This window comes from Micromys minutus (assembly GCF_963924665.1).
Source record: "Micromys minutus genome assembly, chromosome: 20".
Taxonomy (NCBI): domain Eukaryota; kingdom Metazoa; phylum Chordata; class Mammalia; order Rodentia; family Muridae; genus Micromys; species Micromys minutus.
In genome coordinates this window covers 25,046,140-25,334,497 of record NC_137955.1, presented here as the reverse complement: position 1 = coordinate 25,334,497, position 288,358 = coordinate 25,046,140, and the positions used below count along the sequence as shown (strand labels likewise).

Here is a 288,358-nt window from a genome sequence, read left to right as displayed (position 1 = left end):
TGTGAGAAGAGGTGTGTAGCACCCCAGCACCCACACAAAGGCCAGCGGGAGTACCATTCCTCTTGCTACCTTTGTGTTTAAAAGGAAAACATAGAGGGTCCCTGGACAAGGTGGTTACTTAGACTAGCTGAGTTGGTAATCTGTGAGCTAACCCAGAGATCCTGCCTTGGTAAATAAGGTGGGGAACAATTGAGGAAGACACCCTATATCAAGCTCTGCCCCCTACAAAGCACATACAGATGCATCCCAGCTATACTCACGAACATACAAACACACATACCCTCCCCACATACACCTGCAAAACTAAAAAAGAATCTGTCCAGACAACAGGCAACTCCCTGGAACGAATCTCTTTCCAAAGGAAAGAAGTCCTCCAAGCATCGGTGCCGAACATTATAACGCGTTTTGCAAAGTCCATTCTAATGAATAGCTCTGGGCTTATTTTATTAGTAGAAGACTCGAGGCTGGACCACTAATCTACTCACAAATTAGGAAAACCATTTCGAGCAGAAAAAAATGGCACTGGGTACACATTAAAACAAGCAAAACTACAAGATCCCCTAAGGACTTTAGGAGAACCGGCTCCTTGAGAATAAAATGAGCTGATTGGCCTTTGAGAGGAGTAATTCAAAACCAGGCAATCACTTAGAGCAGCCTTGACCAAAACAGAATCAACTTAAACCCATTTACAAAGGTTTTCCTTATATGTGGCATTACTTCACAGAAAATTCGAAAAAAATTAACTGTTCAAGTATGTCTTTTTTATGCTCTGTAATTATACTAGACTTTAGATTTTCTTTTCATGAGAAAAATGTCAACAGCCGTGTAGTTTATTTGTAATTTAATTGAATCATTAGGTAAATGTTAGCAATTATAGCAAAACACGAATCATAAAAACAAGGAAAAAGTTGTCAGATCATAGTCTGACCTCTTTTTCTTCCATGCTGCATGAATTTTTTACTATATCAAAGCAAAATAAATTGGAATTAGTTGCATGCTATTTTTCCATTCACCTAGCTGACAATTAAGCTAAGTGAAGAAAATTTGGCCTTGAAGTATGTAGAATTATTCCACACTAAACAAAAAAGAGCTCCAGCTAGCCAATGTATCTTTCATGACTAATTTGCAAATAATGGTTTATTACCTTGGCAAAGCTGCTTTAGAAACCCTGTGTTTGAACGGACACAGTTTTTAAAAACATGTCTTTCGTTGCAAGCATGTTTCAGTAACTAGTCAAATGTTTGCTTTCTTTAGTTGTATCTGATTGAATTTTTCATTCTGGGGAAAGCACCACTTGGAGAAGCCAAAGATGAGCTACGACAAAGTCCTGCAAACAAAACATAACCTAAAAGCTCACACTGCAGTGATTCCAGCTGCAAGGGCATCCAAAACTCCAGTGCAGTACCACCGTGGAAACCTCGCCTCTGGACTTCCCGTGAGCACTTGTCTGACTTCGGTTAAGAATCGAAGCCAGAGAGCCTTCCGTGATTCCGCTGTGAAGCAATCCTATTCATCACTGAAAGACTCCCAACTCTGAGCAGAGCAGTAGAACTTGAGATCCCTCTCTTGGCAGGAATTCTCAGAGCAGTGCCTCTCGGTCACCATGAAATTGTTTTTTTGAGGGGTAGCCCCGCCTACTAGGCACCATTTGGGGAGACCCCGAAAGAACTTGTGACTGGTACAAGTCCCAGGAATGACAACCAGTAGCAACCACCGACAGCTGTGCACGAGGACTCCGGAGCGTGTACAGCTTTGCCTTTCTCCTCTCCGCACTCAGAGCTGCTGCATGGGTGCCCTTAGCCTTGCCTTCCTTCTCATGAAGCTCTGCAAACCAAGATGGCTAGAAGTAGCTGCTAAGTCACAAACAGGGGTCCGTCTACCTACTCCATGGGTTGATGAAGACTCGCTGTGACATGAAGCATGAAGAAAGTGCGGCTGGAGGTGTGGTGCCACTCCCACCATCTTGAGATGCAGGACTATTTATTTTCCCTGCACCAGCCTGGCAATGGTAAGGGCAACTAACGGTTGGTTGGATAACATTGCCGGAGCTGTTTAAATCTCAATACTTACTGTTATGAGCACCTTCAAGTAGACATTATTCCACGATTCACAGGTTATAAAACCGAGGCAGGAAGAGGATGGAAACCTCATTTCTCTGACCTCGGAGCCTATTCATTTAACCATAGCTTAATTAAATATGCCGTGTCTTAGCATAAGTTCATCAGAAAGCAGAGCCCGAGACGGAGGCAATAATATTTAATTAGGAAGTGTAGCCCCAGAAAACGGCAGTAATGGGGTGAGACGGGAAGTGAAGGGGATAGGACAGGGAAGCAAGGAGATGGGACACAGGGTCGGTCGCAGCACCTTAGGAGCCACTGTTGACTGCTATCCAACGCTGGATTTACAGCCTTTGACATCAAGAAGTCAAACTGCATCTTCTCTTGGGAGTAGAAGAAGCAGGATTTATCCACTGATTCCTACCCTCTGACTCTCGGGGACTAAATCCACAACGCATCTCCAAGTTGTCCTTAGGTGGATACTAAGCCCCTGGAATCCACTGTTGGAGCTGAGAGATGTGCGCTGGGGCAGAGGATAAAGGCATCTTATACTTGAAATGAGTGAGGTACAGTGTGGAGAGAGAGGGAAAGAGGGAGTGGGAAGGAAAGAAAGGGGGGGGAGGAAGAAAGAGAGGCTCTACTCGAAGAATCTCATGCAAGTGTCTTGTATTTTGTCATATGTGTGAAGTTAAAGGGACACCTGGGAGGAAAAGAAAAAGAGGAATTACTAGAAATTATAAGGGGAGATGAGGAGGAAAAGAGGGGAGAGAAAAGAGGGTGGATACGGTCAAAATATGATATATATACACACACAAAAATGTCACTGGGAAGTTCATTACTTTGCATGCTTAATGCACATTAATACAATTTTTAAAGCTGGGGGAGATGCAAACTTGGGAAGAAAAGCTTGAGTCCCAGGTGGGAACAGTGCTGTACCACAGAGCAGCTCAGCTGGATTTCACTGAGCAGGCAGCTGCACTTTCTTCCAAATAGATGGACTCTGAGGGTCACAAGTGCCTGCAACTTACTTCTCCAGACACCAGCGGGCCATGGTTAAGATTAATGTGGTAACCACAGAATAAGTAACTAAATACTTCTATGACACCTGTAAATGCAGTTAACGTCTCAGTAAGTATCTGTAGTTTAAGAACAGACGTCGGGCTGGCAAAATGGTTTTGTGGGTAAAGGCTTCTTCTGCCATGGTTGACGACCTAAGATCTGAGCCTATGCTGTAGAAGTGAGAACCCACTCCCATACGTTGTTCTCTGACCTATGCACACATTTATATACACACACCACACATACACACATTCACACACACATTTACACACATGCTCACACATTCACACACCACATATACACAATCACACACACATATTCACACACATATCCACACATTTACATATTCACACATACACACACCACACACACAATTACACACACACATATTCACATACATACTCACAATTTACATATTCACACATACACACACCACACAAACACATACTCACACATTTGCCCACATACACTATAGTCACACACACACACACCATACACAAATATATTCTATCACACACACACTCACACATTCACATACTCACACATTCACACACTAACATACACACACACACACACACACACACACACACACACACAGTGACATGCACATGCTCCCTCCCCCAGATAAACATAATTTAATTTCAAAAAAGCAAAAGAGAATCTGCCACCAACATACTCTATCATGATACTGGATTTCTAAATGGAGCAAAAAGTCATAAACCACATGAAAACACAGAGCAATGAGGCTTAATAACCCTGGGAAATCACCCCAAATCTTCCCAGGGCTTACAGTAACACAGGAGTGGGTATACTCACACTACGACGAAACCATTGCATGGAGTGATGGTGTGAATAAAATGACCTAACAATATTCATCTATGAGGGCAACTAGAACCACTTTGGGAATGACTGGGAAGTATTTCTTAATTCTCCCCCTCAGTGTTCTAACAGTGTCCTGAACATGGGCTCGTGCTGCTGCCCCTTTTATATTAGATATAGTTACCTGTTATATCTTTCTCCTCACCCCACTCATGAGATCCTGGGGAGGGTGGGACAATTTCATACCCTGTGGATCACTACAACTGCGTTTCATGCACCCTAACACACAGTAGGTGCTCAAGAATTATGTCAAGATGTTTGGTAAGCGGGGGTCTGAAATATCAAGAATGGAGAGAGTAAGCAGACAGGAAATGTGGGGAGGGTGTTCCGGCAGGGCTGAGGTTATCAGTTGCAAAGTTGTTTGGAGCTGTCTGGCCACTGTGTGGCTTTCTCTGCTGGCACCTGGCTTGGAAAGAGAAGGCGGTTTTAAACCAAGTGTTGTAGATATTGGTGAGTTCAAAAGTTCAGGATATTGAAATTTAATACAAAATTAAGTGATTTTTTTCCTTTCTTCTGAGTTATATCTGAGATCCCAGTTTATTAATAATAGATTAGAAATATTTTCGGACTTTGGTCAAATATGGTAGAACACACCTTTAATCTCAGCATCTGGAAGGCAGAGGAAGGAAGATTGATGCTTAGTGAGAGCCTGCCTCAAAAATTAAAAAGTAAGTTCTCTCAGTTACTTTTCTGTTGCTGTGATAAAAACACCACAATCAAGGCAACATATAAAAGAGTTTTACTTGGCTTAGGGTTTTAAAGGATTAAAGTCCGCTCTGACAGAGCAATGGAACTCTGGGAGCTCACATCTTGATCCACAACCGCAAAGCAGAAAGAACATTGGGAATAGCAAGAGCTTTTTAAACCTTAAAGCCCATCCCAGTGACACACCTCCTCCAACAGGGCCACACCTCCTAATCCTTTCCAAACAGTTCCACCAACTGGGGACCAAGTAGTCAAACATATGGGTCTATGGGAGTCCTGTGGGAGTGCTATAGGGGTCATTCTCATTTAAACCACTACATAAGTAAATAAATGAACATTTGCAGATTCAAAACAGAGTGTTGAATAATATCCAGGACCTGTCAAAAGATGGGCAAAATCTATTCTGGTAGTCCTTAGCCACTGCCCATCTCTAGGCCACAAAAGTAAAGGTGCTTCCTCTTAAAAAAAAAAAAAAAAAGCTTCCTAAAATAAAAAAATGTCATTCTTGGAAGTGGGGTGGAAACTTCATTTCATATCACTTTTCTAGGAGAGAAAGGAGACTGATAGTCACTACCTTTGAGCAGAATGAGGAACTTCTCATGAGGGCTGTAATTGGCAGAATTTTAAGATGGCCCTTCCAGGGACCCATACCCTTTCCTCCTAGAATCCTCTAAGGTGAAACCTACTACTGTGATTGCTGTTGTTCCCACAATGACGAAAAGTATTCTTGCAGGTGTGATTAAAGTCCCCGATCAGTGACATACTTAAGATAAGTAGATAAGAGATCTCACCCAATCAAATAAACACTTCAAACCATGTCTAATCTTTGGGATGGGATAGACTCTTGCTGCTCTAGGAGAAAACAGACATGTTGTGGATTGACTAAGAGGATCACACAGCAAGGAACTGTGGGTGACCTCTGGAAGTTGAAAATGGTTCCCATCTGAGGACCAACAAGGAAGTGGAGATGCTAGATAGGAGCTTTGGTCATACAATTGAAGGAAATTTTGCCAATAGAAATGAGCATGAAGGAGGACCCCAAATCTTGGAATCTCAGCCTGAAGCCTTTATCAGAGGCTTTTGTGAACTCCACTCAGAACCCTTGACCCATAAAACTGCAAATGAATGCTAAGATTATGGCAATCAGTTGCCCGGCAATAGGATGAAAATAGAGCCCGAGTGGGGTGTGGTGAGACATCCATGTAGTCCTTTCCATTAAGAGTGTCTGATTCCGGCCCTGAGAACTCTGATAGCAACTGCTGTCTGAAACCATTATCTGCCATGGCAAGGGGACCAGAGAAGTTGGCAAGGCTTAGTTAGGACCACCACGTTGTCCTGCAGAGGTAGCTGAGAATGAGATTTCTTCAATAGACTCCACCCAGAAGAACTCCTTGCTGCGGTTGGGTTTGGCAGTGTACTGGCTGGTTTTGTGTGTCAACTTGACACAGGCTGGAGTTATCGCAGAGAAAGGAGCCTCCGTTGAGGAAATGCCTTCATGAGATCCAGCTGTAAGCAGTTTTTCAACTAGTGATCAAAGGGAAGGGCCCAGCCCATTGTGGGTGGTGCCATCCCTGGGCTGGTAGACCTGGGTTCTATAAGAAAGCAGGCTGAGCAAGCCAGGGGAAGCAAGCCAGTAACTAACATCCCTCCATGGCCTCTGCATCAGCTCCTGCTTCCTGACCTGCTTGAGTTCCAGTCCTGACTTCCTCTGGTGATAAACAGCAATGTGGAAGTGTAAGCTGAATAAACCCTTTCCTCCCCAACCTGCTTCTTGATCGTGATGTTTTATGCAGGAATAGAAACCCTGGCTAGGACAGGCAGTATCTGTCAGAGGCGAGAGGAGGTCAGCAGAAAGGGGTTCTGATGAAGATATGCAGTAGGAGGTCTGCTGAGTAGTCGGAGTGTCTCTGAGAACCCCAGAAAGTTCTTTATAGAGAAACAATAGAGACATATATATGCCTTGGACAGTCCACCCTGATGGCTAGCTGACACATGCACTGAGCATTTAAGAATTGCTCATCCCCAAGCACATTGGAAGCGTTCAGGCACTTTTGGTCATTAAAGACTAGGTGGGTGTGTGAGACTGTCACTGAAATGTCGTGGGTAAAAGTTAAGGATACTATTAAATATCCTATAATGCACAGAACTGCCCACACTCAGAAAAGTCTGCATCCCAGTATTAGAATAATGCTAAGCTATCTGCAGTCACTCATCAGTTCCCTTCAGGTGAAGCAGAGGCCCAGAGGGAGCTGGGGAGGAGGCAGAGGATAAGAAAGGAGCTCGCTGCTTTCCAAACCATGATCTATCATCATCTCAGTGTGAGCAGCCAGCTTTGAACAGAGCGGCACATGCAAATCGTCAGCTTTTTAATACCCTACAATGAAACAGCTCTGCTAACCACACAGGGCTCGAAAAGCCACGGGAAACTATGCTATCAGAGGGCAGAGTAGGGCTTACAATGGAGGGCTGGAAGCCTGCTGGGTTGGAATAACAAGAGAAGGCCTGAGTTCTTCCTGCCAGACTCAACTGGTTTCAACTGGTTGCAACAGTAACCAGTTCAGAAAGAGGATGTAGCTGAAAGGTACTGAGCTCAGAGGAGTTAGCTATTACAAACCCGGCAGATGGTTCAGTGATAAAGCAGGAAAATTTCTTCTGCCCCGGATTAAGGTCCCTATGAGCAGAGCCTGAGGCAAGGCTCTTGTATGTGCAGGGGACTCAGTGCGGGAATGGAACGAGGCAGAAAGACTTTCAATTCATTTCTCACAGCCACCATAAGAAAGTACCGTAAACTGAATGGCTTGAAATAGGTATATATTCTCAGTTTCTTCTGCTAAGGTGGAAGTCTGAAATCAAAAGTGTCTACATGTGCTTCTTCCTGAGGGCACTAATGGAGAATCTGCCCATGCCTTTCTCCTGGCTTCTAGAACTAGCCTGCAATCTTCGTTGGTTCCATGGCTGGTAGAAGTGTCCCTCTAATCTCTACTGCATTCATATGTGGCACTTTCTCTGTGTCCCTCTATACCATACAAAGGCATCTGTCATGATGAAGAAGAGATCTACTCCAGTACTAATTATATCTGCAAGAACCCGATTTCCCAATTACATCACATTCCAATTTCATAGCAACATGTTTGTGGCAAGGGTGCCACTCAACCCGGGACATCTCTTAAGGTAATAGAGCAGCAGAGAAATTTGGCCGAGGCAAGAAATTAGTCTAGAACCCAAATGGCATCACAGAGTCATCTCCTATTAAGGGAAAGAATGAGCAGATTTCCATAGCCTTTAAATGGAACGGCATTGGATGTATCATCCCAGGGAGTCCAGCTTGGACCTCAGCGGTACAGATGCCTGAACTCTGATCCTACCTTTCTGACTCAGAAATCTATAGCAGTGCCCAAGAATTTGTATTTACAGCAGCTTCCTGAGTAGTTTGAATGTCAAATGACCTGACAGAACTCCTGTGCTTGACCTTGGTTCTCAGTCGGTGGAGCTGTATTGGGAGTTTGTATAGGAGACAGAGCCTTTCTTTCACTGGGGAAAATGTTAAAGTTTGACAGCTTGTGTCTTCTCTCTGCTTCCTGGTTGTGGATGCATTATGATGAGCCACCTCATGCTCCTGAATGCTTCCATCCCTTTCTTGTGGTAGTTTGAATGAAAATAGCCCCATAGGCTCCCAAGGACTGGGACTAACAGGAGGCGTGGCCTTGTTGTAGGAGGTGTGGCTTTATAGGAGGAACTGCGTCACAGGGGGCGGGGCTTTGAGTTGTCAAGTTTTCAAGCAAAGTAACAGTTTTCCTGCCGAGGGACTCAGAACTCTCAGCTCCTCCTCCAGCACCATGTCTACCTGCATGCCACCATGTCCTGCCATGATGACAATGGACTAAACCTCTTAACTGTAAGCCAGCCCCAACTAAATGCTGTTCTTGGTAAGAGTTGCCTTGGCCATGGTGTCTCTTCACAGCAATAGAAACCCTAAGACCCGCGCCATGATGAACCGTACTCATAAGTGCAGCCAAAATAAACACTTAAGCCTTGTCACATATTTGGTGAGAGCAGTAAGAAAAGTCCAGCGGATGCCCTGCATCTGCCTTAGGGAACAGGATGCAGGGGAAATCTCAGAAGGGCATAGTTGTGTCAGAGACCAACACAGAGCAGTCTGGGGGCGGACACGTGAAAGAAATCCCCGTGGCAGCACCTCGAAGTAACTATATTAACAGAGGCAATGGGTTCTTTAGGAGAAAGCCGAAGCTTCGTTGCAGCAACGAAGGAAGAAAAACACTAAGAAAAAAGCTAGTGGAAAGAGAAACAGTAATAACTAGGTTGTCTGGATAAAAATGAGCTTTCATTTTTTCTTTTCAACCATCAGAGAAACAGGTGACACACGCAGGGATGACGAGGGTGATTTGAAAGCTACAGGACCATTCTGGGGCTCCTTAGCTCACCTCAGGACCAAACTGGGTACTAATGTCCAGTCACTCATTAAAAAAAAAAAAAACCTATGCAGTCACTGTGTGGTGGTCAACTGCACTGCAGTGCTACCGTCATTCAGGGGTCTGAATAAGGGTACCCAGTATGATGAGGTCACAAGACTTGACGGCATCTTTAGCCGTGGCTAGCGTTCAACTCTATGGCTCTTCCAGTCAGAGGGTTATCGGGGATTGTATCAAATTACAGCAATTTTACTGAACCTAAGAAATGTCCTGTGGTTAGAGAAATTATCTCAGCTGCATTACACCAAAGACAAATGGGTAGTTCAAAGAAAAGGAATAAAAAAAGAAGGGAAAGGTGGATGCAGACAAGGATTAGCCTAGATGTCTGCACAGGTCGCTGGAAGCAAAATCCAGAAATAAAAGTATGTGTTAATTTAAGAGCTTATGGTGCTTGTCAATGTTTAGAGACTACAAGAACACCCACGGGCTAAGGGCAAAGACAAGGAAGATTTACTGAGAACCATTTGGAAAGTACAGAAGCCTGTGTGGAGCAGAAGGAAGCTTCTGATCAGAAAGCATGCCCAGGAGAGATCCACAGATTTCAAATGAGATGCTAGGATTGAGAGATATATTGAAATATATGTACCTTTACACTAAAGGGATCTGTATGCATGCATATGTGTATATGAATATGTATATGTGTGCATATCTGCGTATGCATGTGTATATGATGTATGTGTATGTATATATGTATATGATGTAAGTGTATGTGAATATGGTGTATACATATAAGTGTATGTGTATGTTTATATGTATGTATATAATGTACATGTATATGTATGTATATGTGCATATGATGTACATGCATGTGCATGTGTATATGATGTATATGTATATGATGTATGTGTATATTCATGATGTATGTGTATATGTGTATGTTTATATGTATGTATATGATGTACATGTATATGTATGTGTGCATGTCACTTTTTTTTTCACCTTAGGATATCACTTAAATGGAGGCTAGCTGGGAATTTGATATGTAGTAGAGTATGATCTTGAATTTCCAATCTCCTGTCTCCACCTTCAGAGTATTGGGGTTATTGGTGTGTATTCCCTGACTTTACACAGTGTGCGATTGAACTCCAGGCTTTGTAGTGCTTTACTGACTGAATTACACCCCACAGCCTACTTTTAAAACAGATTGAGTAAACCTTAAAATAATTGAAAAAACAAAATGCATCTCACTGCATAGATGTGAGAGAATTCTGAATATATTTATTTCTGAAGTATGCACTAGTTGTTCTAAGACTTCTAAAAGTATGAAGAAGAAAGTGCATTATACTCATGGTCCCACCATGGAAGCAGAGCCTTGGAACATATAATTTCTCTTCATTATAACTGATGCTATATTTGTTGACACCTGTGTCCTAGTTTCACACTCAACATTAGAGCATAGACTTCTCCTGTAGCAAATGGATCTTTCTGATTTACAGACGTTAGCTTTGTGTATGTGCCCAGTTGCCTAGTACTACTGAATACAGGGTTATTGAGAAACTCCAGGGTTTTCACACTGATTTCAACAGCCAGAGACAAAGCAAGCCATTACCATGTGACAGGCGTGCCAGAGGAAACAAGTGTGAGAAACCAGCATGTTGGTCCATGTCTTTTGTTTTATGTTTTATTTTCTCAGGCAGGGTTTTGTCCTATCAGGCTGTCCTCACCCTTGGCTATGTACTGAGGACAGTCTTCAGCTCCTAATATCCCTGCCTGCAACTCCTCAGTGCTGAGATGTGGCTTCCCTGACCACATCCACCTTATATGATATTGGGGATCAAACACAAGCTTTGTATATGACAAAGGGCTACCTACATCCTAAACCTTTGTATATTAGAAGAACCTATGAGGGTTGGAGAGATGGCTCAGTGGTTAAGAACACTGACTGCTCTTCTAGAGGTCCTGAGTTCAATTCCCTGCAACCACGTGGTGGCTCACAACCATCTGTAATGATATCTGATGCCCTCTTCTGGTGTGTCTGAAGACAGCTTTAGTGTACATATATAGTAAATAAAATCTTTAAAATAGAAAGAAAGAAAGAAAGAAAGAAAGAAAGAAAGAAAGAAAGAAAAAGAAAGAAAGTATCTGGTATGTGTTGAGTCTATGGGCCCACCAGCTGTCACTCATACAGGGTCCAGCCTGTACGGTTAATAACTGGCACCAGTTATAGGTTATTGGGAGTCCGGCATCTGCTCATCCACAGAGCTTGGGCCACTCAGGGAGGCAGCACTCGGGAAGTTTGACCATGCCTACCCCATGGCTGTCTGGTTCTCAGGCTCTTGGACACCCCAGGCGCCACTGGATGCCTCAGAAGAGCTGAGAACAGAGTCAGGGGCCCATGGGTTGGATCTAGCCCCATGCAGTGAGGTCTTCTATAGGAGATTAGACATGACTCTGTAAGCAAAGGGCTTCATTACAGCTCCTGACCTTAGGTCCCAATGAAAAGAGACAGTCCATAGTTTTAAGACATTTATTATCACGGTGAAAAGTAGATGAATAAAACCATACCCCACTTCTCAGGGTGGGCCTGAGATTAAATACCTTTTGCAGGGAGGAGTGTCTGGGAAGAAAAATTAATTGGCTAAGCCTCCAGGCCTTTAGGTACCTCATTATAATGGAGATCTGTCTTGAGCCTACATGAACATGGTCACGTCCTCTACCTGTGTGTGTGTGGGGGGGGGTGGCACTGTTTTCCTGGGATTTTAGGGAAAAGCCTATAGTCCTTTAGGGTCATTGGGGTTTCAAATCTCATCTCAGCCGGGAACCAGGATATCTCTCATAGCACACGGCCGCACACCAGGCTTCCTGACTTTGGAAATATTTTAAAAGGACAATAGAAATCATACCAGCCATCTTGTGTGTCCCTCCACTTAGTGAGATGAAAGCTATAGCATTGTAATCCTCTTAGTTGGAGTGTGTCCACAGGTATCTCTGCAGTGGAAGCTCATGATTAGAGCTAAGACTTTGCCCCACAGACTGGTCTACAAGCACCAACTGACTTTATCCTGCATCTCAGCTGAGAAGCCAGTGCTGGCCTTCGGTGTCCTCCAATGCGATTCACGTTTGCTCATTGTTTTTGGGACAGGGTATCCATCGGTTTTGTTTTTTTTTTTTTTTTGTTTTTTGTTTTTTTTTTTTTTTCAAAACCTGCTTTATTTAGGTATTTAGGGTTCTTAAATGCTTCAACCTCCCTTCTAACCCATGACCAGAGGTTCAGGAGAAAGATGGTTAATAGGAAAAGGGGGTTGTGGACCTGTTTACTAGTAGTTCTTTGGGGGGGGGGCGAGTCTGCTCTTTGTTGTCAGGATACTAGGAGTCCAGTCCAATAACAAAGAGAAAGCACAGGCTCTGCTTACTCCTTAAGAGTCAGCGGAAGCAGCCAGAATCAACCTGAATCCCAGAGGTTCTTTCGTGTGTTTCCCTCTATGAAGTGAAGACCAGGGAAGACCAGCAAAGCCCAGTGAAGTACTTACTGCACAGCAGCATTACAATGCAAGTTTATAGGGTCAATTTATGCTCTTTCCAAATACCACTCACCCTCCAGTCCAGCAAAACAACACATGTCTGCTTCAGCCAAACATCTTCCCACAAGACACCTTCCAGAAAAACATCAGGCAGCACAACTGAGTTTCCAAAGAAACCAGAAATTTCCACTTCAGGTCTCGAGTAGCCCACGCTAACCTGCAGCTCACTATGTAGCTGAAGATGACATTGAACCCTTAGTCCTCCTGCCTCCTCCCACCACCCCTTATTCTGGGGCACATTCATTAGTGATTGTCTGGAACTGATTTCTCTATATTTAACTTTTTTTGTGTATTACATTCTGATATCTAAGATGATATATTTCATCGTATATATTTTTTGTTTGTTTGTTTCCTTGTGCTAACTTGGTGGCTCAAAACCCCCGTGACATTTAATTTCTCACAGTTTTTTGGATTATAGGCTCAAAACTAGTTTCACTGGAAGAAAGCAAAGTAACAATGAGACTGTAGTCTCTCCAGAAACTGTTATCAACTCTTGTAGTTTCAGGGAGCTCCCGACATTTCTTGGCTTGCGGTGGCACCACTCCAGTTTCTGGCTTCATGGCAACATCGTCTTCTCTTTTTATAGGTCAAATCCTCTTGTAAGAACACTTGTGACTGACTGAGGTCAGGATCTAAGCAGATGACCTCACCACCTCAAGAGCCTTAACTTAATCTCAGGGGAAGGTCCTTGTTAAGGTTTGTATATGCTTAGCCCAGGGAGTGGCACTGTTGGGAGGTGTGGCCTTGTTGGAGTAGCTGTGGGTGTGGGCCTCCTAGCTGCCTGGAAGTCAGTCTTCAGCTAACAGCCTTCAGATGAAGATGCAGAACTCTGCTCTGCCTGCACTGTGCCTGCCTAGGTGTTGCCATGTTCCTGCCTTGATGATAATGGACTGACCCTCTGAACCTGTCAGCCAGCCCCAAATATATACTGTCCTTTATAAGACTTGCTTTGGTCATGGTGTCTGTTCGTAGCAGTAAAATCCTAACTAAGACATTTCTTTTTCTCACTAAGGTTCTGGAATTAGATTAGGAACATATCTGGAGCCATTATTTGTTCTGTCAAAATATGCATTAAAACTTTGAGGAAGAAAAAGGAGGAGAGAGAGAGGAAAGGGCGAGGGAGGATGAGAAGGGAGAGAAGGAGGGAGGGAGGGAGGGGGAGAGAGAGAGAGAGAGAGAGAGAGAGAGAGAGAGAGAGAGAGAGAGAGAGAGAGAGAGCACATACACGAGGCCAAATTGTGATTTGCTTTGAATACATCATGTCATCCAGGCTATGCTCCTAGAAACAGTCTGAAGTCCACAGACAGCAATTCTTTGCTTCTCCATGAGCTTCTAGAATCTGCTTTGAACACACCAGGTGGATCTCCAATTACAACATTTCCCAAGCTTTAGCTTAACAAAGAGAGCTCCAGTTCCCTGTCCCTTCCATGTGTTGTTTCCAGTAAATACACATTTGGTCTTGTGTGAATAAAGATGGTTTCTCCAGCCCTGTTTCAGAACCCATATATCCTGTCCCACTTGTCTGAGACTACCATCCCCACCCCACCCTCGCCAGGTTTTCAAGCACTTTAGGAAGCTCAGTTTTCGCTAAGATATGAAATTTCTGAATTTTCTAATAAGATTGAAGTCAGTCAGTCCAAACGTGTTTTCCTGGTGCTGCTGAGGAAAGAGGCCACCCTTCCTCGGAAGACAAGACTCCAGAGATCATCAAATTGTCTCAGAAGAAAAAGGGAAATTTTAGGAAACAAACTCCTAAGCATATAATAATCAGCTGCTTGTTTGTTTGATTCTCTCTAAATTAACAGAACTGGATATTTGAAGATCAATGTAAATTAGTGGTAATGCATTTGGAGGACACATGCACAAAAAAGATCAGAGAATGCTAAAATGTCTAGGCTAACACAAATAGTTCTATAAATTGTGGAAACCGAAAATCCTAGATTCATTTGTTTTAATCAGCATGAATGATAACAAAAAGGGCTATAGACCCTGCAATTTTTCCCTTTAAGGCAGGGTCTCCTGTAGCACAGGCTACCCTCAACCAACTGTGAAGTTGACCATGAACTCCTGATCCTCCCACATCTATCTTTTTTTTTTTTTTTTTTTTTTTTTTAATTATACTCAGACTTTGAAGTTGCGAAAATTCTGGTGAGTACTCACGGACTGTGAGAATGTGTTGCTTTAGATGCAGACAGATAAAGATCAAGTAAATGTCGATAAAAGAAAAAAGACAGCTGTGGACATACAGCCCAAGTCTTTCCAGAGAAGCCTACTGCGACTAAAACCCAAGTAGAAGTTGGAGAAATCCGAGTCCAAGCAGAGTGCAAACCAGGCTGAGAAGCGGAAGTGCTAGGCTGTAGCTCTCCCGCCGGTGCCCCGCCCGTCAAGTCCTGTGGCATCAGAGCGTAGGTTGCTTCACCTAATGTTCCAGTAGGCGCGAGCTTCATTGTGGCTCGTGGAGGAAGATTCCAAAAGCACCCAACTTCAGATGACGTGGAGAACTATTTATTTCATATCTTCTACCCTTGCCGTCTCTGAAATAGAAACCTCCTGGGGAACAATGATGGGCTATTTTAGGTAACGTCTCACCTCCCTTTGCAGAGAATGGATAACCTAAACTAAAGCAGAATGGTTCCTCATTTGACATCTATAAGTCGCTCCTTATTGAAAGAAGAGGCGGGCTGGAGAGCGATTAGGAGCACCCACTGCTCTTCCAGAGGTCCTGAGTTCAATTCCCAGCACAGCAACCACATGGTGGCTCACAACCATCTGTAATAAGATCTGATGCCCTCTTCTAGTGTGTCTGAGGACAGTAAATAAAAAGGAAAGAGGAGGAGAGCTTCTATTCCTAACTGTCTAGTTATCACCTGTTCACATGTTGAATCAAAGCGACATGTTTGTTTCCCATGATTCTGTGCACTGAAGCCCTTTCACTCAGGGCGTTGGCAGTATGGGCTGATAGTTGGGCACTAAGATGTGGGCTGCCAGTTAGGTCCTCTAAGACCACTGTAGGGTTGGTTGCAAACAAAATCAGTAGCTGCATATTGGTCTATTTCCCCATAAAATCATGTTTTTCCCTCACTCCACTCCCTCAATATTCTCCCCACCAACCCAAACCCTCTCTCCTTCCCTTCCCTCTCTCCCAAAAGTAAGAGAGAACAACAAAAAGAATTCAAGAAACAACCCACCCCAACAAAACTACAAAACCAAAAATCAGCACAAACAGGAAAAAAAAAACCAAACCAAAACAAACAAACAAACAAACAAAAAGAAAGCGCAGTAAGATGGGGGGGGGGGGGAGTTAAAACAAAGCAAAACAAAAATGGCACAAAAATACCACTGAGCTTGTTCTTGCTCATCAACTCCTGGGCACAGGCCCTGCCCCAAGTGTGGCTGACATAGCCAGTGAGACTCCATTGGAGAACTGATCTCCCCTCTGCCAGCCAGTTTCAGAAACTACACATCTAAGATCGGACCCTGTGGTTTCCCTGTGTCTCCATCGAGTTCTTATCCAAACAAGTCCCCAGGAAGCTGGGATTCCACAGAGCTGGGAAAATCCATGTTCCTTGGTGGGAAAATTCCAAAGCTGATGACATGGTGACAGTGGAAATCCCCGGGGCTAGGGAGAACCTGGGCTGCAGGAAGGTGAAGCTGTTTTCAAGTTTACAGCTGTTTTCCTCCTAACATTCTAGCAGATAAGAGTACGGGTCACCTTCAAGGCTGAAGATGCTAGTACTCCCATACTCCATCACCCACAAGCCTCTGTAACCTAAATAATGCTCAGCACTTCCACCCAGAGAGGTCACATTAAGATGATTCATAGGCTAGAATATAATGAAGCTTTTTATTTAAACTATTTATTGTAGCATTTATGTGTATATGTATACACACATATTTGTGTTTGTGTGTGTGTGTGTGTGTGTGTGTGTGTACTCTAGCAAGCCAGAGGAACTGCTGTCTCTTTCTTTTTTGGCATGACGGCTTTCTCTGGGACCTGGCCTCATGGCTGGGTTAGCCAGCAAGCCTCCAGAATCCTCCTGTCTCGGGTTTTTAGGTGGGTGTCTGGAATCAAACTCATGCTTGCATGGCAAGCACTTAATTGAGCCATCTCCTGGGTTGGGGCAAGAGGGAAGGAGGAGGGAGAGAGAGAGAGGAAGAGAACATTTTCTGAGCAAATGTGAAGAAATGCAGGAGTCATCTAGGGACTTTCAGATGTTAGCCAAATTCTCCCATGGGTAGCTGGATTTTTTTTTTCCTTTATTTTTTAACTTCAAATACAACATATTTTGGTCATATTTTCACCCTTCCTCCAGCTCTTCCCAGATCCAACATAGATATGGTTTTAATTGAACTGACAGACAGTGGATCTGCAGAAGACAAACACTCACGTCAGGTGCCCCTTACAGACTAACTGATTATATCTAAGCAAGTTATCTGTCTTCCAGTTACTCCACAATGAGATAAGAAGACTATATCAGAATCTAAAACAACACATTGTTTCCTTTATCTAGAAATTTACACACACTCTGTGACACACATGAGGGGGGACTAAGAAAGTTAAAAAAGTAAACTAAACCTGTCTGAGCAGTAACATAGTTGATTTACATGCAGGAACATGTTTCTTAACTGTTCTTTGATAACCGCTAACAGTTCATAAATCTGTAGCTAGCCCTCAGGCTTCATAGGCGAACAGGTCACAGAGACTAGGCCGCAAGCCAGGGACCATAAGATAAAGTAGCAAAGAAAGCCTATGGATTTCAGGATTCCACTCCGAATCAGGAAGTGCTTTCTTTGAATCTAACTGTGCTGGCTACTAAGTTGTGACTCCTTTGAGACTAACCTGAACAATACTGATTCAGTGTATTTGTAGGTATGATTGTTTTCGCTTTTAAAGAGTATCTGTTTATAACTACTAAATTAATTTGAAATGTGCTCCCAAGTGAGAAGTGGTAACTCTCTAACTAAAAGTTGATTCCAAGTAAAGACATGCTCTGTCCCTCACTGTCTGCAACCAGGTTGCTCAAATATACCCAATAACCCTCAGTTCTTTTGTGAGATATCAAGTGATTATAATTACTAAGTACCTAGGGTATTTTTAGGGAATGCATTCTATTAGTGATAGAAAATGAAGAGAGGAAGAAGAAGGAGAGAGGGAAGCTGCAGGTTACTATGGTTACAGAAACAGTGAATCAAAGCCTGGACAGTTTAAACAGTGAAATGTGTTTTCTCACACAGCTGAAAGCTAGATCACAGAGTTCTCTTCCTCCAACATTCTAGGGTCCGATAGTTTAATCTCCCCTGGATGAATTAAAGACAAACCCTTGATTTTGTTGCTGATATCTAGCCTTTGGTCTGGTTAGGTTAGACATCATATTAATTAAACGAACATGATTTTCTGTAAAAAAAGCCCATTTGTAGTATTATTACTTTTATCTTTAAAAGTTTGAGGAATTGCTCCATTTAGAGAAAACTTGGAAAAATCTTTCATTAGGAAAAAATGCCTTTTCATATTTTACTTCATGTTTTTCTACCATAGCTCCAGAGAAATATCCACATATTACACCATTCAGCCCTTCTAAAGCATAAGCCCAGTCACTTGTAGGATATTCAAAGCCGCATATCCGTTAGGATTACCAACTCTAGAATATGTCCAACCCCTAAAAGAAACCCCACAGCCCTGAGCACCATTCCCTATTCCTGCCACCAACCTTTACAGACATGTATCCACTTTCTGTCTGGATTTTCCTGTTCTGAGCATATCACATAAGTAAAGCCACATTTATGTACTGCACAGAGACCCTTTCGGTTCCCATCTATGTTGCCAAAGGCATTCTGATAACTGGGTAGTGTTTTATTGTATGATTCTTACTTTGATATGAAGCAAATACCTTTGTTATTACCAAAGTTTTATTATTATCATTATTATAATAACTATGATTAATAGTTTCCTACTTCCTATTGAGGCAGAGAAGATCATCTTGAAATTCTACTTCACAGCTTTGTAGAGTCTTTATAAGATTAGGTTGTGCTGCCTACAAAATGAAATTATTTTCCCTATATATCCTGTAAGGTCCCAGCTTCTCAGTATTTGTTATAGTTTGGGTGGTAAAGTCCCCAAAATCCCATTTGTAAAAGGATTGGTTGTGAGCCTGGGGTAAGTATTGGGAAATAATGGAACCTTTAAGCAAGGGGACCTAATGTAAGAAAGCTAGTTTACAGACTGGCTGAGCTCCCCGTGAGCCATGGTCACTCATAGCTAGCTCAAAAGCAAACCATCATTTTGCCTTTTAGGTGAGAGCTGTTTTACACTGGCACTTTGAAAGGAATATTGGGACTTCTGCGCCCTCCTCTCTCTTACTTCCCAGCATCCCCAAAGTGAACAGGATGCTCTGCTGTGTGCTCCTCCTGTGCTGCCACAGACCCAAGGAAACAGGGGTCAAGTGGTCATGGACTAAAACTCTGGGAATCATGAGCTGGAATAAACCTTTGCTTCTCATTAATTCTGTCTTAGGGTTTTACTGCTGTGAACAGACACCATCAAGGCTAGTCTAATAAAGGACAACATTTAATTGGGGCTGGCTTACAGGTTCAGAGGTTCAGTCCATTATCATCAAGGTGGGAACTTGGCAGCATCCAGGCAGACATGGTGCAGGAGGGGCTGAGAGTTCTGCATCTTCCTCTGAAGGCTGCTAGTGGAAGACTGATGTCCAGGCAGCTAGGATGAGGGTCTTAAAACCACACCCACAGTGACACACCTACTCCAAGGCCACACCTACTCCAACAGGGTCACTTTTAATAGGGCCACTTCCTGGGCCAAGCATATTCAAACCATCACAAATTCTTTCTCACAAGTGATTTTGTCCGGTGAGGGAAAGCTCAGGAAGTCTTCTCTGAGTTCCAGGATTGTTTCCTTTCATAAAAGACAATGTGCAGACGTGTGCTTCAGTTTTATCTAAACTGAACACATTTTCTTATCAAATGTAGAAATTTTGAATGCTCTTTAGTTTTTTTTTTTTTTTTCCAATCGTTTTCAAAAAAAAAAAAAAAACAATCAAGCTTCATACACAGATAAGATTGTAAACAACTGGGCTGGTGACAAACAACTGAGCCACGGTGGCTGTGAAAATATCCAGTTCTTCTGAAAATGACGCTGTAATTACACAGCAGAGCATCCTGTTCACTTCGGGATGCTAGGAAGAGAGAGGAGGGAGCTGAAGTCCTAATATGAGTACCCATATCACCTCGTCATATTTCTGAAATGAGAAAGACAGTGTTTTCAGTGTCCCAGTTCTTTTAATAAAGGAGGAACTTATTCATACAAACAGGCACACAGTTAATGTCTGTCCCTTGTGTCTATGAACACATCTGGCTCAGAAACAGAAGAACCTAGTAGTCAGACCCACATGCAAATTCCCTAATCTAAACAGGAAAAAGACAAGCCACACCCATTGCACTCAAAACCAAATTTCATTTTGCATCTGGTGTAGCTGAGCTCTGGAAGGGCTGCCAGTTATCAGTCCATTGTGGATTCTCACTTCACAATGCCTCCTCATTCAACTCACAGAGGACTCTGAGTGTGGGAGTTGAGAATGTAGATGTCAGAGTCATTAATCCATCCTTGTATATTTTCTAGCTGGGGGTGGGGAGCAGCTGGGTAAGAAGTAAATAAGCATAGAACATCTGTGTGTATATAAATGAGAATAAAGGGCTCCATAGATTATTCAACAATGGCCAACCGTAGTGGGATGCCTCTGTGAGACACATTCGGAAGATACGTTCAGTGAAGTTTCTGGGCATCCGGAACACTGGAATATGCCAGAATATTTCTCTCTCCCCAAGGATAACCACACTTTGTCCCCCTTCCTAACAAAACAGAGACAAAGCATAGTAACACTTCCCAGGATTCAGCAGCATTTTTTATTATCCGATTCCTGCCTCTCACCCACATGGCCCTCAATACAGCCTGATTTGAACGGAGTGAGGAGAAGAGATGTTCTCCAACTGTTCTTAGCAGCGTAAGAGTGTCGATCTGGTAAAGTCTCAAATGGCGATGTCTGACCTGGGAAAAGAGGCATTCAAAGAATCATAGATCAAGGTCCTAGCATTTCATTTCGACCATGTTTGCCTTGAAAAAATGGTTATTTTCCTTCAGTGAAATAGCTTTCGGGTTACTGTTGAGCCCTAGGTAGAGCTTTACTGCCTAGCTGCATTGGTTGTTCCTTATAACAAATCACCATGGCTGTAGTTAGTGGAAGTATGGCCATCCAGGAATATCAAGTTCTGAAGAGTAAGCTGTAAATGTAACTTATGGGGAGAAGTCGCCTTTGCAGATGTTATCAAGTTCAAGATCTCCAGATGTGTTGGTTTTCCTGGATTACTTAGGTGAGCCTTAAGTGTCATTTTTATGCTAGATGACAACTTGATAAAGCAGCGAAAGATGTAAAAAACAAACCAGATGAACCTGAAGATCAAGGTAGAGATAGGAGTGACTCTGCCGCAGGCTCAAGGAATAGCAGCAGACTGCAGAAGCTGGCAGAGGTGAGGGAGAGACTCTCCTAGCCTTGGCTACAAATGTTGGTTTCTAGCCTGGTCCCATTGATTCAATTCTCTGGTCTCTAGAACAGTTATGGAGGAGATAGATCTACCTCCCTGGGCCTCTAAATCACCAGTGACTTGTTATAGTGGCAGCAGGGAACTGATACAAGGATGTAACACAATGTGGATGCACTCAGATTCTATTCCGGAAGTCTCAAGTCGGTTTTCCTGGGTTAGAGCCAAAGTGTTGGAAGACCTGCTTCCTTCTAGAAGCCCTGAGGACAGTCGGCCCTTCTCCGGTTTTCAGTGACTATCCCTGGGCTTCCGGACTCTTTCTTTTCCTTTAAAATGTTTCAGTCTAGTTTCTGTTCAGTCTTTGCACTGATTACCTGTAGGTTGGTGTCTATATGCAGGTGAGTGCTGGCACTAGTTAGATCAAGGTGATACATGATTGGACGGTAGAGAGTGGGGCGGAGACAAAGTTTTGGTAAGGTGGGAGAGGAGAGGGAAAAAGAATCAAGATGGAGCCAAAGGAGGAGATTCTAGACCCTAGGTGGTCTTAATTGGCGATAGGTAGATATTTTTTCCAAGGGTTTCTTTGTGTCAATTTGTTTTATGTAGGTGGATGGTTTATATCTTTGTCAAATGGTTGTAAGCTTATTGTGTAGATGCATTGTGGATTGACAATTTAACATATAAATCTGATTGATAAATTATTGATGATTATTGGGCTGGAGAGATGGCTCAGAGGTTAAGAGCACTGACTGCTCTTCCAGAGGTCCTGAGTTCAATTCCCAGCCACCACATGGTAGCTCACAATCATCTATAATGAGATCTGGTGCCTTCTTCTGGCCTGCAATCAAACATGCAGGTGGAACACTGTATACATCATAAATAAATCACAAAATAAATAAATAAATCTTCTTTAAAAATATTGATTATTGAGTCATGATTTTACCAGGCTGTGGGGAATGTGAGTTTAAGTTTCTGGCTGGAAAGGAGACAGCTGGGAGTTGGTGGCTCATGATCGGCCTGGGTCTGAGAGTACTTGGGGCAGTATGGAGCTGCTGAGATAGATACCCTCATTGCCCTGTGGCCCTAATAGTGCCAGCACTAGCATGGGATAAAAGGTTGCCACATTATTATTTTCCGCAACAATTACCTCCTTGGTTTATCCTCTCCTGTTGATTAAGAATCTTGATGTACATTGGGACTGTCCACAGATTCCAAGGCAGCTCTCCATCTCACATTACTTTATCACTCAAGCAAAGGCTATATTATCTACAGGTTTGGGGATTCAGGATAGGTACATCTGAGAGCCATTATTCAGCTTACCACATGCTCTTTAGTCATTAGACTCCAAATATCTATAAAACCCATAACACCCACAGAGAGCTGGTGTGTTGCCTGAACACCCTGAAGTTCTTTGCAGCTGAACTCCATCCTCAGAGAAAGTGACAACATTCAAGTCATTGTGAAGACACTAGAACTTTTCACACATGGTTACAGCTTTAGCTGTCAACTTGACACACACCTTTAATCACCTGAGAAGAAGAAGCCTTGCCTGAAGAATTGTTTAAATCAGATTGACCTGTGGCCATGTCTGTGGGACACTTTCTTAATTGATAATTGATGTAGAAGGGCTCAGCCCTACTGTGGGCATTACAATCCTTAGGTAGGGCCTAGGTTTCATAACATAGTTGAATGTGAGTCTGGTAGCACCCTATAAACATCCTTGTTCCAGGGTTTGTTTTTGTTGTTGCTCTGGTTTTTGTTGTTGTTGTTGTTGTTGTTGGTTTTTTGTTTGTTTGTTTTGTTTTTGTTTTTGTTTTTGTTTTTTTTTGTCTTTTCATTTTTCAAGACAGGGTTTCTCTATGTAGCTTGAGTTGTCCTGGAATTCACTATGTAGACCACACTAGCCTTAAATTCAGAGATCTGCCTCTGTCTCCCAAGTGATAGGATTAAAGGTGTGTGACACCTGGCTACTCCAGGGTTTTTGCTTCAAGCTCTTGCCTCCAGGTTCCTGCTTAGAGTTCCTACCCTGGCTTTTCTGGATGATGGACTATACCTATGAGCTGAAATAAACCTTCTTCTCTCCAAGTTGCTTTTGGTCATGGTGTTTGTCACAGCAACAGAAACAGATTCACTGTGATTTATTCCCGAGGCACTGCCATGTAGTTCTCATTCCCCAAATAGTCACCTATCAATTAAATGTTCTTGAATCACTCTTCAGAACCTGTATGTGTCTTCTATAGGTAGAGTGACCAGTACTACTATGGCGTTTGTATGTGCTATGAAGAACAATGAGGCAGATAAATTCAATGAACAGAATTTTGAGAACATATGGTCTTACCGCCTTTGTTTGAAAATAGAAATGCCTAAAAGGCTACATAAACTTCAGTTCACAGGCAAGGTTAACAATCTGCCCAGCGCGTCGAGGAACTGAAAGAAATAAGAATGGAAGATTGGTAAAATTGGGTGTACCGCTTGTATAAAGGTCATGCAGGTTATATTTTCCTGAGTTGGCCACACCAACATACCGTTCACAATGTGACAATGATAATCCTCCACCAAACTCTCAGATTTTCATTTTTCTTCTTCAGCTGGGGCAAGTCCATAATTATGACAGAAATATGAATTCTAAACTATATTCTAAACTATAAATTATTCCTTCCTTCTGGTTCTCATAGGACACCTATCTGTGGTGTCCTGTAACCAGACTACAAAGAAGTCAAGTAATATGAAGAAGACACACACACACACACACACACACACACTCACACACATATGCACAGATGATCTAGCCTCAGACCCAGCTGAAGACCTGGTGTTTTTCAGTATCAACCTCTGGGAATAAGTATACAAGCCTTCAGAATAATCCAGCCTTCAGCTTTACTTAGCCCCAGTGGCAGTGGAAATGTGCTGACCCTGAGTGACCTGCTTATGTAGAAGATTCGTAGTTTAAAACCATTAAATGTGGGGCCGTTATACAGCACTAGAAAATAGATAACAAAAACTCTCAGAATTGTCTCAAAGAGTAAAGTTATTTATTTCCATTTTTGGTACTAATCAAACGTCAATAATTACAGACAAGGCTATTATAAATCTGCAGGCTGAGTAAAACTGTTCTGGCTATCATTCCAACCTTCCTACAGTCACCTTGTGTTTACTCAGTGGGACTATGAGCAGATTTTTGTGGGTAGAGGGTGGACTTTCCTCTAGGGAGGCTGATCTGACTACTTCCCTGGATGAGCAGTCACCCTCCCAACTGCCTGCTCTGCTGATGATCTCCAGGCTGTAGTGCAGGGAGCAGAAACCCAGGAGGAGCCTCCTTACTGAGCAGCAAGAGTCCACCCTATACATAGTCATTTAAACTGGCATTTGGTACCTGCTCACCTACATCAAGAGCCTTCTATCTCAGGAAGATATGGGTTATTTTTCCCAACAGTTAGTTCGTCCTATTTCTGCCATCAGTGCCATCTATGGACTTGGTAAACGCCTTGTTTGCGAGACTTCTGACCAAAGAGCTAAATGTACGGAAGGATAAATGTGTGATGGACTGATGCCCCTGACAGTCACTGACATTACAATGTCTCTTGCCACCCAGAAAGCTGTAGAGTGGCGTATTGAAATCTCAGCAAATAATACTGCGTTAGGCTGGAATGCTTTCCTTTAGGATGATACAGGCAGAATTGAAAACAAAAACAAAAAACAAAACAAAACCAAGGGGCCAAGATGGAGCAGTAAGGACCAAATGTATTCTTCTGGCTGTAGCAACAACAAAGGTACAAGTGGACCCCTGAGAACAGGAGGCAAGGGAGGCAAGCCCTGGCACCCCAGCCTGCTCTGTGATGATCTCCAGGCTTCAGTGAGGGAGCAGGAACCCAGGAGGAGCCTCTTGACTAGTCTCTTGAACAAAGGGGATACAACCAAGGGTCCAGGAGACCAAAGTGACAAAGTCATAAGATAGTATCTATGAAAGAAGAGATTCACATAGAAAACATGCCACAGACCTACAGAGGTTCTGGTTGTTATCCTCTCTCTGTGTCTCTGTCTCTCTCTCTCTGTCTGTCTGTCTCTTTCTCTCTCTTTGTGTATATATATAAAAGGATGGTCAAGGATGTTTCTCAACCTGTGGGTCTTGACCCCTCTGGCAAACTTCTATCTCCAAAAATTACAGTTGCAAAGTAGCAACAAAAATCACTTTATGTTTGGGGTCATCATAACCCAAGGAACTGTCTTAAAATGTCCCAGCACTGGGAGAGTTGAGAACCACTGGTCTAAAGGGACTTGAGCAGCCTAGAAAGGCTCAGAACGCAGACACTGGAGAGCATACAGGTAGGATTCTTCTCTCCGTGGTGGGATAGATGGAGCCTTACTTTAGTTTAACAAACTCCCCAAGCAAGCACCAAAAAGATCATACTGTGTCAAACTGTGTTAAAAAAAAAAAAAAAAAAAAAAAAAAAAAGAAGAAGATTTCTTAGGTTCCCTTATGACTAAGGTCCTAAAGGCAAATTTCAATTTGGTTTGGTTTGGTTTTCTGCCAACCTAATGTATTTTATGTGATCTGAAAGGCGGAAACAAAGAAGTGTTTTCCGAAGCTCGTTGCCTGATGCTAAGGATTAAAGATTTTATTCTCCAGGTTCTTCAGAGTACCTAGAGAGGAACTCTATGGTACTGCAGCCCTATTATAGTGGCAAGATCTTCCTAATCCTAACAAGGTCTACGGAAATCAGCACTTATAGGGTGATCTCATTGTTTTTTTTTCTTTTGTTTTTGTTTGTTTGTTATTTTCCTCCTACTTGAAGCAGAGACCCCTGCTATGGGGAGGGGAGGCTAAATATGCTGCTATTGTTGTGCAAATGTGACCCGAATACCACTGTCCCAACAGCTCCCCACAGGTCACTTTCACACAAAAACATTTGATATTATCTCAACTTCTTGAGGATAAATCCTATAAAAGAAATTAGTATTAGTCAGTTCTTCCTGTGTAACAAACTATCCCCCCTAAAACCTGGTGTTTTAAAATAATACTTATTACCTCATAGTTTATCTAGGCCAGGAAATCAGGAACAGATTCGTTCGGAGATTGCAGATCAGAACTTCTTTTGTGGTTACAACTACATTATCAGCTAGAGATACAATCCTGTGAAGGTCTCACTCGGCCTGGGGCTTCCATTCCCAACAATACTCACTGACAAGGCCATTAAGAGGATGCCACAGTTACTATTGGAAGTAAACCTCTAAGTCTCCTGTGGTTGCTTGACAGGCCTACAAGACAATAGCCAGATTCTCCCAGAACAGGCAAGCCAAGGAAGAAGAGTGGACAAGAAGCTTCGATGCTTTGTATGACGTCTTACTTCATCTTTGCGCCATTGTCAGAGGCAAATCACTAAGCCCAGCCAACTCCCAAGGAGAAGTAATTTAGGCTCAATTTTTTTGAAGGGGGTTATATCAAAGAACTAGCAAATATGCTTTAAACCACCACATAATTCTCAATAATATGAAAACATATTACTTTGCACAGTTTCAGTGCAGTTAGCCTGTAATATATAAAGACCTCCCCGTCATTTGAAACAATTTCAAAACCTCAAATTAGGTTATCTCTTCTCTTTTGGAAACTGATTACATTTCCTTAATTTTCCTTCTGTCATCTCAGTGTTTCTTCTTCAAAGGCAAAGTTTAATGAAGGTTAATTTGCCTTTCCTAACACTGTCTAGGATAACGTCGAAATGTGTTTCCATGTCCAACAGATGCCATGATTTTTTTTTTGTTGTTGTTGTTATGCTGGATAAATTTGAAAACTACACACCTGGGACAGGAAAGGATGGTTCAGTGGTTAAGGGCGCTGGCGGTTCTTCCAGGTGATCCAGGTTCAACTTCCAGCAAGCAGAGGGTAGCTCTCATCTGCCTGTAACTCCAGTCCCAGGGATCTAACCCCCTCTTCTGGTCTCAACGGGCACAAGGCATACACATAATACACAGAGATATATGTAGGCAAAACACCCATACACATAAAAAAAAAAAAAACTTTTCTTTTTACAGCCAGGCCTGGTGATACATACCTTTAAATCCCAGCACTCAGGAGGCAGAAGCAAGTGAATCTTTGAGGCTAGCCTGGTCCAGGACACCTAGGGTTACCTAGGGAGATCTTATCTCAAAATAATAATAATAATAATAATAATTAAAAATTCAATGAAACTATAGACCTTGCTTTTCTATGATCAAAAACTAAAGACTATCGTTGTTTAAAGAAGCGAAATCCGCAAAGCAGTTAGAATGTAGATAGTTTGTTTTAAAGTGTCGGGAGAAGGGAACAGAAGAGTTTGAATTACCTTACTGAATTCACTGAGGAGGAAAATGAGAGCACTTAAAAATAATTTCAATTCACTTTATATGTTAAGAAGAGCAATTAATTTATTTTTAAGGAGCTTGGACCTTAAAACACAGTAGTTACCTCCCTTGTCACTAGGACAAAGTACCTGGCGAAAGCAGTTTAGAGGAGGAAAGACTTACTGTGGTTCACTGTACCGAAGACTCTGAGTCCACCATGGCAGAGAAGTATGACAGAAGGACCTCAGCCCACGGCAGCAGGAGCTGGCAACTGCATGTTTCCAGGGGGTAGTGGGACGATGGAGACAGCTGTAGGTCTAACAGGAACAGCTATAACCATTAAAGGCCTGTCTCCAGTGACCCATTTCAACCTTCTAGGCTTCACCCCCACCTCCAGCCCCCTATAGTCAGAAGTTGGGACTAACTGTCCGACATGTGAGTATGGAGTAGGTAATATCTTGGATTCCAGCCAGAGCAAAAGGAGCCCATCCTTGTAGGGTGATAATATTTACCAAGGTATATCAGGTAATTCAAAGATATTTCAGACATTTTTGTCAATGCAAAAAGAGCAGCTAATGAAACTAGAGATATATTACAAAAATGAAGAGAATTTATTAATCTTATAGCCATTAGCACAGTTGCTGGTATGAAATGAAATTCCTTGTATTAACTAATAGATTAATACAAGCTAATGAATGTGAGACTTTATCACTTGAACAAGAATGTTTTCATCAGCCTGGATGGCAGTCATTTAGAGTCGATCTAAAGCTCCGTCCTTCTGCTACACCTAAATGACTGTCTTTTGTGCCCTTAGATATGAGAGCCCACAACAATTTTCAGAACCAATATGCAAGATATGATAAAATACAACTTAGCCCCAACCTGCCTAATAGAATGGAAAATGGTGGCACTTGAAAGGTGGGAGCGGGAAAAGTAACAATGTTGGATTTTAACTATGTGTTCCCAGTGCATCAACATCAGCACGCAGGCTATTGGTTATTCTCTTTCAAGTACTTTTTGTTGGTCTGTCTGTACCCAGGTGATCTTGATTATATCAGCTTTTCTTTACTTCAAATATACTTACACATTTTCATTTTGCAACCTGTCTGTGGGGCAGGCAACAAGGTCAAACACGTACTAGCACTTCCGGTACAAGTAGAGTGGCCTAAGTCTGATTCCCCAAACCTGCCTCCACACAGACAATGATGATGATGATGATGATGAATTAAAACTTTTAAACATTAAGACAGTGAAAATTGATAATTAAGATAGTGAAAATGGATATATTTAGTATATTTGGACTTGGGGGCTAGAAATGATCTTAACAGATCTATAGTGCTACCAGGTGATAGTCGATGTGGGGGGGGCGGGGGGCTGCATGGGGGGGAGAAAAAGAACAATGGCTGGGAAATGCAGGTGATTTTAGCAATAGATACCTTTCCCGAGAGGCAGTTCTTTACAGTACAAGGTCTGGCCTTACCATGCCTGTCAATTTTGAAGAATGCAATTGCTTTGACTTACAAAGCTATCCGTGGACCAAAAAACAGGGAACAGCCAAGAGTCTTCGAATCAAGAGCTTCCCTGACTGCTTAGCTGTGATGGTATCAGTCAAGTATGTGGCTTAGCTCAAGGTCTCTATTTTTTTTTTTTTAAAGGAATGTTTGTTTGTTTGTTTGTTTTGTCTTTGTTGTTTTTAACAGGAAAGAGGATAATTCAGGGCTGGTGAGAAAGCTAAGGGGTACAGGCACCTGCAGCGCACACAAGCCTGGGGACCTCACTTTGATCAGGGGAACTCATATAAAAGTGCAAAGAACCAATATCAGACACACACACACACACATAGGTCATGGCACATGAACCCCAACCCTATGTCATAAACAACATACAGCAATAATAAATGAATGAATAAACAAATAACACAAGAAAAACCCTCAGGAATCCCTAATAATTGTATTACAGGTACTACCAGTACCGGGGAGAGACATATCAGCCACACCCAGTAAAGGTATTTACTGAGTGTTGGGTGTGATGGCTAAGCCGGGAAAGCCATTTGCCACCAAGCCTGCCCCTCCCAAGCTTGATCTCCCAGAGTCACTTGGTGGAAGAATCAGCTCATGCAACTTGTCCTCTGACCACCACACGTGCACACCCCCACCTCAACACACACAATAATGAAACGAAGTGTCATTTAAGGCATTAACATGTGCAAGCCTGAATTAGAAATATAGTTATCTTGAATGAGGTTGAAAATATTTTACTTTGCAGTATATATAAAGATACTACTTTAGTTATTCATTTCATTTAAATGCGGGGCACTCCATCACTGGCCCCCCTTTAGGGCACTCCACAAGCATCAGGTGTGTTTGAGAAGTCTACTGTAAAGCCCAGGCTAGCCTCAAACTTGTTATCTTCTCTTCCTGCCTCCTAAGCGCTGGGCTTACTGACACACACCATTTCCAGCAACATTAATCTTCAAGGTAGGTACAGTTAAGTCCATCTTATTGTTCAAAAACAGAGGCTCACGCTTCTGGGAGAAGACAAGATGAAATTCTTTCCAAATAATTTCCATATCATCTAATATGATTATCCATAAAATTTACTAGCAGTCACCAAATGAGAAAAGATGTTGAAATGAATGCTTTAAGTACATGTTTTTTTTTTTTTTTTTTTTTTTTTTTTTTTTTTTTTTAAATATGCCTAAAAAGAAACAGTGAGATCTGGGGCAGAATAGAGAAGCAACTAGTACATACAGCTCTCGAATGCCACCTTTGTCACCTCCTCATGACACTGGATCCTGAAAATTCTCATCCATCATCTTACTGCTGGAGAAAAGCAACTGACTGATCATCCTGGTCTTGACTTTCCTCATATCTTTTTATCATATTTTCCACTAAGAAGAAGTGGAAATAAAACACAAGATGTAAAGAGTATTTGCTTGTCTTTAACGGAGTAAAGACTTTAGCCTTCTCTCCGGCATACCCCTGGGATGATGTATGCTCATTAAAGCCTCTTTAATGGAACCTAACTCGAACATGGGACTTAATACAAGGACAAAGACGTCAGCACGCGCACATCCAACTGGGTAAGTGGAAAACGGAGACCTCTGCTCTGTGTTAGAACTCAGAGGGAGAGTGGTCTCGGATATTGCAGAAAGGAAGTCAATTAACCGCTTCAACGGTAGCAGGGTTAGTAGAACACCAGACAAGATGGAGTTGAGCGTGAAAAACAATAGCAGAAACTAGGAGCCATAACCTGGAAAAAGAAAAGAATAAATGTGAACAGGAAGCGAGGGAACACAGAGGAAAGGAACAGAGGCGAATTCTTCCAACCGTAACAAAATGAATGAGAACAACAATTAGCTAAAGCAAAGTTCAAATAAAAGATGGAAATAAAAACAAACACTTTGTGGATGCATAGAAAGCGGACGTGAAATAAATTACGTCATAGAGAACAAGTAAATTTATAAGAAGCAAAGCAAGCCTCTACCAAAATCTTGGATTACTAACAGAGGAAAAAAATCCTGAGGTAGCAATAATAAACAAGGAAAAAAGACACAATATGAAGAACTTAAGATGGGGAATAAGGACAAATATATTTTGTCCTTAATTAGGAAAAAACCCTATAGAGACTATGAAAAATGAACCCCTCAGATCTCCTACTAGAAAAAGTACCACTTTTTTTTTTTTTTTGGCCTATATTTAGTGGAGTAAAATATCCACTAAATATAGGCAATAAACTAGGTTATTTATTGCCATATATAAGGTAATATTTACTTTACCTGTGAGTATGTCACCAAAAGAAACATGACACTTTCATTTGGTGTCATAATTGAAGCAAATATCAAATATCATTTATGTTCCTTACTACTTCAAAAGTTTGGTGGTCATTGGGCTCACCACTAAGTCTTATAAATTGACTCTAATATATAAGTGGTATTCGTTGTAACTCTGCATTTACTTAAACCTTCTGTCTTGAAACTCTTTCCTAGACTGGTCAATAGACTTAACCAACTGCCAAAGGGTAAAAGAAAAACTCTCCACCCTGCACTCTGATTGCCATAAAGCCTGCGGCCAACTCAAATGTACAATACACATAAGGATCTAGAACTGAAGCCTTATTGGTTTTTATAATAAATTGACCACCAGGAGCAGCTACAACAAGAGTTTTCCTCCAAGGGGTAGATTATGAGTATTGATAACATCAGCACCACAGGATGGGGCTCCTGACATCTCCGAGAAGCATACTTTTAACCAGTACTTAGCAATTACAGTAAGAACCCAGAATTTAGCATACTCTTCAGGCTCCTACTGACTAACAGAACTGAGCAGAGTTCCTCATCCTCTGGTGGTATCCTTCGTAGAATCTGCCTCTCTGCAGACATCCAATCGGAACTATTTTTCATCTTAATAATAAAGAGAATGAAAAATGCCCTCAAGTTGTTTTAAACATTTCCATGGAAAAGAAAACGAGGAGTCACCAATCTATGTTTAGCCCGTAGCAAAAATAATCTAATCATGACCTACTCCTAACTCCTTAAATTCTTCATATCAGGACAAAGATGCATTAAGAGATGTTTTTCTTAATACTTTAATGATGTGTTTCCCTTTCTTTCCCTTTAGATGAAGGGTCAGACCTGAACTTACACCTTGCCCAAACTTGCATGATAATTGCTTTTGAAATCTGAATGCTAGCCATTCCCCCGCCTTACCCCTCACTCCCCCCACCCCCCATCCCACCCCACCCCCATTTGCTCAAAAAGCTGCACACACGCCCACTGATTTTGTATTTGTGCTTGAGTCTCACTAATGTTTCCTGTGGGTAAATTTTCAAATTATGTAGCTCATGCATTGAAGTGCTAATTCATGAGAAATAAATGTCACTTTTGGAAGTTACCCATGAACAATGTGTGCCAGCTGTTTCTTATGTCAACTCGACAGGCTAGAGTCATTGGAGAGGACAGAGCCTCAATTAAGGAAATGTCTCCACAAGAGCCGGCTGCATGCAAACCTGTTGGGCATTTTAAATATTAATGACGGGGAGGGCACAGCCCATTGTGGGAGGGGTCACCCCTGTCTGGTGGTCCTGGGGTCTGTAAGAAAGCAGGCTGAGCAAGCCAGGAAGCAGCACCTCTCCATGGCCTCTGGCCTCTAGATTCCTGCCCTGTTTGAGTTCCTGTCCTGACTCCTGACTTCCTTTATAGATGATGAGTGATGAGGTGTAAGTCAAATGAACCTTTGCCAAGCTGTTTTGGTCATGGTGTTTCAACACAGCAGTGATAACCCTAACCACAACACTATGGGTTATCAAGCATGACTTCACCTTTTGTTGTTGTTATTGTTAGTGGGTTTTTGTTGTTGTTTGTGTGAGTTTTGTTTTGCCTCACCACGTAGCTCTGGCTTTCCAGGGACTCACCATGTAGATCAGGCTGACCTCAAACTCACAGAGATCCACCTGCCTCTGCCTCTTGAGTGCTGGGATTAAAGATGGGCATCACCATATCTGGCTAGGTTTACTTTATCGTTTAATCTTTAAAAATCAGAACACTAACTTCCCAAATGGACTCCCTTTCCTCAATAGGTGTCAAGGAAGTCAGCTCAAGTCTTTTCAGCTTAACCAGCTTAACAAGATTAACTTGCCTAAGAAGGAAGACGCCCCGAAACAGTGTGGATGGACACAGATGTTCAGTCTGAGATGTGTCCCCGCTACACCTCCTTGCTTGTACATCTCCTGTTCATCTGTCAGAACGTTTTTGCTCTTTCGTCTGTCTGCCCTGCTCACTTACAGAAAGAACCAGGTGCTCTGTCTGACTTATGTGACTCCACGGTGCTTGAGTTATGACATTGTATGATGATGTCTACCCTCCATCAGAATTCTTTATATGGATTGTGAGCGCTTGGTTATTAGAGTCAGGGATATAGAACTAGTGGTTACAGAAGCAAAGACAGAAACTAGAGTGAGCCAAACTCAAAATGGTAACACCTCAAAACTGACTGAAGGGACTTTTTTCTCTTAAGGTAGTCATTACTACCAGGAGAAAAGAAACATGAGCTTCAGGCCAAAAAATTATCTTCTTCTTGTTAAGTGAGGAGACTCTTTTTTTTCCTCCTCATTTTTCTTTGTTTTCTTAGACAAAGTTTCTCTGTGTAGCCCTGGTTGTCCTGAACTCACTCTGCAGACCAGGGTGGCTTCGAACTAAAGAAATCCACCTGCCTCTCTCCCACCTGAGTTCTGGGATTAAAGGTATACACCAGCACATCCGGCTAAAAGAATTTAACCCACAACGGTGACATAATTTTCTTATAAGGCAATCAAGGTAATACTTCAGTTTTTTTTTTTTTGTTTTTTTTTTTTTTTTTTTTTTTTGGAGATTAGCATACATAGGAATGGATTTCATTATGACATTTTCTTTTAGAAAATACTTTCATTATTGTGAGTGGGCCCATGTGCATGTGAATGCAGGTACCTAAGGAGGTCAGAGGCATCAGATTTCCTGAAGCTGGAGTTATAGGCAGTTGTAAGCCGTCTGACATGAGTGTTGAGAACCATATTTGGGTCCTCTGCAAGAGCAGTGTGTACTCCCCGTCTGAGCCGGAAGTTATACACGCACTATTCTACTTTGTTCTGAGTTATAGGTGAAGGCTCATCTCCAATGTTCCTTTAGCTTACACTCACCCACTGCACATACATAATCAGCACAAACACTCAATAAAAGTGAGAGCTCAGCCCCATTCTTCTTTGAATACGTGTCTTTTTCTATTCTGCTTTGCTTTGCCCCACACATGTCCTTTGCCCTCTTTACCTATCCCATGTCCACTGCAATTAATCCAGAGGACAGTGGACATTTTTCTTTCGACAGTTAACAGAGAGAGCATCTTTGTCCAGTTTTAGTCTTCAGAATGCAGCTCAGAAACTTCAGACTGGAGCAGTTTGAAGAAAAGCTGAGAGATGGCTTTTTTTTTAAATTAAAAATGATAGGATGATTGTCTTCTTATATATAGAAGGATGTATAACGGTAAAGATGAATGGCTTCCCATGCAACATGGTGCCTTGCCAAGAAGGCTCCACGAGTTTCCTAGTCTAGTGGCATTATGGTATGTACGATACACTCACTAAGTATGTATTCAGGTGGGGAAGTTTGTACTGTGGCTGCATTTCTAGGAACTGGTATATATTTAAGGAATAGGAAATGCATTAGGCCATCAGGGATGTTTTCTCTGAAACCAACTGGAGATGTATTTGAGTATTTATTTTACAAGTGGAGTCAATACTACTACTACCACCAGTAATAATAATAATAATAATAATAATAATAATAATAATAACACAAACAACAACAACAATGCAGAGAAGGCACAGGGAAGTGGGCAGTAGAAGAGGAACTGTTCTATTTGTTCTATAACTGTCAGTTACCTCAGTGAGAGTTGGAGTTCAATCCTTTTAGACTCAGAAACAATGCACAGCCTCTTGGAATAGCCCCAGTTATGACAAAGGACTTAAGCATGACGTATGAAAATTTAAAACATTTATACAAAAGCAACAATTCTGGACTACTGCAGTGAGGAAGCAGAAAGCTAATTTCCTTTTGCACTCTGAGTCACTGTAATTGAAATACATGGTTTTCCACAGATTTAGTTGAAAAGTAGAAGGCAGAACCCTTGGAAAGATACCTGGTGACTCAAAGTCTATAGGCTGAAAACTCTGTGGACAAGGGCTAGGCACTACCAGGCTGTATTCCACAGTATGTATCTAGTACCTGGCATAACCTAATATCCTGGCTTATGTCCTTATGGAACCATTTCTGAGGCAAGCCCGGAGAAGGTATATTCATGAAAATGAATTGTGAAGGTAATGCAGGTTAAACTAATATCCTTTTTGCATGGAGAGAGACATAGCTCGTTTGTGTGGGTGCCACCTTCAGGCAGCTACACAGATCATAATGAAGAAACCACAGTATTTGGCCTATTGTCTATTAACCTGATCCCCACATAAGGTAATGTGTGAAGAAGAAGCCAGAGCCTAACTATAAAATATCTACAAAGTATAAGTAACAAATTCCAGGGCATTGGAGAGTTTCCTGAGCCAGGATTTGGTTTAAATCTGTATTAATCTAAGTAGGAATCAGTAAAACAAATCAAGATATCTCTTCTATCTTACAACCAAGGGAGTGATCTGGGCATTGGAATTTGTGCTTATGAGCGGAACTGTAGCATTGTTCACAAGGCCAAGGGAATCTGCGTCTTGTGGCTTCTCGAGTCCAGACTAGGGCCATTGGGCTTTGTAGGTAGAAGTTTTTTTGTATCTTTAGCAAGTAAGAAAGAAATGACCCATTGCTATCACTGGTCAGGAGCCTAAAATGAAGTCAGGCCTGTTTTACCTCCTGTTTTGTTCCCTTCCTAGTGAAAACCTGGGGAGACAGCAAGGTGCCAGCAAAGCCAAGCCAGGGAGTTTGTGCACACAGCAAGGGATAAAGGAACCTGACACACTCCCCTCTTTAGGAAGTTAGTAACCACCAGTTCAGGGTCTTAGAAAAAATGGAAAGACCTTAGGTATGGAAAGAGGACTGTCACAGCAGGGTTAAAGAGTCCTGTGATGGTTTGTACATGCTTGGCCCAGGGAGTGGCACTACTAGTAGGTGTGACCTTATTGGTGTAGGTGTGGCCGTGTTGAAGTAGGTGTGTCACTGTGGGTGTGGGCTTTAAGACCCTCACCCTAGCTGCCTGGAAGCCAGTCTTCTCCTTGCTGCCTTGGGAACAAGAGGTAGAACTCTCAGCTCCTCCCACCCCATGTCTGCTAGGATGCTGCCATGCTCCTGCCTTGATGATAATGAACTGAACCTATAAGCCAGCCCCAATTAAACGTTGTCCTTATAAGAGTTGCCTTGATGGTGTTTCTTCACAGCAGTAAAACCCTAACTAAGACAAGTCCCTCAAAGAATAATGTGTCAAAGGTTTGATTGGTGGCCTCCCACACCACTGGGAAGCAATAGGACCTTCAGGAGATGGGACCTAGGATGACATTAGAACACTTGAGGTAGCCCCAGAATCAGATACAAGGATCATGGTCTGCTCTGTCTTTGCTTTCTAGCCACCAAGAAGTGAACAGTCTTTATCTACCATGTGCTGCCACTGTTCCAACATGGGCTCAAAGCAACAGAGCAAAGTGACCGTGAACTGAGATCCAAACTATATTCTTCATCCCTTTCAGATGATTGTCTTAGGTATGCCTCAGTGATGAAAAGCTAGCATATGGCTCTAACATTTGAGTAAAAAGCATGAGAATGAAGCATGGATAGAAAGGGAAAGGTGTGAGATCCCTTCTTTCTGAAGGGCCAAGCCTGCTAGACCTGCATTCCCTGTGATAAAAGGAAAGATGGTGACATAATTTCCACTCCCCATACACTTCTATTCTTGGGAGGCTGCGTTTATCATTATACATGTGTCTGTCTGAGGAAAACCAGAGAGGGAGGGGATACTCAGGAAAGGGCTTTTCAGTTTTTTGACCACTTGCAAGGAGCATCATTCAAGGTTTTATCAGAGGAAGACAACTAGAAGGAAATAAAATTATATGTCCTTTGTGTGTGTGTGTGATTGTTGTGATGACCAAACAAGCCCAAAGATCGGTGAGAACACTACAGTCAAGAGGCCCTTTCTGCGATTAGTGGCTTCCACTGTCTTCCCAACCACAGGAGACTGAGACTGGAAACTCACAAGTTCTAGGATAACCTGGACCCTGTCCCAGAAAGGGGGAGAAGGAAGGGAAGAAAGAGGAGTGGGAGGAGGAAGAAAAGGAGGAGGAAGAAGAGGAAGATGAGTAGAGGGAGGGAAGAGGAGGAAGAAGACCATGTCTATTCTGAAGTAATTGAGAAGACATTGGAACACATGACTGTCACTGTTTGACTTGTACTTAGTCCCAGATACCCAAGTAACTGGAAAGTGCAACATTCCTGCAGACAAAAATCTGTAATTATATTTGACATTATACTATAGCCAAAAGCAGTATGAAGTAACCTTCACTGTGTATCTTTATTTAAATCCCACACTAATACATGTCATTAATATCCCTTATTGGATATGGAGAACCCTAGTTGTGAATGAGAATATGAGGTTTTTAACTTTACAGCATCTATTGTGCCAGATATCACATTAGGAAGAAGATCAAGTACTAATTAACTTTACCCAACACACCCAACTAGACACTCTCCGCACTGTCTCCATGCTTCTAGGCTATTTGAGTTTTACTGGCTCTTGTGATATTTTCAAGCAATAGCAATCACCAAACACCTCGCTGTGGTGGGTTCTAGAACTAGAGTAGGATCCAAGGTCACCCCCACAAGATTGCCTCTATGCCAAACACACGCTTCCGTGAAATCACTTATAGACGTGATCTTTACTTAGCGTGGATTTGAGAAACTAATCCTCTAAACTTTTCGTTTGAGCTTTAAATGTTACTCGATATAAAAGTACTCCTAGGAAAAGATCTCTCACAGAAGCAGATAAGTTTTGCATTTTGTACTTAAGCAAGGGTCAAGATAAAATAGAACACACCGCTTACTAATTTACATTATTATGCTGCCTTCTTGGAACAATGGTGGCTCTTAAAGGGTAACTTGAGACAGCATGTGCAGGAGCCATTCTTTCTGTTTGCTGCTGAAGACCTTGAGTGTACATGGCATTATTTGTTGTGCTTAGTTCTTATGATCAATCATGCTAGGACTGTAAGGCATGGGTGGAACACAGGCCGGGAGACCTGGAGGAAGCCGTAATTCAGCAAGAGGACCTGTGGTGAAAAGCTCTCAAACATCTCTTGTTACTTTTGATACCTAGACTCAAGCAGCATCTGGAGGGAGCAGGGCCAGAAGGAGATGACAGTTGGCAAGAAGGAAACCAGTGCTAGCAGGCACAGTGGATGCGGAGGGATCCTAGATGCTCTACACCTCTCACAGAAGAGCGGCGAGCAGTGAGCTCAGACATGGAAATGCAATAAGGTCAAGAAAGGCTTTGTCCTAAAGAGAAAGTCAGTCTCACAGTGTGGAGGGCAAACTAGAATTTGCTCACTAGTCTGTTGCTTATGAGGGAAACAAAGCCAAGGTTTGTCAAAAACCCAGCTTCAAATCAATGAGACGGACATTCAAATGATGTAAATTAAGTGTGAGACAAATGGATATTAGGGAGAGTGGGGGATTAGATGCCAAGGGTTAAAAGACAGGAATAGATACCAGTGATGCTGAGAACGGGGACATGAACAGACAGAATGCACAAGAGCATGGAGCAGGCAAGGGCTGGGATGCAAGACAGTCTACCTGGCCCCCTTGGTGTCCACCAAGTTAAAGAGGCTTGGCCTTGGGGTGCATGGGAGTCTGGCAGGAACCGGGCAACACAGGATTGCAGCAGATCAAGGGAAGCTATAAATGCTATGGAAGGCTAGAGCAATAAATCACAGTTGACCAGGAGGGCTGCAGATCCCAGTAACCACCATAAAGGCTTCCATAACTCTAGTTTCAAGAAAATACAGAATGTCCCAGAGACACAGAGCAATAAGAATAACCATGCCTGGGTGTGGTTGATGTCTATACACACAGGCGAGGGCAGAGTTTTGGAAAGGGAGGAAAGATGTGAAGGGGAAGAAGAGAAGATGGGAAGTGAGGAGGAGGACCCAGACCCTTATGGCTTTCATTAGCCACAGGTAGCTATGAATATCTTATAAGGGATGGATTATTACAAGACAATTAGTCTTATCTAGGTGGGCAGTTTATATCAATATCAATTGTTTCTCATAAAGTACAAGCCTCAGGAGTTTTGATTTTACCAGGTCACTGCGAATTGTGACTATAACCACAGGGGGCAGATGCTGGAAATGTGAGCAGAGTCCGCAGCAAAGAGACCATCAGGAGCAGAGACTAGCCAAGAGGGCTGCCACTGCCAGGGACAGAGAGTATCTGAAGGTAGCATGTTGTGGTCCATAGTGCTGGAACTGCTAGCCGTTTTTATTTTAAATTTACCGCTATACCTGGGAAGAGAATTTAAAGGGCAGAGCCTAACAATAATCAGTGCAAACTAATAAATATTAACATATCACCTGCTAAGGTGGCAGGGTCTTAAATCAATGAAAGCACAGACTTTAAAAACACTGAATTGGAAGGTGGTGGAATACAAACTAATCACAGCACTCAGAAGACAGAGACAGATCTCTGAGTTCAAGGCCAGGCTGGTCTACATGGTAAGTTCCAGAACAACCAGGGTTCCACAGAGAAACCCCATCTTGAAAAACAAGAATAGCAATAATAATGACATTGAACTTTAAAATATATAAAACATCTGCTCATTTAGAAAATATCTTGTATTAATTTTTAATGTGTTTCCCAAACATCAATAGAAAGCTAGACTAGTTTGTCAGAGTCTATAAAGCCTACCTCTATAAAGAGATTTCTTCTCTGAAAAGTATGATTTTTGTCTTAAAGACAGAGAAACAATCTACATACCTGGGATGAGCCCTTGCCTCTAGTAATCACTATTGTTCTAGTATCACACAGGGATTCAGGGGGTAACATTCTATATTTCAATCTGAATATTCAACCATTTCATAATAGCAGCCCCAAGTTTATAAGACACATACGTGATTACATGTCATTAATATCATTTAATAGGTAGAAAAAAAAAGAGAAATTCTTGTGCTTTCTCACATGGTCTGTACATCAAGTTAATGCCAGCTTAGATTATATAGTGAAAGTTAAAATTATGTAGCAAAACTTAAAAATGCAACTAGATAGATTGTTAAGATATGTGTTGCCTGACAACAAATGTGTGTGTGTGTGTGTGTGTGTGTGTGTGTGTGATCATCATACACAAATATTGTGTACAGAGTTTTTCTTCTTTAAGAAAGAGCTCTAGGCCAGTGAGATGGCTCAGTGAGTAAAGGCCCCGACCACCAACTCCGGCGACACGTTTGATCCCCAGTACCCAATAGGTAGAAGAAGAAAACCAGCTTCCAGAAGTTGTCCTCCGGCCACCACATGTGGGCAGTGGCGCATGGGTTCCCCTCTTCCCAATCAAGCAATAGATATAATAAAAAAAAATCAAAGAAACAACTTCAGGAAAGGTGCAGATATATAGGTGTGGGTGGCCATCGTTTCAAATCTTGAAACCAGAACTGTCAGCTCCTTTTACACTTCAAGCCCTCTCTTCATTTTGTCTTGTTAAAACCACAAAACAGAACATAGCTCCTCCCAAGTGTGGCTAGTTAATCAGCATGGAGGGTTTTGTTTAAATAGCAAGAGTCTTCTGGACAGAAAACAAAGGGTTGCAAACTACCTAATCACAGGACAAAACCAGAATGTAGGCGCGTGCCTGCAAAACTCGCAGGCACACACACACACACACACACACACACACACACACACCCCAGTATTGTGGATGGTAATCTGTTAGATTCTCTGGGTGAATTTGAAAAGTTCATCTTTAAATTGCTAAGTTGGTTCCCAGAGAAAGCCCTTATTTCCTTTTTTCCCTGACCTGGTTTTTAAACAACCCAATGAGATGACCTTCCAGGAAGCCGAAGATATGCACTAATTGTAGATCTGTTTTAAATGTATCTTAGTGTTGTGGTCACCACTGTTCTGTTTTGAATATTATAATTAGGTTACTTTTTCAATGGGCTTCAGGGAACACCAACATTATTAGCCAACGACAGAGAGCAAAGACTGTAAAATTCCAGTGATATTTAATTTTAAAAGAATTTCACCTGAGTCTTCGATGGTTCTTGATAAACTTTGGGTTGTTAAAACAAGCAAGGAGTCGAAGATATTCTAGAATATCATCCCCTGTTCATTAACTTTTCTTCATGTTCTTCTTCCTGGATGTGATTCCATATAACTCTCATTGCCAAGTCATAGGCTAAATGTTGTTAAATGTTGTTAAAGGGCATCTCAGAGTCAGAGGGAGGGGGGAGAGAAAGAGAGACAGAGGCAGACAGAGACAGACAGACAGACACAGAGAGAGGAATACATATATGTGGTTTTCTAATTCAATAACACAGGTACTCACCTAGTGATCTTCATGAGGCTTTTATGGATACTGTGCAAAGAATTCCATGAGATCTGAAGGAAGGAGTAGCAAGCTTTGTGCAAAACTAAAACTCAGAAGTGGAGAACTCTGTAGCCAAGGCTATCTTTTCTATGAGCCACAACCTGGTCCTTGAGCCTCCCCCCACCTTACTCCCCTCCTCAGAATTCCTCTGCTCATCAGCATTAATCAGCATTACTTCCTACTCTGGCCTCTTAGTTCCATTGATCATCTCAGATGAAATGATCCTTTGTGAGCCTCGGCCAACAACATTCTGAAGTGGGGGGCGGGGAATGTGGTGAGTGGGTTGGTAATATGACCCGAGATGGATCCCTTTGAGTTCTCTGGCAGGATCAATTAGATCAGAGTAGACAGACCACCAGTGTGAGGCCTTCATGAACAAGAGAGGCAAAGACAGACATTTGCAGGCTGACATCTGTGAATGATTAGCTGCTACTACTTGAATGGCACGTTGCAGCATAGCTCCATGGTATATTATTTTAAGGGTTACTCCATTTTCCCAGATTTTTGTTTAGCTTATGTACATGTTCCTGAATGAGTTTATATGTCACATGTATGCAGGTGTCCAAGGAGCACAAAGGTTATCAGATCTTTTGAAACTGGAGTTATTGTTATTGTCAGCTGCCCCATGAAGGTGCTGGAAATGGATTTGCTGGGGGCAGGGGGTGGGGTGGGGGGATTGTCCCTTGCAAGAACAGTAAGTGCTCTTCACGGCTGAGCCATCTTTCCAGTCTCTGGTATTACATCTTAAAATGTACTCTTTTTATCTCAGTCAAATTTCAAACTGGAAGCATCTGTTTATGTGTACCAAGGGGACTTTAATACAAAGCATTGGTAACACAGGAGTTAAAGAAGCTGAATCTAACTGATGAGTAGCATCTAGTACAAGCGATGGGCTATTAAGTACCCTGGGCTGGAAGGACAAAAGGAAGATCCGTACCAGGTAGACGCCAGAACCATGGCCTGTCTGAAGTCATCCCGGAGACATACCTGCTACTGGAGGTGCTGCTGAAGTATCCAGAAGGGAAGACCTACCCCAGCAATTCCCTTCTTTTCCTGTTCCAATGTTGTTGTGCCCACCACTGCCTGACATAGGGAACCAGCGCCCGTGTATGTTTAGGTTGCTAATAACAGAATGTCATGGCCTGGCCAGTTTAAACAACAGACATCTTCTGCTTGCAGTTCCAGGGCTGTAAAGTTGAAGGTCAATGTGCCAGCTCTTTAGCTTGGAGACAGACAGCTGTCTTCTTGCCGTATCTTTGTGTGTTCAAAAGACCTGTACGCTTCTTTTCCTTTGTATAAAATCATGGCCCTGTCGGATTAGGGATCCATCAAAGTTTTAGTGTGAAAAGGCCCAAGTGTTTCATCCTTTAAATCTAAGCTGGTGTCACTATTTTGGGAGACTGTGGAACCTTTGGGAAGTGGAGCCTAGAGAGAGGAAGTGGGTCACTGGGCGAGAGCCTCTAAGATTTTATAGTGTGGCCTCGTTTCCTGTTGCCTCTATTTCATGGCGATAAGGCCGGAAGTGAGTAAGCTGCCTCCGGCTCCTGCAGCTACGGCTTCAAGCTTCTCCACATCCATGCCTCCCACACCCCACACTCCCACCCAGCGAATCGCGAGTCCAAACGAATCCTTCCTCCCTTGAGTTGCTTCTTGTCAAGTATTTGTTCACGGCAATAACAAAAGTTGCTGATACAGACCCTACTTTTCTGACCTCATTTATCTTCCAAAACATACTGTTTCCAGATACTGTCATTAATGGGGTTAGAATTGCAGCATATGAGTTGTGTGGAGGGGGAACAAAAGAGAGAGAGAGAGAGAGAGAGAGAGAGAGAGAGAGAGAGAGAGAGAGAGGGAGGGAGGGAGGGAGGGAGGGAGGGAGGAAGGGAGAGAGAGAGAGAGAGACACTTCTCCCCTAAGCCCTCTACCCAGCCCTAACCCAGGTCTTTTAATTCCAGATCCAGCTGGGTTCCACTGAGACCTCAATACAAATGGCAGCTATCCTGGGCTCATCCTTTTTTGAATTTCCATGCCATTTTCCTTCTTTATCTTGTGATTCATCAATGGCTAATCTCTTGCTCTCTTGTGAGCAATATTCTATCATTCTGTACCATTCCAAATGTATCAATAGGTTAAGATGAAGAACCATGAAGATTTCAGTAGCAGCCATCTTACTTGTTTCCTATACCTACCAAATGACTACTTTGGTTGATTATTTAGTTAATTAGATATTGTTAAGAATAGGTTCTACCTGAACAAGGATCACACCGATAGACATAGTAATGTGTGAAAGACTGTAGGGCCTGAACATTACATAAAGAAATACAGGCTGCTAAGGAATGCTGAGAACAGAAGGAATAGTCTTCCCCAGAGAAGAGCACACCAACTGGTTATCCAATACCGAGTGGGCAGCCCTGAACTATAAGCACACAAGCAACATTATGTAGACTGTGAAGGTTCTATCTATGTATTTAAGAATACATATTTATTTTTATGTATAAAAATATAAACAAAGTGAAAGAGGTCGGGAATGTGAGAGAGAACAAGGGGGTATACATGGTGTGGTTGGAGGGGGAGAAAAACGGAGGTGTACTGGCTGGTTTTATGTCAACTTGACACGAGCTGGAGTTATCACAGAGAAAGGAGCCCCAGCTGAGGAAATTCCTCCATGAGATCCAGCTGTAAGGCATTTTCTCAACTAGTGATCAAGGGGGGAGGGCCCAGCCCACTGTGGGTGGAGCCATCCCTGGGCTGGTAGACCTGGGTTCTATAAGAAAGCAGGCTGAGCAAGGCATGAGAAGCAAGCCAGTAAGTAACATCCCTCCATGGCCTCAGCATCAGCTCCTGCTTCCTGACCTGCCTGAGTTCCAGTCCTGATTTCCTCTGGTGATAAATAGCAATGTGGAAGTGTAAGGTGAATAAACCCTTTCCTTTCCAACTTGTTTCTTGATCATGATGTTTTGTACAGGAATAGAATCCTGACTAAAACAATGGGGAAATGATGTAATTATATCTTTTTTTTTTTACAATTATTTTAAAAGAATAGTTCCATTATTTTTTAATAAAACTCTTTATTTTTTAAAATGCCATATTTCTCTAGCCAACAAGAACATCTTTCTTTGATCCTAGGGAATTATCTATGTAAATATTGTTTGTTATTTTGGATGTAATCTCAATGAGGGATCTATTCACATGAATTGGGAGCATTAGGCACCTTACCGTTCTCAGGGTTGCCTCTATCGTGACCATTATTTGTTCTTATTGAGAAACTGTCCTCTTTCCTCATGAGTGCCCTGCAAATATCTGATAGGGCTGCTATTGGTTAGCCATTCATCACACCATCCTTACCTCCAGTATAAAACTGCAGAAAAATCAGCAATTCCTTTGCAAAAATCTCCTGGAGGTGAAGAGATAGTTAGTTAGTTAGTTAGTTAGTTAGTTAGTTAGTTCTTCTTGTCCCCACTGATGTTCTGAAATACGGCCTGTATTTTACAATCACTCAGAACATTATTAGCACAATGAGACAGAAAACAAACTCGAATGTTATGTTGTGTGTATTAGAATATTTAGATCACATTACCTTTGTCTTTACCCCCAGCTTGGCTGCCATCCGGGCCATGTTGTGAGTAGTAATTCCCATCTTCCAGTATCCCTTAACGTCACAAATAGTCTTCCATGTTTGATTGTCCATGACTGCAAAACTCTTCAGCCCCTTTGAGACCATCAGTGAAATGATCCATTCATTCACTCACTCTCTAAACGACAGCCGTCCTGGCTTTACTGTCTTCCCTGCCCAGAGTTCCTTTCTGCATCTCTTCTCAAGCTAAAGACATCTCTGGAGGAAGCCATGTCAGGCACAAGGACTTCTGTGGCTTTGTCTTTCTTGGAATGGAGGTCTTTTATCGCTTGTTTATTAAGATTTTTATCATTGGCTTTTTGTGGTGAGGGTGTGTGTGTGTGTTGTGGTGTGTGTGTGTGTGTGTTGTGTGTGTGTTCCCACAGAGACCAGAGGAAGGTGCTGGATCCTCTGTAGCTGGAGGTACGTCAAAGCATATGTGTTGTATTTTCCTTAGTTTTAGGAGAAACTAACAGTTCCTGTCAGACCCATACTGTCTTTATTTGTTTTTAGATTTTTACACACACTTTAAAGCTTCAAGTAACCTGGAAGAGAATAGAGAACAAAACAGTTCCCCTCAATCTCTGAAACTCAGCAACTCTGCCTGGTCTTCCTCCCAAATACAACCACAGTGTTTTATTTCTGCCGCTGCCGCTGTCTTGGTTGGTTGGGTGGTTGGGGTTTTTGTTTTAGTTTTTTTTTTTTTTTTTTTTTTTTAACGTGTACGAGTGTTTTTGCCTGCCAGTCCGTATATGCACTGAGTGGGTACCTGGTGCCCAAAGAGTTGAGAAGTCATCAGATCTCCTGGGACTGGAGTTAGAGACAAAATGTGAGTTCAGGGAACTGAACTTGGGTCCCCTGTAAAAACAAATTGCTGAGTCATCACTCCAGCCCACTTGTTATTTATTTACATTTCTCTAATCCTACTGCTGCTTCCCCTCCCTCCATTCCACCACCCCTCCCTGCACACCCTCACTCCCTACCCACAATCCACTCCTCCTTTTCTCTTCAGAAAAGGACAGGCCTCTTGTGAATATCATTCAAATATGGCACATCAAGTTGCAGTAAGACGAGGCACCTCCCTCCGTATTAAGGCTGAACATAGAGACCCAGTGGGAGGAAAGGGTCCCAAAAGCAGACAAAAGAGTCAGGGACAGTCCCTGCTCCTGCTATTTGGAGACCCACAAAGAGACCAAACTGCACAACCAGAACATATGTGCAGAGGACCTAGGTCAGACCTATGCAGGCTCTCTGGTTGGCAGTTCAGTCTCTGAGCCCTCATCACCCCAGTTGATTCTGTGGTTTTTCTTGTGGTGCCCTTGATTTTTCTAGCTTCTACAATCCTCTCTCCCCCTCTTCTGCAGGATTCCCCAAGTTCCACATAACGTTTGGCTGTGTGTCTCAGCATCTGTTTTCCATCAATTGCTGGATGAAGCCTCTCTAATGATGATTATGATAAACTCTCCATGAGTATAGCAGATTATCATTAAGAATCATTTCTGTAGTGGCTTTTTCTGGCTGTCAACTTGACTATATCTGGAATGAACCACAATCCAGAATTGGAGGGCTCACCTATAACTCTGATCTTGAGGCACAGAGGCTATGAATTTTAGGAGAGTAAGGCAAGGAGTTCAAGGTTATCTGGGACAAAGCAAGTCCCAGATCCAGGCTTGGTAGTACACACCTTTAATCTGAGCCACACCTTTAGCTGGAGACCTACAAAAAACATTAGAAGGAAGGCTGTCTCTCTTCGCCTGTTTGCCTTGTGGGACTGAGCATCTGCTAGATCCTTGGACTTCCACTCACAGCTGCTGTGAGTTAGACTACAGACTGTAAGTCACCAACAAATTCCTTGCTATATAGAGACTACCATAAGTCCTGTGACTCTAGAGAACCCTGAATAATGCAATTTCATTGATTTTTTTTAAATTGTCGGTTATGTTCTATCCTGGGTCTCTGGGTTATCCCACCTCTGATTCCTGGCCCTCCAGGTAGTTTCAGGGGTGGGCTCCCTCCTGTGGCATGGGTCCCAAGCTATACCAGTTAATGGTTGGCCACTCCCACAATTTCTGTACCGCCTTTATCCCAGCACATCTTTCAGGCAGGACAAATTGTAGGTCAAATTGTGGCTATGTGTTCAATTATTCAATGGAATTCTGGCCTATGTACAGAAGATAGCCAGCTCAGGCACCATATCCCCCATTACTAGGAGACTTAGCTAGGCTCACCCTCGTGGGTTTTTTGAGACTTTCCATTGCACTTGGTTTCTAGGTCATCCCCAAGTTGTCTCCCAGTTCCAGTTGTCTTTGCCAGTCCTGCCTCCATTCTCCCCCTACCTGATCTCTCTTGTTCTTAGTTTCAATCTCTTCTCTAAAGCAGATTAGCAAAGATAGATTGGGTTATGATGAGAGCAAACTCAATTCAAAATACCAGTAGCGGAATACAGTAAAGATTGCTTCTGCATCAAAATATGTCTTAAACATGCTTTGATTTGTGAGGCAAGGCTTCCAAAGAAGGAGAGCCAGAGATGGGTTGGACATATTGAGACGGAGCTAGTCACAGATCTACTTAATGAAGTAGAGTGAGTCTAGGAGGAACAGGAGAGCCTCATACAAGAATGAAGCAGAAATCTCCATCACTCTTGCATTACATCACATTTGTATTACATCACACTTGCATTGCATCATACTTGTATTACATCACACTTGCATTGCATCATACTTGTATTGCATCACACTTGCATTACACTTTACATAAATGGTACATACCAATATAGTTTCTCCACCCTGATTTTCATTTGATACGTTATCTGTTCTGTTCCTTTCTATGGTCATGTGAATAATTTATTCAATTAGAACTGACTGTTGGATACTTGGATTATTTCTGGATTTGAAAAGATGTTAATTATTAACAATAGCTGCCATAATCATGGACGAGGAAGGGCGGTTTCATCAGCTCTCCTGCATATCAGATATTTACATTATGATTCATAACAGTAGAAACATTACACTTATGGCATATTGATGAAATTATTTTGTGGCTGGGGATTACCACAATGTGAGGGACTGTGTTAAAGGGCGTCAGTGTCAGGAAGGTTAAGAACGACTGTACTAGGGACTTTTCAGTCCAATCCCATTGATACTGAGCTCCAGCCACTGCACCCCTTAGTTTGAACTAAGCTTTATCTTCAGTCCATCTACTCTTTTCCGTCCCCACTTCTACTTTCTGACGGAAGCTTCTTATTGTCTCTAAGCTGAATTATTAAAAGACCCACTTCACAAGATGCTCTGTAACTCAGAGTTATTTTCTAGGCCGAGATGCTTAAAACACATATCACATCATGTTCTCCCTGTGTCTCAAGCCTTCCCATTGCTTTGAAAATCAAATTAGAATTTCTGAGAGCCCTCGCTCAGGTCTGTAAGACATGACTCCAAATTCCCTCACCAAATGTGCATGTTTCCTGTTAGCCTCTGCCCCTGTTGGCTGTGGATCCGTGGAGCTTGTCCAATTTGAAGGGGTTTGTTCTGCTGGCCCTCCTCACTTTCTCAAGTCATTTCCAAAATCAGCCATTTATTGTCATCTTAGCTGGAGTAGGTCTTGTCAATTCTTTTCTGTCACATTTTCTTCAAAGTGAGGATCACAAAATCTGTCATTTTTACAGGTATTTGCTTGCTGATTTTTCTCTCCTCACAAAATGTAAGCTTCAGAAAATGCTAGCGTCACTGAGACATCTATTCACAGTGCCTACAGTGGCACTGAAGGTATATTGATCTCAGAAATTGCCTATTGGACTCAGACATTTGCATACTGGTCTCACACATTTGCATCTCGGTCTCAGACCTTTTAATAATAAGACAAAAAGAGAGGTAGAAAAACTAGAATTTGAAGCCACATCTGTCCTTGTTCTTTTGGTGTCGTGTGGCCCTCTCATACACTTTCCACCTATGATCCCCAGATAATTGTTCTTTTACAAAGTATCTCATCAGCATATTAGTTATACAAAATAATGGCACTCACTGGGACAGTTTTATGTATGCAGATAATGTGCTTTGATGTCATTCCCCTCTTACCTTTCTCATGCCCTGCCCTCATGAAAGGAGATGAAAATCCTGTTTCTCATCTCTAACATCCCCCTTTTAATTTTTATGCCCTCCTTGTTGAGAGTCCATGTAATGTGGTAGTTACCTTTCTAAATCTGGTTTATTTTTCTCAGTCCTATCTACCTTTCTATAAATTAAAAACTGTGGTGGTTTGAATATCTTTATCCCAGGGAGTGGCATTATCAGGAGGTGTGGCCTTGTTGGAGGAAGTATGTCACTGTGGGAGTGGGCTTAGAGACCTCCCAGCTGCCTGTGAGACAGTTGTCTTCTGTTTGCCTTTGAAACTAAAGGTAGAACTCTCAGCTTCTCCTGCACCATGCCTGCCTGGATGCTGCCATGTTCTCATCTTGATGATAATGGACTGAACCTCTGAACCTGTAAGCCAGCCCCAGTTAAATGTTGTCCTTTTAAGAGTTGCACTGGTCATGGTGCCTGTTCACAGCAATGGAAACTCTAAGACAATGAATGACCAAGTAGTACTCCATTGTGTAATACAATTAGTACTTGGTTGTTGTATACTTGGATTTGATTTGTTTACTATGAACAATGGCTGCCACAGGTCTCCTGGTAATAGAATTTGGTGTTAAACTCTCATTTGGATTTAATACAAAATTGAAAGCCCCACTATGAAGGTACTGCTAGAAACCCATCTCTGCGTTGAATTAATTCACTGCAACACTTTTTCCCATCTGGAACTTTGGTTTCAGATGTATGCTTTCCTGTGAATGAAGTGATATAAAAAATACTTGAGAATTGAGAATTGAGAAATTTTCATCGAGCTACTTTGCTGTTACAAAACCATCCAAGTCATGGATATTTGGTTGCCAGAAGACACCAAGCAGGAAAATCAGCTAGAAGAATATTGTATCTGAGGACGGCATTTCTTTACAAGCTCAGAGGCTTCCAACAAAACACAAAAGTCAAAAGAATCTGTCCTGTTATGTGTAACAATTTGAAATGTTCAGGGTAGATTTATAGTTTATCTCTGTTTCTGTTCTGACTGAGTAGTGGTTGGATGGATTGGGGAAATGGCTCAATTATTAAGAGCACTGGATGCACTGGGCAGTGGTAGCTCTCACCTTTAATCCTAGCACTCTGGAGAAAGAGGCAGATGGATCTCAGTGAGTTCAAGGCCAGCCTGGTCTACAAAGTGAGTGCCAGGACATCAAGGCTACAAAACCTGTCTTGAAGCCCCTGTCTCAAAAAACTACCAAAACAAACAAAGAACAAAAAGCACTGGATGCTCTCCAATGGACCAAAGTTTGATTCACAGCACCAGTGCCATCTGTAACTCCAGTTTCAGGAGCTCTGATGCCCTCATCTGGCCTCCGAAGAACCAGGAAAACACAGACACACATACAGGCCACTTGCAAGGTGAGCACGAAGCACTCGTTCAGATCCACTGACTCCATATAAAAGCTACACAGGACAGCCTGCCCCAGTGTTGGAGAATGGAGACAGACAAGTCTCTGGAGCTCATTAACCAGCCAGTCTAGCCAAATTAATGAGCTCCAGGTTCAGAGAGTGTCCCTATATTGAAAAATAAGGTGGAGAGCAGTAGAGGAAAGGACTTAAGAATGTCAACCTTTAACCTCTACATATGCATGCAATGCAATTGCACCCCCTGCCCCCCACACAATGATTCTACCCTTTCATAGAATAAGTCTCCCAAATTACATAACTGACTTCATGTATTACCATTTATGTCTATCATGTTATTGGAAACCATGTTTCTTCTCATCAACTGAATGGTATAATGTTATACTGTCTTGATATATTGTAGGGAATGATCCACGGCAGGTATCTGGGTAAACTAAAGGACCCAGCAGAGTTCGATAAACTGTGTTCCATGGATCACTGAATTCAGGGTCACAACGAATGTTGGTCACAGAATCAAATGCCTGGCAGTTTCCCAGACATTCTCCTACATCCCTGAAGACTGAGACATGGAACCTGCCTGTTAGCTCTCTGGGCACTTGACTCTTACATTCACTAAGATTATATACCTGACACGTAATGTGTTCCTGCTCTTGCCTTGCTTGGTTCTGAGGTTTTCTTCTAGAATTTGAAACAGCTAATGCAAGCATGGTTGATAGCTAAGCAGTAGTCTGTCAAGATACCTGCTCTGTTAACACTGGGGCTCAAATTTTGCCAGACCTGCATTTTGTTATCATTACTTCTTTGCCATTCTACAGCCTTTGCTAATTGGAAAGGGAAAACAGCTATCCGAAACAAAATTATGTGTATATTAGGTCAAATTCTACCTGCATACATAACCCTCTGAGAATAGACTATATGTTCACAAGTTGAGTTAACCCCTTCAGTTCCATATCTTCTTGGTCCAGAAGAGTTAGTTATATGATTTCTAAAAGTATATAATTTTTAATCCTATGAGGACATTTTTACAAGAATATTTTCACATTGGGAGTAATTTTGGTGTTAGTTTTTGGTTGGCTCTTCATAATACTAAGACATCTGGGCCAAAAGTAATACATATGAATACTGTGAAAAGTGTAAAGACAACTCTCAGAATGGGAGAAAATACCTGGAGTCCATACATATAATTGTGTGGATTGGTGGTTAAGAGTATATAATTACCTGTAACTTAGCAACAACAAAGAACAACCCAACTGAAAAAAAAAATGGATAAATGACTTAAATATTCCACCAAAGAATAGTTGTAAATATAGACAGTGTGCAAACACATTCAGATACTCACCACTGTTAGTCATTGAGGGATTCCCAGTAAGTCAGTGCCACAATGAAATACCACTTTACACTCATTAGGATGGCTATCATTTACAACATGGAAAATACTAAGACTGGTAAGGATACAGAGAAACAGGGGAGTCTTGTGCTTTGCTAGTTGGAAAGTAAAATGGTGTTTTTACAGGTGTGTGTGTGTGTGTGTGTGTGTGTGTGTGTGTGATGCTTTTGCAAAACATTAAACACAAAATTTACTATAGGTTCCAAAATTCGACTCCTCTGAGGATCTAAAAAGAAATAGTTGCCCCTGATGTTCATTGTTGCATTATTTACAGTAGCTGAGAGCCAAAAACAACCTACTAGGTGAATATATAAACAGAACGTGGTATAGACACACAGTGGAATCTGCCTTTAAATGCAGACAGCCTGCTGTTATATCACAGGTGAAACCAGAAGCCACATTGGTAAAGGAAATAAGCAAGGCACAAAGAGAAAAATATCCTATGGTTCTGCTTATATGGAACATCTGTAGCAGGCAAATCCATAGAGGAAAATCATGGAGAGGTTTCCAGGTGTTAGTAACACGGGGAAACAAATGGGAAGTTGCTTTCATAGAGTTTCTGTTTAGAGTGATAAAAACTGGTGGACATTGATAATTGTGCGACATGCACAGTGATTGTGAATGTCACTGAATTGTGCACTTTAAAGTGGATAAATGATGAACTCTATGGTATACATTCATTCATGCAATGAAAATATAAAAAACAAACAAACACAACTGAGCAAATGTCTCTGTATCAGGAAACTGAGCCTTTGAGTATATGCCAGTGAATGATGCCACTGTGCTTTTAGCTTCATAAGAATGGTCCACAATGATTTCCATAGGGGCTGCAACAACTTGCACCCCAACCAATGGTCAATGTGGCTTCCACTGAACACATCACTGCCAAGATTTGTTGCCAGTTGTTTTCTTGATCTTAGCCATTCTGTCTAGAGTAACACAAAATCTCAAAACAGTTTTAATCAACATTTCTCTAATTGCTAGGGATGTCAGACACTTTGATTTTATTTATTTATTGTTGTAGATTGCCCTGCAGCCATTTGTATTTCGATGTTAATTCCACTTCCCCAAGAAGGGCTGCCTAGTCGCATACACAGGTGACTTCATCAGAACCTCTCCATTTTAATTAGTAAAATAAAGGTGATTAGGCAGGGGAAGGGAAGGTGGAGAAAGAGGGTGAGAGGAGAAAGAGGAGGAGAGAAAGAAGGGATCAAGATGAAGCTCAGGAAGGATGAGCTGGATCCAGGTGGACTTAATTGGCATTAGGTAGCTATGAACATTTTAAGGATTTTATAGGTCTTTTATCTCATATGGAAGGGCAGTCTGCATCTTTGTCCATTGGGTGTAATCTTATTGTATAGAGGGTTTGTAGATTGAGAATTAAATATATAAACCTGTATACAAAGCTGTGGGGCAATAGAGTCATGTTTGTACTGGGCAGTCCCGGTAATTCCCAGGATGAAGACAGTCATGCAGACTGAGTGAGACCTTGGGGACAGCTTGGACCGAGTGACAGAATCCATGCATCGGCTCCATATTAGAAGCAGCACCTTCAGGGTGAGACTTCAAGATAAAGAGATAAGAGAGAACCTTATTTTTAATATTTTAATATTAAAAATTTACTTATTTAATTATTTTAATATTTACTGCAACAATTTATTTTATATATATGAGAGCACTGTCATTGTCTTCAGACACACCAGAAGAGAGCATCAGATCTCATTACAGATGGTTGTGAGCCACCATGTAGTTGCTAGAAATTGAACTCAGGACCTCTGGAAGAGCAGTCGGTGTTCTTAACGGCTAAGCCATCATCTCTCTAGCCTGAGGTAGTTCTGATTTCTTCTTTCAAGAACTCCATGTTCAGATCTGTAGCCACATTTTTGGTTGGTTCTTTGTTTTTTAAGTTTGATGTTCTGGATCTTTATCTTTGATTGGATAAATAGATGGCAAAGATTCTCCTTCTGTGAGTTTTCCTTTCACTACATTGTTTCTTTGCTATGCAAAGGTCCCATTTATTGGCCTTAATTACTGAGCAAGTGGAAGCCTATTCAGAAAGTACCTTCCTGAACCCCCCCATCTTGTAGGGCACTGCCTGTGTTTTCAGATAGTTTCACACTGAGGTCTTTGAGCCAATGAAATTGACCTCTCTCTCTCTCTCTCTCTCTCTCTCTCTCTCTCTCTCTCTCTCTCTCTCTCTCTCTCTCTCTCCCTCTCTCTCGCAGGGTTGTAAATGTTGGCCTAATTTCTACATGTGGATTCATAAAGGAGATTGGCAGGGTACTTGTATTAGTCAGCATTCTTTAGGGTCACAGAACTTATGGTAGTCTCTATTCAGTAAGGTTTTTGTTGGTGACTTACAGTCTGTAGTCCAACTCCCCAACAATGGTTGGCAGCAGCTGTGAGTGGAAGTCCAAAGATCTAGCAGATGCTCAGTCCTATAAGGCAAGCAGGCAAAGAAAGAAAGCCTTCCTTTTTCCAATGTCCTTATGTAGGTCTCCAACAGAAGGTGTGTACTACCATGCCTGGATCTGGGGCTTAATTTGTTCCAGATGACCTTGAGCTCAGACCCTTGCCTTACTGTCCTAAGATTCATAGATTCTACACTTCAAGATTAAGTTTAGAAGTCATTTAGAAATACACAGAACATTTCAAAATGTTGCATGTTTTATTTTTATTATAGTTTATTTCTGTTTGCTTAATTTAGTTTTCTTTTTGAGACAAGGACTCAAACTGTAGTCCAGGCTGGCCTTGAACTCACAGCAATGTTCTTGCTACAGCCTCCCAAGTGCTGAGGTCGCAGGCTCAGGACAGACTGTCTGAGGAAATCATAGTTGCAGAGCACAAACTCCACCGTACCAGTGTTTAATCCACTTGCCAAAAGGGCACAATTAGAAAGTTAAATAGAACAAAAGAAATTTCAAACGTTTTCCATTTTCCTTAGAATTCTGAGTGGCATAGTTTTTTTTTTTTTTTTTGAAACATCGTTTAGATTACTAGTTAAATGAATTAATTTACCTTGTTTTCTAAGCTCTTGTAAGCACATTTCATGCCATTGAAATATGAAATTGTACAACTGAGTTGGAGAAACACAGCTATGTTATTCACAGCGCCAATGTGTACTTTATTACTTAATAAACTCCTTTGTGGAAATTATATACCAAATAAATGCATATTTTATCAGTGTTTTAACACTTAGGAGACAGACAATTTACCAAGAACTTTCTGAGTTTTTCCCATCTGTGTTCCTATGCAATATAATATCTGTTAGTATGAATGTATCTTTATGTTTCCTGGAAATCCCTTCAGACACTGATGAAAATGATAAATTACCTATTGTTGCAAGAGTTTTTCTTTTTCACAACTCCCAAACAAATTTTGAAGATAAAATTGTCATATACCCTATAATAATAAAACATAATAAAAGGCATTTATAAATCAGTACATAAGATCAATGGCTACATAAACTGAGAGAACTGATAAACAATATAAATGAATGTTTCTGTTATCTGAATATTCAGTAACACAATTATTCTGTAATGAATGAAAAATTACTGTTTCTGTATTAAGCCAAAACTGCTACTATAAGTGCTCCAGTATTGATTATTATTTCTCCTGGGATCACAGGAAACATTTTAATATGCTTATACAGTTAATATTTCACTAAGTTAATTCTATTCTCTTGCAAATTTATAACTCAAATCAATCTATTTAGCAGGGTTTTTTGTTTTAATATCTGAGCACTTTTACTCTAAATTAATGCCAGACTTCATTTCTTTGTAATTACATTACCTTTGATTTTGAGTTTACCTTTTTTTTTACACAAAAATATAGAGCATAAGGTTAAAATGTTTCAAATTGGCTCTCTGAACACAGCTTGCAAATAAAACATATTGACTGTGACTTCAAGAAATTGTGACTACTCAAAACTGAGCCTAGGACTTCTGCTCCTATATTTGACATTTATGCTAATAAAGAGTTAGTTATTTATTCCCAAATATATTGATGCAATTTGTACTGGTTGTATTGCTGTGCTTGGATTGTAGAAGACATTTTAAAATGCTTTAAAATGCTTAAACATTTAGTTGCTGAAAGTCATCCTTAAAGTGCATGCCTTTAGTCCCAGCATTCAGGAGGCAGAAGAGGCCAGCCTGGTCTACAGAGCTGGTTTCAGGACTGCCAGGGTACAGAGACACACTGCTTTGAAAAGCAAAACAAAAAGGAAACTTTGGTTTTCAAATATGTTGTGCATTCTTTGTATTAATTTTCACCCACTTTTTTGGACGTTAACGGCATCAGCAGTCTCTCTCTCTCTCTTACTGTCTAGAAGGGCTCGCCTAACAGGTGTGTCAACACTGCAATGCATGTCATAACATTTTTAATAATGCAAGATTTATGTTATGTGGTGTGTAGAACACACGGAAGTTTGGCTAAGTGTAGAAACAATTCCTGATCGCCTAGAATGTTGCATTAACGTAAGGTTTGCTATTGCCCGTATGTAGATCATGTTCCTCCAACTGGGCTAGCCTGGCCTCGCTGGGAGAGGATGTGCCTAGCCTTGCAAGTGACTCACAAGGTGCCGGGGTGAGTTGGTACCTAGTGGGGACCTCCCACTTCTCAGAGATAAAGGAAAAGGGGTTTGGGAGAGGGTCTGTGTGAGGGAGGGACTGCAATTGGGATGGAAAGTGAATAAATAAATTAATGGAAGAAAAAAATTAAGTGATATCTGCACAAATTTGTAGAATTTATTAAACAAATCATTGTTCTTATCACCTAATTTAGTTATTTATTTTTTAAAAAGATTTATTTATTATGTATTAAGTACACTGTAGCTGTCTTCAGACACACCAGAAGGGAGCATCAGATCTCATTACAGATGGTTGTGAGCCACCATGTGGTTGCTGGGATTTGAACTCAAGACCTCTGGAAGGGCTGTCTTAACCACTGAGCCATCTCTCCCGCCCTCACCTAATTTTTAAATGTTAAAGCAGAACGAATTAATGCTGTTTCATTTTTAAAGGCTTTATTCTTAGCTACGTTCACATGTGTGTATCTGTGTGGAAGTATGCACATGAGTTTGTGTACGTGAAATATGTATCCCAGGAGGTCAGAGAAGAATGTAGGGTCCCCTGGAGCTGGGTTACAGGCAATTGTGAGCATCTGATAGCGGGTGGTGAAGACTGAACTCCGGTCCTCTGAAAGAGAAGTACATGCTCTTAAGTACCAAGCCACCTCCAGCCCCTTACTTTGTTTTCTTGCATCTTGTTCTAGCTGCAGGGCAGTGCTGTTATTGCGTTAACAAAATATGGATGAGGAAGAGGAAGAAGAGGAGGGAGAGGAGGAGAAAGAAGGGAACATAATACTGTTTTTTCAGGCATTCCAAGAATTAGAAAGTATAGAAAAGGAATCTTTGAGAAACACATTTTACAGCTCTATGGAGATACATAATTGGCACATGATAAACAGCATCTTTCAGAAACTTTAAAGTAAAATTTTCCTTTCACTTTTACATCAGGGTCTTTCGAGTGGGAAAGTATTTCAAGTATACAGCCTTATAGACAGACCTAAAAAGTCATGAAGAAACTGACAGCTGGTACTTGGTAGGCTGAGACAGCAGGCAGATCATGAATTTGAAGCCAGCCTGGGCTACAAAGTGAGCTCCAGGCAAGTTTCAGATATATAACAACACCCTGTCTTTAAGAGTAAAGTAAAATGAGACCAGGCAGACCTACCGAGCTTCCCACGTGGTTGTACATTCTATCTCCCTCTCACTCCGTCTCTGCTGTTTCCCTCTCACAGCCGGCTCCGTCTGCTCTTTCAAGCTTCACACTGAACTTCTAATAAGTAATGATGTCGGCTCTCCCCACATGTCGGTTTGTTATCAACAGTTCCTGGCGAAAGCTCTTCAAGTGTTTTAGGCATTTTTCAATCGATTCATTAGTGTTTTATTACTAGGCAAACATTCTTTGTTGGGTTTGTATTTGACAAATGATTTCCTCCAGACTGTGGCTTGCATTTCAACCTTTGTAACTATGTCATTTAAGCAGGAATGGGTTTCAATATTTTTCTTTTCTATTTTTGTTTTACATGCCTTCCTTTTCCATTTGTTATTTCTCTATACTTTAAAGAAAGCCTTTGCTAAATCTAACATTTTGTGCCATGTTTACTTCTTAAATGCTTATGGCTTTGATGCTTAGATTTACAGTGGAATTTAAAGTAAATGTGCGTGTGAATGAGGTGAAGAGTAGGCAGTTTTGGATTTTGTGCTTGTTTTTCAACATTTTTGTGTCTGTTCTGTCACCATTTGCTGACAGCTTTGGAGGAGGGGATGTGAATAGGTTGGTGAGTATGAGCAAAGTACTTTATATTTGTCTATAGAAATCACATAACAAAGCAATTTTTGCACAATTATTATATTACCATAAACCCTAAAACAACTACCCTACCCTGTGCCTTTGCCTGGCCATCTTTGTTAACATCAATTACATACATATGTCATAACCAACATCTTTTGTTCAGTTCCATTGATCCTCTCTGATGTTTTCTAAGCAGCTTGTTGTTAACTTTGATACTAATAGTCGATAATTAATTTCTCCCTTGTAGTAGATTCCACTGTTTAACCCTCAGAATCCAAATACTACAGTCCCGAATCTCCAGACCACTGTATGTGACCTTGTTAAGACAAGGGGTCTTTACAATGCTGATCGAGTCATTAGTGTGGACCAAACTCCAATATGGACGGCATCCTTGTAAAAGGAGGAAGACTGCAGACACTCAGAGCACATACAGGAAGAACACCCACTGTGTACAGGTGACAAGGGCCACCCGCAAGGCATGGAGAAAGACCTGCAACTGATCTTCCACGCCAGCCCTCCAAAGGAATCTGACTCTGGTCCTCCCCACATCCTCAGTTTTGGACTTCTCTGGAGTTAACACAATAACTTATTTCTTTTTTTTTTTTAAATTGGCTATTTTATTTATTTATTTATTTATTTATTTATTTATATTTCAAATGTTATCCCCTTCCCAGTTTCCCCTCCACAAAACCCCCTTGCCCCCAAGTTCTTATTTCTTAACCTACTTATTTGTGGCTCTTTATCAGGTTTTTGCCAGGAAGCTCATGTTTCGCTCAGCAACTTTAGAAACATGGCCCAGTGCAACAAACCTGGTAACATGACTAAAATTAATGGTCAGATTTCAGAAAGAACTTCCGTTTCTTAAGAGTTTTCTCATAAAGTCCATTTTATTTGCAAGATCAATGGCCAATTCCTTATCCCATTACATTTTCCTTCGGGCCATATTTTTGGTGACTCTTTCTGGAATCCTCTACTGTTCCTCCTCTTGTCTTTCCCATAAACCTGAGTGATAGTAGCAGTCGGTAAACCATGCCCAAACATCAGAGACACTAAAATAACTCCCGAGGGAGACTAGGACTGAAATACTTTGATAAATGGCTTAGAGTAAGCAGTATGCTTTCACAAGAGCGGAAAGTTGCTGAATTCCAAAGAAGAGTGGATTTAAGCAGTTGCCCGTTCTCCACTATTGAATAGGTAAGTACGTTTCATCGAAGCAGAATTCTTTCGGGCAGAAAGGATAGGTGTTCATCACCACATCCTGCCTTTATCACACTGCCCTGCAGGACTTTTAAAAATGATAAGTTCAGGGAGGCACTGGGTTTTACAATGCTGTTGGCGTCCACATGCCACGGGCACAACTAACCCCATTTCTTAAGCCATTTCCCGCTTAGTCCCCGGGCCACTGGTTCAACGTTAATCATGCACTAACTTTCTGAGTTATTAATCTTTCTGTCCGTGTATCCTGTCTTTCTAACTAGATTATGAGTTCCTCGAGGGCAGAGACTTATTCATAGTCTTCTTTGTAACTCTGTTTTATGGTACTTTATAGTGGTTATGATGACACAGATAAAAAGAAAAGTGAATTAAAAATTAAATACAGCCACAGCACATTTTCAGTGTGATTAGATATTCAGAGTATAAATTAGACATGGTCCTCAATCTTGAGTAACAGAGCAAGAGACTTTATTCTGGAGTGTGTAGTATTTAAGCAGATTTTAAATTTCAAAAGAAAAAGGCGGAGCCCATCTTTTTTCTTGCTGTGTCACTCACAGCAACACAACACTGTAATCATTTGCATATAGCTGAATTGCTTTGATAAGTGACTGATAGTCACAGATACACCTTTCATCAAAGATAAGTGGATGGTTAACCCATGGCTTTCAAATCTTGGTTACCGTAGGCTAACAAAATTTCATAACCACTCTTAGCCCTAACATAAAGTTGTCAGTCTCCCAACTGGTAAGAAAGGATGTTAGGAAATGTGGCTCCCTTTATGGTTATAATAAAGCTCTTTAATACCAAAGTAATATAAAGGACATCTATCCCAGAACAAGAAGCAGTCCTTTAGACAGAATACATATAACCTCATTTAGTAAAACCCAGATTGGAAGCTCATGAGACATCTTTAAACTCAGATAGTGCCTACCTCTGACTTTAAGGAAGGGTTACACAAATTTTAAGCATTGGGTGTGGAGTAAAACAGAGCAGCAGTAAGCAGGGCCTGAGCTTTAGTATGGGATATAAACAGTGAGCACCAGGAATTCAGATGACTCAAATGACCTCATTCAAACAGATGAGAATTCAAAGTACTCTACTGGCCGTTACCGCTTGGCTATGAAAGGAGCCCAGGCAGGCTTAGCGTATACTCCACTCCTGGCCAATGGACTATCTGGAGGTGGTGGAAACCTCAGAAAGTGAGGCCCAGTTAAAGAAAATAGGTCACCAGGGACACAAAATTGAAAGTTATTCCTGGTTAGTCTATTCTCAGCGTTCTGTGGCTGAGTGGTCAGGATCTAGGCTGGGTGGTCGGGATATAGGCTGCTGTGCTCTGCTGAGCCCTTGCTGATGATATATTGGCTGAAAACGCTGGAACCCTGCAGCCATATAAATCCTTCCTGACTTAACCTGTTCAGGCCAGACACTTTGTTAGAGTAATGCAGAAGTAACACGGGGGCGAGGCTCACTCTGTGAAGTACAAAACATTAGAAAGGTCGCCACAGTAGCAGGAGCTGGAGCTACAAGTCCCGGGTCGAGGCTTAAAGGAATTCTGAGAGACGGTGTGTTTTAGTTGTTCCTCAGAGGACCGATTTACAAATATAAAACTGTGTTCTAAATTGGAATGCTCATGGGGAGAGGGAAGATGTTATCAACTCCAAGACTGTTAGAAAGAAACTGGGGGAGGAAATATGATTCCCAGTGAAGATGGCCGACGATGACGATGACAGCGATGGCGATGACGAGGACATAAACACATAACAGAAACTGTTACTGTAGTAGAGCAAGCATGAAACTCAGCCAGTAGATGATTCACTCCTGAAGAAATGGAAAGAATATCAATGAGGAAAGTGCTTGAAAACAGGTTCATTTTATATCTTCAAAGGTAATGGAAGGAAAAGCATCAATAAAAGAAAGAAAAAGCATGAAAACATGGGAAGAAGTTGAATATGAACAACTGGACTTTTAAATAAAAAACAATTAGCAACAAGAACTCAAAGACTCCTGTGGGGGAGTAAAAATGAAGAGGGACAAGATCTAACCCTTCACCTGTGTCATTTCTTGACTTTGTATGTGCCTTCCCAGATTTTATTACAGATGATAGAAAATTCCTGTATGCCCTAATTACGAGAGAACAGTCACCTAGACCGACCCTCTCCCCTCTAAGTCCCAATAGGAAGAGACTCATGACTCAACTTCACACTCTGTTGGGAACTAGAGAGAAAGGCATCACATTTGGTGGATTTGGATTTGGATTTTAAAAATTAAAAATCCAGTGGCCGTAGCATTGACACAGTTGTACCTCAGAAATGCACAGCGTAAGATGCACATTAGCAGAAACCAGCCTGAAGAGATCCCTCAGCCAAACACTTCCAGAAGCTCAGCGCTTAATTGGCCTTATTTGCATCAGTCTTGCTTGTGGAAAGGTATTTTCATCAGATTATCAACAAGTGGGAGACAAGGCAGACGACCCACACTTTGCTTTGAATTTGACACTGCATTTTTGTCTTCTTCCTCTTATCACAGTTTTAAATCCTCACATCACATAAGTGAGCTGGATTACCAAAGTTTTGTCACACATTTTTACCCAGGTTTTCTATATAATCCCTGGGGTGTGTGTGGTATAGGATCTCTCTCCTCCCCTGGCCTGTCACTCTCAGATTACTTAGTCAAACATTGAGAGAAATTCTCTCTCAGTGGCTTTGTGGGTATATTCAAACAGATTTTATTTACACATGCCCTTTCCCCAAGCTACCAATCTGGTTACACTGTTAGATGTAGAAAAGTTATTTACCCAAATACACAGGAATTATAATCTTATGCTGGTTGATAATTTGAAGTAAGAATTACTTCTACTGGTTATAAACCCAATTCATGATAGCCTTTGTACAACTATAAGCTAACTATATAGAGTTCCTGTCGGAAACAGCTGCTTTAGTGTTAGGAGTTGTCTTAATTTCTGTCCTATTGCCGTGAGAAGACACCATGGCCAAGGCATTTCTTATAAAAGAAAGCATTTAATTGTGGCTTACAGTTTCAGAGGTTTAGTCCACTATCATCAATGGTGGGGAGCGTGGTGTGCTTTAGGCAGGCATGGTGCTGAAGAAACAGTTGAAAGCTGTATCTCCATCCATAGGAAGGCAGAGGAAGAAAAACTAGGCATGGCATAGGCTTTTGTACCCTCAAAGCCCACTCTCAGTGACAGACACACTTCCACCAGCAAGGCCACACCTCCTAATCCTTCTAATCCTTTCAAACAGTTCCACTCCTGGATGACTAAACATTTAAATATGTGAGCCTATTTTCACTCAAACCATCCCATGAGTTTAGTCAGATCTTATTTCAAATAATTCAAGTTGTGATTAATTGCTATAACATTTACCCCAGAATTTGATTTAAAATTTAGAGAAAATTAAAATAGATTTTTTTACCTCTTTGAAATCTATGCATATGTCGTGTTTCACATGGAAAAATATGCGGCAAAAAATGATAGTTTGTCAAGGTGATAATTCATTCAAAGCAAACATAACACTTATTAAATATGAGATTATTATTAGCACCTTTGTTTTTTTAACCATCTTTGTTATTGGTATAATTGTTTACATTATAACAATTAATATTATTTATTAAAAAATTAAATGATGATAAAATATGTAACAAAAATATGACTATTTTTAGAGTTATTATCCTGTACCAGGGAACAAGGAAAAATAATTTACACAGATGTAAGTTTAAGTTTGTTTTAGTTTTCTCATGGAAAAGCATGTATGCCTGCACATACATGTACATGGATACCACTTGGAATTTTGAACATACTCTAGCATCTATGATAGCAACAAAGTCTAACAATTTGTAGACTGAATAACTGAAAGCTTTTAGCATTAATGATTTAAGTCTTTTGTTTCCAGTTTATAAATTGTTGTAATTATAGTTCGCTCCTAAGTTATTGTACTAATTATGGGAGATACATATAAAAGACTTGGCATGTACTCAATAAACAGCAGCTATGATTATTGTAAAACATGTATTAAAAATGTGTGGATATGCTAAGCCTGTTTCAGGGGGTTTCTTCTAATTCTCATTTTCATTGCTAACAGCTTTGGCAATTCCGCCCAAACAACTTATTAGCTTACTCTACTTCCCAGCAATAGTTACACACACACACACACACACACAAAATCTAACATTATTAGAACTTCATCACCATTCAGACAAAAATTAAAAGTAAATTGCTTTATACATAGTAAATGTGTAAATAATTTAAACCAGTTACATCCATATTTTGAAGGCACATTATTCTACTCTTAAAAATTATGTATTAGAGAGCTGAAGAGCGGTTAAGGACACTGACTGCCCTTCCAGAGGTCCTGAGTTCAATTCCCAGCAGCTACACGGTGGCTCACAACCATCTGTAACGGGATCTGATGCCCTCTTCTGGTGTGTCTGAAGACAGCTAATTTTATATACATACATACATATATATAATCTTTTTTAAAAAGTTGTGAATTAGGAGGCTGGAGAGATGACTCCATTGTTTGGAGTACTTGTCTCTCTCAGAAGACCCAGGTTCAGTTCCCAGCTCCCACATGAAGACTTAGAACCATCTGAAAGTCCAATTCCAGGGAAGAATCTGACACACTCTTCTGGTCTCCATGGGCACAAGGCACACTTGTTTCATACATGCATACACACAGACAGACAAAACAGCGATGCATATAAAATAAAATAAATACATATCTAAATGTGAGTACTAATTTCTAACATGCACAGGTTTTCTTGAGTTATTCATAAAAGCAAAATTTTTTATCTCATATTTAGCAGTTCTGAGGAAAGTTTCATTTAACAAAATATATTTTATTACATTTATTTATTTATTTTGTGTGTGTGTGTATGTGTGTGTGTGTGTGTGTGTGTGTGTGTGTACACAACAGTGCATCTGTGAAGGTCAAAGGACAACTTGCAGAAATTGATTTTCTTTTTCTACTGTGTAGGTCCTGGAATTAAACTCAGGTTATCAGGCTTGGTAGGGAGCACTGAGCTATTTTGTTGGCCCTGACAATAATATTTTAAGTATACATTTTTAAGAGTCAGGAAGCCAAGTAAAGTGACCAATTCAGAGATACACTGGATAACATACGAGAACACATTTGTTAGATCTCCAGGCAAAAATGAGAATTTCAGGTTCACTAGTACACCTGAGACTTGTGTTCATAAACTTCAGTCATTGGTATAGTTTAAAATGCACTACTCTGAAGTTTATGTGTTAGAAACATGATTCCCAAATTCAGGTAGCTGGTGTTTGAGCATGAGGCTTTCAGAGAGTAATTAGGATTAGATGACATCATGAGGTTGGGGCACCCACTGTGGCATAAGTGACTTTGTAAGAGGAGAAAGATGTCTGAAGGCAACCTGTATCTTGCTGCATGACTGCCTCTCCTGTGTAATTTTGCAGCATAAAATGCCCTCACTGGGCAACACACTCTTTCAATCCCAGCCCCAAGAAGCGGGAGTCAAACATTTTTATAAGTAAAAATAAAAGTAAATGAATAAAACTATATTAATTCTGAAATAAAAAATATTTATGTTACTTATTGAGTAAATCTAGTATCTGTTACAGACTTATCTCAATGTCATCTATTTGGTCTTCCTGTTAAAATGCTTAATGTACATCTAATCATGAGAAAAAAGCAGAGCATTGATCTAAATAGAGGAACAGCCTACAAAACAACTGACGGGTTCTTCTGTGACATTAGCATTATGAAAGACAAGAAAGTCTGGGCCGAGACTGAAGACTTTTCAACCAAAGGCTGCGAGGGAGCTGTGACAGAATTCTGAATAAGATGGAAATAAAAGGATATGAATAAGATGCTATTGGGACAATTGGAGTAGTGTGAACATAGACTAAATAGAAGATGATAACAACAATAATTTCATGTTCAGTTTAAGAAGAAACACTATAAATAATGCTCTTGTCCTTGAGAAATATATGCTAGAGTATAGAATGTTTACTCTCTCTCTCTCTCTCTCTCTCTCTCTCTCTCTCTCTCTCTCTCTCTGTGTGTGTGTGTGTGTGTGTGTGAGTGTGTGTGTGTGTGTGAGTGTGTGTGTGTGTGTGTGTAGACTAGAACCAAAGGTTCCCATATGTTGAGCATTTGCTCTCTCACTGAGCTACATCCTCAGTATCAGCAATTGCTTTTAAAAATGAATCAAATAGATGCACAGAGAAAAGCAGGAGTGGCAAAGACATTAAGCATTTTCAAATCTATGCAAATAGCATCTTCACTGTACTGTTTTCCCTGCTTTCCCAAAGCATTTAGGAATATACAACTGGAAGTGAATGGAGAAGAGCTCCATAGTCTCACGCCCAACAAGCAAAAGACCTGAGTCCAGGCTCCAGCACAGCAGCAGGTCCGCTGGTGGATGCCCGTTATCCCAGTGTGTGATGTGGGATGGAGACACAGGGGAGTCAGGAATTCAGGTTTATCCTCAGCTACATAACAAGTGTGAGGCCAGTCTGGTATACATGACACTGTCAAACACACACACATACACACACACACACACACACACACAGACACACATGCAGACACACAGAGACACACAAAGACACACAGACACACACACACAGACAGACACACAGACATACACAAACACAGACATACACACAGATACACACACAGACACACATGCAGACACACAAACACACACTCACAGACACACACACAGATACAGACACACAGATACACACACACACACACACACACACACACACACACACACACACACACACAGTATCTTAACAGTAACTGAGAGCCCCTTTCTTTCACTCCCTTGCCCTTTGTTGACTAAATTGGTCTGTCATTGTTCTCATTCTGGTGCAATGCAGAAGCCATTGGCAAGTAATTCCATTGAAGCCATTAACACATTCTTTCATAAAAAGGCTTTCATTTTCAAGCACATATGATTTATTTTAGCTCAGACCATCTGCATGCATACTGTTTTTTTCTTTGACTATTCAAACTAGAATTTGTATTTTTTTCCTACTCAAAATTAAAATTTTATAAAGCTCATGGAGAAAAACTTTATTAAAAATAGAAATTCTATTTCACAGTTACCTACCTATCGATTAAGGGAATAGTACCTACCTCACAAGATTTCTAGGATGAATAAATGAACAAAACAAAGACTCCGAGCCTAGAATCTGCCATTCAGTATATTTATTAGCATTCAAAAATCCCATGACAATGACTATTGCCCTAACTTTCGTTTAAAAATCAGACTTTTCCCCTGTAAGGAAAGTAGTGAGGAACTATGCATAAGAATTCAAAGGCAAGCTCAGAGTCCTTCCTCACTTCTGGTATCAGAAACTGTGATATAGCCTCATAAAGTGTTTTACTGTGAGCAAAATGGCCTCCACAGGAGGCATCACCTAGTCAATAAAAAGTTAGTATTATGGAAATTTGCGGATAGTATTAAAGTACTATAATTCATTATGCTATGATTTTTAACCCTAAGTATTCCTTATAGAATCTCTCCCCTGGTCTATGGGGCATGGTATGCTATGATCTCTCTCCTTTTCATATATTCAACACTCTCAAAAATGTAAATAGAAGATAGTCACTAAATTTTTCCAAATTAAAGATTAGATTGTTGAGAGAGGGGAATTTTTGATACTATGTCTTAGTTTCTTACACATATTCTAATGGAACACTTGAGACTAATACATTTCTAATAAGGAGAATTTATAGGTTTACCATTTTGGACGCTACTATGTCTGTATAAATGTTCAGCCATGTGTTATGGGCCTTTTTTCTGGTATCTCAAGGTCTGAGGGGGCAAATGGAGTCTAAATTTACCCTTTCGTAATGACATCAATTCTGCCCTTCAAGACGATGCCCTCATGACCTAACTATCCCCTTGATGATTCCATGTCTTGATATTGTTACAAGGGCAACTAAATGTGAGCATGAATTTTAGAGGGAACAAGTGTTCACACTACAAGAGTAGGAAAGAGAGAGAAAACTAAGTATCCAGGATATTGGGAAGTATCATCCACAGGTTTACTAGCATCACCAAGAATTAAGGCAAGAGTAGTGTATGGGAGCTGTCTTAGTCAGGGTATCTATTCCTGCACAAATATGACCAAGAAGCAAGCTGGGGAGGAAGAGTTTATTCAGCTTACACTTCCACATTGCTATTTATCACCAAAGGAAGTCAGGACTGGAACTCACACAAGACAGGAACCAGGAGGCAGGAGGTAATGCAGAGGCCATGGAGGGATGTTACTTACTGACTTGCTTCCCCTGGCTTGCTCAGCCTGCTTTCTTATAGAACCCAGGTCTACCAGCCCGGGGATGGCACCACCCATAATGGGCCCTCCCACCCTTGATCACTAATTAAGAAAATGACTTATACCTGGATCTCATGGAGGCATTTCCTCAGGGAGGCTCCTTTCTCTGTGATAACTCCAGCTCGTATCAAGCTGACACACAAAACCAGCCAGACAAAAATCTAGAAATGAAGAATCAGTGTGGGGAAAATGGAGAGGTATTAACTATTATTACTATAAATAAAATTATCAATATGTGATTAATCTGTTAATTGGTTTGTGTGGCAATGGTTTCATAAAATGTGCATACCAAAACATCATATTTTATACTTTGAAAATATATACTTTTTGTTAATTACATGACAATAAAAATGGATAATTTAAATGCCTATCTTCAGAAGGAATGAAAGAAGAGAAGGAGAAGAAAAGAAGAGAAAAAAATGAGAATAAACACAAAAAGAGAAGAGAGGAGAGGAGAGAAGAGGGGAGGGAAGGAGAGGGAAGGGGAGGGGAGGGAACCATTCTTGACCTTGCCAGGGGGCCAGTCTTTCTTCTCCACTGTTGGTGAAGATGACCTCATCACGGTTTCACCCAACTGTAGCACCTCTCCCCTGAAGGCCTGAGGAAATTAGAAATAGGTATCTGCCTGGGGAGATAGGTCTGAAGCCCACCTAGGACTTGGAAATTTGGGGGCAGGTGGACAGCCCTTCTTTATCTTACCATTGATATTTATCTGAGGGCAGCAAAGGAGACTTTGTGATTCACGGTCCCTTTCATAAGGAAATAAAATATTCATGCCTCTTTTATTTACCCATGACTGCACTCTGTCAGGAGTCTGAGAGCCAAGCTGTCTGTCAGGTTTCCTCCCATCAGGGAAGATGTGCTCTTTATATTGTTTCCGAGGCATTGCCAACTTTCTAGGTTTGGAAGCAGGCCCGTTAGCAAGGATGTTGCGGAAACCAGGCCTGAGTGTTCCACATGTCCCTGAAGGTCAGGCCAGGGTGTTCAGAAGGTCAGACCACAAAGATCCAGTGCTTTGGGAGGTCTAGGAGTCCTGGAAATAGCTTTCTGAACTACTCCGTTCTCCTTGGTGCCTGAAACTCCTTCCCACCCACCTGCCCCCAAGCCTTTACCATCTACTACATTAACCCAGCCCACCTAACAAAAGACAAATACTAATTTATATTTCTATTTTTTACCAGGTTACTATTGTTGCCCCAAACCAGCTGGCACAGTATAGTTGAGGCTATTGGCAAACACATGATATGGATTTTGTCATAAGGTTAATTTGATTTCAAATCTAGACTCTACATACAATCAGCCTTATAAGCAATTTATTTGTGTCAAACATTATTATAACCTATTACCACAGGCAAGCCTGGCCAACCCCTCTTCAATGGTTGCTTTCTATTATTACCTAGCACTTGGAAGGCTGTGGAAGGATAATTGTAAAATGTAATGAAAATAATCGGTAACTGAAAGCAAAGATCTTCCAAATAGTTGGATAGACTTAAATTTTGCAGTACTGAGCCTTGAAAGTCTAGCAGCCTATCAGACTGTTACTGTTAATCTATTAGATAGTGTTAAATTCATTTTTTTTATAATTTTGCATTATGCCATTAAGCATCACCAGATCATCTTTCTCAGGTATTAGGCTGATATGTCTACTTATTCCATATTGTGAGCATTCTCCTAAGCTGCTTTGGTGTTTAGGAAATAAAACAAAACAAAAAACTTGACATGTATATTTCATATTGTTGGCATTTTATTTTATGTGTATAGGTGTTTCACCTTCATGTATGTTGTATAAGGGTGTTGAATTCCAGAGTTACAGGTAGTTGTGAGCATGTGGGTTCTGGGATTTGAACACGTGTTTTCCAGAAGAACAATCAGTGTTTTGTTTTGTTTTAAAATTATTTATTTATTTAATTGTATGTGAGTACACTGTAGCTGTCTTCAGACACACCAGAAGAGGGCGTTGGATCACATTATATATGGTTGTGAGCCACCATGTGGTTGCTGGGAATTGAACTCAAGACCTCTGGGCAAGCAGTCAGTGCTCTTAACTGATGCGCCATCTCTCCAGCCCACAGTCAGTTTTGTTAACACTGAGCTATGTCTCCAGCCCAGTTGGCATTTCTGTTCCCAACACATCTAAACAATCTTCTGTGATCTCTAGGGCTGAAGAGAAAGTCAAACATGATGCGGCATAATCCACTGTAGTCTTTCATGCGAGTGAGTTGTAAAATGGTGAATCATGCTTTTATATTTCTATAGAAAGCATCCCAGATTACTGCATGAGCCATCTTATGAACAGGGTTTGGAAACAGTCACTAACTTATACGTGCTGTTACTGACCCCTTCATTTTATTATTTCCTGGGGGGGGGACCTTTACACATATTTCCGTTTCCTCCCCAGGTGTCCTCAACTCAAATACAGTTAACCCAAATATCCAAACAGAGAAGTTCTTCCTGATCACAGCTCGAATGATCCCCTTTTGTCATCTCTACAGGCAGCTCTGACCTTAACTCTTCCCCTGCTCTACCTTTCTCCATTCAGTGCAACTGGAAAGGTCGAAAACTGGTGGCCAGTTTGTTTGAGTTGCACTTGAGAATTAGCCAGTTCCCAAAGCACTTAACTAGCTTTCCACAACTGCTCTACATCACCTTAACTAGCATCCCACCACGGTTCTACCTCACCTTAACTAGCTTTCCACCATGGTTCTACATCACCTTAATCACCAGAAAACCCAAGGACCAAGAGGATAAAAAGAGATTCCTGGCCAGATCCACCATGACCTTGGTGGGGACCAACTGACATGTTTCCTGCCCCTGGGACAGGGTCGGCAGATGTGGGTGCCCAAGAGTGTTGATGGCTGCCACAGGCATAAGGCTTGTTTGTATTATAATGTACATATTTTACACTCTGAGGAATCGCTTCCCTGTTAACGTTAGTGACTCCATGATCATCAGAGTACCTAACAGAGGCAAAGGTGTGGCAAATGTCTCAGCAAAAAGATAAATGCTGGGACCTTCAGGTCAGCCCTAGAGGCTGTGGAAAATAACTCTAAAAATGAAAGTTCAAAAATATATGATTTCTCAAGTATCCAAAAAAATGTAAGGATGTCATATGAATTATGAAGGTCTTTTGAATCTAAAGGAACAAAAGCAGCCACGTTGTGAACCAGCTTGTCAGGGAGATACTAAAGAAAGAGATAAAGAGATTTAGGGAGTGTTGATTGCAGGAGATCCCACCCAGCTATGGTTTTGTTGTTTGTTTGTTTATGCTTACATTGGCAGAATTCTGGATCAGCCTGGGACAGAGCAAGGTAAGACCTAGAAATAGTAATTTTAGGACAGGGTCCCACCCTGCTAGTTTAGCATCTGTCCTTAACCAGGCAGGCAGATCTACGAATTCATTTGCAATGCTTGCTGTCTCCCAAGAATTAAGGGGCTGGGTTACAGAATGCTGATGCACAGGATAACCAGAAAGGTAACCAGGAGTGAAAGACTGGATTGATATGTAAGATAAAAGACTAGAGTTATGATATGCAAGAAAAGTGCCAGAAAATGTTTTAGAATAGCAAGAGAGAGACAGTTCTTGGAGAACTGTCTCAAGTAGAAAATAGAGCTGTCTGGAGATCTCCAGAGAAAGCAGATCAGAGGGAAAGAAAGCAGAACAGAGAGAAAGTAAGCTGGAAAGTCACCAGAGCAGAGCACAGTTTGCCAGCTTGGACCCACAATTTGACCTCAAGTCATTTTTGTTCTAGGCTCCCAGACACCTCTTCTCTAAGAACCCCTCTCCAAGCTGAGGCTGGTCCTTGGTACATAGAAACCAATAAAAGCCAAAAGACAGAGCAGAACATTGTGTTATACAGGTATGCAAAGCTCTGATGTCGGGGGCTAGAGAGATGGCTCAGTGGTTAAGAGCACTGACTGTTCTTCCAGAGGTCCTGAGTTCAATTCCCAGCAACTACATGGTGGCTCACAACCATCTGTAATGGGATCTGATGCCATCTTCTGGTGTGTCTGAAGACAGTGACAGTGTACTTACATATATAAAATAAATGAATCTTAAAAAAAAAAAAAAAAAAAAAAAAAAAAAACAAAAAAACCTCTGATGTCCAGACAAGAGGAGACATATTTATCACATAAAATAAGCAGGTAAGCAGGCCTGGGTAATTGACTGTATCCCAGTAAAAGTTGAATAGCTTCTCTGAAGACCAACTTGGCCACAGAGTACCAAGGAAGAATGTGGGTCAGTGTGTGATTTCTAAAGGAAGCTGGAAAATTGAATTCTTGTATGAAAGAAGGTTAACAATTTTAAAGCCTTCACTCAAAAGAACTTTTAACATCAGGTGAGCCAACCAGACATATATCTTCAAGGCTAGATTTAGCCTGTGAGAATGCAAATTGCAGTTTCCCCTCTGTGATGGCTATTCCTGGTTGTCAACTTGACAACATCTGGGATGAACTACAATCTGGAAATGGAGGGCTCACCTGTGACCCAGATCTTGAGGCAGAGTAGCTATGAGAAGCTTAGGCCCAGACAAGGTAGTACACACCTTTAATTCCAGAGACCGAGGCGAGCAGGTCTCTGAGTTCAAGGCCAGCCTGAGACAAGCAAATTCCAAATCTAGACACGGAGGTATACACCTTTAATCTGGGCCTATATAAGGATATTGGGAAGAGGAAGACTCTTTTCTTTGCCTGCTTGTACTTTCTTGCCCTCATATCTGTTGGAACCTACTTCTTCAGGATTCCAGCTTATACAGAAGACCAGTGGAAACAACTAGCCTTGTGGGACTGACCAACTACTGGATTCTTGGACTTCAACATTCACAGCTGCCCAGTTGGACTGCAGACTGTAAGTTCCCTTTATATATAGAGATATCCCATAAATTCTGTGACTCTAGAGAACCATGATCAGTGTATCATCAAAGGAAAAAATAAAAACATTAAAAAGCTATTGATGTTCCCAAGGCAGTCAAGAAGGAGAGGATGAGGTGACCTTTGAAAGGTCTCTAAGCATTCCTTCTCTTCTCTCTCTTCCTGAATGCAACTCTCCAGTCTACCTGGAACACCGACTCGAACATTAGCTTGTGGCAAAATTATTAACTTTTTCACTAGAAAAATAAATGCAGAAACCAAGATAATATTTGCCTTCTCGTATTAAAAAAAAAAAAAAAAAAAAAAAAAAAGGTTTTCTTCTGTGTCTTCCGGCAGCAAGCACCGAATAGCCAGGAGTAGATGTAATAAGTAGGCAAGTCTTAAATTCTAAACAGCTGTTTCCCATGTGTAGATTTAAATGTGCCATGGAGAATTCAGGAGCTTCTCCCATTTCATGAATCTCTTCTGTAAAGTGAAATCATCTTCTAATGCAGGGAAGTCTAAACAATCACTGGGTGTCACACCGATATGCAGCATCTGGACAGTGTCTGACAGGGAACAAACAGGGTTGTGAGCACCAGAAGCATCCATTTCTGCTAAGGACCACTGAGCCGACCCGGCAGCCTCGTGGTTCTGGTATTCTCCATTTTCTTAGATACTGTCCATAAAGAGGCACCATGACCAAAGCAACTTATGGAAGGGAGTATTTAATTGGGGCTTCATACAGTTTCGGAGGGCTGGTTTTTGACCATCATGGTGAGGAACGAGGTAGCAGGCAAGCAGGCATGGCACTGGAGCAGTAGCTGAGATCATGTATCTGATCCACAGGGAGGAGACAGAGATAGAGAGATAGAGAGAGAACCGGTGATCAGGTAAGATAAGCCTCTGGGATCCAATCTCATCCAAACCATACCAGTTACCCACAGTCTGTCCATATATTAGCAAAAACAAAGAAGACATATTCTAGGGGTTCAGGCTCTTAGAGGCCTAGAACAATGATCATGTTTATGATACTTGACCCAGCCCATGGTGACACACTGAATTTGGAAACCTGTATCTCCAGGGACAGCACAGTGCAAGAAACTGACCAAGAGACCAAGAAACTGACCAAGAGCTCAGCAAGGCAACTGCAAATAAAGCCTCAGTTCTGTTTCTTCCTAGCTTGACTACTCTTAGACACGGTGTTCAATCTTTCTGAGGCTTAATTTCCTTTTCTGAATGGTGGGGAAAACAGTAGCAATTATCTTATAGTTGTAAGGATTGAGTGAGTTAATGTATACAAAACATTGAGTAGAAAACGCGACACAATGTAAGTATTAAAGTTAGCCTTGCTATTATCACACTTTCAAATTGTGTCCAGGTCTTTACTGTTGTTTCTTTCTGGTGACTTGCAGTCTTCTCTGCTGCTGTGCTATCTGCTGATAGCAGCTAAGGCTGAATGTCAACCCCAAATGTCTCAAGCCCTGGTTCCAACTTAGATGTACAAGGGGGAAGAGCAACAGTTCACCCTGTTGCCCTCCACTTTGTTGTGCTGTGTGTGTGTCTGTGTATTTTTATTCTGTACAGTTATGGGTTTCATAAAGATATTTTTACACACTCATATCATATACTTTAACCATAGTCACCCTTTGTCTTAGGGTGTTTATCGTTGTGGTAAAACATGACCAAAAGCAACTTGGGGAGAAAGCATTTATGTCAGCCGACAGTCCCACATCGCAGTCTGCCGCTGGGGGGGGGGGGGCAGGAACTCAAGCCGGGCAGAAGCCTGGAGGTGGGAACTGGAGCAGAGGTTCTATTGTGTGCCACCCTCACCCATCCTGGTAGTAGTGTCTCTTCAAGCAACCACATATTTTCAAGGCTGCAGAGTTTCAGGGGTCCCCTTCTGTCATCTATCCCCACAGCCTTTATCATTTCTGCCGCCTCTAACTTCCTTTTGTGCAATTATACCTGCTTCTTTTTTCTAGCCCATTTCACCTTCCATCTCTTTGTGGATTTAGGAAATAAGGCTCTCAAGATGGCGTTTATGGATCATAAGTACTCGGACTTCTGTCTGGAGGTGATCAACCCAGCAACCACGATGCAGAGGGCTTGAATTTGGGGTTGACATGCTTCGCCACAATACTTCCAATAATTATGGGTTCAGGGTTATTCTTGAATTACTTTAGAAATTCAGATTTATAAAAATGGATGCTGGGTAGGCGAAACTATGCACTGGCGCACCATCTCACTGGTGATAAACCTAGACACTGTCCCTGGCTAGGCTCACCTAATCTGCCACCAGCTTTCTCCTTGTTAACGCTTCTCCAGTCTCTTCGTTTTTTCTCTACGCATCTCTGGGCTCTTGCATACCCCGTTCTGGCTAAGACACTTGCCACCTGTATCCGCATGGTTTTACTCTTTATTCAAAGTCCTGTTTAAAATTATTTTCTTTAGGGACCCTTCTATCAGCACATTATCGGAAATAGCAAACATATCCTCCCTCTTTCTCCAGAGCCACCTCGACCACAGCATTTATCAGCACCAGGCATATCTTCATGGGATGGTTATAAGTTATAAGCACAGGGATTGAATGGTTTTCCATTCTTCTTGTTGACGCCTTCAACACACAAAGCTTATTTATGCCTTATTTACTTATCTTGGGCTTTATGTGTTTTCTCTCTGCATAGAAAACTGTGCCCTAAACGGTCACATGATCCTCAGTGCATGCACTCTCCCCCTGAGTGCCTGTCCCCAGCAGGGCTCTCCCCGATTCTCCCCTGTCCCTCCTCATGTTTCCAGTGCTCTTATCATACTTAACATTATGTAAACATGTTTTTTACTTATGAATGAACTTATTCCCTCACTAGATTATAAACTGCACAGTGATAGCCACTGCTTCCCCGGATTTTCAAGAGCTTCATCCACAAATAGTAGTTAGGTGTTCAATAATTTTTGTCAAATAGAAAAATCAGCCATCATAAGAAATAGTCTAAAGCCAGGCTGTGAGGGCACACACCTTTGATCCCAGCACTTGGGAGGCAGAGGCAGGCAGGTCTCTGAGTTCGAGCCCAGCCTGGTCTACAGAGCAAGTTCTAGGACAGCCAGAACTGCACAGACAAACCCTGTCTTGAAAAACAAAACAAAACATTTAAAATTTTGTAGTCTCCAAGATTCTAAAAAAATGAAAGCTTATTTTACTTTGATTTGCTAAATAGAATAGATATCCCCTGGCTTACAAAGCAGTGAATAGTAAAATAATAAAAGTATTTCATAATTATATAGAAAAATGATGCTGATCCTAGGATTTTGCTCCCAGACGAATCCAAGAAACTACCAAGTAGATAGTTTGTCTTCCGTCTCCAGCCGCACGCTGCTCTCTCTTCCCGAGCCCCACGCTGCTCTCTCTTCCCGAGGGGCTCTTCTCCGCTGGTGATGGTGAACCTTGTCATCTGCGTATTTTGTGAGTTTCTGATCACTGAGCAGACATTGGCTCCCACTGATCATTCCCAACATTTAAAACCCCTGAACTACTTTTACTGGAATCACCCTGGGCTCATTCAAAGTTTTATTTTTAAATTCAGTTCTTAAGGAGAAACATATTACTGTGACCTACTTAGAGCCTAGTACAGATAAACTAACAACGCCAAAATAAAGCAGCGGTAAGGCAGGTTTTTACGCCTCGAATGGCTTCGCTGTGAAGCCAAGTTTCAGGGCCCCTCTTTATACAAGACAGTCATGTTTTCCTGCCATTTTTCTTCAAGAGTCCCCTGGATTATTGCCATTGTGCATCAAGTATTATCATTAGTTGAGTGTCCATATTAATAGGTCACAGCACATTTCAACACACGCAAACATAACAGACCCAATCAGATAATTGGCATTTCCTTTTATTATTTTTGTTTGTTTGTTTAAAGCCTTTGTATATCTCTTTTCTAACTCTTCATAAGACAAGTTTACTAAGAACTTTTGTCATCACTCTCAGCCAGTAGAACACCAGGACCCATCCTGTCTACCTGTGCTTAAGATTTGCCTAAAGAATGATAAACTATTGGGGTAAAACTTGTGCAAAACAGACAAAATATTTCAGGCAGAAGCAATACAGTACTGAGGTAGTAAAGCCAGCAGATTCACCAAACTAAGAACAGTAGTGGTGTCCTCACTGGAGTGGTGGAGAAATGTCAGACTATGGAAGAGATGAAAAGCAGTGTTGGAGATTGGAGACTTACATTGGTGGTTTTGAGCTTGTATATTTGTACTAGCAGCAACACAGGAAATAAGTATGTTTTAGACCCAATTCTAAATTTGGCCACAAATATGAAATTCCTATAAAGACGAAAGGGGAGTGAGTCTGAAGATTACGATACAATATTATGTTTTGTAATTTTATTTTTCTGCTCTAAGTGAACATTTCATTCATGTCATAGGGTTTTACTGCTGTGAACAGACACTATGACCAAGACAACTCTTATTAAGGACAGCATTTTAATTGGGGCTGGCTTACAGGTTCAGAGGTTCAGTCCATTATCATCAAGGCAGGGGCATGGCAGCATCCAGGCAGGCATGGTGCAGGCAGAGCTGAGAGTTCTACATCTTCATCTGAAGGCTGCTAGTGGAACTGATGTCCAAGCAGCTAGAATGAGGGTCTTAAAGCCCACACCCATAGTGACACACCTACTTCAACAAGGCCATTACTCCAAATAGTACAACTCCCTGGACCAATTATATTCAAACCATGACACTTCATAATAAAAGAATAATTGTATCCTAAATCCTTCAATTAAATAAATCTTCTAAAATACAAAGAAAAATTTTATCGTGATTAATTTTCTTCCTTGTAAGTGCATTAGGAACTAAATTCTATTGTGATTCAGTTTTTAAAATTAATTCAAAATACACAGGAAAACAGCATCTTGAGATGGGACAAATATTTTTAAATAATAATAAACTTTTTTATGTTTGTTAAGCTAAAAGAATAGTCTTACTTTTCCTACGGCCTTAGCAAAAACACTTAAGGGAGAGACAGGGCTTACCCTGACTCACAGCTCAGAAATACAGCTGATCATTGTGGAGGCATCACAGCAGCAGAAGTAGGAGGCGGCTCCTCACACAAGTCAGGAAGCAGAAAACAATGAATGCTGGTGCTCAGTTCACTGAGTCCAGAGAACAGTGTACTTCTAGGTGGATCCACCCAACTCCCGTAATCCATCCAGTCTACTTAGTTCCTCACCAGCACACACAAAGGCTTGTCTCCTTGGCAACTGTGAGTCCTGTGAAGCTGACAGCCAATATTAACAGCTACAAAGTCCAAACTGATAAGGTTGAGACGGGATGAATATACCAGACTGATGGTGTTCTCATTTGGAGAATTATACAGCACTAAACACTAAATGCTGAATAGCTATCCTTTGCTCCAATAATACCCCTTTTGAAAAATCTTCAAAATCAACTTTTTTAAAGAAGGAAAAGGGGGTTCTTATAAAACAGTAGCCATGGTGGAATTATCTAAAACAGTGACAATTACTAATGACTTAGCATCTGAGGGCAAGGTGGGACAGACCTGCTCACAGTTATTAAACTGCAATTCTGTGTGAAGTGTTCTAAAGTTTCCTAGAGTTGGAAGTGTCAGGGTTGGGGTGCCTTCTTTGAGCATCTAGAATCTGCATAGGTTCTAAACAGCATGATGGGAAAATCTCTTGCTGTATGTGAGCCAACTCTTAGAGGAAGGTTGAACTGCAGTTGCTTTCTAGTTAGAATGTTGCTAGATTGTAACTTAGAAATCTTAAGCTACTTTTGGGAGGATGATAAGTAAACCAAATTACCTTCCAGTGGTACAATGGACCTCTGAAGTTGCTAGAGCTGACAATTTAAGAAAGGGAATATATTTCATCATTCATTTTTTTTTTTTTTTGTTTTGTTTTAAGACAGGATCTCACCATGTACAGGCTGGTTTAGAAGTTGCTTGTTATATAAAGTTAGCCTCAAACTCAGAGATCCGCCTGCCTTGGTCTCCTGAGTTCTGGAATGGAAGGTGTGCACCCCTAAGCCTGGCTATTCACTGTAAACCTACATTTAAAAATCTGATTCTGGGGCTGGCAAAATGGCTTAAAGGATCAAGGCACTTACTGCCAAGTTTGGTGGTCTGAGTTTGATCCTTGGATCCCATGTGGTGGAAGAGGAGAGTGGATGGATTTCTGCACGTTGTCTTCTGACCTCAACACATGATTCATGGTTCTCAGGCCTGTGCATGCTCCCAATCCATAAATGAACACAATGAAAAAATTAAAAGCATAATTCCACAATTAAATAGTAAGGCTTATAAAAAATAAACACATTTTATAATTTTAAATGAGTTAGTACTTAAAATATTCAATAAAAGATGAAGCAGAGATAAATTGAGAAAGATAATTATATTGCAAATATAAACATAAACATGATATTCACAATATAGAGTTCTTGCCATTTTGAGGCAGAAATATGACACCATAAAAATATGTTGGTGACATAAACAAAGAAGATGAAGGAAAAATAGAGAATAAATATAACAAAAGATTTTTAACTTAATAGTAAAGAAAAAAGAATAAAGAATCAAAGAGAGGAAGGAACAGGGAGGGAGGAAGGAAGAGAGGAAGGAAGGGGGAAGGAAGGGAGAGAAAGGGAAGGGAAAGGTAGGAAGAGGGGAACAAGGAAGGAAGGAAGAGAGGGAGGGAGGAAAAGAGAGAAGAAGGAAGGAGATCCTTTTGATTTATCAAAAATTAATGAAACTTGCTAGAAGGGTATGTGTTAAAAATGGATATTTGGGGAGAGAAGGCTGAGAGTTTAAGAGCATTGGTTGAGAGTCCTGGGTTCAGTTGCCAGTACCCACAGGACAGCCCACAGGTGTCTGTAACACGTTCTTCTGGTCTCTATTGGTATTTCACACACGAGTTACAGAGTTACATGCAGACTTTGTGGAATTGTAAATTTATCTTCCTGACAAGAATAGTTTAAAAATAAGTACCAGTTTTTTGGTCCAACAATCTCTCTTTTGGGTTTCTATTCTGAGGCTATAACGTACAAGAAAGCACTTGAGGATGGATACACAGGCTGGCCTCTAGAATGCTACTTCCTGTTGGTGAAAGTTTTGAAAACCATCTGTCTTTTAACAGTGACTTGTTTAATAACTTGTGAACTATTGCACAATTATACTGCACAGCCACATAAGTTAACAGACCCATCCTTAAAGGCATTAGATATTTACATTGTAGTTTCTCTAAAAGTGGTATATGAAACATGCATCTGACTTGATCTGGTCATACAAAACCTTACGTGTGAATGTTCATAATATGTGGAATAATGAGACATCTAAAAAATTGGTATCATTTTAGAAGTGGCTGTCTTCGAACTATGAGACTCTGTGTGATTTTTATTTTCTCTTTTCTAACTTTGTGAATTCTGTTGATGTTAAAAGAAATGACGGTGCTTATAGATTAAAGTCAGGAAAAGTGAAAATAACATACCTCTCATGTTATTTCTTGTTTTGCAATATTTTACATAATACACATGATAGCATGTTATATATATGTGCATCTTTAATTCTGTCTTCTAGAATGAGAGTTCTACTGGATACTTTTTACAGTCCTTTCTTTACATTCAATGTGTCCTAATGAGGAAAATACTCTTGAAACACCTCCATAATTGATGTCAGTTTTACAAAATGTAAGAGGGGGTTCTTTGGAATTTGAGCATAACATTTTGTTGTTGTTGTTGTTGTTGTTAATTACATTTAAGAAGCCTCTATTAAGGTAAACAAAGTTTTACACGAGAGAGTTGTCTTTGTTTTACTCTAATTTGAAACCCCATTCCGCCTTGACTTAAATCGGGGACTGTACTGACCACACCTGGGCTGTTGCATCCCCTACCCACCCAACCCCCAACCATCCCTGGACTGTTCCACTTTCCCGGGGAGGGAGGTTATTCTTAGAAATCGAACTTTTCTTTACCCCCATCTCGCAAAGCGACTTCATTCATCATGACCAGTGTAACCAACAGAACAACTCACAGTAAGCAACCACGTGCAATAACAAAAGTGAGCGGGAAAAAAAATTGGAGTTGGGATCTTCCTCCTCGCTCAGAACCGCGTGAGGAGCGGTTTGAATGAAAGCTCAGGTATGAGGCGGCATGGTGACTTTCTCCCCTCCTAAACACATAGGTAACTCTAATGTTACCGAGTCTCTCTCAGTGTTTCCTTCCAGACACCAGCCCTCCTCCCGCCCCTCTCTTCGTGAGTTCTGTAAAACTGTTAAAATTAATAGAGCCTTTAGTTTGGGACCTGGTCCTTGCTCAGGGGTTCAGAAGGTCAGGACTGGGCGGGCTGCAATTGTAAAAATAGGACATTCAAGCTTCAAATTCCAGGAGTTGGGGACAATAGGAGGGGGAAAATCTATATGCTTGGCATTTACCATGGCAGCCATTTGTTTCAAAAGAACATCATCACTGTCTTTCATATACTGACAAGGATTTGACCAGGTTCCTGGAAAGAATTAGGAGCAGCATTATACTCATATCTTTGCTTATCTATCCACATTCGCTTTTCTGATAGTTTATTATATAGTTTGGCCATGTTCAAATAAATCAATATATTATAAAAGTAGAAGTTAAAAAGAACCCCCCACAGGCATACAGATACAGGGTAAATCTAAAGACTAGGAAGAGCCACCCCACACAGACCACAGACAGGACCATCATCTTGGTACAAATATTATAAATAACATAGTTTCAGTTTGTAAATGACTTTGTTCTTTTACAGAATGCAAACACACAGAGCAGAGAGAAGCTTCTGTTTAATACAATTGAAGCCATGACCAAGAAGCAAAACTCTGCTGAGTCCTTCCAGAAAAGAAAAGAAACGTACTTTTAATGGGAAAAATGAATTCTCCACAATTTCCTACGTGCTTGGACTATACATGGTTTATCTCATTTACTATCCACTAAAAAGACCAATGAGATTTTACTGCAAGAAAAAATTTCCAAATATAAAAAGCTAGAAGTCACAGACTTAAGGATGTGAACATAAATGTTATTCTTACCTAATGCCCCCTTTCCAGATGCTGCCTTCAGGTAAGGGACTGTAGCAGTCCTTTTCTTGCCACCTTACCGATGTAAACACGCTGGCCAGGAAGTCAGGCTGTTTGCAGTAAGATGTTAGTGGGAATACAGGCATTAGGATTCAGAATATTTTGTTACTCTGAGTAAATAATTTTGTCCTTTTCTTTTTAGCCCATGTGAAGAAAAATATTTGTAGTTGCTTCATTTAATCTAGGTCTTAATATTAGTATTTTTTTTAGCACATATAAGGACTAATGTTACAGTGTTCACACTATGTCCGAGATCATTTGAATATAAGTAGCTATATCTAGCCTAGAGAATTTTGCATGATAATGATTTATCAAGACTCAGCCTGCCTATTTTCCCCTTTCTTACAAACTCTTTGTGACTTAGGTCAATCATTTTCAGCTTATTCATCACCAAAAGGGACACAGTTGTATAACAGTTTAGTCATGGCTTATTAATTTCCTAGTAAAGCCAAGAAGATTGCTTGGTTTTTAATTTCGGTAAAGTGGAAAGTTTCAGAAAAATCTGTGAAAGGTTGACTAGTAACGTTTTTGTTTGTTTGTTTGTTTGTTTAGAAGAGTGGCATTTAAAAAATTCTTGGGCATTACTTAATGTGTTAAAGTATACTTTTCAAAACATTTATATCAGTTTTATAAGGAAGGTTATATATTTGAAACATTTCAAAATTAAAACTTCCCAATGATAACATACCTTTGAGTTGATCTCCTGCTAGGCCTCACACTAACATCTTACAATTCTCGATTCCTTTTCCTTTTCTCTCAGCCATTTACACCGGCCACAATCTCTAACTTCTAATGAGAGAATGGGGCTGAGAGAGTTCCACGACTTTCTCGGGATAGGAAGAGTTACACACAAAGTGTCTGAGCCACAGTATGTATTTCCAAGTGAGTGGGACAAAGTGAAAAAGGAAAAATTTCAGTCTTCCTTTCAGCACACTCATCTGATGTTACCAGTGACTTAATCACTAATAGAAATGAATGTCTAATCTAGGAGTGCTGGCTTGGGAGTGGGCGGCATGTAAAGAGGGGAGACCTGTATGTATAGGTCTCTATACATCTGTGGGATTTTTTTTTTTTTTTTTTTTGTCTGTTTAACTTCTGCTTTTGCAATCTATTGATTTAGTTGAGCATGACCGAACTATATAATAAACTATCATGAAAGCGAATGTGAGGCTTTGCAGACAAGCAGAGTACAAATTATATAGAGTATGACTACAACTGCCGCTCCTAATTCTCTCCAAGTGTGCATGCAGCGTGTGTATGTGGAGTGAGCACGTCCTCTCCTATCACTCTTCTCTGCGTCGCCCCTGAGCAAGGACAGCTCACGGAACCAGGAGCTATCTCACTGTTCCAGACAGGCTGGCCAGTGGAGCTCTTAGGATCTGTTTCACCTTCCCCCCCCATACTGGCATGTATGTGCAATGCCTAACTCATGGGTGCTGATGATTATTGGACTCAGCAATGCCTCAAGGTAATTTAAAAAGCTACCTTTTGGTTGGTTGCTCTTGGTCGACAAAGACCACGAGGAAGAAATATAGCTTCGAACCTAGATCTTACAGACAACATTTTCTGGTTCTTCCCAACCAACCTTTAAGTGATGAAGATCGTCATTATGGATTATGTTTTTCTAATTTTTACACTGTATTATGTTAACGGTCTCCTGTAACAGTATCTTTTAAAGATGATACACATTTCTTTAAAGAGTCGGTTGATAGACACTTGACTTTGTTTGATTTTGTAAGCAGTGCTTAGCAGTTTTCTTTTGAATTTTTCTAAGATATTTGTTCAAAAGTATTTCCTGTGGCCAGTTATATGGCTCAACAGGTAAGGGTGCTTGCCATCACAACCGAAGACCTGAGTTCAAACCCTGGGCCCACATGGAAAAAGGAGAGAATGGACTCTCACAAATTGTTCTCTTCCATTCACATGTACACTGTAGCACACATACCCATGTTCATATATATAAATAAAATAATCATATCTGGAGTAATATCAATTTGCCCGAAATAATAGTTGTAAGTGACTTGTTGGGTTTTTCATTTTAAAACTCTGGATTTACATTCTAATTTGCTTTGAATGTAATGTGAGAATTTAGATCCTTTTATGTTCTTTAACTGGGGTAGTCATTCTGTATCAAGCAAATTCTGTTAGGTGCTGACAAGCTATATATGATCCCTGCTTAGTGGAATTCACAGTTCAGAGTGTGTAGACAGGCATAAATGAAATAATCATAGTATCTGAATACAAAAGGGAAAAACTTGTGTGTTCATAGGCACGGTGGAAACTAATGTTGTTCCAAGCATTGGGAAAGAGGAGTAAGAGGGTGGTGAAAAGCAGTGAGGCAGAGATAGATGGAGACTGGAGAAGCACAAACACCGTGTGGAGCCTCAAGACTTACTGAAGGATCTTATCTCTTTCTTTAAAGTAACATGAGCCATTTAAGAGTTTTAAGCAGCCAAATTACATTATCAAATTTATGTTTTGAAAAGATCATTGTGACAGCAGGAGAAAGTTGGGGGCAAGGGGTGTATCACTGTGGATGCCAGAAGCCCAGAGACTAAGCAATTCCAGTAGTGGTAGGTGAGATGGATGGCAGCCATTTTACTCATATCCTGAGTTCCATTATCTCTCCAAATCTACAACTGTAAACAATTCACATTAAAAAATTTAGGATTTCAACTTGTAATTATTCACTGAGGAATTATAACTACATACGACTAAATTGGTGTTTCTGGAAATAAATCCACAAAATCAACAGCTACTTAGAAGATAAAATGAAAGGTAAAGCATAGCTCAGTGGTAGGTCATTGGTTTAGCATCCAAGAGGGGCTGGGCTGAATTCCCAGTAAACAAGACAAATCTCTCTCCCTACCCCTCTTCTCTCTTCACACAAGCCTACAAATTGGAAAGAAGAGAAGGATATAGATTTTAAGGTTTCTAGGTATTTCTCAATATTATATATTATATATGAAAGACTCTCACTATTTTCGTATACAACAACGTTTCTTCCAATTGCCTATAAATCCCTAAGGTGATCATATTGCGATTGTTTTAGTTTTACAATGTTAATATTTAGAGACAGTAATTCTTACCATCTACAATTCTTTTGAGGAGTATCTTTGTCTTCTATGGTTTGCAATTTTAGAATCATTTTTCAGTTTCTATGAGGACAGAGCTATAGATGAATCCATGAACAGTTCTTCAAGGCTTTTACAAAGTTCTCTCTGTAGAGTTCACAGACTTCTTGATGCTATTCGTGTTCTAACTAATAGGCCTTGTGCTAGCAATAGTGAATTAGTTGCTTCATTTTCCTGCAGTAAGACAACTAGATTGTGAAATCATGGAGGACTTACATTGAGGCTACTTACCTCAGATCTAAAACTTATGGTTAGGAAAGAATCACACTTAAAGTTTTAGGTTGAAACAGTGTCTTGCAATTCTGCATGTTCTTGAACTTGATATTTAGAGGAGGTAGGCTTTGAACTCCCAATCCTTCTGCCTTTGGACTCCTGAGTCCAAAATTCTGAGAATGTAAATATCTGCTACCATGCCATACCATTTCTCAGTAGAGGGCAAACCCCACTGTTTCATGCATGCATAGATTGAGAGAGCCCTTCTTTTACTTTTTATCTGGAGTCAAGGTCTCATTAAACTTCTCAGGCTGCTTCTGAACTTTTGTATATCACAGGCAGGTTGGGAACTTGATTACAAGACGCCTGTCTCAACATCATAGCAGCTGGGGTTACAAGCCTGCACTAAGGAACCCTAAAAACCAAACTTTGTCTAAGCCCAGGTACCTACTGCAATTATATCCTGTCAGATGCCTCAAGGAAGGTATTGGAATTCATTGAAAAAAAAGAGCTGATGGATTTGGTGAAGAAAATGGTTATTAATATTCCAATCAGAGCATGGGAGATGGGCAGACATTACTTGGCATGTGAATTTTTGTCCCATTCCAGAACTGCCTTGTATGAAATGGGATCACAGGATGGAAAGAACTGATGAGCCATTTGCCAGAAATAAAATCTGAATTTCAAAATAAACTCACAAATTTTCATTAGGTTGGATTATGCTCTAAGTTTCTGCAGCTGACTTCAGTGTTGGAGTTTTCTAAGGATCTGCTTTGTCAACATGGATCTGCTTCAAGAGCAACTGATTGACTGAAAGTATTCTGCTCTCCAAGAACATAGTGCTCCTGGGACTCTTAAGAAGACATACAGCAATATGGCTCTGTGACTATTGCATTTTTTTGAGGCTTCCAAACATGGTCATATACAGTCCCTTTCTTGACCCATAAAAGACAAACCCAAGAGTCACTCTCAGAGTGTGAACCTGGATTGGCTGGCATTCAGATGGGCTCCGTATGTTTCCCCCCCATGTTCACACAGATTTGTTCAAGCATTGCTACGATTTCAGAACATCTTCATAGTCTCAAAAAGAATACCTGTAGCTTATACCCTCTACCCCAGTCTTGCCAACCGCAGCTTTCAATGGTCACGAATATACTTCCTCTCTCTATAGAATGCTATGTTGTCCATGTAGGTCTCTCTCTTGCCAGTTCTTGGGGACGAAAGGAATTGTACAGTGTATAAAGTTCTGTGAGTAGCTCCTTTCACTCAGTGGTGTGTGAGGATTCAACAGCACTGCGGTACGTGTCTGTGCCTCAGTCCTTATGGACACAGCACAGCTATGTCACATGTTGTTTATTTACTGATTCACAGTCACTTGTTTTCACTTCCGGTTCTTGTGAATAATGCTGCACTGTTTTTGCACAGGTCTCTATGTAGATGTACATTTTCACTTCTTTAAAATTGCTAGGTCCCATGGAACTAAATGGTAATTATTTGGAGAAGTGTCATACTGTTCTCCAAACTGGCTACACTATTTACATCCCTAAGGTAGTACCTGAGGCTTTCAGTTTCTCCACATCTTGCCCAATACTTTGACTCTGTAGAGCTGCTCCATTCCTTGAGGGACTAATGAATCAAACATCTCTTCATGCTCTTACTGGATGTTTGTATCCAACTTTTATCATCTTTGGGACAATGTCTGATAGTAAGACTCTGCTTATTTTAAAATCGAATATTTTAGAGTTCTTTGTCTATTATAATACAGATCCCTTATATGATAGCAGATGCTTTTCTGTTCTGTTCTGTAGACTGTTATTCTTGCTCTCAACTTTCACTCTTGTGTGGATGCTCCTTGAAAGCGAAGGTTTTGATGACGCCAGTGTGAACTTGAGTAACTGGTGCTTTTGTTTTCATATTTAAGAATCCTTCACCAAGTGCAAAGTCATAAAGCTTTACCTGTTTTCTTCTGATAGTTTCATAGCTTTTGATTTTTTTATGTCATTGATTTTTGTTAATTTTTGCAAATGGTTCGAGGGAAGGGTCCTAGTCTTTGCATATTGCTATTCCTTTGTGTTAATGCTACTTGTTGAACCACATCTTGGTTTTTAGCAAAATCTTATCTTCTGTAATGTCAGCATTGCCTTCGAAATTAGCTAACTAGTATTTGCCCTTGATTTGCATATATGCAAATTATATGTTCAGATTATGGTGATATGCATATATATATATGACAAAATGCTAAATTGCTGATTTAGCTATTAGGGCAGTGCTTTAGAATACTACAAAACTATACATCATTTTGAATAAACAATCGACTGTAATTCAATTTTTATATGATTTAAACATATATGGCAATCCATAAGCTTAAAATATTATATGTGTGGGGCTGTGCACGTCATCATGTGTGAATGGAGGTCAAAGGACAACTTTATGGAGTCAATTTTTAAGTTTCTCCATCTACCTTCCACTGCTTTCCAGAATAGAACTTGGGCCTGCAGAACAAGTGCAGTAACTATTCAAACATCTCACCAACTTAGCTACACGGCTTTTTGATTGTCACGGTTTACTACTTATAACTCGGAAACCTCCACAATGTGGCACAACCTTCATTTCCACTCTGTTCTAATCCCTTTTACTGTTGGGCAACAGGAACAATCAGAACCGTGAGTTTATCTTTGATTTGAAAGAGGCAAAACGTGTGGAGAGGGTAGAACTAACAGTGATTGACTAGGCCGCTGTCAAGAGAAACAAAGCCAAGTGATAATGGAAAGGCAATAATGGCCAGGGGGATGTGCTGGTTGTAAATAAAATCAAACAGGAAAGTTAGGAAGGTGTAGCTGTCTAAATAGATTCAAAGTTTCATTTCATGTAAATAATTAGCTGCTACAAGGTAGTATTAATCTCTTGCTTTCTTAGGACATCCACTTGTTTTCCCCACTTGTTTTTCTGAACTTTCGTTTTCAGGTAGAAAGTAAGACACAGTAACTAAGTAACTCCCAGAATTAGGTGATATAAGATTTTGCAGGTTCTTGGTTAGAGCCCAGCATCTGAAATATTTGAATGAAATGAACACAATAAAATTAAAGTTCTTCTAGAATGTTTTGGAAGGAAAATAGTGGACTATTAAACTATAGCAAATGTCCCTTATACTTCTTGTCTCTTATTTCTATAAACTGTGTTCAACCTTGTGGCTTCAATTAGCACATGGATGAAGATGACTCCTATCTCTGTATCTGGCTGTTTCCTGGATAACTACGTGCATTCCCAACTACCTATCCAGTCAACACACACCAAATTTAACTTTTTTTTTCCTCCCTTCATTCCTTTTTTTGGTTTTTAGAGACTGGGTTTCTGTGTGTAACAGTTCTGGCTGCCCTGTAATTCACATTGTAAACCAGGCTGACCTTTGAACTGACAGAAATCTGCCTGGATTTGCCTCCTGAGTGCTGGGATTAAAGGCATTTGCCACCATACGCAGCCAAGTTTAACTTTTCGAACATTAAATTTATTCTTCCTGCTCTAAGCCTACACTTAATCCTATATCTTAAGTATACTCTGTTCATCTTGAGCAGTGGTTCTCAACCTTCCTAATGCTGGGACCCTTTAGCACAGTTCATGTTGTGGTGACCCCCCCCAACATCATAAAGTCATTTCATTAATATTTTGTAACTAGTTTTGCTATTACTATGAATCATGATGTAAATATCAGATATGCAGTCCTATAGGAGTAGCGACCCACAGGGTGAGAACCACTGAACTAGAGTGATAGGGTTACAGGATCAGTTACACTTCCTCATCCTTTCTCTTACATATTCATTCGCTTTGATTCTTTTTTTCTCTTGCTACCCCTCAGCTCTATTTTTGTAGCTTGGCCTTCATAAGTGATTTGAGCATATAATTACATTAATTCCTTATTGATTCTCCTTTTTCCACCCCTTTCCCCTTCTATTTTTCATTCCACTGCTTAAGCAGTTTTTGTTTGTTTGGCTTGGTTGCTTTAACTGAAATTACAAAAGCAATATAGTTGTAACAGAAGTTCAGGTGAAAAAGCAGTATGTCAAAGAATGTAACTATTTTAAACAAGTGGGTTCCTATTTTGCAATTGTATATAACTTTGCCACACTGTCCTTATCCTGTCTGGAGAACTTAACTAGCAAGTCTATTGTTACTGCCCAGTTACTTTAAAATGCAGTTTTCAAATCTACCAGAGGGAGTAAAAGCAACTCTTTTTAGACTAGATAAGAGTACCACATCTCAGCCGCTTTAATTTCTTATATCTAAACTGGGTTTCAATGATAACTTTCTAATACACATATATTTTTGTTTTGCCTCTTGTTAGAATAACTGATTTAGTTCCTGTTGAATATTTGGAAAGGACTTCAATGACATTAAAAACTTACTATCACTGCGAAGCTTTATTAAAAACCTTCCTTACTCTCAGCAATTTCATAGTACTTCTGATGTAACTTATTGCTGGTTTTCAATGTATTGGATAATAATTTGTTTTGTCAGCTATATGAGCAAAGAAACAATTACTCATTTCCCGTTTAGTGTTACCAGGACATCAGTGCGTCTCAACCTCCCTGATGTGGTGACCCTTTAATATAGTCCTTCATGTAATCATCTTGCTGCTACTTCAGAACTGTGATCTTGCTACTGTTACAAACTGCAATGTATATATCTGATATGTGACCCCAAAGGGATCACAACCAACAGGATGAGAACCACTGTGCTACATAGACGTTTCCCATGTACTCAGTGACTGCAAGGTCTAGAGCTTTATAATACTGTTTTATTGTATCTTTACTGTTATTTGAGACAGGGCTTACTCTGTAGCTCAGGCTGGCCTTGAACTTATGATTCTTCTGCCTCGGTGCTGTGATTACAAATGTGCACCTCCACACTAATCTTGTTCATTCACATAAAAACCTGCATCTTCCTACTCTGGATCTACAAGTCCACATATTTTCATGGTGTTTTCTTCATTAACACAATAGTCCTCAAAATAGAGAATTGGACTTAAGTATGTTAGTCAGATGCATGCTTAACTCTTTCCATACTAGGACTAATACAGTGATGTACTGGTTTTCAAAAAGAGCTAGCATTCACAACTATCTTCTTACAGCAATACTGTAGCTAGATTTAATATAAAAAAAAATTAAACATGAGGCTTCCCAATTCAGAATTCTTGGCTTCAATCAACATTCAAATTTTTTTTTCCAAAAGCTGGTAAATTAAAATAAATACTTTTCTTAGATACTTTTTTTATTAGCTACTCTCTGTATTTACATTTGAAATGTTATCCCCTTTGCCCACCCCGCTCCCATCCCCCTTCTTTACTTGTCTTCACAAAGGCGCACTAGCTCCCAATCACCCTCTCCACCTCAGTGCCTTGGCTTCCCCTTACAGTGGGAAAATGTGCCCCCTCACCTCCCGGACCAAAGGCCTCTTCTCACATTGATGCCAGACACTGCTATTCTCCACTAAATATGGAACTGGAGCCATGGGCCTCTCAATGCATGCTCAATGGTTGGTGTTCTAGTCCTTAAAAGTACATTTGCAATGTATCATCTATATTTCTGGGAAAATAAGTTTTCAACTATCTTTGCATGTATAAAGTATTGTCAAATACTTGTTTAATACTTAATTTTCTCCTTACATCAAGAAGTTTTGAAGAATGAGTGTATAGGAGAAATCTAATGCATGTTGATGTCAGGATTAAAATCAAGGCGTTACGGACAATACGTTGAACAGATGACTTTACATGCAGTGAAGGAAGGCACAGAAGTGGTCACTAAAACCAATTTTAATGTTTTCTCATGTGGGTTCCAGGTACTGTTCTCAGGTGCACTATACAGAGTTAACTCCTCAGCCCTACGTCTTTCAAAGTGAAAATTTAAAAATATCTGGAGTGTATTGCTTGAAACAGCATTACTGTTGTGGGTACACATTTGACTAAACTTTTCTATTTGATTTTTTAGGGAAAAATAAATTCTATACTCCTACCAGAAGTCACTATATTGATATTCCTAATGTCACCTTTAGTTTTTCCAGACTAACAAGGTATGCACTATTTCCTTTCCTTCTTGTCTTTTGGCTTTTTCCCTTGTAAGTTTAGTTATGGTCTGTACTAAATTATTAAGTAAAAACTAGACAAAATATACATATAATATGTATTCTGAAACACTGACTGAAGTGATAAATTATTTTTCTAGAATTTGAAATATATTAAGTTTGCAACAAACATGTTTTTTGCTACTTTATTAGTGTACTTATTACAAGACTATTCTAGTGATTTTTTTCATGTGCAGAAGCATTTGAAAAACTTTAAATATGATTTTTAAAAGGGTTGGGGTAGTATACAATTCTTTAGCTCATACCCATTACAATCTGTATGAAGGAACCACATGCTCTCAACCAGGCATATCTGGGGTTTTTGGTTTTTTTTTTTTTTTTTTTTTTTTTGGTACCAAATTCCTGTAGGTGCCATAATCAGACTCATTGGCATAATTAAAACAGACTTAATACCATATATATATATATATATATATATATATATATATATATATATATATATATATATATATATATCAGTATATTATAACAAAGCATTACAAGAGATCTGACTTCAAAATACTTCACCAATATTACCTCTAGCTCCAATGGGAAACCTTCTTCAAAAGATCAATTCCTCAGACTTGGTGACATGTACTGAATTTGCATAAATGTCCACATTTTCAATGCCATTAAGTCTCACTGAACTTGAGTCTGTCTAGTTTATAATGAAGATGTTCTGTATATGATAGTAGTTAAGAGCTCCAGGAATACATTTTCTAAGTGAATAAATACAAGTTAACATACCTTTGGCTAAAACTTGCCTGGATTCCTTATCTGAAAGTTCAGATAGCATTTCTGCAATAGTGTACTGGTTAGTGGCTAGGCTACAACGATTCAGTTCACTATTTAGCCTAATAGTGTTTGGGCTTTTAAGTTTATTTTGATACCATTAGTTAAAAACCCTGGTCTTAAAATTCTACTTGAAATAATAACAGATCATACTTGTTCATTCAACATAAAACTACTTAGTAGGCATTTTGAGGCTCCTAGGAGACTTAATACTGTAACAAAATGTATTTCACTAAGTGTATATAAAAATCAACAAGTTTTTGATCTATTTATTTGCATTTTAAAATGTGTCCACTTAACAACTTTAAACACAAAATACTAAAAGATGTTGACTGACACCTGCATAGCAATTTGCCATGGTTCTCAGTTACTGCTTTCTCTCTGTTCACCACAGCCTGGAATACTGTGGCATTTCCACTCCTGTATTTCTGTTCCCTCTGCTTCATTGTTGGTCTCTCTGATTTGTTCTGATTCACATTTAAAGCAAAAAAGAGAATAAGTATCATGATGCATATTTTGTAGTCTTAGTTTTTAACATCTGGTTTTAAAAATATTGTCTTTTATGCCATTCTTCCCTAACCTTTTCTAATTTAATCAGAAATGTAAAATTGTTTAACATGATATATGTCCACATATATTTTGTTTTTCTCGATTTGCTCCCTATAAGGTAATTTTGAGAGTTAATTATGTCACCATAGCCAGATCTGATAGATACACTAGTAGCCTTTGTCTCTGACTGCTTTTTGCTACACTAAACAGAACAGCTGCCACAACAGTTAAATTCAAAACAGGAAGTCATGTGGTCTTCCTAACGCTTGCCTTTCAAGGGCGACTCACTCCCCCTGCTGGTTAGTAGTAGTATTATATTGGTGAAACTTTAGAGAGCACATAGGCTTTGGTCCAACTGGATCATTTTATCTCTGATAAAACTTATGCTTAGCTACTTTAAAAAAATGTAGGATTTAATGTATCTGTCAGTATTAGCAGCTTAAAAAAACCTTCTGGCTTGGTTTAGAAACAGGTTCTTGATATGTAGCACACACAGACTGACCTCTAAGATATGGTGAAAAGCACCTTTGAAGTCTCTTAAGTAAGCCACAACAGAAATACTGAGATCTATATAGAGTCAATAAGATAAAAGAATGAGATGCTTACATTTTATAATAATCTCAGCATGATATAATCCTTATACTCCTCTTAATTCTGTTCACAGTTCTTGCATGTTTTCCCTTTTAAAATTCCGTCCGTAATTTTAATCACATTGATGTAAATAAACAATAAGTTGGGTAGCAAATCAAAGTTAGTTACTTAAGAAATTACTTGCTTATGTTATACAGAAACTTCTCATTGAATAGTTGTTTTTTGAACGGAGACAAGTTTTAATCATTTTAAAATATAACTTGTTCTTATGATAATTACTCCGTAAAAGATGGCAATTTGTTTTCTTACGACAATACAGGTATAAAAGTTGAAACCTTACATTTGTCCCACATTTATTATTTTGATATATTAAAATACACCAAAATAGATGTAGATCCACCAGGAAAGCGCATTTTCTGTGAATCTTGAATCATAAGTCATACTTTTTATCAACAATTTTATTACCTTGAAGATGTCTTTCTGAAAAAAGTACCAAGTATTCTTTGAAATACATATTGTTCTGCTAAAATTCACTATTTTATAGGCAACATTATAACTTTTTTTTTTTACATTTCCTAGGGAGAAAATTAGCAAAATGTTTTTAAAGAAACACAAAGGAAAAAAAATCCTCCTTTTGCTTATAACTCACTGTAAAAAATATAGTTTAAAAATAATCCAGTAAAATACACACATAAACACAATAAATATTTATTTTAAAAAAACATGAGCTGTATGGTGGTAGTGCAAGTCTTTAATCCCAGTTGGCAGGCAAAAGCAGGTAGATCTACCTCAGAATTCAAGGCTAGCCTGGTCTACAAATTCAAGGTCAGCTTGGTCTACAAAGCTTAAGAGAAATTAAGAAATCCTGTCTTGACCCAAACTAAACAACAAAAATACACCTTTACCATGTCTGATGAACTTAGATTTCTATTTTCAATAAATATGCTGCCATATTTTTATGTCATATTAATATTATGACTTTATGATAATTCATTTAAAGATAACCTTGCAAGGCCAGCAGGTGTTCTGATAAAAAGCTAACCCAGCCCAAAGAACAGTGAAAACAACTCTTAGAAGCCTCCCTCTTATCTATTGTAGATGGTACACATTTTAAACACAGCCTGCATTCTTCCACCATAGATAAAATCATTTTTAAACCAGTGATTGTCTAGATTAGATCAGTACTAAGAAGTACAGCTATAGTTCAACTCTCTGGTTCAAATCCAGTATTTGTGTGATTCCTTGTAGATTAGACTTTCATAAAGATTTATGACCTTAAAATAACTTTGTATTGAAATACTTCAGAAGAATACTTCTGAAACATAGTATAAAATGTAACTGGCTACTCTTGTTTAGAAACAAAGGGTATTTATACACATATAAAAAAGTAAACTGGTTAGGACACATGATTATAAATGGATGACATAGTTAAGATCTAGAGTTAGTAAAAATTCTTAATTATAAGTGAGTAGGATTAATGAGAGGCTAAAGTTTGTCCTTGAAAACTATGGTGAGTAAAAACAAAGATAGTCACAGGAGAAAATTTCACTTTTATAATTTTAGCAAAAAAAAAAAAAAAAGATAAAGTATATCAAACTGGTTCTATAAATATTACAATAAATTTAATTAAGGCAGTTAACTTCAAAACTCTGAAATGAGACGAAGAGTAAGCCTTTATTTAATCCCAGCACTCCTGAGGCAGAGGCAGATAGATCTCTGGGTGTTTAAGGGTACACTAGTCTACATAGTGAAATCCTGGTTAGATCTACAGTGAGACCCTACCTCAAAAAGACACGACAAAAGACAGACATAGAAAAACACACCGAAATGGGGATTGAGAGGTGGGTTAACAGTGAAGGGTGGTTCCTGCTCTTCCAGAAGTTGGGTTCCCACTACCCAGGACACCCAATCACAGGCAGGACTCAACCACCTGTACTCCAACCTGAGAGCTACAACTCTCTCTTCTGGCTTCTGAGGGCCCACTCCCACAACCCAAATCCACAGAAGCTAAAATAGTAGCACATTTTAGTAACAGTAACATTTAGTAAATAGTAACATTTATAGAACACTACTTCTGACAATTTTAAGTTCTACCCTCAAAATCAGCATCCTTAACTCTTCACCAAAGTTTAAGTCATCCTAAATCTAATTTAGTTGTCCTAAATACAGGATGATTTTGAATGTACTATAAAATAATCTACAAGATACACATACACTACTTGCTTTTTATTTGGTGTTTTCTTCCTTTTAAAAATGTTCCTACTAAAGATAAATATATAAGACTTACTGTCAGGCATAGTGAAAAGATAATTCCTAAAAACCCTTTATTTTTACCACTTTAAGGCAAACTGCAACTATATTGAAGATAAATATTCATTAAAATATATTTATAAAATTCATCAGCTTTACCAATTTGCTTGGCAATGACACAAATTTAAAAATCTTTAAATAATGTTGTAGTCCTTTTGTCATTCACTGATTAAAAATACAAATGGAAATAAACATACATGAACATTTTTAGCAAATGACTGAGTCAAGAAACTCACTCCCTTTTAATGCAAGGTGCAAGTCAGCTGATTTGAGAGAGAAAAATGTAGAAGCAAAACAAACTAGTAGTGTCTAGGAAGACAGGTGTTAAGCAGACAACAAAACCAAGAAACCATCACTACTGTGGGACTGATTGAGTCTATGGTAGATCTCAGTTTGGAGCCACTGTGTGGAGGTACAGGCTGGGACAGAAGGACGGAGGGACAGAGGTCAGTCTGAGCTATACAGTGAGGGTCTGTCTCCAAACAAGAAGGATCTTAAATTTAGGCAAGCAAAATACTGATTCTGTGAAGAAATACTCATAAACACTGAAATTATTATCGGAAAAACTTTCAAAGAAAGTGAGCCCTCTTCTGCTTTCATTCCCTGTTTAATATGAGGTGCCCAGAAAAGAGCTAATTAGCACCTAATAAATCTTCAATAGGTTCTGGGTGAATAAATTAAAGTTATTAATTTTAGGTGTTGGGGAGATTGCTCAGTTGATAAACTACAAAATTGAGGACCTGATTTCAGTCCCCAGCAAGCGGGACACGGTAGTGGACATGGTGAAACACACATGTAATCACAGCACTGGGGAAGTGGAGAGGTGGATCCCTGGGAATTTTAAACTCGCTAGTTTACTCTAATCATAGATCTCCAAGTCCTAGGAAGAAACCTTAAAAAGGAAGGTGGACAGCTTCTCACACATGCACTCACAAAATTCTATTATTTAGATAAAATACCAAAACCACGCCAAGATTTTGTACTAAACAGCATTATCGGCTGTCTTTCCTGAAGTATGCAAAATCACTAGCTCACCAGTAGCATTAAGAAAGTATACAGGATAAGTAAGTCTGCTTCCATGGGAAAATGGAACATTCTAAGCAACTTATAATTCACTTAAATCTGTTCTCAAAATTAATTAACACTGAGCAGATTACTGACTATACCAAATAATAATTATTAATGCTAATGGGTATAAACCAGCTACTGAAATAGCATTCCTGTCCAAAACTGAACTAAAGCCTTTACCATATACCTTGGTCTACTGCTATGTTAAACTTGTAAGACCTACTCTTCCAGCTACTAGGAAATAAAATCTCTTACGTCTGTACTTTTCAAAAATCACTTTCATTTAATGAGTATACCAAGTGCTACAATAAGGTAACATCAACTAAAGAAACATCAACCCTAATGGTGAATAAAATACCACCACTAGGCTTACCCTCATCTTTCACAGAACCTGTATTTCAGAAACCTTAAAAATAAACCCCTCTAGCTTGTGCTTTGACAGCATAATTAAGTAGTAACAAAAGTAGCCATATGTAAAGTAATCTTTTATACAAGGCTCACTAACCTCTGAAACATACACCCTCTGAATCACAGTGCTTGGCGTACATTATGTCACCAATAAATACTTGCTGAATGAACTTTTCCAGTAGTGCTGTATTTGAGTTGAGCCAACCAAATTCTTAGACTTCGGTTCAGTCAAAATAGCATGTATTTTCCAAGAAGGGGGGCAGACAGGATTAAGAATGCAGTTTTGTGAGTCACTGGAGCAATATGAATTAGCCCACTAGGGGCAAGGCCACGTGATCGACAAATGCCCTGGCCTCTGCCATTCCATCTAGAGAAACCTAAAAGCAATCATCTTTATGGGCTTTCCAGTGTCTAGAAGAGAGCTTTCTCCTGACCTCTAATAAACGTAGCTGGGTTCCATCTATACGTTTTTCCAGTTTTCACCATCTTTCATAAAAGCTCTGTTAGGTATATATAAACTCATTTTAAAGGGTAAAGTTCAGAACGAGGGAGGAGGGTGTCAGAGGCATTCACAGTGCGCAATGCAGAGAGCACCTGCGAAGGAAAGCTAAACTTCATTTCCTGGAGCCCTGAAGGCTACAGGGGAAAGAGTGAGACAAGATAGAAAGCCCGGAGGATAAGAGAACGAAGCCGCCAACCTGGAAGGTAAACAGAAGCGCTGGAGGCACCCAGGTGACATTTGAGCAAAACCCTGAAGACGAGGGCTCCCCAAGTCCTATGGGCACTCCAGGGAAAGGACCGGCAGGAGCAAGGCAGGAGCTATCTGCACGGAAACCGAGTCTGGACTCCTTGGGTTGAAGTCACCGCCCTGACTTATTCCCTCTGGTCGTGATAGTCATCTAGTGTCTGGAGAGCAGGAATGACAAAATCTTTAACAACTAACCCCCAGTGACTTCTAAAGCAGAGGAATAACCTGTAGGTGAGCTGTCCCATACTTCTTGCACATCTGTGCATATACAAGTAAACGATTAACGCTGACAATATATTTTAAAAAATAGCATGGTTCCTCCTGAGTAAAATCTGCTTACCTACTGGCACTTTTTACCTGAAGAATTAGCCCCCTTACAATTTATACCAAAACAACAACAAAAAACCTCAAAACAAAGCAAAAAAAAAAAAAAAAAAAAAAAAAAAAAACCCAGAAAATTCGATGAAATGTTTTACAGTAAGACACTACAAACGGGCACGGTACTGTATGCATATTCACATTTTGTACTCCAGCCTTGTCCAGAGCCTCTTGAGTTTTCAAACATAAAGTGGAAAACGTTGTTTTGAAGTGCGCCGGTCCCGGTGCCCGGCGTCCCGATGGCCTGGGCTCCACCCACAACCTAGATGGTAGCGCCAAGAGCGACCGGCTCCTCGCTCTCACAGCGTCGCCTACAGGCCTTATCCCGACTACCAGGGAGGCATCAAAACCACTGCCAAAAAAAAAAAAAAAAAAAAAAAAAAAGCAAGTCCAACAGCACCCCGTATTTCCAGAAATTAATGCACCACCACCACGATCACGATTCCAACTCAGCCAGGCTGGGAGCCTTCACCTCCGAGGATAGTGTTCGCAGAAATAACACAGACGGTTATAGGGTCCGGGCGGTCCCAGGACGGGGCCGGGGGGCGTTCGATCCATCAGCCATCCATCCATCCATCACGGCTGCAGGAACACCGTTTGAAAGGTGCACCGTCGGCATCCGCCGGCTGGCCGCCGGAGCTCGGCTTCCCCGGGGCTGATGCCGGCGAGCCGGGGAGAGAGAGCAGCGTGGCCTCGGCTCGCCGCCTTCTGGGGCCTATGAGACCCGCAGCGCCTGAGAGAGGGAGATCCCGGCCTCAACGCCACCAACACCGGACCAGCGCCCGGCTGCTGTCACCTCGGGAGGGGGGTGCTGGTGGAAAAAAATCAAGCCGGCCACCCGAGCAGCGGCATAGCCGCCACCTCGCAGGAGCGACACCACAGGCAGCATCCACGGCCGTCCAGAGCTGGACGAGGGCAGAGAGAAGAACCGCCGCGGCCACGGCCGCTGTCGCTGCCGCCGAACCTCCGGGCCCGCGGGAGCCGGCGCGCTGAGGCAGAGCTGCGAGCCCGAGTGGCGGCGTCCGCGGCGGCGGCGGCGGCGGCGGTGGCGGAAGTGGAGTAGGGAAGAGGGGGTGGTTGTTAGTGTTTGGCGCCGGCGGAGGGAGTCATTCCTGCAGCTGCACTTCCGGTCGGCATTTTGTTCTGAGAGGGAGAGACGGAACGAGAGAGAGAGACACACACACAGGGCTCCTTCCCCCCGCCCGCCCTCCCCCCCCTCCCTCCGTCGGTACCGACTCACCCGACACCACCAAGCCGCAGGGAGGGACGCCCCCGCCGACAGGAGGATTGGTTCCTGGGCCCGCGGCGATGCCCCCCCGGTAGCTCGGGCCCCTGGTCGGGTGTTTGTGAGTGTTTCTATGTGGGAGAAGGAGGAGGAGGAAGAAGAAGCAGCGATTTGTCTTCTCGGCTGGTCTCCCCCCGGCTCTACATGTTCCCTGCACTGAGGAGACGGAAGAGGAGCCGTAGCCACCCCCCCTCCCGGCCCGGATTATAGTCTCTCGCCACAGCGGCCTCGGCCTCCGCTCGGATTCAGACGCCGATTCGCCCAGGTAAATTCCTGCTCTTTTATTTCGGCGGCGGCGGCGGCGCCGGCGCCAGGTCCTCAGCGTTTCTCCTCCTCGTTCCCCCTCCCCGCCGTTTCCTCAGCGGCCCCAGGTCTCTTCACACGGGGCGAGTCGAGAGTTCGCTCCTCTCCGGCGGCAGCCACCCTGGGTGGCGGCGGTTTTTGTACCCTCTCCCGGCCGGCTTCGGTGACGGGGACCGGGCTCCTGCCGGGCGGCCGGGGAGGCGTAGGCCCGGCGGAGAGTGCAGGCCGCGGGCCAGCGGAATCTACTTGAGCTCGGGGATTAGGAGAGCTCCGGGCTGAGCGGAGCGACTGCTGGTCGGTGACAGGCCTCGCCCGGGAGAGGAGCCGTAGCTAGTGAGGAGGCGGAAACAATACAACTATCAGCAAATGTGCCCCGATCGTCCCCATATTTACAACTTTCCCGGTCCGGGAGTGGGGAACGTCCCAGTGAAACAAACAACCCCCCTTCTTCCCCCTGTGACCCCATGAAGGGAGGAAGTAGTTTCAGTTAGTGAAACAAATGTAAATACTCAGACACGGCTACAGTGGTAATTCTCTGCAAAACTTGTTTGGACGTTGGAAAGTTAATAAAGACTCGTTTTCTTTGTAAAAGGATTAAACCGTCCACATGTATATTTAGTCTAGAAAACCATAGCGTTGTGCACACTGCACATCCTCACCCAGGAGCTTTTATGTTGTTTGACAGTGTGTGTTGCACATGGACTTTTTATTCAAAGACCAAGTATAAAGAACTTGACAGGTTTACTCCGACACTTTGTGTTTGTATGTGTTATGTAAGGATAATTTTAAATGACTACATAAAACTCTCTGATACTTTCTAGCCTAAACGTGTGCAGGCATATAAAGAATTCTAAGTGTTTTGAGCTTATGCCGAGATAAGGATGAAACCTATTTTCTTTCAAAGGATACAAGTTAAGTTATACTTAGAATCTTTGGGAGGTTTAACACACACACACACACACACACACACACACACACACACACACACACACAAGGTGCTATCCTTTCTTGTCAGGGCAGATCTTCCTGAGTCCCAGGATTGTCATTGGCTGTTTTGTACCATGATGTTTGACTGTGTAATGAGCGAGGTGTCATTTTAATAGGTCAAATGTATCTGTAAATGCTGGAGAAAAATATCAGTTCTGTATCTTAACAAGTTTTAGTTCAGGAGTAAGTTAGATGTTGGGAGCTTGTTTCTGGCGGCTTTGCTAATGGAAGTTGGTGTAAAACGGAAATACCTTTTAAAAAGTTCTCAGCCTTATAAATTGCACAGAAAAAGAAATGTCCCGTTTGATACTTTGTTTCATATTCGCCGAAGGAAAGCTCGTTTGTTAAAAGGAAGCGACACTGCCCAATAAGGTCCTTCTTTCTGTAGTAGTGGTTAAAATTTTTGGTTTAAATATTCTGTGTCTTAAGTTTTTGTCAGTGTAGAATAAGTAACTTTTCTGCGGGTTATTTTTGAGTTTAACTTGCTGCTTACAAAAAATTGCACCACCTTTCCTGCAAACGTATGGATAAATGTGAAAAAGAATGAAGTTAATATAGCTGTCACGTACTAGGCATGTTTTTAATGCTATAAATCCGTGTAGTAGTCAGTAGCGTGTCCGTGATTTGTATTGGTCGGGGAGCAGTTTGAATTTTAAAAAGCCTGAAGCTCCTGCTGAGCCCCAATCCCGGCCTCCCTCCCTCCCACTAATCTCCCATTCCTGTCTTTGTGCTGCCTGCTCCTGTTAGACTCTGTTTGCTACAGGGCCTCAGGCCTACGGGGGTGGGGGGTGTGTGGTGGGGGGTATGCCAGGAGGGAATGCTGAAGTGAAGTGAGGAAGACTTCCCGTCTTAAGAAAGCAGTTTGGTGTTTGGGGGCGGGGGCATGTAAAGGATTGGGTAAAGGCGTCGCTAAAAAAATGTTTTAAAGGCTCAGTGATTATCTTTTCAACTTTTATTTGAACTGTATGTCAAGAGATGAACTTATTTCCATGAAAGATAATGGGGAAAGAGTTCTTTTTGCTTAGTTTTCATAAACAGAAGCAACTTTATTTATAGTTTTATAAGTTACAAGGAGTCTTATGCAGATGTGTGGATCAATCTAGTAGATATTAGTGTATGTGATCGACATCTTTTTTTCTTAAGTCTTTGGAATTAAGGTTACAGTTAGTCCTTTCCTCTATTATCTGAGTTCTACATATTTTGTAATTTGTAAGGTTCGGTTAGTGATGCTTTCATAATTAGTGTAAACAGTTCTTTAAAGTAATTTGAAAATATTTCTGTTTGGCTCAGTTTAATTTAAATAGACTATTTTTAAAAGGGAAAAACTCAGTCCTTGAACTTTTTGGATAATTTAGTTGGAGAGAACAGTATGTTTCATGAGAGCTTGTGGGTAGTCAGTTGCATGTCACCTGCATTGGTTGAGATACCCACCAGTGAATATCTTGCATTGCCATTTCCTCCCCTTTATCCAGTGGAAAGGTATAACCACTAAACATTCCAGTAATTTAGTAATTCTAGTTACAGTATTTTTAGAAATATTCTTAATATACCTAACGTGTCCCTAGTGTGTCTAACTTCAACTCTGTGGCTTAGTGTTTTTCTTGAATGTGCAGTTACCAATAACTTGTATAACTTGGGAAGAAAAATGATCTTAATGTAAATAATGAGACTCTAGTAAATCAAAGTTAAATTAAATACATAATAACTTGAGCATTTTTAAAAAATGTATTGGGATGTTTTCTAAAAGCCAATTACCCATCTGTTTACTAAAGATATTTGAATGGACTTTGAACCTGTGCTAGAAATTAGTTTATTGCTGCCTACATTTAGGAAGAACAGGAGTGGTGTATATGAAAAAAAGATTGAGGCTTTTTAGTAGAGAGGAAAAGTGAATAGTTTTACTATGGTAGTAAACAACTTTGGTTTTGCATAGTGATTGTTATTAAAATTTTAAAATGTCAGCAGAACTATACCGGTTAATGCTTGAAAGTTCTTTTATTTCAACCAGAACTGAACTAAAAATGCATTTTAAAGCTTTTCTATTAATTTCTTATTTAATTATCTATACTAATCTATCATCAGACTATTATCTGACGTGTCTGTATTAGATTTTGACATAGCCTGTTCTATTTTTACTTTCTCAGGATATGGCATAACAAAACTAACAACTAACTTTGTGTTTTTTTAACTATTGCTTATTAAGAAAAGCATAATTTGAAATTATTTCTAAAATTTTAAACTAATATTTCACTTTTTATATTGACTCATTGGAGGGCAAATTCCTTTGAGAGAAATGTAGTTTGATTCTGTTTATCAAGGTACTGACTAGGTACTTTTAGAGAATCCTTACAATAAATTTTAACCTTGAAGATGCTTATTTTAATGTTTTCATCATACTCTTTGCTTTGGTGATAAATTTATGCTCTTCAAAACTTTAGAATTTATTTTAAAATTCATTATTTTCAGTAGTTGTCTTATATAATAATATTTTATGGTTTTAGAATTTTCAGTTGGCCTGAATACATTTATAAATAGTGTTATGTTTATATAAGAGAAATAACTGAAATTTTTTTATAGAAAACTTCACACTCAGAGATCAAGTGATATATATAAAATGAGTGAGTTAAAGGAATTTCCTGATAGTTAATACTTTTTCTTTGTATCCGATTATGTTTCTCTAAGAAATATCTGTACTTTGCTCATCAAACCACGTATTTCTTAGTGGTAATACTATACCTTACTTTTTTTTTTTTTTTTTTTTTTTTTTTTTTTAAATCTTAAAAGAGATGGTATTCTTTCCCTCATCCCCATCCCCCATGGTTATATTTTTCTGGTGAGAACTTAGTAGTTTGATACACACTGGTGTTTGATACACATTTTCCTGTGTACCTATTAAAGATTATAAGTGACTATATTTGTTGTAGATGATATGTAACATATCTGAGTTGTTTCCTTTTTAATTTTTAAAAATGACTTTAGTGGAGTCTTAGTGTTTCTACTTGATTTTTACAGCAACTTCAAAAAAACTATTTCTGTCCAATTTAAAGCCATCAAATTTTAAAGGATATTTTGTATGATTAGAATATTTTTCTCAAGTTAATTAATAAAAGTGATTTTTAGATATTTGTATTGTTTACAACATTGTTTTTGTAGAAATCTGGAGTTGATTGAGTTTTATGAGATTACATTACCGTTTTTAAGGCCCAAAGTGGTATTTAGAAAGGTTATTTAATAATAAAAGTATTGCCAACTATTTTTTCCCTATAAGGTTTTGATTGCCTATCATTTGCTAGGAATTGTGTTATGTCCCCTATAATGTTATTTAACTAGAAAATACATGAAATAAAAACAGTTATCCACAACTTACAGATAAAGAAACTGAGACTAGGAATACGTAGAAAATTCATAGTTATATAGTACACAAATAATTAGCCTGGCATACATTTGTTTTTAAAAGCTTAAGGTTCTGCATCTTTAGTTTTATAAAATTTATGCATTCCTTTGATTTCTCAATTGGCACAACATTTCTAAGCTGTATTGTCAAAGTAATTGTGTATGTCCTGCTGGGAAGATAGAATTTATGTCTTATACATATGCTTTTTTAATTTTGTTAAGTTGTCTGCATTTTTTACTTCTCTGAAGTTGTGTGTGTGTGTGTGTGTGTGTGTGTGTGTATGCAATTGTCATAGTATCTGTTTTCAGAAAGGAAAAACTGATTAACTACAAATGATAAATGTATAAATTAGTGTGACTAAATTTTTTTTAATACCAGCATTTATGTGGTTGTCAAATGTTGATCCTTTCAGGATCATCCACTTGATTGAGTACTTGTTCATGTACTTGTTGCCATTACATAATTTTGTGGGAATTTTATCTTGTTTTGTTTAGCTTTAGGCAGGGTCTCATTATTTACCTGGAAAGTCTCAGAGATCTCTGTCTCTGAATGCTGGGACTAAAGATGTGCATCACCATGGCCAGCAGGATCCAGCAAAGCATTTGAAATAGCAATATTTCTCCTCCACCCTTTTTCTCAACTTTGTTTTCTCTTTCCTTTTCAAGACAGTGTCTCACTGTGTAGCCCTCCCTGTGTTGACCAAGCTCATCCTCCTGCCTCTGCCTTCCCAGTGCTGGAATAAGGGCGTGCACCACTACACCCTGCCTTGAAATAGTCCATTTAAAATAAACCCATTATGGTGAATTTTTATTTTCAGAAGGTGGATTTAAATATAAGAATAACATTAAAATTTAACCTTTTTCAGTCAGGTGTTATCCTTTTGATATGTAATACTGGGTTGTTTTGTTCTGGGTTTTTATTGTTGAGTGGGTGTGTGTGTGTGTTTACAAGGAGGCATGATCTCACTGTGTACTCTTGTAGGTCCAGAATGTACTATGTAGACCAGGCTGGCCTGGGTCCTTTTTTTGTCTTTCCCCAAGTATAGGAATCATAGGTTTGCCCCATTATACCTGGTAGTATGTAGCAATATTGAATAGATTTCTTGTGCCAGAAACACTACTGGAGTCTTTACAATTAATTTTATCAACTCTTTGAGGTTGACATATTGTAAAACTTATAGGATGATCAAATAACTAGCTCAAGGTCACACAGCAAAGTGTTTAATCCAACTAACTATACTGTGTACCATGATTTCCATGATCTTACACCTGTCCAGATACTCAGTGAAGCCATAGTATTTTTGTTTTACAGTCATGGGAACAGAAAGTTATGTTAAAAACTTGTTCTGGGTAGTAAATCAAGTGAGTGTTAAGAGAATTCCAATTCAAATAGGTCTAATTCTAAAATACCTTTCTTCTTTTGCATTCTTCCGTCTTGCCTCTTCAAAGTTTATAAATTTTTTATGTGTATGGGTGTTTGCCTGCATGTATATCTGTGTATCATGTGCATTCCTGGTTCCCACAGAAGAAGGTTTTGGATTCCCTGGAACTGAAAACAGCCTTTTGTGGACTGCTATGTGGGTGCTGGGAATCAAACATGGGCTCTGTGGAAGAGCAGCTAGGACTCTTAATCATTGAGCCATCTCTCCAGTCTGAAATTTTATACTGGAATTTTTCATGAAAAGTAGGCTTGGTTATAGAGTTGAGTATTTTTTCTTGTCAAGTTGGTAAAGAGAGCCTTAAAATAATTTGTGCATATAGTACTTGGGATCTGATCCAGGGCTCCCCCATTCTCAGTATCCCCAGCCTCCTCAAAATACAAGAGCTATGCTTTGATAAGCTATAGCTTACTTAATACTAGATTATAGTCTTATATAATACTTTGCTACTATATGTCATGCATATTTGTATATATACATATGCATTTAAATAGGATAATGATTTTTAAATACATTTTAAATATATATATAATAGCTCTTAAAAATGTCAGAGCTATTTTATTTTCATGACTTTATTGCAGTGTTTAATTACTTTATGAAAATACTAAGCATCTACTAAATACACTAAATTTTTAAAAATAATTATGTAGGTAAATTGGCTTTGCCATCTAACTTGTGTCAACCATATCATTTAACATGGATACATTAAACTCTTTTTATCTTTTATTTATGTTTGCCTTTTGTCAGAAAGGAAACACCTGGGACATGGAGAAATTTATTAAAACTATTTTAGTTACTTTTTAACTGAGAAAATCCAAAGCCATGACAAAACTTGAAATAGCAGATTCATTTTTGATAGTTATATTTAGGTTATTTGCCTTTTTCAGTTCAAAAAAATCATGCTGTCTTACACAGGTGAAATGCATACTCGTTTATATGTGATGAGTACTTTTTAAAAATGAGTATTGTTCTAGATCCTTTAACAATTTCTAAATTAGTATTAAAAGTCAGAGCATGGTTTATATTAAAATCTTAAGCTTTATTGTTGGTATTTATGGTATTCGTTATTTTCATAACAAATAATGCCCTTGAAATTAATCCTAACAAAGAAATATACCACTGTGCTATCTTAGAAACCCGTTAAGAGTGATAAAGCAGGACTCCTTAAACTTTTTACAATCGTGATCCTCTTTTTTGCTCAAGTAATTATTATGTGGCCCTGGTGTATAGGGATGTAAATCAAGCATTTACTGATAATGAATTGTAAACTTGGTGCTGGAGAGATGGTAAAGAGCTTTGGCTGCTCCTCCAGAAACCCTGAATTGGATTCCCAGCGCCCACACAGCATCCGACAATCATCTGTAACTCTAGTCCCCTCTTTTAAAGCCTTTGTGGGCACTGCAAGCATGTGGTACTAGACATAAATGCAACAAATGCCTTTTCATATAAAATAAAAATAAATAATTAAAAATAAATTATAAGCAAGATTTGTTTAAAAACAATTCTTTGACATATATACTATTTATCCACTCAAAGACTAAAGCAAATTTGCATGCCAATGTGATATATATGCTTGTTGGTTGTTTGTTATAGGAAAGATTAAATCTTGGCTGCATATTTGATACTACAAGATGTAATATCTTCGGGCTTGTATTTTTTGTTTTGTTTTTGTTTATAAGACAAGGTCTCACGATGTAACCCTGGTAGACCCAGAATTCTCTATGTAAACCAGACTGGCCTGAAACTCAAATAGATCTCCTTGCCTCTGCCTCTGTAGTGCTGGTATTAAAGGAGTTGTGTATCACCACACACAGCCCTCTTCAGCTTCTAACAAGTTGATCAGTATTTGGATTCTGTAACACCAAGAGCACCACTTCACATAGATATGTAGTACAGAATGGTGGAAATATGTTTAGGGTCAGTTGTTGGACATTTGTTCCTAGTCACAAGCCAAAACTCATACAATGATTCCTTAACAAAACAGGTAGCAACTTAAATAGTAATTTTTAAAATCTAACATTCTAATTATGTTAGGCTGAAATCAAAGATAAACTAATTTAATACTTACAAATTTAGGAGTGTATTGTGAGAATATTAGAAGCTTTTGTTTTCCCTGGACACACTATTATGTTTCCATACAACAGAAAACTTTGATGTGTACTCAAAACATTGCAGTTTATAGAACATAATATTCTGGAACTGTGGGAAAGATGTGTTAAGCTCAGAATCAAGGCTGCAGTGACGCGGTGGTGTGCTGAAGCACAGGTGAGCACTGTAGGAAACACCTCTGATGTCGTCCACATGTGGCTTTGAATTCATTCTTGGTTGCTACATGTACAGAAACCTTTTATTATTGTTTAATTTTCACAGCACCCACATTCAGTTACCTGACTCCTAGAGTCCCAAAAGAGCCACAGTTAAAGAAGCTGCTTAAAACATTCTTTTACAGGTCTTTTATCTGATGGTATTATGATTTGCCAGTTTCAGCTAAAGAAATTGATCACCTAGGATAGGCTATACATGGAGTTTAGTTTTTCCTTGGTGATGGCCAAATTGAAATTTGACATGGGTTACATTAGGCATAGTTCATTGTATCTACTAGTTCTGTTCTTCTTCTTTTTAAAATGATACAAAGGACATTTTCTCCAAGGTTCTTCTTATGCCTTAGAAGACAACTCTTGAGACTGAAAGTTGAAATATAGTAAGTCTAAAAGCTACTGTTCCTTCTTGAGAAAAGAACCAGGAAGGTGGTATCCCACAGCCTCGCTCAGGTTATCCTGAAAGCCATACATGACATAAACATTTTACTTAACTCTGCTAATGAATTTATTCTCTGCCTGAATGAAATTTTTATATAACATGTAGAATATAGATTCAGAAAAATTCAAAATATTGGTGATAGTAAATCATTGACATTATCCATGGAAATGTTTGTCTAATGTTCCCACTTGTCTATACATGTTTTGCTTTTCAAAATGTTAAGTTGGTGGGTGGTTTTTGTGAGACGTAAAGCATTTTATGAACATTTCCTTCATCATTTACTACATTCTATAGCGTTTGAACACTTTATAACATAGCTGTAGAGAAAATGATTTGTTTCTATGTCCACTCACTGTGTGATGCATGGCCTTCCTGCTTTAAGCACTTGGTAAAGCTTTGAATTGTTTAGTTGAAATTGAGCTTTATCTTTCTTCCTCTCTTCTTTTTTATTTTCTGTTTCCCTTTCCTTTTCCTTTAATCACTAAACTACTGAGACGTAGTTCTTGCCGTGTATGGTTCCTAAAAGTCTGTTTCTATGTCTCTGAGTAGCAATGGCGAATTTTAGTTCAGTAAGTTTCAAAATACTGTTTTCTTGGCTGTAGGTTTTGCCTCTGGGATAAGAGCTTTTTTATTTATATGCATCCTTAGTGCTACCTGCATAATATAGCTTGCATATAAAAATGAATCAAATAAAAATTACAGATTTTTTTTTTCAACTGTAGGGACAGGAAAACATTTTCCTCCTGTTGGTTCTGGTCCCTTGGACTATATAGTTGGGAATCATATAGCAGAGTTTATTAAAATAAAGTAATTATTTTATTATTTGTTTTAATCTTAACATGGCTTTAAAGTTTTCTTTGCTAACCTCAACTGAGAGAGATTAGGGGTTGATGAGAAATATATCACTACATATAAAAATTGTATACAACTGAAGTTGTGATTTGATAGGTGGATTGAAAATTAAATTAGACTGAGATAACTTATATCATAAAAGTCACTCTCGGATTCAGTTCTGTTTTAAGGGTCACAATGGGCAGAGTATTACCATTACTCTGAAAAGTGTTCTTGTGTCCCTTTGTAAACAGTTTCCTAACTCTATCCCAGCCCTTAGCAGTAGTCTGATTTTGTTTTATAGTGTTGACCTTTTCTAGAATAGTGGAATCAGACGGTGTATAAAATATTTGCATGTTTTATTTCTTTCACTTAGAAAGCTTTTGGGATGCATTCATGTTGTTATGTGTATCAGTTTGTTGGTGACTGAATGTTGAAGTTATGTTGAATGTACTCTTTATTTTACTCATGAAAGAGTATAACAAAGTAATACAGTGTGGATATTGTTCTCAGAGCTTAGTAGTGGCTTTATTATTGAATATTATACTTGTCCATTACCTCTTCAAATCCAGTATAATTGGCTTTATTAAATGCCATTTATTTGTATTGGTACATGCTGTTAGATTAAATGCCTTACTAAGTAGGTAAAGTAGACATTACTTTTTCTCATATAAGGAAAATAATTATAGCATCATATATTTTAAACCTTTAGCATGTAGACTCTAAGGGATGGCCTAGTAATTAAGTAAAATTTGAATTTACTTTTTTGTTTTTAAAAGATTTTTATTTTATGTCTTTATTTTGTGTTTGCTTGCATGCATTTGTACCACATGTATGTCTGTACAAGTGTACTCCAGAAAAGGGGATCCATTGGGACTGAAGTTACATTCAGTTATGACCTAAGATATAGGTGCTGGGAACTGAAACCAGGTCCTTTATAAGAGCATCTCTCCAGCTATTTAGTTGGTTTGAGACAGGGTTGTTTCTGGCTGACTCAGTATCTAACCAATGCCAACCTCAAACTTGAAACAATCCTTCCTCAACTCCCAAGTGCTAGGATTGCAGGCATCACACCCCATACCTGATAGTTTAGGTTTTCAGTTTAACATTTATAAATGTATACTAAAAATGAAGTGTATGTTACAGTGAGAACATTTGTAGTCTTCCTGTAAAGATTAAAGTTGGAGAAACAGTGCTGCTTATGAAAAAATGGAGGCAGATACAGAATATAAACTGTTCTCTGCTCATTTCATTTGACCTCCCCACCCGAACTTGGTTTTGAAATAGCTTCCTCTTTGGGGTTTGGGAATCCTCTTGTTACTTCTCTTGTGTTTTTCCCCTCTCATTAAAAACGAAAAGAAATATTGTTACTTACATGCACATATGTGTGGAACTGTCCATGTGTATGCAGTTTTCACAGAGGCCAGAAAAAGAGCTGGAGTCATAGGCAGTTATGAGTCATCAGGCATGGATGCTGGGAACCAAACTCAGGTCCTCTATAGAAAGAGCAGTTACTTTTAACTGCTAAGTCATGTCTGTAGTTTCCGACACTCCACCCCAACCCCCATCCCGACCAATTTTAGTCTGTCAGAGTGTGTGTGTGTCCGTGTGACACCCTCCTGTTCCAGGTCCCCCCATCCCCCCCCACCCCCAGTAGATGGACTTGCAGGTTTATGCCTCTGTTCAGAGTGTTTTTGGAATCTGTCCAAAGAGTTCTTAGGGCTGAGAAGATGGCTTAGACACATTCTTTTTTTTTATTTACTTATTTTATATATAGGTATACTGTAGCTGTCATCGAAGAGGGCATCAAATACCATTACAGATGGCTGTGAGCCACCATTTGTGACTGGGATTTGAACTCAGTACCTCTGGAAGAGCAGTCAGTGCTCTTAACTGCTGAGCCATCTCTCTACCCCTCAGTCACACGTTCTACATACTAATTACTCACAAATTTATTTCTTGATTCTGGCCTTTCTGACTGGGGTGAGATGTAACTTCAAAGTAAGTTTTAACTTCTATTTCTCTAATGGCTAATGAGGTAGAATACTTTGAAGTGTTTATCAGCAATTCATTTTTCTTTTGTGGAGTCTCTTCTTAGATATATAGCCGACTTTTTATTATTTTGTTCCAACATGCTTTTTTAAAAGAAAAATTGGTAGATAGGCTCCAGGCTAAAATGATCTATATAATCTGTCTATGCATATTAGGAATTAGGTATTGGTGGGGAAAGAAAGTATTTCTTATATTTTAAAATCGTATCTGATTACTTATGGTTCCTAGTGTATGCCGGTGTTTATTGTACTGTCTTCTGTCCTCAGATGTAGGAGTCTCAAAACTGGAATTTAAAATGGCTCACTCAAAAGCTTATGGCTGTTCTAGGATAAACTTCTGTGCCTGGATGTTGAGCTGTGTTGTTGCCTATAGTAATTATATGCTTTGAAATAATCTAATAATTTTACCTAAAGATATTTAGTAGAATAGTAGTTCAGCAACTCTCCATCCCCTTAGTTTTCTTAAAACTCAGAACTGCTTATAGAATTCTGGTATGTTAGATAGGGCTAAGTCATAAGTTTGGTGCTTAAAATTATTCAAGAATATTAAAGTTGAAGGTTTATCGAGGTTCTTGTTTTTCATTTTAAAGGAAATTCCTTATGCTATTTGGAAAATGTGAAATTTTATAGTTTAAAATTTTATTTTTTCAAATATTCAATAACAGTTACAGAAGTATATATAACTATATTATGGATTCACTATAAATATAATACAAATTGTTTTAAGGAACATATTATAAAGACTTTGCTCTAGTTTTTTTATGTTGTTCATAATATTTCAGATGCTACCTGTTAACTTGTTGGTAGATGAGCCAGAAGTTTTCATTCCACTATTGAATATTTTATTTGCTTTAATTTTTTTCTTTATAAATGTTGAGGCAGAATATGTTTATCAGTACAACTTGGTGAGGGTTCCCTTTTCAAGGCTTTATTTATTAGAATAGATTCCAGTAAATACAAAGCCAACGATTTTTATGGTTCTTAATACGTAGTTCCAATAATAGTTTGTCCTGCCATAATTGATTTTCCTTGATGTTGTGATTCATTAAAATTAATTTTGTTTTTCATGTAGAATGCTCTGATTCTATTAATATTATTTTTAGGTTATTTAAATCCCCCTACCCCCCAATACTGTGGCTGTTTTTAATATTTAAATTTTTTACATATCATTTGGAGATATGCAGTGATATTTGTGTAAGATCTAATCTAGTTACTATCCAAGGAACATGTAGGCCAGTTATTAATCCAAATTCATTTCTTCTATAAACCATCTTAGGTTTATAGAGTCTATGAACTAGTCAAGACAAGGTGAAAAACAATTAGATTAAAAAATGAAAGTGCTGACTGTTAATTATTTTTGATTTTTTAAAAAGGGATAATCAATCTTTTTTTTCTGCCTAATATAGTAAAGAAAGCCAGAACTGTAATGTAGTGGACATAAAAGTCAGTTTCTAGCTAAGAACTATTACTTAAAGTCTTTTATTTTTAACTTTTAAATTGTATTTTTATTTAATGCATACATGTACACATGTGTGTTTGGGCACACATGTGCTAGGGCATGTGTATGTGATCAACTTGGAGGAATTAATTTTCTCCTTAAATATGTGGGTCCTAGGTCTTTAATTCAGGTTGTCAGGCATGATCTTATCAATGATTTTACCAACCCATGTTACTTAGTCTTAGTTTTTGAAATACAAAATGTTTAGGGAGGCATGCACATGGTTTGATTCTTCTGATCATCAAACTTTGAGTGTATCTTCTGTTTCAACTCAGAAACAACAGGTTGTGGCAAATAGTTTCTTCTACCCGGATCTGAGCTCTGAGTGGACCGTGCTACTAGCCACCACCCAGGAGCCACCCCAGATCTGGGGATGAATCACACACACACTAACTTATGTTTAATATGCTTCTTAGCTCAATGGCTGGCACATCTAAGCCTCCTGCTGCTAACATATCCATACCTTCACTCCCAGCTCAACACTACTAAATCTGCCCTCAACTTAGTTGAGTTTCTAATCTCCCGCCTGTTACTCCAGGCCTAGTCAGGGAAGCAGCCAATGGGCACTCCACCAGAGATCTCATATGGCTGGTGGCTCTCTCTCCTTGAGAAGCATGGCGAATACTCTTTCCCCTCCTGCATTTATTAGCCTGCCTGTGAGAACCTGGAAGCCCTGCCTCTTCCACCCATCCATTGGCCCCTAGCATCTTTATTGATAAGTCAAGAATCAGTTGGGCAACAGGACCTTCAGTGCTCACATGCAGATTCCCAATCAAAGCATCAGAACCACTCCCTACAATAGGCATTGGAATGGTAAAATAAAAGCCTTTAGCCTGCCTACCTACCAAGATGGGTAAATGATCATTTTGTAGGTGTTGGAGTGTTGTGATCAAGACGGACAGAGAGAGTATGGGATCAGGGGAGGAGAGTGTTAAAGAACCTAATTTGCATGAATGTGGTAGGAAAAAGCCAGGAAAGCCTTTCTAGGAGAGATGGTATATAAACCATAGGCTTTAGTCAGACTTGTGAGCCTGGTACAGTCATTGAATTTTGGAAACTGCTGATGGTATAGGCTTTAAAAAGTGGTGCCAAAAGGATTTAAGCACAGAAAGGGCAATGCACAGATGGTGAAATTGTGTATACTGGGGCCAGAGGGATAACTCAGTAAAGTACTTGCTGTGCTAGCATGAGGACCTAAGTCCACATTCTCAACATATACTTTAAAGCCAGCAGCAGTGGAATGTGTTTATTACCTCATCACTGACAGGGCAGAAACAGGTGGATCCTGACCTGGAAGTTCACTGACCAACCAGTTTAGCTGAATCAACAAGCTCCAGGTATTTGAGAAACCCTGCCTTAAAAACTAAGGTGGATCATGATAAAGGAACCTCAGGTCTCCACATGTGTATGCATGGATGAAGTGCACTGCATACACCACATGTACACATACATGACTATGAATAATATATTTTGCATTAAGGGTAACGGGATTGGGAAATTATTTGGTCACCAATTATAGTTTATAGTTTTTACTCTTTAAATCTAGGCTGGTAGTGAGTAGGATGTCATGGAGGCCAGTAAGAGTTAATGAGGTGTTCAGTTTAGGCACTGAGAAGGTAGAAGTATTAAGGCATTCGGTGATTATATGTACACACAGTGGGTAATGGAGAATAAAGGCAGTTAAAGTTTCAAACACATGGACATTGGAGTTTGAGATGCAGGTTCAATCAGTTTTGACTGTCTGAATAAAAACTATGGTTTATTAAAGGATGCATTGCTTTACTCATATGGAGGGAATAGATTTTGAAAAATTTAGTGGCTTGGCCAAATATTGGTACAAATGATTATTTGAAAATTATTTTGAAGGCCAACCTGGAAGATGTTTCCGGTTTTCATATAATATTAAAAGGATTATGGTAGGGTGTGTATCTGTGTGTTAGTCTGTGCCTCTGTGTTTGTCTCTGTGTGTATGAATCCAATCTAGTATGTTTTAAATTACAAAAAGATAATGGTACTATATTTTATAATGCTTAATTTTCCAATATATTGACTATATTGCCTTAGCATACTAACACACTTTTAGGAATCCTTCATATATTTGTCTACCTAGCATACTTTCAAAACTGGCCCTTCCATTTTTACTAAATCATACATAATGAGATATAATAAGAACTGTTATTTAGTTCATAAGGGGTGTCCTAATCACTGTTCTATTGCTGTGAAAAGACACTGTGACCAAGGCAACTCTTATGAAAGAAAGCATTTAATTGGGGGCTTGCTTACGGTTTCAGAGGCTTAGTCCACTATCATCATGGTGGGGAGCGTGGCAGCAGGCAGGTGCAGTAGCTGAGAGCTACCTCCTGATCCATAGACAGAGAGAAAGAGAGAGTGAGAGCATGGGTCTGGCCTGGCTTTTGAATCCTCAACACCCCACCCCATCCCCCTACCCATCCCTTCCAGGGACACTTTCTCTAGCAAAGCCACACCTCCTAATCCTTCCTTAAATAGTGCTACCTCTTGATGACTAAGCATTCAAATATGTAAACCCATAGAAGCCATTCTTATTCAAACTACAAGGGGATTCTCATTATAATTATAATTAAGATGCCCGAAGATTTTCGAGAGTGTTAAATATAGAAATAGTTATAAAGCAACCAAACTGATTTATCAGAAATAATTGACCAGTTGATTTTAATGTGACTCCTTTAATTTTTTTAAAGATTCATTTTTATTTATGTGTTAGGTGGATGGGTACCTGCTTGTGTGAATATGTGCCATGCATGCATTCAGAGTTCAGAAGAGGGTCAGCTCCCCTGGCACTGTTGTGAGCCCTCTGATATGGGTGCTGGTAACTGAACGCAGGACTCTGCGAGAGTAGCGAGTGTTCTTAACAACTGAGCCATCTCTCCAGCCCCACAAGGCACCTTATTTGATTTTATTTTAAAAAACAAACAAAAACAGCTCACCTGAGAAGTGTAGAAGGGAAAGGAATCTTGTGAACAACTAGTGACAGAAGGGAAAGATGTATTTATTTTTGAAAAATAAAGAGAATTGCCTGGTATACTTAAGCCATCGAAATAAGGGAGAAGTTAAGGTAGCAGGTACTTTAAGTGCAATTGCAGGGAGACGTGTGGGGAAAAATGTAACAAACCATGAAAACAGGTGTGTGCAGAATACATTTTTAAAGATTGGAACTGATGTGTTCCTAAGAGTATCATATATTTTAAAAGAATACTAAATACTCAATTTTTAAAATCTATTAGATATACACTACTTAAAAGTACTCTGGCTACATAGAAGCATGCTGTATACATACTTTGACTAATTCCTTAGCAAATATTTGTCCTTTTGGTAATTTGTCAGCAAACTTTCTGCATGATAATATGATCATTGTTGCATGTTTTCAAACAGAAATGTGCTAATTTGTAACACTTTAATAGATTATTAAAAAGGAAAGTATTTTATGGGAATTGATTACATCCTCCAGGCATACATAATGCCATGTGTCTTTAATCCCGTTTATCTGGAGGCAGAGGCAAGTGAATCTGAGAGTTTAAGGTCATCCTAATCAGTTAAGTGAGGCCAACTGAAGATACACATTGAGATCATGTCTTAAAACAAAACAGAATAAAACAAAAGTAATTAAATGAATTTAAATTACTCTAGTATTGGGTAAATACTCCTTTGCAACACAGCTTAGCTGTTATGCCTTCGATCGAGTACCCTAGGTTTGTTTAACTTATGCTGTGTGTGTGTGTCTGTGTGTGTGTGTCTGTGTGTGTGTGTGTGCGCGTGCGCGCTCGCGAGCGCTCTTTCAGTAATATCAAAAAATGTGTAACTGTCCACTACACTTGATGATGTGGCTTACAATTTTTAATTAAAACATTTACATCCTGATTTTCCCATCTACCCAAGTCCTTCCTTCTCTTATGATGTTATGGACTTGTTTATTTTTGTTTGACTAGGGAACGTGGCATATCACAGATTCAAGTGCTTTCTCATTTTCCCTCTTGCTCAATTTGTGATCTTTTCGTTTTCTAGTTATGTAAATTAACTGGTTATATAAGTGTTGGCTTCTCACTTTTGGGTTCTCAGTGGTGTATAGAATTGTATGTATTCATGTTTGTTCACCTGTGTATGCACATGTGAAGGCAAGAGATTGTCAATGGATGGCTTTTTCCATTTTCTCTTCAACTTTTTTTTTTTTTTTTTTTTTTTTTTGAGGCTGGGTCTCAAGTCAGTGTCTCTCACTACACCTAGACACACCCATTTTGGCTAGACTGGCTAGCCAGCAGAGCCTCTGATACCCAACCTTTTCTGCCTCTATATCAGTTTTGGGCTACACTGTACCCAGTTACCACAACTGGGCTTTTGGACTTTAGGAGTTGAACTCGGCTCCTCATGCTCACTTAGAACACATTTTATGAACTGAGCCATTCCCCTAGCCTGTCATAAATCATACAAAGAAAGATTAATTAAAATTAGTGTGCAAAGAGTGTTGTGGTTCTTGATAAAAGTGTTTTGTGCAATTAGGCTCCTGGCAAGTGTTTTGTTTGCTTATTTGTTTCTAACTAATACAGCTCATTTGGACTATATCTAATATTCTTACAAACTGTAAAATTCATTCTTGTAATGTATACAAATTGAGTGGTTTTTAGTAGACAATAGTTGTCCCTTATTCTTGAAGGACCTGTTTCAAGAACCTCAGTCTAAAACCATAGATAGTACTCAACTCTGTAGATGCTGGTTTTTCTTACTCATTGTAATGCCTAATTTGTAAATGAGGCACAGTAAACCATTAATATGTAAATAGAACATTTATAACTGTAATAAAAGTTATGTAAATGTTGTCTCTTTCAGAATAATATTTTCTCTCACTGTTGACTCTTGTGATGATAAAGATCTCTCTTTTCAGTTTGTTGTTAGTTTTAAGTAGATCAGGCTGGCCTCAAACTCACAGAGATCTGTCTGCTTCTGCCTTCTGAGTGCTGGAATTACAGATAAGTACCACCACAGTAGTCAAAGAGCTGGTTCTTAAAGGAAGCTTTAGTGTAGTTTCTCTTCTGTGTACTTTGAATTGCTAATATCTTTAGTTTTTGTTTTGAGGGGCCACTGTTAAGAAAAATATTGTTAATTTGAACACAAACACTGAGTTAACTCACAGTTGATCTGGTAAGCAAGACAGCTTCTAAGTAACTAATGTCATTTAGAATGAAGTATATACCATATAGATACATGGGATTAAAGAATGGTTTATCTTCCTCATGGGACAGGGATATAGGTTAGAATGGTATACTTAGAATAATAGCACAGCATTTAAAATGTATGGATTGTTTGTACAATGATCCATTTAATCACTTCAAATTGCAATTGATGGGGCTGGAGAGAAGGCTCAGTGGTTAAGAGCACTGACTGCTCTCCCCGAGGTCCTGAGTTCAAATCTCAGCAACCACATGGTGGCTCACAGCCATCTGTAATGAGATCTGATGCCCTCTTCTGAAGAGCTACAGTGTGCTCACATACATACATAAAATAAATAAATAATTAAAAAAATTGCAATTGACTATATGTAATCAAAACTGAGGGAAATGAAACCACAGATTAAGAGAGATGAATGCATTCACAAGATGGGCACCTTCATGACCCTAGCTAGCTCTAGGGCATTTTCATCACCCCAGAAGAAGCTTCACACCTGCTAGCAGTCATCTGAATTGCCTCTTGTCTCAAGCTGTAGCAGTTTCCAGTCTACCTCTGATTTATTCTCCTAAGACAACATCTCTCACTGAACTCTCTCACTGAACCTTGAGCTAGGCTGTCTGGCAGTCATCAGTTCTCCTGTTTTTACCCCCAACAGGACTTAGGTTGTAGGCTATGTAACTTGTGGCCAGTTGTACCCAGATTTTCACACAAGTGATAGGGATTTGAACTCCAGTTCATGCTTGTTCAGCAAGTACTCTTCCCACCAAGTCATCTCCCCAGCCTCAAGATTGCATTTCTTTTTATAGCTGAGTAGTATTGTATAGTATGGCTATGCCACCTTTTACTAGAGATTGTAAAGCTCTACACAGACAAAAATGAACATTTGAGTCTTTTTTGCTTTCTGGATTGTGTGTGTGTGTGTGTGTGTGTGTGTGTGTGTGTGTGTGTGTGTGTGTATTGGTATAAAATGTATGTCCACACACACACACACGTACCTCAGTTTTCCTGGGTCCATATATATAAGTGGAACTTATAGTTGTACAATGGCAATGTTCAGCTCTTTGAGAAACTATCAAACTGTCTTCCCATATAGTTCCACCATTCAACATTTTTGTTGGATTCTAATTTGCTTACACTTTTGCAAATTTTTTTTGCAAATAATAAAAAATTTTTTATTATTTTTTAAAAAATATTCTTACATTTAGCCATTCTGTGTGTGGTAGAGGGGGTGCCACAGCACACAGGTGGAAAACAGCTAGCAAAAGTTGATCTTCTCTTTCCACCCCTCACGTGGGTTACAGAGATTAAACTTGAGTCATCAGGCTTGGGCACAAGTGCCTTTACCTACCAGCCTTCTCCTGGTTCTTGTTCTCTGACTCTGCCCGTCATCTGTGAAGTATTTCTCACATTCTGTTGGTTGCTGTTATTACCTCCCTTTGATTGCTTGTGATTTGGATACCATACCTAAAAAAGTATTGGTAATCCTAGATCATGAAGAGTTACTACTCCTGTTCTGGCTCATAACATTTAAGTCTCTGATTCATTTTATTTTATATTCCCGCATCCCCTCATACAGGGTGAGTTAGACCGAACTTTACCTTTCTATACATAGCCTGTGGATGCCCATCGTTACTTGTAAAAAGATTCTTGTCAAAAAAATAAAATTGAAGTCAGGCATGATGGTGCATATCTTTATTCCTGATACTTGGAATCCGAGGTAGGAGAACTACAAGTTTTAGGCCACACTGAGCAGTTGTGAGACCTTATTTTATAAATAACATAAATAAGTGCCAGGCTAGCAAGAGGGCCTGGTGGGTAGAGTTGGTGACACAGCCAAATAATCTGAAGTTTAATCCCTGAGACCCACATAGTGGAAAGAGAAAGCCAACTTCTATAAGGTTTTCCTGATCCATAGACATGTATTATGGCATGCATAAGCACAAACATAAGCAAAATAAAATAAAATGCAATTGAATTTTTTTTTTAAGTTAGTAAAAGATAGTCAGGGCTTGGGCATGACTTATGGTGGAGTCATTTCCTAACATTCCTAAGGATCCAATTGAATCTATATCTGAGGATTTATTTTGGACTTAGTTTTATTACTTTGACCTAAGTGTCTGTCCTTATGGATATCTTTTATGTTTCTAGGAATTATAAGGCCAATTTTTTTACAAACTTGCTGCTCTGATTTGGTTTCGGATTATTATCTGTGGATCTGTTATAGGACAAGTGCCATCTTTCCAGTAGGGCGTCCCATCAGTGAGCACAGGGAGAAGAGAATGCTGCTCTCTTTTTAAAGCTGCAGTTCCTTTGAGCTAGTTTTCAGTTTTCTATTGGAAATGTGATGTACTTCTTTGCCTGCCAGCAGTAGTTATGAGACAGTTTTCTTGTTTGCCCAGTCCTGTTCCTTTGTGACCTGAATAAACTAGTGCACATATGAAGAGTGAGATTAGTTGGTGTGGGGAAGGAGCTATACCCACTCAGTTATGTCAACATATCCCTTCCCTGCTATTTGAATACATCAGGACTTTAGTATTTAAAAGCAATTTGTTGTCTTTAATAAGCCACCTCAAGTGTTTATTGCAGGAATAGATAAGTAACTAAATGACATACACATTCAAAAAAGATGTCAGACTAGCAGTTAGGGAAGTAAAGAGTAAAACTCTGGCTAGCCTATAATATATTCTGTTGATCAAGTGTTAAATAAGATGCAAAATCCTTACTCAAAGTCTATGAGCAAGACTTCACTTCTTGTTTGATCTTATAAGGCTCTCCCCACCACCCCTACCCTAAAACCACTGCATATGTAGATGAAGCACCCCTGTCCTGGCCTTGTACACAGCCACACAAACATTGCTCCACAGACCCTGGCCACCTCCCCAGGAGCATAAATAGCCCTTTCTCTCACTTCATGATATTGAACCAGTTCACTGTAGCTGTTTCTGGGTGTACTTTTTGCCCATACACTTATCCCCGATTGCACAGCTAAACTTCTATCCAGTCCAGGCAAGTGAGCAGTGGACCTTGCTGCCCCAAGGGGGGCGAGCAGACAAGGGCTGGCATCCTGGAACTTCTAGTTGCTTTATAGTTCCTGCTTCTTCGTGACCTTTAAGGAGCTAATACCAAAGTTGGTTATATTAGATATAGTACTGTTTGGATTCTCAAGCCACATTAAGTAAAATTTAATGCAAGGTTTAAAGTCAAAGTTTGATTTTATTTAGAAAATGTTCACATATAGGATTTGCCCATTATTTTAATGTTGTTGAATCAGTTAAGATTTCAATTTTTAATCTTTTTGAGAAGTGAGCATTTGAAACTCAGAGTCAAGATTTGCAGCCAGAACCAAATAACTTGTTAAAAGAAGTTCTAGGAGATCCCTTTTGTAGTTTTAGGAAATTAAGAAAGGAATAGCTAAAAGCTAAAAGAGTTAACTCTAGTTGTTTTCTCTGTGATCATTTCTATATTCTTTAAATCTCTCTTGCATAAAAAATGTAATATAATTGTCTTAAATATAAGATTAATATTGCTGTGGGGTTTTTAATTGAATCTTGATAAAAATTTTATACTTTGCCATACCTATCTTTGGGAGTCTCATATTTGGTATAAACCATTGTTACTTATTGAATTTGGTTTGTTGAATATTTGAATGGTAGAATTTCATAGAAAAGTTAACTAAAAGAAGTTCCTACAACTTTGGGAGTCATGGTTCTATAAAAGTGAATGTTTAGGGGCTAACAAGGTGGCTAAGCATGGGATTGAGTTTTCTGAGTGAGCCTGGTGGCCTGGAACCAGTTTTTTTTTTTTTTTTTTTATAGTACAGAATAGAGTTTATTCAGGTCATGGGAGAGTTAAGAGGGTGGTAGAGGCAGAGAGAGAGAGAGAGAGAGAGAGAGAGAGAGAGAGAGAGAGAGTAGAGGCCAGCCATGAGCACGTGGAGGGAGAGGGGGGAAGGGAAGGGAAGAGGAGGTGTAGCGGTAGGGGTCGGAGAGTAAGGCTGCAAGAGAAGCAAGAGCGGCCTGGAACCATTTAAAGGTAGAGAAGAGAACAAACTTCCAACAGTTGTCCCTCTGCCCTTCACACGCATGCCATGATATGTATATGCCTGCCAGCACATAATACAAATACCAGAAATACCACAATGATGATGGAAAATAAATCAAACCAATTAAAAAGTTAATCTGAAGTAGGTTTAAAATAATTGATAATGAACTACCTCCAAAGCATTGTTTCTAAATCTTGTAATAGAGGCTCCCCTGATTTTTTTTTCCAGTTTTAAACATTAATCATTTCAGGCAACCTATTTTTCTTCTTTTTTTCATTAACAACTACATATTCCATTCTTCATATCATTTGCAATACCTCCTTTCCTATAAATCACCTTCTTAGTTATCATTTTTATATTTAGACCCAAAGTGAAATAATTAAGCCCTTTCCTCTGTTACTGAATATTACTTCTTTTTATAAGGTGTATTTATTTTTTATTTTTTATTTATGAATGTCTTACCTGCATATGCGTATGAGGTATGAGGGTACCACATGTGTGCTTGTACCCTTAGATAAAAAGATGTTGTCAGATCCTCCTCTGGAACTGGAGTTGCTCATGGTTATGAGCTACCATTTGGTTATTGGGAACTCAGGTCCCCTGCAAAAGCCCTCAATTTTCTTAACCCCAAGTCAGTTGGTTTATAGATAGTCCCATTTATAAATAGTACTTTTAAAAGATACATATGTGCGGAGTTGGGAAACCTGATAGCACTTGAAATAAGATTATCTTAGATTGTGTTATTAGGTGGATGGATTAGAATTTGTTTCAGTACTCTTCTTTCTTAAATAATGTGATAGAGTAGGGGTACTTCATGCCTAAGATGATAATTGCATTAGTAATACTTGCCTTTTTTTGTAGAGTACATAATGACCTAAACCAAAGTCTTTCTGTTTCTTTATTATTTAGAAAATAGAACATGTATGTACTAAAACTCTTACTTTTTAATAATAATGATGGTGGTATGGGCTGGCTCAGCCTTATTAGACACATGTGCCTGTTGGAGGTAGGCTTAGGCTAGAAGGAATGCACAGGGCCTGGGTGGGTGTGCAGCTGGGGCAGTACAGAGGTAGTAGTCAGACTGCTGCTAAGGAGTTTGAAGGCTGGAATGTTCTACAAGCCATGAAGCATGTTGAGCCTCAGGTAAAGGTTTTCAAAGTCTGCCTTCAGTGGTGGGTTGGAACCCAAAACAGGAGGGAATATCAATGTTAGTTTTAAGCCCTACTGCCAATAAAGAAAAGATTAAAATGCTCAGTGATAACTCAGGTTCTTAACCTACCCAGACAGTGGAGGATCACGGAGGCAAAGAAGTTCAAGCTAAAAAATTAAGTAAATGGTTTTCTGACTCTTCTGGACACTCAAGATGTTGAAGTAAGGATGTGGTAGGTCCTCCAGAGTGAAATACCAGGTTTCCCTGGGTCTTCAGTAGTAGCTATAGTCAACAGTGCTCACATTACAGGAGCCAGAAACTTATCTGTCATCTCTGTGAGGGGAATTAGGGACAGCTGAACAGACTTCCTGCTGCTGGTGTGGGCAATGTGGTGATGGCAAACCAGAACTAAGAAAGGTTCATCCAGCAGTGGTCATTCGACAACGAGTGTTGCAACGAAGGAAAGATGGTGTGTTTCTTTATTTTGAAGATAATGCGGGGTTCATAGTAAACAGTGAAGGAGAAATGAAAGGTTCTGCTATCACAGGTCCAGTTGCAAAGGAGTGTGCAGACTTGTGGTCCAGGATTGCATTCATTGCAGGCAGCACTGCATGTTTCTCCATGTATTGGAAAAATATATTCATTAAGAAGTCTTTGCTCAAAGAACTTCTTCTTGACACACCTTCACCAATATCAGCTTTGCAGAAGAAAATTACTAAATGTCAGCTCTGGGCATGACCTTGCAAAACTTTACTTTCCAGGTTAAGTAATCACCGTCATTAGGGGCTGGAGAGATGGATCAGCTATAAAGACCATTGGCTGTTCTTTTGGAGGACAGAAGGTTCATGTGTCAGTGCTCACATGGTGTCTGTAACTCAAATTAAAAAAAAAAAAAAAAGAACGAACACCCTCTTTCAGGCTCCTTCTGGAACCAGGCACACATGGCACACAGATAAACATGCAAGCAGAAGCATGCATGTACAATAAATTATCTTTGTGTTTTGAAAAAAAATTAAGTAAATGTATGATAAATTACTCTATGTATTAGTGAGTACCAGTTTTTGTAATAAATGTTTTAGAGCTACATAACAAGGATAATAGTCATAGCAATGTTAATTTTATCAAGTTTCATTATACTTCTGAGTTATCTATTTGGGATTATGTCTACACATCAGGAACTAATGCTTACAAAGAATGTGATCTCACAAGTGATGAGCGAAAGAAGTTTCACAAGCATTTCAGAGTCACTATAATTAATGAGTAATGCATGCTTCTTAGTTCTATAAGACTATTAAGTTTCCTGAGGCCAGGAATGTAATATTACATTTCTGCTTTAATATTAGTACCTAGCACAGTATCAGGCATATAGCATTTGCTAATTGTGTATATCTTATTTTATGTGTTGTGATCAAACTTCTAAAAAGTAGATTAGCCCTAGCTGTCTTTTGACACAAGAATTTATATGAATTTTATTTGTATCTCAGCATGATTTTTCCTACACTTTGCTTTGGAATAATGATTTTTCTGTTTGGCAGGAAACCTAACAATTTTCAACTAGTTCCTTTAAATTCCAAGATTGTATTTTTTTGTTGTTGTTGTGCCTTTATCTTTTAAAAATAGGACTTGTTATTCTCTTTTTCATCCTTTTCTTCCTTGCTTTCTCTTCCCTTCATTACAGTGCCTATTATGTTATGGCTTAGCTGCCTTCTTTTCTCAGCCTAGGAATCCTTGAGAGAGCAGGAAAGGGTTCAGTGAAGGTTGTTTCTTCTCATCTCAGTTAGCATCAAATATGGTTTCTTGAACTTAGTAGCTGCTCAGTAAATATTTGAGGTGAATAATTTTTAAAGACCAGCTTAAAATAGACTTTAGATGAATAGTGAAGTGATTACTTAAATGTTGTCTTTAAATTACTCTCACTTGCTCTTTGGCTTTCTGCTCTTCCTTTCTTTATGATAGACCTAGATTTCAGGAGTCTGAATATTTGAGGAGATTCTACTACTTCTCAGTATGCTGTTTGCATTTTCTTTTTATTATTTTTGACAGTTTCTTTGTCTAGTGTATTGTGTTCATATTCTCTTCTCTCATTACTTTTTCTTATTCCCATTCCCAGACCTTTTGACCTCTACTTCCCAGCTCCTATGCCTGCTCTCATGTCTCCTTCTTCGTGTGAGTGTGAGTGTGTGTGTGTGTGTGTGTGTGTGTGTGTGTGTGTGTGTGTGTGTTTGTGTGTACACGCACAACTTCCAAAACATTTTTCTCACATCATTATTCTTTGGAAGGAAACTTTAAAAGGGAGAGCATATAAATAATAAGATAAATAGCCAGATATATGAGAAAGAATAACTTTTTAAGAATTTCAGTCTAAAAAGTATATTGAGTTAAAGTATAAAATCCTTAAGTAGAGGTTATAAGACTAAATTATATCAGCTTTTACACAGAACATGGACAGTTGTCATAAGATTCAGTTGAAATAACGTAAACAGATGTGCTTCTAAATATAATAATTCTAACACAAGGATAAGGACAATGTAAGAATTGGTTATTTTTATATTGCTATGATAAAGCACCATACTTACAACAACTTATAAAAGGCTTATGGTTCCAGAGGGATAAGAGTCCATTATAGTTGGGAGGTATGGCAGCAAACAACAGAAGCTCCATTTGAACTATAAGCAGGGAGAAATAATTAAAAACAGTTCAGTTCTTTAAACTCTCCAAGTCTGCATCCATTGACATACTTCTTCTAGTAAGACCGCATCTCTTAAATACCACTAATTGGGGACCAAATAGTCAAATACCCAGGGTTGTGGGGGATATTTATTATTCATATCATTGCAGATGCAATAGATAGAATGTTTTGGTTTTATTGTTTTTTGTTTATTTTTAATGATTTAAAAAATTTCCAGCACTGCCAAACAAAGAGGAGGGAAACCCTTAAGAATAGTATGTGGATGATCTTGAATGGTAATCTTTAGCTTGCATAGTGGTATTCTCCAGCAACACTGCACTCAGAATGCTGAGTCTCAGGGAAGAGACGTATCAGCCATGAGTTCAGAGGCAGCCCAAGCTGCTTATTAAGACCCCATCACTAAAGCAAGATATCTTAAAACCTGTGTTGTTTATTAGTTATGGTTTGACAACTTACACCAACACCAACAACTTAAAACAATTTTTCTCATCTTACAGCTCCTGTGGGCCAGGAAAGCTGAGTTTGTTGCAGTCTTTCTCTGGATGTGTTCAGATTCCCCATATCTACACAAAAGTGGGGTGTGGTAATAGTTGTGTTCTCAATACTGGAAAGAAAGAAAATATAGAAAGAGCTCATTAGTCAGCTATACTAGCCAAATCAATAAACTCCAGGTTCAGTCAAAAGATAAGATGGCAAGTAGTTGAGGAAGATATCTCACCATAGACCTGGCCTGTCTCCACATGCATATATACATACATGTATGAACGTGTGTGTGGGTGCTTACACACAGAGAAAAATGAATGAGTGAGTGAGTGAATGAAATGGAGGGTGTAGTCAATGGTAGATTGTAAATCCTGCTTGCATATCTAGGATCAACATCTTGTATTATGAAATTCTTTTCTTTCCAGAATAAATTTTAATTATTATTAGTATCTTAAGATTATTGGCTTAGAGAATGAAATGAGGTGAAATTTTGTCAGATTAGACTCTCCCACCAGTAGTTTTCTTTCAACTGTTCACCTTGATTAAATAAAATTGACTTGACTATAACTTGACATTGTATTTTATTGACGTTTCTTACTAAGTCTTCAGTAGATACTATGTCTAAGAGTTATTTCTAAATATAGCCACTGAGTAAAAAGGGCATTGGGTTGGGGATTGGTATGCTTTTAGTAATTCCTAGAACTTTTGTTCTTGGTGAAGTGATTGGTTTTAAGATATCTAGATGTGAGAAAATAAGTTCGTGAAAAATATGAATGAAGTTTTTTCTTCTAGCCCCAAAGATATACTATAATATAACTTTCCATTTGGCTCTCTCTCTTCTGTTTTGTCTGTGTACATACTCATGTGGGTGTGTGTAGAGGTGTAATTTTGGGTGTTGAGACCTGAAGACCACCTTGAGTGTTGTTTCTCAGACACCTTTGAGGATAGGGCCTCGTTGACAAGGAACTGTCCACAATGGTTATGCTAGCTAGCTGGTCAGCAAGCTTCAGGGATCTCTGCCTCTCCATCTCTGGTTACATGAATAGACACCATGCAGAGCATTTTACATGTTGGGTTTTGGGCATTGAGCTCTGGCACTCATACTTACAACGGAGCTCTGTAGCAACCAAGCTATCTCCCCAGTCCCTTGGCTGTGTTTTGTAGTATATTGCTAAAAATGACATGGTATGGTTTTTTGTACAAGTAGTGACTGGTAGATATGCATTCCTCTTAGGATTCTATTTTTCTTGTTTAGTCTTTCTAGGGCATTCAAGTAGGTAGCAAAATTTTTAAAAAGCACTACTTTGAGCTTACTCCCAAACTTGCTAAATGTGGCTTATGAATCGTATCTAGAGTAGGGTCTGACAGTTTGCATTTCTAACAAGCTCAAAGGTGATAGTCCTGGCAAGGCTCTCAACTGCTCAATGGCTTAGATTTAAGTGTAATGTACCTTTATTACAGAAGACTTACTCCAGGGACTAAATAGATGGCTCAGAAGTAGTTTTTCTAAGGGCTGCAGAGATGATTCAGTGTTAAGAGCTTGTGTTACTCTTGCTGAGGACAGTTTCAGCACCCATGTCTGGCAACCTCTAAGTCCAACTCCAGGAGGAGGATCTGAAACTCTGGCATCTGCTCACAGCTGCACTTGGTAGTGTATACACACACACACACACACACACACACACACACACACACACACACACCATATTAAAAATAGAAATGTAGAACTTCAACAATTTACTAAAAAGAATTAGGCTCTTTATGGTTTTATAGCCCTAAGCTGTAAGTTTTCATTTATCTTTTCTCATTTTATCTTTACAATGTCTTTGCAAGATTATTTTACATGTTCATTATAAGATATTCATCATAAGCAAAAGGCAATATTGTTTATGTAGCTACTAATGATTAAAATAGTATTTGTGCTTAAAATCCAACTGAAAGTTAAAAAATTAAGAAGTATTATATCACATGCCTTCTACCTTAAAAAAAAAAAAACAAATCCTGCAGATGCAGAATATGACTAAAACTGAAATGCATTTGCTCAGAAAAGACCACCAAAAAATGTAAAACCATAGTTATTAGAACGGAGTGGTGGAGTCACAGGCACAATCTCCTTTTATCTATAGCCCAGGTATTTATAATATAAATACATATTACATTTATAGTAAGAAATAAAAAGCCTTAATCTCCTCAAAAAATGTTACCAGAGATCAGATATTGAAAATATACATAAATTAAATAAAAACTTGACATTATATCTGAAAATCATAGCAGTTTCAATAGAAATCAGGACACTGTGTTACAGTGTGGCAGTTGGAATAAGAATAACTCCATAAGCCCATATATTTGAATGCTCTGTCTGTAGTTTGTACAGTGATTTGGGAATGATTGGGGAGTGCAGCCTTGTTGGAGGAGGGGTGCCACTGGGGGTAGACTTTGAGGTTACACAAGCCCATGTCCTTCCCAGTTAGTCCTCTCTCCTCTCTCCCACTCCATGACTCCCTACCCCTTCAACTCTCCACCCCAACCTGCCTCAACTATAAGCAATTCCTTAATAAACTCTTCTGTAAGTTGACTTGGTCATAGTGTTTCTCTTCACAACAATAGAAAAGTAACTAAGAAATATAGCTATTTGCAAAAGGAGATTATTATTTTAAAAATAGATAGTAAACATAGTCTTTCACGTGTTATTGAAGGACTTTAGGCATTGAAAAATTATCTGTAAACTCTAATTTTATGTTCCTTGTTTCTTTATGTAAGTTGCATCTAGCAATGTGGTTTAATGTGCCATTCAGTGTGGCTAGTTGGAACCCTCAGATACTAAGTACTGAAAATGTCCTCGAGGCTTCCTTGAGGTTGCTGAGCAAGAACCACCTTCTAATGACAATTGGTTTGGTATCTTGGAAAAATACTGCTTAGTGCTTGTTTGCCTTGCTGCCTGTCCCAACCCCACCCAGCCCACTGGTTGAATTTCATGTCATATGTCAGCACATTGGAGAAGCAGGTATCAGTGCTTCGCTGCTGCCTCTGCTTTCCTCAATGTTCCAAGGTTGATAATTTAAAAATTCAGAAGATTATGAATTTCAATAATTTTGGTGAATAATCTTGTTTTGTATTCTATCAAAATTTAAAATAAGCATTTCTCATGAACCCCACTTCTAAGAATTTAACCTTAAGAAAATCTGAGGAGCATCAAAATTTACTTGCTAGAATATGCATTTACAGTATTATTGTTGGTAAATAATTGGCTAAAATAAGCATTAATCTAAAAGAAAACCAGCTCACCATCACCACCACCACCAACAATTCATCTACCTATGTATAGAGAAATAGTTCAATATTATCTGCTGATTAAAAAAATAATTGATTTAGTAGGTTGTACCTCTCCTCTCTACAAAGAAGCAATTTTTAATTTTCAGTGCAGATCATCAAACTCATGGACTCCTTCCTGCACAAGCAAAAGCTTCACCACTGGCTGTATCTGAATCACTGTGTCTGTTTATGCACATGTACACATTACATAAGTCAGTCTAACTGTCCCACAGATTTTCAGGGATTCCAGTTTCTTTTTCCCAACTCACAGTAGGATGCTCAGGACTACTACAACACCCGTGTCTAGCTTTATATAAGTTCTAGGAATCTAAACTTAGGTTCTCCTGTTTGTGCTGCAAACTCATCCAGTCATCTTCCCTCTCTTGTTCTGTTTGTTGGCTTTTTGTTGTTGTTGCTGTTGTTTTTCTTGGAGTGATGGAGAACGCAAGTAAAGGAAAAGAGAGGTGTAGGAGCTGATATGACTACACTTAGGTACTGGTAATCTGTCTCAAAATACAGTAATTATTATAAAGGCTAGAACACTAAACTTGTTTTTGAGGAAGAGAGAATATTAAACTTTCAGAATGAGTTGAAGCCAAGACTTAAAATAGGTACATTTATGCTAGAAGCCTACTTAGTAAACTGTATTTGAGATAGAGAATTCTATAATGTCTTTTAAATTTTCTTTAAGTATTGGTTTACTTTATCCATTTGCTATTTTCTGCATGTGTGTTTGTATTTATGGGTGTGTATGTGGGTATGAAGGTTTGTTCACATCTGCACTCATTTATGTAAAGGTTTGAGGTTGATAGCATGATAGCATTCCTTAGTTCTCTACCTTATCTTTTGAGACAGTCTTTCATTGAACCTTGAACTTGCTCCTTTGGCTGGACAAGTTTGTTGGTCAGCAAGCTCAAGGGTTCTTCCTTGCCTCTGTTACTACCCCTGTGCTGGGATTACAAGTGAACGTATTGTGACTGTTTTTCCAAAATGTGCATTCTGATGGACAGAAGTCAGAACTCAAGCTTTCATGGCAAACACTTTGCCAACTTAGCCAACTCTCTGGCTGTTCCTGTTGCTGTGATAAAAAAATACTCTGGCAAAAGCAACCCAGAAGAGATGAGGTTCATTTCAGCTCATAGTTCCAGGATATAGTCTATCACAGCAAGAAAGCTAAGGCAGTAGGAGCTTGGAAAAGATGGCATATTGCACTGACAATCAGGAAGCAGGGAGCAATGCTGTTGCTTAGCTTTTTCCCCAGTTACCCTGTCCAGGACTCCAACCAGACTTTTGCACCCTCCAGAGTGGGAAGGGACTCAGACGTCAACCAAGGCACTGAAGATAATCCCTGCTAGGCATGTCCAGATGCCTATCTCCCAGGCAATTCTAGATTCTTGACAAGTTGAGAGTTAACACTAACCATTATACTAGCCCTGTTGTTTTGTTGTCTCTTTGAGAAATTCTTGGCTCAACTAACAAAAAAAAAAATTACTATATTCACACATCTAGAAACATTTTATGAAGACTTCAGAATCTAGAAAATATGCTAGGAACTGGTTAGGTCAGTGGTTTTCACCTTCCTAATACTGTACCATGTTAATATAGTTCCTTGTGTGTGGTCACCCCCAACCATAAAATTAGTTTTTGTTGCTACTTCATAATGTATTTTGGTATTGTTATGAATTCAAATAAGCAAAATATCAGATATATGACTGTGAAAGGGTTGTTGGACCCCCAAAGAGATTGTGACCCACAGGTTGAGAACCACTGGGTTAGTCAATGTCCTATTTGGAAGACATGTAAAGAGGACATAACGCCTGAAGAACATTATCGAAAAGGGATATTCATTAGATTCTGAGTTTGTATCCACTTAATGCCTTCCATCTTTTCGGTTTCTGTTTTAGTGTATTTAATGAACATTTCTTACGTGTAGGAACATTGTTTAGAGTAATTGGTTTAAATTGATTTGGGAACAAGTGTGATTGTTTCCTTCACACTCATGCTCAAGCCTTTCTTTTTTAAAAACAGCTCTTACTACTTAATAGTTTCAGACATGCATATATATACATATATGTGATGTATTCTGATTATACATACACATAATAGATAATTGTGTTAAATTATGCTTTATGCTCTCTGGACCACGACTTCTTCCTTGGACATTTTTTTCCCTATTTTCATGTGTTTTAATTGATTCAGTTGGTTGTGTTTGTTCTGTCCTATGCTCTACTGAAGCTAGTTACTTGCATGAGCGTCAGACAACTTAGCAGTCGATGGCTGTGTAACAAGAACAGTTTCTTCCCTTCTTCTAGTGACCATCAGCTGTCAGTAGTGCTTCATGAGTCCCTCCCCAAGTTGCACTCAATGTGCATGGCCCCTGTTTGTGCTGGTCTCATGCAGCAACTACAGCTACTGTGGGGTCATGAGTGCAGTAGCCATGTCATGTTTAGAAGAATGTTTTTCAGCATTTCTCCCCATTCTCTGGTTCTTAAATTCTCTCTGTTTTGTCCTCAGTGTTCCTTGAGACTTGTGGAGTTATGCGTGGGAGGTGTTGATAGAAATGTGCCAGTTAGGGCTGAATACTCTGTCAATTATTCTCAGAGCTCTGACCAGTTAATAGTCTCTGAATTCACCACTGCTTATGACAAAAACAATCTTCTCTGACCAGGGTTGAGAGCATCAGTATCTAGGGTATAACATAAATATTTACAAGGCAATTTGTCTACATGTCCATTTAACAAAATAACATTAGTAGGTATCCTCCCTAGCCATGAATTCCCTTCTGTGGAGTAGGCTTCAAGTCCAGTCTGAAAGTGGTTGGTGTCCTTCTAGAGCCCTGTCACTTGGATTAGTGGGCACATCTTTCCTGGCAGGTCACTATTAGCATACTCAGACCCTTTCTGGATAAAACCACTGATAGCTTTTCTCTCACAGCAGTCTTCCACTAAAAGCTAGTCAGCAAGGAGGAAGCTACTAGCTCAGGTCCAGCTTGATTTCTCTGTTCTACAGCCAGAGTATGTGGTGCCTTTAGCAATAGTCTTGCCATTTAGTTTGGCAATGGCTCGTATTGTTTTGAGGGCCTCTGAGACCTCCTTGACCATAGTCGCTTATGAAGTATCCTAGCCCTGGTACTGGGATTTTTTGTTAATAACATGGCTTCTGGGAGCACTTTTATCTGTATACTCATAAAGGGTCAGTTTGTAAAGGCTGCAATCTCCATCCCTTCTAGGAAATTTTGTCTGGATTCCTTCGAACCTTGTTCTCAGAAACATTTTTTTCCTTTCTCTGACCTTACCTGGATCTTTTTTTATAAGTATTGTAATTTTCTACCTCGTTATATAATTACATGTACCCCCTTTAAAAAATAAACAAGCTTATTGTCTATGGTAGAAATTGAGACTTTTCTGGGGTATAACTTATTTTGTGTCTTGCACATCACTTAATATAACACCTTGTACATGGTTTAGAGGCTCATTATATATTTTCTGATCAAATTATTTTAATATTTACCTAGAAAAAAGTTAATGAACTTCAAATGTTTATTTGAAATGTTTATTTCTCCCCATGAAATAAGCAGGCCATAAAGGTGATGGCTAATGACCAAAGTTAGCAGAGCAGTGTACTCCAGACAGCAGTATCAGTGCTTGTCGGCGAGTGCAGATAGAGATAGGAGATGCAGTTTCACTTCGTCCTGTTCTCTAATGGGAGCCATCGAGGGATTTTTAAGAGGAAGTCATTTGATCAAGCATCTCTAAGATCCCAGAACAAAGGCAGTTCAGTAGGATGGAAAAGAATATGCTTAAGAAATATAGGTAAAAACTCTACAGGTTTTTTGGTGTCTTACTTCATGTGCGAGGGTTAAAGCAAAGGCAAGTTTCTTGACTACGCTTTACACACTGGAAGAAGTACAGCCATTTGCGTTAGAGACAGTGGGAGTGGGAGGAGCAGCAGTAAAGGTGTGGCTGAAGTGGGTTTTGAACATAATCAGTTTGAGTTGCTTATAAAACAGTCAAAGATGTTCCTTAGTCAACAGGTTGTATTTCTTTGGCCAAAGTAGGAGTCACTAGTGGTAGTGGTAGGAAGCATGAAAAGACCCACCTAGTGTGGGTAGATCTCCCACTACAGGCACTCCCATCCTCTCCGCCTCTTGTCCCCACTGGCCCAGAAGATGAGTTATAATGTGCTTTTTTCTTTAATTATCTCTATATAATTTCCTTCTACCTGAGTCCAATCATGAGAAGAAAAGAAATCAGAGCAGTGTAAAATTGTTAAGCACCATAAAATAATGATACTAATGCTTCACAAATGTCAGCATCTTAAAAGATTAAAGATAAGGGTAGAAAAACTGTTTCAGATTCAAGGAGACTAAAAGAGACATAACAACTAAATGCAACTTGATTCTTAATTGATCCTACATTATCCTTTTAAAATACGTCACTGGGACAGATGAGGAAATTTGAATGCGAACTATATATTAGAAAATAATGTCACTCTGAAATGTAGTTATGATCATTTATTGTTATATAGGAGAATGACTGTTGGGATAGAATGCCAGGATGTAACAACTAGCTGGGGGGGGGTGTGTGTCTGTATTGTCCATACTTGGTTGAACCTAAGTCATCTTTTCAAGTGCTGGAACTACAGGCACCTGGAACTGCATCCAGCCTAGTTTTCTTAATATATGTGGTTGAGTATTAGAGATTAAATAAGATTATATTTACTGCATGGTAGACCCTTCTAAGTTAACTACATAGGCATACCACACAGCATCCAGTATAAAAGCCATGGTACACCATGTGGGTTCTTATCATTTCAGATAAACCTATTAAGTATATGAACCAGAATTATTGTTATCTAGTATTGATAAACCCTGTTTTGTTCAGACTACCGTAAATTAATCCTACAGTGTCAGTGGCTTAAATTACTTATTCAACAATCAGCTAAGGAACAGATGTGCTCTACACAGTATCTCAAAAAGCCACATCAATAGCGTTGCTAAAGGTATGCTCAGCTAGGCATCTGGAGCATTAGGACAATAAAGAAATAAACAGATGAGGGTTTTCCTTTGACTTTTAAATATTTTAGCCATGAAATTACAGATAATTTTTCACCCACAACCCATTAATCGAAATACGTTATTACATGGCCCTTTTGGTAGGAATCTGAGCCGGTGTTTAGGATCAGGTACAGCAAACATCTGCATCACCTACTGTAGTTCATCTCAGTTGTTTGGATTCTGTAAATCTGTTGATAATTGGCATTACTACTATAGTTTTTTTTTAAACTCTAGTAAAGTTTTATCACATAAGTTTTAGAACATGCCACAGTTTGCTAGATATCTATTGACTTTTCCAACAACCTATTTTTATTCATGATCTTAAAAATATGAAATACATGTATATTGAATTTGAGGGAAAATATATTTTATTAAGTATAGAATAAACAAAAACATATGGTTTGCAATTTATTCTTGTCTCTAGAAGAAAAATACGTTGAAACTGTATTTAGCTGTTTGTGGCAGCTGTCTTTTTTTTTTTTTTTGAAGATAGGTTTTAAACAGTTCAAACCTAGCTGCTGGCCAGACTCTCACTGTGTAGCCCCGGCTAGTATTGAACTCACAAGAGTCCCTTCGACTCTGCCTCTTGAGTGCTGAAAGCAAAGGCGTGTGCCACCATGTCCTTGTCTTTTTTTCAAAATTTCCTAAAAGATCCTAATAAAGGTAGGTACTTTTTACAAGTTAAGTATTTTATTTGTTTTTCAAGCAGAAGATATTCTAAATTTACTAAATATCTGATCTACTTGGAAAGATATTTACAGCTTCTCTGAAACTTTTTAAAGGAAGATTTAATTCTTACTGAGACAAAATTAAAACTTGAGAGGTTATTGAATTCCGTGTGTATTGTCACTCCTTCAATTTTTTAACTCTTTGGCTTCAGGTATGTAAAGGAGAATTAATGTATCAGAAACTTACAGTTCTGTTGTTTACAAAGCTGTTTAACAAAAACCTTCCTTTCCAAGGTGAATGTGAATCACAAAGGACATAGACTTGACTAATACTTTAAAACTTAGGTGATAATTAGATAGAACCTAATTCACTAATAAAGTAAAATAAGTGCTTTGCCATTTATTTTTCAAGAACTTTTTCTCTATATGGCTTTTAAAGTAGTTGCCAGTTTCTATTACTGCCCATATTCCCCATTAATCTTTTATTATAGTATCCTTGAATCTTTATTGTGTGTGTGTGTGTGTGTGTGTGTGTGTGTATATACATTGCATGCTCATTTTCTGTCTACATGTGCATGTGGAAACCTGAGGTCAGTGTTGATGGTCTGTCATTCTTCACATACTTTTTTTTTTAGTTTCCTTCCTTCCTCCCTCTCTCTCTCCCTCCCTTTCTCCCCCCCCCCCCCTTTAAACAGTGTTTATCAATGAACCTGATTGGGTAAGACTAACAAAGCGTCAAGCTGCAGGAATCCTGTTTAGGGATACAGGTGTACACTGCCACACTATACACTAGCTTGAGGGTTAGGACCCAGGTCCTCATGCTTGTCAGCAAGCTCTCCATCAACCAAACCAGCACCTTGGCCTTGAGGTTTTTCACTTTTTTTTTTTTTTTTTTAAATTAGGATGTCTAGTCATTTCTTTACTCTTGTCTCCTGTTTTAGAAAACTGTTATTCATAGTGTAGGTAAGATTCATTAGAAACGAACCAATTTTGGAATATATTCCTAGTAATGATGTTTGATATCCTAAGAGCTATATACAAAACAAAACTGGGTTATTTTTGTTTACCATTATCAAGTATCACACTTCTCACCTATTATAAAAATACCAACTTCTGTACTATCATTGCCATTATGACTGGTAGCTGGCATTACCATTGAACACACAGGTTTTAGCTTCAAATTAGGCAAGTAACAGGCCTTTTGAGGTTAACTTGTTTTATTCATGTATCATCTTATTTATTAAGTAGAGTTATTATATTAAGATTTCATGTGCTGTGGCAATTTTGTTGATACTGGCAAATGCCAAACTCAAACCCCTGTAAAACTGATTACGTTTCTTTATCTTGCCTTTGTTAGTGTAAATTTTAAAGTATGGCTAATAATAGGATAGTACATATTTTGACTTGAATTGGCTTGAATAAATTTCTTTAAAATATGTATTATTAAGTTGTGAGACCCAGTTAACACTGTCAGACTGAATTCACTTTTGTAGGAAGTTCATATATGTTGTACATGTGTTGAAAATCAAGTACTTGACAGTTTTCACCTTATAATGGATCGGACAAGACCCAGTTTGAATATTTTATTGGTGAATAATTTTATTCTTATATAATTCCTAATAAAAGTGTTTAAGAATTATTTGTAAATTCTCAATTAGTTGTCTGTATTCTATTAATTGCCCTGTAGGTGGCATCATTATAATTTGCCCACTGGTTTTGCTTTGCACAAAGATCTGGTTTTGTTCCATTTTAAATCTTTTTTTCTTGTTAATAATTGCTTCTCTATGGCCGTATGACTCTTTCTTCATCGGCAGTAGGATTGCTTAAGTGATGAGTTAAATGTATCAGGTAGTAGAGAACTGTATTTTAGATAACAACAATTTCATTCAGTTTCTTTAGTGCTCAGGAATTGTGGGATTTTCTATTTTAAAATGTTTTTGAGGCATCAAGAATAGAAGTTAAGAATGTAGGTCTAGAGTAACATTTGAGTTTCTATCTCTCCTTTTAGCTGTGTTACTCTGAGAAAATTCCTTCACCTCTTTGAAAGACTTCCATTCTGCAACAGCCTACAAGTCGATTAGGCTAGGGAAACAATCTTGTCTCTGGCATAGTTGAGCTCACAATGTTTAACATCTAGTAGGTATTCAGTAAATTTTCATTTTTAATGAGTATATGTTTTGCATGATTTAAATAAATTATGAATGTATAAGAGGTATGAGATGTATAGTAATATACATCAGAATTGTTAGCTACTTTTCCTATCAACAATAATAGAAAATTCTGTCTTTCTTTTGTATACTCATATCTCCCATAGTTTACAGTGCTGTTAAACAATTGGTTTGACTATATCCAGGCATTTGCTAAATGAGTGAAGATTAATCTCTGCCCAGCAAGAATGTAGTGAAGACTAACATTTATATAATACAGTTAACACAGTGTCTGCCATATAGAGGTACTCAGCAGCTTATCCATAGTAGTAATAGTAATTTGAGACGGCCTTTTGGTCCATATCACATTTATCCCTCAATTGTTAACATTTATTTAAAAACTTTCTCTTATATTGATTTCACATGTATTTTAAAAATATGTGCACTCAATACTATTTTTCCTTGCTTTATATTTGAGGATACCATCAAAGAAACTAATAGCTTAAAGTATTCAAATACTCGTGAGTAAATTATAATTTTAAAGCCTGTGTTCTTGCCATTCTACATTGCTTAAATAGTATTTCTTCTTGAGACTGAATTTAAGAGAAAGTGTATAATTTTTTGTATCCTTGTCTAATTTTCTTACTCCAGCTATATTTTTGCTTTTCTCTTATTTTTTGTACAAATAGATCATCAAGAACACAGTATTTCATGTACTGTTGCCCAGGTTTCTATGTCATAGATACATTTTAATCTCTCTGCTGCATGCAGTTGCTAGGATTGTACTTTCTTCTACCCATACTGCTCTCATTCCTTAATGACTCAGTTATGTCAAGTTGCTTCCCCATGCCCCAGACCTACAGTGAATATGAAAAATTTCCTGACTTACTGTTTAAACTCACTTCATGTACCCCTTGCCATTTAACACTTGTTAAATGCATCATTGAAAACTACTACTTGCTGCCAATGTCTGTTGCTATGTAACAAACTAACTCCAGAACTTAGTATAGCTGAAAACAGTAACCATTTTTTTATGTCTTGTGATTCTGTTGATCAGAAATTCAGTTGGTGCTTAGCTTTGGTCATGTGAGCTTGATGGTGGTTGCTTGAAGGTGGCTGGCTAAAGATCCGAGCTAGTTTCAGCAGATAAAGATGCTACCTTGATGGAGATATCCAGAAGGCGACTGGTTACAGCAGCAACACCTGGGTACAGAACCATTTCATGGCTCTTTCATGGTCAGCCAATATTTCTGGAATCCCAGAGGGTGTTTCTACTGTATTTTACTTGCCATTCGCATTACAAAGGTCAACCTGGAATCAAAGAGGAAAATTAGACTACTTCAATGAGGACCAGAAAAAATGTGTAGCTGTTCTTAGTCTGCCACCATGAATCACACAAATTTTAGATTGTGGAAATTCAAGTGAAAGCTGGATTGGTTATAGGGAGTGCAAATGCTTTCTCTCTCTCTCTCTCTCTCTCTCTCTCTCTCTCTCTCTCTCTCTCTCTCTCTCTCTCTCTCCTGCCACTGACAAATTTAAGCACTTACTTGTTAGAACAGCTATAACTGGAGTTAATTTTCTCCTGGAGCTCAACCAAAACATTTGTTGGCTTGATTTGTAAGATGAAGTTGGTTTTGTTATCATTAAAACTAGAACTCTTTTTTCTTTTAACTATGTAAAACTTCCATAGAATATCTGCTACTTCATCTCATATCCTGGACTTATGAATTTGTAGATATTGAGGAATGAAGAGATATCTCAGTGGTTAAGAATATGTAGTATTTTTCCAGATGATCGGAGTTTAGATCCCAGCACTGATGATGGAAAGCTTAACAACCAGCCACCTGTAACTCAAACTCCAACACACCCAGTCATCTCTTCTAGCCTTCCTGAGCACACGAGCGCAAGCACACACACACACACACACACACACACACACACACACACCTCTGTGATCACTGTAAAACAAACCAGAAGAATTTGTAGAGATCAGATTCAAAGAAAGATAAGAGACTTCTACTCATAACTCTTGATTTCTGAGTTATTTTTATTCTCACTCATCAACATGCATAATTGTTGTTATAAATAATATTTTTATGAACTAAGATAAAGACTTGTGTTTTACTGAGAGGGAAAAGCAATATTAAGGTATAGTTTTGGTAAAGAAATGTTGAAATTTATATGTAAGCTTGTTAGATATTAAAGATTGTACCCTTTTCTGAATGAAAAAGGAAGTTCTTGAGGTTTTTCAACTGAGAGAAACAGTAGTATATTTTAGCAAGATTGCTGGCTGTTGTGTAAAACTACATAGGAGTGTCAAGGACGGATAGATTAAGGAACTGCATTAAACATAATGGGAGTGCAGTGCTTACATGAGAAAATCAAGTGAGAGAGGGTAGTGGCTAAGAAACAGTCAGATTCTCTGCAGAGTTGAGGGGAGCTTTTCTTGCTTAATACCTATTCTTATATTTGTTTGTTTTAAGTAACTTCATCACTATAGTGGGTACTTGAATTAACAATACTTTCCTTAATATTGTGTGTGTGTGTGTGTGTGTGTGTGTGTGTGTGTGTGTGTGTGTGTGAATGTATACCTCAAGCATTATAAACTTTTAAGTCCAGATAACTCAAGAGTTCTTGATCAGATAATCCTGCTAAGTGTTAGTGTGTTTAGCATGTTTTGTATATGCATGTTCGTGTGCATGTAGAGAAAGGGAGGTTAATGTTGGTACCTCCCTATGTCTATCTCTGTCTTATGTTGTAAGACAGGGTCTCTGGAGTTCATCAATTCAGCAAGATGAGCTGGCCAGTAGTTCCAGGGATCCTCTTGTGTCTGCCCTTTCCATGTCTTACGAGGGTGCTAGGGATCTGAACTAAGGTCTGCAGACTTGTATGGTAAATACTTTAAGGAACGAGACATTTCACTAGTCTTCTCTTTTGGTAGGAAACTAGAAAGTGGCCTTTTTAAAAGCCGTAGAATGTGTGTATGTGTGGAAAGAACTTTGGTCGGCAGTTTAATGTAACATTTATCATTTAGAACTTAATGGCATAGTAGTAGGCATTGAATATATTAAAATAAGGGACTGTGTTTATCATTGAGATATATATAATCTAATGTGAAACCAAGACTTTTATAAGTATTACATACAATAGAAATACAGAGTTACAAGTACATTTCAGATAGAGAGGAAGCATGAAATTGCTTAAATATACTATGATTTAGAATAGCATGTGGATTTAATACTAGAATAGAGCAAGAGAATCAATCAGAGGTGTGTAATAAGTGCTTACATATAGGTAACAGTCCCAAGTAAAAATAATCTGAAATGGCTAACACTATTTTGTTAACAATGCTGTTTACTGTTGCACAGGCAGAAGTTACATTGTTTTAGGCAAATGGTTAAGCCATCCAGGGACAGGCAATATGAAAATGATTTTGACTTGAAAATCTTCCTGATTGACTGCTTACTTTCCCTTTCTCTCTTTCATGAAGTGTGGTTGACTTTAGAATTTTCTGTGTCTGCAACCACATAAAGTTTTCCTAGTGAAAACATTGTAGTTCCGAATGTTATTACAGTTTCTAGTCTTTATATGCCAGCCTCAACCATTCTCTGCCTTTTCCAGCATTTCTTTTCTTCATGTTTTCAAATTCTTCAGAAAGGTGAACTTCTGAAAGTTCCTCAAGAGTAAAAATAAGTTTCAATGAAAGGTTTAAGTTTATTACATTACAAAAAGATTTTCTAAATTATGTATGCATGCCTGAATGTATATTAGTACCACATGCATGACAATCAGAAGAGAGGGTTGGAACCCTTCAACTGAAGTTACTTCTTAGCTATGTGCACATTCACATGTGCACAACACACACAAATAATAGCAAAATACATTAATTTTAAAAAATATGCCATCTTTTCTGAAATTTTGTAAAAGATGATTTGAGTACATGTATTCTCTAAAGGAAAACTACCACCCCAAACAGGTGAAAAATTGTTGGAGAAGAGTATAATCTTTTTTTAAACTTACTCACTTTTCATCCTGCTCACTTTCAGTCATACCCTTTTTCTCCCCTAAGGGAGTAGGGGCCCCCAGGGTATCACACCACCCTCATACACCAAGACTCTGTGAGGGTAAGTAAGCACTTGCTTTCCTACTGAGGCCAAATAAGGCAGACCAGCTAGAACAGGCAACAGCTTTTGGGATAGCCCTCATTTCAATTGTTCAGAACCCACATGAAGACCAAGCTGCACATCTGCTATATATGTGCCAGGAGGCCTAGGTCTAGCCAGTATATGTTCTTTGGTTGGTGGGTAAGTCTTTGGGAGTTCAGATTGGTTGACTTTGTTGGTCTTCATGCTTTTTCTTCCTCCTCTTCTTCCATAAGTGTCCCCAGCCTCTATCCATTGTTTGGATGGGTGTCTGCATCTGTCTGAGTCAGCTGCTGTGTGGAGCTTCTCAGAGGACAGCCATGCTAGACTCCTGTCTGCAGACATAACAGAGTATCATTGATAGTGCCAGGGATTGGCAATTGCTCATGAGATGGATTTCAAGTTGGACTGGTTTTTGGTTGGCCGTTCCCTCAGACTCTGCTTTGCCCCCATCCGTGTGTGTGTGTGTGTGTTTTAAAGACAAGATAAATTTTGGGTCGAAACTTTTGTCATCACTCCATTGGGGTTCCTGCCTGGCTACAGCCTCTTCGGGTTCCATATCCCCAGTGCTGTGAGTCACAGCTAAGGTCACCTTCATTGATTCTTGGGCACCTCCCTTATCCTAGGTCTCTGTCATGCCCTCAAGATGCCCCCATACCTCTGTACCCGGTTGCAGATTTTTATTCATTCTCATGCCATCTGGCCATTCCTGCTGTCTCTCCTCACACCTGATTCTGACCCCCACACGAAGTCCTCTCCCCAGCCCCTCTGAAGAGTAGAGCCTTAATTGTAAAGTGTTCCCTTAAGGAGATTGATAATCTGTGAGCAATTTGTGGCTCTCATAATCTGAGAAACACCAACATAGAATACAAAATGGCTGTGTGCTGTAAAGGAACAAATATGTTTGATAGGTAAGCACAAGATTCTGGCATCTGGAAGGACTTAGACAGCAAAATCTTAAGTTTAGGAAGCAGATTTTTACTTTACATTGCTATACCCTTCATATTGGTTAATAAGTAAATACAAAGCCAAACACATCTACGCTAGATAAACTTGTACTGAAGCTTAACACAGATTTGTTGAATTCTAACAATGCACACAATACAAACTGATTACTACTTCCCTAATTTTATACCAGTCAATAATTGTGTCATGTATTTTTATTTTATTCATGAGGGAAAAGTTTTATTCATGTGAAGTATCATAATCTACTCCCTCTCATATTGAAAAGATTCTTGCTGGGATCAGTGGCATTGCCTCAGTCCCATCACTCAAGAGGCAGAGACAAACATCAGAGATACATAGTTGACTCTGTCTCTAGCAAAACTACAGGTTTTAGTATTGTGAAAATACCTTCTTTCTTCTGCATACCCAAAACATACAAACTTTTGTTAAGAAACTACTCTATCAGAAACTGATTCAAGATTTTAAAGATTATTTCTAATTTCAAGAGCCTAGAAATACAAGATAATAAGAAATAGCAGAATTCAAACTATTTATATATTTATGTAAATGGAATTAGAAATAAGAATTAAAGGTTTTAAATGAGAGTAACATTTAATTCTAAAGTAACAGTAATAGTTACAGCAATGTTTTCCTAAGTAGTATGTGTACTGGAAAAGATGCAGTTGTATGGTCCTGGGCTGTGGAAGATCGTGGATAGGATATTAGGACATTCAGCTATTTTGTTTAATGTATGAGCATTTTGCTTGAATATTTGTGTACCACATGCATACCTGGTACGTGTGGTGGATACAGGAGGGCATTGGATTCCCTGATGGTTGTGAGCTACCATATAGGTTGTGGAAATTGAACCCTAATCCTCTGGAAGAGCAGCCAGGGCTCTTAACGACTGGACTATCCCTATCAGCACCACCACCCTTAATCTTGTGTTCTGAAAATACCCATTTTGTAATTTGCAGCATATCTTCTACTTAACTACTCTGCATTTCTAGAAAAAATGTAAAAAACAATCTTTACATAAGAAAGATAATATCGAACTAAGTGGTTTGGAGACTACTTTAAAGAAGTACATAAAAGCATCATTGGTTTTCAGGTGTGTATATACATATGGACACACATGCACACACACATGCACACACACTTATTGGCACAGTAATTTATAATCTCTGTCATAGAAAATTATTATTTTGACCTTTATTATCTTTCATTATTATTAAATAAAGTGAGGCTTGCCTCTACATTTTCCTTCTCTTTTTATAGAAAATGAATGACACAACATACTGAAGTTACAGCATAAAATTTAATCATATGTTCATCCGTTTTTTGGATGTTTTTCTTGGGATCATTTTTGTAAATCTGTACATGTTTGACTTTTCTTAGAATTAATTATATTAATTTTGCAGGAAAATCATGAGACTTAAACATGGCATCTACCCTTAAAAGTGTGGTTTGAGCCTGTCCTTTATCTGCTTGCTCTTCTCCCTAGAACAGTCTAGCTGGATGAGGTTGTTTGTAAGAGGACCTCTTGCTCCTCATGCACTAGTGTTTCTATTCACAAGTGGAGAATAGTAGGAGTTTAAGGCTATTGTACCTGAGGCCTGGAATAATTTTGTGTGAATATTTTCCCCTTTACATAAAAAAGAAATCCCTGTAATGGTATAGATTGTAACTATTATAATGGTGAAATAATATATTGAAGATTTATTTATCACAGGTTACTGAGTTGGTGAGCTTGGCATTACTATTTTCTTAATCCTCCTGAGAAATTTTAGTCAGGTACGGTTAGAAGGAAGTAATAGAACCAATTCACAGCATTTGTTTTTAGTTTCTCAGAAATATTAAATTCTGTTGCTTTTTTTTTCTGAAACAACACTGAATAGCAACAAAAAATTAGACCATTTTTATGTCTGATTTCATGAGAGCTATTGGTTTGAGGTTTTGCCTGGCTTTTCTTGCTTATGAAAGTTAGTATTGCCTTGTGTTTTCTGAAAGAGATATTTAAAAGTTACTATTGTTTATTTCATAACTTTCATTGGTGAAACTAGATCTTTCTGGGCTTCTCTTGGTGTGAGGTAACAGTTCAATTGCCTTATTTACCATTCATTTCTATTATTCAGGTCTACTAGATTTCTTTTCTTGTTGAGTCAGATTCTGTAATTTGTCATTTTAAGAATTCAGCATTCTCTTTTAATTTCAAAAGGTCAGTAGTCGGTCTTCATTCCTGGTTTTTGTAATTTGTGTCTCCTTTTGTTTTTTTTTTTTTTTGGCCATTCTGTAGAAGGAACTATATGGTATTAGGGTTGTTTTAAAAACCACTAACTTTTAAATTCATTGTTTCTGTTCTGTTTTCCATGTATTTTAATTATTATTTTTCTTCTCACTTTAGACTTAATTTGCTCTTTTACTAGCTTCTTAAGGTTTGGAAACTTATAAGGATTTGTGACTAATAAACAGGTTGGCTGAGGATGTAGCTCATTTAAAGGGATGCATAATCTGTATAGGCATTTAGAGCCATGACTTTTTCCTTGGTGATATTGCCTCAGGTTTGATGGGTTGTGATTTTACCCAGTTCAAAATATTTAAATTCTATTGTAATTTCTTCATTGGTGGATTTTCATAGATTTCTTTCCTTTCTCTTCCTCCTCCTCTTCTAATAGATTTTGTTTCATTCTTTTGTCACATATTTTTAAATGTCTCAGTTATAAATGTATTGATATTTAGTTTGTGGCTTAACATGTGAAACATATTGTGTGCTTTTGTTCTTTTAGAAGGAACGTGTATTCTGAATATTCAGAATTCCTTTTCATCATTTAGTTTTTTTTTTTGCTCCTGTTTTAATCTACTTATAAATGCTGTATCTTCCTGATACATTGATTCTTTTATTATCATAAAATATCCCTCTTTGTCTTTAGTTTAAATTCTTTATCTTGAAGTCCATTTTGTATTCTACTAATATAGCCACTCCTGTTCTCATTATTATGTGTGCGGAATAACTAACTTCTTATCATTTACTTTCAACTTATTGTATCTTAGAATATAAGATGTATCTTTTGTAGAAGTATTTAAATGTCTTGCTGTTTCATCTCTGCTTTTTGAATGCTTATTCTATTTCTGTTCGGTATGATTATTGTTATTTTATGATTGTACTTTTTCCATTTTTTGTGCTAAATATTCTTTTAGGGTATCAAGTTTCTGTGTAGATTTTTTTTTAAACAATCTACTCTATAGAGTTTATTTAGATCTCCCTGTTCTAACTTATTAGAACTGCTTTCATAGTTGAATTTATTATTTTATAGCATTGGGGGGAAATTATTCCTTTGAAAGTTCAAATATATTCATCTCAAATGAGAGCTAAGTTTTTAAAGATTTTTTTTTCTAAATAGTCACAGATTTTATTTATGCTTTAGTAATTGTGACTATTTTGCATCATTGAATTTATGGTGTTGTTAGTTCTAGGGTTTTGCCTTTGTAGTTAGCTATCCATGTTGGTATTTAGTAAAGTTTACATCTGCCCAACCTTTACTAACTTCTGTTACTTATAAATTCTCAGTTAGCCCATGATACCAGAAGTAATAATGGATATATTTCCTAAGTAGTTCATAAATGTATTGTTCTTATTTTTATTTATTTTTTTATTGTCATATATAAGCCAGGTTGGGCCTGACCTCATTCATCATCTTCCTACCTTAGCCCCCACATGGTAGGGTTAGGATGTTTACAGCCACAATCAAATATATACAATTTTTATTTCTAATGCAAAATAAAGCAAGTTGGACTAGTAAAACACTATAGTTTGGTCTTATGTGTCTGTATTATTGTAATATTTAATTTATTATGTGTGAAAGTAGTTTTTAAAACTTATTTACACATTGTCTGCTGACTTAGATAATACAGTAATAGAGTAATTTGGCTTTATTTTTTTTATTTTGTTCTTTTTTGGGTCTTTGATTTTGAGATAAAAATTTGGCCCTAGGCTAGAGAGAATGCTAGAGCACTTGCCTAACACACTTGAGTACCTTGGTTTTCTTTAAAACAACAACAAAAAACTTTTGTCTTGACCCTACTTCTTACTGCTGTTATTACAGTTGTCTGGATTTCATCTCTATTCTCATTCACATACTAATAACCATTCTTGTTTTTATAGCCTGTCCTTTTAAAATGGGTCTTTTCATAGCCCTCTAGACCATGTTCCATCTTGTCAATTCTAGCCGTCAGGTCTCAGTTTTGACTCTTTTCCTGGCTGCTAAGAAACAGCGTTGCGCTAGAATTACTATATCAGCAACACTGCCACTACAAAGCTGTCTAGGTAAGCTTTCTTTCTTTTCTAGGTATTTTTCTTTTCACTTATTTGTCCTTAAAATATATTGTAGCTGAATGTCTTCCATTAGGCAAAGACTCTATCTCATCTGGATACATATCTTTCCTTATAATAAATTCATATATATATATATATATGTATGTATGTATGTATACCCAGTAGAGGCTTTTTTGGAAGGAAAAAAAGTCTATATATTTCATCTTAGTGAACCTAGAAAATTTACAATTAGAGTACTGTTTTCAAAGTTTCTAGGAGTAATTTTTTTCTTTGTGTAGAAATAATAATATAGTTAAGTTCATTTGTTGGCATTTGTGTTCGGTTGTAGGATTTACTTCTCTACTAATGTTACCTTTTGAGTATATCTAGGATATATAGTTCAAAAAGCCAAAGTTATACTAAGAAGCTACACTCTTGAGTCTCATTGACCTCTTTTTCCTACCTTAATTATGAGTATCTATCTTACTAGTTTCAAGGGTTCTTTTTTAATCAAGCAGTTGCCTATCTATATTCTTAATTCTCCTTCATTAGAGAAAAAGTGACATGCTGTATATACTTTTTAATATGATGCTTTTTTTTAAACTTATATCCTAGAAATTATTCAGTATTGGTAGACTTCTTTTTAGAGGTGTGTGTGTGTGTGCGTGTATGTAAGACAGAGTGTGTGTGTTTAACCGTTTTATAATATTTCATAGTGCATATTTTAGATTCTTACACATTAGGCAATTTGTATGTAGTACTACCACACACCTGTAATCTTAACATTCTAGAAACTGGGTGTGAGGATCACAGGTTCATGCCAGCCTCGGCTACATAAGACTATCTCAAAGAGAAGGAAAGGAAGAATGAGGATATGCTGCCCCGATTGTGTTTGGATGCACAGTCCTTTGTCTAGTCCTCCTGTAACATGATTACAGGCATGATCTACTATGCCTCGCTTGAACATATATAATCTTATTATATATTGCTACATTCAGTTCCATTTTGCTTTCTAACCAAAAGTCACAGTACCTGTTTTGCCACAGTCTTCAACAAGAGCTGTTTGTCAGTAATGTGGTAGGCAAGATTTAAAGCCTGTTGTCTCTGTAGTTTTAGATTGTATGCCTGATACTAAACGTGAGGTTGTCTTTTTTATTGTAAAAACTGTTGCTTTTTCTTTTAATCTGAGCGATAAACTGATTTTACTGTTGAGTTCTAGGTCTTGATAGTTTTATATTTGGGTAGTTTAAATTTATTTGTTGTACACATTTAAAATGAGGATGAAACTTACTTGTTGCTATTGTAAACAGTAAATGAAAGTAAGTAACGAACAAGGTACATGGTCCCCAGTAGATAAGATTCTTTCTCCGCATGCAGACCTCAGAACATTGCCTCTGTACAGGTTGCCTTTAGCTAAGAAGTGTGGTAAATTTGTTCATCTGTAATATTTCTTTCTGCAGAGGTCAATTTGCAGGATATTGAACAATAGGGACATTATGTAATATTGCCTAATATAAGCTGTTTCATCAGCTTTTTGTTTTCAGATCTTCAAAATTGTATAGGTTACACACACCATTTATCCATAGTTAGTAGTACTGGTTTTATAAATAGGAATCACAGTCCACTCATTCATTATCATCCTGCAATATCTGTCTTATTCTGCCCAAGGCATCCATATAGGAATGGAATGGTTAATTAGGTGGTTAGCTTTTTTTTTTTTTTTTTTTTTTCTGTTTTTCTTTTTTGTTTTACTATGACTTCATGTAGATGAGGCTGACTTAACTCATGCACAGCCAAGGATGATCTTGAACTCTAGATCATCCTGCCTCTACCTCCCAAGTACCCAGCAGCTAGGCTTACAAGTTTGTGCTACCGAAGCTGGTCTGAATAAAGCTCTTAAAATTACGATATCAAAGAATGGAAAGAAAGTTCAGCCCTGGCTGAGGAACCAGGTTCAGTTCTCAGCACCCACACGATGTAACCTTTGTAACTATAGTTCTAGGGGATTTGATACTGCTTCTGGCCTTGGCAGGTTCCTGCACACACGATACACATAAGCTCACCCAAGTACACATACATGCACATAAAAATAAATTAATGCCATTTTAATATGATTAACTATATATACTTCTTTCGAACAGTACCAAATGTTTTCAAATGTTAGCTATCTTAATTTTTCAAAAGCTCATTTTAAGAAAATGTGTGGCTAGAGTACTGCTTATATGGCACTCTGTTCATTCCTCTGAATTCTTTATACTTTAATCTTAGATAAATCATGTCATTTGATGTATTATATATGTATATTATATTATTTGGGCTCCTTATAACTTTATATATATTTTTAGGATATGAATTTTTGTTGTTGTTTTTAGGAATTATTAATTTAATGTAAATGACTGCTTTATCTGCATGTACACCTGCATGCCAGGAAAGAACATCAGAATTCATTATAGATGGTTGTGAACCACTATGTGATTTCTGAGACTTTAACCCAGGACCTTTGGAAGAATAGCTGGTGTTTTTAACTGCGGAGTCATCTCTCCAGTCGCCCCAACCCCTTTTTCTGTCTTTTAAGAGAAAAAAAACAAAACAACTCATCCAAAACAGGTCTTTGGGAAGTTTGAGGATGCTATCAAGGACTTTCCCATGGTATCATTTATGTAGTCCCAATGATTTTATTTTTTATACAATAAACTTAATTAATTAACTGATGGGTTAGTTTTGTTTTTATGTGTATTGGTGTTTTGCCTAAATGTATGTCTTTGTATTCTTTGTATTTCTTGCGTGTAGTACCCATAGAGGCCATAAGAGGTTGTCCAGATCCTCTGGAACTGGTTGTGAGTCATCATGTAGGTACTGAGAAATGTACCCCATACTTTGAGATCATCTGGTGCTTCTAACCACTAAGCTGTTTCTCTAGACCCAAGTCCCAGATTTTTATGAAGACTTAATGGAGAAATACCTCTCAGAGTAATTTAACAAAGAGAATATTTTTTTCTTTGTCTTGCTAAGTACAAGAATTAATTTTCACTTGAGTATTAATATTTGAATTTTTGTAGGAGAATATAATGTGCTTCTTTGTGTACCATTTTTTTATTCACGTGTATCTTTTGCCCTGAATTTTTTTATCATATATATTCTAGAATGAAGTAAGATATTGTGGTTATAGTGTATGAGACTATGTTTGTATGTGTTATGGCTTCAGTTGCCCAAGCCAGCTCTTTAAAGTTCTCTGAGATGCTCATTTTTCATATCCAAGTTGTCATCAAGTTTGGTCTTTATACGTCCAGTTCTTTCTTGGTACCATCCTGGCTGTCTTTACAGGTCTCATTGCTTCAATATGTTTCCTTTATACTCTTCCTGCCTACAACTTGTTGCTTTCCACGTCTTCCATAATATGCCATAGAGTAGGTTCTAACTCTAGGTCTGTTCATTTTTTTTAAATTTTAATTATAAAATTCTTTGTGGCTTCCTGTGGCTTGCACTCACAATTGAACTACATTAATATAACACATAGACTTTTCTGCAATTTTTTCTGCCTGTTTTTATTTTAACCCATGTGCGGTTCTGCCCAACTGTGTCTTAAGTCTGTTAAGCAGTTTTGCATCAGTTTGCCTATCCACTTGTTTTTCTTGCTTTTCTATCAAACTTTAAAATACTGTTACAGATGACATTTCACCAGAATTTTTTTGTCATGCATCAACTGCATTGGTATCATTTGAGGACATTTTTAGAAATATGTTTTGGGATGTTACTTGAGACTTTCTGAGTAAGAAACTTAAGTGCTAAGGTCCAGCAACCTATGGAACCTAGTGACTTTCAGATTTTAGCATGTATCAAAATCACATGAAGACTAATGTAAAGTACTTCAGATACTGCTTCTCATTCCAGAAAGCTTTGGGCACTCGCATCCAGATACAATAAATTGCATGAATAGTTCCAGTTCTCTGCTCCTACCAGTAACCAGGTCTTGGCTTGTTACCCTCTAGGTGTATTTCTCCTACCTCCACAAAAGCAGGAACTGTTTTCCTTCTCCTCGACTTTCCGTTTGGTCACAGGTCTTTTACTACTGAAGTGAGTGGGTATGGCATGACTGAAAGCTTGAAAAACATTTGCAGGATTGGGCATGTTCATTTGTTCTATGCTATTTCTAGGGGACCAACATGTCTAACCTGCCCATAGCTCCAGATTGGAGATTGTTGTTCTAAGCTGGCACATACAAAATATTTAGAGAAGTGGAGATTCCTGTCTCCAGTTCACTTTCAAATTGCTCAGTAGATACATAAACACGAGTATGCTTCTGGACACAGAAAAAGAGATTGTGAGTATTAGATGAGGCAAAAGGTAAACAATTGGTAATTCTTAATAAAGATTGTGGTAGTGTCTCACATGTTTAAATTCATATCAAAATTATCTCTTCAACCTGAAATATGTTAAAACACTTTTTAAACTAGAAATGTTTTACCTGTTAAGTATAGCTTAAACTTTTGATTTTGCTCAGTATAAAAAGCTAGTAGAATGAGTCTACAGTTTTTTATAATGCAATTTAAGGGCTTTTGATCTTATGGTGGTGCAAAAGCAATATACTTTCAACAGGAACCATATTTGATTTCTGAATTTTGACCTCTTACCAAACTAATGATAGGTAGATACTGTGATACTCTATGCTAAGGCAGGCAGCAGTGAGCCTTAGGTCTCAGTCAGCAAAGACATCCTGAGGTTTAACAACAGACACTGTAATGTACTTTGTTGCCAAGCTACCAGATTCAATAGAGTAGGTGTTATATTAATGCATTTTGAAACTGTGATGATTTCAGTTTCAGTTCTTGCTTAGATTTAGCCAGATATATATGCACTGTCAGGGTAGTGTGTGTGTGTGTGTGTGTGTGTGTGTGTGTGTGTGTGTGTGTGTGTGTGATGTATATGCATATACACACGTGTGTATACATATATGTATATACGCATGTTTGCCTATGTATATATCTGTACACTATGACACTTGATACAGAATTATTCAGTAACTGTACGAACTATTCATTTATGTTCTTCTGTAGTGATCCTCTTGAGATTTCTAAGGTACTATGTATACCTAAAATTTGTTGCTTTTGTTTTTGAGTAACATTATTCATTCTCTGTTATAGTTCCACCACAGTTTAACTGCATTGAATGATATTTAATGATTCTAGCTTCAAGATACCACAGCTAATGTTTATGTCCAGATTTCATTTCATAAATATCCAAAGGTATATACTTAACACTTATTTTGAAAACAGTTGATTTACTTTCAAGGGCTTAAAGCTCTTTCCAGTTCAATAGATACATTGTAATTCAAATTAACTTATTTCTTAAGACAAAGTTTCATTATGTAGTGCAGGCTAACCTTGAACTTTTCCTGCATCAGTTTTCTGAGTGCTAGGATTATAATCATGTGTCACCTACCTGGTTTTAAATTAAAAGTCCAAGTAGCTTCTGAGACTCAAGGTAATCTAGTAACTGTAACACCCTATAATCAGTATTTACATACTTAAAGCACACAGTGCCACAGAATATATTTCACCATTCTAAAAAGGAGTAGAAGCATAGTGAGGAAATACTGGACCAAAGCAACTCTGAAATCCAACAGGGCAAACTTCAGTTCCTGTAGCTTCATGTCTGAAATCAAAGGATGCAGATGGCTTCACATTTCCAGCTGTACTGCCTGTATTACATTTCTCTTTCTTAGGCTGTTTCCATTTTTTGTGTGCAGCTCTCCTTAAGGAAGAGAGATCCTAGAGCTCTGGCACCCTTAATGTCTTGGGGGGTCTCCAACACAATCAGAGCATCAATTTCATAGTTGCATACAAACGCTTCAGTGGCTTTCCATAACTATAAAAGATTTCACAACCCTTTTACTCTTTTATCCTTCATGACTTCATGGCCAGACCACATGGACAGCACTGCCAGGTTTGACTGCCTGCCTCAGATTGGAGCCTGGCCTCCAATCCGAATCACATATGCAGCAGCTTTCCTTCATTGCCTTTTCGGAACAGAATATTTTTTAGACCACTAGTTTTTACAAGGTAAAAGCTTTGTTGTGTCCAAAATGTGTGATGCCTTCAAGAATAGAGCCCAACCTTCAGTTTATGGAAGGCGATCAAGGCTTTGGTAGTAACCTACTGAAGAGTCTTTGGACTCCTGACTATGCATGGCCCTGGATTTTAAGGAGTATTGTCACCCACGTGATATAACTTCATCACACACACACACACACACACATACACAGAGAGAGAGAGAGAGAGAGAGAGAGAGAGAGAGAGAGACAGAGACAGAGACAGAGACAGAGACAGAGACATCATACTTTTATCATATCCTTCTCCAGGAACTAGCTGGATGAATGTAGTTCTCATCCCGCATTAAGGAAACTTCTCTTTGCAACAGAGATCATTATAGGAAACCACAACTAGTCAAAATGCCAAGTTGTGGAACCCAGTTGTAACACAACTCCTGCATCTACTGTTCACAGATCATTTTGGAAGAAGAGCTGGAAAGATTGTAAGAGCTGTAGAAACAAATTTTTGTTGGAAGATTTTGTCTCTTAGTAATGTCAGAATCTATATCCATATATTCTGTATGGCTGCCTACATGTGATGACCAATAGAACATTCTAATCTGGAAGGAAGGAAGTGTAGAAGTCCTCAAACCAAGACAAAAAACTAACGGCAACAAAAAATGCTTAGTGGGGAGAAATAGTCTTTCCCATGGAAGAGCACAGCAATTGGTTATCCAATGTTAAATAGTCAACCCTGAAACAGTACTACAACTAAAATTATATAGACTGACCAGGATGCATTTAGGTACATACACATTTCTGTCTTTTTTCTGTCTGTCTGTCTGCCCACCCCAAGTGCATGTGTAAAACAAAGAATGAGGCCATAAATTTGAAAGAGAGCAATAAGGAGATATATAGGATGGTTTGGAGATAGAAAGAGAAGTAGGAAATGTAACTATATTATAATCTCAAAATATTTTAAAAATACGCATGTATGTAGTATATATCATATGTATTTATATATTACTATATTATATGTATATATCATACATACATTATATATTTATACATTCATATGTGTGTGTCTGATTTTAACTAAACATAAGAATATGATTCCCTGTGGCTTTTTTCAACCATCCTTGGTGTTATGTTTTTATCTTCTTTCTGTGTTGCCACCCACCCCCCACCCCGTCCCCTGCCCCAGTTTTTTCCATCTCTCTGTCATCGCATCTGTGTCTTTGTTAGCCCACTGTTGTCCTTTTCTCCTTATGTCTCAGGTTATTGGGTTGTGTACTCATGTCTGTGAATTCAGAGCTAGAGTCTCTACAAATAAGAAAGAAAATTGAGCTAGGTGGGGTGGCACACTTCTTTAATCTCAGCACTCAGGAAGCAGAGCCACATGATCTCTGATCTTAAGACCAACCTGGTTCACATAGGGACTTGACTACATAATGGAAACTGTCTTGGAGGAGGGAGGGAGGGAGGGAGGGAGGGAGGGAAGGAGGGAGGGAGAAGCGGAGGGAAGGAATATGGCTGAACTATCTGTGGAGTAGAATGTCAAGATCTGCTGAGGAGTGGTACAGCTGAGGCATATGATAGATCTGATTTTAGCTTTTGGGGGTTTCTCAGGAATTCTGCACCAATTTCAATCTTACCAACTGAATAATTGGTCCTCTTTCCTCACATCCTTGCCAGCATTTGTTTCCAGCTGTTTTCTTGATCTTAACCATTCTGAATAGGATAAGATCAAATCTCAAAGTAGTTTTAAATTGTATTTCCCTAATAGCTGAGAATATTCAGCACTTTTAAAGGTATTTTATAGCTATTTCTCTTTCAAGAACTCTCTCTCTCTCTCTCTCTCTCTCTCTCTCTCTCTCTCACACACACACACACACACACACACACACACACACACACAGCCCACTTTTTAATTTTGTTGCTGTTCTTGTTTTGTTTTTTATTTGTTTTGTTGGTTTTGTTTGGTTTGGTGACACAGGGTCTCATTATGTAGTTCTAGCTGTTTAGAAACTCAAAAAGATTCCTCTGCCTCCTGAATGCTGCTTACTTATTTTCTTGGTTCTTCTCTGAGTACTTTATGGTTCTGAATATTAATCCTTAATCAGATGCATCGCTGGCAAAATTCTCTTCCACTCTGCAGCTTCCTCCACCTGATTCTTTCCTTTGCTGCACAGAAGCTCTTTACTCATGAGGTCCTGTTTGTTGATCATAGGCTGTAGTTTCTATAGTAAATCCTTCTCTTCCATGGACACTTGCTTACTTCTTCCAAGTACAGTTTTCAGGCTTCCAATGTCTTCTAGCAGTCTCAGTGTTTCAGCTTTCACTCAGAAGTCTTTGATTATGTATAGTTGATTTTTGTGTCAGTCAAAGATAGACATTTAACTTCTTTCTTTCTTTCTTTCTTTCTTTCTTTCCTTCTTTCTCTCTTTCTTTATTCTTTTAACCTGTGGGCCTTCATTTTCCCTATAGGTGCTAAAGTTTCACACTCAGGAAATTAACAAAAAGAAGGAAACTTGTAAGTTAATTGTTCAGAATTAAGTATACTTAATATAATCTGGTAGTGGTAAAGAGAAGTTAAATTGCTGCATTGAGTCCAGATAATTTAATATTACAGTTTAAATGGAAGGTGCTTTATTCAGTTCGTTTTTCTGTTTCTGTGTAATAGCTAATGGTGTTAAAATGCAATGTGAAAGCTAGGTGGTAAGCACCTATAGTTCCCATACTGGGGAGGCTCAGGCAGGAAAGACAGGAGATTCTATTTCAAAAACACCATAAAAGAAATGTTTTAAAACTAATGTGAAAATTGCTTTTTGCATCCCTCTTTTCTATACTTCTAATTTTTGTTGAGATTTTTTGCACAACAAAAATCCTCTGTTGATGTGACAAGGCTTGTTTTCTTGATCATTTCACCAGTAAAAAATTAATCCTCTATCATATATTGTGGACTAAGGAAATTACTAACAACCCAAGAACAGTTAAATAATACATGCATACACACTCAAGTCATCAGGTTTGCCCCACAAGCACTTGTATTTGTTCAGACATCCTGAGGATCTTGTTTGTCTTCTGAAACAGGGCCTCAGTGTGTAGCCCACATTATCCTTGCCACTCTTCTAAGTGCCGAGGCCATAGTGCATGAATCACTACTGCAAAACACAAGCAGACAAACAAAAACAATGATTTTAAACTTTAGTACAGAAAGCATGGGTAAAGGCAATTAAAGAAAAATGGAGATTAGTCAAGAGATACATGCACATTATAGATCATGAGTCAGTGTTATAAACATGTCATTTGCATTCTTATTAGTAGGTGTGCAATTTATCAGTATGTCAGTAAACTTTAGAAATTGTCAATGATTATAATTTATTTGTAGATTTTAGTAAATGATTATAATCTATATGGAGATTATAATCTATAAAACCTCTATTTTTGGATAATATAGAAAAACCCTAGAACCAGACTGCTTTTTTTTTTTAAAAGAAAAGAGCAACCAATATTATCTAACAGTTCCTAATTTCAAAGTTCACTAGAATGATAGTAATCAAGATGATGTGTTATTTAAAGAAGTCAAGAAGTATGACACACTTGACATTTGAAAACTGAGGAGTTACAACATGACAAAAACTGATCAGTCTAAAAAGATGGCTGTTTTTTTTTTTTTATCAAGTATTGATGTAATAACACCTAGCTGTCCATATCCTAAACTGAAATTAATCTTATACTTCGTTATGTAAGACTACAAGTAAAGTGAAAAATTTATTATGAATTCATTTTAAATAGAAAGTTTTTAACACCAAAAGTACTACTTACAAAACAATAAATTGATAAGGAAGACTTCATCAAATTAATATTCAGTTCAACAAAGACTAATATTGAGAAAATGAAAAACCGAACAAAAACCGCAAGAGAAATATCTACAAATATTTATATTTGAAAAGTTGTATGCAAACTTCTCAAAGTCTGTATCTAGCCTCTATTCTAGATTTACACTTACACACACACACACACACACACACAAGAAATATTTGGTTAGGCAGTTGAAGTGTTCAGAAATCAAAGTTCTAAGTACTAACCGGAGTTATCAGCATAGAAATGCTGATTTTTGTTTGTTTTTTAAACTGCAGCCTGAAGGAGATCTCTAGGGAAATAAAGAAGAGCAGGTAGATATAAAGGAGCAAAGTGGGAAGGAAAGCAAAGAGGAGCAGAGGAAGTCTGTATCTGTACTGTTGTTTTGGGAGATAAGGGAAGAATTATTCAGAGAAGAGAGTGGTCAGTTATGTTGACTGTTGAGAGAAATTATGAAGACCTGAGGCTTGCTTTTTCATTGAATTAACAATGTCATTTTGATGACTTTCTCTTGGGAGGCATTTGGAGAAGTTATGTGGGTGAATATATAAATGTTCAAGAAAAGTTGAAATGAGGATAGACAGTTGAAGAAGTTTGTGAAAACAAATAGAACTAGTAAGTAGTAATTAGAGGATCAGGGTTTTCATTTTGTTTCATTGGGAATAAGGAACATTTAACACCAGATTGGTATGTCTTGCTGATTAGAATGAATCAATAATAAGAAAAATTTTATGAAAGGATTGTTTGAATGGTATCTTTAGAGGAGGAAGAAAGAGGTTATGTGCATGTAATATATAATGGTTTTGTGCATAGTCTGTAGTCTCAAAGTTTTGTGGGTTTTTTTTTCTGGGTAATTTTTTTAATGATCTTAAATGTGTATTCTGCCTGCATGCATATCTGCACCTTATATTTGGCTGGTGCCCATTGGAAACTAGAAGAGGGAATTGGGTTCCTTGGAACTGGAATTACAGATGGTTGTAAGCTTCAATGTGAATACTGGGAATCTTTTGGAAGAACAATTAATGTTCTTAATGCTAAGCCATTTCTTCAGCCTTTGATCTTATATCTTTAACTAAAATTTACTAAAATATCAGAATCTCATCCCATTTGTTATCACAGTGAGATATATTAATCAATGAATTGCGCACAGATCTGTGCCATAGTAACATCAAAAATCAAAGTAGCCACAGTTTCTTGTAAAGGTTTGTGGTCAGAGGTGGGCAAGACAGTGCTCCCTTGAGTTAAAGGTTAGCCTGAGCCAGATATTGAGGGTCTGTCTCCAAAATATGAGAGGTGGGGGGGGGGGGAGTAGGGAAGAAGAGGAGAGAAGGGGGAATAGTAGGACAGCTACATGCTACCACAAGGCTATGACTATTTGTAATTTAGAAGTTACTGTATATCCAGGTTTTTCTTAATTATGCATGCATCAAAAAAGGCTTCACTGTGAGTGCTTAAACAAAACATTACATACTTCATCATTTCTTGCTTTCTAATGATGTTGAGTCATCAGTTTGGAAAAAATTGGCTAACTTTCCTCACAGTAGCTTAAGCTTGAGTTTCTTACTTTCATACTTAAAACAGTTGAAAGTGTGCCCTCTTGTGGAGTTCTTGGATTGCAAATTAAATTTCATATTGTTCAAGCATGTCTTGCTTCAAACCTGAGAGCTCTTTGCTGTTATACTTTTAAAACCAAATCTTAATTAGAAGGAAATAAAACAGTGGTTTTATTTTGCACCTCTAATACCATCCCTGTTTAAGAAACAACCCTTTAAACAAAAAAAGAAAAGAAAAAGAAAAAGAAAGAAAAAGAAACAACCTTTTACATTAGTCTTAATTTGGGCAAGCAGAGCAAATATTTCTTTTGCAGTATTAAAAAAAGGCATTATTTTTATGTTGGAGGAAGATAGACTAGCAAACCAAACCATAGTAGCACTTTGACATTTCTTCCGTTTAAATTTAATTTATTTATTTACTTACTTATTTTGAGACAAGGTCTCATGTAACCCTGTGTAGCAGAGGGCTTCCCTGAACTCCCAGCTCTCCTGCCTGTACTCCCAAGTGTTTGGATTACTAGCATCTCTTTACTGCACCCTATTTGTGAGGTGCTAGGGATGAGACTGTGCTTCATGTATGCTCATCAACCGTTCTACCAACTGAGCTACATCCCAAAACTCCACTCTATAAATTTTAAAGTTATTCTGGGATTTAAGACCAGTTTTTCCTGATGCAATTTGTATGTATATATATTCCGATGGTTAGACTTTATCTAACTACTAGGTTCTAACTATATTCAGCTGTAACTATTTATAACGCTAGTTCACATGAAATAATTGGTAGAAAAAAATCATAAGCAAGCAAGCAAATATCAAGGCAAATGCTTGTTTTGTAAGCACAACGTCATCTTATAAACTGCTTTTGGAAAACTGAAAATCCCAACCTGATTTGCTTAGTAGTCCTTCTATGTTGTGCATGTAGGTTTCATTATATGCATTAAGTTAGGCATGTATATACAAACTTTCTTATGTACTGTGGTGGCTGCAGGGGGCTACTAAAAGTGAACCAGATGTCCCAAAATAGTTGTTCCGTTTTATACATTTTTTACTTAATGGTGGTAATTTGGAATTTTAGAGAAGTAGAAATGTTTAAAAGAAAGATTTTCACAGGAGGTTTGGTTGATAGCTTTGATTTTGAGGTAGGATTTGAGAAAGATCTGTTCATCCATGATGAGTAAAATGTGAAAAGACATCAGTTCTTGAGTAGTAGATAGGGAAGCAGAACCTGAAGAGAGTTTGACTTAAGTGAAACAATGAAATAGTGTGATGTAGATTTATTGACCTCTGTAGCTTTGGAAGATTTATATCCCACATATTTTCCAAATGGGTTTGAGGCCATTTATAAAATTAAATGTAATACTAACTAAAATAAATAATATGAGCATGCAAATGTGTGCCTGTGTGTGTCCTGCCCATGAAGATGTCTCTGAAGAGCAGTGGTTTATATGGATAAGTCTTCTTCAAAACTTCTCCCTACTTTTTGAAGCAGGATCTTTTTGTGACCTTTGAGCTTGCCATTTAGACTTTGCTTGGCTACCCCAGCTGGCTCTTCCCTCCAGGGTCTACTCATTTATGCCTAACCCAGTGATAGGCTTACAAGCAAGAGAAGTTTACCCTTTCAGCCCTTTCTCCCTAGCCCTAAAATATGCTAGTTTTCCTACACCTACCTAAAATTTTTGCATTAACAAAGAAGAAAAACATCAATTAGCTTAATAGTCCATACTCATGAAATTTGAATCAAAGTCAAAATATTCTTACATAATCAGTGAAGTGAAGATTTTGAAGTACAGCATCAGACATTTGTATTCTGTTCTTTGGCTAGGCTGTAGTAGTGTAGTGTATTCTTAGATCCTTACTTTATAGCCGATTTTTTATGCCCAAGTATATAAAATTGGCTTAGAAATACCTAAATTCGGGCCAATTGTGGTACCAGAAGCCCGTAATCTTAGCACTAGGTAGACTGAAGCAGAAATTGTTAAATTCAAGGCCACCCTGGGCTATATACATAAGGAGATCCGATCTTCAAAACACACAGGTAGGTAGGCAAATATTAAAACGATGGCTTAACCATCCCCCGCGGTCTCACTCGGACTCTCTAGTGTGGAGCCGACCACACACACACCCACACACGTGGTCCCCACACCCCTTGGCACTCCAGACCGCCTCTAAGAACTCAGGTGCAGTTCATTCCACCGCCCATGTTGTTTCTGTCCTGGCCTGGCGTGTTCCTTTACTCCACCGCCCTGTACAAACATGATCCCAAAGCCCGATAGCTTTTCAAGCAGGTTTATACGTTAAATTCTCAGTCCACAAACTCTACACAATAAGCTTACATCTAAATGGACAAAGATACAAACTGCTCTTCTATATGAGATAAAAAAGACCTATAGGAACCATTAAAAATATTTATATCTACCTATTGCCAATTAAGATCACTTAGATCTAAATCCTCCTCCTCCTCCAGCTCCATCTTAGTTCTGGAATCTCCCTTCCGTCTCCTGCCTCCACTTGCGCTCCTCGACCTTTTTCTGCCTGTTTGCTACAGTGTTACTTTCCTCTTGTTTCTGCTTTTGCAGCTTTAGTAGCCTTTATCCAAAATTCTTGGTGTGAAAGTTGTTGATTTCCATGTTTGTGTGTGGTGTTTCTTTGTTTTTAATTTAGAAATGTTTGTATATTACACAGTAAGGTATTTTGAGGATAAAACCTAAGTCTGATCATAAAACTTATTATGCTTCATATACCATATGCACACAGCCTGAAGGTAATTTAAGCAGTATTTTTTTATCTGCCTGTGCTTTACCTATTTAGTCTGTGTGTCTGTGTATGCCATACACATGAGTGGAGGTCAGAGAAAGCTCTCTAGAGTTACTTCTGCTTTTCTACCCTTACACAGGATCAAACTCAGGTTGCTACAGACTCAGAAAGTTATCTTACTAGCCCAGATGCCTCTGCTGTAATTTGTCAGTGTCACATGATGGCAGGGATGGACTTTTTTCCCTGTAGCATCATGTCAATGCTGAAACATTCATAGTTCCAGCTTTTGAAACATTGTGTGTTTTTATCCTGTGTTATGTACATAGATTTACTTCCTGAACGAACCCTTAGTCTTATGGGGGTGAATGAGTGAGGTATCTTAGTTGTGCTGCGATTGATTGTCAATAACTCTACCATTGAGCTAGCATAGCTATAATTCTCACTAACTTTTTCCAATTTCTTAATTACCAGCCTTGTACTTTAGAAATCTCCAGTTAAATGTTACATTGACATTTTAATCTAGATTATTTAAGCTCAAAAGCATGCCGTTATTGGATACTAACACTGCAGCTTTCTCACAGAGTCTTTTGTTTTCATTTTCTCACACTCTGCCTTTTTATTATGTTACCCCTAAAGAAATTGTGAGTTGTTTACATCAAGGATATGGGCAGGAGAGAATCAACATTGTATGATATACTCTTGGAGGCTTTCCTTTCTGACCATATTCTCTGGTCAACATGTTTATAAATACATTTTTTATATTCTATCTAGGATTCTTTAACATGTGATACAGTTCCTCTTGTTTGCCTAGCATAGTGCCTGTGGCACAAAATTGATATTGGATACTTTATCATGAATGACTAAATAGTGTAGAAATGTTTGTTGTGCTAGATGTCGTGTGCAACTCAGGGAATACTTGTTTAGGTTTGTATGAACTAATACCAAATCTAACTTTTTCTCCTATTTTATTAATCATTCCGTTTGTTTATATCTCAAATGATATCTCACTTCTCCATTACCCCCACACACACAAACCCTCTATCCCACATTCGCCCTCTCCTCCCTCCTCTTTGTCTCTATGAGAGTGCTGCCCAATTCATTCACCCTTCCAGTATCCCCCTACACTGGGGCATCACCTCCTATTGATGTCAGACAAGGTCATCCTCTGCTACATATGTATCTGGAGCCATGGATCACTTCATGTATGCTCCTTGGTTGATAGTTTAGTCACTGGGAACACTGGTGGTTTGGCCAGGCAATGTTGTTCTTCCTATGGGGTTGCAGTCCTCCTCCACTCCTCCAGTCCACTGAGCTCAGTCTGATGGTAGGCTGTGAGCATCCATATCTGCACTGGTTATTTGCTGGCTGAACTTCCCAAGGAACAACCATACGAAGTTGCTGTCAGCAAGTGCCTCTTGGCAATAGCACAGTATCAGGTTTGGTGTCTACAGACAGGATGGATTCCCCAGGTGGGGCAGTCAGTCCCCTGGTGGCCTTTCCTTCAGTCTCTGCTTCTTCCTTTGGACAGTAACATTTCTGGGTTAACAACTTTGAGATGGGTGGGTGGCCCCATCCCTTGACCAGGGACCATGCCCATCTCCTGGAGGTGGTCTCCACAGGATCTACTTTTCTACACATTTTGGCTAAAATCATCTCTGTTGGGTCCTGGGAGCCACTCCCTTCCCTGGCATCTGGAACCCTCGAGTAGCTACCCCAGTTCCTTATCCCCCACTGCTGCATACTTTTATTTGATTTCCTGACCCTCTCTCTGTATGTCTCCTGTCTCTTCCAGAACCTGATACTGCCCCACCCTCCTTATTTCCTCTCCCTCTTCTGTCCTTCCCAGGTCCCGCTTCCTCCCTCAACCTCCAGTGATCATCCTGCTTTCCCCTGAGTTCGGGACCGAAGCATCCACACCCTGGTCTTCCTCTTAAGTTCCATCTGGTCTGTGGGTTGTATCATGGGCATTGTGAGCTTTTGGGCTAATGTTCCCTTATCAGTGAGTACATACCATGTGTGTTCTTTTGTGTCTGTGTTACCTCACTCAGGATGATATTTTCAAGTTCCATCTATTTGCCTGCAAATTTTATAAAGTCATTGTTTTTAATAGCTGAATAGTATACTCTTGCGTAAATGTACCACATTTTCTGTATCCATTACTATGTTAAAGAACATCTGGGTTCTTTCCAGCTTCTGGTTACTTATAAATAAAGTAGTAAAATGTTCAGCCATAAATAGAACACGTATAACACATCCTAAGCTTCTTTGTTAAAGATCAAGTGACCATAGATATTTGGGTTACCTGCCTGTCTTCTGTACCAATACCATGCAGTTTTTATCACTATTGCTGTATAGTGCAGCTTGAGGTCAGGGATGGTACTTCCCCCAGATGTTCTTTTATTGTTGAGTGTAGTTTTTGCTAACCTGTTTTTGTTGTTGTTTTGTTTTGTTTTTTGTTTGTTTTTGTTATTCCAAATGAATTTGAGAATTGCTTTTTCTAACTATGAAGAATTCAGTTGGAATTTTGATGGGGATTGCATTAAATCTGTAGATTGCCTTTGGTAAGATGGCCATTTTTATTATATTAATCCTGCCAATTCATAAGCTAGAGGATCTTTCCATCTTCTGAGGTCTTCTTTGATTTCTTTCTTCAATGACTTGAAGTTCTTGTTATACAGATCTTTTTCTTGTTTGGTTAGAGTCACACCAAGATATTTTATATTATTTGTGACTGTTGTGAAAGGTGTTGTTTCTCTAATCTCTTTCTCGGCCCGTTTATACTTTGAGTAGAGGAAGGATACTGATTTGTTAATTTTATATCCAGCCACTTTGATGAAGTTGTTTATCAATTGTAGGAGCTCTCTGGTAGAATTTTTGGGATCGCTTATATATACTATCATATCATCTGCAAATAGTGATATCATGTCTTTTTCCTTCCCAATTTGTATCCCTTTAATCTCCTTTTGTTGTCTAACTGCTCTGGCTAGAACATCTCATATTATATTGGTAGGGAGAGAGAGTGGGCTTCCTGAATTTTAATGTGATTGCTTTGAGTTTCTATCCATTTAGCTGGGTTTTTTTTTCTTCTTTCTTTCTGTTTGTTTACATAGTGGATTACGTTAATGGATTTCCATATATTGAACATTTCTGGGATGAAGCCTACTTGGTCAAGGTGGATGATTATTTTGATGTGTTCTTGGATTCAGTTTGCAAAAATTTTATTGAGTATTTTTACATCAGTATTCTTAAGGTAAATTGGTCTGAAGTTCTTTTTCTTTATTGGGTCTTTTTGTAGTTTAGGTATTATGGCTTTATAGAAAGAATTGGGTAGTGTTTCTTCTGTTTCTATTTTGTGGAATGGTTTGAGGAGTATTGGTATTAGGTCTTCTTTGAAGGTCTGATAAAATTCTACACTAAAACTCTCTGACCCTGGGCTTTTTTTTTTGGTTTGGAAACTTAGGGTGACTTACTCTGTTTCTTTAGGGGTTATGGAACTGTTAGATGGTGCCTCTGATCATGATTTAACTTTGGTACCCTCTGTGTGTCTAGAAAACCATCCATTTCATCTAGATTTTCCAGTTTTGTTGAATATATCTTCTTGGAGTAGGACTATTATTTTTTTGAATTTCTTCAGTTTCTGTTGTTATGTCTCACTTTTCATTTCTGATTTTGTTAATTTTTATACTGTATCTGTACCCTCTGATTAGTCTGGCTAAGAGTTTATCTATGTTGTTGATTTTACTCAAAGAAGAACCAGCTCCTGGTTTTGTTGATTCTTTGTATAGTTCTTTTTTTTTTTTTTTTTTTCCTCTACTTGGTTGATTTCAGATGAGTTTGGTTGTTTTCTGCCATTACTCATTTTGAGGGTATTTGCTTCTTTCTGTTTTAGAGTTTTCAGCTGTGCTGTCAAGCTGCTAATGTATGCTCTCTCTTGGTTTCTTTATGGAGGCAGTCAGGTCTATGAGTTTTCCTTTTAGCACTATTTTCATTGTGTCCCATAAGTTTGGATATATTATGGCCTCATTTTCATTGGATTCTAAAAAGTCTTTAATTACTTTCTTTATTTTTTTCCCAACCAAGTTTCCATTGGTTAGATAGTTGTCCAGCTTCTATATGTATATGGGCTTTCTGTTGTTTTTGTTGTTGTTGAAAACTAGCCTTAGTCTTTGGTATTCTTATAGAATGCATGGGATTAATTCAATGTTCTTGTATCTGTTGAGGTTTGTTTTGTGTCCCATCATCTGGTCAATTTTTAAGAAGGTGCCATGAAGTGCTGAAAGAAGTTATATTCTTTTGTTTTAGGGTGAAATGTTCTGTAGATATCTGTTAAATCCATTTGGTTCATAACTTCTTTTATTTTCACTGTGTCTCTGTATAGGTTCTGTTTCCATGATCTGTCTATTAGTGTGAGAGTGGGGTGTTGAAATCTACTGTTGTGTAAGGTTCAATGTGTGCTTTGAGCTTTAGTAATGTTTCTTCTACAGATTTGAATGCCCTTGCATTTTGATCACAGATGTTTAGAATTGTGAGTTCATCTTGATGGATTTTTCCTTTGATATGTAGTATCCTTTCCTATCTTTCTTTATAACTTTTGGTTGAAAGATGGTTTTCTTGAATACTTGAATAGCGACTCCAGCTTGTTTCTTGGGGCCGTTTGCTTGGAAATTTTTTTTTCTAGTCTTTTACTTTGAGGTAGAGTCTTCATCTCTGAGGTGTGTTTCCTGAATTCAGCAAATTGTCATGTTTACATATCCAGTTTGTTAGCCTATGTCTTTTTATTTGGGGAATTGAGTCCAGTGATGTTGAGAGATATTAGGGACCAATGATTGTTGCTTCCTGTTACTTTTGTTGTTAGAAGTGGAATTATGTTTGTGTGTTTCTCTTCTTTTGAGTTTGTTGTGAAATGATTAACTTCTTGCTTTTTCTTAATGTAGTTTCTCTCCTTGTGTTGGGCTTTTTTCCCCCTAATATCCTCTGTAGGGCTAGATTAGTGGAAAGATATTGTTTAAATTTGATTTTGTCTTGGAATACCTTGGTTTTTTCATCTATGGTAACTAGGGGTATAGTGGCCTGGGCTGTCACTTTTGTTTTCTTGTGGTCTATATGACATCTGGCCAAGATCTTCTGGCTTTTAGAGTCTCTGTTGAAAAGTCTGTTGTAATTCTGATAGATCTGCCTTTATATGTTACTTGACTTATTTCCTTTTAACCACTTTCAATATTCTTTCTTTATGCATTTGGTGTTTTAATTATTGTATAATGGGATGAATTGCTTTTCTGATTCCCTCTGGTGTTCTGTAGGCTTCTTGTATGTTTATAGGCATCTCTTTCTATAGGTTAGGGAAGTTTTCCTTTATAATTTTGTTGAAGATGTTTGCTGGCCCTTTGAGTTGGCAATCTTCACTCTATTCTATACCTCTTATTCTTAGATTTGATCTTTTCGTTGTGTCCTGGATTTCTTGAATGTATTGAGTTAGGAGCTTTTTTTCCCCTCTACTCTTGTGTTGATGTCTTCTATGGTATCTTCTACACCTGAGATTCTCCTATCTCATGTATACTGTTGATGATGCTTGCATCTGTGATTCTTGTTCTCTTTCCTAGATTTTCCATCTCCATGGCTGTCTCCCTATGAGGGTTTTTTTTTTTTTTTTTGTTTTTTTAATGTTTCTATTTTCATGTTTTGATCCTGGAAGATTGTGTTCAATTTCTTTACCTGTTTGTGTTTTCCTGTATTTCTTTAAGGGATTCATGTGGTTCCTCTTTAAAGGATTTTATTTGTTTACCTGTGTTGTCCAGTATTTCTTTTAGGCAGTTATTTATGCTTTTCTTAAAGTCTCTATCATCTTCATGGGATGAGAATTTAGATCTGAATCTTGCTTTACAGGTATGTTGAGGTATCCAGGTCTGGCTGTGGTGGGAGAACTGGGTTTTGATGTTGTCAAGTAGTATTGGTTTCTGTTGTTTATGTTCCTGAGCCTGCTGCCTCTTGCCATCTGGTTATCTCTGGTGTTAACTGGACTCACTGTCTCTGACTGATGCTTATCCTTCCTGTGAGCCTGTCAGCCTGTAATCCTGGATGTGAAAAACTCCTGGGTTGTTGAGTTGTAACTGGGACGTTTGCTGAGTGGGTGGGGATTCAGAGCAGAGGCTCTGTTCCCACACCAGTGCAAACCAGAAGGAGGGCAGGTCTCTAACTTGGGTGCGGTATCTATGTCCTGGGATCTGGGGGATCCCAGTTTGTCCAGGTGTTGAGGTTTGGCTTGGGGATCTCACCTGTGATCCTTGATATGTCAGAACATCAGGGGAGTCAAGCTGCAACTGGGGTGTGTGCTGAGTGGGTGGAGATCTAGAGTAGAGGCTCTGCTCCCACACACATGCAAACCAGAAGTAGCATGGGTCTCTGTTTGAACCTCAAATCTAACTTTTAACTGCTCATTCAATAATATTAGAATAAGAACACACCATATTTGTATGTGTGTGTTTATAAATATGATAGTCTGAGATAGTATAACAAGCAAAGTACAGAAAAATATATTGAAAATAGCAGGACTCAGGACCTGCACACAGATGGTTGAGCTCCCAAAACAGCCTAACAAATGCTCTTCCACCTGAGATCATGGAGACAGAACAAAGTCACTGCCATCAGAACTCACTGACTGCACGCAAAGAGCCAATTCTCCCAGGAGCAATCTCCTTCCTGAGCTCACAAGCTCTCAGACCCAAAGGAGAGACAAGCACCAGTCAGAGACAACAAGATGGCAAGAGGGAAAGCGCAAGAACCTAAGTAATGGAAACCAAGACAACCTGGCAACATCAGAACCCAGCTCTCCCACCACAGCAAGTAGTGGATTGCCAAACACTCCAGAAAAACAAGATTTCGACTTAAAATCATACTTCATGATGATAATGAAGATTTTCAAGAAGCACACAAATAAGTCCCTTAAACAATTACAGGAGAATCAGAACACATGTAAACAAATAGAAGCCCTTAAAGAGGAAACATAAAAAATCACTCAAAAAACTACAGGAAAGCACAACCAAGCAGGTTAAGGAATGGAAATAGAAACAATAACGAAATCACAAAAAGAGACAATTCTGGAGTTAGAAAACCTAAAAAAGAAATCAGAAGTCATAGATGCAAGCATCACCAACAGACTACAAGAGAGAGATAGAAGAGAGGATCTTGGGGGGGGGGGCAGAAGACAATATAGAAAACATTAACACAAGCGTCAGAGAAAATACAAAAATCAAAAAGCTCCTAACCCAAAACATCCAGGAAATCCAGGACACAATGAGAAGACCAAACCCAAAGATAATAGGTGTAGAAGAAGACAAAGACTCCCAGCTAAAAGGCACAGTAAATATCTTCAACAAAGTCATAGAAGAAAACTTCCCTACCCTTAAGAATGAGATCATGAACATACAAGAAGCCTACAGAACCCCAAATAGATTGGACCAGAAGAGAAATTCTTCCAGACACATAATAGTATAAACACCGATTGTGCAAAACAAAGAATCCTAAAAGCAGTAAGGGAAAAAGGACAAGTAACATATAAAGGCAGACCAATCAGAATTATACCAGACTTCTCAATAGAGACTATGAAAGCTAGAAGATCCTGGACAGATGTCATACAGACCCTAAGAGAACACAAATGCCAGCCCATGCTACTATATCCAGCAAAACTCTCAATTACCATAGATGGAGAAACCAAGATATTCCAGGACAAAACAAATTTACACAATATTTGTCCAAATCCAGCCCTACAAAGGCTAGTAAATGGAAAAATCCAACATAAGGAGGGAAACTACACTATCTCAGAGTAAAAAGCTGGGGAAAAACCCTTCCAAGCAAATGGTCCCAGGAAACAAGCTGGAATAGCCATTCTAATATCGAATAAACTGGATTTTCAACCAAAAGTTATCAAAAAAGGTAAGGAAGGACTTTTTTTATTCAAATGAAAAATATATTAAGATGAACTCTCAATCTTGAACATCTGTGCTCCAAATACAAGGGCGCCCACATTCATAAAAGAAGTCCTACTACAGCTCAAAGCATATATTACGTGATACACAATAATAGTAGGAGACTTCAACACCCCACTCTCATCAATGGACAGATCATGGAGACAGAAACTGAACAGAAACACAGCAAAACTAGCAGAGGTTACGAACCAACTAGAATTAACAAATATCTACAGGACATTTCATCCCAAACCAAAAGAGTATACTTTCATCTCAGCAATTCACTGTATGTTCTCCAAAATTGACCAGCTAGTCGGTCACAAAACAGGCTTCAACAGATATAAGAAGATCAAAATACTCCCATGCTTCCTATCAGATCATCATGGACTAAGGCTGGTCTTTAATAATAACAAAAACAACAAGAAGCCCACATACACATGGAAGCTAAACAATGCTTTACTCAATGATAACATGGTCAAGGAAGAAATAAAGAAATTAAGTAGAAGAGTAGAGGACTGCCAGGAGCACATGGAGAGAGTCAGGGAAGGGAATGGGTCAAGGAGAGGAAGACAAAAGAGAGAGCAATCGAGAAAGAACCTTCTTTTGATATATGAAGTACATTGTAGCTGTCTTCAGACACACCAGAAAAGAATATGAGATCTCATATGGATGGTTGTAAGCTACCATGTGGTTGCTGGGATTTGAACTCAGGACCTCTGGAAGAGCAGTTAGTGCTCCTAACCACTAAGCCATCTCTCTAGCCCTCAATTTTCACTATAAAAATGTTTTACAGTGTTGTGTCAATATATATGTACTTATGTTTGAGCCATGTATATAATTAGTTCTTCAGGGTATATTCTTATGTGTAGGGGAATGCGTGTGAGTGTGGGTATGTGCACATATAGAGTTAGAAGCCAGCCTCTGGCCTTGCTCCCTCCCTTTTTTCTTTCATGTAAATCAGGCTGCCCTCAAACTCGCTGGTATCCACCTGCTTTTGCCTCTACCTTCTGAGTGCTGGGATGGTGTTCCACCTTACTCAGCCAGCCTTTTCTTTTGTTTTAAATGTAGATTTTTTTCCTTGTTGCCCATGCAGGCTATGGTGACTAGCTAGTTGGTCGCAGGAATCCACCCATCTCTACCTCCTCAGCACTGGAATATACATGTATTCTAGCACACCAGGCTTCAAAAAATTTTGGTGGTGGGGGTGTGTACAGTGGGATGTGTGCATGTGTCTGGAAGTCAGAAGATGGGTGCTGTGGAGTTAGAGTAACAGGTGGCTATGAACCACCCAGTGTAGATGCTTGGAACACACCTCAGGTCTTATGGAAGAGCTGTAAATAAATGCTCTTAGAATTGCTGTATCTAGCCCCCATACTAGATTGGTTTTTCATTTTTGTTTCATTTTACACAAGTGCTGATGTTAATTAAATTTCAGGTTCTTATGCTTGTGCTGCAAACATTTCACAGACTGGGTCATTTCTCCCATTGATGTTAAGAATATTTTCTAAAAGAGAAATTCTTGAGGCAAGATTACAAGCATATTTCAGGCTTTGCTAAAAGATACAAAGTCCTCAAAAATTGTCTGCCATCAGATATTTTAGTGCAAACTCATACCAATCTGAATATTATTATAACTTTTGCTAATAGTTTTATTTGCATTTATTTTGCTTGCATGAGGGAGTCATAAAGTTCGAAGGGAAATTAAATGAATAAAAAATGAATCTTTAAAAAAATCTATGGCAAATACTTACAAGTTCTTCAGACTCATTATATTATGCTAAATTACTAGGTAATATCTTCCCATAATTAAGCAGTCTTTTAATTAAACCACAAGCTATTCTTAAGATTTGTTATTTCTTACTATATTTTGTTGATTTATTTATTAGTATCATAATGGTTTTTTTCCTGTTTTGTATTAGCATGATTTCTAGTAGCATGTAAATAATTTTAGATGTATAGGCCTAGGAACTGGAGTAGATTTGTAAGATTATGTGCCAAGACATGTTCCTTCTTCTTCTCCTCCCCTACCCCTACCTCCTCCTTTTTTTAAAAGATAGGGTCTCATGTAGTTTCTGACCTCATAATCACACTGTATTTTCGGGAACTGGAGTTACAGATGGTTGTGAGCCACCTGCGCATGTTGGGAATCAAACTTGGATCTTCTGGAAGAGCAGTTTGTGATCTTAACTAGGGGTACTGTATCTTCATAGGCTTACACTTTCTAACAGAAAGTAAAATTCCCACAAATTACTTTTGTACAATCTGGGTCTATAGTTAAAAATCTGTATCAACTTCTACTAAATCCTTGTCTACATACTCTTGGGTTCCTGTGAAATTAGCTAGTTGAGTGGCACCATGTACTTTGTCTGAAATCATGTGTTGACAATGTAGTCAAAGCCATGCTGCCTATTTATATACTGTTGTGTCCATCCCCCTTTTCTTGTATTCCATTCAAAATGATGTCAGAGTATGGAAATGCATGCATACCTCTAAGAAAAAGTAAAGTCTTGTAGTTGCTTTATTGTTATTCCAATGTATATGTGGTCATTTTTAGGCTAAAAATCCTTAGCTTGAATTGGATTCATTGTACATTACTTTGCAAATAGAATAAAGTCAGGTACTCCCCTAATAGAACCCTTTCCTTACTCTTTGTAAGTTCCCATCTGATTTAAGTCTGCTTAAATATGGCAATTTAGGTGTACAACAATGCACTATAAATGAGTAGTAAAGTATTTTTGTGGTGGTCTGTAATTAATTTGCATTCAATGATTTCTTTGCAGTAATTATTAAGAGTACATTGTAATTTTCCTATTGGCATAAAGGTAAAACAAACACATTGCTCTTTAGTGACCTGTACAGGGTTTTTAATTTCTAATCTGTATTTTAAAGTGTCATATATCGATGCTAAACGTGAAGTGTTGCTAAAAAATTTTTTTGGTGACTCTTAAAGTATCAAATTTATTAACAAGAGAAGTGCACATTGGAACAGAAGGGCTAAAGTATAGGCAATAGTCATTTTATCTTTTTTATCGCTTTTTGGGCTATTTCTTCTAGTAGGTTTCTACCCACACATTTTGTTAGTAGCCCATCAAAAAAAAGGTGTGTGTGGGTTGTTAATTAGTATATACATATAAAAATTATTGAAGATAAGGAAAGATTACAAGACAAGATAGCTATTGCTTTTAGAGAGAATTAGGTACTATCCTTCTGTTGGGTTTTCCTATAGATGTTCACTCTGGAACTGCCAAGACATACATCTATATTTTATATAACTTGTTTTCTATATTTATAATTTAAAACCTAGAGAAAGATTCTTAGTGCAACATTTCTACTTACAAAAATATTTTTGCTTGGAGTGTTTGTGTGTGCACATATCAGAGAATAACTTGGAGTCCCATTTCTCCTCCCACTGTGTGATGCCAGGGACTTCACTAGGATTCAGGTTCTCCTCAAGCTTCCTGGCAGTTGCCTTTCCCTGTTGAACCATTTTGTTTACTAAATTGAGTTAAGATGTATAAATAAGGATAGCACTTATATCAAGTAACTGTTCTTAAGTATGCACCTCAAAAACTTTGAGAGGTTCTTTTAAAAGTAACTAATATTGGAAACTTTTGAACTAGAAACAGTTTCTGAGAGGTATAGCTCAGTAATGGAGGCTTGCTTGAGGCCCAGGCTTAAGTTCCCAAGACTGAAAAAGCAAAGGAAAAAAACTCAAAACAATATTAATAATAAAATATACTAAAGACAAAAAAACTTAGTTTTCTTCTCTGGCACTGGCTGCAAATGATGTAGCATATACAAAGTAATTTAATAAAAGCATGTTTTAATTAATGCACAGATTATTGAAATGTTATATTTATCTTCTATACAAAAACATTACTGAAGCCATGAATTAAAACTGAGATAAACAGGGAAAACATTCAGTTTTGCAAGTTATCTTTTCTATATGTGTCCATACATTTTTTATAAGAAAAAGGGGATGAATTTTATTGTAAATACTAAATACCCGAGTTAATTAAGTTATTTGTAAAACAATAAGAATTGTTATGATAGCTCAACAGAGAAGAGCACTTGCTGTTCTTGCTGAGGACTCAGATTTAGCCACCACTCAAATGGTGGCACACAACCATTTGTAGTTCAGGTTCTGATCCAACACTCTCTTCTGACCTCTGAAAGCAGACACTTCATGGTAAACATACATATTCACACAGTCATACATAAAAATAATTTTAAAGAAAAGGAGTGGGAGAGAACACTAATGTATGCTTTTCTCTTTCCCCGCATACTGATGTATGATTGATCTTTTTTACTAGTAACATGAATTCAGAAAGACTTAAGAGGGGTGAAAATTAAGTAATCTTGTAAAAATGATATGATACAAGCAACTTGGCACCTGACTGTAATTCACGAACTTGGGAGCACGGGCAGAAGGATCAGGAGTTTGAGGCTATCCTGGTTAACTTGTGAGACCATGCTTTAAGACACTGGGGAAGAGAGGCAGGTGGGATGGCTCAGCAAGGAAAAGCACAACACCCACCTGAGATCCTGAGTTCAGTCCTCCAGACTTTCATGATGGAAGGAAAGCGCCTGCCCTGCAGATTATGTTCTGATCTGCATACACATCAGTCATAATACGCACACAACAATACACATGGACACTAAGTGAACAGAGTAACGGATTACAAACCAGGGAACAGACACATCAAGTGTGTCACAAAGGAATATATAGTGATTTATTAAGAAAATACTGTGCAATAAATGTCATAAGTTCAGTTATCCTAAGGCAAAATGGCTGTGGAGTGAAAGTGTTCTTGAATTGTGGGATTTAGAATACAGAAGAATAAAAACCACACAGAGCAAATCACGAGGATCCAAAAGAATCGGATGAGATAGTCTTGGTAGGAGGGTAGAGTCTATTTAAGAGAGTGAAAAGAGAACTAGACAAGAAATTGAAGCCAGATTCTTAAGTAAAAATTGTTTTGTTTTTTTTTTTTGAGTTTAGAAAGAGTACTCTGCTCTAGCAATATATATATACCAGAAGTTAAGAAACAGATTCTAAAGCCAGATTATGTTATTTGAATTATAGCTCCAGTAGTTGATTTAAACCCACTATAATTTTCTCATTAGTAAAATGCAGAAAAGAGTAGTACTCTGTTGTACCCGGGTTGTTGTGAGGCCTACATGTTAATGTACAACAAGACATTTTGCAGGATTTGGTTTATGGCAAGGGCTGTTTACAAGTGTCTTGCTAAACACATTGAACAAATATAAGCTAAGATTTTTGTTTCTAAATGATTTAAGTATCTCTCTGCTACTCATATATTTGACATAGTTTCACAAATAATTATATGGTTTTCTTTTTGTGTGTGTATTGCAGTTTGGGAAATGGAAAGTAATGACAGCTGGCACCTGAACTAAATACTTCATAGGCAACACCATTCCAGAACTTCAGGATGAATGGGGATATGCCCCATGTCCCCATAACTACTCTCGCGGGGATTGCTAGTCTTACGGACCGTAAGTTTGGATAAATAATCTAATTTAAGTTCTGTTCTTTGCTAACATTCATTTTTTGAGACAAAAAGTTACCTTTAATGTCATATATAACATAAAAATATATATTTGATTCATGTGCATTTTAGAGTAGCAAAATTAATGTTTCCACCTAATGGACAAACTTAATTTCTTCATCCTTCTTTGGACTTCTAAAGAAATGATATTGTGATAAGATAAAGACCTGAAAAATAAATAAGGAATTTAGAAAAATGACACAAAGCTTTAAGAGATGCTAAAACTAAATAAAGAAATACGGGTTAAGAAACAAGAATAAAGTTTATTAGAAAGCATTTACAAAAACAGTACCTGAAATTGTCCTCCAAGAAGGAGAATTTGATAGCTCACATTAGCTAAATTCTAGTGGTACTGATTTTTTTAACATCAGGTTGAATTATCTGATAGAATTTGTTAACAGATACAAGATGTGTCATCAATATGAGAGCGCACTTTATTACTGTTAATGCTCTTGCCTTCTTGCTCTCTGGGCCCTTGCTTCCCCACCACCACCTCCACCCATCCCTCCTCTCTTTCCATGTGTTCATGGCCAGTCTCTGCTTGTCTACTCCTCTCTTCTTTCTCTCTGCCCCTACTCCCCTCTTAACTCTCCTCCCATGCCCTGAATAAACTCTATTCTGTGCTTTAAAAATATTATTGTCAATAACGAGAAATTTAGCTAATATAATAAGTGTTCATATTTGGGTAATGGCGCAGCATGTGCCCAGTGTCTGTCCCTGTCTCATCCTCCTTTAGTGTGGGGATAGAGATAAAGGGTAGAAAAGGAAAAACAAATGAACACATAAATACCTTTTCCATAGCATTATGTAAGATGTGGGACTTTATAATAATTATGAAAAAAATATCTTACATAGAACTGTTCAACTGTGCCCTGGGTTTTGTTTTTGTGTATGTTCAGTTGAGTGTAAGAAACTTGTATCATTAGAAAGTAGGTGGTTGGCTTATCCTAACTCTGCAGGACAAGTTTGAAACATGCATTAGTTTTTGTTACTTGTGAGGCAAAAACACAAGGTGTATGAATTGAAAATTAAATATGCTGCTAATCTTCCCTTTGTTTTTTTTTCTGCCGTTTACTTCTGCTATACCTCACATTTTTAATTCATATCTTCCTGGTAAACTCTGTGAAGCAATAATAGATTATTTTGTGGTTTTATTAATGAAAACTATTTCCTGATAGTTGGTAATTATAATAGGAGTCGATTAGAAATTAACCCCAAAACATGATACCTATATTTATTTGGGCTTCTTAACCCTTAGGCAAATAAAGAATTTCCATTAAGTCTACTTACATTAAATAATGGGTTTTTTTAAACAACTTCATTTTACAAAACAAAGATAAATGTACAGATTTAAATAATGGGGTTTAAGCCACAAAATAATCAACTTTTTTGTATTTGTTTGCTGTTTAGAGTAGAATGGAATAAAAAGAACTATTTAGGAATTTATGACAAGAACTTTTTATTGTTCTTAGGAATGTTGTACTCTGAGTGTTCTACTACTGTGAGCTGTTTGTTTCTGTATTCTTAAGCTTTTAAAAAATGTATTGCATATCACTGTAATGTAGAGTCAGGTATTGGTTTTGATTTATTTGCCTGAGAGTGCTACTGATCTGATTCATCTTGTAGATAAGCTGCTTTCTAACCTTATGTCTCAAAGTCATGCTTTATTTAGTTAGTAGAAACAATTTTTAAATGAAAATTAAGGCATGAATATACAGGGGCTAAGTAATTCCTAGTAATGTAGTCTGTACTGGCCTCCGGTATTTGGGAGCAGTGATTTCTTCAGCTGATTGAGAGTTTTCAAAGTGAAAGTAATATTTTTCAGTCATTAGTCATGAAACGTACAGCTTATTGTTTTTTAGTCTTTGATTTATATAAACATAGACGTGTATATAAAGGCTTCTCTCCATTAGTTAATTTCTTATGTTTCGCTTTTATTCTATGTAGTCCTGAACCAGCTGCCTCTTCCATCTCCTTTACCTGCTACAACTACAAAGAGCCTCCTCTTTAATTCACGGATAGCAGAAGAGGTGAACTGCCTTTTGGCCTGTAGGGATGACAATTTGGTTTCACAGCTTGTCCATAGTCTCAACCAGGTATCAACAGATCACATGTAAGTACAATCAACTTTACATCTAACAGTAAATGTTTTGGTCTTACAAAGAAAGAACAGTATTTCCTTTTAAGTTATTTCCAAAATTTTCAGATTCATACTTTTGGGGGTTCTGTTTGCCTTGTTCTGTTGTTGTTCATGACAGGTATCTCAGGCTGACTTTGACCTTGCAGTGTAGCAGATGAGGTTCTGGAACTTCTTGAGTGCTGGTATTACATGTGTGTGCCGCCATGCTGAGCTTATGTGGTGCTGAGTCAGATGCAAAGTTTCATGCATGCTAGGTATATGCTCTCCTAGTAAAGCTATAGCCTCACTTTATAGCCTAAGACCCACCATCGTCCTCTGCCCTCAACCACCAATAATTATGTATGAGCCATCATTCAGGTTCATACTATCCATCCAGTAGTTGGTGATCATGCCATTAATCCTAGCACTCAAGAAGCAGATGCAGGTAGATCTGTATGTATCCTAGGCTAGCCTGGTCTACCTAAGGAGTTACAGATCTGCTAAGGCTACTAGTGAAATTCTGTCTTAAAACAGAAAGACAAGAAAATGTCCATAACTAAGTGGGAGTATAGCCAAGTTTAATGTGATATTAAAGAGATTTAGGTAGGCCATAGGCACATGTAACACAAGTATCGACTCGTGTGTCCTTCTAGATCTTTTCCACTTGTGTAAATGCTCTTGATCTCATCTGCAGAGATTTAAATGTGCTCATAAAACTTTTCTCCCCTCTTCTAATATTGTTAGAGAAATTAAAATTTCTAGACATAGGAATATGCTGAGTATAACAAGAACTCAAAATTTAACTCCATGGAAAGTAAAATTTGTTTGCATTTGAGCATAGGTGTGTTTTTCATAAAGTAGACTTTTAAAAATAAAATTGGGCTAAACAATAAGAATGTACTTATTGTTTGTGGCTACAAAAACCGTGCATACTTTACAGGCTTAACAACACAAAAATATACTTAAAAGTAGATCTGGGTCCAGGGAAGTGGCTCAGTGGGTAAAGTGCATGCTACTCAAGCCTGATGACCTAAGTTCAGTTTCCAGCCTACACATAAAGGTCAAAGTCGAGAACTAACATACAGTTGTTCTCTGATGTGGACATCACATACATAGATAATAATACAACCAGAAGGAAGTACAGTGTTCATATTTTAATCCCTCTAGAAATTTCACTGCCTAGATATTGCATAGTTGCTGTTGTCTTGTTACACACTTTGCAGGTTTTTTCTGAATATTTAGAGAGGTAGGAAAAAGCACATAAAAATTAGGATTTATTTTATAGGAAGTTCCTTTAAGATTATTCCCTGGAATTTATTGAATCTTACTGTTTGCATATTATTTTTTAGGTCTTTACTGTTAGATCCAGTTAGTTTCTGTGCATACATGCGTGCCCATGCACACAGCAGAGTGAGTAAGTGTGGAAACAGGAAGAAAACTTCCAGACGTCAGTTCTCAGCTTCTATCATGTTGATGCAGTACAGAGAGACGTGGTATTAGAAAGTAGAGTCTACTACTCTGTCCCCACAGACAAATACTCCCAGCGTCTTCTGAGATCAGAAGCTGGGCACAGTTGGGCATCGTATTCGATTGAAAATGGAAGACACTGTTTCTAAACAGGCATATATAATTTAATTTGCTAATTATTTAGATGATTACCTATATAAGATAGAAAAATCACATATGTCTTCTCTTAGTAAGGTAACAGTGTATGTTTCATTGGAAGAACAATTCTGTGACAGTCACACTCTTCTGGGATTGCATCTTTGAAAGTGTGCTGTGGGCCTACTGAAGTAACACGTTTTTATTCTGTAAATCTTAAGAAATCAATCATGGTTATAATTATTTTTTTCTTCAATGCCAGAGAACTAAAAGACAACCTTGGCAGTGATGACCCCGAGGGCGATATACCAGTCTTGTTGCAGGCCGTCCTGGCAAGGAGTCCTAACGTTTTCAGGGAGAAAAGCATGCAGAACAGATACGTACAGAGTGGTGAGGTTTTTTTGTTTTTTTTCTTTAACTAGCTGGTTACTCACTTGCAAATGTCTGTTCATATTTTAAATCAAGCCAAGTGTGAAAAGAAAACTGAATAATATTCTTGTGGTTTAATATGTAATTAAACAAAACTTTGAAAGCTTTTTTTAAGGTATCTTGAAATGTATTAAGTGAACTTTAGAATTTTGTTCTTAGAAAATCATTTAAGGTCTAGAATCCATCTGTAATCTTTACATTTATTTTTATTTCATGTGCATCGGTGTTTTCCTCTGTGTATGCCTATGTGAGTGTGTCCGATCCCCTGGAACTGGAGTTACAAACTGTTCTGAGCTGCCCTGTGGGTATTGGGAATTAACCTATAGAGTATAGTTAGACAACAGCAGTAGCGACAGGAAATAAAGCTCTGCATTCTGAAAGCGCTGGAGTTACAAGAGTGTCTATCAAGTCAGCTGGTCACAGCAGTTGGAACCCAGAGACATGGCTCAGCAGTTAATTAAAAGCATTTCCTACCTTAGATGTTTATGGCTCTATTTCAAAGGAATCTAATACCCTGTACTGAATCCTGCAGGCAGCTTCATTCAAATGCATGTAACCTACACACAAAAACATATGCATAAACTATTTTTTTAAATAATGTAAATAAAAGTTTAAAAGAAGGCCTAAAAGAATTAGTAAGTTTAGGAAAATATAAATACAGTTTTGGATAAATCAAACCATCCAAAGATACTACTATTACATTTTTGTAATCTATATTTTGAGTATGAATTTAGATGAAAAAAGTCATAGTAATAAAAAGTATTACAGCATTCATTTTGTTATTTATTTTATGTTTGATTCTGCATACAGTTTTAACTAAAATGTATGATTTCTCTATATTTCTTTATGTCCTGTGAAAAGATAAAGAATTTTTAAAAGTAATTTGTTAATAGTTGTCATTGTCAAAAGCATTTCATAAGAAAAAGCTTAAATTCATAAAGGTTAATTTGTGTGGATGTGTGTTGTAGTATGGTCACGCGCATATGTGGGCGTGTGTGTATGTGTATCACAATGGTCACTCTTCATTGTTCACATTTTGAGACAGAATCTCTTAACTGAATTTCATCTTTCTGTTGTTAAGTGTAAATGAGATTAACGCATGAAGAAATCTTACTGTATAGAAGTCACTGACTCTTTGGAACTTTGAGGTAGTCAGAGAGCATTGTTCTGATTTTATTTGACCCTTTATCTAAATAGCCATTACTTTCAAACTAGTAATTTTAGGCCTGCCCCAGTGGTGACTGTTAACTGAGGAGAGAAGATTTAATTCTTATGGTATTGCTTTGCTTATTCAACAACAACAACAAAAGAGGATACTCAAATAGTAATTATAGTTAATGATTAGTAAGTTATAGAATAAAACTACTTTGTTTTGAATTTTTTATTCACATTTTTAGTGGTTGTCTCTGAGGTGGCCTTGAGCCCTAATCTCATTCTGCTACTGACTGTAGAACTGTAGTCTCTTCTGTAGAATTACTGACAAATAAACATATATACCTTCTGTTTGAATATTTCTGATAAAAGGTACTTTACATATCAACAGCAAGAAATGAAGTTTAGGAATGTTAATTTATTGATTGCAGTTCCCAGAAATTCATAGAAGAAAATTCAGGGTTAGTTGCACATTTTCTCTCTTAATAAACCTAAGTTTTCTACTGCTTCTTTATTACAAAATGCCATTTGTGAGTCAGTCAAGCTGAGAGATGGCGCTGTGGTTAGCAGTACTTGCTGCTTTTACAGATAATGCATGTGTGGTTCCCAGTATCCACTTGGTTGCTGCAGCTATTTAACTCATGTTCCCATGAATCCAGTGTCCTGGCCCACAAGGGGACCTGGCACATGTGGCACACATATGAACACACAGCAAATATTTATACATATAAATAAAATAAAATTACAATTATAAAGTGAAAGCTAACTCATGTTTTTATTTACAGTTGAAATATTCTTATAATCCACACTAAGTAGCCAAAAAGTCATTTTAGAAGAAGAAATAGGAGCATCATGCTTTGTTAATAGAATTTTGGATAATTTGCAGGAACTCAATTTTTGTTCCATAGATAAATTAATTATAAAACTTAGGTGTGAAACAATTAATGTTGTGAAATTAAGTTCCTAAGCACAAGAGAAGTATATGTTAAAATATATTTCTATATAGTAACAATTATAATAAAACAGTTAAAGGCATAAATTAAAAGAGAGTACATAAGTACATAGCATTTTGACAATAGCTAGATGAAGTGATTTTAAACTTTAATTCTAAGTCTAAATGATGATATGAATATGAGGATGGGCATTGGCTCAGTGTTAGAGCACCTGCCTAGTGTATATGATGCCCTTGTGTCAGTTTCCAGTTCTATGAAAATCATAGACATCATCGTTTATATCCAGCACTAGACTGGTGGTACTAAAATTGTGTTTTATAAAATTGATTTGCTTGAAATTTAGTTTTTCTAGTAGCTATATATTGCTTCCCCCAAACAAAACCATTCTGGAAAAGTTGAACTTTTGAATATTTTTTTTAAAATAATGAGTTGAGCCTTTACAGTAAGAAGAAAATAATATTTCCTATTTTTATCTTTTGAGCAGGAATGATGATGTCTCAGTACAAACTTTCTCAGAATTCCATGCACAGTAGTCCTGCATCTTCCAATTACCAACAGACCACTATCTCACATAGCCCCTCCAGGTAACTAGATACCCATATGTTTTACATATTGTGGGGTAAATGAATATGCTTCTGTGAATATCATGCACATGCATTTAAATATTCTTGAATTATATAAATAAATAGTTCTATGCTTACCAGTCATTATAAGCATTCACCTAAAAAATGTTGCATGTAGAATTATTATGATTACTAACTAAAGGAGCTACCATATATTAATTGAATTTTAATAAAGTAAATGATGTGTTTGTAGTAATGTAGCTCCCTGGCAGAATGCTTGCCTAATGTGAACCAAGCCCTGGGTTTAATGGATTATTTCCCAGTAGCACTACCACCATACACATACACCCCCCCAAAAAAAAGAAAGAAGAAAAAAAAAAAAGAAAAGGTGTCATGTTTAATGTAAGTTTGCTATAAATAACAAAATCTGGAAGACAATTTATTTGAAGAGACGGAGATTGGTATTCCTAAATGGAATGGTGGTTTTTATGTAGTTAAATTAATGTTTAATTATTTGATGCGGCTCTTACGTTATGAATGTTAATATATATGTAATTTTGCTATTTTTCTGTTTGCATAGATTTTATTATATAAATTGGAGTTCAAAGAATTTTTTCACATTTAAATTTTAAAATGTAGCCTGTTGATTTCTTTCCTGATATACTTAATTTTTGTTTTGGGTTTTAGCCGGTTTGTGCCACCACAGACAAGCTCTGGGAATAGATTTATGCCACAACAAAATAGCCCAGTGCCTAGTCCATATGCCCCACAGAGTCCTGCAGGATACATGCCATATCCCCATCCTTCAAGTTACACAACACATCCACAGATGCAGCAAGGTAAGGAAGCTGCTCATCACCTAAGTCACTAGTCAGTATCATATGTTTATGTCTTTTAAAGTAATCTGTTTTATTGTATGTTTTGCCCAGAGTTGTGTTTTAATGTATATTTGTGCACCATATTAGTTCAGAAGCCAGAAGGGGGCATCAGATTTCCTTGAACTGGAATTACAGATGGTTATTCTGTATTATTTATGAGTTGCCATGTAGGTGCTAGGAATTGAACGCAGGTCCTCGGCAAGATCAGACAGTGCTCTTAACCACAGAGCCTTCTCTCCAGCACAGGGGCATATTCTTGCTTCAGGATCGTTTATCTTTAAAAGATTATACTGTCTTGTGACTGCTAAATAATTTTATCAGTAAAAGATTCTCATATACCTTAAGTATTTTTAAAAATATATAAATTTTCAAGAAAAGATAAAGGACAAACATCTTTGGTTTTGTTTCCCATAAAAGTAATGTCAGAGGACAAAAACCCAATACATAATACCATATACATAAGCCATGTATATAAGAGCATATGTAGGAAAGAACATCATTTTGTGCTAATAAATATTCAGATGATTCTGGGTGATAGAAATTACCCCATGTTGAGCAAACATTCATTTTTCAAAATGAATCAAAAGAAAAATATAGTTTAAGGCCCAGTTCAATAATGAGTTATTCCCGAGAATGTTCAGGCACCAGAGAAACTAAAAAACATCACTGAGGTGTTAGTGCTCCCTAGATATTACTCAACACAGAATGCACAGTAAGTCAGAAGAACAGAAAAGAGTTGGAAATAGGGAATTTTAGAGTAAGAGAAACATAACATTGACAGCATTCAACTTCATGTTAAAAATTTAACAGTACAAAAAACATTTACCATGCCCAAAGAGCACTTTCATCAGCATTTTTCAAGAAAGATTTTCTTTCTTTCTTTCTTTGTTGTTGGTTGGGCTTTTTTTTTTGTTTGTTTGTTTGTTTGTTTTGTTTTGTCAAGTCGGGATTTTTCTACATAGCCTTGGCTGTCCTCTAGAACTCATTCTGTAAACCAGGCTGACCTCAAACTCAAGAGATTTACAGATGTACATCACCACTGCTGGTCGACATTTTTTTTCCTTTTAAATCAGTGGTCACTAGATTTTTTTTACTTCTAAGAAATTAATTTCTTATATCTAATAAACAGTATATTTCAACTTAACCAGCTTTATTTGTCATAAATATGTCTTTAACATTTTTTTTTTCAAAATATAATCAAGTTTCTTGAATGTTGTACTCTGGGGGTTTTTTGTTTGTTTTTGGTTTACTTGGTTTTTGTTTTTGTTTTTTTTTTTCTCTTGAATTTTCACACTTTGAGACAACTTGTTAGAGTGTAGATAAGACTGTCCTCTAATTCCTGAGCTTCCTGCCATAGTGTCTCAGGTACAGAAATGAACAGTCGCCACACAGCGCCCAGCTCTTTCAGTTCTCAGTCTCCTTCAGTATTGTAATTCTGCTTTGTTTCCTGTGATAATGGTGGTTCAGTGTTTGATCTTGTGAGAGCTAAGCAGACACTCTACCACTGAGCTGTAGTTCCAGTGTTTTGTTGTTATTTTGGACAGAATCTAAGCTACCCAAACTGGCAGCAAACTTGTTGTTTCCCAAGCAAGCCTTCCTCCTGAGTATGGATTACAGCATTGTACAACTAGGCTTGCTCTGTGTGTGTGTGTGTGTGTGTGTGTGTGTGTGTGTGTAATATTTTTTACTAAATATTCTGGTTGATACAAATATCCTTTTTTCATTATCTTATAGATAGATAGAGAGATCATCTATTTTTAAGATTTAATACTGATTATCAGAATATTGTAATAGTTTTAATTTTCATTCAAAAGATGACACCTTAAAATAAGTTTGTAAGAATGTCTTACTCATTTTGGTCATTGTCTATTAATTTTGAAATTATACCTGTATTACCGGATCATTTAGAACAAAATGCTCTAACTACATAAACTACATTTTTTGAGTTATACAACAAAAATACAGTTTATTAGTTTGAGAAAGAGATAAGCAGGTTTCTGAGCAGATTGAACTAGACTTGATCTGGACTAGAGAAAAAGATTTAACTTTACATTGTTTTTCTGAGAAAATGACTATGTAAGTATATAAGTCCTTATTGAAAAAAAAACTCTTGGAGCACATATTATATACACACATTATATTAAGATTAGATACCAAGGTGTATAAAGGTGATATAATATATGTATCAAGAGCAAGACAAAAATTAGCTTATGAAGTAGACAAATAAGCATTTTTAAAATTAAATAACCAACACACACAGAAAAGTGTAACAGATTTAAAATAATGATTAACTTGAAGCAACAAGTAAGAAAATATAGCATAAATTGAAATTAAATTTATATCAAATTGATAAATGTTTTGCATTCTTAATAAGGATAAAGTTTATGTACAACTTTTCTGGAGTTTGTATAATTTATATTTATCTCACTTGGTAGGTGAAAACTTTTTTATCACGTTTACTAAACATTTAATGAAGTTACTCAGGTCTTTAACCATTTCATTAAAAAAAAGCATGTCTGTACTTTCCTACCTTATTTTATAACATCAAGTAATAACTGAATTCCAAAATGAGGTGAGTGAAAGAGAATATGATGAGAAGGAGCCTGTTATAAACACGTTCCTGCAGACAATTGGTGCTACCAACCCTCATGTCAACATTGGATACATAGTGGTTGTTGGAGTGCTTAAGAGTCTGTTATTATTCCAACTCAAATCAATGGGGGACAAAAAGGACATTCTATTTAATTAATTATTTTTAAACATGCTGAATAATAATAAGTTGGTAAATCTTTATCCTGCTAAAGGTTATAGAGTGGTGACAACTTAGAAATATTTTTCTCTAACTCCTGTATCAGACATGAGTACCTGTAGTCACTACCATCACTTAGTGAGCAATGGGTAACATAGAGAAGTATATGATCTCTCTACAAATCTAATGTATATGTGTGAATATACATGTGTACATATATGTGCATGTGAAAGGAAATAAAATGTCACTTTGGGTATAGAACTGTGTCCTAGTTAGGATTTCTATTCCTGCACAAAACATCACCACCAAGAAGCAAGTTTGGGAGGAAAGGGTTTATTCAGCTTACACTTCCACATTGCTGTTCATCGCCAAAGGAAGTCAGGACTGGAACTCAAGCAGGTCAAGAAGCAGGAGCTGATGCAGAGGCCATGGAGGGATGCTGCTTACTGACTTGCTTCCCCTGGCTTGCTCAGTCTGCTTTCTTATAGAACCCAGGTCTACCAGCCCAGGGATGGCACCACCCACAATGAGCTGGGCCCTTCTCCCTTGATCACTAGTTGAGAAAATGCCTTACATTGGATCTCATGGAGGCATTTCCTCAACTGAGGCTCCTTTCTCTGTGATCACTCCAGCTTGTTGACACAAAATGAGCCAGTACAAACTATCTTGGTGAAAATTCAAAAGAAGCCACAGGAAAGATGTTATATTCAGTAAAATTAATTCTTTATAGTCCTTGAACATATTATTAGAAATGAAATTAACCATATTTCATATAACAATAAGCAATTACAGCTACAGATTTTGAATATCATTAGTACTCCGTAAGAAAAATTGCAAGATGCCTATAAGTGAAAGATGTATGTATGACCTTTGCTAACAACATGATAAGAAGTGATATTGTGCTGCCCTTTTAGATAAGGATATTGAGGTAAAGATTATTCTTTCAAATCTATAAACTCAGTATAACATTACCAGAAATTTAAACCAAATTGTACTGTGAAATCTAAGCAACTTCTAAAAATTAATACAAAAGAAAAAAAGTTTAAAAATATACAGTACTTTTTTTTTCTTTCTTTCTTTTTTTAATTACATCATCCCCCCCCCCCCCCCATCCCTTTTGGCTTACTTTCAAATGCTTGTCCTGTTTTGTTTTGTTTTAGTTTTTTTTTTTTTAATTGGAGGAGGTGTTTGTTTGTTTTTCTTGAGAGAGAGGTGGGGAAACTGCAGACAAGCTCTCTCTTGGTAGCCATAGCTGTCCTGGAACTTACTATGTAGAACAGACTGGCCTCTAGCTCACAGAGATCTTCCTGCCTTTGCCTCTCAAGATCTGGGATTGAAGACACACATTACCACAGTCAGCTGGCCTTTATTTTTGGTTGGGATAATTTTTTTAAAGTAGCATTTTTTAGCTCAACCTAACAGGAAACAAAGTTGTACTACTAAGTACAGACACAGAAACTTCAACTATCTCAATCGGAATAATTTATTATTATATACTTTATAGTGTATAATAGTGTATTATGTGCTGTGACAGTTGGAAAGAAAGCTTATTTGGATCATTTCCCTACAATATACTTAAAACTAAACTTTATTTTTATAAAACTTTTCAAAAAGGTATAGGGAACTTTTCTATAACTTTAGCAGGTAGGGAATGTGAGTGACGGTGTACATGAAGGAATCTTGGCTTTGCTACAAATTAGGAAATGAAAACTAAAATAACTATGAGCAATATTGTTTATCCTCAGAGAAACAAAAGTTATAGGTAAGTATGTAAAGCTGTGAGAATCACATACTATTGATGAATTAAGAGACTTTAGTAATTTGTAAAGTTATTTGGTAGTATTCAGAAAGACTTACAAATGTCTGTGACTGGTAATCTTGTTTGCTGGTCCCCGTCTTTAAGTTATAGTTACATTTATAAAAATACCCTATGTGTATATCATATCATAAACAGTGATGCCCACTGTTATATTATTTATAATAATCTATCATCCCCATATAAAATGAATACATTGTGTACATCATACAGCAGAATTTAAGTAATTTTTTTAAACAATTGAACTGCATATGTAAGAAATGTAAAAATCATAGCATAATACCTAATTTAAAAGGAAGTTTTATGCCTAAAATTCACAAAGCCCTGAATTTTGTTCTTAGCACTGCATAAAACTAGGCACTAGCTTAGAATCCCAGCAGTCAAGGGGTAAAGGAATGAATACCAGAAACCCCTCAAATACATGGCGAGTTTGAGGCCATCTTGGGTCACAAGAGGCTCTGTCTGAAAGAAGAAATAATCAGTTATAAAGGGATTTGTAAACAGACTATTTGGAACACTATATTCAGAGCAGTACTTATGAATTATTTAGAATGTTTACTTACAGTAGAATTATAAAGATGTGCACACAGAAAGAGGGGTCAAAACTACACTATTCTCCCCTGTAAAATAAATGAGAGAAAGAAATAAGAGAACACAAACATAGAGAGTTTCCTGCTGGTCTGTGACGTCACAGTTCTTTACAGATGGGTCTGAAATGACATCTGTCACACTATCAAGATTTGTAGTTCATGTTTGTGACTGGTTTGGGTTTGGTTTGTTGAGTCAGGCTCTTAAGTAGCCCATGCTGGCTTCATATTTGCTATATATTCAAGGATCAATGCTTAAGTGTTCATTATATTCTTTATAATTTCTGTATGTTTAGAATATTCTTGTAATTTCTCGAACTTCTCTGGTTAATTTTTATATTTTTAAAAATTTTTATTCCAGCATCGGTATCAAGTCCTATTGTTGCCGGTGGCTTGAGAAACATCCATGATAACAAAGTTTCTGGTCCATTATCTGGCAACTCAGCTAATCATCATGCTGATAACCCTAGACATGGCTCAAGTGACGACTACCTACACATGGTGCACAGGCTAAGTAGTGATGTATGTAACATGCTAGTTTATAAACGCGGTAATGGCTGGTACCTGTTTTGTAGCCCGGCATTTTCATATCACAGGTGAAGGATATCTGTTCTACCTTGACAAGTAAACTAGGTTCTAAGAATCTAGATATGGGCACCATGGCTCCTGTTGCCCACAGAGCTTAATCTATAGAGCAGGATTAAATTTCAGTTTTTATTTAATAGTGCATACACCAAAAAATTATCTCAAGTAGAAAATTTTTACTTGTTAGTATTTGGCTTCCCCCCCCCCCCCCCATGTTCAGCTTCCCCTCTTCTTCACATTTAATGCTTCCTTATTAAATATTGAAAATTTTCTTATTGTGGATGTCACTGTACTTTATATAAGTTGCATATATCTAAAGATAACAGAAGACAGTGGACTCTGCCCTCAAGACATTTATAGCCTCATAGGGCACTCTTCACATCTTCTTTTATTAAAAGTAACCCAAATGGAGCTTCTCCCAATATCAGTTTTCCTTATTCGTTGCCATGCTTAGGTTGTTGATTGTTTTGGGTACAATTTCAATTCTTCTAAGATATACCATAAAGAAGACAGGAAAGTGCAGAAGACTTACACTATTGAGTTTTTACCTGTCAGTAATCTATGTCTCTTATTAGTTATCTTTGAGATTTCAGTAAGTCATCTCCTAGCATTCAAGACAGAAAATTTGTTTTATTCTTAGGATGGCGATTCTTCAGCAATGAGGAATGCTGCATCTTTTCCCTTAAGGTCTCCGCAGCCAGTGTGTTCTCCTGCTGGAAGCGACGGAACTCCTAAAGGTAGTAGACCTAGAATTTCCTTCTGTGTGTCTCATATTTCAGACAGATCTACATTAAGTATATGGGTATTTAAATCAGTTCTGGTTTATTTAAATTGTTCATATTTATATCTGGTAAATCCCAGTAAGCTCTGATAGTATTCTTAGGTGTATAGTATTGTTCTCAGTGAGTCAGCAGCCCTTCACAGTCAGATATATCTTAGCCTCTCTTAAATGTTAGACCTGTTTAGTCTGACTCACCTGTCCACCTCCCGAAAAAGAACGTACTTCACATTGAACTGCCCAGCTTTTCTCCTGCTCTTTTCATTGACTTTTTTTTTTCAGTTGTAATGCATTTCTATGGACTCTTTTTTTTTCCGCTTGTTTTTCAAAATATCTATCATTTTGAAAGGAAATCAGTGTTCCTACTGTACTTTTTTACCTTTAGACCTTTAACCCCAGCACTTGAGAGCAGAGACAGATGGATCTGTGAGTTCCAGGCTAGTGTGCATTATATAAGGCCCTGTCTATAGGAAAGAGGCAGTAACTTGCAAAACAGTTAATGAATCATTCCCTGTGAATTTCTATTAAGGGCTGTTCTGCCCCCTATGGTAGAGAACTTTTTTTTGCAGATGATGCTTCAACTCAAATGTCCTTATAAAATACAGGCTGAGCCTTCCTCTTCAAGATTTTGTACCAGAGTTTTTGCTAGATTTTCTACGGAGAAAACAAAATAAAGGAACCAACCAGAAAACAACAGGCGGGTTGACTCTTTAGCCATCACAGTTCGATATTTATCATTCTAGTTTGTCAAGGGATGAAGTTATTTATGACTTCCAGGAAGGGATAACAAAGCAATGGGTAGTTAATCTAAATAATGAGCTCTCTTTTCTTCTGACACTTAAGGGAAGATGGATGGTAGCTAGATAGAATAAAAGTAGAAAACTTCACATTGAAATAGCATACACAGTATTATATCTGAAGCCTAAACTTCACTTTATAAGGTTGCTTTCCAAATAGTCTTTATTTGGAAATTATTAGTTTGTTGTCAGTCATTTTAATTCAATTTTAAGGTAAATAGTTGCAATCCAAGGTATAGATAATTTACCACATAAACTTTGATTAGAAAAAGCACAGTGCTATGTAAAAATTCAGACAGAAAAGTCTGATTCTTACCTTTTTTTGCTTGCTAACTATTTAACTTATGAAATTTTAACTTCTGTAAACATCTTTCTTTTTAGCAAAATTGTGGCAGTAATGCTCGAGAATGTTCTTAAAAATAAAAAATCATGTATGGTGGTATATACATGTAATTTCAGCACTAGAGAGCTGAGGGAAATATCAGGACGTCTAAGTCACGGTTGGTTTCCTAGCAAGTTGAGGCCAGCCAAGATAGCATGAGTCTTTGCCTCAAAAAGTGCAGTGGTGGTCTGTGAAGTCTCTTGTGTAGTTCAAGCTGCAGTTCCAAAGTACCTGGGATTAGATGACTTCTCAATATTTGATTCAATTTAACTGTGTTAGCGCTTACTATGTGAAGTGGCAAACTGCTCATTTCTATGAATTGTTTTTGTAGGGTCAAGGCCACCTTTAATTCTACAGTCTCAGTCTTTACCTTGTTCATCACCTCGAGATGTTCCTCCAGATATCTTGCTAGATTCTCCAGAAAGAAAACAAAAAAAGCAAAAGAAAATGAAATTAGGCAAGGATGAAAAAGACCAGAACGAGAAAGCTGCAATGTATGATATAATTAGCTCTCCAACCAAGGACTCCACTAAACTTACGTTAAGACTTTCTCGTGTAAGATCTTCAGATATGGACCAGCAAGAGGATATGCTATCTGGTATGGAAAATAGCAATGTTTCAGAAAATGATATTCCTTTTAATGTGCAGTATCCAGGACAGACTTCAAAAACACCCATTACTCCACAGGACGTAAATCGCCCACTTAATGCTGCTCAATGTTTGTCGCAGCAAGAACAAACAGCATTCCTTCCAGCAAATCAAGTGCCTGTTTTACAACAGAACACTTCAGTTGCTACAAAACAACCACAGACTTCTGTAGTACAGAATCAGCAACAGGTATCACAACAGGGGCCGATATATGACGAAGTCGAATTGGATGCATTGGCAGAAATTGAAAGGATAGAGAGAGAATCAGCCATTGAAAGGGAGCGCTTCTCAAAGGAAGTTCAAGATAAAGGTAAGACATCTCTTCTTACCACTTCGGCTTCTGGGCACATGTGTAACTAATCCTTATAATAATAATCCTTATAGTAATAATTAATCCTTATTTCTTTTCTCATGTATGAATTCCATTCACTGTCTGAAGCATCTATATCAGATTTGATAATTCTGTAACCATATATTATCAATTTTAATTTAAACTTTATTATTATCAACTAATATTATAAATCAACTTTTATATTATCAACTAATATTAAATACCAAACCCTAAGGTTGAAAGATTTTTTTGATGATGAATACAGTTAAATGTTCCCTTTATCAGACTAGTATATAGTAGCACATGGTTTGAAGGTACACCTATATAAGTCTCTAGTAATTATTTGGTAATGCTATTGACAAAATCCCTTAAAAGTTTTAAGCAAGATACACAAATTACTGAAAGTACAAATACAATTTACAAATTTATGAGTTTTATATTTTAAAATGTATGTGTACATTTGATTATCCAAACTTAATGTATGCTTTGTGGTTTAATTTTATTTCTTGATATTGAATGGAGATCATTTTGCCAATCTGCTGTGTGACAGGCCTGTGACTGAATAACTATCTAGTCTATGAAATTTGCTGAAGGTGTGTGTTAGCTCTCCTGTCACCCTGAATTGTTAACACTGTTGAGAACAAACGGTATATATTTATAAATTATTTCACGATAACATTTGCAGGGTAAATCTTAATAGAAGCCATAAATTCTTTATTTTCCTGGTTAGAAAACTGGAGTCTGTTTTGGTTTTTCTTCCTGACCTTTTGAAAGCTTTGGTCATAAGCCTTTGTTAAAGAGAAAGTATTGCTGATTCTTTTTTACTTTAGACGGTAATATGGGTTTCAATATCGGTTGTAATGTGCATTGTACTCTCTGACTTTATAAAACTGTGTGCATGTTACGTTATTAAATACTTCTTGATAATATTGGCCTACACAAAATTTGTGATTACTGCAACAATTTTGCAACAAATATTCAAAATTGTGATTGGCTGACCAAAAATAGTAGTAGAGAACTTAATTCCTATGTGACATTTAACCTTTGTTATGGCAGATTCTGTTCTGGGGAATTGTTTAAATGATTTTTGGTAATTGTTGACAGGAACAAAAAAATATGGCAAATACTTTGTTACCTTTTTTGTATTTTTATAATATTATATTTGTTGAAACCAGAGATTTTATTTTCAAAGTGGAATGATTAATGAATGAATCCGTGGATAAGGGCGCGTTCTGTTCTGACAGAGAACTGGAGTTTGGTTCGTAGCACACACAGATGCTGTAACTGCAGCTTGAGGGGATCCAGTGCCCTCTTCTCTCCTCTGCAGGCACCTGTGCACATGTGAGCACACAGACACACACAGACAAAAGCAGAGGAGATGGAGGCGACTCAGCCGTTAAACTTACCTGTTCTTTCAGAGTCTCAGTACCCACATGAGGCTGACAACCCTTCAGAACTCTAGTTCCTTCATAACTCTGTTGCCGCCTCTGACTTTGGCAGACTTGTACACAGACATACCATGCAAGCAACACATCCACACACATATTTTTAAAAAGTTGAGTGAAAATAAAGGTAATTATATTAGGTAGGATTCACCTCTTAATATACTTTATACTCTTAACTTCTTTTGGAGAATAAAACAAATCAGTTACAATTTATTAATTTTCCAGAAAATTGTAATATGTATTTTACTTTGAGTTAAATAGTTTTCTCCATAATCTGTGATTATATGGCTAAAACAAATGTTACTGCAACTCAGGACAAAGCTAGCATACCATTTTAATGAAGGTTCATGCACATCCTGTGACTAAGTACTAAGTAGGTCTTACTTCATGTCACAGTTGTCATTTTTAATTTGTTTTCTGATGCCAGTTCTACCTAAAATGATTATGGTGTTCCAGTCTTGTAGGTAAGATTATAAATAAAAGTGTTATTCTTCTGAAGTGATGATCCTGCCCAGTGAACCCTGAAAATATACAATGCTTTCTTGAAATTAATTGGTTTCTTACCATTATTTTGATTTTAAGACTAAATCCTAAATGATTCTGAATGTATTCTAGAATTGGCTCTGAGAACTTTTGTTGTATCACTGGAAACAAGGAACACATGAACTACTTGTCTGGTCTAATTTTGTTATGTGCCCTTTCTAAGGCACTGTGTGTTTAAGTTGTTTGCCATGACATTTTTTTGTTATGGAACAAGATTTCTGTCAAAAAAAAAAAAAAAAAAAAACAAACCCAGATTTATTTATATCTTATAGGTAAGAATAAAAGCTGATAACTGTAAATTTTAAAAATACAAATAGATTAGTCTTAGATACTTTACCTGAATTATACTTTTATAATATTACCTGGTTCTACCTGCTGGGTATTTATGTTCTTTCTTTGGACATTCATAAAAATATACGCTGGAAGACTAATTGCAACCTAATGTTACACTGTTCCAGAAATGTTTCTTTTAATCGGTCTTGCTCCTGCTTGTGTCATCTGTAATTTTGTGCATTGACTTTGGCTTCTAGGATGACCTATCTGATTTGTATCCATTTTTCATGTGCTCAATATTCCCGCTTTCTTTTTCTTCCTTGGTTTATGTTTCTGTATTTTATCTTTTCCTTAGGTCTGTTTTTCATGTCAGCAAATGTAAGAAATAGCCAAGCTTCCTAACATTTTTCATATGTTAAGATGTTTGAACTGTAGCCCTTATAAAAAGTAAAGTATAGGTTGAGTATCTTTGATCTTTTTTTAATTCCCCCCAAATCTAGAATGTTCTTGTATATAAAACACATTACCATCAAATATACAGACTCCAGAGCATTTTAAATTTTATATTTTGAGATTTATATTTTGAGATCAGCTAGTAAGTACATAAAAAGTCTGAAAAATTCAAAGTCAGAACTGCTTTAGTCCCATGCAGTTGAGATAAGGAATAGTCAGACTATATGACGTGCTAGTTTTTGAAATAGCGGTTCTGACATGTGAGACGAGAGGAACCGTGAGCGGCCTGGCCTGTGCCGCTGTTTAGTGGAGCATTGTTGTCCCGGTGGCTACTGTGTTCTCTGCCATAAGTGCTTTTGGGTTTTACTTAAAATATATTTAGTAACTGTTATAATTTGATTTTTGGTGGTTTTTTTTTTTTGTTTTTGTTTTTGTTTTTTGTTTTTTCTTTTTATAAGCCTGAGAAGTTGAAGTTTTTTAAAGGTTTGGTCTTATTTTTTAAATATTCACAATTAGGTGACAAATGGTTTTGAAGTTCCTTTTGTATACATTTTCTTCAGAATTATGGTGAATTCTGATAGCTACTGTTAAGATACCTAATTCTGAAGAGCAATTAAAGGTACTCAGTGTCCTGAATAGTAAAATCACTCTTTCCAGATGGCCTGTACATGAAAGACTTTACAGGTGAAGATACAACAGAGAGCTGCCCACATTCAGAGCCTCTGTACAGAGGTAAACCTAAGGGAGAAGGAATCAGACCCTGAACAGAAAATTAGTGTTTCTCCTGTCTCCTAACTCCCTGCAACAATGATATACTTTTGCTAGTTGTATAGAAAAAGTGTAGTATTTTTCAAAAGATGAAAAATTCAGACCTTATTTTGTGGTCCATAACTGTAATTTCATTAGGCCAGGCAGGAAATTGAGGCCAGCATCAGAGGAGGAGTGGACAGAAAAGGGAGAGAGAGTTGATCTCACTCTTTACCTGCAGGATTTTTATTTTATGCTAGAAAAAGTAAGATTGTTCTTAGTCTTACTTAATTGCTTATATACAATTTGTGTCTTTTGTTATAGTTCATAGATTCTGTAGTTTTAATAAATTTCTTTGAAATAACTTATTTGCCAAAATTTTGTTTTTATAACAGAAGGTAAATTCAAATGACATTAATAATCCATAAACCCTTTTAAGTAGGTGTGTGTGTGTGTGTGTGTGTGTGTGTGTGTGTGTGTGTGTGTGTTTAATCCTTTAAAGGTAAACCTGCTAAGCTAATGTTTATTTCCAAAACATGTGTTGGGTTCTTTGTTGGTTGGTTGCTAGTGTGTGTGTGTGTGTGTGTGTGTGTGTGTGTGTGTGTGTGTGTGTGTGTGTGTTTAATCCTTTAAAGGTAAACCTGCTAAGCTAATGTTTATTTCCAAAACATGTGTTGGGTTCTTTGTTGGTTGGTTGCTAGTGTGTGTGTGTGTGTGTGTGTGTGTGTGTGTGTGTGTGTGTGTGTGCGTGCGTGCACGCTTGCGTGCACCAAAGAATGAGACACAGATTTAGCAAAATACCAGATACCTTGAATTAATTATATTAGTTCTGAAATATATGTAAGTTACTATTTTAATGACATTTACAAAGTCTGTTGCCTTGAAAATATAGAAATCTTAATGTTTCTGTTTTTGTCATAAAGGTTTAGAGGTTAAGCTTAATAAGAGATTCTGTTGGTTAATGTAGCCATTGTCTCATGTGCTCTGTGACAGGATTAAAAATTTCATGGTGATATTTTAAAGAGACTCAATAATCATAACTTTTGTATTCTGAGAATTTTTTTCCTTAGGCATTGATGCAAAAGGCTTCAAATACACTATTACCTGAAAGGGTATTTGGGACTTGGGAGAACAGTGTAATGATGAGAGTCATCGCATTTTATTATTATTTTAGAAGTGTAGCCTGTGTGACAGATAAAGGTCTGACTTCTGTGTGACAGAAAGAGCAGAGTATGCTTAGGGACCCTGGAGATCAAGCTCGTGATCTGCATTCTAGGCAAGCACTCTTCCTCTGAGACAGTCTCAGCCCCAAGTACTTTTTCCTTATAGTCAACTAGACTTTAAATTGGAATGAGCTGATCCTTCTGTTTTCGAGAATAAAACAGTGGTAAATAAAATAGGTATATAAAATAAGTATTACAACCTTAAAATTTTTTTTCATGATTTATTCCATTACAGTGATTTTTTCACTGATCACCTTGTTATGCTGTTTTCATTAAGTGCTATATCCCAATGATAGTTATTATCAGAGAACCTAGAGATTGTCTTTTAAAGTAATAATGACTAGTAATGACTTTTAAAACATAATTAAGAAGTTTGGCAAATAAATTGAATATGCAGAATCCACAAGGTACTATAAATCTAACTGTTCCTAAGAACTAGAGATTCAGTTCATAGACAGTGAACCAGAAATCTTCTGAGTTAAAGATAGAATCAAGCAGACAGAGAAACGCACAGCTGCTTTTAAAAAGTGCTCCACAATCTATCAGACAGTAGATATGTGTTAGTATATATGCATCATCATATTTCAGGACACTGTAGTTCTTTTTTTTCCTTGTATTTAATAATATAAGCCACTAGAATGAAAAAAGCCTAAAGACATTTTTGCCTATTGAAGTTGCACAAAGGAAGATTTATCTTTAAAAGGTAAAGTAAAACACATGCTTAGAATCTCCCACAGGGGACTAAGGCAGGCGGACCCAGAGTTCAGGCCACTCTGGGCTACATACACTATAAGTTCTAGTCCAGGCTAATATATATATATATATATATATATATATATATATATATATATATATATATATATATATATATATATATATATATGTTATATATACCTGTTCCATGCCTCTGAGCGCAGGATAGAGCGTCCTTATTCTGCTTTATGTCATTGCATGTTAGCTTTGAAGTTCCTCGTGTGTGCTTGACACCCAGAGACGGAGAATGTAGGTTAAAGCCTAATGGCAAAATCGGAGCGTTTGGTTAGCCTCCTGTCTAAAGTAACTCCTTTTATCTACTTTTTAGTCCTATTCTTTTCTGTTTCATAGATTTCATGTTTCTCATGTAGTAAAAGATGTGTTTCCAGTTGTATTTGGCAGATTTAGGACTCATAATTGTTTTAATAATTAAAATGATCTTAAGTGAAAATATATAGCTAATAGCTAGTCTTATAAAAACACCTTAGGTCTTATATATAAACATAAATTCATGTGTTTGTGTGTTAGAAGTTCTAGTCTATTCATTTGTATTCTTGTACTTACACTCTCAAAAATGCTATTGAATTCTTTTTTATGTTCTCTGTTAATTATCAAAGTTCAGTAAGTATACATATATATCTTCTCAAAACTTAAGTTTTAAAAGTAGTCATCCATGTTGTTTTATATCTGCATACTTATATTTGTATTCAATACATTGGAAAAAGTTTATTAAAAATGGTTTTAGTAAGATAAGAATTTGTTACTGATGAATTTGTCTGTTACTGATATTGAATATTTATCTTTAAATTTCAGATAAGCCTTTGAAAAAAAGAAAACAAGATTCTTACCCACAGGAGGCTGGGGGTGCTACAGGAGGTAATAGACCAGCTTCTCAGGAGACGGGTTCTACGGGAAATGGGTCAAGGCCAGCATTAATGGTTAGCATTGATCTTCATCAGGCAGGAAGAGTGGACTCTCAGGCTTCTATAACTCAGGATTCAGATTCCATTAAAAAGCCTGAAGAAACCAAACAGTGTAATGATGCACCCATTTCAGTTCTTCAGGAAGATATTGTTGGAAGTCTTAAGTCTATACCAGAAAACCATCCTGAGACTCCTAAAAAAAAGTCTGATCCTGAGCTTCCAAAAAGCGAAATGAAGCAAAATGAAAGTAGGTTATCAGAATCTAAACCAAATGAAAACCAGCTGGGGGAGTCAAAATCAAATGAAAGTAAGTTAGAAACTAAAACTGAGACCCAAACAGAAGAACTTAAGCAGAATGAGAACAAAACGACAGAGTCCAAACAGAGTGAGAGCGCTGTAGTTGAGCCTAAACAGAATGAAAATAGACTGTGTGACACAAAACCAAATGACAACAAACAAAACAACACCAGGTCAGAAAACACAAAAGCAAGACCTGAAACCCCAAAGCAGAAAGCTGAAAACCGGCCTGAAACCCCAAAGCAAAAGAGTGAAGGCCGGCCTGAAACCCCAAAACAGAAGGGTGATGGACGACCTGAGACTCCAAAGCAAAAGAGTGAAGGCCGGCCTGAGACTCCAAAGCAGAAAGGTGAAGGCCGGCCTGAAACCCCAAAACATAGGCATGAAAATAGGAGGGATTCTGGAAAGCCATCAACAGAGAAGAAACCCGATGTGTCTAAGCATAAACAGGATATCAAATCTGACTCACCTCGCTTAAAATCAGAAAGAGCTGAAGTCTTAAAGCAGAGACCTGATGGGCGATCCGAGTCACTAAGACGTGACCATGATAGTAAACAAAAATCAGATGACAGGGGTGAGTCAGAACGACATCGGGGTGATCAGTCAAGGGTTCGAAGACCAGAAACATTGAGATCTTCTAGTAGAAATGAACATAGCACTAAATCAGATGGTTCAAAAACTGAAAAGCTAGAAAGAAAACACAGGCACGAATCAGGGGACGCACGGGACAGATCTTCTGGGGAACAAAAATCAAGACCAGACAGTCCTCGTGTAAAACAAGGAGATACTAATAAATCAAGACCTGGTTTTAAGTCACCAAATAGTAAAGATGACAAAAGGACAGAGGGTAACAGAAGTAAAGTAGACAGTAATAAAGTGCACACTGATAATAAGGCTGAGTTTCCAAGCTACTTGCTGGGGGGGAGGTCTGGTGCACTGAAAAATTTTGTCATTCCAAAAATCAAGAGGGATAAAGATGGCAACGTAACTCAGGAAACTAAGAAAATGGACATGAAAGGAGAGCAGAAAGACAAAGTAGAAAAAATGGGATTAGTTGAAGATCTAAACAAAGGAGCTAAGCCTGTAGTTGTTCTGCAAAAACTATCGCTGGATGATGTCCAGAAGCTAATTAAAGATAGAGAGGAGAAATCAAGAAGTTCCCTTAAGTCTCTCAAGAATAAGCCATCAAAGTCAAATAAAGGTAAGAATACTTCCACTGTCATAGTATTCTTTAACTTTGCTAAATACAAGCAGTACGCATCTACAAAATCAAAAAAGCTGATACGTGAAAATGCAGCAGTTAAATAAAACAATAGTTTTTTTTTTCAGGACTATATAAAATTTTTTAGTAAATTGTTTTTTCTCACCTATACTTGAACTAGTGATGATAGTCATGAGTTTTACTTCTCTCTGGGTTTAGAAAGACATGCTCTGTTCTTTCAGGGATTTCTGAAAATTACTTGTTAATCAGGTGAATGATATATTGTGGTAGACATATTTAGCTTTAATAAGGTACTTTGATGATAGAGATACGTCCACTGAAGCACTTTATTTTTATTGTCTCGGTAAAGTTACACGTGGTATGAAAGATCAGGTTTATATTTTTTGATTGTTTTGTACTGTTTCCTCACTTACAGACTTTATGATTTCATTATTGTTGAATCATTTAAGTTTTTGTTATATATAAAATAATATAATGTATTTTCTGGTGAAAATAGGTTCTATAACTTAAAAATACAAAAAGGTTGGGAGTAGTGTTTACTTCTTAAATTGGTTTAAATTGTTATTTGTGGAGTTAGTATTGTCTTTGCATGGTTGCTGAATTAAATTCTCAAGTAACCCAACTAAAATTAAATGAGAATTTCATTGCAGTTTATGAAGAAAATTAAGGTATACAGTTTGTATACCTGTATTTACAGTATAGTGTTTTAGTGGTGCCATGTGCAAAAGACCTGCTTAGTCTGGGTGAGATCTAATAATGTAATCTAAATAAATTATAGTTTGAAGGCAGTAAAGCCAAAGTTTGTTTGATTTTAGGTTTCCATTCTGTGACCCTCACTTAAAACTTAACTAGTATATGAATTCCATAATTACTGTCCAGTAGTCAGTAGCCTTTTGGTTGTTTTAGTTCAAATTAATATAAATTAAGTATTGAAATCTGTTTTTCAGTAGTCACATGTGTATTGATTGGCAGGGATAGAGAAAATTTGTATCATTACAAAAAGTTCAACTGTGTAGCACTGCAGTATGATCATAACAAGTTATTTTGTAACATAGTTGTAGCTTATCTTCAGAGGAAGAGTATTACAAAAATCTCATCTGTTTTTACTTTTACTTGACTGGTATCAAACATTCACTTTTTTTACTGCTGTTTTATTCCTTAGGAACAAAGATTACTTTCTGAATCACTGATATTTGTGCCCATCTAGGTTTTGTTAGAGCAGTCAGAACTACAAACTAAAAGGTGGTGTTAATCGTTTAGCTTGAGTTTGTCTTTCTGCAATTACTTCTTAAAATAATAAAAAGAGGTATAGGATAGATGACTGGCACAAAAATTGTTTCTTGTAAATGAAGCTTGTCGGGTTGTTTGATAGAATCTGTTGTTGGTTTAGGGTTGGTGGTGGTGGTAGTTTGTTGGTTTTGGTTTTTTCAGACAAGATTTCTCTGTGTAGCCCTGACTGTCCAGGAACTCACTTTGAAACTCAAGCTAGTCTTGAACCCAGAGATCCACTTGCCTCTGCCTCTAGTTGCTGGAATTAATTAGGGGTGTGTTCCACTATGCTCAGCTAAATGAAGATTTTCTTTAAATATTTCTCAGTGAAAGTTTGGGGACATCTTGTACTTATAAAGAATATAGTTTGAGGGCTGAGTATAGTGGTACATGCACTTAATCCCAGCACTAAGGAGGTAGAGATGCAGATCTCTGTGAGCTCTAGGCCAGCCTGATCTACATAGTGAGTTCTAGGCCAACCATGACTATTTAGTGAGAACCTCTTTTACAAAAACAAAATAAATGAACAAAAGCCAGTGAAAAGGCTCAGGATAAAGGCACTTGATGCCAAGGCCTGGCAGCCGACATTTGAGTCCCAGAATTTCCATGAATCTGGAAGGAGAGAATTGAGTCCACAAATCTTCTTACCTGTACACGAATACTATGGCCAGCATGCCAACAAACACACGATATAGGTACACACACACACACACACACACTAATATGATATATACTTTAATAGAAAAGTTAGAAAGAAAGTGGTGACCCATTTTCTTCCCTTGATCTAGACCATCTTTTTTACCCCTTCTTCCTGTCAGCTGTCTCGCTTTTTAAGCTCTCTTCTAACAAAGTCTTATACAGCTGCTAAAGAGCACTATTAAGTGTATAGAGGTGGGTTGTGGTGGTGCAAGCCTGTGATCCCAGTATTCTGCACCTGGGCATCAGAGACAGGAGCAAGCCATTGGCCAGCCAGAGCTAGACCAAGAGATCCTGTAGAAAGAAAGTGAGACAGAAGCAAGAGTCTCTGTGAGCTTGAGACCAGCCTGGTGTACATAGTTTCAGAACAGCCAAAAGTCTATAGTGAAACTTTCAAAAACACAACACAAGCAAAAAATATATATTATGGGGCCAGTGAAAAGACTCAGAGGGCAAAGGCACTTGTTGAGAAAGAGGACGGGCTACACCAAACTGTTAATAGCAATATTTTACATAGTTTCTTCACATCTTTTTAATGCTAATGCATGTCTCTTATTAGTAAGGAAATAGACTAGGAGGTGTCTACCTGTTAGTAATATATATGTAAATATGGGGATATTTGTGTGTGTGTATATATCTTAATAGACCTGAAATTACAATATTCAGAATTTAGGGGATATTTTATTTGTTTGTTTTCTGAGACAGGGTTTTACTATTGAAGCCATGACTGTCCTGGAACTCACTAGGTAGGCCTGGTTGGCCTCAAACTCACAGAGATCTACTTGCCCTGTTTCCTGAGTACTGTCAATAAAGATGTGCACCATACTGCAGCCTTGCCTTAGTTTTGATAAAAATATCTTTCAGTCCTCAGATTTATTTCCAGGCAACATATTAGATCAGGGAGTGTGGGTTATAACTCAGAATCCAGATCTTTTGTTTCAGTGGCATATCTGTTCCTAAGCTAACACAATTACACAATTGTTGAGTTTTCTTATTTGTAGTTGAAGCACAGTTAAGATAAAATAATTAGTTTGGATATTGCTAAAATACATTTACAGTTAATTTTGTCTTAGCACAAAAATTCTTATTAACTTCTCATTTGTTGAAAAAAGCCATTAAAATCTATCCTTAAAATATTTAATTTGCAAAAAAAATATTTAATTTGCAAGGCAATAGTGGTACATACCATTTAATCTCAGCACTTGGGGGTAGCAGATTGCTTGGGCAAGGGGAACTCTGAGTTTGAGGCCAGCTTGGTCTACTGAACAACTTCCAGGACAGCCTGTGTTACACAGTGAAACCTTGTCTGGAAAAAACAAACAAACAAAAAAGAGGTATATGTTGATCTTTTATTTTGTTACAAACTCTATAACAAGAGCTACTTAGTTGCCAAATTCTTATTTTCTAAACTTTGTAATAACTTTCTTTGTCCTGTCAGCTTCAGGACTTCTGTTACATTCCAAAGAAACCTACTCCTATTCCTTGTGTCACTTCTTCTGAACCTTGTTTTGATTTGTAGTCATTATACAATAGGTTCTATGTCATCCTGTTTCCTTTTTAACATTATCTTTGTCCCTGTGATACTGAGGAGAAACTTTTTAATGTCTTATATTTATATCAGTATAAAAAATACTAAAAATTCTTTTTTAAGTTTTATCATATTACATACAGGATATCTACAAATAAAGAAGTAGTGATAAAACATGATCATTTAAGAGCGGCATGATCAACCAACATGCTTTACATAGTCCTTAACACTTTTTAATATCAGTAATTACCAGCATAAATGTTGATATAGGCAATAGGCTCAATTTTACTACTACATGAGCATGTACTAAAGGTGTTCTTACTACGTAACCATTTTATATTTCAAGTTACCTCAAGAGTTCTCAAACATGTGGAGATAGTTGTATGTCTTAGTTACTCTTTGTTGCTGTGATAAATACTCCGACCAACCTACTTAAGAGGGAAGAGAATAGTTCAAGTCCATCATGACAGAGATGTCAACATAGCAAAAAGTTAAAGCAGCCAGTCACATCATAGCCTTCTTGGAGGAGAGAGATCAATGAATGCTGGTACCCACTTAGCCTTTCCTTTTTATGTAGTCCAGGACCCAAGTCCTGAAAATGTTCCCACTAATATTTGGAAGGGTTTCCCACCTCATACTTACTTAGTCTAGTTAATCTCAGATAGATAGATAGATAGATAGATAGATAGATAGATAGATAGATAGATAGATAGGTAGCTAGGTAGCTAGGTAGCTAGCTAGGTAGGTAGATAAACATACACACACACACACACACACACACACACACACACACACACACACACACACATCCTGGACCTAAACTAAATAAAACCCTCACTGTTCTACTTAGAGGCTTGTCTCATAGCTGATTGTAGAACCTGTCAAGTTAGTTGATAAATCAGAATTAGCTATCAAATATTTGATGACAGAGGAAGAGTCAGCAAATAACTCTCATTAAAAACTTTATTCTATTTTAGAAAGATCCTTAACACAGCAAGTTCTCAAAATCTAAATAAAACTAAGGTAATCTTGCTAGAGAATCTATGCAGACATTAAGTTAGTAAGTACTTACTTAATATTGTAATATAAATAAAATAGGTATTTTAAATATAGGCCTTTTTACCTTCCCCACCAAAATTCTCTGGCTTCTAAATGTTTCAGTTTTTTAAGATTCTCATTTAAATTTATGTTATATAAATTTATAGTACTAGAAGTAATGGTATTCAAACTTTGAGTAATGATTACCTTTCAAAGCTTAACACATTTATCTTCAAAAATGAGAAACCAGTTTTCTTCTGCTTTGTACAGTTGTGCAAAGCAAATGAATGTTGTAATAAGAGCTATACTTTATATATAGAAATGTATCCAATCCAATTTTACTAAATTTATCTAATCCAACTCTTAAATGTCTTTATGTGTATATTGTATTGTATGTTTAGGAAGTTCCTGCTACACTTTACTCCTATCAGTATAAGTACACAACAGAAAAAGGGTCGTAGGACCATAACTCTTACTTTTCTGTCTTGAGTAGAATCTTGATATTTATGTCATTACTTACCAGAAAGCATATTCTGACAATCTTTCATGTAGTAATTTGGCAACAGCATTGAAGTCTTTTGTAATGCTGGTATGAAAATTAAAACTAACATAATACTAGTACTGGGTTGTTTTTTATTCAGTTTCTATTTGCCTGTACCATGTATACTAGCACTCTCTCAGTTGGTACAGGTAAACTCATTCCTCAGTGTCTGTTTTTAGTAAGTAAGCCTTTTTACACTAAGACCTGCATGACAGGCTCAGGATACTGGTTTGAATGCTCAATGGTCCCCCTCCCCCAATAGCGGATGATTTTGTAATGACCCTGACTTTGTAGATTATATAATGATTCCACCAACACAATAGCCATCATTTGTTTAATTTTATTAAGTATAATACAACAGGGATGAGAGGCCAGCAAGCTTTTGCTATTCCAGTACCAACCATCTTTGTAGTTATCTTTCAGTGTGATCTATTTTCTCTGTATTTTCTTATTTGAGGATATTTTAAGGTTATAGTGGCTAAAACTAAAATCTTTAGTGTGGCTCTTTTATTTTATTGAATAAATATTCAACTGTGGTATTGCCTAAGAGTTTGAACACTATTTACAGTTTTAGTGGAGTCTGAGTGAGCAGGGGTCAGAAGATGGTATATACACATAAGGAACTTGGAAGCAGAGCCTGAATTACTAAAAATAATCTCAGAACCATAAAACTTCCCAGTGAGATGGTGCATGCTATCCTAGAACTTGGGAGACAGAGGCAGTTGGATGTCTGTGAACTGGAGACCAGCCTGATATACATAGCAAGCAAGCTCCAGGCCAATCAGAGCTACATAGTTACATGAATGAATGAATGCATGCATGAATGAGTGCATGAATGAATAAATGAGCGAGTGATCAACTATAAACCTAATTTTCCAACTAGCTTATTCGTCAGTACTAGAAAATTACTGGGTATGGGACTGATAAGATGGCTGCCCAGGTAAGGGTAGTTGATACCAAGCCTGGCAAGCTTGGTTCAATACCCAGGAACCAAAACAGTAGAGAAAAAAAAGTAGACTCCATAAAGTTGTCATCTAATCTCCACACATGCATTATGGCATGTGTGTTCCTGCTTGCATGTATACTCCACATAGTGAATAAATATTACTAACAATAAAAATAAATAAAGAAAAATACCAGGAGATTACAAAGAAGACTCACCAGTTAACAGATTACAGAGTTCTATTACTTTCAGGAGTGCTGCTTAGATACTATCAGAAGAGCACACTTGCACAGCTTTCCCTAATAGCTCATCTGACAGCCACAGAGAAATGGCTGTTAGCTGGTCTTTTTGCTCTTTGCAGGGGACAGGGTTAGAATTCTGAACCAAAGTTCAGTTTCCAGGCAGCATTCAAGACCTCTATGTTCTTAAGCAAAATTAAGGCAACTTTACACACTGTTGCTGTGTCCCTCTCCCTTAAATTAAGACCTTGCTCTGTGACGTGAATTATGAACATATACTCTTTATCATTATACTGTTGGCCACTAACATTTTACTCACTTAGTTTTGACTCAATATATGAGCCTCGTGCCAAAAGAATATAGTCTTTCTCCCAGTTTTCTATTGCATTTATTTTTTCTCAAGTTAGTGCTCAAACATATATCAACAATTCATTGAGCTAGCCTTTTGTGACCTCGAGAGTTAGTATTCGGAACTGTCTTGTCCCTGTGCACTCACTGAAGACTTGAGTCCCTAATTGAGCCTCTGCCAACCCCACAGTCAATAAGTATGGTGTTTACACCAACTCCCTGCTGTCTTGGTAGCAGAGCAGAAGACTTAAAGGCCCTGTGATACTGAGTAAAGCTTTCAGAACAGCAACAGGTGTATTCTCAAAATTAGTGTTGCTTTATGTGGCTTAACTAATATTAATAGATTCTTGAGACTTGGAAATATATCTTGATACTTACTTTTTTCTGGCATGACTTTTTCTTTTATATAAGCATTATTACTTCCACATTACAAGAGGTAGTGTTAATGTTGGCTATCAATTACTAATGTTTACTGCTATAAACCAGTAAAGAACTATTTGATTCCATTTTATAAAATCTTTTATGTAAGATAATCAATTCTGGTCTTCAACATCAATAGGTAAGTAAAGTTAGGTAAAATTGTCACCTTTATTAGTCATCACAGATAAGCTGTCTTGAAAAAATAGTGTTTGCTATTTCTACTTTATTTTTAAACTGCCAAAATAATACTAACAAACTTTTTCTTCATAGAAACTGTATGAATGCTTATGTCTCTAGGTTTACATGGTAAGGTGTAATGACTCTTAATATAATTTGTTGATTGAATGTTTTTGTCATTACTCTTCTATTGTAAAATGTGAAACTATTTCATAACATTTGAATTTATTATTATTTTCAGTTGTAAGTTTATTTTTAATTATTTTGATGTATTGATCCTACTTTATAAACTTCTGTTGTATTTAATAAATGTTCACCGTTTTGTCATTACAAGGAAATTCTTTATGATGCTAAAGGTACTAATTTGCTTCTCAAATAGACAGTAACAAGTAGAGATGTACAAAGCTCTTACCCAACCACCGTCTTACCATGTGTATTGAAGATTGCATCAGTTTCAGGCTATGGAGGCCTGCTCTAGACCTACAGAAGATTGCAACATAGGGGTGACAGTATAAATTAGTGGGGCGGTGCTTACCTAACATGGACAAGAGGCCAGTATCATTAGTTCTTGTTATTTGTTTGACAATAATAAAGTCAATTTTTAAAGTTGTTATATAATTATATATATCTATATATACACACATTTATTATATTTAGGGTTAATATTTAAGTTATAATTGTAAAATGATTTATTTTTATTCTACTTTGGTTAAAATTTTTATCTTCAGATTTAAATTTTTTTCTTGCCTTTTATTAATAGGTAGTATAGATCAATCAGTGTTAAAAGAATTGCCCCCTGAACTCCTGGCAGAAATTGAGTCTACCATGCCACTTTGTGAACGTGTGAAAATGAACAAGCGCAAGCGTAGCACAGTTAATGAAAAGCCAAAATATGCTGAAATCAGTTCAGATGAAGATAATGATAGTGATGAAGCTTTTGAATGTAAGTATCATTTAACTGTCTTTAGGAATAAAGGCAGATTAATATGTGTATCATAATTTGGGGGTTAACAAGAGCACAGTTACCTTAATTCTTAATAACTTAGTATAGCAAGATTTTCTTCTTTATACTTTAAAATTGTATGAAAGATGAGTTCAGTTGGCACCAAGAAAAAATTTAGATGAGCTGTGATTAGTAATAGAAAACACCCGCTATGTGTCTATTTGTATTTAACCTGTACTGGAAATGTGACCCCTGTCTCACAGTCTCAGTGTGTGGGGGGGTCTGTAAGAATGGTACAGATGGTAACAGTCGATGCAGTGCTGTGCAAGCACAGTGGCATCAATGTCAGTGGGGGTTCAGAGTGCTTACTGGAAGAGGTGACACTTGAGTCTGGAAGGACACGTAGGAGATAGCCAGACAAAGAAATATTAAAACCATACTATCACTAAATTATGAATGGCTTAGCCACATTGTGAATTATCTGTGTGGTTTGGACCTGGCTTCTCCGTTTGCCCAGCTGTGTCCTGGACTTCCTCCCTTGTTTCACTGTTTTCCAGAGCTGGCTTCTTCAGTACACAGCTACCTCTCTACAACACTGTGATCACCTGTCTTTGCACTAGACTTGCTAGACCTCGCCTGTCTTCCTACTGGTCCACTGAAAAGTTCTTCTCTTTTATCCCTATCTTCCTTCTTCTGGAGCAAGAGAATTGAGCCTAGCCAAGAGGGGTCAGCAACCTTGTTTGACTTAAACGGCATTCAGTGGAAACAGACTATGGGAGATCTTCACTTGTGTGCCAACTGACTTAGTCATAATGACCAAAAGAAGTGGGAAGACCACCAGTGTGTTCTACCTTTTCCACCTAGTGTCTGTAGATTGAGGTGTGACAAGCAAGGGCAGGAAGGACAGATGCATGCTGCCATTTTTCAGTGTATATTGCCGATGGAAGCTCTTCACCTCCTCCAAAGTTTTTAATCAATGTTCATTTACTCATCCTTTCAAAACTGTGAGCTCTTCAGCTAGAGCAGTAGACTATGATACTGAACAAAGTTTTAAAATTGAAATATACAACAAAGATAATCTGACATGTGTGATTGTTATAATTTGTATTATTATGAGATGTATTAACAATACAATATATGAAAATGGCTAAAGTTTTTTTTTTTTTTTTTAATTACCATCAAACATTTTGGTGACATAAGGATATATGGTTAGCTCTGGAAAGTAAGAAGACAAAGGGAAGCATGTTGGCCCTAAAACTCAGTTCCTTTTATTTGCATGTCTGTCTACTCCTTCTTCCCCTACTCTTTCACCATTTCTAAATTCCTTACTTGCAGCTTCATTATAAATTTCACTTCTTCTCTAGCTGCTTGAGTGACTGCTTGCATTGCTAAGTTGGTGTGGATTATGAAATTACTGAATAATAAAAGCAAAGAGTAACATAATCAGAAATGTCCACTAACTGTGAAATAGGGAAAGTTGAGCCACACCTTTGTCGTCAATGTAGAGACAATTTTTTTTTCTGTTATGAGAGATGTTGTCTCATTTCATGGAAGTATAAAGCCTCACCCTAAGGCCATGGGCACCGTTGTGGCTGTGCCCAGGTGTACTGAAAACTGATATTAATATTATTGAGAGTATTTAGGCTTCAACTTCTGCTATGAGAAAAGAAATTTTCTCTAGGTTTTTTAAAAAGATGCCCAAATAGTATACTGTTTTACTTGGTTTATTTCAATCTAGATAAGCATAAAAAACAAGGATCTACTGATTTGAGTGTTGAAAGATGTTTAGTTGGTAGTTAACATAAAAGAAACAAATTGTCATTTGCTATAATAGTAACCAAAAATTTGTACTACAGTACAAAACTAAAAAGTATCATGTGAACAGTACTTGGAAAAATTATGTTGCTTTGAGATAGACTTTGTGGAATTTAGGATTTCCCTCAAGTTTAATCAAATCGGTTTACTAAAATCTGAGGATTAAGGAACTAGTGTTGTTTTTTGTAAATAAATAACCAAAGAATGTCTTTGAAAGTTGAACTTAACAGATATGAACTTAACCAGAATACAAAAATAAGGTCACTAGTACCAGGAAAAGGTAGAAAGGAAGGTGAAGGAAATGGGTTAGGGGCACTAAAATTCAGAAAGGGGAGGTAAAGAACTCGGAATCATACTTTCTGTGTTATCTCATTTCTGCTCCTATCCTTCCTCTGCTATTTCTAGAGCAGTGAGAAAGAGAGAAATTAACAAGCTAGCCAACTAATTGGGATGGTGCTAACCTTGTAGAACACACAGTGTATTATAAACATTGTGGGGTTATTACACTCTTTTAATCCAAACTGCCCAAACTTTAATGAATGGGCCAGGAAGATGCTGTAAGGCCTCTAGAGAATGACGAGTGTAGCATATTGTATAATTTCTAATAACCACAAGATCTATCAAGGATTTCTAGTGATAGAACTGAAGACTGAATATAGATTTAATTAATTACAATATAGAAAGAGTAAAATTGTGTAATTTTGGTTCATAATCATAAGGTCTCGTACTTGACATTATATAGCATGTCTCATTCTGAGCAACTTTGTGAGTTCCTTATTTGGTAGACAGTTCAGTAACTGTTGAAATGTTGCAAATGTTTAGTGAATATTATATAAACACATGACCCATCTCAGTGAATCTCTCTCCCCTTTCCTCTCTAATAAATGAAACAAGTTGTTTAAAAAGTATTCGTGAGCATACCATAATTATAAACTTAAGAAGGTCCTGCCTCTCCTCACATAGTTTATAGCTAAACCAAACTCACACCTAGTTATGAAGTAAACTATTGAAGATTTGAATATATTCACTCATATACATCTGTTTTCAATAACAACTCTTTTAATACCAAATTACCCTTTTCTGTCCATACTGGAGTTTAGTACCAGGAGAGAAACCAGATCATGAATAGGAATAATTCTGGGATTTTGACGTTTAAATAGGGTGTTTGAGCCAGATTGACATCCTTAAATCTAAGCTTCATTGTAAGTTTAAGAGGCTAATGACTCCTCATTGTAGGAATCAGAGGAAGGAAAGGGTTAAAAAAATAAACAGACTAGAGTGTTTATCTTTGTCACCAGCAGTTTGTTACTGTAGTAACTGGTATAGGGACCAGCCAGATAGTTCATCAGTGAAAAGGCACTTGTCATACACGCCTGCAACCTGCATCAGCCCCAGAACCCACATAAAAGGTGGGATGGGAGAACCAACTATGCAGAGCTGCCTCTGAGCTACACACACACACACATATAAAATAACAACAAATAAATATTTTTAACTACTGTCATAATAATCTCAAGGTAGGACAGTGCTACCTTGTTTTTAACTGGTGGTGCCTACACCAGAGACCAGGTGTAGTATGTATTTTTCCCTTGCACTGCCTCAAAGTTTCACTGCAGAACTGTCATTTTTAAATACTGAACTGTAACCCTTTCTTAAAGTTCAGAATCATTTTCAACTTCATACATCAGTTGATATGTCAAATAAAATTTTTTGCCACAGAGGCTCCTCCTGTCAGTATTGATGATCTTAACAGGATGCATATAAACTTTCTAACGGTGGGGGGAACTTTGAAGGTAACATAATATAAACATGCTTCTGGAGCATGCGTAAGCTTAGAAACTTTCCATGAATTTAGCATGCCAATGTTGGAGAATTATCTCAGTGTGTTAGTGTTTGCAGTTTTGATATATGCTATCTCTGTAGGTTTGTGATGTTAGGTCATCAGAGTCTCTGGAATTTATTGCTAAGTTGTAGGTATAACTTAGCTGTTAATTAATGGAGTATTTGGTCACGTATATTCTGTAACACTATCTCAAAAGTTGACTATCCCACCCCTCCCAAACCCTTCTCCCCACAAAAAAAAAAAAGAAAGAAAAAAAGTATATATATATATATGGTGGTTGTTTTTTTTAACCAAAACTCTAAATAAAGGTTGTTTTATAAGTCTTAATTAATCTGAACTTTACATCTACTTCTTACTGATGTTCTGAAACCTTTCACTGAAATGTACACTGTGTTTTCATTTATCAAAGCCTTCCTATTGGTTTATTAGCAAGCTGACCTGTACAAATCTTTAGTTTTAGATTCCATAATGCTAAAATTCATGGTAATCCTTTCTATACCATAATTTAATCTTCTGGATAGACGAATGGCTCAGACATTCATAGACCGACAGAATGAAGCTGTAGTTCATTGTAAAGTACAACTTTTAACAGTCTTTTAAAGTGAGGTAAATTATTTGTCATGGGGATTTGCTTCTAGCCTCTAGGAAACGGCATAAAAAAGATGACGATAAAGCTTGGGAATACGAAGAGCGTGACAGAAGAAGCTCTGGGGATCATAGGAGAAGTGGCCACTCACATGACGGAAGGAGGAGTTCGGGTGGTGGCCGTTACCGAAACCGAAGTCCGTCAGATTCTGATATGGAAGATTACTCTCCTCCTCCCAGCCTTAGTGAGGGTAATTCATCAGTTCCAGTGGGTTCTCTAAAACCAATTTCAATTTCCTTTTCTAACTTTGAAGAACATTTTATTGTGGTATCATTCTTGCATTTCAGTGTTTCTTTTTGTTTGTTTTAGTTGCTAGAAAAATGAAGAAAAAAGAAAAACAAAAGAAAAGGAAAGCTTATGAGCCAAAACTAACACCTGAAGGTAACACTTTAATTTAGCTTTTTAAGCTTCAGCTTTACTTACTACTTGGAATGTGAGCACAATTTTTTTTTTCTCTCTTGCAGAAATGATGGATTCTTCAACTTTTAAAAGATTTACAGCCTCAATAGAGAATATTTTGGATAATTTAGAAGATATGGATTTTACTGCATTTGGTAAAACTAATTTACAGGGGTTTTGTTGTTGTTTTTTGTTTTTTTTACTTATACCTTTGTGTCTATTTTTTTTGCAAGATACTGTAAAAAAATAGTCATAATTTACATTATCAAAAAACTTGAAATCTAGTGTGAGTCATGTTATCAAACAAAAACTACTGCAAAACAGAAGCTCCAAGTTGGTCCTGAGAACACTGCCACACAGCCTAGTGGCACCAGGAAATATTCCTCTGTGTGATTTCTGGATAGCCCCTGGTAGTGAGAAACTTGCAGACATTGAAATTAATTCATCGACTCATTCATTGTACTATTCAGCTATGTAATATGTAAGGACATTAGGAGCAAACATACATCCAACCTGAGCCCTGGTAGAAGAACAAATAATACAATATATAAATTAAAATAGAATAAAATACAACACCAGCTAAAGTTCAGTATAGCTAATAATATATTTGTATAGTTTGATAAGATGTAAACTATATCTGTAAATGTAACATCGTATGTTAAGAATACTGTGTAGAATATTTGATTGAGCCAGGCATGGTGGTGCATGCGTTTAATCCCAGCACTCGAGGCAGAGACAGGCAGATCTCTGAGGTGGAGGCCAGCCTGGTCTATAGAGCAAGTTCCAGGACTGCCGGGGCTACACAGAGAAACCCTTTATCTTTAGAAAACTAAAGAAAGAAAAAAAATGTATATATATTGCTTCACCTACTCTAAGGCATCATATACTAACTTCATTAATGTGTATATGAAAGTTGTACAGATGGTAGTAGTTTTTTTATAAAGTCATCTTCAAAGGTATATTGACTGTTTTTAAAGTATTTTTGAGAAGTATAATCAAAGTCTCATTCTGATTATTTGGAATATCTGTTTCATCTTTCCAAAAAAATTCTATGTTAAGAAATTATCTTCTATATAATATAGAATCCCAAAAATAGAAACAGGATTTCTCAAATTAGGATATTGTAGGGAAGAATTATTTACCAAAGAAATTATTATTTATAAAAACATGTAACTATAAATATTGAGAAGATAGTGCCAGAACCTAGGGTTAATAGCCATGGAGCTGTCTGTTGACCCTTTACCCAAAAGAATTAAATAAAGAGAATTCTCCAAAACTCACTCAGTAGGAAAAGATTATATTGTATCTTGGAAGAAGCAGTTCTTTTTGGATGAGCATAGTAAGGAGACCTTGAAGGAAGGAATGAGGGTATAAATAGCTTGACTTCCCTCTCCTTCTGATCTTCTAGCGGAGCACCCTATGGGCTGAACTCATACAGAAGCCAGAAGGCATGAGAAAGTGTTGACTTAGATCATTTAAGTCAGCCTCCTGCCACCGAGAGTGTGACTGACAGGTGTCAGCATTATGTCTACAGTAGTAAGGACAGGATAGCTACCTGTCTTCCCCTTTTAGAACTCTAGTTTTACCCCTGCTCTCTTTGGTTATGGTATACATGTGATTTACAGAGTTCTCTGAAACCAATTAGGGTTCTTTATATATGCAATCAAAATTTTATTTTTAAAACTTATTAATTAAATCAGCCTTAGCTATTTTTTAACATGACAATGTTTGATTGGCTTGATTTTTCAGGTGATGATGATGAAATTCCTCAGGAACTGCTTTTAGGAAAACATCAGCTTAATGAACTTGGGAGTGAATCTGCTAAAATTAAAGCCATGGGTATAATGGACAAGGTATCTCAGCAAAGTAAAACTTTACATTTTTCTTAATATATGGCATGTGAAACTAATTTAAAGTTTTCAGGGTAAATTACAAAGTTAAGCACATATTAAAAAGAATACTCACATCTAAGAGTCTGAATGAATCTTAGAAAAATCTGTTAGTAAGAGGAGTATAGATTATTCTAAACTAAATTATGTATGCATCAATAGAAGAATGAATGGTAACTTCACTCTCCCAAATATTTACATTATTAAGTGTACACATGTACTAAACTTTTGTGGTTGTAAAAGTAACATGGCTTGGGTGTGCTGATAGAATGTGGCAGTGCTTGGTTAATTGCTGTTAACATTTGTAGCCTCCTTGCTGTAGGCTTTGGTCAGTCCTGTTTCCCAGGAGCATCTCATTCCACTGATGGAATGGCAAAGCATCAAAGGTGGCCTTCCATTGCATTCATCATCTACCATTGACCCTCCCATTACTGCCTGACAAGTATGCAGATACAGTTCCCGTCCCCTTCTAACTAGGCTCTAGTACAGAAGTAGTACTCTGGGTCTTTAAGTTTCCTGGTCTACATTGCTTACTTATCCTTCTAGGCTATAACAATCATCAAATGATTAGATTTTCCCATTCCTAACCTTTTTGGTTTTTCGAGATAAGGTGTGTTTGTGTAACCCTGACTCACTGTGTAGACCAGGCTAGCCTTGAATTCACAGAGATCTGCCTCCCTTACCTCCTGAGTGCTGCTTTTAAAGGTGTGTCCCCCTTCCCAGCCACCTTCTAACTTTATCACTCAGGATTCCCCATTTTGAATTTTAAAAAAGCTGCTGGATAACATGGCACTGAAAAGTCTTTTGTTTGTATGTGTGTTTTTATATGCATGCTGAATGTCACTGCCAAAGACCAGAGGGCCATGCAGTAGAATAAACCCAAGCTTGCCTGGATTTATGGTATGAGTTGAGCTAGGAGCCATGAACACTGTTCAACTATCTGTCTTTACAAAGCAATGATTACTCTTAAGTTAGAACTGAGTAGAGGTTCTAAAGAGGAAACTTTGTTCAAAAGAATGATAATGTTATATTTTTCGATAGCCTAAAGAAAAATATTTAGATTGTTTCTCAAGTAATTGAAATTTTTACCATGAGTGATAAAACAACTTGTATTTCCTTTTAGCTTTCAACTGATAAGACTGTGAAAGTCCTAAATATATTGGAGAAGAATATTCAGGATGGATCAAAGCTTTCCACTTTGTTAAATCATGTAAGTTTAAAATCTGTGTTAATAACTTCTTTTACACCAATATTGTTAAATGTCCTAGTTCTCTTTATGTTGGTTTGACAAAAATACTATGACTGAAGAAAGGCATCTTGGGGGAGAAGAAAGGGTTTACTTCTTCTTACACTTTAGGTCACAGGTCATCATTGAGAGACATCATAGCAGGAACTTAAGGCAGAAACCATGAAGGAAACTGCTTACTGACTTGATCATAGGCTCTTGCTTAGCTAGCTTCCATTTACAGCCGAGGACCAATGCCTAGAGATGGTATGTCCACAGGGGCTGGGTCCTCCTACATCTGTCATTGACAGGTCTACTCACCAACATGATAAGGATGGTTACTTACTTGACTTTCTTCTCAGGATTCTCTAAGCTGTTTCAAATTGACAGTTAAAGCTAACTAGAGCACATTTTTAATGCATTAAGGTTTTTTTCATAAACCACTTTTACTAACTAAGCAAATTCTAAATTTCATTTAAATTTGTTACCACATATTACTTATTACATTCATTAACATTTCTTCTAGAATTTCACTTTTAATGATACTAATATGAATTGTGTATTAGCAGTGTTGCCATAGGCCTGGGGAGATGGATGGCCCACAAGCATGATAACCATAGTGCTAACCCCAGAATCAGCATAAAAGCCAGGCAAGCATTGCTGGCTGCCTGTAATTTTCTCTCTAGGAAGAGAGATAGGCATTCCTAGTAAGATGGCAAATGAAATTATTTAGATTTGACAAGCTCTGGTTTCAGCATAAGTGAAATGGAGAATGATGGAGGAAGGTACGAACTTTAGGCTTCCACAGACAAAAGCACACATGCTCATGCTCCCCTCCCTACAAACATGTACACACATGCAGAAAGAGTTGTCATAAAGACAGTATCAATTACAACCGAAATCTGAGTGTAGTAATTGTTGTATCAAAATAGATTGCAGTAGTTTGACTAAAGTGTTTAGACTCTCTACCTAGTATTGTAGTAGACTTAACAAGCCACATGTACTCTTGGTGTTTTTAACATTAATAAATACGAGCATAGATATCAATAGGCATTTAATAGAAACATAAAAATCTGTGGACAGTTGTGAGCTAAGTTTATTTTTTATGTCTGGCTGGAAATTGTTGTGATGTGTATATAATACCATCAGTTGAAAGTCTGAATCAAGAGGATGACAAGTTCCAGGCTAGTCTTGGCTGTGTAGGGACAGTCTGTCTTTAAAACAGCCTGATTACAAAAGTGGTATATTTACTGCTGAAATTTCTAAAACATAATAAAACATATTCTCATCTAGTAATAAGCACTTATTTAGCACTTTGATGTATATGTACTTCTCATGCATGTACATATACATAAATGTCTATCTTTAATGCATGCACTAAACTATCTTATGAGAAAATAGTTATAAAATATGATCTCCGTGTAACCTACATGAAATAAAAATTATGGTTTTAGGGGGGGTGTGGATTTTTTTTTGAGACGAGAGTCTCATTTAATCCAAGTTGGCTTTGGACTCTTCATTAACTAGTCTAAGAAAGGAATTTTATTTTAAGATTTTGTGTGATAGAAAGTAAGAGAAAGTATGTGTGATTAGTATTGGGTATTGAGCTAGGACCTCTGTGTGATAGAAAACAATCTATCCCCTGAGCTACATCTTTAACCAGGCTTTAAATCAAGGTGTGTGGAGAGCGAGAAGCATAAGAACACAAGCTTAAAGAAGCCTGAGGTGGCAGTGGGTTAGGTCCACAATTCCTCAGACACTTCTCTAAGAAAATTTAGTGAACACCATGGAGAAATGAATTCTAGGATTGCAGTGTAGCTCAGTGGTAGAGAGCATGAAGCACACACACGAAGCTCATTAGCAGTCCTGTAATATAAAGTTTGTATTTCAGTTTTAAAAAGAACGTGATAGGAAGACTTACACTCTAGCAGTAAGGCTAATTCATCCTGACTGTAATGTTAAGTTGCTAATGTGTAAAACAAAAGTCTAATGTCAGTTGTTAAATTTTTCCATTTTAGAAAATATTAGGTCATAAGTACTCTATATATCTCTATTCTGATGTGTTTTGAGACATGACTCTTGATGTATATATAACCCAGACAAGACTGGAACTTGCTGTGTAGCCCACACTTGGTTTAAACACAACATCCTCCATGGACTAGAATTACAAGCAACCATTGCCATCCCTAGGTTTTCCTTTTTTAATTTGCAGATGGGAGAGGAGAAAGACCTGGAGATTGAAACAAGTTCACATTTCTACCATAGAGTTATACCACTAGTTTAGTATATATTTACCTCTCAAAAATAGTGCTTAAAGAAAACAGACATTTGGCTGGACTTGGTGGATCATATATGGCTGTGATCCTAGCATTTGGAGACAGTTTAAAGCCAGCATAGACTACAGAGCAAGTTACAAGCCTGCCAGAGATGATGCATAGAGAGACCTTGTAACAAGATAACAAATAAAAAGTCAGTAACATTTTACTACTGTTTAATAAAAGCTATTCACTTGCTAATTCTTCCTTTGTTCTCACTTGGTTTAACTAAGTTTATGTTTATGCCCAAGTCACAAAATTAATTTATATTCAATATAGTTGAAGTTACAATCTTAGATCTGGATGAAACACACCAAAGATAAAGGTAGCTATGATTTTGTCATTGGAGTATCATCTAGAGGTGAGAGGAGAAGAAGAATAGATTGTGTTTGAAAATGCTGAAGTACTAGCAAAAACAAAATACAAAAATATTTAACAAAAATTTTTGCCTAAGTAAGGCACAGTGAGTGGTGCATGCCTATAATCCTAGCACGCAGGAGGCAGAGGTATGTGGCCTGCTCCAAGTTCAGACTTAGCCTGGAGAGTTCTAGGTCAGCATGGGCTACAAAGTGGGAGCTTGTCTAAAGGAGGAAAAAAAATTGTTTTAATCTTGGCTAAAGGGATGTATTATTGGTACTTTATTCCAGATTTTTTTTAAAATATTCTGATAAGATTTTTAAATACTAGATTGTTCTTCCCACTGATGAAAATTAGATATCTTTGTTTTATTAATATTGTAAAGCTGTATATGTATTTTATTCCCACCTTATTAACAGTGATCTGTTTTACAGAATAATGACACTGAAGAAGAAGAAAGATTGTGGAGAGACCTAATTATGGAAAGAGTTACAAAGTCAGCCGATGCCTGTCTTACAACTATCAACATTATGACAGCTCCTAACATGCCAAAAGCTGTATACATTGAAGATGTAATTGAAAGAGTTATACAGTACACTAAATTTCACTTACAGAACACACTCTATCCCCAGTATGACCCTGTTTACAGATTAGATCCACATGGAGGTTAGTTTACCCTTTTATACTGGTAAGGGTTTTTTGGTTTGGTTTGGTTTGGTTTGGTTTGGTTTGGTTTGGTTTGGTTTGGTTTGGTTTGGTTTGGTTTGGGGTTTTTGTTTGTTTTTTAAGCAAACTATCAGAATTATTTATTGTAAATTTTTAGTGCTAAATGAATCAGAATATTAAGATTTTAATTGGCCCAACTGAATAGATTATGTACAATATACATTGATTTGATTTTTGTATTTGACTGGAATATTAAATCTTTACTATGATGTTACATTAAGATCTATAGGTTGAACACCCATTAATCTGAAAATCTAAAATGCTTTGAAATCTGAAAAGTCTCGGGGGCTAGAGAAATGTGTCAGCAGCTAAGAGTGTTTTCTGGTCTTCTAGAAAACTAAATTTGGTCTCCAGAAACCATACTGGGCAGTTCACCACTACCTGTCAACAGGATCCAGCATGTGGGATACACACACACACACACACACACACACACACACACACACACACACACACACAAATTTGAAGGGAATCATTAAACACTCTTTAAGGAATAGCATGGTACACAAAAAACTTTGTATTATATCATTTATGGTTTTAGATTATTGAAGTTATTCAAGTGATAGAATCTGCAAGTTTTACCAAATCTGAAGAACTTTAAACAAGAGATACTCAACTAGCATTTATAATTGAAGTAATTTTTTTTTAGTTAGAGAAAATTCCAGATAATATTTACCTTCCTTCAAATCTGGCTCAAAATAATACTAATTTGCAAAGTGAGATGATTCAAGATATTTACTTTTATCTTCATAGCTTGCATTATGTGATCACTAAAATGGTTGATTTCTTATATTATTTCTTATATTATTGTGTAATATAATGCCAAGAAATTTAAAGGAGAAATAGAATCTTACTATCCTGTTGGAATAAGGGAGAAAAAGAAAACCTACTATAAGAATGCTCTAATGCAGTGCTACTAAGGAAGTATTTCCTCTTTTAAGCAACAGTCATCTTTAGTTGCTGACCTGTTTTCATGTAGCACTCTGAAATGTTTGTTTGCCCTTCATTTAGATGATTGTACTTGTAATATCCATGGGAAAATGGTAAAAGTTAAAGTTTTTCTTATTTTGAATTCTCTTTTATTGTAGGAGGGTTATTAAGTTCAAAGGCCAAAAGGGCTAAATGTTCTACTCATAAGCAGAGAGTAATCGTAATGCTTTATAACAAAGTCTGTGACATTGTCAGCAGTTTGTCAGAATTGCTAGAGATACAGCTTCTCACAGACACAACAATTCTTCAGGTAAGGGTTTGGGGTTTGGGGTTTTTGTAAGCATTTTGTAAATTTTTAGGCACAAGACATCTTCAGTCTTGTATAATTGTGCTCACTCAGTAGTATCATCATAGTGTATGTTATGTGTAAGTTGAAGAAAACAGAGATTCCATTATACTTTAAAGGAAGCATCTGAGCTGAAGAGGGAAGAATACTATATAAATTCCAAATTCTAACTTCTATGGAAAATAAGTTAGTTTTTAAGATGTTGGAATATTATTATCCATGAAAACAAAATGGTTTTTCTTTCTTTAATTCCCATGCTGTTCAGTATAAAATGTAGAGACTAGAGAAATGGCAACTGAAAAGCAAATTATTTAATATAAATGAGGAAATATAAAATAATATAAAATAGAAGGAAATACATGCTAATTAGGTCACAGAAAAGAAAATGCTCTCTGGGTGTTTTGAAGTGTGTTAGAATATAGTAAGGTGAGGTGTTACTAAAGTCATCTAGAGACATACACTAAATAATTAATCTTGAATTTTCAGGTTTCATCAATGGGAATAACACCATTTTTTGTGGAAAATGTCAGTGAACTACAATTGTGTGCCATTAAGTTAGTCACTGCAGTAAGTATAATCAGTTTATAATTTCAGTTACCCACAAATGAAATAAGATTGTCATCACTTGGCACAGATTTCTAAAAATTATTACAGATTTCTGTTTCCCATTAGAGTTGCTTCACAATAAGAATTACTTTAGCCCTATTAGATTTCATTAACTGAGGATTTGGCTTCATAGATTGTTTTCCTTAAATTTAAAAGCTTTTAATGTAAAAATCTTTATTGTAAAAAACGAGAATGATTTAACATCTTCTAAATCTTGTCATACTTCTCTATCCAAAGTATCATGTCTCTCTAAACAAAACTTTAGACTCTCTCACTTGGAAAATTAATAACAAAATTTGAATGTATTTCTTTAGATCATTATTGCTTAACATGTTGAAAACATTTAAACTCTGAATAAATTCTGAATTAAAAATAAATTCTTAAATGTATACTCTGGTTTCTCTTCAAATAATACAATCGATATTTCATGATACTGTTTTTGTTGTGTTTTCTGCCATAATAAGTTTTAATTTGTAATTTTATAATTACTAAACAGGTATTTTCAAGATATGAAAAGCATAGACAGTTAATATTGGAAGAAATTTTTACTTCACTTGCAAGATTACCAACTAGCAAGAGAAGTTTAAGGAATTTCAGGTAACTATGGTAGACTGTGACTACCATAAGAATGTCACATTTGAACCGACATACTTACTTTTCATTCCTGGCCAGTTTATCCTTGGATGTTTATACAAGAGATGTACTCCATACATAGCTTGGATGTGTCAAATAAAACAGCATATTTAGGGGACTTAATGATGCTCACTGGTCCTGAGACAAAAGCATCTGCGGCAGCTTGTGCACTCTTAACATTTGGACCATTAATGCCTCATGTCCAGGACCGTCCTGTGCTTCACATGTGCTTGGTAGCATTCCTGCCCCGATAAAAATCTCTCCTTTCATTTGTAACTACAAAAACATTTTTAAGCACTAGAGATCAAAATGAACTACAAAAAAAAAAAAATGGTACAAAATACTTAAAACAGTTTTAAATTGATTTTATGAGCTGTGATAAGAAAGTTGCACTTTGTTAGACAATATTAAGCTATTCAATAATATTTTAGAGAACTGAAAATGGCTTTAAGTAGAAGGGCTTGGGTGATGGCTTAGAAGTTAATAGCATTGGCTACTCTTCCAGAGAAGGATTCCACAGTTGGTTTCCACATGGTAGCTCACAAGTGTCTGTGACTCTGGTTTTAAGGGATACAATACCTTATCTGCCTTCTGCAAGGTACCACCCATGCACATGAAATTCAGATATACAGCACACAGAACACCTGTACATATATAAAGTCTTTATGGGCACCAGGCATGCACATGGTATACTGGTGTACATTCAGGCAAAACACAAATACCAATACACATAAAAGTAAAAATAAATCTTTTTTAAAGAAAGAATAACATGATAAACTGACTACATACTAGTTAATCACTAAGCACATTCATAAATGAGTTATTCACTGCTGTAATTGAATTTATTGTCAGTTATCATAGGTAACCATCATTATTCCTGATGATTAAATGCATTGGCCTAGTATATGAGGGGTTGTTAATTTTACAAAATTATATTTTGAACTTAGTGTGCATTGATAAACATCTGTTCAACTGAAGGAGAGTGCTCAGCATACAAATGAATTGTTAATACTTCTACAGTGTCTTTAAACTAAAACACTTGGAAATTGAGTTTAATATAATCACTGACCTCATCCCCTAGCATAGATAACTAAGAATTAAGATTCCTCAGAGAATAAAAGCCCTTGTCATCAAGCATGATGATCTGAGTTCAAACCCCGAAACTCACATGTTGGAAGGAGAGAACTGATTTTCTGAAAGTTGTTCTCTGATTGCCACATTCCACAGTAGCAGATGCATACATGCATAAACAGAAAATGAATGAATAAATATATTTTAAGTTAACTAGGGCCATGTATGGTAACGAATTCCTATAATGTCAGCATCTGGGAGGCAGAGCAAGGATTGCAACAATTTCAAGGCTGTTAAGTTCTAGACCAGCCTTTACTCTAAAGCAAAACATGTCATTACACACATGCACATCCATGTAGGTGGTTTTGATACCAAATCACTACCCTACTCAGTAGATGTGGACCAAAACATGTCGATATTTGGAAAACCTCAGACTTATATTGTTATAATTTATTCAATAATTCTTTAACTTTTTATATGCAGTACATAAAAAAGTTTTTATGTTAAATACTGTTAGTTTTTCTTCTCATGAATAGGCATTATTTAGTATTTTTTCAAACAGATTCTAAAAATTATACTTAGGGGTAAAGAGAGCTCAGTGATTAAGAGCACTGGCTACTCTTGCAGAAGACCTGGGTCCAATTCCTAGCATTCATATTGCAGCTTAAGTCTGTTAACTGCAGTTTCAGGGAATCTGATACCCCACATTGACATGCATGCAGGCAAAACACCAAAGCATACAAAATAAATAAAAGTCATATTGGAAATGTCAGGTGGTAATGGATCATGTAATATGTGATTAGTTTGATACTGTGTGACTTAAATTGTTTCTTCTCCATTAAAGGTTAAATAGTAGTGATGTGGACGGAGAACCTATGTATATTCAGATGGTTACAGCACTAGTTTTACAACTTATTCAGTGCGTAGTTCACTTGCCATCATCAGAGAAGGATCCTAATTCAGAAGAAGACTCAAACAAAAAAGTAAGGAACTATTTATAGGTTTTATAACTTTGTACTTTAATGGTTGTAATCACACTTATTTTCTGTAATTCTAAAACTGAAATACTTAATTAGGGATTTGTGACAATAAGCTTTGGTTCTGACTCTCTTGTACACTGTGAAACACATAAGTGAAAAAACACCCAATGGCTCCTTTGGCAGCTGTAAAACTCAGTGGAGAAATGAGTAAATGTTAGTTAGGCATGCATGTATTCATGCACATAACTAAGATGGAATTGACATGCAAAGTGACTTGTGTTCTCTGATGAGTAGCTCACAGCTAAGGTTTGCTTTTGGTTTTATACATTCTATTGATACTTATTTTTGGATCAAGGGTATTTTCTTTGTTTTTTGAGATGGGTCTCACAGTGTAGCCTTGGCTGACCTGGAACTCACTATGTAAACCAGGCTAGCTTCAAATTCAAGATTTTACCTCCCCAGTGCAATGAGTAAAGCCATGAGCCATGCTGCCCAGCTGTAGATTACATAGTTTCAAAGAAATAAGAATAGTTTATCGTATAAACAGAGTATATGTTTGCTCCATACAAAATTAACAAAGTTAATTTTGAAGTTCTCTGTTTCTCTCTAGCCCAGATTAGCCTAATTAGCCTAGTCTAACTTTCCCTTTCTGATCATTGCTGACCATTGTCATGAGTATGTTTCTTTCTGTTTTTAATAGAGATTTAATAAATTGGTTTGCTTTATAATTTACACATAAATTATAGTGATATATTTTTGGCTAATTGTGGTTATGCCGATTTAAATTTATCCCTGACTAGCTTTCAAATAAATGAGACTCAGACTATGATTGTTTATTTGGTTTTGACAATTTGGGGGGTGGGGCGGTGACCCCTACTCTACTTTTCTAGTTGCTGGCCTGGCTTTCTCCCCAGCAGTGATCCCCAAATGCTTCCTGTTTCTCCTGGTCATGTGCTCATGGTCTATCTCTTCCTCCCCTGTCCTGTGTTCTCTCTCCCTGTAATCCACAACCAGGTAATTCAAAACCAGTCTGCCTCTAATCCCTCCAGTAATTAGCTGAAGCCATTTTATTTAACCAGTAGGTTTTTTGTTTTGTTTTGTTTTTTTTTTTTTTTTTTTTTAGTTTAAAAAGGCTTGCACAGATAAAGCTGAGAATTCACTTTTAGGCAGCTAGACCTTTGGGTACAGAATTTAGCATTTCAGTGTGCAGCAAGAGACCAAACCTTAACAGCTAATTTTTTTACTCAACATTTTTTGTCAGATTCTTTTTGCCTTGTGTTTTACACACAATAGTCTCATCATAACTTAAAGAGTCTCTTTAAAGTGCTTAGAAGCAAAATTGTGGAAACATGCGTTTTCTGGAGGCCATCCACAGTTTCACCTTGGTGACAGTTCCATTGCACTTTACTGTAAAATTTCCCTCTGTTCAATATCTATGGCAGTAACAGCTGGCCTCGATTATCAATTATTTCTTCTATCTTTATGTCTTAGTTGTTTTACTGCTGTGAGCAGACCCCGTGACCAAGGCAGGTCTTATATAAAAGACAACATTTAATTGAAGCTTTCCCACATGTCCTTTTATTGTCAAGGTAGGAACATGGCAGCATCTAGGCAGGCATGATGAAGGAGGTGCTGAGAGTTTTATACCTTCACACACACACACACACACACACACACACACACAGGCTGCTAGCAGAATAGTGAGTTCCAGGCAGCTAGGGGCAGCTAGGGTGAGGGTCTTAAAGCCACACCCATGGTGACACACCTACTCCAACAGGGCCACAACACTAATAGTGCCACTCCCTGGGCCAAATGTTGTTTTTCTCATTCTAGGTTGATCAGGATGTTGTCATTACTAATTCTTATGAAACAGCTATGAGAACAGCCCAAAACTTTCTTTCCATCTTCCTTAAAAAGTAAGTAAAGATCAACAGTGTGCTTTTATTTTCCACAGTGTGGAGTGATCTCTATAGAAGTTTAATCAAGTTTTCTGCCATTACCTGAACCTCAAATATACCTGACCTTTAAAATGAGAAAGAGATTTAAAAATCTAAAAATATGTGAATTTGCTTTTCTTAAACCCTCAGAATTTAAGTATTTCATTGTTGGGTTCTAGAATTTTTGTTTGCAAAATTTTGAGGCATTCTGCTTGTAAAGCAAAGAGGTTACTCAAGGTTCATAAGAATTAATGATAATTGTACCCAAAAAATCTGATAAGAATTGTTATAACTTCCAGAGGGTAATAATATCAGTTAATATTCCTTATAATTTATGGAAAATACAATTGAAGAAATAGGTTTGGTTTTGGGGGGGTTGTTTGTTTGTTTAGACTTCATTTAATTTAACATACTCGTATATATCTTGTTACTAAATGCAGAGGCAGGCGAATCTACTTAACAGAATCCCACACATTATGAAAGCTAACATGTTGTTGTTTTTCTTTGGCTAGATGTGGTAGTAAACAAGGTGAAGAAGATTACAGACCACTTTTTGAAAATTTTGTTCAAGACCTTCTTTCAACAGTCAATAAGCCTGAGTGGCCGGCTGCTGAACTCCTCCTTAGTCTGTTAGGGAGACTGTTGGTAAGAGCATAGCATTTAAAGATTATTAGTTACTAGAAGACAACATAATGAGGATATGCTCTGATTCACAGATGATGAGTTCTTTAAAAATGTGTAAGAACATGAACGTTGCATCTATTTTTGCATATGTATAGCTGTACGTTCTATTTTCCATACTGTAGAGAGCAAGAATGTGAACTTAGCACTGTGATTTCATTACATATAATTGCAATGCTTTTTAAGATAGTTTTATGGGGTGGGGATTTGTATTTGTTACATTAATGGTTTTAAAACACCTCGAGTGTGACTCCTGAGTTAGTGCACTTACCCATTTGAAAGCATGAAACTGACTAGTAAGAATTGTTTTATTTTCTAGATCATTTTTAAAGTCATATGGCACTTGTAAATTCTCATAGTACAATATGAGGAATGGAGAGAAATACTGTGATTTCTTTTTTCATTTTAAAGTATATTTGGAGTTGTGAGACATAAATTGTTTCAAAACTTTAGAAATCTAACTTGTTATGAACTTGAAAAGTAATAGTACTATTCTGAAGCTCTGCTAATGATTTGTAGGCAACAGATGTTTGTCTTTAGAAGTTCTTAATCAGTGCTGTCCCATCTTTGATGTTAGGTTCATCAGTTCAGTAACAAGTCAACAGAAATGGCCTTAAGAGTGGCTTCTCTTGATTACCTTGGGACTGTTGCTGCGCGGCTGAGAAAAGATGCTGTTACCAGCAAGATGGACCAAGGGTCTATAGAACGAATCTTAAAGCAGGTATTGAAATAAAGGATTTACATTAATATGTAATTGCTTGTTTGTTTGCTTTTGGTGTGGGAGAAAGAGACAGGATCTATTCTAGTCCTGACTGGTTTCAAACTTGCTTCGTAGTCTGTTTTATTTTGAGTACTGCTTGGTATATATATATAAGAATGGGCACATAAATATAATACACTATCAAAAGCAAAAACTTTATACCATATTATCAGTGAATATAATACTTAGATTATACTCCATTACCATCTTTTTTTGAGATTTGTTTTATTTCATTTATTTGTGTGAATATGTGTATGTGTACATGTAAATGCAGATGTCCATGGAGACCAGAAAGGTCTGTTGGATCTCCTTGGTGCTTGGGTTACTGACATTTATGAGCCACTGAATATGAGTTCTGGGATCTAAACTCCAGTCCTCTAATAGAGCAGTAAGCACTTTTAACCACCAAGCCATCTCTCCAACTCATTATTTTATTGATCAAATTGTCCTTATATTTGACTAGTTAGGTACCTTGTGGGCTAACTTTTGTGTCTTTTTGACATGTTTTACTATCATTTATTATTAAAAGGACTATGGATTCTTGAAGGAATAAATGATCCCACAGATGAGAGGCTGAAAGTAAATTTGTAAAGTGTATGTATAATTTGAAATAAAGTCTTCAAAGAACAATTGGAATGGTGCTGGGGAGATAGCTCAGTTAAAGTACCACAAAAATGTGGGGACCTGACAGATTCCCCAGAATTCACACTAAGCAAACTCAATTAAATTCCCAGAGCCACAAATACGCTCTCTTGATTACCCTAATTTTTATTTCCATAGTAATTATAAAGCCACCTGAAATGATAATGCATATCAGTATAGCTGTTAACATTTTTCATTTACTAGATTAAAATTTTGGTACATGTTCATAATGTATGAAATATACAATGAGTTCAAAACAGTGCTCCCATATGTGAGTCCTGTCTCCAGGGGGGAAAATGTCGATTTTCTTTTTTTAATTTTTTTTTAAATGTAAATTTTGTACCAGAGCCAAGATAGGACATTTTTGTGATAATATTTACATCAGCAAACATTTTTAGAGATAGCATATAGTTCATAAAAGCCAAGCTCAGGTAGCAGTTTGTTTTTCAGAAATGATAGCTTTTAATTCTTTCAGTGACTATACTTGTGTTTTCCTCCATCAGGTGTGCATTTACCTCTACACAACCCTAAAGCATGCCAGTAGTTCAGTGCTTGTGTGTCTGTGATCCCATCCTTTGGAAGGCTAGGTCAGAGGGTCAAACCTGGAAGCCAGACACAGAGGAACACTTTCAGAAGTGGGTGAGGGATTAGTAACAAGTAAGCCACCAATAACTTTGTGGTTGCTGTTATTGTGGTTTAGGTTTCCGGAGGAGAAGATGAAATCCAACAATTGCAAAAGGCATTGCTTGATTATTTGGATGAGAACACTGAGACTGATCCTTCACTAGTGGTGAGATCTGTGTTACAATTTAAATTGTGTTCGAAAAGTGAATTGAGGACTTAGAGAAAGAAAAAAATTAAATATTTGGAAATCTTACAGATTTTTTTTTTTTTTTTTTTTTGTTTTTTTTGTTTTTTTTGTTTTGGTTTGCTTTTGGATTCTCAAGACAGGGTTTCTCTGTGCCCCTGGAACTCACTTTGTAGACCAGGCTGGTCTCGAACTCAGTGTTCTGAGTTCTGCCTCTGCCTTCTAAGTACTTGGACTAAAGGCAAGTACCACCACCACCTGGCTTATAGATTATCTCTAAATCTAGGCCAATCCTAAAAATGAGTATAGGTCACTCAGTGTTGAAGGTGATTCATTATTATCACATTAAAAGAAGCTGTCAAATTCATATGTGTGTGAATATACAAGTCTTTGAAAATTAAGGAACATATCCATAATAGAATAGGCCATGTATACAATTTGCACATTTTGTAGTGCTGGCATAAAGTTCATAAATAACACTCCACATAAACACATGGGGTGTTTTCAATTTATCTTTTAATTGATCCAGTAAGAGAGTTACAGCAACCTCTATTGTTTTAGCTACCTAGTGTAGATTTCTAATCTATAGTCTTAGAATAGACAGAAGTGCTTCAGTGCTGACCTATTTTAATATATTTACCTTGTGTATTAACAGTTTACTTTATAACTGTAAAAGGAAAGTTTTGTAATGCAGGATATTTCTCTTAAATCTGCTTCATTGCATCAACTCAAATTTATCTAATGTCTTTCCAGTTTTCTCGTAAATTCTATATAGCCCAGTGGTTCCGTGACACAACTCTGGAAACAGAAAAAGCAATGAAATCACAAAAAGATGAAGAATCCTCTGATGGGACACATCATTCAAAAGAAATTGAGACCACTGGTCAAATAATGCATCGAGCTGAGAACCGGAAAAAGTTTCTTAGAAGCATTATCAAAACCACACCTTCTCAGTTCAGCACATTAAAGTAAGATGCAGAGAAAATGGGTCAGATATATATATAAAGCATAGATGTCCATTTAAAAGAACATAGAGTTACCAGTGCTTTCTATTGTAGGATGAACTCTGATACTGTGGACTATGATGATGCGTGCTTGATTGTTCGATATTTGGCCTCTATGAGGCCGTTTGCCCAGAGCTTTGATATTTATTTGACACAGGTAAATTAATTGATCTGATTGATTGCTTTCTTTATTTTGTTTTTTTTTAATTGGATATTCTCTATATTTACATTTCAGATGTCCCCCACCCCCCACCCCCCCCCCGTCCTATCCTCCCCGTCCCCTCCCATTGCCTCCATGAAGGTGCTCCCTCTCCCACCTCAGCTCCTTGGCATTCCTCTACACTGGGAAAATTGAGCCTTTGCTGGACCATAAGATTTTAGTGAAGCTCAATGTTATTAAAGTATTTGTAGAAATGCATATGTTTCTTTAATTGAGAATACTGAAGTAAAGGAAAAACACAAAAATATAGAATACCTTTCTATATATACTGGTTTAACTTAAGATTTTGGACCAGTAAGATGATAGTTTACACACACACACACACACACACACACACACACACACACACACACACAGTAGATTTTGTTCTTTTATATATTGTTAGGCTGTATTGTTAAATTTTAAGTATTTTAAAATGTATGAAAATGTTAATGCTTGCCTGGCAGATACTACGAGTTCTTGGTGAAAATGCAATTGCCGTTCGAACAAAAGCCATGAAGTGTTTGTCTGAGGTTGTTGCTGTAGACCCCAGTATTCTAGCAAGGGTAAGAGCAAAAATAGTTTATTTTACATTTCTACTCAAATTTGAAAATCATCTCTGCTGCTATAAGTGACATTTCTCTCCCTCTTCTTTAGCTTGACATGCAGCGTGGAGTTCATGGACGGTTAATGGACAACTCCACTAGTGTTCGAGAGGCAGCAGTGGAGTTACTAGGTCGATTTGTCCTTTGTCGGCCTCAGCTTGCTGAGCAGTATTATGATATGCTGATTGAAAGAATATTGGTATTTTTCTCTATTTATAGTAATTTACAAATATATAATTTACCTTACATGTCACACCTTATTTTAAACTTAATCTAAGATTTGCAATTTAATCTAAAAAGTATAAATGTGAATTACATTTTTTATATTGCTTAATCTGTGAACTGTAGCATCATTGTAAAGGTTATGCTTTGAAGAGGCAAACAACTCAGTATTATAAAACCCGTGGTTGGTGAAAATTGGGTTCATTTTCAATTATTCTCATGCCAGTTTCTAATCACTAATATTAATCATGTATGGTAATTAACTGGTTTTGGACAGGACTCTAGAGTAATTATATTATCTTTGCAGTGTGTGTGTGTGTGTGTGTGTGTGTGTGTGTGTGTGTGTGTGTGTGTGTGTGTGTGTGTGTGTGTGTATGTGTGTGTGTGTGTCTGTCTGTGTTCAAATTACTTCCATGGTAGGCACACCACCCACTAAACACATTGATTTTTTTTTTATAGAACTATATACATTGATGCATTCGCACAAATTGTTATATATTGCTGCAATGACAAATTTTTGTCATTACCATTACTATAGTACATGAGCACTTTGTACAATAAGTTTTACTTGATTTAACTTAAACACTTCGTTCTCTACATCATAGGTGGTACTTCATATTGCCTTTTAAGTACCAGACACTATTCTAAAAGTTTATCACCTTAGTTAAATACAGCAAATTTTTACTCTGGTCTTAAGTTATATGTTATAGTTTTAAAATATATGAAAAATAATTTTCAGTTAACAAATAAGGAATATAATGCTTATAAGAAATCTTTTATTTTGTCAAATTTCACACACCTAAAACATCTGAATTTTCCTAACATTTGAAAATACATTTTGTTCTTAGGATACTGGTATCAGTGTCAGGAAAAGAGTAATAAAGATCTTAAGAGACATCTGTATTGAACAACCAACATTTCCAAAAATTACAGAAATGTGTGTAAAAATGATTCGTAGAGTCAATGATGAAGAGGGCATTAAGGTAAGATGAAACTCTGATCACATGAAATTTCTCTTTTATTAATGTTAAAATTAGTTAGGTGCTTACTGAATCTAACTTTTTTATTTTGTTTCTAAATCTTTTATTACTAAAATGTGATCTCTTCCAACCTATTCAATCATTATTTAACTGTAGTGACTGTATTGTATCCAAAATTATTAGCAGGTTGAAATTGTCTTGATTTTTAAATAGTATGTTCTTGATTTTCAGTTACATACTTGCCTACAGCCTGTAGGGCATTTTCTTAATTGAAGTTCCCTTCTCCCAGATGATTTTAGCTGGTATCTGGTTGACATAAAACTATCCTTTATAATTGATCCCTTGTCAGCTTGACGCACAAATCACTGGGAAGTCACAACCTTTCTTTTCTTGTTCATTCTCAAAATCTAACGTTAATATAAATATAATACGAAACATTTTACAAACCTAGAAAGTCCCACAGTATTACAAATTCAGACACGTTAAAGTCTCTTAAAGTAGAAAGTCTCTCAGGTATGGACTACTATAAAGTCAAAATTAAGTTAAACACTTCTATTTCAAGAGGAAAAAATGAGGGGACTGTCACAATCCGATAAATGCAAAACCAAATTCCCACAGTGTAATCACTCTATGTCCAATATCTAGGACTCACTCATGATCTTCCAGAATATTCCAAAGGGCCTAGGTCACTTCTCAGGTTCCATAGTCTGGGAAACACACAGCTTGTCCTCTGGATTCAGGCTGGGTCCACTCCACATATAGCTGCTGCTGTTTCCGACAGTCTTCCCGTGGTGTTGGCATCTTCAAAATGCCTCCATCTTCTATTGCAACTGGGCTTGCTCTCAACAATAGGCTCTCTTCATAATGCAAAGCCTCAACTTTTCTCCATGATCTCTGCAGTCCTGAGGCTTCTACTGTTACTCTGGCAACACCTTCACAAGTGACCTCCCCTGGCTTCTTATAGTGCCAAATCTCAGCTGCTTTCCATGACCTTGTTTTGCCTTCAAAATAAGTACCACCTGGGAGACATGACCAAGTTTGGGTGCCGGCACATGGCACAACCTTGGCTACCTCTAAATACAGTTTCTTTGTGCTGACTCTGAGCAAACACTTCTCAAAAGATTTCACCTGAGTGATGCTGGTCTTATTAACCACCAGATGGTCAGCTGTCACAGTAAACCAGTCTTTTCTTTAGTGTTTCTAATGTTTTGTTAATCACAGCTTGTTCTTCAGCCCAAGCTAACCAGAACCACAAGTTCTTAACTCAAAATAGCAAGCAGCTCTGATAGAGTCATTGAGGAACCCTCAAACTTCCTTCTGAAATTTCACAAGTTGGGCCTTTGTTTTCTGCATCGATCTCAACATTCTCAGAAGCTCCCACAGAACAGCTCACCAGTCTTTGAATACTCAATAGTTTTTCTTGTCCAAAATTCTAAAGTCCCTTCACAATCTTCCCACAAATAACATGGTCACTCTCCTGATACCAATTTCTGTCATAGTTAGGGTTGCTATTGCTATAAAAAAAAAAATACTGTGCACAAAAGAACTTTGGGGTGAGAAGGATTTGTTTGGCTTATGGTTCACCTCACTGTTCAGCATTGGAAGAAGCCAGGACAGGAACTAGATGCAGAAGCTGATGCTTTCTGGTGCTGCTTACTGGCTTACCCAGCCTGCTTTTTTATAGAACCCAGACCCAGTCTTAAGGAGTCTTAATTGAGGTTCCCTCCACTCAAATAAGTTTAGCTTGTGTTAAGTTGGTAAAACTGTCCCACACAAGTTTCTCCCTTTAAAGAAATAAAAGGGAGCTACATAGAGAGTGGGTAAGAGCAGTGTTTTACAAGCATGAGAGCCTGAGTTCAGATCTCCAGCATCCACATAAAATGCTGAGCGTGACTGCATGTGCATTGGGCAGGTGGGGACAGGCCGATTTCAAGGGCTCTCTGGCTGGCCCACCCCACCCTAACGGCAAGCTTCCAGTTCGGTGAGGAGATTATGTCTAGGTGGAAAAGTGATAGAGGTAGACACCCAGAGCTGAAGTAATGGCTCATCATTGTGCTTGCTGGTCTTGGAGAGAAGCCAGGTTCAGTTTCCAGCACCACACCAGGTGGCTCCCAATCACCTGCACTCTAGTCCTAAAGGATCCAGCACCTCCTCTGGCTCCTGCAGGCACTTGCACACAGGTGATGCATATACACACCGGCACACAACAAATAAATTACTTTATTTTTAAAGTGTCTTATGCATAGGCTGTAGGTTAAACATAGTTTCACCCATCCACTATTTGAAATCTTAACCCATTAGACAAAGTTTATAATTAGTGAAATCTGTTGTTTTAATCACAAGAGAATTTTTAATTAACTCAAACATTTCTTTTTTAATAACTAGCTTTGTGTTGAGCTTTAATGGGAATTGACAATTAATTAAAAGTTTGCAGTCTTTGTTAGTAATTGATTGGGTTTCTTTGTGTTCCTCTAGAAACTAGTAAATGAAACATTCCAGAAGCTCTGGTTTACTCCAACTCCACATAATGACAAAGAAGCAATGACAAGGAAAATTTTAAACATCACTGATGTGGTAAGAACAGACAAAGGTGTGGTCACTAAGTGCAAGGCAGCTGATGCGTTGCCGTGGTGACATGCTGTGCCTGCTACTCAGTACTGCTTCCCTTGTGTTTCTGGGACTTCTTGGACTTAAGTGAAAGGGGAATGGTTCACGTAGCTCATTTCTTGATACTCATGTGTACAAGCATTAATTAATATTGGTGTTTTTCTATTCTTCCATAATTGGAAACAGAAAAGATAAACAAGAGAGTATTTTTTAATTATTACATAAGTGAGCTGTAATTTGCTTTCTATATGTTGAATGTTAGCAATTTTTATATATACTCAGTTACATGATCATCTCCATTTTCAGAGTTACCAATAAACCTTTTATCTAGAGGGTAAAGAAACAAAACATTTTTTTCATTGTTTGAAACCTTATAGATTTTTCTGATAGAATAAGTCATAAGCTATTTGTTTTTATAATTTGGTGCCATATCAGTCTTAATATTAAACTGATTTCTTTAATGTTTTTCATAAACTTTCAAATTTAAAAAGTATACATATACATCATGCAACAGCATAGCTATAGTATCTCTTTTAAAATAGACGTCTTTTTTTTTAATTTTTGAAATCTAATACAATTTCAAAATTTCTCCCTTCCCATGTCTTTCTACAAATCCTCCTATATACCCCTCCTTGCTCTCTTTGAAATTCATGGCCTCTTTTTCTTCCTTGATATTACTTGTGTATGTATATACATATATGTATGTATGTGTGTATGTATGTATGTATATTCCACACTGTAACCTGCTCAAGTCTTTTAATTTGTTTATAATATTATAAATGCCTTAGTTTTATTACCTTTTCACTGTAGGTTGCAGCATGTAGAGATACTGGATATGACTGGTTTGAGCAACTTCTTCAAAATGTGAGTATAATTTTGATAGCATGAAATTTAATCAAGGATCTCTTTCATTTTAAAAAGGAACTTTTCAGTTCTTAAATATTTATGTTTTAGTAGGCAAAATTTATTTCAGTGTGTTAAGCTATGTCTTTTTTTTCTTTCTTTTTTTTTTTTTTTTTTTTTTTGGAGTTCCACAGTAAGTTTTATTGTGGGTGGTATTTGTCTGATGATTTCATATCACTGCAAAATACATACTGAAAATATTTGGCCTCCGTTCTCTGCAAGTACACCCTATGAAAAGCATCATGGACATCACCGTTAAAAGTGTTCAGCATATGTGCTGATGATGTAATTCCTTACCAGTTTATGTAACTGTTGAAAGGAATAAGCTATGTCTTTTAATTTTGTTAATAAATCAGTTATCCGGTTGACCACTAAGATAAGTTTTGTGAATTACTAATTGAAATTCTAGCTATACTTTTAGATAATTTTTTCTTATCCCTTTAATCTAGAACAGTACTTCTTATCCTTCCTAATGCTGCGTCCCTTTAATATAGTTGCTCATATTTTAACATATGGTAACACCAGACCATAAAGTTATTTCATTTTTACTTTATAGCTATGATTTTGCTATAATTATGAATAGTAAGGTAAATTCTGACATGGCAGTGTATATGATATGTGATCCCAAAGGGGTCTTGATCCACAAGTTGGGAACAATTGATCTTACTAAGGACTGCTCATGAGATCTATAAATAAACATAAAAATAACATTAAACTAAGCAAAACAAATAATTATTTGCCATGTTACAAAATATATGGAATTTCTTTTAGTGGTATAGAATTAAACCACAGTTAGTACTTTCAAAATTTTTCAATTAAGAGTGTTCATCTCCCATCTTTAAAAGTTACCATCATGTTTTCTTCCAGTCTCTGTGTAGGAGGTAGGGAGTATGTGTGCTATAAAGATGTGTGTGCATGTGTGGAGTCTAGAAAGGAATGCTAGGTGCTCTTTCAGTCTCTGCCTTGTTCTCTAGGCTAGCACGCCAGCAAGCTCCCGATACCCACCTGTTTCCACCCCACATATAACCATGCCAAACTTTTATGTGAGTGTTAAGGATTTGAATTATGGTCCTCAACCTTGCACAACAACTGCTCTTACCTACTGACTTAGTTCTCCAACACCATGCCCCCTACATTTTACTTTTTTGAAGGCAATATCTCATTTTCCCTCCCTCAAGATTGCACTCAAAACTCTTAGGTTAGGTTCAATGAACCTTCTACCGCTGCCTTCCTGTCAAATCTTTCTTCATCTGTCCTTCTTCCAGCCCTCTTTTTTTTACAGCAGGGTGTGTGTGTGTGTGTGTGTGTGTGTGTTGTGAAAGGAGGGAGAGGTAGAAACTTCTGTTTTATTTATAAGGATACATTCTGTCTTTTTACTTATTAAGTGCTAGGGATCAAGCTGTGTACCTCATGCATGAGGAGGAAGCACTCTACCATGGAGCTGATTCCCAGATCTTGTAATATTTTATATTTATACCTCAAGTTTGCCAGGACTACACAGAAAAACCCTTCCTCAAAAAAGCCAAGCAATAAACAAAAAATGACTGTGGTCATGTGGTGACTTAGTAAATACTAAACTGTATTTGTCCAAAACAACTAAATTCTTTTACATTTTTACCAATAATTTGTGAGCATTTCACCTGCTGCATACTTTTAAGATTACTTAGTACTGTTTATCTTTTTCACACCTAACCCTTTTTAGTATGTGGTATATGATATTACTTACGTTGAAACTTCAAAATATCCTTTTGAATATATTTGTAGTATTTGCCTGTTTTTCAATCTAATATCTTAGAATCTTTTCATAACTTCTTTCTTTCTTCCTTTCCTTGTAAGTTTTTTTTTTTTTTTTTTTTTTTTTTTTTTTTGGCAGCATTTTTTTTTTCCTAAATCAAAGAACTCGTTCTATGTTATTCAGTTTTACAATCTTCCTAGTAAAGTTTGTCAGCCAATCCAAAGAAAACATAGTCATTTATAAAAACCTTTAAAACTACATGTTTCTTTCTAAAATTATGAGAAATTATTAAATAAGATTAAAATAGGATTACTACAGAAAAATCAGAATATTGCTGTTTGATATATTGGCAAGTTAGAAGCAAAGGAGAGATGGCCAGATCTATGGTATCTTAATGATGGTTTTACTTAGTTTGGTCTTTACCTTTAGTCCTGTTTAATTTTGATCCTACTTTAGTTACAGCAATTGAATTATTTGACTTCATGAATAGTTTTATGTCCTCCTTTTTAAATTGTGTCTGTTTGTCTGTGTGAGAGGATAGCACTGGATTCCCTATAATTGTATTGAATTGATTCTTGTAAATCAGTAATCATACAGGATGTGGTTTCTTAGGTAAACCAAGTACTACATTAAATAACTTCAAATTCATATGTGCACCAATTTTTGAAGATTGAAAGACTTCCACAGAAGAGTATTATCATTTTCTGGTTATAATATGTACAAACAAGTACGAATCAACATTTCTAGCCTTTAGTCCATTGGTCTTTCTGTCGGTTGTTATTTATCATATGATTTCCCCAAATTTGCCAACTGAACAGCGTAAGATGTGGCTCCCATTTGTATTTGTCGGATGTTCAATTTCCTTTAGAAAGTAAAAATCCTCAACATTAGTTTTTGAGAATAGTTATTGCTTATATGTATATTGCATATATTTTTCTAGTTTGTGATGGGTTTTTACTATTTTTTAAATAATTTCATTTAACTTTTTTTGTTTTTATATGTATTGGTGTGAGGCTGTCAGATCCCTTGGAAATGGGGTTACAAGAAGTTATGAACTGCCTTGTGGGTACTGAAAATTAAACCTGGGTCCTTTGAGAGAACAGACAGTGCCTGTAACCACTGAGCTGTCTCGCCATGCCTGTGTTTTTACTATTTTTAAGAGTCTGACATATTTCCCATTGTAATGCTAGAAGCTGAAGCTAAAGCTTTTTTAGTACAAACTAGGCATGCTAGTATTGAGTTGAGTTAGATGAGTCCCTCACTGCATGAACACCTGCTGACCTGGGATTCTGCATACAGATCAGCTGCCATTGAACTTAACCTGCCTCAGCATTCAAAATGCTGGTATTGAAAGCGTGCACCACCCCACATGGCATGGCCTCAGTACTCTTGAGGCTCTACCAGAAATATCTTGAATTCAGGTACAGTGGACTACCTAGAAAGACTGTTGGATAAAATTCCAAATATGCACATTCAAAACAAGAAAATTGTTTGCTTGTTTTTTGTTTTGTTTTGTTTTTGTTGTTGTTGTTTGCTTGGCTCTTCAAGACAGGGCTTCTCTGTGCACTCTGACTGTCCGCGGAAACTTAACTCTGTAGACCAAGCTGGCCTCAAACTCAAGTTATTCCTGCTTCTGCCTCCTGCATGCTGGGAGTAAAGGTCTGGACCACCATTCCCTGGTTGAAGGGAGAGAATTAAGAGTAATTGTTGCCCTTGCAAAAGACTGGAGTTCAATTCCCAGTATCCAAATGATAGCTCACATCCATCTGTAATTCCAGTCACAGGAAATCTAACACCCTCTTCTAACCTCTGAGGTTACTAGACATGCAGGTAATACACACACACACACACACACACACACACACACACACAAGTAAATATGTGTGTATTACCTTTCTACTCTAGAAATCTAAAATCTGAAATACTTCAGTGTGAAATAGTTGAGCACTGAGCTGACCCCACATATTGAAAATTCCACACATTTGGCGGTGGTGGCACACACCTTTAATCCCCGAATTTGGGAAGCAGAGACAGACAGGTCTCTGTGAGTTCAAGGCCAGCCTGGTCTACAGAGTTCCAGGACAGGCAAAACTACTTAGAAACCCTGACTTGAAAAGCCAGGATTAAAAAAAAGAAAGAAAATTCTACACTTAATCTCATTTCGACAGCCAAAACTCAGACATACTAAAATTACTTCAAGCAATTTATATAAGGAATATATGAAACTTAAATGAATATTGTACTTAGATCTCTGTCCCTTGCTTAAGCTTCTCCCTGTACTATATGCATATGCTCTAAAATCCCGAAGACTTCTGGTCTTTAGCATATCACATAAAGAGTTTTATCCTATATAATCACTTTAGGAAAGGTTGTTTGATTGTATTTTCTCAAAAAGTTGAATATTCATATATGTTGTGGCCCACTATTTCTGTTATAAGATGTATCTTCAAGAAAACATTGTCCATGTGAATTAGAACACATACACAAGCCATATGTCACTAAGAGCTCAATTAATCTTTACAAATAAAAGTAACTGTATGGCTCATAGTGCACCAAGAAGCCTGCTGTATCACTGTGATAATGAGCTATAGCTATCTGAAACAACCTGAATTAGAGGATAGCATGTTTTATAAGTCAAAAATCCCAAAACATTAATGCCTTTGTTGAAGTTGGAAATTTAAGAAGAAAAAAATCCTCCCCGGACCAGGCATGGTTGTATAGTCCTTTAATCCCAGCACTCAAGAATCAGGGGCAGGAGATTTCTATGAGTTCCAGGTCAGCCAGGGCTATAGAGTGAGATCCTAAGTCAGATTATTATTTATAATTAATACATTAAAACACATAACCAGTCAGCAGTGATAGTGTCATTAACCAAATTTTATAATGAATTATTTTTCACTTACCTGATGTCTTAAAGGAAAAGTAAAACAAAAACAAACAAAAAAAAAAAAACAAGAAACAATTATTTTGGTGCTTACCCCAAGTAAACAAATCTAGAGTGTTATGTTGGGAGCTGCACTTAAGAGTGGACCAGTGAGAACTTGTCCTTCACAATGAGGCTGGGTAAACAGAGGCTGTCTTTCACTTACTTTCTTAATTGGAAATAATGATGCTGTGTATATTCCACAGTATTGTAGTTGCTGTCACTCATTTTAATTACCCAGGAAATTTTTTTTTTAATTTGAGGACAATTTTATTAAAATTTGAAAGGAAAACCTCAGGACAGAGGCAGAAGAATCTCTGAGTTTGAGAACTAGCTGAACTGCGTAAACAGACCCTGTCCCCACTGGGGGTGGGGAAACAGAAAGGAAGGAAGCCATGGGTTTGAGTTAGGACAAATAGAAGCCTTGCGTGTTCAACAGCAGGGTTTAATAAGCAGCCACATGGCATGGCAGAAAAGGATAGTTTCCAAAAAGATTTTTAAAAAGAATGTATGTCCAGAAAAGAATGCTAATGTTGGCCAGCGTCCAAGAGGACCTGGATTTGATTCCCAACACCCACAGGACTATTTACAACTGCCCAAAACTCCAGTTCCTAGAGATCAACACACTATTCTGACTTCCACGGGCATCAGACATGCACTTGGTGCACACTCACATACATAAAATAAGAGAGTGGGGGGAAGGAGAGCGAGAGAGCAAAACAAAAACCATTTCCTGCACAAAGACTCAGAAAACAGGCAGCCCGGTACTATAGTGCTTTCTGGATGCTTGCCTATCCCTGCATCTTGTACTAAAAGTAAAATTGTGCGTTTTTAAATTTGAATTTTGAAGTTTTGTCTTACTTCATGTTAGTTCCACTCATATGAGAAACTCATGACTAGCAATTCTGCCAGACAACACAGAATATTTATATTTTTGAAGAAAGTTATATCTGATAGCTCTGGAAAACTCTCCACAGAAATAATCTGCAATTTTTAAAATATCCTTAGAAATTTCCAATCATTATTGGCAAAACAGATATAGCTTAAGTCATTTTTTATCAGTGACCTGTGATAAAAGAGGTGGATTGTTTTACGTTGTTGTTGTTGGAATATAGATAGGCTTCTCTTCGTCCTCTTCTTTGTTCTTCATGGTATTTTAAGCACAGTTACTTCATGGTTTAGCAAAAAAATGAAGCAGAAGAAATCTGCCAAAGAATATGCCATTATTTTTTTTATAATTGCAAAGCTTAAGGTATAATTTAGATAAGGTTATTAATTACTTAAAATAATTCAGCTAGTACCAGGTAGTGTTCTATGGTCTTGGCTGGCATGAGAGATTTAAACAATATTTTTAGGTAAGTTGTGTATTTTTGCTTTACTTGAATTTTAATATTAAGAACAGAAAATGTTTATTAACATTTAATGCATGCACATTATTATTGTTGCCTGATGAATAATTTTACTGGGATTTTTCCTGTATACATATAGTTGTTGAAGTCTGAAGAGGATTCCTCATACAAACCTGTGAAGAAAGCTTGTACTCAGCTTGTTGATAACCTGGTTGAACATATTCTTAAATATGAGGAATCTCTAGCTGGTAAGACATCTTATATATTAGTTCTTAAGTTAACTTTGTTATTTTAAAATATTTTGGCTATTTTATCAGTTTTACTTCTAAATATCCTCACCTAATAACTAGTTATATCACTTTTAAGTTTTTACTTTTTTGGTTTTCATGATGTAAATTTGTTTGACAGTTCATGTTAAATTATATTCTAAAATTACCTGAATCAAACAGTGTAATAAAAGCATAAATCATACCTCTTCTACACATCTTTCAGTATGTACTTTTAGATATCATATTAAATAAGAATGAAGTCTAGGGCCCAATATTTTTTTTTAAATGGCATCACAAAACTATTTGGTATTATTTCAATTACAGAAAACTTTCAAAGAAATTTCATTAACTGTTATTAAAATATAGTAGTATTATTCTAATACTTTTTATAGTTGTATAAAGTTCTCTTAATACTCAATGTTTATTCTTAAATATTCCTTAGTCTTAATTTTTAGTTTATTGAAACTTTCTATGTAAATTAAGTATTTAGTATTTTATATTATCATTTACATGATGAGTCTAATTCCAGAAGTCATAATTGGTACTACTACATAAAAGCACAGATTGTTACCATCACAATTCCTTTTTTTCTTTACTTTTCTTTGTGTGTGTGTGTGTGTGTGTGTGTGTGTGTGTGTGTGTGTGTACATATATGTATATGCAAAATATTGTATATACAATAATATATATATATATATACAGTGAGGACCTCAGTTTCTCCATTCAGGGACCAACTCTAGCTGAGACTTCATTTGCACCTAAGGGAAATGCAGATATCTGTTCTTTTCTTACACAGGTCTTATTGTTGGTTTTCTTTAGGCTTTTCCCATTTTCCAGATGTACCTTGTTTTCCTTTTTCTATTTTTCTAATCAGACATAATTGGTGATTATTAATATCCACTAATGTTCAGTGTTACTAATCATCTCTAAAAATAAGTATTTTTTAAGAACCAAGGTATCTCCTAACTAGCCTCCTTCGAACGGTGTTTTATACCTGTGTATTGATCCTAATTCTCTGTCACTTCCATTATTTAACATTCTTGTTGGTACTCTTTAAATACAAATGTCTTACTTCTCTCTCTTTTTTTCCAGACTCAGACAATAAAGGTGTAAATTCTGGAAGATTGGTAGCTTGTATAACCACTTTGTTCTTATTCAGCAAAATAAGACCCCAACTCATGGTTAAACACGCCATGACTATGCAGCCATACCTTACCACTAAATGCAGTGTGAGTACACATGCTTTCTGTTGGTTTGCAAGACCGTGTTTCTGTGCAGCAGCCCTGGCTGTCCTGGAACTCGGTCTATAGAGATCCGCCCGCTTCTGCCTCCCAAATGCTGGGATTAAAGGCATGCACCACCACACCCTGCTTATGCTTTTTTTTCTTTGTTTTTTTTTGTTTTTGTTTTTGTTTTTTCTTTCTTTCTTGCATGCAACAGGCAGTAAGTGCCTTACATCTAGAATTCACATGTGCTAGGCACATTCTCACTGACAAGTAATCTGTGTCTTTTACTCATATATGTGTCTAATGCTTAGACAAGTTATCTAGAAACATCAACTTTCTGATGCATTATGATTAAAATACAGGTTCTATTTCCCTGTTAGTTCTTACTGTGTAACTGCTTGAGAAATATTGTAACTTTTGTTAAGACCTCAGAAGTGAATAAAGCAGAAATTCTAACTTGAAAAAAAAACTTACTATATTTTGGATTCTTGCTTTGCAATTCATTTGTTTCTCTAATAGATTTGTTTTAACGTTTATTATAAAGCCATATGTTGAATATGGAACATCTAATATATGTTACTATATGCAAGGCTCTCTAAAATAAAATGAAAATTCACAAAACATTGCTTAAATAAATGTAATAGTGTAAATCTTGAGATTTTTGAAACAGTGTATTACAATTGTAAATATTACATGTGCTAAATTTTAAAATATTCTAGAAATGTATACAGATTTTAATTGTTTATATACTATGTCCCCATTAATTCTAAAGATTTCATAGTTTCTCTACTGGATCTGATTTTGTTTTGTTTTGTTTTTTCTGTTATCTAGTGTCTGTAAGTTCTCTATGAAAACCTCACGGCTACTTGAGAAGTTTTTAAGAATCAAAGAAAGTAGTATAGATAAGAAATGAAAAGGCACTAATCCTGTCTGAGGACCCAGAATGATTTAGTTTCATAGCTACTCAGTTATCTCACAGGGACAGTTTACCTAGCTCTCCAGTCCCAGCACTGTACTTCAGAGCTGTCAACTCTCCCCAGAGTCTGGCTTGTAGTGTCAGCTGTGCTTCTGACAGGCATGTTCATAAATTAATTGTTACATTCATTCTGTCCTCCACATTCTGAGGACAGAACACTGGGGAAATTTGGTGGGTTTGTTTGCTTCTTCGTAGGCTTTGTTTGATTTGGGGGAGGTCATTGGATATGATCTTTAGCTCTTTTGAAAAGTGGTGACGGAATCATTGCTTTTACCCTTTGCTAATACTCTATCAGGTATTAAGGTTTTCTGCTACTCCATTTCCAACAAAATTAACTTCTTCCTTTTTGGGGGGGTGGGTGATACTTACCATTTGGAGTTTGTTTTTATACACTGACTATTCTACTGTCCTTACTTTTCCTATTTTCTTTGAATTATGTGCCTTTTATGTTTGGAAGCTTTGTGAATAACTTAAACATTTTTTAAATACCTTTGATCCCAGCTCTCTGGAAGCAGAAGCAGGCAGATCTCTGAATTCAAGGCCATCCTAGTCTCCATAAAGAATTCCAAGACAGCCAAGCCTCAGTGGAGAGACCTTGTCTCCAGGGAGGGGAAGAGTGTTCATCATACCCTCCCCTATTTTTTTTAAACTTTTATATGGAAATTCTATCTATCTCCTAAATGGAGAAATAGATATGATTATAGAAAAGTTTTAGCCAGTAAAAAAACTAGTAACATTGCTTTAAGAGAGAAGAATAAGTTGAGCATAGGACAAGGGGAAAAAGACTTTATGTTGTGCAGCTGCTGAGATGGCTGAGTGGTTAAGAACACTAAGACCCAGGTTCAGTTCCCAGCATCCATATGTTGGCTTACAACCATTTGTAACTCCAGTTCCAGGGAATCTAATGTCCTCTTCTAACCTTCATGGATGCTAAGCATACATATAGTACATACATAAAAATAGGCAACATTTTGACACACATAACACATTAAATAAAACCAAAAATGTTTCACATGCTTAGTTATTTTTTAAATCAAAGAAAAATCTAAAAGTATAAAATTCAAAGGTCTTCTACCCAGTTCTGGGATAATAAATATATTTATTAAGTAAAATACACTTACCACAGTATTTCTCAACTCTAGCACTATTGACAGAGCTGGAGAATTCATTGTTGGTAAGATCCGTTGCTTGTATTATATTCAACAGCATCTTTTTGGTCTCTATCCAATAGGTGTCACCTCTCACTGTGACAGCTACAAATTCTCCTAACTTTGCAAAACACTTGTAGGTAGAAAATAGCATAGTCACCCACAATTGAGAACTATTAGGTTAATAACCTTTATTAAGAAGGTATATTAATGTGCAGAATGGTACAAGTAAAACATGCCAGAAAAACAATGTTTTTGACCTTCAAAAATTCAGTTTAATTACTTAACCAACTCAATTTATGATTAACAATGCAGAACAATCTTGCAGCATTAGATATACATATGTGACTGTGTTTGGGAACCTTCCAAACTGGTACTTCAAGTCATTGTAACAAATATCTTTTGTTGTTGTATATCTAACTTTGGATGACTCTCATGTCTATGATAGTTTTTCTCAGAACATCTTTCAGGGTGAACAGATTACTGTATCTTCAGCATTGTCCATTTGAAATATGAAAGACAGTGTTCATTTAATGTAATTTCCAATCTGAATAACTTTTTCAGTTATCTACAGAAACTTGATTAACTGTATTGTAAAATCATAGTGTATGTTTAAGTGTATTATACTGAATTACTCCAAAATAAATATGTTTTCAGACACTTTTAAAAAAGCTATATTAAAACTTAGATATGACAGTCTTTATAAAATATTCCTTTAATATTTAAATATGACAGTCTTTATAAAATATTCCTTTAATATTTAAATATTTTGTCTACATTTGACCTGCATTGGGGGAATAATTAAGAGCACTGTCTGCAAGCAACATACTTTCAGACATACATTCAGGCAAACAATCATACTCATAAATGAAATCCCAAATTATTTTAAATATAATAACTTTAGCATTAAATGCCCCAAAGTGACTAAGACTCCTGATGGTCTGTCCTATGCTGTTTCCATACTCTGGGGACAGCTCCTTTCTCACACCTCTTAATTTTTTACATACATACGTACATACATACATACATACATACATACTGCTGGATTTTTATACTCTAGATATAAAGCTGTGTATAGTTTCTTTTTAAGACTTGGATAGACATTCATAAAGCACTAATTTTATTCTTGCAGACACAAAATGACTTCATGGTTATCTGCAACGTTGCAAAAATCCTTGAGTTGGTTGTACCACTGATGGAACACCCCAGTGAAACTTTCCTTGCCACTATTGAAGAAGATCTGATGAAGCTAATCATCAAATATGGCATGACTGTGAGTGGTTTACCATGTCTGTGTCTGAGTGTGCAATGCACGGGTGATGAGTTATAAAATATTACTGTAGAATATGTCAGTTAAGTCTCAAGATCTCTTATTTTAAGACAAATACATAAAGAAAAATGGTCATAATTTCAGTTGTGTTTCAGTTTTTTCTTAAAGAGTAACATTTTCTCTCTTTTAGGTAGTACAGCATTGTGTGAGCTGTCTTGGGGCTGTTGTAAATAAAGTGACCCAGAATTTTAAATTTGTGTGGGCCTGTTTCAATAGATACTACGGTAAGTTCACTGCCTGGACTTTCTCATTGTACATGAAGTTGTACAGTTGTGTACAGGTCATGGCTGGATCTGGTCTAGGAGAGCGGTGAGGAGACAAGCCTGCTCCTCAACCCATGCTCACATGCTGTACTCCTTGATCGCCACATTCTCCTTGGTTCTAAAGTTTGTCTTTAAAAGTGGTAAATGTCCTAGCCCACATCAGTAGTAACAGTTAATATCTTCTTACATGACTGTAGCTCTAGAGAAGATGCATAAGCCAGATAGTAATGGCTCACACCTTTAATTCAGCACTTGGGAGGCAGAAGCAGGAGGCGTTGTATGAGTTTGAGGACAGCCTAGTTTATAATGCTAGTTCCAGGACAGCCAGGGTTACAGAGAAGCCCTGTCTCAAAAAACCCCACACTATTATTAATGTATTTAATGTTTAAAACCATTACTAGAAGTTAATTGTATTTCTTCAGTAACTGTTTAAGCATGATTCAAAGATAAAGATCACTGTAAATAACTAGAATTTTATCTTCACTAGGTGCCATTTCAAAATTAAAAAGTCAGCACCAAGAAGACCCAAATAACACTTCACTCTTAACAAATAAGCCAGCGCTTCTTAGGTCCCTCTTCACTGTTGGAGCACTTTGTCGGCATTTTGATTTTGATCTGGAAGATTTTAAAGGCAACAGTAAGGTAAAGATCATCGTATTACCCATTGTGCTGTGAAACACAATCCTTGAGCTAAGAGTGACTAGAATGACCTTGGAAGAAGGTAGTATTGGAATAATGTAATGAGAATTTTAGAACAAGTGCTAGTCTGAGCATGAACTGATCTAAGACAGATTCCAACCAATTCTATCAGTTCATTAACATAAGCACACTGTTTCAAACAACATACTTGTCACAGTCTACCACATCAGAGGCCACTGTTCTATAATAATGGAGGAACTGGATAGATGGTTCAGCTGTCTGTTCTTGTAGAGGATGATGGATTCAGTTCCCAGCACCCACATGGCAGCTCAAACTTTATGTAATTCCAGTTCCAAGGGATCCAGCTCCCACATTTGGCCTCCACAGGTAACAGGCACAAATGTGTTGTACAGTCATACGGACAGACTGAACAAATATGCATATAAAAGTTTGAATAAGTTTAAATAAGTTAAGTTAATCGATTTTTTTCCCTCCCAGCATTGACAGTAAAACCTAGCACCTTGCATTTGCCAGGCTACTGCAATGCAACTGACCTACATCCACAGCAGAGTTCATAAGGAAACTATCATTGTTTGCTTTTAGGAATTTCCTCCCTTAGAGTTGAGAATTGAGGGCTAGTGAGATAGTGTAACAGTTTTATGTACTTGGTACATAAAACTGATAACCTGAGGCTTATCCCTGGATCCTACTGGTTTGCAGAAGATAACCAAGTCCTTAGAATTAATTCTTCTGGCTTCCACACCTCCACACGGGAACTAAGGGGCCAGCACAATTTCCTTTTTCTTCCTTTCCTCCTCCTTACCCCCAGCTCCTCTTTCTTACACATACTCTTGCATTGAGTATTATTCCTGAATACCTTATGTCCCCCAGGTTAATATAAAGGATAAAGTTCTTGAGCTGTTGATGTATTTTACAAAACACTCAGACGAAGAAGTACAAACAAAAGCCATCATTGGTCTAGGTAAGTTAAGTCTAAATTTCTTAGTTGATTCTAGCTCCTTGAGGGGTGGAGTTAGCTTTGACTATTGTGAGTCCAGGTTGTTGGTATATTTAGACATGGTTCTGTTGGGGATCTGATGTGGAGAGTGCAATATTGGGATTCAGAACAACAGCTGGATCCATGCTTCGCCCCATGGCTTTTCTGCTGTCTCCTCCCTTCTCCGGTTTGTTACTCCTGTGGAAATGACAATACTGCCTCCCACCCTGCTTCCTAGAGTCAGCTGAAGAATGAAGGCTCACTGAAGCTCTGTGACACTAAGGACATGAAGGAGGCTATATCCAGTTTGCATTTCTTAAAACTGCTTTTTCAGTGCAGATGGTGTTACATATATCTGCCACTTGTTAGTGGAAAGCCTTGTAGACTTACTTATAGGAATAGTTGATACCTGGTCCATGTTCAGTTTCTGGAAGCACTAGTGAAATAAAAATATGTTTTGCAAGGAGCTCTATACAGCTTTCCTGGAAATGAATTAGAGTATGAAGAATTAGGTACATGAAACTATTACGATACCTGAATTAAATACTCTTTTTTTAAAAAAGAAAATGTACTGATAGCACTGTCAAGTTGTAATTTAATTAGTATGTATAGGTAGTCATTGACATTAGTCTTAGAAAAAGTGAATGATAAAGAATCTGAGTTACCTAAGCCCTATTCAGTTAGTAATATTTATAAATACTCAAAGGTAATTGCCTTATTCCTTTCATAAATTACATGCAGGCCAGTTATGGCTGGGTACACTTTTAATCCCAGCACGCAGAAGGCAGAGGCAAAAGCAGGCAGATCTTTGAATTCCACCCAGCCTGATCTACAGAGCTGGTCCCAGGCCAGCCAGATCTGCATAGTGAAGTCTCTCAAACGTAGAGAGGAGACAAAAGTGCCTACAGTCGAAATATAATTAAATATAACCATCATTTCCCAGAGAGTTTGTCATGTGATATACCTTCATGCCACTGTATAGCTTTAAATACTAAGTGTAGATAATAAGTTCTATGGAGTGACACAGCCAATTGTATTAGAGGTAATTCAGAGAACAGTAATGAAGTTTTAATTTAAGAAAGTAGCACTGTAGATAGTTTTAAATGTTACATGTGACATGATTATCCTGTTGACCTTCAACTAACTGTCTGCTCACTCTCTGCATTGTCTGGTGGTTTGGATTTGCTATTAGTAATGCTTGTTCTCATCAACAGTCTTAAATGTCTTCTTATTAAACATTAATCTATATGTACATTGATAATAATGTATCAATTTGTGGTTACAAGTTATAATTGTAGCCTCAATTTAGAGCCATTTGAAAAAGAACTGGGAAGATGATTTTAGCTCTACCTTTAAATTCTATCTCATCAGTGGATTTATTAGTTCAATAGTCTTTAAATTGTCACTGTAGTACCTTCTATTACGGGTCTGAGAAATGTTTGCAGACATTACATCTTAAGTCCTGACAGCATCCCTCTGAGGTAGGCGGGTGGTAAATATTATTGTCCCCATTTTACAGATGGAGAATTGAGGCAAAGAGAGATTGTGTGACTCACCCAAGGTCACACTACAAGTCAGTGGTGGAGCCAGGAATAGAACCCGAGACTCCTGACTCCTAATCCACTCCCCTAGCCACTAGGCCCTGCTCCCTCCTCAAGGTTTCCTCTTGTGTGAAATTCTCCTTTGAAATGCAATTTCTTGTTTTTAATTCATGGGGAAGGAAGCACCTGCTGTATTGCTTCTCTAGGTAAGGCCACCGCATATTCTTCCAGTCATCTTAAGTTTTAAAGTTTTGAAATAAGGAGAACTTTGTGTAATTTGACATTTTCATTGTGTTAATTTACCTTTAGTAGGAATATATAACGACATATTTCCCTTTCTCTTAGGATTTGCCTTTATACAGCATCCGAGTCTAATGTTTGAGCAAGAAGTAAAGAATCTGTATAATAGTATTTTATCTGATAAGAACTCCTCAGTGAATTTAAAAATACAAGTGTTAAAAAACCTCCAGACTTACCTACAAGAGGAAGATACACGGATGCAGCAAGCAGACAGAGACTGTAAGTGAAAATGTGGCTGTTACTTGGCAGTATGGTTGACATACTCTGTGGACTGCAGAGAGGTAACACTCCTCATGTCCTACAAAGGTTAAGTAGACGCTATTGAGCCAACTCTCTAAAGCAGTCATAAAATTGTTGGTATCTACAGGAGGAGGAGAAGGGATTACTGTTCTTACCAGGTTTTCAAAGAGCCTCTGACACAGTTTTAAAAAGACTAGAAACCACTTAAGCTTGAGTGTGAACCATGCCATTTTGTGGGTTTGAATTGTAGACTAGTGAGCAACGTTAATATGATCTTAAATTAATGTGTCTTTCTCATCTCTCTTGTAGGGAAGAAAGTTGCAAAACAGGAAGACTTGAAGGAAATGGGAGACGTCTCCTCGGGGATGAGCAGCTCCATCATGCAGCTTTACCTCAAGCAGGTGCTGGAGGCCTTTTTTCACACCCAGTCAAGTGTGCGACACTTTGCCCTAAATGTGATCGCTCTGACTCTAAACCAAGGTCTCATCCATCCGGTTCAGGTAAGCGAGGCTCTGACAACGGCACTCACTGGCAGTGATGAGACCATCAGCCAGTCTGTATTCTACTTACTAAAGTCTTTGTCCTAACTACTGTGACTGCTTTTCTTATTCCCTCCTTTCCTCTTTCTTCTTCCTTTTGGTAAGTCTTACAGCATTGCTCAGGCTGTTCTCGACTCATGAGCTTAAGTGTCCTTCTGCTGGGCTGGAGAGATGGCTCAGTGGTTAGAGCACCGACTGCTCTTCCAGAGGTCCTGAGTTCAAATCTCAGCAACCACATGGTGGCTCACAACCATCTGTAATGGGATCTGATGCCCTCTTCTGGTGTGTCTGAAGACAGCTACAGTGTACTTATATCTTATATATAAAATAAATTAATAAATCTTTTTTTAAAAAGTATCCTCCTGCCACGGCATTCTGAGCTGTATTGAACTCTTAAGAATGTAAACACTGGATAATCTAGTATATTGCCATTGCTGCAAAATACCTATGTATTTATAATGTCTCTGTTAAACTCCAAGTCTCTAACAATAGAAAATGTACTATTTTCACACTAGCATTGGTGAAATTCATATTTTACTCTGATTTCCCTAACAACCAACAACGTGTAATGTGAACGAAAATGAACAGGAGAACGTAATAAGCTAAAGAGGGTGAAGCTTCGCTCCACCACAGAAAAGTAAACTGTCATCTCAGCTGCAGTGATCTTTTTAGGTTGGCGGTAATATCAGTTGTACAGTGGGGTCAGCTTTGCAGTGCCGTTGGGATAACGGAATAAAGGGCCAGCTTTGCGCCTCAGTGGTAGAATGCTTACCTAGATATTCATATATTCAAGTCAAGTATTTGATCCCAGCATCACAAAAAGAAGTAGAAAGATGAAAGATAATGTCATAAAATGCTGAGTACCCATGAACACTGGCTTTCTCTCCTGATACTGTCAGATGGGCAGCAAACCATGAAACTGCCAGCGACTGCTGGTTCCTTCTCTTCTTAGTGCACACTGATAATGTGAGAAAATAATTTTTCTGGTATTTTTTAATTAATACCTAAATGCATACTTTCATGAAACAAAACAACACCTAGACAAATGTTTAGTCTGTTTTTATCACTCAGAACTGCTAAAATTACTTTATAACATGTAGTAGTATATTGAGACTTTTACCTAGACGGAGCCCATGAGATGGTTTAGTGGGTTAAGGATGTGTGGGTGAGAAGAGTGGGAGGTGTGAGTGTGTCAGAGGACAACTTGCAGAACTTGGTGTTCTGTTTCCACCATGCGGGTTCTCATTCATCTTGAGTTCTCAGGCTTGGCAGCAGAGCCACCTCACTGACCTCTGTTTCATAGTCTTATATGGACAGTCTTAACCTGCGAACATTTAAAGAGACTAAACATTTGTTAGTTTGTGTTGAAATTGTTTAAATCTCAGTGGATCATTATTATTGCTGGTGTTTCCTTGCTTTAAGTTAAGTCAAAGGAAGGTTATCACTTAAAAGGACACCAGAATCTAGCATTTATAAGAAAGTCTCCTGATGTACAGTCTTGACATCCGTGAAATGTATTATTACTACATGTCTTAAGAAGCCCCCCCCCCCTTTTTTCAGTGTGTTCCATACTTAATTGCCATGGGCACAGATCCAGAACCTGCTATGAGGAACAAAGCTGATCAGCAGCTTGTGGAGATAGACAAAAAATACGCTGGATTCATACATGTAAGTACTTTTAATAGATTACCTGAATGTATTGCTCTGATAAACCACTACTTCCTATAGGTCCTTATTTTAGAATGATTTCTTAATATTTTTCTTAATTTACAGCCAAGTTTGCCCCCAGGGTATTTTGCCTTACAGTTAGCTATAAGATTGTAGGGGGGGGGGGGATGAGAGAGCACAGTAAGTTACAAATCAGGAGGCAGACACTAATGCAGCCTTGGCTAGCAGTGGCTTCTAGACATTGTTATTTGTGTGTGTAAAGTGTTGGGGTTGCATTGGATGCTCTTACTATTGCAAAACTTTGTTCTGTGAATTTTTTTTATTATTATTACATTGAAAAAGGAAACCAAATCATGAAGTTAGCCTTGGATGTAGTATTCAAGGTATACATTACTGTAAGTAAATCCATTATCCCTAATGCAAACGGGGCCTTTATTAATTTCAGATGAAAGCTGTGGCTGGTATGAAGATGTCTTACCAGGTACAGCAGGCGATCAACACGTGCCTAAAAGATCCTGTAAGGGGTTTCAGACAAGATGAGTCCTCCAGTGCTTTGTGCTCACACCTTTACTCTATGATCCGTGGGAACCGCCAACACAGACGCGCCTTTCTTATTGCTTTACTCAACCTCTTTGATGACACAGCAGTAAGCATAAACTTTATTATTGTCAAAAAAATAAATGTTCTAGAAACTGTATGGCTAAAGGAATCATGACTTTTAAATATTGCCATTTTGATAAATGTCATTAACTATATTAATTGTGTTTTCTTAACTTCTAAGTTATTTATAAAGTTTATGATAACAAAGAGGGCATTTTACATGAGCAAATGTATTGAGGAATAAAGTATGATTGTATCTCTATATTGAATATCTTGGAAATGTTATCACTGTTATTTTACTTCTTTTTTACATCCTACATTTTTAACATTTAATTATTTATTTTATGGTGGGTTTTTTTTGGGGGGGTGGGGGTCCCACATTGTGGATTTGGGGATCAGAGTCAGCTCTCCTTCCACCATGTGGATCCCAGGAGAGGCATCAAGCTTCTCTATGTACCAAACCATCTCACCACCTTTGTAACAGCTTCTATAAGCAAGAGTCGGCTGCATCATTTAAACTATCGCTTTGGGACTAGATTCCATATGTGCATGCATTCATACATATATAAATAAGATGACTTCTTTCACTCTATAGGAACTCAAATATTGTTAGAGAATAATGCAGGTTTTTATTTGTTTAGTTTTTGGAGACAGGGTTTCTCTATGTAGCCCTGGGTGTCCTGGAAGTCCCTATGTCAACCAGGCTGGCCTCAAACCTGAAGATCTGCCTGCTCTTCCTCCTAAATGCTAGGATTAAGGCATGCACCACCACTGTCTGGCTTAATAATAATACAGGCTTTTAGCTGCTGAGTTTTTATGTTGGTTTTCTTTATGAAGGAAATGACATTTTTATGGCATTGCAAGTTGACACACATTGCACTGGCCAGGACCACTAGCCAAGAAAGCAGAAAATCCTGTTCTTTGGGGTTTTTGTCTTTTATTCATTATTACCCATTATGGCACCAGCCATTGTGTGATACACTAGCAGCTAAAGAGGTGATAATAGTTACAACACCTTCCTCCACACGCACACAGACTAGCCTGTCTGCACTTGACAAGAGTGTTCATACTAAATCAAAATGATCATTACGAAAGCATGCGTTTCTTATTACATCCATTCTCCTTAAAATACTACATGAAAAATTCTTACATGTGACATAGCAAATAAATGTGCCAAGTCTGTGTTTCAGAAATGCCTGACATTTTCCCCATTCCCCTCACGGTCGTCCTTAGTGTTCAGCTCTTACAGCGCAGGGCACTGCTGAGGCTGAGGATGCAGTGATGTGCTGTGGCCTTCAAGGGTTTATTTCCAGTTTAGAGGACAAATACAAAGAAGGAAAATACATGGTTAGCATATATTGAACATCGTTTCTGTTTGTATTTCTCCAGGCCATGACTCTACTGGGGTTCATTCCTGTGTGATTTCAATGCCTAATCTCTCTTAATTGACTCTATTATCACAGTCTTTAAAACTGGAAATCCAGCTCTCGTAATAAACAACTTTTTTCTGACTTCCAACACAAGCTGTTGGGAAAGGAGAAAGCCACCATAAGCCTAAAGAGATAACACACATTAAATCTATGAGATAAAGTAGGGGAGGATGGGAGACTGGGTAGACTGCCCTTCGTCTGAATCAGGTCTTGCAGAGCACAGTACCTAGACCAGAGATGCAGCTCTAAGCAGGACTGTGGAAACGTTTAATGTGGACAGCAAGCACAGAGAGTTTAGGAACAGGTTTTCACATCATGTTCACTATACAGGTTATAAGGAAGTGATCTGTTACGGCTACAGTGGAAAATGAAAGAAGTAGCAGGGAAAACAAAGAGGAAATGTTGGGAAGGAATTAACTGAGTCTCTGGGAATAAACAGTGACTAACTGGAATATTTTGCCCTAATGATCCAAGAAAATAATGTGACTGTTGCTAAATCCAGAGAAAAAAGAATATAGGTTATTACTGGAAGAGTTTGATTCTGAGAAGAGGGAGCAGTTAGGACTGTGATTTCCTAGTTCTGAACATTTTTACCTTTAGAAAAAGAATAGTATATGAATTACACTGTTAAAACTGATTAGGTAAGCTGGGTATAGTAGATCGGACCTGTAATCTCAGGCTTTGGGCAGAGGGTTATCAGCATAAATTCAAGGCTAGCCGACTTGTTTAGGTCAAAGAGAGAAGAGAAGTCAGAGAAGGGAGAGGGGATGAGTATTGACAAATATAATCTGCATTTCCTCACTGTAACATTTAGACAGTGATATACAACTTTAAACAAAGAGTGAGGAGCTGGAGAGATGGCTCAGTGGTTAAGGGCACTTGATGCTCTTGATGAGGATAACTCCAGTTCTAGGGAATAGACACCCTCTGACGTACTCGGGCATGCACATAGTGGACTCAACACACATGTGAGCAGCAGGGCAGTCTCAGACAATGGAACTTAACTTTTAAGACATAGATGGAGTCGCCTACTAATAGTGAATTTATTGTATCTTAGGAGCTTTTCTGTTACTGCTGCTACTGTATGTTTTATGTTATTTGGATGCAGAGCGGACAAATAGGAGAAAATGACATACTTTTAATTACTTGTTTTGGGTTTTGGGGGTTCTTTTATTGTTTTTTTGTTTTGTTTTGTTTTTTTGGTTTGGTTTGGTTTGGTTTTTTACATTCAGTGACCATTTATTAGGATTTGAGCAGAAAACAACGGGCAGCTAAGCTGTCTTTTTGTGGCAGGCACTAGAAGGATGAAGACTGATAAAGAGAAAGAGAGCCTTTGAGTTAGGTCCAAAAATCTTTGGTTTCTGAGACAGGGTCTCACTATGTAAGATCTCGCTATGTCCTGGAATCACTGATGCTTTGGAGTTCCAGGAATAAAGGTGTGTGCTACAATACCTGGCTAGCCCACAGAATCAGGACAGGAATGCATAAGCTTTTGACCAATGTCCAAAGTAAAGATTTAAAAAAAAAAAAAGGGGGGGGGGAAATGGGGCTGGAGAGATGAGATGTCTTCAGTAGTTGAGAGCCCTTATACTTCTTGCAGAGGACCTGAGTTAAATTCCTGGCACCCACATAGCAGCCCATAGTCATCCACAAGTCCAGGTGGAGGAGATCCAATGAGCCAGGCACACCCCGTGTTCACATACATAAAATACCCATTCATCTAAAGTAAAAATAAAAGAGCAAAAGGGGGCTGGCCAGACGACTCCGAGGATAACACTTCTGCCATGCAAGCTTGGCAGCCGGAGTCAAATACCTAGAAGCACTGTAGAGGTAGAAAGAGACTCAGTACCACAGCACTGTCTGACCTCCACATGCCTGCCCTTTACACACTGTGTGCACAGGTGTGATGAATTTTAAAAAGAGAAAGAACAAAGTTAATAAGTTCCAAGTTACAATTCATAAAGTAGGTAAGCTTAATGGTGAAGATGTGCCTTGATTACTACTTTTATGATTTTTTTCTTTAAATTCTCAAAAATCAGTTTAAATATTAACATGTCTTCCTTTTTACTTTCTTATTTATGGGATATGTCTCACTGTGTTGCCTAAACTGGTCTTTCCTGCCTCAGCCTCCCTAGTGCTAGGGTCACAGGCATGTCCCCGTGTTTCCATGACTGAGTTTCTGTTTAAGGTTCTTTTTAAAACCTACAGCAAATGTCAACCATGATTTCTCTTGCATTTTGTATATTTCATGGTTTGGGAGTTGTTTGGATTTTGTTTTTTGAGAGAGGATCTCACTCTGTAGCTCTAGGTGTCCTAGAATTCACTACATACACTAGGCTGGACTCGAAGTCACAGAGTTCCACCTGTTTCTACTGCCCTAGTACTGGGCTTAAGGGTGTTTCAGCCCTGGAAAATTATTTTTATCAGTCCATGATTAGGGGTGGATAAATCCACATATTAGTAGTGTGTTACATGTACTTTTTTCTTTTTTTGGAGGTTAAAAATTAACTGTGTAACTGATCTCCATATGTGTTAAACTTTTAGAAGGCAATGACTAATTATGTTTTTCTATGTATACTTTCTAATATCTTAAAGGTCACACATAATCTATAAGACAAAGAAGGATTTTTACTTAATTGCACTTAAATTTCATCTCTTCTTTCTTGAGATAGCATGGTGTAAGTCATAAAATCCTCTAAAGTGGTTGTAAGCTCACATTATTTCCGCCTCCTTGCTTGTTCCTTCCCGCCACCTCCTGTCTTTTCTCCTTTGTACTTCTCTCTCCCCAGTACTAATGAGGTAAAAAGCCCTGTGATAGTTTTCTAAAAGCTCTTTAGGTGGGTTTCTGTCTCACCACTAAGCATGTGTACCTTCTTTTAAAATTTGCAGAAAACAGAAGTGACTATGCTCTTGTACATAGCAGACAATCTAGCCTGTTTTCCATACCAGACTCAGGAAGAGCCGCTGTTTATAATGCACCACATAGACATTACGCTCTCTGTTTCCGGTAGTAACCTATTGCAGTCATTCAAGGAGGTAAGTTGCACATGTTGCTGAGCAGTTTGGTTTGGTTTGGTTTGGTTTGGTTTGGTTTGGTTTGGCTTGGTTTGGTTTGGTTTGGTTTGGTTTTGGTTTATTTCAAGACAGGATTTCTCTGTGTAGCCCTGGCTGTCCTGGAACTCCCCTTATAGGCTGAGTTGGCTTCAAACTCAAGAGATCCACCTGCCCTGCCTACCAGTGCTGGAATTAAAGGCTCCAGCTAGTCTTAAATGCATCTGCCCAAGTGCAGGCATGCTGCTTGTATTGTTTTGTTTTTCTTTATCCTCTCTTCAAGTATATAAAGTCTTTCTAAATGAACTTACTGAAATCTGGGCAGCTCTTAAATTGGGAAACGTGAGTTGCTGTTTCGTTTCTATTCAGATCTAAAGCCATTCCATTTCTAGACAGATGAAGTGTGCGTGTATCCACTTGAGCCCTGGTGGATTCCTAGCTATTCTGCTGTCAGACTGCACAAGGATGTGGCCGGGCATGTGTACTGTGTAGGAGGAAGTGGACAGCTTGCACCACTGCTATCCTTAGCATTCAACAGAAGCATCTCAATAGCGCTTGTGTGTAACACGCTCCAAAGCTCTACTGAATTTCTTATAAAGTTGGTCTTTCCTGTCATGACTCATAAGCAGGAATAAACAAGTTATGAGAGTACCTGGTGTAACACTAAGCAGGGTACGCTCTTTAAAAGCCTGAATGAGAATTTTATGTCTGCTAATCCAATTAGATCTCATTTTACAAAGTTGTAGTACTCAGAACTCAGCCTAATGAAACTAGTAACAGAGAAATTGTCTTAGAAACCTAAGACAATGCAGGAGCCCACTCTGGACCATGGAACGGTAGGTCTGGTCTCACTGAGCTTACTACGGCTGCAGCACTTCAGGCTCGCCCTGCTCCTGGTCACACAACCCGAACTTCTCAAAGGAAACTCCTAGGGTAATGTGCACAAGGACATTTGAGAACTTAGTAATGCCCTAGCAAGCTTAACTATCACTCTCTTTGTCATACTTTTTAGGACGTTCTTACACATGTGTCTTCTGTTGTTTCTCAGTATTAAGTTTTAGAGGGAGAAGAGAAGTACAAAGGGAGAAAGACTAAAATTAAAGTTTTGCATAACCTTTTGTAATTTGGTTCTCTGTGTGACCCCCACAACCATTAAATAAGCTCTTTCAAAGAAAGTTTAGGAAGTAAAACAAACTGGGTTTAATAATGTGAGAAAGTTGTGTGGTAGCTAAAGTCTGCTGAGAGGGACGTTTGATGGGATCATGGGGTGTTCACGCCATCACTGCTTCACTTGAGTAATAAGCACGCTCGTTTCTGCGGTGGCCTGCATGTGTGACTAAGCCTCGGAAGAAAGGCCTTCTTTCAGTGTCTGGAGGCTTGTTTGGGTGGGGAGCCAGGGTGAGAGCTGTATATGTGATTTAGTCTGAGGACTAAGGCGTCCCTACGTCGGACTTCTCCGGGTGCTAATAGTGGCTATGAACTGTCTGCTGAAGAAAGCCTTTTGCAGCTATTGGATGAAGAGTATTTAAATTAGCATTTTGGTTTTATTGTTTTATGGGGTTTTTTGCAATTTCTTTTTTCTTTCAGTCTATGGTAAAAGACAAAAGGAAAGAGAGAAAAACATCCCCTGCTAAAGAGAACGAGTCCAGTGAAAGTGAAGAGGAAGTGTCCAGACCTCGGAAGTCTCGGAAGCGGGTAGATTCGGAGTCAGACTCAGACTCAGAAGATGATGTAAATTCAGTGATGAAGTGTTTGCCGGAAAATTCAGCCCCTTTAATTGAATTTGCAAATGTTTCCCAGGGTATTTTATTACTTCTTATGTTAAAGCAACACCTGAAGAATCTCTGTGGATTTTCTGATAGGTGAGTTTACATACACAGTAAGAAAAAGGCCTGCCTACCCTGTCCAGGGTATCAAGACAGGCACCATTTAAAATGGGCAGGACCGGGTGAGGCGGAGTTGGACTTGGTTCATTTTATTGCTACATATTCCTTTGTTATAAACACTAGAAGAAAGGAAAAGATATGTTTTCACTCCATGCATCTCAGTTTTAAATGACTTACTAATTTATTGATTACCATAAAAAATGCTTTTATTAGAGAATGTAATTTAAAACTATAGTTTTTAAAATACATCACAATTTGAACATTATGAAATGCCATGCAGTAAGAGTAAACATAGACTGACTATAGAGGAAGTAAAGATAAAGAAGTATCTGAAGCCAATGGTGACTTTCTGAGCATTTCAGTCATTGAAAGCTTGGGTTTTTTTGGGAGGGAGGGTTTGTTTTGTTTTTAAATCACTAAGTGGAGGCTGAAAAGATGGGGGTAAGAGCACTTATTCCTCCGACAGAAGATTCAGCTTCAGTTCCTAGCACCTACATGTATCTCTAGACATAGGCGATCTGGCAGCTTTTTCTGGCCCCAGTAGGCACTGCACACACATAACATACAAACTTTAATAATTGTTGTTAAATCACCAAGTCAAATAATATCAGTAGCCAAATGAAAAGAGTGTGTCTTAGTTAAGGTCACGATTGTTGTGGTGAAATACCATGACCAAAGCAACTTGAGGGAGGAAAAGGTTTATTTGGCTTAGCACTTCCACATTGCTGTTGATCATTGAAGAAATCAGGAGGGTGCTGCTTACTCAGCCTGCTTTCTTAGAGAACCCACGACCACCAGCCCAGGAATGGTTCCAGTTAGAATGGGCTGGGCCTCCCACATCAATCAATAATTAAGAAAATGCCTAACAGTCTTGCCTACAGACTAGCCTTATGGAGGCATTATCTCTTGTAGGCTTACTTCTTTCCAGTGACTCTAGCTTATGTCAAGTTGACATAAAACCAGCCAGCACAGTCCGTTTCGTGTAAAGTACCATTTAATGCTATAACTGTTGAACATAGCTCTGTGAAGGAACATGTGGTTAGCATGTGTAAAACCCTGGGTTCTATCCCTAGCACCAGTAAGGGGGAGAGAGAGAGACAGATCTCACCACTTTTTCATCACAGAAGTCATTACACAGGGTAGTGAGAGTTCCCACTGTCTTTGAGAAGTGCTTTTATTCAGCCACTGTCTTAATGTAGAGCTGGAGAGCTAGAGCCTTGTGTTTGCTATGTGTACACTGTGTTGTGTCCCTGAGCTCTGCTGCAAGCCCTAGAAATTCAGATTTTTAAGAGAAATATTTGGGTGTATAAATGTTGTAAATAATTTAGAGTAATTTAAAACAGTATAAAGTATTGGTCTATTGTAGGAAAAGACTTTTAAGCAAAGAGTCAAAATTAGCTAAGGATAAAGTGGATCTTATCTCTGAGTCTGACACTTTGAGATCTATTCCCAGAACCAACATGACAAAAGACAGAACTGACTCCACGTTACAGCCACATGTGCACCATGGGCATGCATGTGCACGTGTGCACAAATACACCAAATAGTAAATAAATGTCAAACGAACAAAGACCAGTGAGGTGACTCGATACATAAGGTACTTGCAATTAAACCTGGCAAGCTGAGCTCAATTTCCAGGGCTCAACTCTTGTAAACTGTCCTCTGGCCTCCCCGCACATTCGGAGGTGAACACACATACCTTTAGACACACCCAAACAAGTGTTAAAAGTTAGTTAGATGCCATCTCATGATAGTCATTGTCTATAAAGACAGGAGACATTGAGATGACACTGTTTACTTGTAACCTGGATTCTCCAGGTCTGTCGCTTCCTCAGAGCCAGGTGTCTTGTCTCCATCCCCATCAGTACAGACATTGATGAGAGCAAGATGCTCTGTTGACATTTGCTTTCTTCTCAATGGTTGCAATCTGTATGATTTAAAATTTGAGTTATTACTAAGTAAAAAAAGAATTAGAATCAGTTTAAGTATGTGCCTTAACTTTTTTGAAATTTTGGTTTTATATTTTCAAAACAGTAAAATTCAAAAATATTCTCCATCTGAATCTGCAAAAGTGTATGATAAAGCCATTAATCGGAAAACAGGGGTTCATTTTCATCCCAAACAAACACTGGACTTCCTGCGAAGTGACATGGCTAATTCCAAACTGACCGAGGATGTGAAGAGGAGCATCGTAAGGCAGTACCTAGATGTGAGTACCATCTGAGAAGCATCACGGGTTGTGGGGCTAGCCTTCCCATTGCTCCCACACAGTGCACGTCATCTTTGGGAGTCAGAAAATTATTCAATAGATTGCATGGCTTATATCCTTAAAAGTTAAAGCCATGGATAGGTATCCTCTTACCCTCCTGGGCCATTTGGTTCCTCTCCTTTCTGCAACTAACTATTTTTCTTTGTATTTATTCTCCCCGCCCTCACCCCCCAAGTAGTACCCCTCAATTAATCTCAGTTAGCCACTTTTCTAAAAGGGAAGTTGACCAGTTGGCTGATGCCCTCCCCCCCCCCCCCCCAGTAGTATCTGTCTGTGCAGCCGTGGCTGACCTTGAATTCACAGAGATTCCCCATGCCCCTTCATCCTAGGTGCTTGGATTAAAGGTATACACCACCACACCTAGCTTTTCTTACACATGCACTTTGATGCTCTGTGTGTGTATATGACAAATATGTAAGTGTGCCTTTTTAAAATGTGGCAGATGCACATGGGAGCCTGAGGTGAGAAGACTGTAAACTCAAGAACAACCCTGTCTGTAATGCAAATTCTAGGCACGCTTTTAAGACCCTGTCTCAAAAAACACCACCCCAAAAGGAAAAGTGTTCTAGAATAAACAAAATCCTGAGTGTGCTACTACATGCCTTTAATTCCAGCACTGAGTCCAAGGCCTGTCAATCAATAGTCTGACTACTTATTTCCTGAATGTTGACTTGGACACACCTTCAGCAAATTATGGGTCTTGATGCAGATGGACCCATTGTCCTAAAATAATTGTAATGGCACAGCCATGTTCAGTCTATATGCTTTCAGTAGGAGAGCTGTAATTGCAGCAGGGACCATATGGCCACCAGCCCCAAATGCATTGCCTGTCATTCTGCCTCTGTACAGAAAAGACTTATCAACCCCTGATTTGTACAGTAGCCTTGGTTATTCTTTTACTACCCACTCTGAACCACCACTATAGAACACATTTAGGAATCTGATGGTGTTTAAAATACTTACGGGAAACTTTCAATCTTGTTTTAGTTTAAACTTCTCATGGAACATCTAGACCCTGATGAAGAAGAAGAGGAAGGAGAGGTGTCAGCTAGCACAAATGCTCGGAACAAAGCAATTACCTCGCTGCTTGGAGGAGGCAGCCCTAAAAATAACACAGCAGCAGACACAGAAGATGAGGAGAGTGATGGGGAGGATAGAGGAGGAGGCACTTCAGGGGTGAGGCGGAGGAGGAGTCAACGTATTTCCCAGCGTATTACGTAAAATGATTTTTATGTGCTTATATGTGTCAGTCTCTTAAATGTACACCAAGTAATGTAATACTTATAAAGCAAAACATTTTGTAGATAGAGATTCTCTACTTAACCATTTATACATCCTTTTGTAGAAAGCTTAACATAAAAAGATAATAAAAAAAAACAGAAATGAGATTTATTCAGCATAAAGGGTTAATAATTTTTTGGATTGTATTAATGTGTGCTATCCTTTTTATTGTTGCTAAGTTTTATGTAGCTTTATGGTTTATATGTACATATATAATTTTATATATCAAGAGTAAAGACACGGGTACAAATTTAAAGTTATATGGTTTTACAAGTATATGTTAACCCCTTGGCGCTGGCGGTCACGGTGCGTCTCATTGCCGGCAATGGAAGTGTGCTGGGAAATCCCAACTCCCGGCGTCAAGGGATTAAAAGCAATAAAAACAATAATTTCACTAAAATTCTTTTGTGTAACACTTGGTCTTTTTTCCCCCTCCCAATGTTTTAGTCATTGAGAAGGTCAAAACGAAATTCAGACTCTACGGAGTTGGCAGCACAGATGAATGAAAGTGTTGACGTCATGGATGTCATCGCTATTTGCTGTCCAAAGTACAAAGACCGACCACAGATTGCAAGAGTAGTGCAGAGAACCAGCAGTGGCGTCAGTGTTCAGTGGATGGCAGGCTCCTACAGCGGCTCCTGGACGGAGGCCAAGCGCCGCGATGGCCGCAAACTGGTGCCTTGGGTAGACACTATTAAAGAGTCAGACATTATTTACAAAAAAATTGCTCTAACGAGTGCTAATAAGCTGACTAATAAAGTTGTTCAGACTTTGCGATCCCTGTATGCCGCCAAGGATGGGACTTCCAGCTAATGAATTTGTACATGGCCAAATTTACAGGAATTTTTTTTAAGTCAAAAAAAAACTTGAAATATCAACATTCTGGCAAAAAAAAAAATGAGTTTTTTGAAGAGTGGAACCTGGGATGCAGGAACAAAGGAAGGAATGTTGGGCAAACATTTTTGTGGGAGCTCCCTTCGCTGTTGTGCAGCAGAAACGTCTCTCGTTCGTTTTTACTCCCACTGTATTATAGTTTAACAAAATTGTTTATATCTTGGAAAAAAAACTTTCTGTTTAAAAAATAAACAAGTGAATGTTGGAAATTAGTCTGTTAATGTTCTTAATAAAGTGTTCTTGGAGTTGAACCTAGCAGCGGATGGCTTTCTTTAGCTTAGCCCAGTTTCCAGGGAAGCACTGTTTTCTCCAGGCTGTAAAATGGCAGAATCTCCTGGATATATAATTTATTCTGTTGAGAAAAAAAAAAGCATGCAGTATCTATGACCTATCTGCAGAAGGAGTTTTTGTAAATGTAGATTTTGTTGTATTAGGTCACCCTGAAAACAGTACAGGAAAAGGGGTCCCCAGGCCATCTGGTGGGGCGAATACTGCAATAAATTTTTTTACTTCTCTTTGTTACTTGTCTGTTTCCATTTGAATTTCTTATTGTAAAGATCTGTTTAAACCCATTTATATTACTTTGCAGTCTTTTATGTAAAATTTATTATATCATTGGTTTTCAAAGCAAAACATAAAATATTGTTTATACAGTTTGTACAGGCTGACTTCTGAATAATTGCTATCTATTATTTTCATTCCCATAAGAGGGTGTAAACAACTCCAGGGTTTTATTGTATCCTGCAATATTTAGTATTAACTATATATGATTTAGCACTGTGCCAAACACATTTTCAAGAGTACATTTTGATATAAAAAGAAACTATAGTTTATTCCTTGTATGCTTCCATTTCTTTCTAGTGATGTCATGATGGTAATACTTATTTTTTAAACCATGGGGAAAGATAACAGTTCTGCTATTTTGGAAAAACAGCATTTCTCTTAAAGTGACGCCATGTTATTTTAAAAATAGAGTTGAAATACTTGTGACACTTTCTAGTTAAACACACTACATTTTGACACACTATTTTTTAATGCCGAGAGTGATTTTACTAGTTGGGATGTTCATTTTGTAGCCTACAAGTTTTATACGTGTTTTCAGAACAATTGTCGTATAGATTAGCTACTACAAATACCTCAGCTAAATTGGGAGAAGGATATTATATGTACTGATTTTTAAATCACTTTGGAAAAAAATTACCTCTAAAATGTTAATTTTTATTAAATCAGCAAGTAAAATGAACATACAGTTTGTGAGGAACAGTGACTGCCGCAGAATTCCTCTTTGTGAACTCCTATTAAACACTATGAAAATAACTGCAAGCTCGACTTCCTATGTGGGATCGTTCAGAACGTCTTCTTGAAGGCCGTGGTTTTCCCCTAACTGCATGGTCTTTGCTCTTTACTGTGCATTCTTTATGAGGACACTGGAGTGTATTTTTCCCTGGAGTTTGTTTAGGTCAAAAATAGGCTTGAGATACCTTAAAATGCAGCAATCTGTCCATAAGGATTAAATACCATCTAAAGATAAAAAGTCCAGGCTAGAGAGTATTAGATAAAATGCCAGTGTAAAACCAGCTCTTAGTGCTTTGAGTCTAGTGATTGTGTCGCTCACGTCTCACAAGATGCTACAATGTTTCATTCCCAATCTGTAGGAAGAGGATGATAGGCACAGAGCATCTGTGTTGAAATCTGGAACTGTTAGACTGGTACTGCACTACTATGCATGGGTGGCAAGCATTAAGCCTAGGATCCTATGGAAAAGAAACCCTTTCCCAAAAGTATCTTGTCTCCCCAGGAATACAAGAAATGTCATTTTGTTTTCTGAGACACAGTATCACTATGTAGCGTGTGGGCCTGGACCTAACCTTACATCCCAGGGTGACATAAATTCAGTCTCCAACCTCATCCTCCCATGTGCCAGAACTGTAGGTATCCACATATACTGCATGGTGCTGATCCCATTAAAATTAGCGTTCGAGCAAATGAATAAATCTGCTGCCTTGGTCAGAAGCAGGTTACTTACTCTTGCCCTTTTGTTGAAATTTTGGGGATTTTTTTCCATAACTTCTAGGCTGTTGGTATTGTAAGTGCAAGACTGAGAAAATGATGATTCTTACACGTGTGACCAGAGTTTTAAAAGTTGACAGTCTCTCAGAGGTGGCATTCTTTAGGTGTCAACCGCACTGAAGGTTGCTGCTTTGGGGGGGAGGTGGGTTACAAAGTGTGGTCTTAATCTGCTTTCTAGATGACTATAGTTAAGTAAATTGTACTGACTTGTATTGAAGATACATTTAGTGCAGAAATGATCCAGCCTAAGGCTGTCAGGTCAGCTGCCAACCAAGGCTACTTAGTGAGACCCATTGAAAGAAAAAACAAACTTCAAATACACTTCTTGTTCTATACTTAAAACATTAACATATCTTAACACATTCAAATTTTCTTACTATTTTAACAAAGAATGCCTAGCTTTTGAAAGATACCCATATGGAAATATACATGGCAGAAAAGTCCATACAATTTTCTAGAACTTAATAATATTTTTAAAAATACAGCTTTTAGAGAAAAAATAGCATATAGTTTACTGCTAAGTGTGGCTGACTGACTTCTTTGCCTGTACCATTTCAGCACTTTTTGAATGGTTTGTCTTATGAACAAGGTAAGTCAAGCTGACATTTCGTTCCTTTTGTTTTTTATTACATGTGTAAAGCATGTGCTGCACACATGTGGAGACCAAGGCTGCCAGGCGCGGGTCTTAGATGAGTACTGAGGATCTGAACTCAGGACCTCGTGCTTGCATAGCAAGGTAAATGAAGGAACTGGCATTTTCTGTTGCCTCACTTTGTGGCGTCGTAGAGGAGTCCTGGTCATTAGTGTGAGGTTCAAAACTGGTGAAGACAAATGAATGAGCTTGTGTTTGTACACACGGGGTCAGGCTACATAGTGCTGCCTCCCATGTGCTGAGATTAAGGTGTGACTCAACATTGAAACTCCTCTAATTCCTCCACAAAACACCAATATGTGAAACGTTTGATAGTCTTGCTCCATAGTAATCTTTGTTGATGCCAAGACAGAGTGCCTAGCATGGGTAAAGGAAACACAGAACAAAAAACTTACCTGTTTGAATTTTTGCTGTTTGCCTTATTTGATTTGGCTACTTTGTTTGATGCTCTGTGTAATTTTCATCAGTAGAAGTTTATTTATTGCCCATTTTTACTAAATCTGTCTTTTCCTAAATATATATTGGCCCTTTATGAAAAATTGCCCTAAAATAGTTGAGTGACAATTTGATATGATAGATCTAACCCAATTTGTATAATGTATTAAGCAAATGGTCACTAAAAAACTAGTGTGTAGCTCACATAAAACCCTGTCTTCTCTGGAGACTGAGGCGAAGAATCTCTTTTGAAGACAACCAAGCAACTCAGCAAGACCCTACCTCAGCAAATCAGGCCAGAAGTTAAATGTACAGCATGGTGTAACCACTTGCCTAACCTGTCTTGTGAGGTCCTGCATCCAATTCCCATCATGGGGGACACATTCTAATGTCCCCTCCCCCTTTTCTTATTGGAAAATTTTAATTAAATAAAATTGTTAGGGAACTCCATGTACCCAGTTCCATCTCAGAGACTACATTTCAGACAACTTTTAAGCACACTAGGCATTCCCTCACAGGCATTTGAGAAAATCCTCGGCATATAGATTAGAACTATATTTTCTTTAAATCTAGTGTTCCTTTGATCGCAAGTAACCACTGCGTGCCCACTTTCCTGTTGTCTAGCCATGATTATGAGCTCCTAAACTCCCAACTCGGGAGGCCGAGGCAACAGTTCAAGACAACAGTAAAATCACATCCGTAAATAAATTACACCTTTCTCAAACATTTGGGTCTCCATCTGTCCTTACTGTCTTGCTTGCAACGTGTGCTTATAACGTTACAGGGTTTTTTTTTTTTTTTTTTTTCCTTGCGTTCTTAAGAAAATAGTTCTTTTAGATGGAGGACTACAGTTTTCTTTTGGGTTTTATCTGTTTCTCAAATGAATTGTAGGTTCGAAAGATCTCCAGCTCCACTGATGCTTGGCCTTACATAACTAGGAAAGAGGATATAACTGTAGAAATTAAGTCATGAACAAGGTCCAGTTTTCAGGAAATAGCCGTGTTATTTGTCCCCTTGCATTGGAGCTTCAGATATCAAGCATACAACTGTAAGCGTTCAATCAGGACTTTTCTCAGCAACTATTGAATCTGTCACAACCTTGGAAGCAGTTACTTTTAGTCAACTAGAATTTCACACTTTCTTCCACTAAGAAATGGCAGCATAAGTTTACCAATTTAAGCTTAATTTTCTCAGATTTAGATCTTGAAGCAACACAGAAAAGCATTATTATAAAACCCAACTCCACACTGAGTTTCTATACCGTAGTTTTAAAATATATGTGGATATGTGAGAGGGGAATCTGAGAAATCAGTTTTTCTTGGTTAACTTAAGCAGTCCATTCAGTTTACCTGGGGAATCTGATACATTAGAAAAGCCCTTTAGAGATCTTACCAGAGCATGTTTGATGCTGACAGTGATGTGATGCCCACACACTGTCCACTAGCTCAGTCCTAAAGGGCAGTGCCAGGCTCCTCCCAGATAGTCTTTGTTCAGTCTCCTGATAAAGCTTAAATGTAGGCTACTTAATGACTAAACTTCAATTTTGCTTTTTTTCCAAAAAGATCTCTCTTCCCAAATTTTTGTGGTATCTACCATACTGTTAGATAATTGGACAATGTGAAATGTATTTTTACTGTGTTCTATTTTTTTAAACTTTGATAATAGAGGACTAAAACTTGGATTGTTTTTTTTTTTTTTAAGTGTTATATTTGAGGTCAGAAGGCATAGGTTAAAGCCATATGTTTCTGAAACAGTGTAAAATAAAGCTTCATAAATAAAAGTCTCTTAGCATATTACACAAAAGCTTAAATCCCTAACTTTCTTGTGTGGTTTATACAGGTGGACTGTTAGCGTTTGTTGTACATGGTGAGATGGAGGAGTGAATTCTGCCTTTGAGTGGAATCAGTGTATTGATAGAGAAATGAGTATGTACAGAGTTCAATATCAAAAGACTAGGCTAAGAAAGCACTCTGTCCAGGGTATCACACTCTGCCATCCTAGCCCTGGGGAAAGAGGCCTTCAAGACTACAAACTAACAAACAGGAAGTGCATTATGATGATGTAGACAACTTCCATAATAATACACCTTGACCATTTATGTGTCAAAGTAATTAAAGAGATAGAGCCCTTGCCTGGACTTGGGGAGAGTCAAAGCTCACTTTGCTACATGCAGATTGAAGGGTACCAAGATTTAAGTCTCAAAAATAGCCACTGACCCTGGGTGCTGTTCTGTCAAAGAAAAAGATTGCCAGAGTTACATACACGTTTAGAAAGTAAAAACAACTAGACAGTTATCTGAATGGGATAAATTAAAACAAAGAGCAAGTTCCTCCAGTTCAAATGACGCACCTCAACTTTCAACATGTTCTAAGTTGGTACCTGTGGACATTCAGGTGATGTCAAAAGGGAGGATACACATATGTATGGCCCTTTGAAATGGGAAGCCTGGGCTAGGTGGAGGTCCTGAATCTTCTGCACATGTGCTGCAGAGAAAGAATAGTGTGGACCCAATGAGGGACCTTGGAGGCTGCCAGCAGTTAAGGTGTGATGGGAGAAAATGAGCTTTGTGAGGAAAAATAAAAGTCAGTGTTGAAGAAACCAAGATGGAAAGCTAGTAGTAGGTCTCCATTCGTGTTGTAAGTTGTAACCTGAAGATGGTGGTTTTAAAAAGATGAAAGCAAAAAGCAGGATCCTGTGTGAGGTGGAATTGAGACCGGGATGGAAATCTTTTAGAAAGTGGCAGAGGAGAAGTGACATTTAAAAAGCTGGAGCAGAGCAGGAAATGGCCTGGCTTGTCACAATCAGGACCAGAAAGTCTGGATATGGCTTGGGATGCTCAGAGTCTCAGGCCAACACTGGCTGCCATTTAAACTACTGAACTGTTTATTTTCTCCAGTAGTTTTCTGCCCACCACACCTCCCCAAAGTGTGCTTTGTCATGGAGACAGGACTTAGTGGGGAACTAAAGTGAGAGAAAATTGGAAGGTCGAGATTCACAGGTCTCCATGAAGAGGAAAAGCAATGTGTGATAAGAATAGACCAGCTGGAGTGGAGGGATGATGCAACAGAGAGACAGGAGAGGCCTAAGGGTGAGTGTGCAGTGCGGGGTATAGACTGGCAAGAGCAAAGAGTGCGGACAGGAGCCTTGCTATTGAAGGTCAGGGAGAGACCACGTTCAGCACTGTCCTAAGCTAAGACCTGAGCTTGCTCTTTTTTTAAAATTGGATATTCTCTGTATTTACATTTCAGATCTTATCCCTCCCTCCCCCTCCCATTGACTCTATGAAGGAGCTCCCTCTCCCAACCACCCTCTCCCACCTCAGCGCCTTGGCGTTCCCCTACACAGGAAAAATGGGTCTTTGCTGGACCAAAGGCCTCTCCTTCCATTGATGGCAGAGAATGCTATCCTCTGTTGCATATGCACCTGGAGCCATGGGTCTCTCCATGTGAACTCATGGTTGGTGTTTTAGTCCCTGGGAGCCATGGTAGGTTTGATTAGTTGATCATTTTGTTCTTCCCATGAGGTTTCAGATCCTTTCAGCTCCTTCAGTCCTTTCTCTAGCTCCTTCATTCGGGGTCCTTGTGTTCAGTCCAGTGGGTAGCTGCAAGCATCCTCTGTATCACTATGGCTCTGGCAGAGCCTCTGCAGAGGCATCCATATCAGGTTCCTGCCACTACTTGGCAACAGCAATAGTGCTTGGGTTTGGTGGCTGCATATGGGGTGAATTTCCCCGGTGAGGGAGTCCCTGGATGATCCTTTCTCCAATCTCTGCTCCTATGTTTGTCCCTTTATTTCTTCCCATGACTGTTTTGTTCTTCTAAGAAGGACTGAGGAATCCACCTTCTGACCTTCCTTTTCTTTGAACTTCGTAAGATCTGTGAACTGTTTCTTGAGTATTCTAAGCTTTTTGGGCTAGTATCCACTTATCAGTGAATACATACCATGAGTGTTCTTTTGTGACTGGGTTACCTCACCCAGGATGATAGCTTCAAGTTCCATCCACTTGTCTAGAAATTTCATGAAGTCATTGTTTTTAATAGCTGAGTAGTACTCCATTGTGTATATGTGGCACATTTTCTGTATCCATTCATCTGTTGAAGGACATCTGGGTTCTTTCCAGCTTCTGGCTATTATAAATAAGGCTGCTATAAACATGGTGGAGCATATGTCCTTGTTAGATGTTGAAACTTCTTTTGGGTATATGCCAAGGAGTGGTATAGCTGGGTTCTCAGGTAGTACTATGTCCAGCTTTCTGAAGAACCACCAGACTGATTTCCAAGTGGTTGTACCAGTTTACAACCCCACCAACAGTGGAGGAGTGTTCTTCTTTCTCTACATCCTCACCAGCATCTACTGTCACCTGAGTTTTTGATCTTAGCCATTCTGAATGGTGTGATGTGGAATCTTAGGGCTGTTTTGATTTGCATTTTTCTGATGACTAGGGATGTTGGGTATTTCTTTAGGTGCTTCTCAGTCATTCAATATTCCTCAGTTGAGAATTCTTTGTTTAGCTCTGTACCCCATTTTTAATAGGATTATTTGATTTTCTTGAGTCTAACTTCTTGAGTTCTTTGTATATATTAGATACTAGCCCTCTATCAGATGTAAGATTGGTAAAGATCTTTTCCCAATCGGTTGGTTACCATTTTATCCTTTTGACAGTGCCCTTTACCTTACAAAAGCTTTGCAATTTCATAAGGTCCCATTTTTTGATTCTTACTCTTAGAGCATAAGTCATTGGTGTTCTGTTCAGGAAAATTTCCCCTGTGCCTATGTGTTCTAAGCTCTTCCCCACTTTCTCTTCTGTTAGTTTCAGTGTACCTGGTTTAATGTGGAGATCTTTGATCCACTTGGACTTGAGCTTTGTACAAGGAGATAAGAAAGGATTGATTTGCATTCTTCTGCATGCTGACTGCAGTTGAACCAGCACCATTTGTTGAAGAGGCTGTCCTTTTTCTATTGAATATTTTTAGCTCCTTTGTTAAAGATCAAGTGGCCATATGTGTGTGGGTTCATTATTGGGTCTTTGATTCTATTCCATTGATCCACCTGCCTGTCTCTGTACCAATAGTATGAAGTTTTTTTCACAATTGATCTGTAATTCAGCTTGAGGCCAGCTAAAGAGATCTTGCCCCTCAGAAGCCTGTGGCCCTCCTGATGATTAGGGCCTACAACCTCTACAATATTGGCTGTTCTCCTGGGCCAATCTGTATAACTAGAAAACTCATAACTCTTCTTTTTCTGAGAACCTGCAGGCCTTGACTAGTTTATTTGAGTCACTCATTTTCTCCCACCAACCAATTTGGGATGACTGCTAGCAGTTGCTCCAGGTCCTCTTTACCACAGAAGAAAAATAGTTTATCGCCCTTGAGGCTTAAAAGAATGCCCCGGGGGGGTGGGGGGGCAGACAGGTGCCCCTGCCTTTTGCCTGTCGACATAGATACAGGATTTCCCCTGACTAGGCCTGGCTGGAACTTCAATTCAGCAGAAGGTAAGAGCACTACCTTCTACATCAGACTCCAGTTTGCAAATCCTAAGGGGGTTGCAGGATGAGCCACCAATTTGACAAAGGTATATGAGGTTAGGCAGTGACCAGACAAGTCACCCTTAGCCTTTCTAGAGCAGCTCATGGAGACATCCCACCTATGACCCCAGCAACAAGGAAGAGTTTATAGACCAGTAGAGGTGTCAGGGGAAAAGCTTCAGAGGCTAGAGAGACTATGAGATAAGTTGTTGTGGGATTTAGTGCAAGTTGTTGAGAAAGTAAGAGTATGTAAGGTAAAGAGTAGGGTAAAAAAGAGAGACAAGTAAAGCAAAATTAAAGAGGAAGAGAGGGAAAGTAATAGAGAAAGCAAAAAGAGCAGGAAGCTAGAGAGTTCAAAAGAGACAAGAGATAAGGAAAATAATTTACAGAGGATCCTGGCCACAGTAGTGAAGAACAGGGAATTAAAAACCAAGTCTGGCACTCTAGACAAGGATTAGTGTGCCTACTGCAAGGAAAGGGGGAACTGGGAAAGAGATTGCCCATGGAAGAAGAAAAGAATAGCCTGTGATCCTGAAAAGGAATCCCTGGGTCCTAAGATATTGGCCATGCAGGAAGACAACAATTAGGGGAGATGGGGTTCAGACCCCCCTCCCCAAGTCCAGAGTAACCTTGAAACTAGAAGAAAAACCTATCCAGTTTCTTGTAGATACAGGGACTCAGTCCTTTGTCCTGCTATGGACTGAGGGACCCATGTCAAACAAAAAGTCTTGGGTTCAAGGGGCTACCAGCACTGGACAATATTCGTGGAACAGTGGATCTCAGTGTGGGCCAGTTATCCCACTCATTCATTGTCAGTCCTGAATGTCCCTATTCCCTATTAGAGAGAGACTTCCTCACCAACATACAGAAATATCAATTGTTTAAAAACAAAGATCAAAGGGTTCAAGATATGACTGGTAGCTGTATCCACAAGCCTGGGTAGAAACCACAGGAATGGGGGAGGTTAAGAACCAGCCCCCTATCCATATAGAACTGAAAGGCCCAGGCTAGCCTGATAGGTGTCTGCGTATGTGCCAATCAGCCTGGAACATACCTTTCCTACCAGTGCGGAAACCTGGAACCAACGACTGCTGGCCAGTTCACGATCTCCGAGAGGTAAACAAACAGGTGGCTGATCTCCACCTCATGGTACCTAACCCCTATAACCTGTTAAACTCACTGCCCTCATTCAGAGCCTGGTACACAGTACTGGACTTGAAGCAAATACATCAATGGACTCTCTTAGAGGTCGACAAACTTGTGAGGACCATCTAGTGGTCAAATTCTCTTGTGCCAGACTTGAAGTGTCAAGTGGACAGGTTGTAGATGACTGTGTGCCATGCCAGAAGGTGAATGCCTGTAGAACTAAAGTAGAAAAAGAAAAAAATGCCAAAGAGAGATAGACCCGGGGTTTACTAGAAAGTAGACTTTACAGAGATTGAGCCAGGAAGATATAGATATAAATAGCTATTAGTCTTTATAGATCCCTTTTCTGGGTAGATAAAAGCCTTCCCAGCAAACAGAGAAATGGTGGCAGTGGTAGCTAAGAAGATTCTAGAAGAGCTCTTCCCTAGGTTTGGCACCCCTGAGATAATTAGACCAGCTTTTGTTGCCCAGGTAAGTCAGATATTAGCTTGTTTCTTAGAGACCAATTAAGAACTCCACTGTGCTTACCATCCCCAAAGTTATGGCAGGTAAAAAAAATTGGCCTCAGAGACTGGTGCTGACTGGGTATCCCCCTTGCTCTGTTTAGAGCTAGAAACACCCCATCCGCTTTAGTCTGAGAATTTTTAAGGTTCTGTATGGTACTCCAACACCCTTGACTGTTATAAGAGATACACTAAAACCTACCCGTAATAATAATAATTTATATGCTAAGCTAAAAGGTCTGCAGGTGGTGCAGAGAAAAGTATGGTCCCAGCTGGCAGCTGCTTAGCAGGGGACTCCTACGACCTCCCATCACTTCCAGGTTAGGGACTCAGTCTACATGCAATGGCACTATGCCCAGTCACTTGAACCCCAATGGAAGGGTTTCTACCTGGTCCTGTTCACCACACCCACAGCTATGAAAGTAGACAGGAATACCGCCTAGACCCACGAATCCCACGTCAAGCATGCCTCCGGGCCTGAGACTGAAGCTTCACCTTCCCCCCCTTTCAATTGGTGGCTTCCCCTGACCTTTGATCTATGTGATTTGGTGGCTGGATTAGATACCTGGGACATACCAAGCCAGGGAGCAAGGCAGGGACTGCCTGAATGCCAAGGCAAGCTTTTCATGTTCGCCAATACCTTGCCCAGTTGGGGGGAGGCAGGAGGGACAGAGAGTAGGATGCAGCCACCCACAGTTAAGGAGCTCACTACAAGGTTCCAATTTATGTACGCCCCCGGTGTGGGAAAATTAGAACAGCTGTCCTCAGTGCGGGGACCAAATAGGGAATCTGACTGGATATCTCCTCCCACCTCTAGACGGCTGGTGGGCCCGTGCCTCGGGGATCACAATCTATATATGTTTAGAGGTTCTAAGCAATGACCATGACTTCTGTGTTTTAGTCCAGATAGTGCCTAGATTGTTGCTTCACCCTTATAAAGATGTACTAAGCTATTGAGACCCTGATGTTAAAATTTTAGTAAGACACACAAAAAAGCTAAGAGTTACCTTGGCAGTCATTCTGGGACTGGGCTTAGAAGCTACAGGGACGCTACAGGATCATCTGCTATTGCCTTTCAATATAAGGCTTATAAAAAAACTAAAAACTGCAGAACTGCCATTAATTTAAATATAAAAAGGATAAAAAAGACTTTAACTGACTTCTAAGAATCCCTGACCTCCTTATCAAAAGTGGTCCTCCAAAATAAGAGAAGATTAGACTTGCTGTTCCTTAAAGAAGAAGGTCTCTGTGTGCTGCACCAAAAGAAGAATATGCTGTTTTTACATAGAACACTCAAAAAAGAGTTAAAGACAATGTGGCTAAAATGAAAAAAGGCTTAAAACAGAGAAAAGGAAAGAGAGCACAAGACAAAAGTTGGTTTAAAACCTGGTTCAATTCTTCCCCTTGGTCCACAACTCTGGTCTCTACCCTGCTAAGACCACTCACTAATTATACTCCTGTTGTTGCTTACCTTCAGCCCCTACATTTTATATTTCTTAGTTGCTTTTATTAGAGAACATATTAGTGCAGTCCACATAATGGTGTTAACACAACAATACGGGCCCATCGATAGTGATGAGACCAAGTTATGATTTTAAGATTAAAATCATGCCAAAGAGAAAGGGGGGAGTTGATGTTAAAAACAAAGTTTTAGGGGCTCTGAGACTTCTCAAAAACCCATTCTTAGAATGTGAGACCCTAAAGACACAGAGATGGCTGAAGTCAGACTCAGAGACTTTCTAGTCATCCCAAGGCTATGAGATCCCGCTTGTGCCTGACAAATTAAAACAATGGGCCAGAGTTATTCTCAGAAAAACCACAGAATATACTGACTAATAGCCACCTGGCCTCTAGAAAGCCCTAGATAGGGTCCTGACGCATGTCATAGTTAGCGCATGCTCTGATCACCCAATTCTGAGAAGCAAAACAAGGACAAAACCCCTCAAAGTTTTGAAATATATAAGCAAGTTTCTGAAAATGTAAAAACAAAGTTTTAGTGGACAGGTCATGCTATGCTGACCAAGCTGAGTTAAGACAAAACAAAAATGACTGCTTTAGAAACAGCTCCCCTACCCCTCCCTGTACTGAATTCCAAGGAGAACTGTAAATTGTCAGCAACCTTACTGCCAAAGTTTCTCCCCCTTTCCCTCCCCCTTCCTCTCCTCTTTCTGAAAATTATACTGCTGACCAATGATAAAATAGTAGTTCACCCTCCTCACAAAAAAGTATAAAAGATGTGTGCTTTTTGAGTTCAGGGGTTGACTCTCCCTGCGAGGATAAGCAACCACATGTACATGGAATAAAAACCTCTTGTTATTACAGCGGTCTAACGTCTAATTGTGTTCTGTGGGTTGCACTCCTGAGCTAAGACTCCTCTCGGGGTCTTACAACACATGCAGCAAAATCCTGGATCCTGTTTACCTATCCAGTCTTATAGTCTATGTCTTTTTATTGAGGAATTGAGTCAGTTGATGTTAAGAGATATTAAGGAATAGTGATTGTTTTTCCTGCTATTTTTGTTCTTAGAGGTAGAATTATGTTTATGTGCTTTTCTTCTTTGGGGTTTGTTTCAAGAAGATTAATTTCTTGCTTTTCCTGGGGTGAAGTTTCCCTCTTTGTGGTGGATTTTTTTCATCTATTATCCTTTATAGGGCTGGATTTGTGGACAGATGTTGTGTAAATTTGTTTTTGTCCTGGAATATCTTGGTTTCTCCATCTATGGTAATTGAGAGTTTTTCTGGACATAGTAACCTGGGTTGGCTATATCCAGAAAATTATATAGTAATTTGTTCTCTTAGGGTCTGTATAAGGTCATTCCAGGATCTTCTAGCTTCTAGAAAAGTCTGGTGTAATTCTGACCAGTCTGCCTTTATATGTAACCTGTCCTTTTTCCCTCATTGCTTTTAGTATTCTTTGTTTTGAACATTTGATGTTTTTACTATTATGTGTCGGGAAGAATTTCTTTTCTGGTCCAATCTATTTGGGGTTCTGTAGGCTTCTTTTATGTTCATGGCCATCTCTTTTTTAGGTTAGGGAAGTTTTCTTCTATAGTTTTGTTGAAAATATTTACTGAGCCTTTTAGGTGGGAGTCTTTGCTCTCTTCTACACCTATCATTCTTAGGTTTGGTCTTCTCATTGTGTCCTGGATTTCCTGGATGTTTTGGGTTAGAAGCATTTTAATTTTTGCATTTTCTCTGACTGTTGTACAATAGTCAATGATTTCTATGGTGTCTTCTGCCCCTGAGATTCTCTCTTCCATCTCTTGTATTCTGTTGGTGATGCTTGTGTCTATGACTCCTGATGTCTTTCCTACGATTTCCAACTTCAGGGTTCTCTCCTTCTGTGATTTCTTCATTGTTTCTCTTTCTGATTTCAGTTTCTTCACCTGGTTGTGCCTTCCTTTAGCTCTTTAAGTGATTTTTGTGTTTCCTCTTTATGGCCTTCAACTTGTTTGTGTGTGTTCTCCTGGCTTTCCTGTACTTCTTTAAGTGTGTTATTTATGAGCTTCTCAAGGATCTCTATCGTCATCATGAAGTATGATTTTAAGTCTAAATCTTGTTTTTCTGTTGAGTTGGGAAATCCACTATTTGCTGTGGTGGAAGAACTGGGTTCCGATGTTGCCAGAGTGTCTTGGTTTTTGTTTTTTAGATGCTTCCGCTCGCCTATTGCCATCTTGTTATTGGTGCTGCTGGGTGATCTTGTCTCTGACTGGAGCTTGTCTCTCCTGTGGGTCTGTGGGCCGCTGGTATCTGGAGAGAGATTGCTCCTGGGTAGGCTGTGAGTTCCAATGGCAGTGCCCAGTCCTGATGTAAGTGGGCTGGCACTGTCCTTAGGCCGTAAGTGTCTGTTTCCAGACAGCACTGCAACTTGTGTCCTGAGAGTTCTGGGTGGCCTCTCCCGGGAGAGGGAGTGTGGACTCATCCCGGGCTCAGGAGTGAGAGCCCTCCTGTGGCTCTTCTGGGCACCAGCAACCTGAGGGCAGGCTGCCAGTCCTGATGCAACTGGGCCAGGTCTGGCCTTGGGCTGTAAGTGTCTGCTGGAGCTTTCGAGCTTACTCTTTCTTATAGTTTGTCCTGAAGTCAACTTGGTACTGATGCTAGTTTGTTATTTTTAAACTTCACACATGACACTTTAGCAAGAATATGCTGAATGCCTTCTATGAGCTACGAAAACACTGGTAAGTAGATTTTCATGTTTGTAATAGAGACAGAAAGTTACCACAAAGTACACAGTGCAGTATTTAATTGTAATTGACTGTGTCAATAGAAAGTAGATTCCTGGAGAGTATGTAGTGCTGAAGTAGTTCGGTGGGTTGGAGGAAGTCAGAAAGGCTTTCTACTCTACATCAAATTAGACCTCAGATAAAGCCTGCAAAGCAACAGGCATAAAAGTTACCAAATGATGCTGAGACATGGGAAGGTGTACACACACGTACATGGGCACATGTGCACACACACAAATACACACACATACACACACATATACATACATACACACACATACACACACATACACACACATACACACACATACACACACATATATACACACACATACACACACATACACACACATATACACACATACACACACATATACACACATACACACACATATACACATACACACACATACACACACATACACACACATACACACACATACACACACATACACACACATATACATACATACACACACATACACACACATACACACACATACACACACATACACACAAATATACACACATACACACACATACACACACATATACACACATACACACACATACACACACATATACACACATACACACACATACACACACAAATACACACATACACACACATACACACATATATACATACATACACACATATATATACACACACATACACACATATACATACATATACATACATACACACACACATACACACATACACACATATATACATACACACACACATACACACACATATATACACACATACACACACATATACATACATATACATACATACACACAGGCATATACACACATACACACACACACACTCTTTTTCCCCCCAGCAATCAGTCAATTCCTTAGACTTGTGATGGCACTTCAAGATTTTAGAATAAAAATAGATCTGCTGTGGTGTGGGTTTTTTATTATTATTTGTTAATATATGTGAGTGTTTTGCCTGTATGTGTGTATGAGCCACATACATGCCTGGTACACTTGAAAGTCAGAAGAGGACAACAAATCTGGAACTGGAGTCATGGGAGTTGTGAGCCACCATGTGGGTACTGTGAGGTGAACACAGGTTCTCTGCAACAAGGCCTCTTGCACACTGAAATCCTGCTCTAACCCTTGGACCTTTTTTTTTTTTTAATTCTACTTATGTAAGTGTGGGTGTGTATGTGCAGGTATGTTCACTCAATTGCAGTGGCCATGGTGGTCAAAAGAGAGTATTATTTCACCTGGAGCTGGAACTACAGAGACTGAACTCTCTTGTGGTCACCAGGAATTAAACCTAGGACCTCTGCAGGCCGCTCAGGCCACCGTCATCACTTCACCCCAGGATTTCTATCTTAAATATCCTCCAGAGGTTTATGTTTATGTGTTGAAGGCTTGGTGCACAGTTTACAGTAGTTGGCATAAGTGAATTTTACTGGTTAGATTAACCTCCTGGGCATGGGTTCACACAGGAGATGAGATGAGGTTTGCCTAGAATAGCCGTGGATAATAACCATTCTATTTAAAGAAAACAAAAGAATCAAATGATGACATCACCCAAAAGGAGAAAAGGTGAAGACTGCATGCCTTAAAACAGTCAACCGCAGCCTTAAGACCCCGCTCTTCGTACTAGTCAGTTATTTGAAGACGGGAACTCTACAAACATGTTCTAATTCACCCCTAAGCCTTACACTGTTAACACTTTTAATTCTCCACTAAAAGTGACATAGCGCCTTGCAAAGCCTTTGGACTTTATTTCTCATTAGAATTGTTATGTACCCAGGCAGTAGTGGCGCACGCCTTTCATCTCAGCATTTGGGAGGCAGAGGCAGGTGGATCTCTATGAGTTCAAGGCTAGCCTGGTCTTCAGACTGAGTTCAAGGACAGCCAAGGCTATGCAGAGAGAGCCCTTGTCACAAAAATAAAAAGAAAATACAACCATTGTCTATCCCCTTTATAGTCTTCATTCTTTATGTGTGTGCCCTTGTGTGTGCATGTAGCTGTGTGAGTATGAACACACACGTGACTATCAGAGGAAAAGTTGCAGAAGTCGGTTCCCTTCTTCCACAATGTGGATTCTAGGGTTTAGTTTGATCACCAGGCCTGGGACCAGGTACTGTTATCTATTAAATTATCTATATTTCTAAGAAATAAACTTACAATTTGTAAATCCTGGACTTTATATAGTGAATCAATTATCTCGATTTACATTTCAGCTATATTTTAAATTCTGAAGTATTTTTTCTCATCATCTGGTTGCTCCTCGTATACATTAATTTATGAAAGCAACACTTCCTGTCCGACAGAAGGAATTCCCATTTGTCATTTGGCTTGAGCCCAAGTCACAAGCAACACTCATCGTGTGTTCAGGTCTAACTCTCAGAGCAGTCGAATTTCTCGGTATTCCGATTAGAATTTTAAGCTGTTGTCAAACAGCTTTCTTGCTAAGAACGCGAGAGTGGGTAACATATTGTAGCCGAGATCTGCGCTCATCAAGCTTGCTGCCAATGTCCCCAAATCAGTGCTCAGAACATACCTGCTGAGTACAGTGCCCACCCAGGAGATGCTCACCTAGTGGGCTTAGCAGGAGAAGCAGCTGCTCCCCATCGTCGGTGCCCAGCAGGGTGGGAGAGAAGCTCAGATCTGCTTCTCCTGTAATAGGTGCATCTAACTCAGGAAATGGGAAACAACTCTTGGCCGGCCACCAATCAGGACTAAAAATGTTCATCACCTGATAGAGATGTGAGAAGGGTTGGTTTCTTCTGTTATTTTCTAGGCATATTGGTTTGCTTTCACTTTTTACATTGTAAATTGGTTTTGAGGTTGTCTTACATTAGAATGGGTTTTGTTGTGACTTTTCTTATGTGTGTGTGTGTGTGTGTGTGTGTGTGTGTTTTCCTGGAACTCACTTTATAGACCTTGGTGGTGTTGAATTTACCAATCTGTCTGCCTCTGCCTCTTGAGTTCTGGGATCAAAAGCATGCACCAACTCTGCCCGAGTGGGTTGGGACACTTTTATGTGTCATTTGCTGAACTTTCCACATGTCCATACCCTGTTCTTTTTAGTGCCTCTGTACAGCAATACTTCGTAAACGGGCTTGTGGATTTCCCGTGCCGTGTTGGTTCAGACTCCGTTAGGTTTGTACACAGGAGCTGTACAGCTGCATCCTATGCACCTGTGGAACTTCTGTTTTCAGTGTGATGAGAAACCTCTGCTCCAAATCCCAGGCTGTCTGGGTTCCCACCTGCAGTGAATAAAGGTGTTTCTCTTTCACGCCTGTTTGTTCTCTGAGGTAGTCATTTGTATGAGAGTTTTAACTTGCACTTCCGGATGTCCAGGGATGCAAGACTTTTTTTCTGCATGTTTACTGCTCATTTTCCTTTCTTCTCTTGCAAACTTATTGGGTGGGTTTTTGCTTTATGTAGCCTGCCAGATGTACAGTTGGCAAACATTTTCTCCCACTCTTTACTTGGGCCATATCTTAGTGTCCTGCCTGGGTAGTCCTCTGGCGGTTTCAGAGTTTGGGTCTTAATCAATGTCTGATTCGTTTTGATTGGGTTTTTCTTCAGGATAAATGATAGGGGTGTAATTCATTCTACATACAGGTGGTCTGTTTTTGGTACCATTTACTGAAAGGCTGGATTTTTTTTTTCTGACAATGTATGTTTTTTAAAACCTTTGTCAAAACTCAGGTGGCTGTAGCTCAGTGGGACATTTTGGCCCCTTTCCTCTATCCTACCCGCCGTGTGTTTATTTTATGACTGTAGCATGCTGGGGTTTTTACACCTCTGTAGTGAATCCATCAAGTGGATGCCTCTCTTTCTCCTCAGGATTGCTTGGGTTATTTTGGGTTCTTCAAAATCTTTTATGCGAATGAATTTTTATGATTTTTTTCTATTCTTAAGAATAATGTCAGAATTTTTGATGAGGATTGCATTGAATTTCCTGATCACTTTCAGTAATGTTATATATAGTTGATTTAATGTCAACTTGCCACAAATTCGAACCAGCTGACTAGGGAGCCTCACCTGAAGAACCATCCTGACTGTCTTGATTGACGGGGAAGACCCACCTGGAGACTGCACCTTTTATTAGCAGCCTAGGCAAAGGGGGTGTGGCAGAAGGGATGGTCTCCACCTGTGTGGCGTGGCCTCCCACTCACCTGGAGTTGGTTCACCTGCTCCTCAAGTTGCTCATTCACTAACAGCAGAACCAGTGTTCCTAGGCTTCCTTCCTGGACACCGGAGCAGTGGCTCTCAGGGAGATTTCTGAGCTTCAGAAGCCAGAACCTATTTCTGGAGCATCTTGCCTTGTGCACTGAGTTATGACCGGAACAGCAATGATGGGGCTGCAGACTTGCTGAGCTGTTCAGCCTCAAGGACCAACTACCTACCAGGCTCTCAGCATCTCCGGTATGATTTAGCTGTTACCATTTTAAACCTGACCCAGCAAACTCAAACAGGTATGTGTACGGGTGCGTGTGCATGCTCTTGGGTGTGTGTGTACACATGTGTGGTTATTCATCCCACTGGTTCTGTTCTTCTAGACCCTAATCAAGTAATATGGCCGTTTCCAGAATATTCTGCCAATTTTGTCAATGAAGGGGCATTCCCACCTACTAGTTTCTTCACATTCGTTCTTCAGTGTTTAAAATTCTCATTGTAAGAGTTGCTCACCTCAACACTTAACTTATTCCTAGGTATATCTTAAGCTGTTATGAATATGTTGGGGGGTTTTATTTCTGTTTCTTAACGAACAACTGATAGTTTGAAAATCACACTGGTTTTATCTTATTTAATTTTTGCCATGTGTGGTAATGAGGCCTGGAGTCTTAGCACTTGGGCAGTAAAGACAGAAGACCTACCTTGGTTGTATGGTAGCCTGTCTGAGGCTGGTTGGGATGAGCAGTACTCGGAGGCGAAGGCAGGAGGATCTCTGTGAGTTTAAAGCTGGGCTGCTGTACATGGCAAACTTCAGAACAGTTAGCAGGAAGGATGTGGGTGTTGGAGGGGTGGCCTGTCTCAATAAAAAGGGGGGAGGAAGTGAGCTGGTTAGTTTTGTCAACCTAAGACAAACCTAGACACATCTGGGAAAAGAATCCCAATTAGGAAATTGTCTCCAGCAGGCCAGCCTGTAGGGAAATCTGTGGAGAGTCTTCTTGAGTGATGGATACTGTGTGGGGCCCAGCTCACTGTGGGGGAGCTGTGCAGATGGTCCTGGATTGTATTCGAAGGTTGTGAGTTCTGAGCAAGCTAGTAGGCATAGTCCCTCCACGCTCTCTGCTTTACTTCCTGCCTCCTGCCCGAGTTCCACCCTGGCCTGACTCCCTTATGACTGTCTGAGTGGGAACATGGAATCAAGCCTTTCCTCCCTGGGTTGCTCTTGGTCTGTGTTTTTGTCTTAACAGAAACCTAACCAGGACTCAAGAGGCGCAGGTAAGCTGATGTCCCCATACTTGGCTGAAAGTGCCCATCAGAACTTGAGTCTGATGGAGTCTTAAGGGTGTTTTCAATTTAGGATCAAGTCCTCCACAAACAGAATATTTGACTCTTTCCTAGTTGAAGCCCTTTGTTTACCTCACTGCTGTAGTGAAGACTGAAAACAGCAAATACTTTGTTTTTTCCCAGTTCATATCACTGTTGCCTCTAATTCTGTCATGCACAGCATTTATTACTATTTTTTAAAAGATTTATTTATCTTCTGTATGTGAGTACACTGTCACTGACTTCAGACACACCAGAAGAGGGCATCAGATCCCATTACAGATGGTTGTGAGCCGCCATGTGAGTGCTGGGAATTGAACTTGGTTCCTCTGGAAGAGCCGTCAGTCTGCTGAGCCATCTCTCCTGTCCCACCTTTATTATTTTAAATTGTGCTTCTTCTAGTTACTCCAGGGCTTTACAAATGTTTTAATTATATTTAAAACTTGTGTGTGTGCCCGCAGGTTCGTGTGCGCACATGCACTTGCACACACACAGAAGCCAGAAGACTATTTGTGGAAATCAACTCTCACTCTTCAGGTCCTGGGATCAAACTCAGGTTGTCAGGTTTGGTGGCAAGTGTCCTGTCACGGAGCCACGCAGACAACCCTTTTTCTGGTCTTTCAACATGAAGAGGTGTTGGTCTTTGTCCTGGGTCTCCTTTACAGCTATTGGGATGCACATAGGATTTCTGCACCCGAGACTGTTGCTGTGCTGTGGTTCACTTCCTCATTTGGATATGTTGAAACATATCAACTGAGTGACAGATAAAACCTTTGAAAACGTGCTGTTGAATTAAACTTGAAAATATTTTATTGAATGCACGTTTATTGGGGAGGTTGGGCCACAGTTTTTGCTGCTGTCATGTTCATTTTTATCTCCTGTGGGCAGGTGTTCTCCATTCTCCACACGTGCTGATGTGCCTGTGAGGTGAGAAGCCTCAGACCTTGGAACTGTTGTTACAGAGTGATGGGAATCACTCTGTGGGTGCTTAGAACAAACCCTGGGTCTTCTACAAGAGCAAGTACCACCAAATCAGCTCTCGATATGGGGTGGTAGCTTCCTTATCTGGTTTTAACATCAGGGTGGTGCTGGCTCCCCAGAGTGAGTCTGGGTAAATAAGGGTCCCGTGTTCTGCTTTTGTGGGTCTGGCAGAATTTGGAAGTGAGTCTCAATCCTGCTTTCTCTCCCTGGGACTCCTTGTTTCTCCTTTACCCTCTTTACTCAGATTTGGTTACGCGCAGATTCGGTTATGTGCTTTTTAATGTCCTGTTCTAATAGAGGTAGGTCAGACCTGTCAAGAAGTTTGTCCATTCGCCTAGATTTTCCAGCTGTTTAGAATATACACTTTCAAAATATTCCCTCAAAGTCTTCTGGAGTCCATTCGTAATTTCTTCATTTATCACCTGCAGTCTAATACTACTTTGGGGTCTTGTCCCACCTCCTTTTGGTTACTTTGACTAGAAGTCTATTGATCACTTATTTCCAATAGCCAACTCTTTGCTTCATTGACTGTAGGATCTTATTTAGTATGAGCAGTTGGTTCGTTGTAGTTGAGTTCAGATTGTTGACATTTAGGGCTATGACTGAGATGCCCTGTAATCCCGTGTTCTTTCCTTTCTCCTCTATTTCTGTCATGGAGCGCTTGTTTCCTGACTCACCATGGCTGGCTCTTCCCTAGCTCTCCTGTGTGCATCTAGTTTCTCATGAAATCTACACAGTATTCTCATGGGACTCACTGTCTTACAGTTACTGTTGCTGGGATGAAAACCATGATCAAGGCAACCTGGGGAGGAATGGGTTTTGTTTATTCAGCGTACACTTCTGAATCACAGTTCATCATCAAAGTCAGGACAGGAACACAAGCAGGGCGGGAACCAGGAGGCAGAAGCTGATGCAAAGGCTGTGGCAGAGTGTTGCTTACTGCCGCTCCTCAGGGCTTCCTCAGCCTGCATTCTTATAGAACCCAGGACTAGAACTGCCCCTCCTGCAATAACTAAAGCCCCCTACAAATCACTAAGAAAATACCCTACTGGGTTGCCCGCAACTTGATCTTACAAAGATGTTTTCTTTTTAAATTTTTACTTAGTTTTTATTCATAACCATAAACTCTGCAGTGCAGACAGACATGGAGTGGGGGGTGAGGAAAATATGGAACCCAAAGAACTTCAGTGAGAGCGGGGATTTCAGGGAAGTTCGAGCAGATGGGGCGGGAGGCATGGGCGCTCTCCTTAGCAACAGAAAAAATGGTCAGGTATCTAGGATGCCCACAAGTGAAAAGAATTAGAGGAGCCCACAGTGGGAAATGACGATCTTCTTGCTGGTCTTGTCCCTGGGCACAAGGCGCTCGATGGCTCTTGCCTTCTCTCACCTTGGAGAGATGTCTAGGTTTGCATACCTTGTTATAATGTGAAGGATGTAACAGAATCCAAACTCTATCCATCTAACACAGGCTGCACCTCTGTGACCAGTGCAGTCTTGTGGGATTTGTGTCTCTCCTCGTACCACCTAGTATCAGGACCTTTGTGACTTCCTCAAGTGTTAGCATCAGACTTGCTTTGTTTTAATCTTTATTTGGTTGAGATGGGGTCTCCCTATTTAGTCCTGGATATTCTGGAACTCTATGTAGACCAGGCTGGCCTCAGACTTACAGAGAGCCTCTGCTCCCAGGCACTGTGATCAAAAGTGTGTGCCACCACGCCCAGTGGCCAGCTTCGACATTCTTGAATTATCTTTTGAATCGCCTTTCTTCGTGTTTCTTGTGTTTGCGTTTCGATTTGTACATCTGACAAACTTTGTACATGGAGAGATTTTTTTTTAAGGCCTCAAATGTATTTTAATAAGGTGATGCTGTATCACTGCCCCATTTCTCAGAAAAAAAAAATCATTGAAGGTATCAGGAGCAAATCATAGTACACCAGTCACTCAGATTAATGGAGCTCAGAGTTCATTTTCCTTGGTTCCCCAAGCCCTCAACATTCAATATACCTCAGGAATGCCCCAAACAGATTTGATAACACACCACACCACAGACTTTAATTTGTTAAATACCCCCAGCCCCACCCTTCAGTGTTGGGATTCTGTAAACCCCACCCCTCAGTTACCTAGCAACAGCCAGGTCTACCCCACCCCTCAATTACAGGGCAGCAGCCAGGTATTCTCCGCCCCAGTGACCTAATACTATAAAAGGAGCTGCTTGTCCCCTCCTCTCTCTCTTGCTCTTGCACCCTTACCCCTCCTTTTCTCCTTCCCTCCCCCCCCCCATGTGCTCATGGCCGTCCTCTACTCCTCTATTCCTCTCTCTCTCTCTCTCTGCCTCTACTACCCTCTTAACTCTCCCATGACTTGAATAAATTCTATTTTGTACTATACAGTTGTGTGGCTGGTCCCTCAGGGAAGGGATTCCCAACATGGGCCCTCCAGAAGCATCTCCCTTGCCCTCAGGCCTGGCTGCACCTCCATGGGCCATATGCCCCCCACTCTATTTATCTTTTTCCTAACGTTGGTGCTGAAACCCGGGACCTGGGAGTGCGGCTGGCTTTCACCATCGGGATCCACCTGGCAAATTTTCATATCGGGCTCCTCTATGGACAGTGGCTGGTAGTCCTGTAACAGGAACTGATTAGTGGTTTGGTTAGAAATTTTTTGTGTCTATCATTGAAGTAATGTAGAAACAAGATTGATAAGGTTTGGAGCAAATTTTTACAGGATATGTTCTAGATGTCTTAAAAGTTTGTCATGCCATGAAGAGGAATAAAGGAAAGGTGTGGAGTCATGGCAACGTCAGAGTCAGGGCAGCTGAATGTTGATAGTACTTACGGGGACCATGGTTGGTTTTTACAGTAGAGCTTACCAACAACTTCTGTCTCCTACCTGGGATCTCATGGATCTTGTATGTGGAAAAAGAGCTGTAGGCGTCTCAAGAATCACTTTAAAAGGGTCCTGGTAGGGTCTAGCTATTGGATCACAACAGAAGAATGTTTAGCAACAGACTTGGGGGTCTACCTGAGAAGCTGGTAAAGGAAACATGTTTGTGTTAGTAGGTTGACTGGCTAGAAGAAGGAGCAGAGAGGTTGCTGGCGAGCTTGGGTTCAGGAGAATTGGGGGAAAGCAAAGGAAATAGAGGCTCCCAACTTAGCTAGAAGATCTCTTTCCCAATAAGGGGACAGGACATGTTGGCACTACCAAAAAGGAATGGGTGAGAGATACACCCCTAAAAATGCAACTAAGTTGTGGGGTCTGGTAAGGAAGGTAAGGTTGTCCTACCTGACAATAGAAAAATGGGAGGGAGAAGTGGGTCCCCAAAACTCCGTCAGGTCCGAGTAAGTGACCCCAGTGTCCAGGAGGAAGGAGATGGGCAGCCCACATACCATGATAGCTACCCGTGGCTCCCTGTTCGTGATGGCAGTGGTCAGGTCAAGGGAGCCTGGGCCTCTTCAGTTGTCCATAGCCAAGCCTAGAAAGTTGGAGGGTTATTTGGGCGTGATGTCCCTCTGTCCTGCGTGACACAGGGCAATTGATGGCCCAATGTTCCTCTGGATCGTACTTAGGACATGGCCCCTTGGCTTGTGAGTTGCTGGAGCAAGCTTTTACCCAATGACCTGTTGACCACATCTGTAGCAGGGGCCCGGTGGTGTGGCTGGGGCTGGTCGGGAAGCCTTTGCCAGCATATGGTATTTGTTTGTGAGCCTTTTTACCTTTCCCATGGTACACTTTAAAGGCCAGCACCAAGACTTCTGCCTGTGGAGTTAGGGGGGTCCCCTCTCAAGCTTTTTAAGCTACTCTCTTATGTCAGGGCAGCTCTGGGAAAAGAAATACGTCATTAGAAGTTGTTCACCTTCCGGGTTTTCAGGGTCTAAGTTAGTGTCTATCTGTTTGATGGATCTCATCTGCATGCATTTTTTCTGCTCCCAATCTCGCTGGCTTTCCTCAGGAAGTAAATTATTAGTGAGAATTATATGTAAAGCATGGAACATCAGACTATAAGACTGCGGCGCAGAAGAGGACAGATAGGGAGGAAAGGGGCACCGGCAGCGGTGTTTGAGGCCGGGTGGCGTGTCCACGTCCACATGTGAGTCTGGCCATGGAGGGCAGAGTTTTGAAAAGCTTAGAGTAGCATAAGTAGAAGCTGAGGTGGAGGTCTGGATTTTGTGGTGGGGGTGGGGGTGGGAGGCGTGACTCATTGGCTGGATGAGAGCTGTGGTGTCATCTGCCTTATTGCCTTATTGCTGAAAGGAGGTGGGTGGGGTTACAAGAAGAACACAGAGAAGGGTTAGAGCAGAGGTAGATAAATGCCTGTGCATAGGGAACCTCTTTCCATTGACCAGATCTTTGGCAGTATGAGTGAAGGTCTCATAAAATTAACAAGTCTAGGGTGCATTTTGAGTCATTATCTAGTGGATATTGAGCCCAAACATTGTTGCAGAAGTGTATCAATTTAGATGCCTTTAGACTGAGGTGTCAGTTTTAGCAATTTGAAATTTTCCAGGAGACATCCCAG

General features: G+C 38.2%; 1 protein-coding gene across 3 annotated transcripts; it reads left to right on the top strand.

The window, feature by feature from the left end:
* The first annotated feature begins 99,622 nt into the window (after positions 1-99,622).
* NIPBL (NIPBL cohesin loading factor) lies at positions 99,623-263,344 on the top strand. 3 transcript variants are annotated; one of them, XM_080933722.1, is made up of 48 exons: positions 99,623-99,877; positions 163,065-163,217; positions 174,557-174,696; positions 176,697-176,862; positions 178,733-178,860; positions 181,489-181,588; positions 182,255-182,406; positions 187,959-188,119; positions 188,823-188,919; positions 190,471-191,097; positions 197,369-198,976; positions 206,957-207,139; positions 211,436-211,633; positions 211,753-211,824; positions 211,908-211,997; positions 213,592-213,695; positions 214,855-214,941; positions 218,063-218,294; positions 219,443-219,594; positions 220,117-220,197; positions 220,733-220,833; positions 222,785-222,923; positions 224,754-224,836; positions 225,370-225,502; positions 226,116-226,259; positions 227,641-227,730; positions 228,502-228,716; positions 228,807-228,909; positions 229,419-229,517; positions 229,609-229,755; positions 230,627-230,761; positions 233,234-233,332; positions 234,176-234,229; positions 240,415-240,523; positions 241,637-241,773; positions 245,027-245,167; positions 245,355-245,448; positions 245,975-246,129; positions 247,018-247,108; positions 249,010-249,183; positions 249,514-249,704; positions 251,304-251,411; positions 251,857-252,057; positions 256,331-256,477; positions 258,080-258,354; positions 260,413-260,587; positions 261,635-261,823; positions 262,376-263,344. In XM_080933722.1, exons 3-48 carry the CDS (start codon positions 174,633-174,635, stop codon positions 262,739-262,741), a joined length of 8,397 nt encoding a protein of 2,798 aa, XP_080789848.1. In that variant the 5' UTR covers positions 99,623-99,877; positions 163,065-163,217; positions 174,557-174,632; the 3' UTR covers positions 262,742-263,344. The 3 variants fall into 3 exon arrangements, with proteins under 3 accessions (XP_080789848.1, XP_080789847.1, XP_080789849.1); XM_080933721.1 differs by lacking the exon at positions 163,065-163,217; XM_080933723.1 differs by lacking the exon at positions 163,065-163,217 and having other exon boundaries at positions 261,635-261,864; positions 262,376-262,495.
* Positions 263,345-288,358: the final 25,014 nt, after the last annotated feature.

Coding starts and splice junctions, on each gene's coding strand:
- NIPBL (XM_080933721.1), top strand. CDS start 174,633: ATGAATGGGGATATGCCCCATGTCCCCATAACTACTCTCGCGGGGATT. Junction 178,861..181,488: donor GAACAGATACGTACAGAGTG/GTGAGGTTTTTT, acceptor TCTTTTGAGCAG/GAATGATGATGTCTCAGTAC. Junction 214,942..218,062: donor TTTCCACTTTGTTAAATCAT/GTAAGTTTAAAA, acceptor TCTGTTTTACAG/AATAATGACACTGAAGAAGA.